This window comes from Ambystoma mexicanum, chromosome 5p (genome assembly GCF_040938575.1).
Source record: "Ambystoma mexicanum isolate Mex_15411 chromosome 5p, UKY_AmexF1_1, whole genome shotgun sequence".
Taxonomy (NCBI): domain Eukaryota; kingdom Metazoa; phylum Chordata; class Amphibia; order Caudata; family Ambystomatidae; genus Ambystoma; species Ambystoma mexicanum.
The window spans coordinates 1174457307-1174745664 of NC_090930.1; the positions used below are offsets into that span (position 1 = coordinate 1174457307).

General features: G+C 43.4%; 1 protein-coding gene across 6 annotated transcripts; it reads left to right on the forward strand.

Annotated features, from left to right (window-relative positions):
- Positions 1-44088: 44088 nt before the first annotated feature.
- Positions 44089-214866, forward strand: VSTM2A (V-set and transmembrane domain containing 2A). Of its 6 annotated transcripts, none has more exons than XM_069613648.1 (6): positions 44151-44811; positions 47545-47711; positions 48470-48526; positions 72308-72644; positions 208455-208540; positions 213698-214866. In XM_069613648.1, exons 1-5 carry the CDS (start codon positions 44736-44738, stop codon positions 208493-208495), a joined length of 678 nt encoding a protein of 225 aa, XP_069469749.1. In that variant the 5' UTR covers positions 44151-44735; the 3' UTR covers positions 208496-208540; positions 213698-214866. The 6 variants fall into 6 exon arrangements, with proteins under 6 accessions (XP_069469748.1, XP_069469747.1, XP_069469749.1 ...); XM_069613649.1 differs by having other exon boundaries at positions 213819-214866; XM_069613647.1 differs by lacking the exon at positions 208455-208540 and having other exon boundaries at positions 44089-44811; positions 213560-214866.
- The last annotated feature ends 73492 nt before the right edge of the window (positions 214867-288358 follow it).

Genomic DNA, 288358 nt, shown 5'->3' on the forward strand with positions numbered 1-288358 from the left:
TATAACTGATGGTTTAAATAAATGTATATTCCTTTACTCAGAAACCTTGAATCAGTGTTTGTTTGAACCATAGTAATTGTTGTCCTTTGTGTAACCTCTTGTACTGCTCACTTTACTCTTGAGATAGGTCTGGCTGCTCAGACAACGCTACCCCTTTACTGTGTAGTACGGGCTTGTACCAAAGGTGAAATTGCACTTACACTTGTAGTCTTAATTGTATATGGTGTACCCGAAGGGTAATGCATATGATTCTGCCTAACAAAAACTAGAAAATGTCATGCAAAAGCATTGCCATTCCCCACATCCTAGTAACATTACAAACACGTCTATCAATTTTCTCCAACTTTTAGTTCACTGATGTTCGCGAATGCTGACGTCAATGAGAACTTCCCGAACAGCGCCATTTGACCATGCACATGTGCTCGACATGATGATGTGCTCGTGAATGGATCTGCACTTCGCGAACAGTTCAAAACTGCATTTTTTGCCATTTTGGAAGTTTCATGCAGAAAATCAACCCTTGCATTGCTCCTAGCCCTTTTCTTACTGGTTTTCCATCTGCAACTCAGGATAGAGCATGTGCTTTGAAGAAAAATAGCACATTTTGCTAGTTAGCGTAAAAAAATGACATCAGCCATAGCCATCCCTACTCCCCAGGAGCCACCTCCTCCAACATCACCAGCACCAGCTGCATGTCCTGGACAACGGGAAAAGCGCAATCGTGCAGAAAACAATCAAAATGACCAGGAAGATAAGATAGAAGAAATTCTTACCTCCAGTACCCAAAAATAATTATGGGTGGGGCAGTTCTTTACCACTGTTGGGGGTGTACCAAGGGCTATGGCTTCCATGGTAAAATGCACTGAGTGCAACGTTGCACACAGTCTCAGACACCCTGGCCAATATTCCTACGGGACCACCTCCATGCGCCGCCACACCCAATCCAATCATTGGGATGCTTTGAGAAGGGCTGTTCCTTTCTCAAGAAGTAGTGGGCTGTCTTCCTCTACCTCATCTTCCTCAACCAATACTGCCACCACAGGTTGCCACCAGTTACCTTACAAGCCATAAAAGAGACTGTTGATCCATATCTTTCCAAGACAACAGTACTCTGTATACACTACAACACACCACTGTGTAGAGGGGGGGGCAGTTTGGAAGTGCTTTCGAGGCTGTAATGAAGGAGTCTGAGAAGCACTGCTGCCTACCTTACATTTAACGCATGCCCATGAATTTCCCCTGTCCACCTGACCATCCATATCTGTGGTTGGTGCCCATTTCTTCATTTATCACCACCACCTTTCTTCCTGGCCTCTCCTGCAAAAAAAGAAAACCAAATAGAAAATAAAAAAACAACAAAAAATATTTCTGTTAGGAACCACCTTTCAAAGTTAAAGAATAGAACTAAAAACATATTCTTATTGACTCCATCTGCTTTACATTGTTCAGTAAAGTAGTTACACTCCATAAGATTCTCCAACATTTCCATTAGCATGTTGTACAATGCTAATAGAAATAATGGATAATTGTATACTAGAGAAAAAAATCAAATGGCAGCAACAATTTTCTGTCCCAAATGCTTTTCTCTAGAATACAATAAGGGCCATAATCCATGGACATTCATGACTATCTGCACTATCCACTGTCCCATTTTCAGGACATGCATCATTGAAGGACACGGATGGCACATGCACACAATCACACAGGAAAGCCCTTCTACTCTTCTTACTTTTATGTTTGTAACACTCCCTCATTGCCTGCTTTCAAACAGTCACACATCCATCCACCAATCACTTCCAAAAACTCTACATATAACCCTATCAACATAATAAACTTCAGCACACCAACTGCCACTTCACAATGTTCTACAAATCATTTGTATCTGCATTTCCCTTACTTACTGGGGTGGAGGAGTCTAAAATGTCTGGTGCACAGCCGCCAGGCAGTAAACCTGAAAGGGCAGTGCTGAATGGGGAAGGTACTGGTATCGACTACATACAGTGCCTGGAACCTGTGAGGATTATGAGGGACTAGGTCATGAGTCTCAGTGGCAGTGCTGTGAGTTAGCAGGATAGGGATAGAGGGAAAGAGGAAGAGAAAAGAAGAGTTTTCGGAGGTTTCTGAACGTAAGGAAATCCGACTCAACTCTGTGAGGGGCAGGAAAGCAATTCCAAAGAGAGGCACCAGCCAGAGAGAGAGCCCTGCCTTCCACTCTCTGTTTGGAAAAGACAAGCAGAGAATTGGAGCTAGAGGAGCAGAGAGCTCTAGCAGAGAGAAAGTGCAGTCCCAGACCCCAGAAAGACTTGTTAATGATACAGAGGATCCTGATTTTCATCCTTCTGCCACCAGAAGTCAATATAGAGATTTTAGGGATGCAGAGATACAATCCCTGGGCTTGAGTCCAGGGATAAGTCTTCCAGCCCTCTTCTGGATTAGCTGAAGGAGGCATAGAGAACAAAGGGAGAGGTTGATAAAAAAGACTGTTGCATTAGTCCAGCCTAGATAGGACCAGGGTTCTAGAGACGTTGAGCTTCTGGGAGAAGGTGAGGAAAGGTAGAATGTCTGTAAGGAGGTGATGCTAAAAATGGGTCTTCTTCAGAAGATCCAGAATTTAAGTAGTGAAAGGAGTCAAAGAAAAGTTTTTTTGCCTCACGGGATGGGGATGGTACAATACCCAAGGAGGAAGGCCAAAGGGTAGGAGGGAAACAGGGCAAAAGAGATTGCTGGCCGCACACAATATCTGGATGGCAGTTAGACAATCAGGGATGAAAGACGGGGAGGAGAAAGTAGTAGAGGGAAGTTTCAAGGAAAGTTGTGTGTGATCAGCATAACACTGGACATGAGGAGAGAAGAAGGAGGTCAGGTGAGCCAGAGTGATGAGATACATATTGAAGAGCCATAGAGATAGGATAAAACTCTAGAGGATGCTGCAAGTAGACAGTGAGGTGGTGGGGGACAAATGGGACAGTTGCAGCTGGGAAGGGCAGTTAGTAAGGGAAACAAGTCAGCCAGACCAGTGCACAGTCTGTGATGCCGAAGATATCATGTAGCCATTTAATGAGGATAGAATAGTTTACTGTGTCAAAGGCAGAGCAAAGATCGAGGAGCACTATACTCAATTGTACTACGATCATAAATACCACATATAATTCAATTATATCATTCCACCATATTACCGCACCTATAATTACTATACACATATTAATATTTTGTGTGTTACCAGTGGACACATTTTTGGAGGCATGGACTATGGCTATGGCCCCAAGAATCTGGCCACAACCACCATAATATAATTAAACCATAGAACACGTACATACAATACACCTTTAAATAACAAGACTCACCCAGAACCCCCTGCCATCAAATGATGTCCACGGACACTAAAAGTGACAGCGTACTCAGTGACATGTGCACACCCTTTATTCACCTATAAATACAGCTCCATATCAACTTTATTCCACTCCCCCGCACTTTCCCAGCCCTCTTTCAGCCACCAAATAACTCCAAATATGCGGTCGGTGGCGGCTGTCCGTGGATCCAACATTGCAACCGTTTAAAAAAATCTGACACATCTCACGCTTTTCATTATCCAATCAACAGGCGCGTTCAATGACCCGAATCAAGAAAAGAGTCTGTGGACTGGACCAGATATCACTTTATTTTTGTACCTACTTTTTGGCCATTTCTTAAAAAAACTACTTGGTGGATTTACACCAAATTTACAAATGCACACTTACAGGATATATATATATATATATATATATATATATATATATATATATATCTTTCTCTTGATCACTCTATACCTCCTATCCCTCTCCCCTCCCTCTTTATTTCTCTCTTTCTGGCTATTCCTCTCGCCCTCTCTTTCATTTTCATTTTCTTAATCTTGCTCTCTCTCTCCTCCCCTTTCTCTGTTTATCTATCTCTATGTCTCTCCTTGTCTCACTCACCCTCTCACATCCTCACGCTCTCTGTAGCTCTCGGCTTTCTCTCTTCTCTATGTTTTATCTCTTTCACTTTCTCCAACTCTATCACTCCTAGTTCTCTCTTTCTCCCTCTCTCTTTTTCTCTCTATTCTTCTTTTTATTTTTCTCTCTCTTATTCTATCTCCCTCTATGTAGCGCTTATCTATCTATCTATCTATCTATCTATCTATCTATCTATCTATCTATCTATCTATCTATCTATCTATCTATCCTATCTCTATCTTTCACTATTTTTCTCTATTCTCTGACCCTACTCTCTTTCTCTCTTTCTCGCTCGCTATTTCTGCTGGTCGTCTTCTCTCTCCCTATCTCTATCTGTCCCCTCTCTCTCTCTCTCTCTCTCTCTCTATGCCTCACTCCCTCTTCTCTCTACTACCTCCCTTTATCATTCTCTCAATACTCTTTCAATTAATGTGTTAGGGAGATGTATCAGTTGTATGCTTAACACTCTATGTGCAGTGTTGTTGGGAACCCTTTGAGTTCTCCCTTTACAATCTTTCATTTTTCCTAAGAACTACTGTTCTTAAGGAAAGAGAGATATATTGTATCCTACGTGAAACTTTAATTTATGAGAGATTAGAACATACCACCTAATGTGGAGTGCTAAGGGGATGCCTAGTATCCCTCTTCTCTCTGCTCTTGTGACTTTTTAGTCACAGTGGCAACCCTATAATTATGGCTGGTGGCAGTGGATGTGTTCTACCAACTCCGGTGATATTTTTTTTTACTGCAGACTGTATTCACAGCCTTACAGCCTTGGTTATGCACCAAAGGGTCACCTATGTGCTAACATGGTGGCTCCTTTCTTTTTTACCATTTCTTGTGCAGTTGCCCTTTGTTAGCCCTTCTACCATTCTGGGAGGGGAGGCCTGAATGTGAGTTTTTCCTAGGCTCCAGTGTCTTTGTGAAGGCAGGGAGCAGGGGAGGAGCCCAAACCTCCCCTGTCCTTTGTCTTCCAGAGTGCCTGAATGAAACCAGTGCTCACTGGGGGGCTGGCTGTCCTGATTGGAAAGCCAACCACCCCTTTCTGTAAACAGCAGGGAGAGTTTGCTGAGGAGTGAATGGAAAATCTGAATTAAAGGCGAGGTGACTGAGGCAGAAGGCAAGTCGACCACTGGAACAGAAGATCCAAAGCTGAAGATGACCAGAGATGCCTGTAGACCCTTCCAATAACCGTGAAACAGCCACTGCTGTCCTGACCCCGTTTTTGTATCGACAAAGGAGCTCCAAAGAGGATGACTCCTTCCCTTTGGCTGGTGGGACCAACCAACCCTGAGATGAACTGCAGATCGAGCCATTCCTCAAGGCAGCAGGGCCATGCAGGGCCAAGCAAAATGCAAGGATTCAACTGGAATTAGGTGGTGAAACCATCAAGCAGGTGGCCATGTAAGATCATTTAGGATTGCGAGTAAGAAGTGACTGTAGTTGGACTGCCAAGATAGCCAAATCTGGCATGGCCCTGACAGAATACAGTAGAGCTATTGTCAGGTTTACTCAAGAGCATGGGAATGGGGCAGTTTGAGTGGGAATGGAGCGTTTAAAGTCTCCATCAAAGCCTATAAGCTGTAGCCTAGCCATTTATGGAGCCGAATTATGGGGCATTCTAACTGTGGTGCATTGTCAGTAATTGAAAATAATGTCATCAAAAACATCTTGGGCTTGCCAGCTAGTGCCCCCAACATGCTTGTTTATTTGGAGTTGGACCTGCAGAGGCAGGATTCCTTGTGCAAGTCCAAACCTATATATGTCTGGGCAAAGATTTGGACCATAGCTAAATTGGACATATATAGGGAGGCAGTGAAGGATGTTTTAGAACAACTGGGGAGGGGGTTTCACTCACATGGTTCTTGCATGTAAAGAACAAACTTGCTGTCATTGGGCTAAGCACATTTTGGGCTCAGCCTGAGCTAATGAGCACTTTGTCCAAACTTGCGATTAAAAGAGGATTCAGGGGCTGATGTTGCAGGTTTGGTTAATCAATAGATTACGTTGAAAGATTACTGGGAGTTCAAGCAAATCACTGGATATGAGGAATATTTGGACAAGGTGTTCCCCAAATTGATGAGAGTGCTGTTCATGAAACTGTGACTAGGACCAGCGAGGCAGTGGAGCAGCAACTGAAGCAATGGTGGAACAGATGCTTGTCCATTTTGTGGTAAGTCATCTGTGAGCATTGTCCACTTCATGCTAATTTGTCCACTGATTCTACCTGTACCACAACTCATGAACTAAAATCACCATGCGAAACACATAACGTTAACAAATTAAAATTACAAAAAAACCTCAAAATAAATTAAAGTGTATTTCAACAGTACTAACTTTGCCTATCAAAATACAAATAGAACTTTCAGTGCCTATTACTAGTTCTAGCACAGCTTTAATAATTGAAAGTGGTTCATACCACAAAAAAAACGTACCCCACTAATTACAAATAGACTACAATTCCAACATTTAAAAGTTCACAAATCCCAAAAATGATAACACAAATACATTGCCTATTACTGCTACTGGTGCTACTACTACCAGTAGTATTTCAATGTTGCAAACTACTGTTATTAAATTAAACCCCCCAAAAAACATGTTAAAACTTTTACCACTTATTTTTCAAAAGATATAACTTCGGATATAACTAAAACAGGTAATGTGACAATAACAAATCCGATAACATCAGCAAAAAACACTTTTTCACTGTTAAGTAGTAGTATTTTAAAAAGTCAAACTAGCATGGCACATAAAAAATATCTTACTACTACTTCTTTAACTTCTACATCACAAACTTCAAAAACCGAACAAATATCACAAGTACATATTTCTAGTACCGACAGTAGTGAATGCATTTCAAGCACTACCACTAGTAAAAAATGAAAAGCAACATCCCAAAAATATATTACCTCCAGAACAATTCTGTTTCATTTAGCTATTTATTTGTAATGCACTCAATGATCCATTGGCATAAGGGCGCACATACAGACAAGGACATAATCAATAATGGCAGGACAAACATACAACCAGGATCAATAAAAACATATGCAACCAAAGCCCAAGAGCAAAAAAAAAATGTATAAGAAGAGATGTGTTTTCAGCAAGTATTTGAACTGATCCAACGATTGAGTACACCTTAAATTGGGAGGTAATTTGCTTCAAAGAGCTGGAGCTGAAAATCAAAGGCTTTGTGACCCACGCTGCAAATGGAAACTTGGAGAAAGCAACAGACAGGCACTATTTGTTTTCAGAAACCTGCGTTCTGGTAACCAGCACACTCTTTCCTTTACATATGTCAGGCTGGCACCATACTGGCACTTACGGGTAGTAACCAAAAGGGGATATGAGATCTATCTACCAGGGAGCCATTGGAGCTATCTACGTGCTTCTGAGCCATGCTCCTTGTGTGCCAGACCTGGTACAACTTGTACATTCCGTATGGTCTGCAGTGTAGTTAGATTTCCTTGACTAGCTCCCTGCAACAGAATACAACCGTAATCCAGTTTTGAGCCAATAATTGCCTGGGCAAGCACAGCTCTGTTTGGAAAGATGAGGACAAATCTGTCCAACAGTCTGAGATAACATGGACAACTGGAAATAATGCTCTGACATAAGGCTTTATAGTCAAATGTGCATCTAGGTATACCCCAAATCTTTAAATGTATCATATACCACAATGCAAGTATCAGCAATATAAGTTTTTCTTGCAGTCAGCGGCAAGTTTTTTCAGACTGGAAGTCCCCACTAGAAGCAGCTCAATGTTCATATCATTCAATGCCAGAGTGCTGTGCACCGTTCAGCCTTGGATGAGTGTATATATTTGGTTGATCAAAATTATATCTGCAGCATAATCACCTGAGATAGAAAGGAAGACCTGCATGTAATCAGTGTAGTTTGTACACCAAATGCCTGTCTAATCCAGGAGGTCGAAGAAGGGTTTGATAAGGCGGGCAAGAGGCAAGAGTCCTGTGGCATCCCACACTTCATTTCCACTGGGTCAGCAGAACACTCATTGGTGAAATCCCGAGCCAACCGACCTGACAGGAAAGAGTGAGTCCAGGCTGCCAGCTCAGGAAAGAAGTTGTAACATTTCTGGAGCCTCTCAACCAATAAGTCTAGATCCACCTTATCAAAGGCAGGAGAGAGGTCCAGAAGGAGGACAGGAGCAACTCACCCTTTTTCACTGATATTTGGTGAACTGGATTTTCAGGACTAGCAGTGCAATTTCAGTACGATGTGCAGATCTGAATACAGACTGCCTTGTACCCAACAAACCACATTTCTAAAGATTTTTCTGTACCTGCAAATAGGCTACACTATCCAAGATCTTAAGCTGGAACAACCCATTAGTAATTGGCCTACAATGTATAGGTACTGATGGTTCAAGCAATGGTTTCTTCAGCAAGAACGTTATTCAAGGCTCATTGATCGAGCACTGAACAATTGGAAAATTAAGATCTACGATTTGGAGCTACTTTCAAACTCCTGCCTCAGCTGATGTGCAAAATGTAACTGAAGTAATTTGCACCATCTGAAAATCTAAATTAAAACGTGATAACCCTCAAAAATATGATTTAGGAAATTCTGCAATGGTATCATATATATATATGCTCAACATAAACATGAGCAAATATATTTTACACATGTTTATGAAAATTAAAGTACCAAACAAACCTCAATAATAAAAAACAGTTCCACTGTAGTAAGTACAATGCAAAAAACTAATGCTAAAAGAAAACCAATATAAACTAGAACTGTAGAAAAAGAAAAACAACGTCAACCTTATAAAGTTCCTAAAACATATCAAGTTGGTGTATGGATCCTGAGTATGCTTTTTTAGGATGGTAAAGAACATAAATTAAAAGTCAAACAAATATACCTTTTTCATATTAATAACATATAAGTCGACTTTTACATACTTCCTCAATTTCTGGCCATTTTCATAATGATACACAGAAAACATTGTACAAGCACATACATGTATTCTTATTATAAATATAAGAACCTTTACTTGGTATTTTTCTAAAAGGTATTGTACATAAACACACTGTAATTGGATTGTTTTACATTTTAAATTTGGTATTTTCAATTGGACTCTTTTTCAAAGCATCTTATTAAAATTCGAAATAAGGGACGGCTTTAAGAGGTGATGTGGAGTGAGTCAAAAAAGGATATTTCCATATTTTATCATATAGCTAATTTCAATTTTACAGCAGTACATAAAAAACACAATCACAACCAAAAATAAAATATTTTAATTCAATACAGTTTAACACATAATATCAACAATACAATAGAATTTTGAAAAATATTATATAAAAGTTCACAACATATAATTTAATATTAATAACATGTAAGACTATTTTTAAAAACTTCGTCAAATTATGGTGATTTGTGTTATGATACTCAGAAGATACTTGACCAGATAAATACACGTGCTCTTATTATACGAACAAGAACCATTAATTGGTATTTTTCTAAATGTTACTGGACTCTTGCTTTACTTGGAGGTAAAGGATGGCTTTAAGGGGTGATGTGGAGACCATCACAAAAATGACATTTCCATTTCAACAAATATAAATCTTTTTCATTTTACACAACTACATCAAAATAATACCATTCCAGCACATAATTTCATAATCACATTCAAATATTCCTATTAACTATATAATGTATAATAATAAGATTAAATAGCACTTAAAAGAAATTACACAACTTTAAAAGAACAGAGGAACTTTACTGAATAGTTAGGGTTAAAAAAAGAAACATGTAAAGTATACAAACATTACAAATAAGAACTTTAGGATAACATCATTTAAATATTATCCATACATTTATACAACTCATTATATTAAAATAAAATAAAATTACATGTTCTTGTAAGTAACTTCATTCCAGCAATCCAACTAAGTCAATGCTTAGGATGGGATGCTCAATGGAAGCCCTTATTTATATATTTTTATGTCAAAGTTCTTTAAATCTGGATGATGAACCCTTATATAACGCTCCTCTCTTTGAATTCCCCTGACCTCACTGAGCCAAAAAGTAGCTTTGTTTTGCAAATTAAAAGGTTTATTTGAAGAATTAAACAATATATATATCACACATTTATAAACAAAAGATTATCTGAATAGCACACTTATGAATATGGACGGTAATCAACAAGGGGTAATATTACAAAATTGACAATCTCTTTAATCACTTAGGAGTATGAATATGAAGGATACTGTAGCAGAGAATACCTTATATGATTCAAGGAAATGCAATAATGGGAAAGAATGCAACCCAGAAATAACTTGATATGATTTCAACAAAAGACAATATGGTCACTTTTTTCCCCTGTGACTACTCACTCCCCCCACTATGCAGTATGAAGAGATGGAAATGAGGGCACACAGGTTTCAGGAAGACAATCAAGAATACAGTTCAATCCCAGTTCCCCCAGCAAGCTTAGAGAAACAGGTATGATTTTAAAACAGGCAAAAATGCTTTTGAATGTGATTGCAGTGAAAGTGAAAATATGCTAAATTGATTTTAATTCACTAAAAGAGATTCAGGATGAGTGATAGTTACTTGAGATTGCTTCAGGTCAACACTAGCAATGACTCATGAATGATTATCAAATTGAAAACGAATTTCAGCAATTGAGAACAAGGAGCAGCTATTTTGACAGAAAATGAAATTGAGCCAAATTGCAATTCGCTGCAATTTTTCCGTGTGCGTAAATCACGATTACGGAAAAACTATAATGAAATGGAATGTCGCTTCTAGGACGTGCAGTTCAAATGTTACGGATGTTTTTGTGAAGGTTGATTTTGCAGAAATAAAATCAAGATTTCAGAAATGACAGATGCGCTTTACAAATTTGAAATCAACAGGATGGACACAAGATTCTATAATGCAGTTCTGGACAGGTTAAAATGGTTGCAAGAGGAATACTTTAAACTAGGAGATTGGTTATGGACAGTTCTATACTACATACTCACTCCTAGGCTTAGGAATGGAATGGGCCTCATCAAAGATCTGGTCAAGGGGTTTGGCTTCACTCTCGCCACCGGACGGTCTCAGGCCCTCTGGGTTCTGCGTTCAGCACTGCACGGCTGTCTGCGGCCTCTTGAACTGGATCTGATGGGTCTCGGATTACAGCACTGCTTTCTGGGTCTGGACCTTGGTTCTAGCACAGGGATCTTAGCTAGAAGCAGACAGCTCAGCCCGGCTGTTGAATTTGAGAATCAGGTTTGCAAAAGATTCTGAAGCCTGCTGAGAAGAGTTCAGCTTTTGGTTTAGGCCTCTCTGCTTCAAGGTTCTAGAGTTTGGGTGCTAGAGTTCTGGTCTCTGGATCTAGATCTGGAGTCTGGAGTCTCTGTCTGGATATTGTCTGGATCTGGTCTGGCAGAGTGCTTCACAGGAATCGGTGAGTAGTGGAAAAAAGAGTGTTCCTTATCTGTCCTAAACAGTCTCTTTTTATGTGTTTCCAAAGTGGGTGGGTAGGCTGATTCTCTATGCCCAACCCCCTAAGGATTTGATAGGTTAGAGGATTCTCTGTCCCCTGATTGGAGAAAGAATCAGCGTGTCACCCGGTGTCATGTTTATGGCTTAACTGAAATCCCTCTCCTTTGCTTTTACAGAGAAAATCAATTTTACCCAAAAAACAGATTTCCCTGATACACAAATTGTTCATAATACATATACACATCACAAATTACTTAAGGTACATTTTTGTCCAACTCTGATCTTCCTAAGAGCTCTAGTTCAGAAATGACAACTTATTTGTGCTTTTGGTGGGTTTCCCAATATTGGTTCTGCACCAAATTTTACACACACATACATATCCTCTCTGGGCACATTCCTGTAAATTCTTATGTTCAAAGCATAAACACTGCAGCTGCAATATTAATAATTCCATGGTTTGGTCTCAGAACATCACACGGCGTCCAGCTTAGTCTTACATTGTGAGTGAATTTTTCCTTTTAAGAATCCGAAAGTTTCATATTTTTGTCAGCTTGGTAAAATTTGTTATACGCAATTTTATAAAACATATATTTGCTGGGCTACTTGAATCCACAGTGGTTTGTCCCCGCCCCTAGATCTGGCTGCCTCAGAGGGTCACATGTCTTGGTTCTCCCAGAGCAGTTGTTGACCAGTCACACCCAAATCAGCATATTGTATTCATCCCAAAGCCCCCATTGTCTTGACTGAGAGCAACATGCCAGGGTGCCTTGGCTAGTTCCTGTTCACACCAGTCTGTCAATCTCTTGGCCAAGGGCAGAAGGAAGCTTCTTTATCTAGGGATATGGTGTGAAGGGTTCCCATGAACAGAAGGCCTCTTGAAGTTTTAGCTAAATCAGATTACCTTCCAGTCAATTGCAACATAGTTCCTTGTAAAATAAAATACATTCATAAACTCACAATAAGCAACATATCTTTAAATCAAGTCTTTTTCAACAATGAAATCACTGTGTGGCACTCTGGGCCTCATCACGACCTCGGCGGTAACCCTTAAATCCGGCGGTAGCGCTATTACCGCCGGATTTAAGGGTCCGCCGAATCAAGACCTCGGCGGATTTCAACCCAGCTCTGAGCTGGTGTGAAATCCGCCGAGAATTCGCGCTCATACCGTCGGTGGGAATTCCTTTCCTGAGATAGAAAGGAAGACCTGCATGTCATCAGTGTAGTTTGTACACATAATGCCTGTCTAATCCAGGAGGTCGAAGAAGGGTTTGATAAGGCGGGCAAGAGGCAAGAGTCCTGTGGCATCCCACTCTTCATTTCCACTGGGTCAGCAGAACACTCATTGGTGAAATCCCGAGCCAACCGACCTGACAGGAAAGAGGGAGTCCAGGCTGCCAGCTCAGGAAAGACGTTGTAACATTTCTGAAGCCTCTCAACCAATAAGTCTAGATCCACCTTATCAAAGGCAGCAGAGAGGTCCAGAAGGAGGACAGGAGCAACTCACCCTTTTTCACTGATATTTGGTGAACTGGATTTTCAGGACTAGCAGTGCAATTTCAGTACGATGTGCAGATCTGAATACAGACTGCCTTGACCCAATAAACCACATTTCTAAAGATTTTTCTGTACCTGCAAATAGGCTACACTATCCAAGATCTTAAGCTGGAACAACCCATTAGTAATTGGCCTACAATGTATAGGTACTGATGGTTCAAGCAATGGTTTCTTCAGCAAGAACGTTATACAAGGCTCATTGATCGAGCACTGAACAATTGGAAAATTAAGATCTACGATTTGGAGCTACTTTCAAACTCCTGCCTCAGCTGATGTGCAAAATGTAACTGAAGTAATTTGCACCATCTGAAAATCTAAATTAAAACGTGATAACCCTCAAAAATATGATTTAGGAAATTTTGCAATGGTATCATATATGCTCAACATAAACATTAGCAAATATATTTTACACATGTTTATGAAAATTAAAGTACCAAACAAACCTCAATAATAAAAAAGAGTTCCACTGTAGTAAGTACAATGCAAAAAACTAATGCTAAAAGAAAACCAATATAAACTAGAACTGTAGAAAAAGAAAAACAACGTCAACCTTATAAAGTTCCTAAAACATATCAAGTTGGTGTATGGATCCTGAGTATGCTTTTTTAGGCTGGTACCAACGGAAAGAACATAAATTAAAAGTCAAACAAATATACCTTTTTCATATTAATAACATATAAGTCGACTTTTACATACTTCCTCAATTTCTGGCCATTTTCATAATGATACACAGAAAACATTGTACAAGCACATACATGTATTCTTATTATAAATATAAGAACCTTTACTTGGTATTTTTCTAAAAGGTATTATACATAAACACACTGTAATTGGATTGTTTTACATTTTAAATTTGGTATTTTCAATTGGACTCTTTTTCAAAGCATCTTATTAAAATTCGAAATAAGGGACGGCTTTAAGAGGTGATGTGGAGTGAGTCAAAAAAGGATATTTCCATATTTTATCATATAGCTAATTTCAATTTTACAGCAGTACATAAAAAACACAATCACAACCAAAAATAAAATATTTTAATTCAATACAGTTTAACACATAATATCAACAATACAATAGAATTTTGAAATATATTATATAAAAGTTCACAACATATAATTTAATATTAATAACATGTAAGACTATTTTTAAAAACTTCGTCAAATTATGGTGATTTGTGTTATGATACTCAGAAGATACTTGACCAGATAAATACACGTGCTCTTATTATACGAACAAGAACCATTAATTGGTATTTTTCTAAATGTTACTATACACAAATAAACTATAAAATTAGAAATGTCTGATTTGTTTTTTTTCAAATGGACTCTTGCTTTACTTGGAGGTAAAGGATGGCTTTAAGGGGTGATGTGGAGACCATCACAAAAATGACATTTCAATTTCAACAAATATAAATCTTTTTCATTTTACACAACTACATCAAAATAATGCCATTCCAGCACATAATTTCATAATCACATTCAAATATTCCTATTAACTATATAATGTATAATAATAAGATTAAATAGCACTTAAAAGAAATTACACAACTTTAAAAGAACAGAGGAACTTTACTGAATAGTTAGGGTTAAAAAAAGAAAAATGTAAAGTATACAAACATTACAAATAAGAACTTTAGGATAACATCATTTAAATATTATCCATACATTTATACAACTCATTATATTAAAATAAAATAAAATTACATGTTCTTGTAAGTAACTTCATTCCAGCAATCCAACTAAGTCAATGCTTAGGATGGGATGCTCAATGGAAGCCCTTATTTATATATTTTTATGTCAAAGTTCTTTAAATCTGGATGATGAACCCTTATATAACGCCCCTCTCTTTGAATTCCCCTGACCTCACTGAGCCAAAAAGTAGGTTTGTTTTGCAAATTAAAAGGTTTATTTGAAGAATTAAACAATATATATATCACACATTTATGAACAAAAGATTATCTGAATAGCACACTTATGAATATGGACGGTAATCAACAAGGGGTAATATTACAAAATTGACAATCTCTTTAATCACTTAGGAGTATGAATATGAAGGATACTGTAGCAGAGAATACCTTATATGATTCAAGGAAATGCAATAATGGGAAAGAATGCAACCCAGAAATAACTTGATATGATTTCAACAAAAGACAATATGGTCACTTTTTTCCCCTGTGACTACTCACTCCCCCCACTATGCAGTATGAAGAGATCGAAATGAGGGCACACAGGTTTCAGGAAGACAATCAAGAATACAGTTCAAGCCCAGTTCCCCCAGCAAGCTTAGAGAAACAGGTATGATTTTAAAACAGGCAAAAATGCTTTTGAATGTGATTGCAGTGAAAGTGAAAATATGCTAAATTGATTTTAATTCACTAAAAGAGATTCAGGATGAGTGATAGTTACTTGAGATTGCTTCAGGTCAACACTAGCAATGACTCATGAATGATTATCAAATTGAAAACGAATTTCAGCAATTGAGAACAAGGAGCAGCTATTTTGACAGAAAATGAAATTGAGCCAAATTGCAATTCGCTGCAATTTTTCCGTGTGCGTAAATCACGATTACGGAAAAACTATAATGAAATGGAATGTCGCTTCTAGGACGTGCAGTTCAAATGTTACGGATGTTTTTGTGAAGGTTGATTTTGCAGAAATAAAATCAAGATTTCAGAAATGACAGATGCGCTTTACAAATTTGAAATCAACAGGATGGACACAAGATTCTATAATGCAGTTCTGGACAGGTTAAAATGGTTGCAAGAGGAATACTTTAAACTAGGAGATTGGTTATGGACAGTTCTATACTACATACGCACTCCTAGGCTTAGGAATGGAATGGGCCTCATCAAAGATCTGGTCAAGGGGTTTGGCTTCACTCTCGCCACCGGACGGTCTCAGGCCCTCTGGGTTCTGCGTTCAGCACTGCACGGCTGTCTGCGGCCTCTTGAACTGGATCTGATGGGTCTCGGATTACAGCACTGCTTTCTGGGTCTGGACCTTGGTTCTAGCACAGGGATCTTAGCTAGAAGCAGACAGCTCAGCCCGGCTGTTGAATTTGAGAATCAGGTTTGCAAAAGATTCTGAAGCCTGCTGAGAAGAGTTCAGCTTTTGGTTTAGGCCTCTCTGCTTCAAGGTTCTAGAGTTTGGGTGCTAGAGTTCTGGTCTCTGGATCTAGATCTGGAGTCTGGAGTCTCTGTCTGGATATTGTCTGGATCTGGTCTGGCAGAGTGCTTCACAGGAATCGGTGAGTAGTGGAAAAAAGAGTGTTCCTTATCTGTCCTAAACAGTCTCTTTTTATGTGTTTCCAAAGTGGGTGGGTAGGCTGATTCTCTATGCCCAACCCACTAAGGATTTGATAGGTTAGAGGATTCTCTGTCCCCTGATTGGAGAAAGAATCAGCGTGTCACCCGGTGTCATGTTTATGGCTTAACTGAAATCCCTCTCCTTTGCTTTTACAGAGAAAATCAATTTTACCCAAAAAACAGATTTCCCTGATACACAAATTGTTCATAATACATATACACATCACAAATTACTTAAGGTACATTTTTGTCCAACTCTGATCTTCCTAAGAGCTCTAGTTCAGAAATGACAACTTATTTGTGCTTTTGGTGGGTTTCCCAATATTGGTTCTGCACCAAATTTTACACACACATACATATCCTCTCTGGGCACATTCCTGTAAATTCTTATGTTCAAAGCATAAACACTGCAGCTGCAATATTAATAATTCCATGGTTTGGTCTCAGAACATCACACGGCGTCCAGCTTAGTCTTACATTGTGAGTGAATTTTTCCTTTTAAGAATCCGAAAGTTTCATATTTTTGTCAGCTTGGTAAAATTTGTTATACGCAATTTTATAAAACATATATTTGCTGGGCTACTTGAATCCACAGTGGTTTGTCCCCGCCCCTAGATCTGGCTGCCTCAGAGGGTCACATGTCTTGGTTCTCCCAGAGCAGTTGTTGACCAGTCACACCCAAATCAGCATATTGTATTCATCCCAAAGCCCCCATTGTCTTGACTGAGAGCAACATGCCAGGGTGCCTTGGCTAGTTCCTGTTCACACCAGTCTGTCAATCTCTTGGCCAAGGGCAGAAGGAAGCTTCTTTATCTAGGGATATGGTGTGAAGGGTTCCCATGAACAGAAGGCCTCTTGAAGTTTTAGCTAAATCAGATTACCTTCCAGTCAATTGCAACATAGTTCCTTGTAAAATAAAATACATTCATAAACTCACAATAAGCAACATATCTTTAAATCAAGTCTTTTTCAACAATGAAATCACTGTGTGGCACTCTGGGCCTCATCACGACCTCGGCGGTAACCCTTAAATCCGGCGGTAGCGCTATTACCGCCGGATTTAAGGGTCCGCCGAATCAAGACCTCGGCGGATTTCAACCCAGCTCTGAGCTGGTGTGAAATCCGCCGAGAATTCGCGCTCATACCGTCGGTGGGAATTCCTTTCCTGAGATAGAAAGGAAGACCTGCATGTCATCAGTGTAGTTTGTACACATAATGCCTGTCTAATCCAGGAGGTCGAAGAAGGGTTTGATAAGGCGGGCAAGAGGCAAGAGTCCTGTGGCATCCCACACTTCATTTCCACTGGGTCAGCAGAACACTCATTGGTGAAATCCCGAGCCAACCGACCTGACAGGAAAGAGGGAGTCCAGGCTGCCAGCTCAGGAAAGACGTTGTAACATTTCTGAAGCCTCTCAACCAATAAGTCTAGATCCACCTTATCAAAGGCAGCAGAGAGGTCCAGAAGGAGGACAGGAGCAACTCACCCTTTTTCACTGATATTTGGTGAACTGGATTTTCAGGACTAGCAGTGCAATTTCAGTACGATGTGCAGATCTGAATACAGACTGCCTTGACCCAATAAACCACATTTCTAAAGATTTTTCTGTACCTGCAAATAGGCTACACTATCCAAGATCTTAAGCTGGAACAACCCATTAGTAATTGGCCTACAATGTATAGGTACTGATGGTTCAAGCAATGGTTTCTTCAGCAAGAACGTTATACAAGGCTCATTGATCGAGCACTGAACAATTGGAAAATTAAGATCTACGATTTGGAGCTACTTTCAAACTCCTGCCTCAGCTGATGTGCAAAATGTAACTGAAGTAATTTGCACCATCTGAAAATCTAAATTAAAACGTGATAACCCTCAAAAATATGATTTAGGAAATTTTGCAATGGTATCATATATGCTCAACATAAACATTAGCAAATATATTTTACACATGTTTATGAAAATTAAAGTACCAAACAAACCTCAATAATAAAAAACAGTTCCACTGTAGTAAGTACAATGCAAAAAACGAATGCTAAAAGAAAACCAATATAAACTAGAACTGTAGAAAAAGAAAAACAACGTCAACCTTATAAAGTTCCTAAAACATATCAAGTTGGTGTATGGATCCTGAGTATGCTTTTTTAGGCTGGTACCAACGGAAAGAACATAAATTAAAAGTCAAACAAATATACATTTTTCATAATAATAACATATAAGTCGACTTTTACATACTTCCTCAATTTCTGGCCATTTTCATAATGATACACAGAAAACATTGTACAAGCACATACATGTATTCTTATTATAAATATAAGAACCTTTACTTGGTATTTTTCTAAAAGGTATTATACATAAACACACTGTAATTGGATTGTTTTACATTTTAAATTTGGTATTTTCAATTGGACTCTTTTTCAAAGCATCTTATTAAAATTCGAAATAAGGGACGGCTTTAAGAGGTGATGTGGAGTGAGTCAAAAAAGGATATTTCCATATTTTATCATATAGCTAATTTCAATTTTACAGCTGTACATAAAAAACACAATCACAATCAAAAATAAAATATTTTAATTCAATACAGTTTAACACATAATATCAACAATACAATAGAATTTTGAAATATATTATATAAAAGTTCACAACATATAATTTAATATTAATAACATGTAAGACTATTTTTAAAACCTTCGTCATATTATGGTGATTTGTGTTATGATACTCAGAAGATACTTGACCAGATAAATACACGTGCTCTTATTATACGAACAAGAACCATTAATTGGTATTTTTCTAAATGTTACTATACACAAATAAACTATAAAATTAGAAATGTCTGATTTGTTTTTTTTCAAATGGACTCTTGCTTTACTTGGAGGTAAAGGATGGCTTTAAGGGGTGATGTGGAGACCATCACAAAAATGACATTTCCATTTCAACAAATATAAATCTTTTTCATTTTACACAACTACATCAAAATAATACCATTCCAGCACATAATTTCATAATCACATTCAAATATTCCTATTAACTATATAATGTATAATAATAAGATTAAATAGCACTTAAAAGAAATTACACAACTTTAAAAGAACAGAGGAACTTTACTGAATAGTTAGGGTTAAAAAAAGAAAAATGTAAAGTATACAAACATTACAAATAAGAACTTTAGGATAACATCATTTAAATATTATCCATACATTTATACAACTCATTATATTAAAATAAAATAAAATTACATGTTCTTGTAAGTAACTTCATTCCAGCAATCCAACTAAGTCAATGCTTAGGATGGGATGCTCAATGGAAGCCCTTATTTATATATTTTTATGTCAAAGTTCTTTAAATCTGGATGATGAACCCTTATATAACGCCCCTCTCTTTGAATTCCCCTGACCTCACTGAGCCAAGAAGTAGGTTTGTTTTGCAAATTAAAAGGTTTATTTGAAGAATTAAACAATATATATATATCACACATTTATGAACAAAAGATTATCTGAATAGCACACTTATGAATATGGACGGTAATCAACAAGGGGTAATATTACAAAATTGACAATCTCTTTAATCACTTAGGAGTATGAATATGAAGGATACTGTAGCAGAGAATACCTTATATGATTCAAGGAAATGCAATAATGGGAAAGAATGCAACCCAGAAATAACTTGATATGATTTCAACAAAAGACAATATGGTCACTTTTTCCCCTGTGACTACTCACTCCCCCCACTATGCAGTATGAAGAGATGGAAATGAGGGCACACAGGTTTCAGGAAGACAATCAAGAATACAGTTCAATCCCAGTTCCCCCAGCAAGCTTAGAGAAACAGGTATGATTTTAAAACAAGCAAAAATACTTTTGAATGTGATTGCAGTAAAAGTGAAAATATGCTAAATTGATTTTAATTCACTAAAAGAGATTCAGGATGAGTGATAGTTACTTGAGATTGCTTCAGGTCAACACTAGCAATGACTCATGAATGATTATCAAATTGAAAACGAATTTCAGCAATTGAGAACAAGGAGCAGCTATTTTGACAGAAAATGAAATTGAGCCAAATTGCAATTCGCTGCAATTTTTCCGTGTGCGTAAATCACGATTACGGAAAAACTATAATGAAATGGAATGTCGCTTCTAGGACGTGCAGTTCAAATGTTACGGATGTTTTTGTGAAGGTTGATTTTGCAGAAATAAAATCAAGATTTCAGAAATGACAGATGCGCTTTACAAATTTGAAATCAACAGGATGGACACAAGATTCTATAATGCAGTTCTGGACAGGTTAAAATGGTTGCAAGAGGAATACTTTAAACTAGGAGATTGGTTATGGACGGTTCTAGACTACATACTCACTCCTAGGCTTAGGAATGGAATGGGCCTCATCAAAGATCTGGTCAAGGGGTTTGGCTTCACTCTCGCCACCGGACGGTCTCAGGCCCTCTGGGTTCTGCGTTCAGCACTGCACGGCGGTCTGCGGCCTCTTGAACTGGATCTGATGGGTCTCGGATTACAGCACTGCTTTCTGGGTCTGGACCTTGGTTCTAGCACAGGGATCTTAGCTAGAAGCAGACAGCTCAGCCCGGCTGTTGAATTTGAGAATCAGGTTTGCAAAAGATTCTGAAGCCTGCTGAGAAGAGTTCAGCTTTTGGTTTAGGCCTCTCTGCTTCAAGGTTCTAGAGTTTGGGTTCTAGAGTTCTGGTCTCTGGATCTAGATCTGGAGTCTGGAGTCTCTGTCTGGATATTGTCTGGATCTGGTCTGGCAGAGTGCTTCACAGGAATCGGTGAGTAGTGGAAAAAAGAGTGTTCCTTATCTGTCCTAAACAGTCTCTTTTTATGTGTTTCCAAAGTGGGTGGGTAGGCTGATTCTCTATGCCCAACCCCCTAAGGATTTGATAGGTTAGAGGATTCTCTGTCCCCTGATTGGAGAAAGAATCAGCGTGTCACCCGGTGTCATGTTTATGGCTTAACTGAAATCCCTCTCCTTTGCTTTTACAGAGAAAATCAATTTTACCCAAAAAACAGATTTCCCAGATACACAAATTGTTCATAATACATATACACATCACAAATTACTTAAGGTACATTTTTGTCCAACTCTGATCCTCCTAAGAGCTCTAGTTCAGAAATGACAACTTATTTGTGCTTTTGGTGGGTTTCCCAATATTGGTTCTGCACCAAATTTTACACACACATACATATCCTCTCTGGGCACATTCCTGTAAATTCCTATGTTCAAAGCATAAACACTGCAGCTGCAATATTAATAATTCCATGGTTTGGTCTCAGAACATCACACGGCGTCGAGCTTAGTCTTACATTGTGAGTGAATTTTTCCTTTTAAGAATCCGAAAGTTTCATATTTTTGTCAGCTTGGTAAAATTTGTTATACGCAATTTTATAAAACATATATTTGCTGGGCTACTTGAATCCACAGTGGTTTGTCCCCGCCCCTAGATCTGGCTGCCTCAGAGGGTCACATGTCTTGGTTCTCCCAGAGCAGTTGTTGACCAGTCACACCCAAATCAGCATATTGTATTCATCCCAAAGCCCCCATTGTCTTGACTGAGAGCAACATGCCAGGGTGCCTTGGCTAGTTCCTGTTCACACCAGTCTGTCAATCTCTTGGCCAAGGGCAGAAGGAAGCTTCTTTGTCTAGGGATATGGTGTGAAGGGTTCCCATGAACAGAAGGCCTCTTGAAGTTTTAACTAAATCAGATTACCTTCCAGTCAATTGCAACATAGTTCCTTGTAAAATAAAATACATTCATAAACTCACAATAAGCAACATATCTTTAAATCAAGTCTTTTTCAACAATGATATCACTATGTGGCACTCTGGGCCTAATCACGACCTCGGCGGTAACCCTTAAATCCGGCGGTAGCGCTATTACCGCCGGATTTAAGGGTCCGCCGAATCAGGACCTCGGCGGATTTCAACCCAGCTCTGAGCTGGTGTGAAATCCGCCGAGAATTCGCGCTCATACCGTCGGCGGGAAATCCGCCGGCGGTATGAGCGCGAAATTCTCCATTGAGCCATTGGGGAATGGGGCATTCCCGAATGGGCTCAATAGGGAATGGGGACTTCCAAGTCCGCCCAACTCGTGATCCCGCGCTATTAGCGCCGGGGGCTATGGCGGTCGCACTAATAGCCCCCGCGCTAATACCGCCGGCGTTACCGCTGAGGTCGTGATGAGGCCCAGAGGGTATTTTGACGGAATTCTCTTCTTTGGAATATTTAACTTCTGAAACACAGCTCTCCTGTCAGAATTATAAATCGCCAGCACCTGACAGAGGCGAGTAATGGTACTACACCCATTTTGACAGCTGTCTTTCCATCAAATATCTTTAAAAGTGGATTTTGTTCTAATAACACATGATTCTTTCTGACATTGGATTTATGTGGATTCTTGCAGTATAATGAGGTGGAACACCCAACAAGGAGGTTGGATCTTTTTAGTTGGTTTGTGAGCCATGATTTTAGCAAATTTGACACCAAATAAAAATGGATTTTTGAGACAGCTCTGTATTCCGTGAAAGAGATTTTGCTCTGTGAGCAGCCAAAGGATGGGTTTTGGCAGTGGTCTCCGGTGCTCACTAAAATAGGCAGAAGTGGATGGCAGCATATTTTTCGGGTTTTCACTGTGCATTTTCTGGTGATTTCCGGCGAGCAGCATGCTTTCCAGTGGCCATTATGATGTTTCTGCTGCCAGCAATGCCTAGTGATGTTGCAGGGCTTGGATGAGTGGGTTGAGACATGCCACAAGCCCCCCCTTGCGATGGCCATTGATCTTTCATTGATAGAACTTTGCAAGACTGGGATGTCCGCATCATCTCTCCGGATTCAACAAATGGTAAAGTTCAGCATCTTTTCCTCCATCAGGGGTGGATCGATCGGTTCTCCTCGCCAGTCCTGATGGGAGTATTGAGCGATACCCCGGGCCCCTCGGATCTTTGCTGCCGGTCCCCGGGTCGTCCTCATTGGTCAGTCTCCATGGTTTCTCTCTCCTAGGATGACAAAGCAAAAAGGCAACAACATATTCATAGACATTTCCCCACCGCTGTCAATGTAGTGGGGGGGCATATACATTTTGTCAATCAGGAGACATTTGCATTCTTATTATTGTATTTTATAGACTATGAGTGGAATGGTTTTAGAGTTGGAATTTTATTGATCTGGAGTGGCCCCCTCTGGGGTTCTAGAGGACTCCTCCAGTTGCTGCAGAGTGGGCCTGGGATGGCAACACTTTAGCTGTTTAATGTGGACCTACTTATGTTCCCCCTCCGTCAAACTAACTTTGGGGATGCGGATCTTGTAGGCGACTGGTGAGATCTTGTCTACAATTTCAAAAGGTCCCTTCCAGGTAGGCAGAAATTTCCGCTGTTTGGCCTGGTCCCTTTGGAAATTGTATAGATAGACCCGGTCTCCTACATTGTATTCTTTCCTGGTAGTCTTCAAGTCATAGTGGGTCTTCATGCTATCTGCTGATCTTTCTAGATTTCGCTGAGCATAGGCAAAAGCATGTTGAAGGTGTTTTCTTAAATTTTCAACATACTCATGAGTTGTGGAGGCATTGATCAATGTCTGCTCTTGGGTCCTGTAAAGCAGATGCTGGGGAAGCACCATCCTGCGTCCAGTCATCAACTCAAACGGTGACATTTTAGCTGCAGATGAAGGGGTAGATCTGAATGCCATTAGCACAAGAGGTAATCGGATATCCCAACTTGGCCCAGAATCTGCCACAAACTTTTTTTAAATGCTCACAATGGTTTTGTTGTAACGTTTTACTGCCCCACTAGAGGCTGGCCGGTAAGCAATATGTAGCTTCCTTTTAACCCTAAGTATCTCCCACATCTTTGTCATTACTTCGCTGGTGAAATGGCTACCTCTGTCTGACTCAATCATTTGGGGTAGTCCAAAACGCGAAAAGATGTGATTGATCATCAGGGCAGCTGCTGTTTCTGCCTTGCAGTTTGGGGCCGGGAGACATTCCACCCATTTAGTAAATAAGCATGTCACGGTCAACATGTACGTATTCCCCCCAGAGGAGTGAATCATGGGCCCGATAAAGTCAACTTGTAAATCTGACCATGGCAGTGTCACCTCCTCTTTTGGAGAGGCGCACGGTGTGTGAGGGATGTTGGCTGAAATTGTGCACACACAAGACACCCCTTCAAGTATTGGTCGAGGTCCTGCCACATGTGTGGCCAGTATGCAACCTCTCTTAAAACCCCCTATGACCAGCTGTGGCCGCATCACGGGCGTGACTTAACATAAGGCTTCGGAATGAGGTAGGAACCACCCACTGATCATGGCCAGCTAGGAAATTCCTTACCAACAAACCGTCTTGGATTCGGAAAATGTTGGGACATTTCATCAACACTCTGAGGTCCTCTTTCCCAATGTAATCGGTATCCGTCAGGGGAAAGTTCTCAGGGTCCTCAATGTGTTGATAAAACTTAACAATTATTGGATCCCCTTTCTGAGCCGTAATAAAATCAGCATCTGGGGTCTCCTTACTCCATTGTGCAGTTGAAAGATCATTGTGAGCATTTGTCTGGGACCTAGTGATAGCAGTGACCTGGATTTCCCCCAACAGGGACTCAATCTCAATTAGATCCCCTTAGATGGCCCCAGTTTTGGCCAGCTGATCAGCTAAGCCATTTCCAGTTTTGTCTGGTGCCTCTACTTTAGAATGACCCTTGATCTTTTTCCAGTAGATGGTCAACCCATTCAAGGTGACCAGATCATCAATATTTTTAATTAACTTCCCATGTTTCAAGGGTTTGTTATTAGCACATAACATGCCTCTGGTTTTCCAATTAACCAGGTGCTCCACAAACCCATTCCGTACATAATCTGAATCTGTGATTATGACCAGTTCGTGGAGTTGATGTTGGACAGCAGTGAGGATGGCTTGATGCACAGCCATCAACTCTGCCACTTGCCTACTACAGGGACCAATCTTGTACCCAGCGCAGGGTTCTGGGGACTCATTCACCCATGCATTCCCTACGCCGGCCACACGTTCTTTTTCCCCATTGTTGTCAACATGGTAAGAGCATCCATCCACATAGACAGTGGGCATTCCCTCACTCTTGTCTTCTTCAAAGACTTTGTGTGGGGAATTAAGGTATGCCTCCATGTTGTCCTTGATTTTTAGACTATCGTCCTCGAGACAGTTTTCTCTGGCACAATCATGCAAGTCAGCCAGACCTTGCGCGAGGGGACTCTTCTTGTTTTGCCCATATCTGACCTCCACAGGAAAGCCTTGCATTGACAGAATCCAGTAAGTAATTCAGGAATTACTCAAATTTCCGGCTCGGATTTTGTCACTTTGGAAATATTGCAGAGGCTGGTGTGGAGTCTCCACTATGATGTATTCCCCCTGGATAAACGGGCAGTAATTCTGCAATGCCCACACAATTGCCAGGAGTGCCTTCTCACAGTCGTTGAATTTTTCCTCCACAGAGGATAAAGTTTTACTCGCATAAGAGATTACTTTATTGACCTTGTCATGCTTTTGGTATAATACTGCAGTCAAGCATGTATTAGAGAACCCTGTCTCCAAGAAAAACTCCTTGTTTCTGACGGGGTGAGCTAGGCAAGACGCTTGTGAGAGGCTTCTTTTGAGTTGTCTTACTGCCTCGGATTGTTCTGGACCCCATTCCCATTTGACCCCCCCTTCAAGAGATGAATCAGGGGTCTAGTAATTTCTGCGTAGCCCTCAATGAACTTTCTGCTGTAATTAGTCAGTCCAAGGAGGCTCCTTAATTTCTGCAGAGTTGTGGGGTCCTTCAGTTTCTGGAGTGCTTCCACTTTCTTTTCCTGGGGACAGAGACCCTGAGGAGTAATCTCATGCCCCAAAAAATTAACATGGGTTCTACACCACTGTGCTTTCTGAAAAGTTTTGCTCCGGCGGCCCTCAACTGTGTCAGAACATAATGGATATCCTCTATGTGTTCCTCAACAGTTGAGCTCTTGATGAGGACATCATCTACATAAGCCAGGTTACCGCTTGCACCCAGGTCGGGCATGGCCTTGTGTAGGAAAATGTTGAACTCATTGCCGGAGTTGATGTATCCGAAGGGAGTCCAGGTCCATGTGGACTGCTGGCCCCCAAAGGTAAAAGCCAGCTTGTATTGGTCCTCCCTACTGACAGGCACAGTCCTGTATCCATTGGTCAGGTCTATTGCAGTGAATACTTGTGACCCATGGATCTGGGCCAGTCCTTGGTCAATGTAGGGAAGTGGCCATCGGGAATTATGGATCGTTTGTTAAGCTCCCTAAGGTTGGCGCAGAGTCTCCACTGGCCGTTTGGCTTCAATATCCCCAGCACCGGATTATTGAAGGTGCTGTGGACTGGACAGATTATCCCGTGGGACTCAAGGTTCTTAATTATTTCAGTAAGGGACTCCATTGATGTGAGAGGCAGGCGATATTGCTTCACAAACACTGGAGTCATGCCAAGGTCTGTGCAAATTGTTGTTGTGTGGATGTCGGTGCGACCACAGTCATATGAGTCCACCGCAAAGAGATCTTGAAAATCCAAGAAGACTTGTTTCAGCCTTTGATTCTGCTCCAGAGTCACACAGGCATCAGCTAGGTTGACTCTCTCTTCAACCATCTGCCTGAAGATGGGAAAGACTTCTGGTTTCGCTATCTCAGCGGCCTCCTCCAGCTGGGTGGAGACGTCCCTGGTCAGAGTGCTGATTTGGACTGGTGGCTTCAGGTGGGAAAGGCAGCCCTCATGGACCTGGAAAATCACTGCATCACTCCTGAAGTCACAAGTCACATCTTCCTTACCATAAGGGTAGGAAGTGTACACCAGGAAGTTCCCCCCATGCCGGGTAAAGATCCTGTCCAGTGTTGTGTTGTCATCACTGTCAAAACAGTCCTTTGGGATTGGTCCTAACAGTTCATGACCTAAATCAATGGAAAAATGTCGGTCATCAACCACCATTCCAATAATGGTGCCTGCGGCTAGAGTGATACTTTTTAAGTCACTGTTATCCACCTCTATTGGAATGGTGTCATGTTCTATATTGAATAATGGTGTTGGGTTTACCCCCAACCCTTGCTGTTGGAGAGAAGCATTTAGATGAAGATAAGCATCAGGGTTTTTCAATTTCTGTCCTCTTTTAACTTTCACTTCCAGGGAGAATTGTCGGGTCCTTTCTGGGATGGTGACTTCCTCTCCAATCTGAATTTCAACTGCATAAGGTAGCAATTGAGCCGACCTAAATGCTTTCTCTGGATCATCAAAGCACATGGGGTTATCAGCTAATCGGGACCAAGCTTTGAAGTTTATTAGGTCCAAACTAATAGCAAAGCGATTGAGAATATCACTGCCTAAGTAAAAGGTGGCAGTGACGTCTCTCACGACCCAACAATTATGGACTGTGCTCTTGTTGCCAATGGAGATTTTGAGCATACACCTGCTTGGCAGGAGATGTTTGGAATTGGGTGCTTCTGGGTCCATTTCCCATTTGTCTATCAGTTTGAATGTAGGAATGGCTGGATCTTTTGGGAGTTGGCGGAACATGGCTTTGCTGATGAAGCTCTTACCGTTGTTCACACACACTCGGGTGAGAACAGAGTCCTTCCCATCATTAAACTGAACAGGGATGAACAACTGCTCTCCAATTTGCTGAACATCAGCCAGGCTCTGAACTGATTTCACATCTTTCTGGGCTATTGCAGAGGGAATGTCTGATTGTGGATTGGTAAAGAATTTCAGAGTGTTTCCTTCCAGTGTTGAATACCACCTTAAACTGGAAGGAAGGTTGATTTTCAGAAATAGAGAGGACCCCCCATCACCAGTCTGTTGTCCTACTGCTATTACTGTCACGTCTGGAATTTGGTTGTTCTGGAAGTGAAATTCTACTTGGTCAGATTTTTGTTTAACCATGTGGCATGTGCCGTTTAGATTAACATGGTTGACACTCTGTTTCAATTTTATGGGTCGGCTAGTCTGGGTCCAGAGGACCTTGTTTACACAGTCTATTAGGGGTGACAACCTTCTCAGGAGGTCCTTCCTTAGTAAACAAGGGGTGCCCTCTGGAGTCACTACTATGACCGGGTGTTTCACCTTGTGTTGCCCAAATTTAATGTCCAAATCCGCAGTCCCCTTGACGGGAATCTCCTTCCCGTCAAAGTTCTGAAGTTGTCCACAAAGAGAGGTGAGAGGAATTTGGTATTTCTCCCCCCTTCCTGAATTTAGTTCATCAAAGGCCTTTTTGGACAGATGGGTAGCTTGGGATCCAGTGTCCACCAGTGCCAAAATTGTACTCTGCCCCTGTATTTGTACCGGGGCGTAGTATCTTCCCTCCTTCTCAGCAAGGGGGCACAGATAATGCACATTTTTGGACAACTGGTGGGCTAACTTTCTGGTTTTGGACATTGCTAGCGAAGAGATTTGGGCAGAATTCTGTGGAGAGCCTTGGGAATCTGAAAGCAAAAGTTGGCAACTGGAGATAGGAGAAGTTTGGGGTTCCCCTGGTTCCGGTTCTGGGCCGCCCCTCCTTTTTGGAGGCAGTCACCAGGATGGGTTTGAACCAGGGGATTTTGATGTTGTTGGTTCTGGGATGGGATGATGGGCGGCGCTAGCTCAGTCCCCACATCTACCCAGTCGGGATTTGAATCGCTTGGGACCCATTTTTCTTTGGGAGGAGTTCCCCCATCTCTGAAGGAGAAGATCCTTTTCCCAGGATCCTCTGGGGAACCCTCTCCCTCAAATTGGAAGATCTCTATCTCCTCCACAAAGTGGGTCTGTTTGGGTCCTTTGTTTCTCCTACCCCCCTCTGCTCCTTGGGTGGCGGACTTTCAGGGGTAGGAGATTTTATTTCTGGTTCCTGGGTTTCCATGGGCTGTTTACAAGTGGGGAAGGAAGCTTCCTCCAAGGCTTTACACCCCCCTTCCCCTTGTGCCTCCTCCCTGGGAACCGGTGGGTTGTCGGGGTGCCGTCATTGTTCTGGAGCGCCAGGTCCAGAGTTTGGGGCATTCTGCGCTGGCATGCCCATCTGAGGGTTCTGCTGAGCCCTCAGCATGCAACCCAGATCCTGTGCCATATTTTGGACCTGGCGCTCTAACTGTGAAACCCGCTCAGGCTGATACAGGGTTCTGTTTTCTCCCCTAGGATGATCCCGGGAAGGGTAACTATCAATTCTCTGGTAGTACCCCGGGTTGGGAAGATTTGGGTACCCCTCCACTCTTGGCCTCCCCTCTCCCGGATTAGGTGGTCTGGGCTCAGGGAAGTGGGGAAAGAAGGATGAATGATTTTGGGGTTGAACATTTTGTGGATACCTGGGGAAAAATTTCTGCCCAGGATTTGGTGAATTTCTGCCCTCCTGGGGGAAGTTAGGAGGGAAGTTCCCTGGGTTAGGTGCTTGGTTGGATCCCCCCCTTGGGCTGGAGGAGTCCACACATGACCCAGGATGGGTAGGTTTCCCTTGTAGCAGGGACTTACATAGTCAGGGGAGTGAGGGACCCCATTTGTGGGACTACCTCCTTGACTCCCTGTCTGTGACTGGCCCGAGGGCCTTCTGGGCTTGGAATTATTCTGTGCAGGCAAGTTTTTAGGCCCCCTCATCTCCAAATCCAAAATCGGGGCAACCTTTACCTCTGCCACCTTGGCAGCAGCAGGGGTGCTGGTCGGTTTGGGGTTTTTCTGAGCATTATTTTTATTTTCTGTGGGCTTCTGCACCTCATAGATTCAGGTGGCCTGTTCAATGACCAAGTCTAGTGACCTTTTCTCATGGAAATCTCTCACTAGCTGTGTCATGATGTATTTGGGTAAGGCATGGAAAAAAGTGTTAACAAATTCTTTACTGTCCGTGCGCACCCTTTTGGTAGTCTGTGCAAAGTCACACTTCAACTCCTGCACACATTCTTGTGGGGCCTGATCCTCCCCTCTTTGAAAATTGTAGGCTGCCTTGCGAGCCTCTTGGGGATTTCTATGAACAGAAAAGTGCTTTAAGATGGCCACCCTCAATGTGGACCATCTTGAATGGTTTTGGTCCTCCAGCCCCGCAAAGAAACTGGAGTATTCTGGGGAGAATGTCAATTTTACGTACTGAATGCAGCTACTGCTGTCTTTCAAATGGAAAGTCTCCATCATTTGCTCAAAGAGCTTCAAGTGTTCCCAAACAGAATACTTGGCGTTCTCATGATAAGTAGTGATGACGCTCATTATTGCTTTGATCTGTTTTAAGGGGTCCTTAAGCAAGGCCCTTTTTGCCTTATTGGCCTTCTTGGTTCAGGTAACCCTGGTCCATTCATCCTCTGACTCAGAAGCACTGCTCCCAGAGGTGCCCGTCTGATCTTCCAGGTTTTCCCGGATTCTGTGAACCTGGGAATGGCTGGCAGAATGTGGGGACCTAGTCTCCTGTGTCCTGGGATGCTCAGAGGAGTCTTCTGATTCCTCCTTGCTCCCAGGATTTGATGGGTCCCCCCCCACTGGCCTAACTGGGCAGAGGTTTTCAGGATGCCCTTAGTGGGCCTACTCTCCTGGGGTTCCCCACTAAACTTCACAGTACTTGGGTGACCATACCCAGATGCCTACCCATCTGTTCCTGAGAGGTACTGGCCTATGAGCCCCATACTTCTGGCTGGATAGTAATCTGACATCCCAGTGGCCCTGGGCTCATGTGTGCCAGGGGACATGGGGGTGGCAGAGTCCAGGGACTGGGAGAGATGAAGGCCTCTGGTACTAGGGCTCCTAAGGTTATGCTCAGGTGTTTCCCTTTCCCAGCGAACCTAATCTCTATCAGCCCCTGCTCCCTGTTGCCATGCAAGAGCCTGTGCTTTCAGTTCCTCAATCAAGGTCTTACTAGACTCTATCAGTCCCTCCTGCATGGCTACCTGTTGCTGGAGCCTATCATTGTGCTGACAGAGAGCCTCATTTTCCCTCTGTGCTTCCTGGTTGGTCCTGGAGTACTGGGTCAGTCTTTGCTGCAGGAGGGTTACCTCCTGAGACCCGTCCCTACTGGCCTGCTCCTTTCTTGCCAGAGCATCTTCCACCCTCCTGGTGTGCTCCAACAAGTTTTGATGCTCTTTTTGGAGGTCACCCAGTCCCTCAGGGCCAGGTGATTTTCTTCCAGCTTCCCTTTTAAGTGACACTCTTCCTGGCCTAAGGTGGCCCTTTCCTGAGCAAGAGCCTGCCTCTGTGCCACCAGGTCATCCCTCTGCCTTTGAAGGGCACCAGCTTTCTGGAGCTCTTCATCAAACACTACCTGGGTATCCAGGTCTTTCAAGATCAATTTATTTCTCTCCTCTTTTTCTTTATCCTATTGGCTTTGCAGGGTGGCTACCTGCTTTGTGCATGCCCTGTTGACATCTATCTGTTGCTCCAGCTTTTTCTGGCTCTGCAGTAGTGAGTCCAAACCTTCTTGATGCTCCTTCTGCAAGGCCAGAATTCTGGTATCCTGGTCTGCCCTTTCCTGTTGCAGGATACCCATGTCCTGTTTTATTTTAAATAGATACTGCCTACTTTCGTTTTCTGACTCCTGGCTCCTCTGCAGCCTGTGCTCCGAAGAGTCCAGATCAGATTGGGCCTTCTCCAATGCCATCAGTTGCCTACTTGCCAGATCTTGGCCTTCAGCACATTTGTCCTGTATGGCTCCCATGGATAAATATAAATATGCCCCTACCCTGGCAATCTTGCTGTGCTCATCCTTGGCCTTCGGGGCCATATATAGTTCACTCAGGGCCACATGTAAGGGACCCTGATCTCTCCAGTTATCTAACCCAGTTGCAGTGACCTGTTGTGTGATCGCCTGCAACCATGCATTCTGGTCCTGCTCAGTCAACTCACCTCTCACAAATAGCTTATGTAAGAGGTGTTCTCTAGCTATCTTGATATCTACCAATGTCGTCATTCTGGAAATTGATTTCCTTCCTGACTTACAGGAAGGAAATTTTATTTTGCAAAACAGACCGTTTGCTGAGAGCGTTCCTTTTTGAAGGGTGCTTTTACAGTGTAACACAGCGTAGTAGCCCAACAGGATTTATGTATCCTGTCAGTTAGCACACTGTATTAAGCTGCACAAGCGGTAGTTCTAATCCAGAAACCCGGACGAGCCTCCAATCTGTAAGTGACTTCAATCCAGCAATCCAACTAAGTCAATGCTTAGGATGGGATGCCCAATGGAAGCCCTTATTTATATATTTTTATGCCAAAATTCTTTAAATCTGGATGATGAACCCTTATATAACGCCCCTCTCTTTGAATTCCCCTGACCTCACTGAGCTAAGAAGCAAGTTTGTTTTGCAAATTAAAAGGTTTATTTGAAGAATTGAACAATATATATATATCACACTTTTATGAACAAAAGAATATCTGAATAGCACGCATAGGAATATGGACGGTAATCAACAAGGGGAAATAGTACAAAATTGACAATCTCTTTAATCACTTAGGAGTATGAATATGAAGGATACTGTAGCAGAGAATACCTTATATGATTCAAGGAAATTAAATAATGGGAAAGAATGCAACCCAGAAATAACTTGACATGATTTCAACAAAAGACAATATGGTCACTTTATCCCCTGTGACTACTCACTCCCCCCTATGCAATATGAAGAGATGGAAATGAGGGCACACAGGTTTCAGGAAGACAATCAAGAATGCAGTTCAATCCCAGTTCCCCAAGCAAGCTTAGAGAAACAGGTATGATTTTAAAACAGTCAAAAATACGTTTGAATGTGATTGCAGTGAAAGTGAAACTATGCTAAATTGATTTTAATTCACTAAAAGAGATTCAGGATGAGTGATAATTACTTGAGATTGGCTCAGGTCAACACTAGCAATGATTCAAATTTTGCTTCTAGGTCGTGCGACTCAAATGTTACGGATGTTTTTCTGAAGGTAGATTTTGCAGAAATAAAATCAAGATTTCAGAAATGACAGATGCGCTTTACAGATTTGAAATCAACAGGATGGACACAAGATTCTATAATGCAGTTCTGGACAGGTTAAAATGGTTGGAGGAGGATTACTTTAAACTCAGAGATTGGTTGTGGACAGTTCTAAACTAGATACTCACTCCTAGGCTTGGGAATGGAATGGGCCTCGTCGTAAGATCTGGTCAAAGGGTTTGGCTTCACTCTCGCCACCGGATGGTCTCAGGCCCTCTGCGTTCTGTGTTCAGCACTGCACGGCGGTCTGCGGCCTCTTGAACTGCATCTGATGGGTCTTGGATTACAGCACTGCTTTCTGGGTCTGGACCTTAGTTCTAGCACAGGGTTCTTAGCTAGAAGCAGACAGCTCAGCCCGGCTGTTGAATGTGAGATTCAGGTTTGCAAAAGATTCTGAAGCCTGCTGAGAAGAGTTTAGCTTTTGGCTTATGCCTCTCTGCTTCAAGGTTCTAGAGTTCTGGTCTCTGGATCTAGATCTGGAGTCTGGAGTCTCTGTCTGGATATTGTCTGGATATGGTCCGGCAGAGTGCTTCGCAGGAATCGGTGAGTAGTGGAAAAAAGAGTGTTCCTTTTCTGTCCTGAAGAGTCTCTTTTTATGTGTTTCCAAAGTGGGTGGGTAGGCTGATTCTCTATGCCCAACCCCCTAAGGATTTGATAGGTTAGAGGATTCTCTGTCCCCTGACTGGAGAAAGAATCAGCGTGTCACCCGGTGTCATGTTTATGGCTTAACTGAAATCCCTCCCCTTTGCTTTTACAGAGAAAATCAATTTTACCCAAAAAACAGATTTCCCAGATACACAAATTGTTCATAATACATATACACATCACAAATTACTTAAGGTACATTCTTGTCCAACTCTGATCTTCCTAAGAGCTCTAGTTCAGAAATGACAACTTATTTGCGCTTTTGGTCGGTTTCCCAATATTGGTTCTGCACCATATTTTACACAAACATACATATCCTCTCTGGGCACCTTCCTGTAAATTCTTTTGTTCATAGCAAAAACACTGCAGCTGCAATATTAATAATTCTGGGGTTTGAACTCAGAACATCACACGGCATCGAGCTTAGTCTTAAAATGTAAGTGAATTTTTCATTTTAAGAATCCCAAAGTTTCCTATTTTTGTCAGCTTGGTAAAATTTGTTATACACAATTTTATAAAACATATATTTGCTTGGCTACCTGAATCCACAGTGGTTTGTCCCCACCCCTAGATCTGGCTGCCTCAGAGGGTCACATGTCTTGTTTCTGCCAGAGCAGTTGTTGACCAATCACACCCAAATCAGCATATTCTATTCATCCCAAAGCCCGCATTGTCTTGACTGAGAGCAACATGCCAGGTTGCCTTGGCTAGTTCCTGTTCACACCAGTCTGTCAATCTCTTGGCCAAGGGCAGAAGGAAGCTTCTTTGTCTAGGGATAGGGTTTGAAGGGTTCCCATGAACAGAAGGCCTCTTGAAGTTTTAACTAAATCAGATTACCTTCTAGTCAATTGCAACATAGTTCCTTGTAAAATAAAAACACATTTATGAACTCACAATAAGCAACATATCTTTAAATCAAGTCTTTTTCAACAATAAAATCACTGTGTGGCACTCTATATGGCATTTTGATGGAATTCTCTTCTTTGGCATATTTAACTTCTGAAACACAGCTCTCCTGTCAGAATTATAAATTGCCAGCACCTGACAGAGGCGAGTAATGATACTACACCCATTTTGACAGCTGTCTTTCCATCAAATATCTTTAAAAGTGGATTTTGTTCTAATAACACATGATTCTTTCTGACATTGGATTTATGTGGATTCTTGCAGTATAATGATGTGGAACACCCAACAAGGAGGTTGGATCTGTTTACGTGGTTTGTGAGGCATGATTTTAGCAATTTGACACCAAATAAAAACAGATTTTTGAGACAGCTCTGCATTCCTTGGCAGAGATTTTGCTCTGCGAGATGCCAAAGGATGGGTTTTGGCAGTGGTCTCCGGTGCTCACTAAGATAGGCAAAAGTGGATGGCAGCCTATTTTTTGGGTTTTCACTGCCCATTTTCTGGTAATTTCTGACGAGCAGCATGCTTTCCAGTGGCCATTATGATGTTTCTGCTGCCAGCAATGTCTAGTGATGTTGCAGGGCGTGGATGAGTGGGTTGAGACATCCCACATTCTGCACTCCTTTAATTTGTGCTATTATTTTAGAATCTCCCCCATTGATATTGATTCTAATTCCAGTTTCAAATGCCATTGTGAAATACTGTAATGTTTAAATGCTTACAAACATAACACCATGAATTGTGGTTGACACTGGCTTGGAAATGGAGAGGAGAAGCGAAGCTGCATACAAGTACCTCAGTCAATGCACAAAATGGAGCCAAGGTTGTGATGGTGATGTTGTTTTCCTTTGTCCTTCCATGTCCCTGCAGCAAGATCCTCCTCAAGCTCCCCGTTACTTGTGGTGTGACATAAGGGCCAGAGCTCAGGGGGCATGGGAAGGATCACGGTTCTGGATTAGAGGATAGAGCCATTACATCAAGTGAATGCGTGTCAGATAGCCTATTTGCCGTCTTCTGTAAATTGCTGCATTTCACTCCCGCAACAAGTGTTAGATTTATTACTTTATTGTCTGTTGTGTTTGGAAAAATATAACATATTATATACAATATATTTAAAAGAGATCTCCCTAGACATGCACATGGTTTGGTACCTATCGAGAAGAGCATAGAGAGACTATTGAATGCCTTAGTCAAAGTATCTGCCTTATGGACAGGAAATGGTTTCCTGATTTCTGCAGGAAGGCACTTCCACTTATGAGGAGGGGTGTAAGAGACACATACAATCTGAGGGGGACAGGGAACACCTTGGGTACTTTGTTTTTTTATTTATTTATTGTGTTTTAGTCAAATAACTCAACTTTTCACAAATGTACAATTAAAATAGCAGTACGTATTAAATTACATTTATCATCGCTGTATAAAACAAGAGAAAAGAAATAATAAACCAAACAGCGGCCCTACTAGGCTTTGGGATATTCAGATCATGCAAGTGCAGTAACAAAGAAGAGGGGGGCACAGGAAAAAGGGCTAAAGGGGCCCGAAGCAAGTAATAAAAGATTATATAATTAATCTCACCTAAGGCCTGGGTAATTACTGTTCTGGGCTCAGAGGAGGATGAACAGTGCTCACTTTCTTTGGATGGGCTTTATTGGTACCAGAGACATCCCTCCAAGCCCTGAAAGCACACATTCTGTACTCTATTAGTTGATCCACTTGTCTATCAACGGAAATGCATTGCGATCCAACAGCACTGGGGGACATGATATGATATGATAGTTTGATATGATATGATCATTAATTTATATAGCCCTCATACACAATATGTTTCAAAGCGCCTCAAGGCAAGTGAGGGAACAAGGGAAAATATAATGACATTCTTACAGGCCATGAACAGTAAGGGTGTGAAATTAACTATCGCACTCGACCTGATGACATTTCAGATAGTGCAAGAGCTAAGACATAGATAAGGAAGAGAGGGGGAGAGTGGGACGGAAATGGAAACAGACAGGCGACTACCATACAAGGCCTGACAACATTTCTGGTAGAGCTGGAGAAAACAAAAGATGAGGGGGAGGGGAGGAGAAAGGGAGAGAAGGAACAAAACAAGCGACTATCCTACTAGGCCTGGCAACATTCCGGATAGTGCTGGAGGGGGTGCGGGAAGACAAGTAAGGGGAGGGAGTCAGAGGAGGATGCTATCATACTAGGTACAGGGACAATTCCAATAGAGTAAGTGTATAGAAGAAAGTAAGGGGAGGAAGGGAGGAGATAGGTAAAGGGAGAAAGGGAGAGGAGGAGAGAACAGAGAGTAAGCAGTCAAAAAGAGTGGAGTAGCAAGAAGGGAGAATGAATAAAATTGCAGAAGTCAGAAGTAACACATAATGTTCCAAGCCAGGATGCAAGATGAAGATGGGGACAGCATGATTCAGGGCCACCATGAGTACAAGATGGAAAGGAGGTCCAGCATGAGATTTGAGAAAGGGTGACGCACTGTGAATCAATGAAGTCCATAAAAGTCAAATCAAGCAAAACATGTTTTTTTAAAGTAGGCAGGAGGGGGCAGATGGGGAGCAGGGTAGAAGAATCAAGCAAAACAGGCAACACCTGTGTGCAAGAAGGGGTTTGGGGGCACAAGGAAACATTACGGGGGTCTCAGAGGGGGTGGGGATGGCCTGTGAGGACAGACTGAGTAAACACATGTTGGTGAATGCTTACATGATTTAGTTTAGTTTCTGAGGCATCCACATTTATCATGCATTTTCCATGTCCCCACACAGCCTTTGCTGCGTGCACTTGAGAAACACTTCACACACCAATTTGCAGATAGTGCCCATAAAGTTCAAAGACAGCCAAGGCCCACAATGTCTGTGCAGGTCCCAGTCTACTGTGCAAGGACAAATGCACCCGAGTTCACTCCAGAATGCCTGTTTTCCTCTAACGTCTGTATTGGTTCACACCTTCCTTGCTGCTGGGACTGCCTCAAGTAGGTGTCACTATTTCAGAAGATAAATATGTTCTCATGCCACTCTATGCTAATCAAGAAACCTATATTAGGGCTCAACATCTTTTTCGCATCCCCTTCTGAGTTACATGCCCCATGCGCTTTGAAGTTCGAATACTGCGGTAGGGCTGACCCAGCCATCCATGCTCTCAAGGGTGATACACTGAGTAGCATTACATTATTGGGTAATAACAACTACTAGTACAAGTGCTTAGAAGCAAGAGGAATCTGCATGAAGAGCTATCCAAGAACACCAATTATTAATATTAGCGACCTATCCTGTGCTCGCAGTGTTACAACATCATCCATGCCACTATTTGCTTCTCGGAAGGTTAATCATGCACACCGAGGAAAAAAAACACAAGGATGGAGAGTTTACTATAGCGTTTCAACAAATATTAAAAGGAACACACCTTTTAAATTTAAAAACAAGCCATTTCACTAATATCCTGATAAGACAATGGAGTGGCCGTGCGGTTAATTGCTTTTCCCCCATCTCATGTTGGAATCCTGGCTCCAGCAGCATTGACAGTTTAAAGCAGTCCAATCGCATTACAATAATAAAGGGGGCAGATGGATGTTGTTGGATTGCAGGTAAGGGGGAGAAATGTTTTGGCAGATCTCACACCCAGCAACCCTATCCTACATGGTGGTCCGGGTATTGCTGTGTGTCTAGTTCACTTTGACACAGGCTTGGTGAACTCGAACTGTCGCCATGGTGCAGCATGGGCTCAGACATCCGTCCTAGGGTGAAGTGCAAATTCCCAAGGCCAAGTCACCTAAAGATGTAGACCTAAAGATGTACATGCGGCCCTTCACCCTATCCCAATGTTAGCACGTCGCCATAGTGACATTCTAGTGACCTGCCTAAGATCACCTATGATCTACTATTCAGGGAGCAGCTCACAGCCCTTTTATATAAGCACTGCCCAAATAAGTCTAATTGTGTTACATTTGCCGTGCCTGCCCTTAAAAAGTACCACTTTGCCCTGCAAAAGTAAATACATCACCCTACAAAAGTATAAAACACACAGCCCATTAACATCCTGGGCAGATCACAGCATATCGTCCAATACCATCTCGAGGTGCCCCTTGGTCAGGGTGCATTTCCCATGTGCGAGTGGGCATTCCCCGGAGTCACACAAACTGCCACCACAGTGCCACCAGCACAGAGGGTAAACCCCCAATGGGTATAAACAGCACTTTAAACACATTGCTCTGGCGTGTGTGCATTCCCCACATGCGCGCATGCGAGTTATAGCAGGTGTCCAGCGCAGCACAGCAGCCTTGCCTAACTTCGGCTTCAAAATACATGGGAGGGTCCCCTATAGGTTGGTACATCAATATTCCAGGAGTGAAGAGCAGCCAGTGCACTATTTAAAGCGTGTCCGAGTAAGGATATGTGCCTGCCATATGATGGACCTACTGCACCCACTCCAGATAATAAAAAAAATATCATAATTTACTAACATTTACCCTTCTGGGCCGCGGGTCACAGAGTTTACTATCCAACAATGTAAATGCCACTAAAATGGCAGACACTGTAGGTGGCATGACAGAGATGTGATCTGCTGGCGTTCAACTGTGCAAACAGGAGAGCCATGGGTTAATCCCGGCATCTCCTCCATGTCTAACAAAAAATGTGTGATCCTGGACAAATCCCCTAAACTGGGAGAATAAAAAAACTGGCCAGCGCTTGAAGTAGTGGCTATGTCAAAGAATTAACATTTGAATACACTTGTGTGCGTTTGTTGTTTTTATTCGGGTTGCAAGTGTATACACACACACACACATATTGGTACAGTGACCTAGATTTTGGTGACCTTTAACACTGGGTCATCTACAAAAAATAAAGCTGCTCTGGAGCGGCAGATGTAGCGGCAGTGATTCAATTAAAAGGCATTTTTGTGTGGATAAAACATTTGTCACAAAATCGGTGTTTCCCAAACCATGAAGGAAAACTCTCTAAAAGAACACCATACATTTCACAGTGGAATGCAAAAAATTTTTGGAACACAAGCACTCGCGTATAGAACAGAATCTACCTGCATTTCTACTTGGACACTGCATATTGTCAAGACATCGGGTTGTGGTTTTCTTAAGGATCGGCCCATGCCTCACAACATCACAAACTCAGTCACATGCTGCAGTCTGCCGAAGTATTTTTACATGATGCATGATGCAACTGCAGACAGTGCAGAGACACAGTGCACTGCACTGTGCACAGCAACACTTACATATTCTGTGTGTCCATGTTTTTCCTCTGTGATCTTGGTGCGCGTGACACATTTGAGAGCACAATACTTTGTGAAAGATCTACCTACCTAGTCAGACCATCTCACTGTACATAGAACATGTACACACACCCACAGTGGAGTAACTTTTCTGAAAATGTTGGGTGGGAAATGACAACTGAAGGAAAGGGGTGGGGTGAAGGGAGGGCGGATGGTGGCTCTGAGGGATCGTTTCGGCCAAATTGTTAAAAATAAAATTGGTTGAATGGTAGATTTGACCAAATTCGGTCACCACCATTAGTTCAAAGCCGAAGATACTGAACATGAAGAGCAGGGGTTGCAAGGGTGGCCCCTTCAGCCCATGTTCGGTATTTTTGGATTTGGCAGTTGCAGGGGTGCCCCCCGCTTCCTCAGCATTGGTGGCAGGGAACCCAACAAAAAAAAGAAGAAAAGGGACGATGCAGCATCAGATCCGACCTGCGTTAAAGGGATGGATCTGATGCTGCAGGTTACACGAGAGGCAGCGGTTGGAGAAAAGGTATGTGGGGGGGTTATGGGTGAACTGGCGGTTTGAGGGGACATGGGTTTGGTTTTTTGTACCGAGGAAAAAACGTATTCGCAGAGAACATGGCCACGGTTAATTCCACTGTGATTTTGTACATCGGTCTAACAACCTAAATCCCTGAGGGATAACACTAATCTACTACACCACAAGAGTCCATTGCTGACTCTATGTTATAACTTTCATAAGACTGGTGGTGTATCTTTAAAGTTCAATTAGGCCTCCATGCATATTCAGCCGGCCTGCCATACACTCAGTGACACAGCATAACATTCACAAACTTAATTCCACTAGAACATACAAACAATGCATTATCATTCATTCAGACACAAAAGTCAACACACATTTGCTTGCACACACTCTCACTCACACACACATGCACCCAGCACCTCCACTGACATACACTGTGTGCACACAACATTTATATGTACATTTACAATAACGCATGGAAACAGTGGCGCAACCTCCATTGAGCAGACCAGACTTTATCACCCCCTCATACCTGAAATTTTGGGCTACGTTGACTTGCTGAACTATAAAGCCATGGCCGAAAGATCCAGATTCACTGGAATGTCAGCAATTTGCATGATTTTTCCTTTCATTCAAAGGCAGAAACCATTGGTTAATGCAGTGCAGTGGGTGACCAAGTATAATTGGTATAGATTTTTAAATGCCATCTATCTCCAAATTTGGGTTCTGCACAGCACCTTATATGACTACGTGCTGATAGAATTGTTTTCTACAAGATTCTGACTGATTGAAATTAAGGTATGTTTTCCTGTGTTCAAATGGCTCCAAGTAGTGGAGTACCGAGCAGGAGAGTCGCAATGGGTGGTCAAGCTACCCTCCTCCCGTACCTCTTTTAAGAGCCAGACTAGGACATTTGTCATTGGGACACCTCTCCCGTTCAGCACCTCAAAGAGGGTGCCTAACGGCAAAAGTGTCCCGCTGGCAGGACAATGTGTGCTGAGCAATTGTTCTGGCAGCAGAACACCTTACCCGGTCTGAATGATAGAGGTGTCCTGCTGCCAGGACAATGTCCCAAAGAGCTTCGGGCAGCAGAGAGTCCTCATGGCGCTCTGTTTTACAATGTGAGAGATTAGCCACTGATCGGAAGGAGGGGGTGTACTATTAGCAGGGACTTTTGTCCCTTTCTAAATGTGAATGGGGGGGAGTGATCAGAAGTGAGAATGGTGCATAATGTTGCATGCTTTATGAAATAATGAATATGGCTTTAAAACCCAAGGAGGATTTGTTAGGATCACATTAATCTGCATGACGCTATTGTGACTTTGCATGAAGAATGGGGAGAATGAGACTAAAGCCCTACTCCCATCGCTCAACATATTTCTATGACAATGTATATAGTGTATGGTTAGTTTACTATGAAAGGCTTGTTTATTATGTACTGTGGTTTGCTTCCAATGCATTGCTATAAATAATTATTTGTTATATGTATTACATAAATAATAAGCACATGAAATGTATGGAAAAAACCTTAATAAATATCTATATCCACTAAGCCTGGAAAGATGTACAACAGGCGCTTAAATTGTCCACATCCCAGTTTCACCATTTAACCAAGTGTGTGATCCTGAGCAAATCATTTAATCATATTCTGCCTTATCTGCAGCTCTGTGAGTGATTCTGATTCACTTCAAAGCTTATGTTAATGTATCATGCTATTATAATGGAAAAGCCTAATGACTATAGAGTTGCTCCACATATAACAATAGTGCAATTTAGGTATTTTGCACCACACAGTTATTTGTCACTTGGCTTATTTATGGCAACTTATTCTAAAGTCACTTCCATGGCGCCTCTAAGTATCAAAGACTGATGATGCGCCTTGCAATGTCCTTTTTTGTGAAGTCACTTCTGTTGGTGCAATCCATATCCTAATTAGGAAGTTTGCATGTATTTTGCCTCAGAGGGCTTGGACAGAGCTCCCCAACAAACATAGACAGACATAATTAAAACTTTTTTTTATTTTAAAGTTCCTCTGCTCTGCTTTCAAATGCCACCTGGGCCACCCCTCGCGTTACACCGACCTAACATCTTCACACTCACGTGCCACCAGACAGAAACCAGGAAGCTGAATGAGCTTCCTAGTTCCTATCTGTGTGTTGCACGAACACGAAGCTGGAAAGCGATGCTCTGTGCCGCTGGCCCACGGAAGTGCTGCTGCTAGTGTGACAGCACAGGCGCCAGGCCCTGCAGCACACATTTCAGCACCCTGGCTGCTGACTTTGAGTCAGGCCAGCCAGGGTGAGGGTCTGAGCCACGCAGGGCATCCCAGCCCTGAATGTGTTGCAGCGCGGCTGAAAGGCATCTCTGCATTATGTAATGAGACAGCGCAAGCCTTGCGGTGCACCCCAGCTGGGCTTGCGCTGTTCATTACATAATTAATCCAAAAGATGGGGGGGACAAAAAGGCCTGCCACAGAAGTTGGGGGGGACAAAACCCCCTGTCCCCCCCCCTATAATTACGCCCATGCACACCCAACCGAAGATGGTACTCATTTATCGAACTCGGCTGGATGAAATGCTACGGTGGCCTTACATTCGAACCTGCAACAGAGTACAGCAGCAAGTGCACAACCTGCTGAACTAACTTTCTGGTTGGTTGCCCAGTTTATACGTTTGCAGTTGCCGAGTTCCTGGTCAAACACAACTATTGGTCGTTCTGGTCTTTCTGATCCAAGGTAAAGGAACGACTCACATCTCAGCAAGAGACTGTCATCGACACCTAGCACTGCACCTGCCTCATTTGCATCTCCTTACATCTTATGCTGCCTGTGTTTCAAAGATGTGACGCTTGTATTCTGTAACCAATTTTTGCCTCATCCAGGACCAACTTGTAACCCGGTCCCTCACACTATCCGTTATATTGCCTCTTCTGACTTCACATTGTATGTACAACCTTCTGTAACCACTGTTGATCCGAATGATAAAGCGCCTGGCTACCCCAGGGTTCGGCTGCGCTATACAAATAAACAAACTAAACTAAATGAGGAGATCCACCGCCGTGCAGAAGTGTTCGCAAGTGCATCGAGGAATCCGCCAGGCATCTTTAAACACCAAAGGCCAATCTTCCTTTTGAAAACACTCATGCGCAGAAGAAGCATTTGACAGAATAATAACGTCCGCATTAAACTAACGTAATGTGCTCATTACTACCTCATCAGCAATGTCAACAAAAACGCGTGTGCTTCAAGTGGTGTCTGTCGGCGTGCAATTGTTAAAAGAAAATGTGACCGATGTGTGCAGTGTAGCTTTACATGCGTCATTGTCTATACTCGGTTCTGTAGCTGACCGTACGTCCGCGGTTCCCGATATGGGAGCGGTCAGGGTTCCATGCCAACACCTATACAGCGCCCAGAGGCAGGTGGGAACAGGGCCTCATGCATGCGTGCGTGCATGCCTCACGGCCGAACATGAAATGCGGAGACGGTGTTCAGTCAGAATAAAAACGCAGCCTGCAAGCCCTTTAGGGTACACGTGTACACCACGTATAACACCGGGTGCAGCGCGTGACTCCTCAGACGAGGTCTGCACCCACCCACTCCCCCAGCGCGGGCATCCACAGTTCAGAAGTGCAACAGTCGCATTGCCCCGAGATTTTGAAGGGCGGGGCACGTAACGCTGCTAATCCAAGGGATCCCAGCAGATGTGTGCCCGAAGAAACATTCTATCACGTTATGCAAAATAAGAACAGAATGCAAATGGTTTCTATGGTCCGGCCAAGTCGGCAGCAGACGCAGGGTTAAAGGCATCATCGCAGCCATTAGAGGGACAGGTTGATGCAATGCTGGGCTGACGGAGCGCCTCCCCCTCTGCCGCTCCCCCGCCCGGCTCGGTGTGCAGGGAGGGCACTCGGCGCGCCATCCTGAACAGCGCTGGCTGCAGTCGGACAAGCTCTGCCTGGCGGGCTTTCACCACACACGGCAGAGAGGACACTTCCCGCCGCGCTCGTGCCCTGGATCTCGCACTTCAAGCGGCACAGGTTGGCGCTCAGCGACCCTCCGCCAAGTGCTCTTCGCTTTGAGCCTCGGAGATGCGGCCAGACGGAGCGCGGTGCCCACACGGGCGCCTCTGAGGCTGCCCCACAAGTCGCGCGCCTGTGCTGGGTATTTCTCGGGGGACAGAGGCGCCCTCCCTCTTTCACGGATGTGACTTTTTCGCCACTGGAAGGATGGGGGTCTCGTTTGCTTCCGCTGGAACCCTTTACTTGTTTGCGTTGTACGTGCAACACGGACTTGCTTCTCAAGGTAAGCTTTGTAGTGCAGCAACACGTCGCTCTTGCTTGGTGTGGGCTGCTGCTCATCTGGGGTAGGGAGGTAGGGCACTCTGACATTGTGAACAGCCTAGGTTCTGTCTCTATTTAAAGAATGGGTGACATGCAAATTACATTAAGGGGTAGCTTTTATAAACAGCCGTATTCATATATTAATTCATAATTGGTTAATATGTATCATTACTCCACGTTGGGTACAGGTTGTTGGCACCATGTGCCACAATGAACACAAAAAAAACCCATCACAACACGCCTTATTGTCCAGGAAAGGGGGGAATTGCCGCTTGCTAGTCCAGTGATGTTGCACCGTAGCATGTGCGCTGGCCATTCACATGTTGGGGGCAGTCTTCTGGGGGAGGCACAGAGCGCGTCTTGCATGCCCAGATGCGCGGGAAGAGCGCGGGCCCTGCATATCCCCGGGGCAGCTCCAGACGTGCAGGGCTGCGGTGGTCATTTCGGCACCTTGGACAGCTCCCATCGGAGCCGGGCTCCAACCCCGCCCGCCTGCCCGGGTCTTTGCACAACGTGCACCATTTTAGGGACTAACGCGCCTGTGATCCTGTCCTCGAGGGGAGCAGTGCAAACATCTTAAAGTAGGGTCGTGACAGTGAAGACCGTGAAGTGCATTGAAACTTATGCTGGGAACAGAATCGTCAAGTGATTCCCAGACACGCCTGTAGTGAGCAGTGCCGGGAGCTCATACAGAGCGTTGCACAAGTGGCCTCACAAGTACACAGGGTTCCATGTAAGACGTAAACATATCCTCTCATTCCGAAGGCGGCACCTTCCGCCTCATCATTCAGACACAAAAATAGTCTGAAAGCGACACTTTCCAACAGCAGTGTAGCCAAAACAGCGCCTGGGTGCCTCCGGGTACAGGGGAGTCGATGCAGCGGGCCCTGGTGCAGGACAGGAGGGCTTCTGCGCTGGGTTAATATACAGGCCAGGATTCTAAACTGCATTCGACCCCTATCCCTGGCCCCCCAAATCCCCCCATGTGAAGGACGCCATGGCAATATGACTGCAGAGACCAGATCACCTAACATTGTGAGCAGTAAGCCTGGCACACAAGTGCACCACGTCCTGGCTTTCAAGCGCCTACTGCACTCTGGAGAGCGAGTCAGAGATCAGCAGAGGGGCGCAGGCTTGCACCCCTGCTCATGCATGAACCGTTTGGCGAAGGCTGCAGTGGACGTCAGGACAGCGAAACCTGCACGGCCGACCTGCCCCCGATACACCGCGCTGAATGTTAGATGCGCCAAATGTTGCTTTTAGTGAAATGCAGAGAGGAGGGCTCGTTTGCAATCTCCCCCACCCTTCGCCCGCCCATCGCCCCCATAAATCAGCAAGTCTGTTCTTGAAATGGTTTCATATCGTGTCCATCACCGGACCGTGAAATACTGCATTGCTCCAAACGGTTCTCGGATCTAATTAGAGACACCCCGACCCCCGCCCACTCTCCCGGGGGAGCAATTGGCCGTGCACTTATCTCTCCCCTGCTCCTACCATGCAGTGCGGCGTGGCATGTTCATGCGACGCAACCCTTGCACTGGCGACCTTCGCATGCGACTGAGGAGTATTGTCGGATAACAGGGCAGTGATAGCACCCGTGGGGACAGCGACAAAAGCACCCGGGGACGTGAACGCAGGTGTTAAAGGGGGGAAGAAGAACACACCGAAACAGAGAAAGGGGGTGAACACGGCAATCTACACCGAGAGCAGGAGCGCGACGTAGAGAATGAAAGTGGGGGCGTGGGTGGCATTTATTGAAAAACTGATGAGAAGAAAGGTAAAGAGTTACGAGTTAGGCAATATGTGTGGAGCTGTAGAACTGTTGACGGCGTAGAATGGAAATAGTATGCCAGGGTGGATTGACGAATGCAGGCAATTCCGAAAACTAGAGGGGGAAATAGGGTTTAAACTGGGGGGGGGGGCGTGGGAGGGAGGGAGGGAGAAAGGAAGGAAGGAAGGAAGGAAGGAAGGAAGGAAGGAAGGAAGGAAGGAAGGAAGGAAGGAAGGAAGGAAGGAAGGAAGGAAGGAAGGAAGGAAGGAAGGAAGGAAGGAAGGAAGGAAGGAAGGAAGGAAGGAAGGAAGGAAGGAAGGAAGGAAGGAAGGAAGGAAGGAAGGAAGGAAGGAAGGAAGGAAGGAAGGAAGGAAGGAAGGAAGGAAGGAAGGAAGGAAGGAAGGAAGGGAGGGAGGGAGGGAGGGAGGGAGGGAGGGAGGGAGGGAGGGAGGGAGGGAAAGAATGAAGGAAGGAAGGGAGTGAGGGAGGGAGGGAGGGAGGGAAAGAGTGATGGAGGGAGGGAGAGAAGGAAGGAAGGAAGGAGGGAAGGAAGGAAGGAAGGGGTAGGAGAGAACAAGGGGAGTGGGGAAGCAAGGAAAAGACGATTGGAGGAAGGAAAGGAAAGAGGGAGGGAGGGCGGGGCAGGAAGGGAGGATGAAAAGAAGAAGGAAGGAAGGGAGTATGAAAGGAAGAAGGAAGGGAGGGAGCAGGGGGAGGGGAAGTACGGAGGGAGAGAAGGAAGGAAGGGGTAGGGAGAGAGCAAGGGTGAGTGAGGAAGCAAGGAAAAGACGATTGGAGGAAGGAAGGAAAGGAAAGAGGGAGGGCGGGGCAGCAAGGGAGGATGAAAGGAAGAAGGAAGGGGCAGAGGGGAAGGAAGGAAGGAAGGAAGGAAGGCATGTTAGTAAGAAGTGCACTTTCTTTCAGCAAAATTCACGGAGTTACCCAGGAACCTGACAGCCATTGAAGGGCAGAATGTGGAAATGTCCTGTGCTTTCCAGAGCGGCTCGTCCTCTGTGTACCTGGAGATCCAGTGGTGGTTCCTGCGAGATCTCGAGGACCAAGAGAGCGCGGCGGAGATCACTGGCACACAGGTACGGGCTGCCAACCCGGGCACAGCACGTTCTAGCCTCTCCTCCTAAGAACAGCGAGAGTTGGAAAATGGCTTGGCCAGACTTTCTCCCGGGGACCCGCCATCTGGATAGAGTCAATTGCATGTTTACACACAGGCACACACCTTTCCAGTGCACTGCAGATCCCGATAGGTGTACACTTAACGGGTCATTCCATAAAGACGAGCACATGGCACGTTAAATATTCAGAAAGACAGAAGCCCCTCTGGCTCCTGCCAACTATAGATGCTAAGATCTTTGATTCCAGCTCTGCAGGAAGAAAACTCGAATATATGCACATACAGTGCCATCACGAGCACGTGCCACGCTCTCTTGGCAAAACTTGCTACATCAAGCCAAAAGCGTTTGGGTGCGATTCAGTCAGGGGTGTAACGGGGAGCGCAACATATAGCCTTTGACGTTCACCTTCAACCCCACGAATAACGTTTACGAGCAGATAAACACCCCGATTCACGCATGAGTTTTCAAAGGGAGAACCCCATTGAAAGACGCCTTTTTGAACCAGTCCCAAAGTCTGCACACTTTGCTGAATGTGTCCCATTACACTGGTCTGTAAGCGCGTAGCGCATTCTCCTCACGGGGGAGGCGTGGGGCCTGTTCTGGTGGCGCGCTGCTTTGGTCTGTAGATGGCGCCCTCAGCACACAGGTGTCCGCGTGAAGGGCGCCCGCGCCTCCAGTGCCTCTCACTTTTCTCAGAGAATGCCCTCGTTTCCCAACAGGTGGAGTTGGTGCCAGAGACCGAGCGGGACCTGGACAACGACGGGACCAAGATCAGCGTACGTATGAACCCGCTCACTGCGCAGGGCCTGTGCCTGTGGGGGCCAAGCTCAGGCTCCAGTTAGGTGGCGGGAACAAGGAAGAAGGGGAGGGGGGGTGATGACTGCAGCTGCACGCGCCCTAGCCTGTCTGTACCCTCAAAGAGATACCATATTAAAAACGCTCTGCCACTTGTTAACTTTGCCAACGGCACATACCTCTCATATTGCAGTATCACCACTTGATTTAAGTGCACTGGGGCCATCACTACCACCTTTTGGCAAGCCTTGTCCTCCCACAATGCATCCCCATGGCGCCCCTGTCTCATGGAGCAATGCTGCAGACCGGTGCTAAATTCCTAGTGGCCCACTAGAGGGCACTGTGTTGTTTACTGAGGTCCACTGCTTTCCCAGTTCAGTATGAAGTGTTTTAATCACAAGAATGGCCGAGTTGGTCGCCACGCGTTGATGGCCTTTTTTCGTATTTGACACTGAGTGTAACAAGCATCTCGACATTCCTCGGCCGAGTGGCTTTGCAGATTTGACACTATTTAAAGCAACATGTCAGGAGACACGGGGATATACTCAAAACTGCATAGATGTTGTTGTGCATTCACATCTACAATGTAAAAGCCACGCAAATGCCATGCATTTTACCACACTCTCATTTCGTACGTTTGCCCTTGAACTGCGCACGAGCATATGTGACCACTATTTGGTCCGCCGGTGATTCAAAATGGCCTCTCTAAAGACAGTTATTTGTTGGCAATCATTTAGCAGTACAGATATCGCGACCACCATTGGGCCTCTGTCACCATAATTATTGCTCACTTTAAGTCATCAATTAGCTGCATTTCACAGTGAGCAATGCTTGCCTTTTAAGAAACTGTGATGGCAGTCAGTTTCTGGGACACACAGAATAAGGGCTACAACATCTAAAATGGCTGCCTAGCAGGGGGCAGGATTGCACCAAAGGACGCTTGGCAGAGGACGGGGATGCACAGGGGTCAGGAGTGCCCCAATGGCTGCCTGGCATGGGGCAGAATTGAACCAAGGGCCTACGTAGAGTGCCTGCGTAGCTTCTTCACCGAACGTCCAATGTATGCGTCCACCTCACACCACCAAGGCTGACATTCAAAAACGTCTGTAAAATAGAAAGCATGTCCTCCATTTAGCTGTACAAACAGCAACCATTTAAATAGAAAAAAAAGAAATAACGAGCTGTTGCAGGAATTTTTAAAACCTGGGGGTGGGGGGGCGGTTCTTTCGAATACCACTGTAATTTCAATCTGTTGAAGTTTTCCCGAGATTGCATGATGTGCCGCTTAAATCGGCGCACCTGCGATATCCTTTAACACCCTCCCCATAAGGCAATTCTATGGGTGGGTCAGTATAAGATTGCAATGGTCGTCAATGGAATGTGAAAGTAGACACATCATGGCGTCTGTAATAGACGGGTCGGCAAACGAGGTGTTTTCAAGCCTTCAAATGCTCGTTCCTTACAAATAGTGCAGCACAGACAGTCCACTGACGTCATAGACGCGAGACGTGTTTCGTAGTTGGCCTTGATGCTTTGAGTTGCATAGAAAGAAAGAGTTTTGCTCGGCGGGGGCCTCACAGCACTGTGACGACTTGCTAAGGTGTCCTCAAGCAATAGAAAATAGACACAACATACAATAACATATTAAGACATACGGTAACAACATAACATAACATAACATACTACCTTGATACCTTGATGTGCGTTTCATTACCTTACATCTATCTATCGATCTAGCGACGCCATGCCATATATCTCTAGCTCCCATCCTGCGTCTGTTTTGTTGTCTTTGCATCTTTCCCTCTCCTATGTTTTGTCCTTGTTTTCCCCTTCACTGTTCGCGGCTCCCCTTATTTCATCTCTAGTTCATAACCGTATCATTTCCTCGCTGCCCTCTCCCCGTCCCCCTTCTGCCTCTCTGGCTTCCTTCCCGTATACCACTACTGCTCCCCTTCTCTTTGCACCTCTTTTCTTTTCTTGTCTCTCGCCTCCTCTCCATCCTTCAGTTTGTCTCTCTGCCCCTCACTCCCTTCCCTCTCCCCCTCCCTCGCGGTGTCTTTGGCTGTTGAAACCCCTCTTTGCCTGTGTCCTTTCTCCCGCCCGTCCATCTCCCTCTCGTATACCACTCGCACTGCCGCTGCAGCTCTGCCTGTCTCTTTTACACTCTCACTCACAGCCTCGTTCCTCTGATGTCTCCGTCTCTCGGTTTGTTTCCATGCCACTATTTATCTTCCCGACCCCCCTCTCTGTTCTTTCTTTCTCTTGTCCCTGACGCCCCCCATATCTCATGGATGCGTTTGGATACATACAGATCTGTGTAGAGCTGAATAACACATGCACTGCACTTTTTCACTACACTTGGGAATAAAAGCCACCAGGCAATAACTTAATAAACAGCGTACACCGCCACAGTTCCTGCCTTTCAGCTCCACTCAGGCACCTATCCACGGTAACAGAACCCACTCGCCCTTTTAGTTACGTTCTAATTTATTTTATTTTTTAATTTTGCATTTTTAAAGTGCTCACAGTTAACTTATTTGTGTATTTATAACGCGCTTAAAAAGCCAGAGATTTCTACGCACGGAACCGGGGATCGAACCTGTGTTGCTTCGTGTTGTCTTGCTTGCAAGGCAAACTCGTTGCTGCTGAGCTATCTTCCCTTACTTGCACAGCAGAGATGCAGGGAGAGTCCAGCTGAGAGTAACTAGGCCCTACCTGGGCCCATAGAACAGCAAAGAAGTAGCTAGGCCTACCGGGTACACAGTACTTGTCATTGGGGCTACTCTCACAGCAGCGACACTGTCAGGTCTCACAATGCCAGGCACTCGCCAAATGGTACAGCAGACATCGTCACGGCCAGGTGCCAAGCAAATGTGTTGGACCCTGCTCCTGGCCATCCTATCATAATAATAATAATTTAGCATTTATATAGCGCTACGAACCCTCAGGCATCTAAGCACTGCTTATTATTACCCACGGTGTGTGGTGCTCTTTTATCGACTTCGGAAGGATGAAAGGCTGAATTTGGCCCTGCCAGGATTCGAACCTGCGTCAGCAGGCTCTGCACAGATGTCAAAGTGAGGACTATGAATAATTTCATCAATGAATAATTGAGAAATAGCTGTGCCTCATGAAGCTATATGCCCCTTTTCCTACAGGGACAATCTTTCAGCTAGTGTTCAGCACGTGTGTCTTCACAGGTTATGCCCTTTCATTGGCATAGCATTTTCCCTCAAAATGTTCATGCTGATTATACCTAGAAGAGGTGAGAGGTCGAAGGGGTGGTGAGGGGTGGAAGGGAGGGAGTAATCAGGGCGGTGGGGAGCGGGGGGGGGGCGTCAGTGCCTTGGCACCCACTGGGAAAAATGAGTTTGGGGCTGAGCAGCAACACAATGGTGCATTGCAATTATTGTAACATCTCTCGATAAAAAAAAAGTTGACGGTGGATTCAGACTGTGGACCTTTAAACAGGCATTGAAAGACTCAGCTTGCATCCATAGATGCAATGGAATGATCTTGGAAACTCACCCGGGCATTTTTAAAGGCATATACATCAACGCTAATATTCCCCATAAAGGAGTAAGCTACCCATTGTAGCCGAGGAGCTTAACCCCTTAAGTGCCAAGGACGAGAATGCTTGTCCTTTTTGCATAGACTTGCATAATAGCCTGGCAGTAAACCAAGTCTGTTTGTAGGGTGGGTTGGTAGTGGGTTTAAAAAAGGTACATTTTACAGCACAACTTCTTTTAAAAAAAAGAGGTAAAAAGCCACGCCATTTGTGATTGGTTCTGCAGCGTAATGCATGACAAAAATCGTATAGATGCCAGGTCAGCAACAGCATTTGACACGTTTTCCAAAGGCATCTACTGACTTTACAGAACATACCAATAACTGGCAGAGTTAGTTTAGTTGAGTCAGAATAAAGGTTGCACTTATATAGCATCACTTACTGAGACTTGCATCATCCATACATTCAAGCTAATCACCTAATGGACCCCAAACCACACACATGCATTTGCCCTCTGACCTAGGTGCTCTGGAGGCCCACCTCTTCTTCCACACCACATATGCACGGTTGCCTGCACCCCACTTCCCCAGCCACATCACAGCATGGTCACATGATGGTGGCGATTGAAGGCCAGGCAGTCACTGGAGCATTTCAGAGTTGGCTCCCTGCCGAGAACCCTATCATAAAGACATGCTTAGAATGGAGCCACCGTGAATCCTGATCCAAATTGTGGGCGTGTTTCATTGGTTTGGTTGGAGGTCCTCTCCAAGTTGCACAATGAGTGTAGTACTGCTACAGTCCAAGAGAGTTCCCTTCATGTACCTTTGGGTTTCTGCCCTGGTTGTTCTAGTGAGACCAAGGCTTGAATCACTGTCTAAGGGATTCGTACCTGTCAACATTATGCATTCCATGCGGCAGACTCTCCTGACACCAGTCCTGGTATTACCGTTGCATTCTAGGACTTGTAGTGATGAAGTGCATCCCCCTATTTCAAAAGCAGGAATACAAGTTCCAGTGTGTAAACTTAAAACCAGTACTGGACTCATGTCTACCGAATGTAAATGGATAATGTTGGCACGCACAGGAAAAAGGAACTGATTGTCAAAGATGTGGCATTGCAGGAGGGAGAGGAAGTACCTTTGGATCAAGATGCAGGACTCAGGCCATCCAAGTTGTCCTGGTGTCCCATTACAGAACTAATCATATTGTCCAACGTGTGATCTTTTTGGAGCATGCACAGGTTACTTCTAGAATCTATCGACATGAGTACCGTAAATAGCACGAGTATCCCTCGGCCCAACATTTCAATGGCCAGCTCCATTTCAAATTCTCCCTTTCATATCTCGTTTAAACCCAGTGAAATATTTGAAGACATATTTTGTGTGGCTGGCCTTTTTTGGTCAGGTCCCTATGATGTAGAATAATCTTCAAACAAACTTGGAGGACCATTTATCAATTAGGGAAGTTTCCAAGGTTTTTTTCTAGTTCCTGTGTGAGGCCCCCCTTACTGCCTTTGTTGGCCAATGAATTTGCTAACACCAATATAATTTAACACTGTATGGGCGGGATGTGATTATCATGGTCACTGAAGACACATGATGAATAAGATTTTATTCCATTTGACACTTCTAAGTTGCTACACATTTCATGGTCTATGTTTAGGTGAATTGTCACCTTCCGCTTGCACACCTGGCAAGGCTCTCTTTGACAAGGTTCCTCTATTAGACCGGTTCTGCGGTACTATGGATCATACTATACTATAACACACTTTGTTAGAGTTTTTTCAATTTTGCATCAGAGCCAGGCATTGCTGCACTAGTACTTGAATCAAATGTCAGTAGCACCATGACCTCTTTGGACAGGCCAGTAGCTGGGAATGACATTTTTGCACGTTCCTGTAACAGGGCAAAACTGCCCACGCTAGTGAACAACTCGCCAGCTATTAGCACATTGTACATAATCTAGCCCTTCGTTGAGCAGGGAGGGGAGCATAGCTTTTGTATAATTGCCGATAATGGATATATGGTAGGTCGCACCCAACGTTTTTTGTTTCCGGGGAGACTGTGTTATAGTAGGGTGAAAGCAATATGGTGCACATGGGAAACACAGACTACCCTCTTCGCCTGTATTTTACCAATATTCAGATTTCACAGATGACCAATGTCATCGAATAACTAAACCACTCAGAGCCTTTTTAGGGATATGCGAGGAACTTTGAATTTATTTGACAAAAATAGTTTCCGCATTGCAGATCCTTTTCTCTAAAAAACATAATTAAGAACATACCTGTCACACATCTACCTACAAAAAATATTCTTAATGGGTTAGTATATAAAGACACACAGACTGGCTTTCTCATTATTCCATGTAAAATAAATTCAAAGTTCCTCGCATATCACTCCAAAAGGCTCTGAGTGGTTTAGTTACTCGATGACAATGGTCATCTGTGAAGTCACTGGATATGGTCTGAATATTGGTAAAATACAGGAGAAGGGGGTAGTCTGTGTTTCACATGTGCACCAAATTGCCGTTAATGTCACCAGAAGAGAAACAGGTTAATGTAACCCAAGGTATATATTTCTACTCAGAAAGCACGACTTTCACCCATATGCACCTCCCTTTGAACAAACCAATAGCAAGCGTGCAAAACTACACGTTCTACTATTTGATCAGAGGAAGTGCTCAAGCAGAAGAGAGTGGCCCTCATTCCGAGTTTGGAGGTAATCATGGCGCTATTTGCGCCATGACTACCTCCAATACCGGTACTGAGTCCGCCCTGGTTCAATGGGGACTTACCGGTCTATTCAGACCTTTGCGGGACTGGTAAATCCCCTTTGAAAAAGCCATTCCCCATTCCCATTTCAGCCCCCATAGGGCTCAATGGGAAGGCGCTAATAACGGTACCGCAAATTGCGGTACCGTTATTAGCTCTGAAGTCACTTAACGGGCCCCGTCCATAACGCCTGGTAAAACCAAGCGTTAAGGAAGGGACCTGCTAAGGGACCTCAGAATAGGGCGCAAAGGGATTACAGGCACTGATGTCCTTAACGGTGCCCGGTATCCCTTTGCGCCCAACTCGGAATGAGGGCCAGTGTGTCTGTTCCTAGAAACCGCTGTTTCAAATATGTAACTGTAGTCAATATAATTAAATCACCCCAGCTACAAGGACTTTTACAATAAACAAAACCACTTTTGTATATACTATATTGTCGTCAGTGTTCTAGACGCTTCGTTTAACACTTTAACTTAACCCGGAAGTGTATTCAATGTGGAGCATGACATTGCCGTAATTATTTATAAACTCCCAATACTACGCAGTGCACAATCCTTCATTGTGATATTGTTTTTTTAAAATGTATGTTCACTATAGACAAGTGGGTGCTCAGGGTTCTCAGTGTATGTGGTGTGTTATTTGATGTGTCAGAGTACCTCATGGGTGGAGGTCTGCCTGTTCAAATGTGTTAGTTTGAGGATTGTGTTTCTTTAGTTGTGTTTGTTTCTTGGGTTTACACCACCCTGTTTCACAATCACTGCACAATGATGTCAAACATGTATGTGGGCTAGTCATAGATTTTCTAACGCAACCATATTTTAATATAGATGTTCCACAACACCTGTAAATATCCCCTGCACAGAATTATCCTTAAAATCGTACAACCCGGTCCTCCCTCTGTCAAATTGGTCTCTATAGTTATTTGGAAAACGGTCATACATTTATTGGGAAAGTGGGCTGCGACCATCATGCAATGAGGGTCATTTGGTTAAACGAGCAAAATTCATAAAACGCACCACACACATGTACATATACAAGTTCCGTATTCAACTCCATGCAATTTTGATTGTTTGCACTATGAAGTACAAACAATGAATGGAAATTGTGGTGGGCCCTGGTTTCCATGCACGCTTGCATTTCTTAGCGCAGACAGTCGCCAATGGCTTTCACCACCAGCATGCAAGGAGGGAAGAACTTACATGTGCTTCTATGGAATCCATTATTCTCAAACGGCTAATCCTCAACTGGGGACAACCCACCTTCCTACCCTGTAGGGTATAAAATATTACAAAATAAAAGGAAAGGTCTAGTAATTGTGTGAATCACTCTCATACATTGGAAAAGACGTAAGGTATGTCTTTGACATACATATAGACTTGTACCCAAATTAGAACGGAAAACATTAATTCTCTATTTTATTACATAATGTATAACACATATTTAATAATGTTAAAAATCATGATATATTCAAGAAAACCAATGATGTTCAATACATTTTATATAAATCTAATCACACAATCCTACATATCACACATCGATCCAGGATATTGACTTTATATAATATTTAAATCCTGGAATCAGAGCATAGATCCAATGATCATTTCTTCCACCGCTCTTATCAATGCCCTACTTGTGCAAGTTTCTGTCCTGTGTGGGCTTTACTCCACTGGACATTCATCAGCGGCTGCACACTTTCTATTGGTGTGTCATATACTAATTAGCAATGTATTCCAAGAAACACAACTCAGGTCTTTCCAATGTACCCTAAACAAATAGAAACACACATAAACAAAGAACAACTAGGTTTATTACTCAACCTTGCATAGCCCCTTCCCCTTGGGTTTCAGTATATATCTGTCAATATAATATACCTGAAAGGTGTGCCTGTGGTAACTCTTAAGGAGCACGTGCAACCCTGAATGCAGATGAGGCTACCTTCATGGGCGTCCAATCCGAACACTCTTGCTAATCTGAAATACAAAACAACCACCTTAGTTGTGCATTCATATATTCACTGCTACCTATCGTTTGTGTAATAGCAACAAAACTCATTCTAACATCCCGCACTTACCTTCAAGTATATGGTCAACTTCATAGTCCAATTCTTAAAACCTTCACCCTTCAAATGTTAATGTCTGAATCCAGTGGTATTCCACTGTCTTTGTAGAGAACTGGTGGTAGTGGGAGACAAAACAACAAAGACCATTGTGGTCATATTTGCAATATGCAGACCATCAGGAGGCACTAATTTCATATAGAAGGATGTACTCATGTAAAGCCCAAATTCATTATTTGAAACCCTGAATTTAGGTCTTACTTGAGTTCTCTCAGGTCAAAACACACTTGGTTCCTAGTGTGTCGCTGCGATGGGAGCAACTATGGCTCTAAACCTTGCCAATCAGTATTTAAATTTGTTTGAGGAAAAAATGATATTCTCCAGCTTAATTCATTTAGCCACCAGTTGACTCAATGTTTTTGTACAATGGTTTAATGTCGAAAACAGGTATCTTAAATTTACTGCTACTATGAGCAGTGTGGAGGTCAATTACATATATATTTCTATATATCATGAACAGGGACGTCTATTGTTTAAACCATTCACGAAAGACACAGATACGAACGTGCTACTGCATTATGGGAGTCACCGTGACCAACATGTAAGAGATAACCTGCCATCAAGCGTAACAGTAGCAGCAAAGAATCTTATGAAATGGGAGCAAATAAATTGATTCATAAATTGGTGCATCAAGGGTATCCATATGAACTTGTGAAAAGATCAGCTAAAAGAGCATGCAATAACCATCGAGAGGCTCTGCTTGAACAAAAATCCAGTGAGAGAAAGGACAAAAGAGACAATGCGCTGGTGTTTGTCAGTACAATCAGCAATTTATCTCATAGGATTAAAGGGATCATAAACAAGAACTTGAAAAAAGTGATGACCGAGTCTCTTGCAGCACCATTGGTTGCCTTTAAAAAAGTACCAATATTAGAAATTTGATCATGCAAGATAAACATTACCCCAGTGATGAGATGAAGCTATTATTCATTCAATCACCGATTTTGTGGCATGCATTTCACTCTTAGCCTTTGAAATGTGCCTTAATGCCAGGATTGCACTTTGATGGAGTGCATGTATTTTGAAAACCTCTGTAACAAATTGAGAATATACAGACTCCTTGCACTGTGTATACTAAGGTTATCATTGTGTAGGGTTGGCTTCCCCTTGAGCCGACTCTGCAGCCTCCTGAACCCTACTACAGCAGGGGCTCCTCGAGGCTAGAACGCGAGAACTGATGTTTGGTGGAAACCAGCGTGGATGGTGCCAGCAGGGCCTCTCATTACCTACCTACCACCCATCGAATGCATATGTGCTGGCAGTCATTACAGATAATTAAGTTGGTATTGTGAGGAAACGTTTCCAAACAAATTCAGAAGTATTATATTTAGGACATATCTTGGTTTGTGTGCACATGTGTGAATGGTGTGATAATGATCTCATGCTTCTGCTGTTTGGGACCTCTTCCATATTCAGCATTTTCTGCTGTCATGGTCTAGAGTGAGTGTGTCTTTGACTGGATACAGTGAATTGGATTTGTTTTGGAGACCGAGGGCCTGATTCACAAAGTGTTTTCTATGAGAACATCCTATGGAAAAACACTCTGTGAATCAGGCCCTAAGTATCATTTCCCAAAATATGTGGAAATGCTGGCCCAATGCACCACCAGAACAATTCCATGTCAATGCCTGCTTGCACCACCAACACTATCAAGTCGCCCTAAACCTGTCCAGCTTTTGAGGACAACATATAATTTCCCATTTCAAATGTTATCAAAAATGTGCTGTCATGGGTCAAAGCAGCAAACTATCACAATCAAGTTGCTGACATTTCTCTCAGAAGATGTGCCACACAACCAATCACTGGCCTACTACTCTACCCAAATAGTGATTCCAGATATTTCAAATCATTGGATATGCAATCTTCCAGGTCTCACGAATGTTAAGAGTACATGCATTTCACAACGTCCCATACATCCTGTTCATTCTTTTTATATAAATGATACATTTTGCAAATATTATTCCAATGATAAGGATTCGTTTCCCAGTTATGTGATAAAAACACTCAGCTTCACAACCACCCAGTGGCGATTGGCAAAGTACACATCAGAATCACCAATTAATGGACTTGTATTCACATTGGGATGAACTTCAACTTCACCTGTTTTGATGGAACCAGAAGACAAATAAGGATCAAGGGTGTGCAATTATCAAATGCTGTTTTTTTAGGATGACAACAAAACTGGAAGCCATATACGGGTCATGTGTGACTCTTCACTGACATTAATTTCACAATTACATATTGTGAGTAAACAGGCACTTCACCAAGTTAATGAACATCAAAATGTCTGAGAACTTGAAATTCAGAGTCCCACAATGGCCTTTTATCTTTGGCTTCCCCAGAAATGCACCTACACATTAAGGAATCATGTACCAATGATGCCAGGAGATGTAGGAAGAAGACCCCGATCTTGTGATGCAAGATGACGTTCTGCAACCCTTGGCTCTCCAGATGTTTTGGTCTCCAAAATCCACTAGTCATAGCCAGTGTAGTCAATGGTGAGGGATCACGGGAGTCATAGTGCAAACATCTGGAGAACTGCAGGTTCACCTCGGGGAAGCCCTTCAAATATATTCCAATATGGTATTATTCCTAGAATACAAACGTATGTGTCAGGCATTTCCCTTTACAGATACATTTCAAATGATTAATATACGGGGGTAAAAGCTCAATACCATGTGGTGTTCTGATCTAGAACACCTTCTCTGAAAAACTGGTTTATTTTGCCAAATCCACCAAATTGTTAAGACAAATCGATAAACACATGTTAAATAATAATTAAATATCCATTTGGGCAAGTGTTCCTACACCCCCAACCTGCTGCCATGCAGCCCAACAGTGTAATTCAGTTGTTCCATGGATAAAATCAGATAGTATAGGAATGAAGATTTCTAATGGAAAACTGTGATAAATGCTATGTTACATGATCTCTAAAGTACACAATTGCCAATGAGTGGCTAGATCTTTGGACTAGAAGGCAATTAGCATGATACACTCAAGTTTCACAGTCCTAGTAAACATTACACATGCTTTCGTCTTGAGGGACATCTTGTACTGGAGCAGTTCCCACTATTGTGAAGTGTACACAGGCACATCCTTATAGCTCCAGTGTGTTTGCAAACGGGGATGATCAGCAGATTGTATTGCACACAAGTCATTTATAGAAACATGTTTTGTACATTTGCATTCAGAAATAATGGACAAATGTGCAAAAGGCAAGGGATTTCAGACGTTCAACACAACCCAAAGCCAGTGGGGGGCTTGAATACACGAGTGACATTCCCCCTCTTTCCTACGTTAAGGAGCAGTACGTCTTTAGCATGTTGAATTCATTGGAACCTTTTCAGATGTAGGTTGCTCGTCCTGATTAAGGTAGTGCCGCTAAGAAGGTTTAAAGCAAGTACCTCCCGGAGGGCTTACTCTGCAAGTGTGCTCTTTTTGCTTTTGCTTTAACCGCGAGGTACAGCCAGAGTTTGAATCCAGGTCAACAGATTAAGAATGCAATCATTTTGAGAAAGATAGATGTATAGGTGTATGCAGTGATTGACAATAAAGGTAATATTTGCCTTGGCACCCTGGAGGTCCTTGTATTTCCATTGGGAGAGCTGCCCCGGCCTTTCCCACTGTTTGCTAATTCAGTTTCTTCCTGTACGATGCATGATTATGTCCAAGCTGGTCACACGTTTCCTGTGGTAATTTCCAGTATAGTGAAGTGAAAAGCACCAAGTAAGGAAGCACGAAGAGCAACCATGTAGTTAGATGGCAGTCTTTCCATTGACATTCCATGTTATAGGAGGGATCAATAATTGTCTAATGAATTTTAGTGTAGGTGTAAAATAATACTTTTCAAATTTGGAATAACAAATGTTGTCCATTGTCCGAGTTGACAACTTCCCATTCAGGGGTCTTTGGGTTTAAATTGAGGTTTTCCCAATAGACCACATTGTGCAGTCTCCCATGCAAGGCCGAATAAATAGGTCCACGATTAGACATGGGAATTTTGCTGCAAAGCATTTGCTGCAACCATTGGTATACATATCACATAATGCACACGTTCCCACCCTATAGTCTGTCTCCACCCCATAAGTCACACCCCACAATACTTTACCGTAGAAACAGGTGTCGAAATGTGCCACCTAAATGGGTCTGAAAGTGCAAGCATAGGAATGACCCCATTTCAAAATGCTCAATTTATATTTGAAAAAGGCCTGGGTTAGCCTTTGCTGGTTTTGTGGTAAAACCTGCACGGGTTGTGCCAGTTGTCTCAAGAAGTGCAGATTGAAAAGAAGCCATTCAAATTATTTTCTTGGAAAGTGTGAGGCCCTCTTGCCCACAAACAGTCATATCAACACACACATTCTTTACCTCATGCAGCCTTTTCTTGTAGCAAATAGCACGAGGGGCAAAAGCAGTAGAAGGAGTCAAGAGAAAGGCAATGCATACAATGAAACATTTAATTAAACTGAAATCTTCACGTGGAGGCCACTTCCCTTACCAAAACCATTACCTTAACATTTCAATGTTAAGCAAGCACCTGGCCTGCAAGGCAGCTGTTTATCATTCTAGCATAATACCGGGTACCAATGTATTGATACAGTGGACACATCAATACAGTAAACACTTTTTTGTTTGCTGGATTATGTGTCCTGATTATACCCCACTCAAATTTATTAAAATCGATGGAAGTGACTGTATTCGGAAGAATGGAATACTGGAGAAGAACACAGGCCCATTTAATGCAGAGTCGCTTAATAAAGACGGCCCAGAAAAACGTGGGGAAATATAAGAGTAGGTGCATAATAACTTCCTTAACTTGGGGTCTTCTGGAGGATTGGAAGAGAACACAATGTGCATAATTTCAATGGGAGCAAAGCGGCAGATCCACCAACACATTAATCAAGAGGACATCCCCCTCTCCCTCCGTAATCGATACATTGTGCCTCATTATGGGTCAGGCGGTAACCCTGCCGGTGCTACCAGCGGGTTGCAGTCGGACCCGTAAAAAATCACTGGTGCCTGACTTCCCGGTGCCACCATGCTATTCTGAGTCTGTTGGCCGGGAAAACAGGTGCAGGTCATTTTGGTAGTCCCCATGGGGACACAGGAGCACCGGCACCGTTAACAATGGTGCCAGTGCTCCCGTGAGTACTCCGCGAGCGGGTGCCTTTCCACCCAGCAGGTGTGACCCTGGCGGGCGGGACGGCACCCGCCTGCAGATTTGTAGTGTGCCGGTCTGGAAACGAAGGTGTCAGTTGGCTTACCGGCACCAGTGTTTCCAGACTGGCACAATTGTAATGAGGCTCATTGTATCTATAACCCTCTGTATCCCCTCTTTTTATGTCCTTCCAAGTGAACCCTTAATATTGTACCTGTCCTATTGTACAGATATAATTGTACCACATTAGTGTCTCCCCTTGAGGTACTGCATTCCTTTGCTTCACAGCTAAGTACCTGCTATATAAAATCCATTACACACACAAGGCTTCTTCTTACTTGCAAGTGAGATGCTACATATGCAGAGATTACAAACCTTTGTGCAGGAGAGGCAGGGATGAACATATCGGCGCCATCAGGCTGGACACACAGATAGAATGCTTAAAGCTGATCTGGGGTAATGAAGACAGATACGGTGCCATGAAAAAACACAGTATTCTGAACTCTGTCACATGGGTAGGACATGAACAATCTCCCATGACCAAAGCTCTTTGCACCATATTTGAGGGCAGTTATGAAAGAAATCGCCTCTTTCTTTGACTGTATCCGCTTGTGCTAACATCACTGCAGCCCCCTCCAATGCCATAGACCATGAATTTATATTGTATCTACCATGGAACCGATTTCTATTTCACACTGAACAATCTCAAGCAAGAAGGTTTTGCATGTGAGCAGCATTGGAAGCCAAAGTAGTGAATTAGAACCACAATTAGGTCAAGGTAGAGATTGTACTCAATATAAGTGTGAACGTTTGACATATAGGAAGTGAAAACAGCTACTATGCTTTCCTCAGGGAGAAAGGAAAACACACAATTGAGAGCAAATCCTTCCCATGCCAGCCTGCGGTAGACAACATACAAGAGTGTTATGATTGTGTCAAAGACAGATGAACACACCAATAACACATGAATTTAGACATAGTTGTGATCTATTGTAATTCTGGGGTCATCAACACAAGCACCATTTTGGGAACTCACAAGGATAGGAAACAGCCAGGAAGGGGATTTGACAGTTTCCTGGCTCAAAATACCCACTGAAATACTTTGGCTCTAGAAAGCATCTGGGATATTGATGACTAGCTGGCAAAGTTTCACACAACATGTGATTGTTTCTTCATATGGTGCACGGCCAAACCTTGCTTAACTAAAAGTGAGACTTTATTATACATTAGAGATAACGTCAATACATTGAGTAGTTGGAGGTATGTGTTTGAGCTTTAAAATAATCTTGGTTGGCAGGGATCAATATGTGAGTGAGAATAGCTTCTGTTTATTTAAGGAAAATGTCATGGCAAAGGTCTGGAAATGCACACATTGACCTGGTGATTATGATGGGCAGAAAAGAGTACTAACAGTGATAGTGTAAGCACATTGCTGCCTGCAATGGTTTTACATGTGACAAACTGTGCAATGTTCCAAAGGACATTTTTATTCTGATGCGGACCTCTGCAAACAGATACAGTGACATGCTTGCTGTGGAACCTATGACAGGGGGATTGGTTAGTTCCTTTAAAACACAAACAGTTCCTTTTTAGTGAATAATTCTGAGAGCATCCATTTTGTAGAGTGCAAGCATAGCTGTTGTTTATATGTTATTTTGAGATTCAACGTTTTGTTATGGTAGTGGAACACAACTTTCCTTTCATATTTCCATTGCTCACTGCATCTATTTTGGTATATTGTCTGTGATTCCACATGCCTTTGGGCCCGTGATTTAAGAGCTGTTATATTATAGTTGTACTCTTTTGGGTTGTTTACAGAAAAGCTCACAGTATGTGTAAATACTTCATAATTTGATATATACTAAGGATTGTTGCAACAAAAACAGCCCAATAAAAATAGAATGCGCTCATCATAATCTATGAAAATGTAAGACAGTAAGTCGACCTTTGTTTACAATTAATTGTTAATAAGATGAACATTTCTATGACAAGGATCAACTCATTTGCTTGGACAAGACATTTGTGCTGCATCCAATTAATTATAGATCCAAAACGCTTCTCTAGGAGAACGCAAACTCAACGATATTAAAATAAACACAGTCCTGTTCCAAACAATGAATGGGTCTAAATTATACTAATGTTTATGTGCCTTGGCATATCAATCCTGAAATACTGGAACAGACTTTCAGTGAAAGATTGAACGCCATCTCCTATGTAACAGTTTTCATATTACTGACTCTATGTGGTAACTTTGTTTGTCATGTCACTAGTTGTTGGTAAACATGCTCATTTGCCAGTGACTGGTTCACTAGACAATGAGTATTTAAATACAAAGATTCCAATAATAAGATACTGGCGACCCATCCTTCTTTTTGTTTTCCTGCTTTTTATGCAGTAAGCTATCTCTTTGGCAGTGTTAAATGTAGGATTTGCACTACATTCCGTTCACATTCCTATTACTACCACAACCATGACACTAGCCAGAGTTATAACGTTCCATCCATGCCATTAACAGGAGACAGAGAGAGAGAGAGATTAAGCAGGAGAGAGAATGGAAGGAATCTAATCAGGAGCGGGTACCTCCCTCCTACAATATGAGCACCTCTAAGGGATGCTGTCCTCATTTACAATGAATATAGAACAATGCTTTAGGTATTGGTGATGTCGATTCATTTCAGTGTTACTCCAAACCATGTATGAAAACGAACCACCAACCTACCACATTGACTAAGTCTATACTTCATATGAGCTCAGAAGTAGAAAATCACTTCTCATAAATGTAAATAGTACTCCACAGAATACACAATTGGCGCAGCTCAAAACTATTTAAGAACTTGAGAACCAGGCAGCCTAAATGGCCACAGCAGAAACCTTCCAAGAACCTTGATAGTACACCTTGCGTTACATAGACCCAGTAAACATTATGACCTTGGGTCACACATGCATTTTTCAAGCAAATCCTGAAGAAGCTACCTTCTGTGAAACATGTGTTGTCTTGATTTGCAATAAAGTAACCCTTTATTTGTTAATACAGTCAATTTGAACAAACGTATTTGAACCACAGACAGCTACAGCTTTCTACTAGTAAGGGGATGAGTACCAGTTACACCATTCAATCAACTGCTCACCTCAAAAATGCACACCTTTATGTTAAACTTTACATGTTGTAATATCAATTAGCCTTAACATGAATGGTTGCTCTAGTGTTTAAATACCAAAACCATAGTTAAGTGTAGTTTGTATTTTAATTAAAGAAAATTAACTTGTCAAAAAAGCGTCCGAAAAACAATGCCTTTTCCCGTCTGAAATTAGACTGATCAACCTTTCATAGATTCCATGACTTGTGAAAAACACATGAATGATTCCTGATATGTGTGCCCATGTGGTTGGACATATAAGATATTCTTCTGCTATATATGAGTAGTGCGAGTGATGGAATGAGTCAAAACATTTCAAAATCCCACCGAAAAACAAAGCCATTGCTATATTTTAAATTGTTCTTAAAATAAATAAGGTATTGAGCTTTGGTATGTGGACTACACAATCAAATATCTCCTTAGTGAGAACTCTTTGAGAACAATTTTTTAATCTTCATCACGTTTATATGTTTTTTCATTCAACTAACTTCAGCTAACTCCAAGCATTTAGGGATGCCTAACATATTTGATCAAATTACAGAACATTGCATTGCATTCCGCCCATTCTATTCCTTCACTTTCTAGCTGATCCATAGAGAGGGTTTATTAAGAACATCAGTCCTTCCCAGGGTTCCCTCTCAGAGCTCCAAGTCCGGTACACACTCCGGTGGTGCTCTAACATCTCTTTCGGTTGATGCAGGTTTCTGAACCGTGCATTAATATATTACTTTGCAAAATTCTGCTGTGTCTCCAAACATTGGGAAGAAAATGATGTAAGGAAGCATATACGTGATGTTAAACAAACTCAAGAAACAAATACGCGATTGACAAGAAAATATTCAATTTGTTTGGTAGGCAACATTTGTTTCAAAGGAAGAGACACGTGCCAAAAGGGGCTCAAATGTTTCTTCCTGTAGTCAGAATGCAGCACCTCTTAATGAAATGGTATGAGGATTGCCCCAGGGTGGAATGATGTAAATAAGTGAAGGATGGGGTCCCCTTGCCTAGAAAAGGGGTTCGCAGGTGGCCAGTGTGTGTGTGACCCTCTTTAATATCTTATTTGGGACATGCTAACTTTGTGGTGCTATTTTGCTGGGTTACATTATTATTCGTTCGTTATGTTTTGCCTTGTTTCTTGAGTTTAGAAGTTTAGATGTTAAGTGAATCTCAGCAATCGCTACACATTTCTGGAAGTTTGACATAACTAGGCCAGGGCTACAGTTGTCTCCCCACGAAATACAAGATCTCATTAGGGGTGTCTTTCACTGTCGCTTGCGTGATGCGCTCCGGTGACAGTTTAGCCCAGTTCCTTTTTCGTCCCATATTGGGGGCTGCATCAGCTGGACACGCTGAAGAGGTGTCAATAGCCCTGCTACTATGCTTATTCCCCCAGATCAAATTAAGAGATAGAGCCACATGGTCACTATCTGGCTTAGAGATATTGTCAAATAATTTCAGATGTACCAACATGCATCCTCTCAGTATAAAATAGTCTATATATTAGACATAAAATGAGAGCTCCTAAAGGTCATATTTTCAGGAACCTCAGGCAGGACTCTGCCATACACCATTCTTAGACCCCTTTCTAATAGGAACAGGTTAAATTTAAGGCCAAATGCCTCCGCCCCCATGTATCTTGAAAAACGGCGCAGGGTATATCTTGAATCTCTCCTGCATGGTCTCTTAAAAAATCACAACCGAGTTTTAAATGAAAATCCCATCCTTAAATCAAAATATCCTTTGAGGTTTTCGAGTCCAAATAGGATTTTAACACCTGGATTACACTATCTTAAGTTATGTGATGCTGTGGATGCTGGGGCATTATAAAAATGAAAAAGGAAAATATTGTGTTTCAAGGGAACCTTCACCCTTAATGCAAGAATATTGTTACTGTCTATTCTTAAAACCTTGATTGATCATCCCAGGGATGAAGCTACCGAGATGAATAAACCACCAGAGTTCCTCCCTCTAATATTCTTTTCCACGGGCTTTTGCTGGACATTACACCCATTCATTTCCGGCATGACAATGGCCCAAGTATCTGAAGGAAGACTATATCGTGGGCATATAGGAATGAAAGTGCATCTTATTGGTCGTGCTTGTCCATTAAGCCTGCAATGTTCCGAGACACAATGGCAATGTACATCTATTTGTTGTTCTGAGTCTTGAGATGTGATTCTCTTGAAAGCGGCCGTAAGTGGTTAAAGGGAAAAACTAAATAAGGAACACATGCAGGTACATGGTAGTTTCCCAAGACTAGGTAGTTTGCCAAATTTCACTGAACATCCGATGTATGTTGCAACCTTAAACCAGAAAAATCGGTTGACGCATTTCTTCAGACTTCTTTAGTACACTGTATAAATTATAAATAGAGTGTCTGGTTTTCCATTGGCTAAATTCCGCATCTTATCTTCTTTGACTGTATGCCACTTTTGTTTTATGAGTCACACCAGTTAAAACCACATATTCTGCTATTTGATTTTACCATCTCACAGCACCTTTTCTGTGCTTCCAGCACTTTTATACCTTTGTTGCCTTAATAAACAATATTCATGATGTTTACAATGTTGGACAGGAGAGAGGGGTATGGGCCATGAATACCATATTTACCTGTCTGTCATCAAAGAGTGGGGATAAAGCTGCTCCTCTACACCACAGAACTCAGTTATCAAATTATTTGACTTATCTTTCTGCGTGTTTGTTGATGATTTGTAAATCATGTTGAGCCTGGAAAAAACCCACTTAACCTGTGCCCTACACTTATTAGAGCATTTCCATTTTGTCAGCAATAACTAGATAAAGGACAACTGTATGAACATTACTCCACCTTAGAAAGAATGTATGGTTCTCAATATCCAGTCCTTCTAGTGTAAATGCCAAATAATTAAAGAAAGTTAAGGCCTTGAGGTGGTTTGCTCTGGTGATTAACATTGTATAAACTTTATTCAATCTAAGACAGAATTGATAGTCCTCAATAACCAATCCTTCTAGTGTTAATCCATTGGAATCTAACAAAGGTAAGGCCTTCAGGTGATTTGTTCTTGTGGTTTGTGGTTAGTGTCCCATACATATATTGTCTCTTACTCACTCATGTACCACTGCTGTCCTCTCAGTTATCATGGCTACTGCAGTAGCCTCTCCTCCCCCAAAGATGCAAATCATTAACATTCAATTGAGTAAAACAGATGAAGGCTACCATTATTACTCATAATGGTACCACATCTCCCTCTAAGCACCAAACCACTCTACTGACTCTCTGCATCCTTCACTGATCCTACTACACTGCCCAGAGACTATATTTGTTTGCAGCACATCCCACTATCACTCTCCTCCTATAACATTTCATTTTCACAAAGTCATATGCACAAGTAGTTTCTTCCATTTTCAATGACAAGAGCAGAGGAAGGGCCTTCTTGGTCTCAAACCAAGTTCTGAAAATGGTATTCCTATCCAGACGTGGACCCCTTGCTCACTTTGTCTTAGAGATGCTCAGCTTCACCTCACTGAGGAGGCCTGACAAGGCCGAAACACATGTCTGTCGTTGCTGATGGTTCTCTTGTTCAGAGGCGATTTGCCTAGCATTTCGGTGCTGGACTGTCCTTGTGGGTGGGGCAAAGACTGACATGCAAATGGATATTTCTCCTCTGTGAAGAGTGCAGTGAGCTAAAACCTGGTTTTGGACCCCCCTGAGTGGAAGAAATTCTATAGAACATGGTATTTTACCCATGTCCATTCTCAGTAGAGGTGCTCTCTTTCGCCTATTTGATAAGCACTACTAGATTGGACATTACTTGAATTATGTATTTCTCTAAATAAGCTTCTGCCATGCCTTGTCATTGAATGAAGTTAGTAATTGTAACCCCTTGAATGCTTAGTGCCTCAGCAGCCATTCTACCAATGCTGCCTGAGGACATCCTTATAATTCGGTGCCAAAAGTAACACTGACCTATTCTAACCTAACGTACCGTAGCCTAACATAACATAACATAAAACTATGGATGGTTGAGCTGGTTCTGGCAAAACTCGAACCACCCACATTTGTATAGTCTGACTCCCAAGACTCGCTCAACCTTTACCAGAGATTCATCTGGAAAAGTGTGAGGTAATCCACATGTAAAAAATGTGCCCTGTGATAGAGAGAAGGCTTCTGCTATTCCCACAGCGCCCTATAACAAGCTCTGCTTCCCTATTGTGCCCTGACAGGCTCCTGGAGAATAGCAATTGTGCATGCTGTCCTTTTTTCTATGTAAAACAATTTTGCGCTGGTATACACAATGTTGTAACTATTCCTGCGGTGCTGGCAAGGCCATGGGGAGCAGTGGAAACGCTCATATTTGGGTATGGATGCCATGGGAAGTAGAGCAAGATTGATTGGGGGTTAGATTGTGAGACACAAAATAGAGCCTGTCATCAAACCTTTGGATCAGTGACCCACAACATTACACAGGTCACATTTGCAGGAGTTGTCTCATGTACACATAAAACAATGCAATAAAACATAAGGTAAAATAACATAACATAATATACCTTAAAAATAGCATTTGCACTGCTGAAAAGTGACTTTGCACTGCCGACACAAACTCTGATTCATGGAACTGTGCAAAGTATATTTTTGCCGTGAAAACTCCGGGCAGAGTGAGAGCATAGTTATTTTTGCAGTACAAAATGACTTTGCACAGCAAAATTACTCTTTGCACAGTTCCATGAATCGGGGTTTGTGTTGGCAGTGCAAAGTTAATTTTCAGCAGTGTGAGTTCACTTTGAACCGGGCAAATATTCCATAAACTGGGCCCTAAGACTCTCGGACAGAGACAGAACATCATGACAGTTCTACAACTGTTTTGCTTATTTCTGTATGTGGTTAATGCACCTTCATTGGTGTATTCATGTGAACATTCCAGTGTCCAAGGCACACACTGTATTCATGTAAGTTTCAGGTTATTGTAGCACCATCAACATAGATATACTTATTTATTTTGTATTTATTTATTTGCATTTGTAAAGCGTACAACTGCCCTCAGGCATCGTGGCACTGTTAAGAAGGCTTACTTGGTTACATAGGAGCTTGTGAAAAAACAGGCTTAGTGGCAATAAGTGCTCGCAAAGAATACAGTTTGCCTGATCGAGTTAGAGGAGCAGCAGTAGCATACGATGCCTAGGGACAATGTAGGTGGCACAGGCATGATACACCACCCCATCCTAAAGGGTGGCAACATTATACAATGCAAAGTCATTCTAGGTTAGCTGGCAGAGACATGATACACAGCCCCATCTTAAAGGGTGGCAACATTATACAATGCAGAGTCATTCTGGGTTAGGTGGCACAGACATGATACACAACCCTTTCTTACAGGGTGGCAACACCGTATAGTGCATAAAGTCGTACATAGGGTGTGTGGTGGCATCAAGCTCAAGCAAACCCCATCTTGAAGGGCGGCAGGAGCAGTGGGGAAGTACATTGTGCAATCACATGTTGCATGATGGGCGCAATTTACAGATGCCGGTTCAGGATCATTAACAAATGCATGAAGCAGCCACGATGATCAGGGAACCACTATGCTCTAATGCATGGTGACAGACAGGTAGAAGGGGTGATGTCAAGTCAGGAGGGGCACTAGCACACCCACTGGCGATCAGCGAGGTGCGGGGCTCATTTGCACACACAGGCGACCTGCAGGGTGGGAAGGAGGCTCATTCTCACACACAGGCGACCATCAGGGTGGGAGGGGCTCACTTGCACACACAGGCAACAGCAGGGTGGGGGGTTCATTCGTACATTTAAAGGTCAGGGGCGGCGGGTGGCATCCTGTGGTGGACAGGGGTAGACATGGCCTTAGGAGTGGGTCTTGTGAGGAGGGCCGGCCAAGCCTGTCGGCTTCCTCATTGGCCCATAGAACCAATCAGTGACCCCCAGCAGCACCATGCCCAGCACTCCAGTGCTTGCAGTAAGTACGGCCATCTTGGGATGGCGAATGCAAGCAACAACAGATAAGGCAGACAATTAAACCAGAGCATTTTAAGGCTCCCAAAGTGAAGGGGCTTCTAGATGGAGTCAGGTGCCTATGCAGGCAGAAGTCAAAAACACAATTTAAGTCAATTTGCGTGCACCGTCCGTGCCCTCATAAATGCCCAAAGGGGAAGGGCTTACCTTCCAGGGTGTCCGTGCCTCTTGTGGACATGGAGATAAAGAAGGGTGAAGAGCACTTCAGCCGCTCCAGCAGCCACAGCAGCAGTGAGATGGTAGAAAATATATGTCCAGTTCTCTTTGGTAAAATATGTAGTCTCTCTGCACCTAAGATCTTAAATAATAAAAAATAAGCATGGAAAATGTTTTTTGGAGATGCATTGTTTGCTACGCAAATGCGCGGTTCATGCAAAGATGTTTGAGCAGAATGGACGTGTCGCTCAAAACGCTGTCTCTTCCAGCATCCTTCTGCAGGTGTTGTTTCTGACGCCAAACAACTCATGTCCCTTCCCATTGGCCCTTTTGAACAACAAGTTAAATGATCATATTTCACAATTTGAAAACGTAGTCCTAGCCCTCTTAACACAAATTCACATTGGATATATTGCCACACGCATTTACCATACACACATAATCATACCTTTGAAATAAAAAATAAATAAAAATCATGGGCTTTAGTAGTCATACTCATTTAGGAGCAAGAGGCCATTGTAGAGCAATATGTTTAACCCATGTTCAAACTTATTTGTGGTTAGTGTATATTTTACAAGATCTGGGATTAGAGGGGAAGACGCCGCTTTCACATTTCTAAATGCATTGCTCAGTGTAAGAACATAGAATAACGTATGGGCGTAGGGACATGTAACACACTTTAGGAAGACACGTAATAAATGGGCATGTTTAGCATAGGAAAGAAAGGTGGCATGTTAGCAATATCCAAAACATCTCATATTTTTAAAAAAAAATATATTACATGTCAGTGAAAGCCAAAGAGAGGCCTGGCAAAGCGCATGCGAATATAACACCAGTCCCTCATTAGCGAAGTTGAGCAGAGTATGCTAACATTAACGTTTTCATGAAATCTCTTTTTCTCATGGCGCATTTGCAGACAGTGAAAGTCCAGGGCAATGATATCTCCCACAAGTTGCAGATCTCTAAAGTGAGGAGAAAGGACCAAGGTCTGTACGAGTGTCGCGTGACCGATGCCAACTATGGAGACCTTCAAGAGTACAAGGCCCAGGCCTTCCTCAAAGTGAATGGCAACATCCACTCTAGGCATGTACTGAACATTGAGGCATCGCCCCTGTGGCTTCAGGATCCGAAACCCCGCAAGAACGTCTCGGCTGCTGTCCCCAGCAGCAAGAATGCATCCGCCAATCAGCAGCTGCGCGCCACCTCCAGCCCCGATGCAGAAGCCAAAATACCCAAACAAAGTCCACAATCAGGTATGTGAATTCATTTTGAACGAATAGATTACTTTTCAGATAGTTCTGATCTTGGGACATTGATACACACAACCAAAAATAGGGACTCCTTGATGTTGGTGGATACGACTTGTTGGATATAGATATTAGTAGAACGCCAGAGAACATCTTTTTTATGTGCTGCTTTTGTATTTGCAGGCTTGTTTATGTGAAGAGATGTGAGATGACAAATAACATTCCATATACATTGAGAATAGGTAAATTGTTTCTTTAGATGTGCAGTATGTGTACTTTCTTGATTAAACATTTGTAAATCCTTTAGTTTTCTGCATATTTATCCTGCAATCCCTCCCCATTCAATTATTGCTATTCCCCCATGTGTCATCTTTTCACCAGGTGAGGGATACTATCACTGCACTTACATGCGCAATATAATGCAGTGATTAATGGTCTCTGCTATGATATGAAAGCAGTGTACCATAACGTTCTCATACAATGTTGTGATGTGTCAGTATTAGAAAACGTTTACCATTGCTACTCGCAATATGGACAGAGCTGTGCTGATCACTTCCTCAAAGGGTCTGCTATAATGTAAAAACAGCGTATGATAACTTTCTCATACAATGTTGTGTTGGGCCAGAATTAGAAAACGTTTACCATTCTTACTAGCAATATGGGCAGAGCTGTTCTGGTCACTACCTCAAAGGCTCTGCTATGATATGAAAGCAGTGTACCATAACGTTCTCATACAATGTTGTGATGTGTCAGTATTAGAAAACGTTTACCATTGCTACTCGCAATATGGACAGAGCTGTGTTGATCACTTCCCCAAAGGCTCTGCTATAATGTAAAAACAGTGTATGATAACTTTCTCATACAATGTTGTGTTGGGCCAGAATTAGAAAACGTTTACCATTCTTACTGGCAATATGGGCAGAGCTGTTCTGGTCACTACCTCAGTGGCTCTGCTATGATGTGAAAGCAGTGTACCATAACCTTCTCATACAATGCTGTGCTGGGCCAGTATTAGAAAACGTTTACCATTGCTACTCGCAATATGGACAGAGCTGTGTTGATCACTTCCTCAAAGGCTCTGCTATAATGTAAAAACAGTGTATGATAACTTTCTCATACAATGGGCCTCATTACGACCCAGGCGGTAAGTTACCGCCTGGGCCGTGACTTTACCACCATGGCGTAAACTACGTTTACGCCATGGTGGTTGGCGGACTTACCGCCCCATTCCGACCTTGGCGGGGCGGTAAGTCCCCAATCCCCATTTACCCTTCTCCATTCCCATTTTTGCCCCATAGGGCATAATGGGAGTGGGGAAGGCGTTAATTACGCCACCGTAAATTACGGTGGCGTAATTAACTCCATGGTCCCTTAGCGCCATGGATTTTAACACCTGCTAAAAGCAGGTGTTAAATCCGCCATGGCGCTAAGGGACCTCGTACTCAGGCGGTAAGGGTCGGCGCTGTTTACGCTGCCGTAAACCCCTTACCGCCTGGGTCGTAATGAGGCCCAATGTTGTGTTGGGCCAGTATTAGAAAACGTTTAGCATTCTTACTGGCAATATGGGCAGAGCTGTTCTGGTCACTACCTCAATGGCTCTGCTATGATGTAAAAGCAGTGCACGATAACCTTCTCATAACAATGTTGTGATGGACCAGTACTAGAAAACGTTGACTATTGCTACAAGCCATACGAAAAGAGCTGTGCCGGTCACTTCCTCAAAGGCTTACATTCTTCATCGTCACAAGACCTCTGACACCTCTCTGTGACCCCTGTAACAGCTGCCTGTCACATGTAAGGATGCTGGTGTCACTTAGCTAGCAACAGCAGGAGGCCAATTTCTGTTGGAAAATGATTAGTTTTACAGGTTGCAGCAGCACTAATAATAGTATTAATTCCAGTTTTAATATAGCGCTTCATCGTGGGTTTCTCCTGTCTCTAAGTGTTGTAATCCTAGCCGTTATTAGAACCCAAATGAATGGTACTAAATGCATCGAAAACGGAAGGATGAAGGGTTGAGTCAGACCACTCAGGATTGGAACCCTTGAAGAGCAGGTGGGCCCCAACAAACAGTCAAGCACGGAACCCAATAGGAATAGGCTTGGAAAAAAACAAGCAGCAACATGGGGGCTGATTCATGGAATTATTTGCGCCGAAAAACGGGGATGTGTGCGCCATTTCTGCCCGCAAATCCCCATTTGTTAAACAGGGATTTGTGGGCAGAATGGCGCACAATTCCCCGTTTTTCAGCGCAAATAATTCCTTGAATCATCCCCACGATGTTCTGTTCCTTGCCATCTATCATGTGCCAGAAGGATAGCTCAGCAGCAAAGCGTTTGTGTTGGAAGCAACAGAGCATAGAGCTGTTCCATGTGATACTGTCACCTGGGAAAAAGTTACCAGGTAGGCGATTTGATTCCTTGCACCCCTAAAAACCTTCCACCATATATTCTAGGATGGGTATTATTTACTATTAGTCATCCAATCCTAGAATATTTGGGGAAAGTGCTTGATTTGCTAGGGAGTGCAACTTGGGAGAATTGTCCCCCCATTGGCGATCTTTTCCTCAGCGACTCAAGTTCAAAGCCCGGTCCCGCGCTTAGAGGCTGGCCTTCGGCATTAAGAGCAATGTATAAGATTAATTCATTAATTAAAATTAATCATTGTCGCTTAGAGCTTCCCCATGAACAAATATCCCCACTGCTGACACATTCCCATTCCATGGTAATTACATAATGCTCAGCCAATGTCGAAGACACAGATGTTATGTCTGCAAGAAAGCACGTAATTCACTACAAGAAGATAGACAATGGCCCTCATTACGAGACTGCCGGTAACCCTTCAGTGCTACTGGCGGATTACCTGCAGTCTTGCCTTACCATTACCGGTGCCTGATATCGAAGTTTTACCGGGATATTATGGACGCCAGCAACGGCAGTAAGTTCCAATTCCATGGAATCCCATAGTACTCCATGGAATGGGAATAACTGAAGCACCAGCACCGTTCTTAATGGTGTTGTTGCTTCAGTTATTTTTCTCCAAGTAGGGGCCTGAACTACCTGCAGGTCAGGCCTCCCGGTAGTTGACTGCCCCTGCCGGCAGACTCTGAGTAACCCAGTCTGGAAAGAATTCCGGAGCTGGTAGTACCTGCGGTTTTACCAATATTTGTCCCAGAGCGGGATACGCGTCATGTGGCCAACATGTTCACATGTTTAAATATTTAATTTACAATCAAGAAATCAATGGGGATAACCAAACAAAATGAGCTTTGCGATATATGCACAACATATTAAACACGAATAGGTTAGCAAACCTTTGAAATCCTGACATAGACATATACATTCCAGCAATCACTAAAATGTGCTGAATGGCACCTTGAAATGGAATTCAATGAAAAGGAGACATTGTCATAAAAATGACTCATCCGTGGAAATGCCCATGCAGCGGTTCCATATCTGCTGGCGATTAGCTAGAGCCGGCTTCTCTGGTGGATAAGTTGGAGGCTCAAATAATGCAACTACTAACGCGGGCGGCATTATGTGCTATTAGCTTCACTAGGATGGACGGCAGACGAGCACAATCTCCAATTCATTATGCACCGGTGGAATGCGCTTTTACATTAAGCAGGCACGACTCCTGTTCACCCGTGTTTGACTGAGTGCAAATCATTATGTGTGTCCATTGCAAACGAGAATCTTTCCTGGCACCCATTTCTAGGTTGCAAATGAGGGCAGTGAAGAAGAAATGTACTCTCAGCCAGCTAGCTGTTTCTATTACTGTAATGACAATATCCTCTGACAAGCACAGTCCTGTTATTATGCCATCAGGTGCCTGTTAGCACGCTGTATTAGCATTATGGCACGACTCTTGCAGTGTTTGCTAAAGTGTTAAGACCATCCCATATAGGCACTAGAGAACGCATTTCCCGGGTGGAAAAGTGCATTGAAAGAATACTTCTTTTTTGCCCTGTGCTAATTTTTGTCTTTGAGCGTTTGCCATGCAAAAGTGTGCTTGCAACACTGCAAAGTTTCTGTGACGAAGCCCCAGTTTATCGAAAGGCAGAACACGTTAAAAACAAATCTTTCTCAACGTCAGTGAAATTGTTGGAGCAATGTGCATGCGTTGGTGGTTTTCTGCAGAAGCATGGTGCAGCTCTGACATGTTCATGTGGAAGAGTGGTTCACAGTGATGCCCCAGGCATTTCCAGATTTGCACCGGTTTCATGCTTTATGACCTAAGCACTGGATGGCATGTGTACATTTGAGATTCCAGATGTGCACAACCAAACCAGGTGTATGTATCTGCCGCAAAGTTGTAGACGTGACTCTTTAAGCAAGTGAACATGACAACCCTTATGCCCAAATCAACACACGCGGCAGAGAGAACATGATTACTGCCACCAAACTAAGAGCACACACAGTGTTTGGTTCCTATGTGGACATTAAACCAATACAACTCTGGCACATTGTCAATTAAAGGGCATCCAGGGCAATGTAGTGATCAATTATGCATAAAAAGGTTAAAGCATTTTACCAGAAATTGACTTCTCTGGCCCCTTAAATTGTCAAGCCATGATGCATCTTGCGTCCTGATAATCAAAATTCAAGTGTGCAGTTGATTTCAAACCTGTAAATATGTCATGCTTCCCGGAGGACATTTATTTCTAACCATATTTTTGTCTGCCACTGTTCTGCTGTGTCATCCCGTAGAGTAGAAGGACTTCTAAGAGAATGACGGCAGTGTGATGTACCCTTCTTGCTTAATTTATGATGCATTCATGAGAACGCATTCAAGGGATGCCGAGTTTTGCATTCCTGTTAAGCCATTTTCCAACCCTGGAACTAGAAATGTTAATGCCAGTGCACGGAGAAGAGGTGTGAAATGGTATTTCCCATCAGTAGAAAACAGGCCCTTCTTCCACACAACAACACGTATCATCTAATGGGTGATAAACATGTTATGTAAAACAAGCCTTTTTTTAAAAAATACACTTCTGCACCTACACATGCACGCACAATGTGCACACACGTATTTCTTTCTTAGAAACATGTATAGATTTGCTAGTAAATGCAACATAAATTGCACTGGTTCAGCAATGGACGGTACATTGCACATCAAAAAGTAGAACAGGATGTCTTGATAGATTGCTCAGGCATATGTACATGTTTTTCTGTGAACGTTATTGGATATAAGCCGTTCTCATCCATGTTATTGACTGAATGCATCGACTTAAGCAAGGCTAGCAAAATAGACAAGACACACGTAATTATTAAAGGAACATTACAAGATTGAAAGAAAACGTGATTATGCCATTATATACCCCCAGGTTGGTTGTCTCTCTGCTTATCCATATATTTTATACCATTGGCACTTGTAACCCCAGGAATGAGATTAACCAAGACAAATCATTTTGGTTTATGTTGAATCACTATTCATTACAGAACAACTGAGATGTGTCTGATCAAAGTGAATAATGTATTGTTTCCTCATGTTGCATACTGATTCTCCCTGCCTACATTCCATAGCATTACACTGTCGAATGTTGATCAGTTTCACACATTGATTCTTGACAGCCCTTAACGCAATTTATGATTGCAAGTATATATGTATTTATGCATGTCCGAATGTGGATTTTGTAAAGTCCATGGTGAGCGTGAAGTCTGTCTGATTGTGGTGTTTATTTGTTTGTCCAATTAGCTACTTGAAAAAAATATTGTTGCAATGAAAATAGACAAGTTCATCAAGGTGTATATACAATCAAGTAGATTTTAATGTGTATGACAGCATGTATACTCCTTTTCTTGATATTAATAATATATAGAATTTTCTTTACATATCTCTGTGTATTAAATACACGATAATGATCCTTGATCAGCCCCTGTCTTCATTAGGGTTGACCAAACTGTATTCTGGCGTATTTCGTCCAGGTTTACTCATACAGTATTGTGATGGGCCGACCTGTCTCAGTGGTGCAAGACCACTTTCATCAGGGCTAGAAACAGCTGAATGTGTGCCAACTTCCATATGATGAACTCTTAGCACATTTCTGATAAGCAATGCTACCCACATGTTTGCTTTGTTAATATAAACCTGTAAACGGGCAATATGACCTCCCTCATTTCCATGAAGAGCATCACTCCTTATGGATACTGTCACATTCAAGTGATGATTCTTGCTGTAGGAGTAGCGTGTGCACCATTGTTTTTTGTTGTAAAATGTCTTGTGTATAGGTGCGTTACAAATGCCATATCATATCATATCATATCATATCTAAGCTATTTTGCACCAATAAGATCTGGATTACATCTGATTGAACTATTGAAATATTACTAATGATCTCCAATCTTTATCAATTCTTAGTTCACTCAAGGTCCTATTTTGGAAGTGCTGCACAAGAGGGAGCAGTGGGACAGGCGTGCCATAACACACTTCAGGCACTCTGGAACACACCCTTTAATGCATTTCATTTATACTCCCTTCGAAATTAATATGATTCATGAAAATGGCAGAGAACTACTGTTCCATTTTCACAAGACACAAGCTCATCAAAAGGGCGTGCCTAGATTGCCAATAATTGTTCTATTTCAATTACCAGTTTCTGTTTTGTTCTTTATTCTTTTGAGAGCCCTTCTGCTGTGAACACTGATTGTTTTCATTTAACTGTGAGTGGGAACCTCTGCAAAGTTATAAGTAGAGAATAATAAACCGATTCAAAGGCACCAGAAATGTTTTGATGTGGAAAATGTTGATTGGACCCATGTAGGTCTATTCTTAGGATAGCACTGCAGATTGCAGGATAAATCAAATATTGCATTGCTCAGCAATTGGGCACATTGTACATTCCCTGTGTCCCTCCTTTCTGCACTTACTTTCTTATTGGTCTAGGCCAAAACAAAACAAAACACTTACTTTTAGCACGAGCCAAAACATTCAGATCCTCCACTAAAACAAAACACAACATTCAAGTGCAATTCTCCAATATAAATGATAACTGGACAATGTTGAAACATAAAATACAAAATTGGTAAATTAGGAATATGTTCTTATAAAAACGGCATGCTCCTCAACCAGATAATCTCTTGTTTGTAGTGTGTTGGCTATTTGTTGTATAAAGGAAATACATCATTGTCTTTAGGTTTGAAATGATATGTATAACAATACATGTGACATGCTTCGTTTATTCTACACAAAGATTTCCTTGGTGCAAAGACATTATACATTTGTATCTAGTAGGCACATATTGTTCACAGTGGCCAGCACTTATTTTAATCTAAGGGAGATTCATCAGGGCCAAAATTAACACAGTGATGTTGGCAGTTATAGCCCATGTTCCAAATTGACTCAAACTATTTGGAGCTGATATTGATCCTGGATAACTAACCTCATAAAAGCTGGCACCAAAGTTATTAATGTTGATATTTTGTATAATTGTAAGGGTCATATAATATCATAGTGTGCATGCATTTATAAACAGAAAACATGATAATAAATACATTGAAATGCAAAAATGGAAACAAAGAAAACAGATGGGAAAATAAAATAAAATGCTAGAAACACATTATGTTTTATTAAGACATTTGGTTTATTACAAACCTTTATCTATAAACAATGTCACACACACACAAACATGTCATCATCATCAGTATCAGTCTAAATTCCACGCCAAAGATCTTAATTAATCATTAACGTCAATTTAGCATGTGTTATGTTAGCTTGATTAAAAAACCTCATACAAAAGTATTATCAATCAAAAAAAACAATTCAATTCATGTTATCGTAATGAAAAAAAATTACTCAAGAATGTTATCAATCCAAAGGTTATTGAAAAAATGTCACCCAATAAGAATGTGGACCACCACTCTTCAGCATTATAAGATTATCTCTCTTCAATAACATTTCCCACATGCCTCGTTCTTAATGCCGCCAAACCATTGCAAAATAATGAAATATTTTTTAGAGTTTCAACTTTATCCCTCCTCGCACAGAATCTTCATTCGAAGTCACCCACCTCTTGTTTATGAGCCACTAAAATTTGCTTTCTAGGGTATATGTTTATGTGAAACCTCATGAATCTATATTCATACAAAGGGATCCGAAATTGCGTGAAATCCTAGGGGAAAGTGTCAAATGCCCTAACTTTGTTCCTTAGATTTTCATGTAACTTATATTTAGTTCTAGATAGGACAGTCATGAATCATGTTGCCACAGTTTTTCTGAGTAACCCTGTGTTTGTGACTAACATATCCTGCATAGTTTCCAAGTAATTTAATATAGCCTAACATCGAGACGTTCACTGCTCCTGAAAGCCTGGAGCCTCCCTCATGTTATCATTAGTCAATATCTAGTAAGGGAGTCTCTGGCATGATATATTTTTGATGAAAAGATAGAGTCTGCCACACTGCTACTGCATAAATTGAAGTTAAACCCAATTGGTGCCTAATAACTGAAGCAGGGACTCACCTTGGCATATTCAATAACCTCCTCCAAAATGTAGCCTGGAAAGGATCCCAGATTTTCCACGAGGAAGCCAAAAATCCCCTCGCTCCATAGTTTATAATAGATATCACATTTGGTTTATAAAAAAGACAGCACAGGTAGAATGGAGACCTCCCCTTATGTTTTATGAATCAACATTACCTGAGCAGTCAAGCTTTTAATTATCATTCTCAATTTCAATTGGCGAGGATTGTCGTTAATGCAAGAATGTATGCATGTACCCAGGTAAGTTGTGGTAGTGACTTGGGTGAGTTCCTCTTGACCCAAAAACTATTTAAATGGAGGCTTCTGCTTACTTCTCAATGAGCATAAAATTATGATTTTAGTTTTATCGGCATTGGTTTTTAAGCTGTTTTTGTCTATGTATCCCTGCAGATGATTCAGACTTCATCGCAAACATTTAGGGGTCTGATCAACCAAGACTAAATTTTCTGCATAAATGTTCCATGCCAAGTCTTGACCATTAATTTCGGGACGGAAGGCAGGAACCAGCTTCAAAGTCCTGTGCAAGTCTGATAGAAACAAGTTATATAATATTGGTGCCAGGGGACATCCCTGTTTCAATCCTCTAAATATATTGATCTCTTTAGTCAAATTGCCCTCTGAATTTAATATGATCAGGAATCTCTGTAGATGTGTAGAGAGCCATAATCAACAATACAAAGTCAGTAGGACAGTTATAGCCCTCTAACATGGACCATAAGATGTTTCAGTTAACACTGTCGAAAGCCTTCTTCAGATCGATGAAGGCCAAATAAATTATTGTTCATGCATCCTATGGCTTTTACTTTAACAAGATTTAGGAGAAACAAGTTCAAGTGGGTCTCGACACCTTTTACAATTCCAGTTTTCTGTGGTTCCCTTCTCCCCTTACTATCAGCCCAAAGGTGAAGATGTCTTAAAATTACAGCTGCAAATAGTTTACCCAAAACATCCAAGATCGCAATAGGGCGGTAGCTGTTAGGATCCGCCCTATTGCCCCTCTTGAATATGGGAACTATTTTTGCTGTCCTCCACAAGTCCGCAACCTTCCCCAGTGACATCACTTGGTCAAAAAGTTTAATAATAAGATGGATCAATGCCTAGTGGGCCTCTTTAATCATAATGTTTGTGAGGCTGTCCTGGGCCCACAGCTCTCGGCGAATTAGATTTTTTGATCAGGATGTCTAGAACAGGACAGTCCAGTGGGCTCAACCAAGATTTATTTTGGTTATTTTTTTTAGCCTTCTCTAATGCAGATCTTTCAGTCATCACCCCTGGTCCGAATAGTTTCCTGAAAAATTCAGTCCAGTTTTCCTCTATAACCACCTTTGTGAAAAGTGCAGATTGAGAAGAAGTGTTCCCATTAAACGTCTGCCAAATTTCTCTACAGTTGTTTTTTCCTTATGGCCGTTAGGATCAGTTCTGCATCAGACTGTAGCAGCTGAGCTCTGTAAAGGTGTACCCACTTTTTGTATTTTTGCTTTCTCTTTCTTAATGATTCTGCAATAAATTCAGAATTTGAACTTTGAATTGCCTGCACGTCTTGACATAATTGCTTTTTCACCATTGCAATCGATTCATCTTGACCATGTTTAGAAATACAAATCGGTTTCCTTCCTTCTGTAGTAGTCACAGTGAAATCGAGTAATAGCGGGACGTAATTTACTTCTAATTGATGTTTTCCCAAATTTTCGTTATACTTGGCCAAGAGTGAATAGACATCGTTCGGACCTATACGTAGCCTATTTCTGCCCTCTGAGATTTCTATATTAGTGAGCCATTGCTTTGGTCTAACTGATGTTTTGATATTACATGCCAGACTTAATAGGAAGTGATCACTCTTCTTTGTTTCAATCACTTCCAATAGTTTTACATTATTAATCATGTTTCCAGAAACAAAGAGATATTCCAAAAATGTGACTTGACGTCCCTTTGACCAAGTGAACCCTGTGTAAATGCCCACTTTAGTTTGACCATTTAACATGTAAATGTTTTGGGTATGCATTGCATAAGACCAGATCGCTGCTTTAGCTAGCATGTCCTTTATTAAAAGTAATGTCAAAGTCTGTGATTACATGACCGTTTTTGTCAATACAAGGAATGTTAAGGTCACCACACATTTTTATGAATGGGGCATTTGTTAGACTGCTTTGTTTGCCAATGAAAACATCACAAGGTCCACAAAACTGATGGCTGCTATTGCAGCAGGATTCCAATACAAATTTAAAACTAACCCCCATTTTGGTTTTTGGGCATATCCCTGGTCAATTTCCAAGAAAGTGCCTTTTATAAAAGGGTTTATAATCCATGATGTCACAACAGCTAGTCCCAACCCATTTCTCACCAACTTTAAAAGACCTGAAGATGGTCTACCTCTAATACCCTTATATGCATGATTAATGTACAAAATATAACCATCTAGGATGGGGGTGGAATGAATTCATGTTTCCTGACAACATAACACATAAACATTCTTAAAATTAATTCCACACTCATTAAATAAGTGAACAAAGTCATGGGTGTTGCAGGAGGCAGTAGTCAAATCCTGTTTTAATCCAGCTGTTTGTTGTTAATTGGTAGAATTTGACAGAGCTGCTGCCATCAACATCCATTTTTCAGGTTCAGATACACCATTTTGATTTTCTAGACCTTCTTTAACCTTACAGTCCGATCTGTTTGTACAGTTGAAGGTAATCTTTAAAGGGCGATTTTGGTTTAAGGAAAATGTATGCAATTCTTTTTCCAGAATTACAGGTGGCTGATTTTGTAGCACTCCCACAAGTTTTTGAGCAATAGTGGTTCTCAAGTTCCCCACGTTACTTTTTGAAATTTAGTTTTTGATGTCAGAGGGTTTTTGAGTTGTCGATCTGCCACTTGACAGACATTCAACCAGCTCAAATCCCAGAGGCAAATGTAAATGGGCAATCTCCCAAAGAGATGACTTGACCATTTTTGACCTTAAGTGTAGAATCACTTTATCCAATTGTGACTCATTGACAAACACCACAATCTTTATATCATCTCTGTCAATGATCGCAATAAGGGGATGATGTGAAATAAAGACAGCACATTATAACGGTTTAGAATCAAACCGTCATTTGTTGGTAGAAGTCACTCCAAAGAGGGAAGATTGTCTTCATGGTCCTTCTTGTCAGAATTTAAGCCCATATACTTTATGTCAGATCTCCAGAACCTCAAGTTGGGGCCAACAGGATTCCATTCAAATTGTACATTTGTTATTTTTTTCATTATAACCCTTACTGGGCCATCTTAAGGTTTGACACCTACTCGTTGACATACATTATGAATCAGCCATCTTACGTGTTTCTGCTTAAGTAAGAAAAGGTGTGATATTCTCAAAAAGGGTATCTTTTATTTCTGCCACTTCAATCTCTGTGTCAAGGGTATCTTTTATTTCTGCCACTTCAATCTCTGTGTCAGCCCAATTCAGTTCTTGCGCTTCAGATTCAAGTTCTCCAAATTATCTATTCCATCGTTCACTGAATAGCTTGAAAAATCAGATATATTCACTTCTCTGTCATTATTACTTGCTGCCAGTTGTTCTGTATTGTTAAGATGCTGTGTAGTTTCCAGAGAAGGCAGGCCTTATTTTGATTTTTAGACAAGTGCTTTGAAGAAGAACAAAGAGTTGATACATTTCAGAAGAAAGTTCTCACACCATTAGCTTTGCCTTGTTTGTTCAAGGTTTTTAGATGTGTTGGGATTCTTTAGTAGTTTTATTATACAATTTCCTTTTTTTCCTCTTTTGGAAAATTGGGTAGGGATCATTCAATTGGAGTAGTTTAGATTAAGGATCAGTTATGGCCATAAAAGCAGGAGGAGTTTCTTCAACTTCAAAAGTAAAATTTCCTTTTCTTGTTAGTTTGGCACAATGCTGCAAGTGGATTTTTCCAGCATCTAAAAGTTTCCTATGTAGTCTTTGTCCAACTTTAATACCTGGCATGTTGAGGTGTTGGGCACTTTTGTCAAAAGAGGCAGTTGGGTTGTGAGATAAATGTAGCTGGTTCATATATGATGTTCTTTGCTGTAAAAGGGTTTCCCATTGGTTGTTTGTCCAGGTTCATTGAATCTCCAACAGTGATCCTAATAAACTTTTTTTCATCGCCACATTCCAACTCAAGTGATTCCTGAAGGTATTTTCGTAATTGATGGACGTTGCTACTTCATGATCCACTCTTGTTTGTAGTGAGGTGATACAAGATTCTACATATATCATTTTTGAGTGGATCATGGCAAGTATCGTTTGTTGGTCTTTAATGTTTTATCCAATTTATGAAATGGCCCTGAAGAGATGGTCAAAGCTGCCATGACGTTACAGTGATCTTGGAAGGATGTGGAGTTCAGGGTATTTGCAGAAACGAAAGTATTCTTGGGCAAAATAATTGATGATGAGGACGAGGCAGATGCATGTGCCTTAAAGGTAGAAGGCGTAAGATCTTTCACATCCATCGGTGGTGGTGGATGTAAACACATATCAATGTTAGAGGAAGATCTATACTTGCTCTTTGCTTCTTTGTCTAATATGCCTGGGTGGTCACTTTTGTTCTTGTCATGGTTTACTTGTTTTTTATTAGATGTCGCTTTATGGACAGGCACCTTGCCCACAGTTCAGGTTTTGTAAATTTTGCTTTAGAATCAGGTTTTTCTTTAATAAAATCTATTTCTCTAATTAGGCGGGCTGCTAGGGGCTGCTAGAGGGAAGACATATTTTCTGGGTTTTGTATTATAGAAGAAGTGCAGATGACTTGGTTGTTATTTTTGTTTTAGGAGAGGTCTGTAAACTCATAAATAATCATGGGACAGGTGGGTTGAATTAAAGGAGATCTCTGGGGGCCTTCTTGACCTTTGAAGTTTCGGTCCATCTTCTCTCTCAGCATCCCACAAGAGGATAGACTCTTGTCAACCCTAGAAAGTGCATCCTCATCACATCCCGTATGCACTGAGTCTTACACTTCCTTCTCAGTTAGAGAGGATAAAATGCCCTCCAGCATTTCTGCATTAGTTAAACGAAGCCCCCAAAACCTAGTAGATCCTATATCTAAGTAATTGCTTATGAATGTCAATGGATCATTCGAAACTTCAGGAGGGGAAGGAAACTGTGAAACTGAGGGCAGTGCTAGAGGGGAACCTATTGAATCCACAAGCGATTTCTATGATTTAAGAACAGTCGATAGCCCTCCAAACTCAGTGCCCTGCTCTGAAGCTTTTTTCCATCTATCAGCGTTCTTTAGCTCTGTGTTTTGGGGCTCCAGAAGAGGCATCCCAGTTATAAATGTCTGTCTATTTGTGGTCAGTAACTGAGAGTCTTCCTGATGCCAAACTTGGTGTCTTTTTCTGGGTAAACCAGAAAACAACATCGAGTCATGAGTCATATCTGTGGTAGGGTGAAACGGTACTACTTCAATACACATAAACCAGTTTGATTCATTGATATAGAGCCCTCTTAGCTAGACAGAGAACTAACAATTCACCAGCCTCTGGGGATTCCACCAGCCAGACAGACGATGGCACACAACTTGGCAGAGCAGCAGAACAGCAGAGCAGTCTAAGCCAGGGAAAGCCTAGCCTAAATATATACATATACAGAAGTAGACAAAACAAACAAGGTTCAGGGTAGGCTTCAAAGACGTAACTATAAACTGTCTGCCCCTCAACTGTCAAGACAGCATGATCAGCAGGTAACACTGCAAAGTGTCCTGATCCCCCAATGTGTTTAGGGGTGAGTTAGTGGGGGGCAACCACAACCCAATGTACTCCTGAGCACAGTGCAGAAGGGAGTACTAGAGGAACTGGAGAAACTGGAAGAAGACAATTTCCTTAATATGCCTGCACGGCCAATGTTTCCTACAACGAACACCAAGTTAACGCACCAGTTTTAAGCCCACCAGTGACAAAGCCAAGCACTCCTTTGCCACCTATTTGCACCAGAGTGGACCCTGGATGATCAAAAAGTGCCTCAATAAGCCCTCAGGACCCTCAGCGGGCCACACGTCCGTCTTCACTAGCCAGTTCACGGCAAAAGCTTCTGTATCACTTTGTGTCACTCCGATGGTACTAAGTCTCCAATCTCTAGGAAGATAGAGGAAAGTATGTTTGAACATCAAGCCACACTGTTTCTCACACAAACGATCAATGAGAGCAAGGATCAGCCGCTTATGACACAAATAATAAAACTGAAACTGAAACTGAAAACAATTGTTAGTTAGTCCCAACTCATATTTACAAAGAACATCAAAATCAGCATGTGTTTAACTACTGCTTCAAACCATTACTGACTCAATAAGTGACTTATTAGAGTATTGTTGTGTTAGTGAGTGATATGAACTAGAATATAGTTAAAGTAAATAATATTGGTGTTTTATCTGTTTTATAATATTTCAATTACCTGGAATAAGTTGACGGATCTTTAGAATTTAGCAGTAATTGTATCCTGCGATGAGTCTGTCAATGCAGCGGAGGGGAAAATGGGAATCATGGACGTTCCATTTGCTGGATGATCAGTACTGGTGAATTAACCTTTTTGTAAGGTACATTTAGGTTTTATTCAGCCATCTTCATGTAGGCCTCTACATTCATAACTAGAATGCTGTCATCTTATCAGCAGTTTTATATATATTGCTTTGTTCATGGAGAGAATGTGTAAGGCTTTTGTCTCTTCTCATGATAAATTAGTTTTAGTAATTTTTGCGGGGATTTGTTCATTGTGGGTTTCATGTGCAATTATTGGGCAAAACTTATATTCACTGCATTCCTCCTTTGTGCACTGACTTCTTTATTGATCTATGTTAAGTGAAATCAAAATACTTTATTTGGACACAAACCATACAAGCTAAATCATTAGAAAAAAAGAATCAACATTCAAGTAAAATTCGGATATGCAAATAACAAGTCAACATTGATACACAAAATACAAAATCAGTAAAATACCCTTACCATTATAATAAAAGAAATACTATCACATGTAGTGCAAATGTTAAACTGTTAACTTGCAACACAAATTTCAAATACAGCCTTACTAAAATGCTTTATATAGCTGTTACCTCTGAAGGGTTTGCAATTGAGGGGGGCTGGGAGCATTGTATCTCCTTATTGTAGCCTAGAAGAGCCTGGTTGGCTTGACACCAAAAGCTACCAAAAGCTACTTTTGGCTCCCCAGATCAACTGATGCCAAAGAAACACAACTATGTGAATTGAACTCTGTACATTTGGGACAATCAAAAAAAAATAACAAAAAAAAACAGGACACATCTATATGACATTTAAAGCATGATGGGTCATAAATAATAGACACAATTATATGTTTCCATCATATGTGGAAGTAAGATTTGTGAAACTGTGTACTAGTTCCTCATTCACCAGTGGTACCTCCTGCTCGCTGGTTAATGTTGGAGACCCAGGAGGTGTTTTTATCTCCTGCTTATCCAAAACCTATTTCAAACCCTGCTTCTGCAAAGCCCAAGCTACTAATGAATCCTCAACTTTATAATGAAACTGGATTTCAGTATTGATATCAAGGGGAACTTCCACATGTTTTTGTATTTATGGCAAAGCACAATAAAGTGCAGCATTGATTTCATTATATCAGTACAAAAGGGCATGTAGTTGGTAGCTCATGCTAACCATTCCAAAGTCCTGCCCCTTGGAAGAAGGTTAAACCTAAAAAAAAAATGTGAACATTGAAATCCATGCCAGATATTGTTTAATGGTGCCACAGGAAGAGATGGCATCATGATTTCTGTTGCTTTTCTAAGTACATTATTCTCTCTCTTCTGGGTCCATAAATCCTTCAAAGAATGTAATAAAGTGTGTTCATCATTTCTGTTTAAAGATATTCAATAACCAGGGAATTCTAACTACTTGTGCAGAATATTCTTCAGTATCTGCTGAGTTAAAAATAAAGATCAATTACTCCAAACAGAGTGACCATAAGAAGTGGGCATAAACTGAATAGAAATTATTGATTTAATAACCGATGTGCGGAGTTGCATGGTGCATAAAGGGGAAGGTGTGGCAAACTTTTTGAAAATGTACCTTTTCTCTTTTGCAAAGTTATCACAGGCTTCTATCCACATATGTCTGCATCATAAGGTGTTGGGGAAAAACGGGTTTCCCCTGTGTACCCTTTTAACCTTTTTTTTTAAGGATTGATGTCCAGCAAAAGTGGTGTAGCCTAAAATGGCACAGCATTTTGGAGCCATGGCTAAACCAGATCTTAAATTGTGTGAAAAAGTATGCCAGTTGTAGTGATCCCTTGATGTGAAAACAAAATATGCATTCTATTGCTATTCCATTAAGGTAAAATGGGGCTGTTTTGATCCCTATGGCTCTGGCTATCAGCAATTTTCATTGGAAGCTGTTTGTGATCAAGTGCCTTCATTGCATACATTCCACATAGATGTTAATTAATCTCTGGAGCACCCTTGGGGTACGACCGATCAAGACAACATAATCAGCATGACTAAGAGATAGTTTGGGCTCGTCTTCTGACTTTGGTATATCCAACTGTTCCATATTTAATGTAGAGCCCAGGGAATTTGTGTAAAGGGTGCCATAACACAGACTTGGCAAATCCCTCTTGCGACCACAAAGTGTGTTGTACCTTCGTCAGCCAAACCATAGTGAACAAGAGACATCTATGTAATTCAATAAGAAAACATCATTACTCATTTACAATCTTTTTGTATCACTCAATAGCTTTGTGGTATGTTTGGGACAAATTAGATAATTTTTCAATGGAATTGTGCAATTATTTGTTTGTAGTTATGTGAATAAAATACTAAAGGCGAGATTATTAATTTTGTGAGAAGCTGACATTAATGTGGTTTAATGAAGTTATAATTGCAAAAAAGAACCTTGCATGCATATATATTTATTTAGGTGTTTTTTACACATGCAAAATACAGTGCAATTCAAACCTAAGTATTTTCATCAAACTGTAGAATAATAGAAATATAATAATAGAAATATTCTACAAATTCCATTCAGTAGTTTACTTTTATTTCAAACATACGTGCATCAAACATTGGGCCTCATTACAAGTTTGCTGGTATCCTGGAGGCAAATCCACCAGGATACCGGCATACAGAAATACTGATACCGGCACTTGGTGTGGGGGGATTAACCAGTAGGACTGGCACCGGTTAGACAAGTTATACCGGTGCCAGTAATACCAGTAATTCTTGCTGGTAAGGTGCCAGAATAACCTCCATCTCTGACCTGGAAGAAATTCTGGCACCTCACCCGCAAACTTATACTTGGCAGGTGCAGCAACATGCCGGTATACATTAATACTGGCATGTTAATTCTGCACTGGAAAACTTGTAATGAGGCCCATTGTGTGCTTTGTAAGTGATGAAATTAAACAGATATAAACAGAATACTTCAATAAATGAACACATGGTGCAAAGAAAATAATCACTGGTTCCCAAATGTTTCTCACTTTTGGGGCAAATTGAAGAAGTTAAGTTCAATTATTTCAGAGATATCAATTGTGGGTATCCTGACTGTGATATAGAATCGGGTTCATTTTAAATCATCTAGAGTAGGCATTAAGCAGTTATCCATATATCAAAGGTGTGCTTTCTCCTATCTTTTCTATAATGGACATATAAAATAGACATAAAATGTTGAAATTTTGGGCAGAATTTCTGTTGCGATAATAAACACATGATTGATCAAGTGAGCATCAATGTTGTTAGTCTTTTTCTCCAAATTATGCTTTCACGCATTCTTATAATGGTGGAATATTGATTATCCAAGAAAATACAGCACGTTTATACATTACTCAAGGTTGTGTCCTTTGCTCGTACAAATACAGATTGTAATTTTATAATGTAACTTTACAAAATGGACAGGCCTTGCTTTAGGCATCTAGCCAGCCATGAATAACATTAACAGGAAGCATTTAGCACAAGGCCATGGCTTGAATCCTTTGATTAACAGCACGTGTGTTAAACAAACACACCTGGGCATGATTTGCTTCATGTGGAAAACAATATAAAAGAGAGGACCTGAATGTCATGTTTCAAAAATATCAACGCAGAAGGTCAGGCTTCAAATCAATTAAGACATCAAACCAGTTCACATATGTTAAGAAAATATTAAAAGGATTAACACATTAAAAGTAGGCTTAGCGAATGATTTTTTATTTCTGGAACAAGGAAGAGATTTGTTAGGAGGTATCTACCCTGATCCCAGAAGACTCGACCACTGACACAGCTGGACTGCTGCTTGTTTTCTTGCTTCATTAAGCAGGCTTCAAATCAGTCAATGGTAGATATCCATCTGATCAGCCTGGGAAAGATACTTTTAGCCATGGCAAAGCAGCATATTTGATCAATTACTTTCTTGTAGATCTTCCCAGTTATAGCAGATAATTGATTTTTATATTGCCCCGAGATTTGATAGTGATCATAATTAGGTGGATTTCACTTTTAATTTTTGCAAGCATATTGTCTATCTGCAACCTAGGCTCTACCACCAACAGGTGTTTGATTTCTTCCAAATTAATGAATAATAGAAGGACATTGAAGAGGTCTTACCTCAACACCACTGAGAAAGAGAGGCAATTATTTAATAATACATTAAACTTTGCCTCTCTCCGGTTTTATCTGATAGTGGATGTTTTGTTATGAAAATGATTCATCGTGGGAGTAATCGTCTTACTATTGAGAATGATAAAATAAGTTAAAAATATTCACAAGACAAGCTTGATCCTGATTGTTGTAAAGAAAACAGATATTTACTTTCTGCTTTGGAAATGATGAGAGTCCCAGTAGAGGTTGGCAGGGCCAGATAGCAGCGTGGAAAAGCTCTGAGTAAACAGAAGAAAGAACTACAACATGCATCCTGGTTGTCATTGGAAAAAGATCTCTCTTTCTGGTGATCCTGGAGCCTATCTATCTATTTATTTATTTATTTATTTATTTATTTATTTATTTATTTATTTATGTATTTATAACACACCAAACAAGCCTGTGGGCATCCAGGCTTTCACAACAAGCAAACACATATACTAAAAGTCATAAAACACAAACCTCTTCTTCAACAACTATATACAATGTTTAGGAACCCAGTTAAACAAATACGTTTTTAAGGCCTGTTTGAATGAAGTCAGTGTGGAGATAATCCTGAGATCCAATGGTAACGAATTCCAAAGTTTTGGTGCCTCAATTGAAAAGGTGGACTTGCCCACCAATGCCAATTTCGACCCCGGGACCTGCAACAGGTTTCCAGCAATCCTTCTCAAATGTCTCCTAATCGGAGCATGAGAGATCCTTCTGACAAATATGTCAGTCCAATATCTGAAAAACATTTATACACCAATGTAAGGTTTCTGAAAGAGACTCTTGCTTCAACTGGTAGCAAATGGAGTGTATGTCTCGTATTGGAGATATGTCCTCTTGTGTCAATATTTTCCATTATATGTACAGTGCTATTTTGGATCACCTGTAGTTTAGACATATCTCCTTTGTTGATGGCAAACAATAAGCTGTTGCACTTATCTAACTTCTCCCCAATGATTGTCTCTGCTAATGTTTCACAATTATCTTTTGACAAAAAAGCTACATTTGAGATAAGAGTTTGATAGTAGGAGAATGTAACTACTATATTTTTAACCTGAGCTTTCATAATTAGTTCTGAGTCCATATAAAAGCCCAGGGTCTTCACTTTATCTTGTGTTAGTATCATACAGTCAGCAATGTATATGTTTTCATACTCTGGGCCTAACTTTTATCCTTTTAGCTGTACCCCTCAACATGAGCTTAGATTTGGAATCTTTAAGAGCTAGGTCATTCAAAACCATCCATGATTGAATGTGTGCATAGACCTCATTGATTATTCTTGAGTCTTCCTTGTACTCTCCAGTTCTGGGTATTAGACACTGAGTGTTATCTGCATAGTTGGTATACGTGACACCCAAATTGTCTACAAGATCAAATAGAGGTTTTGCAAATATATTGTACAACACAGGTGAAAGGTGTGGGCTGCAGAACCCCACAGGGGATTTTAAAGGGTTCTGCAACCTTTTCACCACTGAATACTCTTAATGAACAATCTGATAGAAAAGATTTTACCCATTTTGCAGCTTCATCTAAGAAATTACCAGTGTTTTCTGTCAACTAGGATACCGTGGTTGGCCAAATCGAACATATCTGATAGGTCTAATAGCATCAGGGGAGCATTGCCACCCTGATCCATTATAGATAAGAAGTGTGTTTTTAGGTCTAGCAATGCTGTTTCTGTAATATGAACCTTTCTGACTCCTGATTGCCATTTTCCAAAATATTAGGCGTATGCAGGTGTTTCTGAAGTTCTATATATGCAGCCGGCTGTCGAATTTCCAAAAAGAAAGGGACATTGGTAATCGGTCTATAATTTGTGTGTATATAATGGTACAGTGACGAGTTTTTCAGTAGAGGCATGATTTAAACCTGCTTTAATAATTCTAGCACATGTCCTTCTGAAAGAGATCTATTAATACAATTTGTGATCATGGGGACAAGTTCTAGAGCACACTCCTTCACCAATGTTGCAGGATAGTTGTTGCCTCTACATGTGGTAGTGTTAAGTTGGGCAATTATCTCAGCAACTTCCTTTTCTGTGATTTCCTTAAATACAAAATGTGTTTCCTTATCCTTTAATGATTTAGGTGGTAGGTTGCCCACTCTGTGTTTATTTTCATTTACTTATTGAAAATTCGTCTTCTCAAGTTTTATTTGAATATTCTTCCTGATGTTCATGAATTTACCAGTCGTTGCCTTTTGAATAGATGCGCCCCATTGTTCATCTTAAATTAGTTAAATTTCACGAGGAGTGGTTTTCTCCATTTCCTTTACAATTTAAAAAAGTTCCTTTGTATCAGACCATGCATTTCCTATAAAAGGTTCATAATCTTATTTTTTGACATTTATAATACTGTCTTTATAATTTTAACAGCCAATACATATGATTCTCCATTCTCTGATAACTTGGATTTTATCCATATATTAAATGCCTTCTGTTTAGCCAATTTCAAATTGTGTAAATCTGATGCATACCAACTTTTGGATTGCCTACTTACTGGTACATTGTGAGTTTCTAATGGAGTAATTTGATTAACCGCTTAAGACAATGATGACTGAACTATTGCAGCCAAATCATCTGATGTTCCATAGGAATCTGATTTTTGTAAAATAGTAGACATCAATGGAGCCATAATGCAAAACTAGAAAGAAAATCCAGGACTATGCGCCCAATTATATGAGTACGTGTTTATTAATAGATTGCCCCTTGGTTGATAACACGTGTTTGGCCCTTTCTGGGCCTTTTTCAAATCAGGGCTATTAAGTTTTTTGTGTATCCAAGTAAATCTCCTATTGGATATTTATACAATACAGTTCACAGTAACAACAAATTCATAAGACATCAATTTTCCCAAAAGCAAACCCAATGCCAAACATACATACATCCATGATCAAGAGCAAATATAAAATAAAATACAGAAATGCACATATTTTTTTTTTAACACTTTATTTATTGCTGGCATCTTACAGTACAGGGATCTTCGTATATTGACATTAGGCATTCAACTCACATTTACTTCGATTAAACGTAAACGATCACACCATACATTTGTTTCGATTACTTTATACAGAAGGGGGTAAGAAAAAAAAGAAAAAAGAAAAATAAATAAAAGGAAGGAAGGAAGAGGGAGATATGGGTCTCGCTTTTATTCCTTTAACATTTTTGGCATGTCATACAATGGAGAGGTTGTCCCCGTTTCGTAGGTATTCCCTGAGGGGGCCCCAAATGTCCTTAGGTCTGGATATGCCTAGGGTACCCCGAATATATGATTCTTCCTTTTCTTGTATGTTGATCAGGTCTCGGAGCCAATTTCCATGTGTGGGAGGGAATTTGGATTTCCATTTCCTGAGGATATTGCGCTTGGCAACCGCTCCTCCCACTGCAAACAGTCTGCGAGATTTTGTGGAGACCTTCCCAATATCTCCCAGAAGATACTTCTGCGGCAAAGCCGGGATGTGCATGTTCAGTATATCACTCATGGTTTCCGCAATCTCCTCCCAAATCGCTTGATTGGGGGACATTCCCAATACATATGGATTGAATTGGCGGCCACCTCTCCGCATTTAGGACATGCAGCTTGTTTCACGTGATCAAATTTGGTGACCTTACTCGGGTAATGTGCAGGTGATTCAGTATTTTAAGCTGAATGAGTCTGAAGTTCGCATTTAGAGAAATGTCTTTAGTGTATCTACAATAGTTTACCCATTTTTGCTCACCAATCACCATGTTCAGGTCCCTTTCCCATTTTTTTCATTTTATTCCTAGATGGGGTATTGCGTTGTACCACTCGGTATATTGTGGAGACGTTGCTGGCAAAACCGTCTTCAGTCAGGATTTCCGATAAGAATTTATGTGTAGGAGGGGCCATTGGGAAGGATGGCCATTTTTTTATGCAGGCCGCTTTCAGGCGTTGGTATTCCACGACTGTAAATAGGCCGGGTCCTGTTCTGTTTTGGATTTCCTCGGCGGTCAGGCATCTCCGTTCGGGGAAGAGGTCCCCGATTTTTGCCTTTGTGTCTGGGTCCCATCTTCGCTGTATAGTGTGGTCGGCCGTGGGTTCTAGTGCGGGATATTGCCATAGTGGTACGTGTGGCCAATACGGTGTGTCACAGCCCACCCTTTTCAGTATCCATGACCATGCCCGTACCTTTGAGGATAGTGGGTCTGCCAGCACCTTCTCCTCAGGGACCTTGGTGAATATGATGCTTTTCAGGTTTAGGGGCGCTGCCGCCAACTCCTCAGTGCGAATATGTGCAAATTGCTCAGCTGTATTGTTCCAGTATTTGTCAAAGTATGCCTGTGCGGCGTGATAGTATAGGAGAAAGTCAGGAGCAGCAAGCCCTCCTGTGTCGTAGTTTTCACACATCTTTTGCAAGCTGAGTCTGACCGTGCCTCCCCCCCAGGCAAAGTCCGAGACCATTTTCTGTAGTTTGTCAAAAAATGTACTTCCCGGCCATATTGGGATGCCACTGAAAAGGTATAGCAGTTTTGGTACTAGCACCATTTTAAGGAGGGATAAACATCCATAAAGGGACAACGGTAGCTTGACCTATGTTTTTAATTTGATTTCGAGTTGGAGCAGGAATGGGGCGTAGTTATTGTCGTACAGGTTGCGCTTGTCTGTTGCCATTAAGATGCCCAGATATCTTGCATCACTGGGGGACCACCGGAATCCCTCCATGTTTGCGGTTCTGTTTGTAGAACTTGATAGTGGTATTATTTCTGACTTAGCCAGGTTTATCCTGTATTCAGAGTATTTTGTGAAGATCTCAATGTCTTTTATCACGGATGGCAGATTAATGTCAGGGTTTCTGAGATATAACATAGTATCATCCGCATACAGAGATATGAACTGGGGATTTCCCATGATGCAGATCCCTTTCCAGGCGTGTCTGTATTGTAGGTGTGCTGCCATTCCTTCAATTGTTAGTGCGAAAATTAGAGGGGAAAGGGGGCAGCCTTGTCTGGTGCCCCTTTGCAGATGGAAGCTTGATGACAACGTCTTGTTGGTCCTCACTCTTGCGGTGGGATGACAATATAACACCCCTATGCTTCGGAGAAAGCCATTCTCGAATCCCATTTTTTGTAGCATGGCGTATATGAACTTCCAGGATATGGAATTGAACTCCTTCTCCGCGTCCAGGGTCACCGACACTGTTTTGGCTTGGGGGTCCATCTGGGAGGCAATTGCAAAGAATCTTCGGGGGTTGAGGGCAGTCAATCTGCCTGGTATAAAGCCGATCTGGTCCGGGTGTACTAATTTGGGCATATAGGGGTTAAGTCTGTTTGCAATGGCCTTGGCGAAGATTTTGGCATCCACATTGATTAGGGATAATGGCCTGTATGAGGATGGATTTCGAGGAGGTTTGCGGGGTTTCAAAAGGACTGTGATAATTGCTTCTCTCATTGTGAGCGGGAGAGTTCCAGTTTCCATGGATTCCTCCCATATCTCTAGCAACCTTGGAGCTAGCTCTGCAGAGAGCGATTTCTAGAGATCCGCAGGTATACCGCCTGATCCAGGTGCCTTGCCCGCTCTAAGGTCCTTAATTGCTTGTTCTATTTCATCTAATAATAGGGATAGGTCCAGGGCAGCTCTATCTCCTAGGGACAGTGCCTGGAGCGGGAATAAGTCTAGGTATTGTCTCAGCTCCTTTGCTGTAGCTTGATCTGAGTTACTGTATAGCTCAATGTAGAACCTCTGGAACTCCTCGTTCACCTCCCGATGATCCTCTTGGGTCACCACAATCTGATCTGTAATACTAGTGATTTGCCAATGTCCGTACTCTGACTTGATTAAATTAGATAGCATCTTGCCGGATTTATTTCCCTCCCCATATTTCCTGGCTTTGATCGGTTGTGCCAGGTACCAGACCTCTCGCTCTGCCAATGCTGCAAATTCAGCCAGTGCCTCTTGTAGCACGGCCAATGTTCTTGGTCCTGGTGCTGTGGTGTATGATTCCTCCACTTTTTTTATAAGTACCTCAGTACGGGATAATTCAGCTTGTATACCTTTCAGCGTGCAGTGGACTTTGGAGATTAGGTGTCCCCTTAGCCAGATTTTGAAGGTCTCCCAGAGTGTGGATTGCGATCTCACGGAATCCTGGTTGGGTTCAAAGAGCTCAGTTACCTTGCTCCTCAACAGTTTGTGTAGGGATTCGTCTCGGAGGAGGGGGACATTCTCCATGTACGGTGGGATGGTGTGGGTACCCCCAAACGGATCTTCAAGAGGACCGGGAGTGGTTCGATAAAGTTTGGGGTAATATTGTGCATTCCTTTGTGTCCGGGATACAGGCGGTGGAGCAGAGCCAGTAATAGATGCGGGAACTTGATCTGTGCACATGTAAATGACATGTATACTCTCTGGCAAATGGGTGTAGCTCTCTCCATGCATCTGATAGCGTTAGCATAGCCATAGCTTGTTTAATGGTGGTCGCTGCCCTCGACTCTGCCCTTTGAGCTGTTGAAGTCCTGTCTAGTGAGAGGTCGAGGGTGGTGTTGAAATCGCCTCCCCAAATTACTCTAGCATTATCTGTGGACGCTATTAATGCAATTATTTTTTGGTGGAATTCAGGAGAGTCTGTATTGGGGCCGTAAGTGTTGATAATGATTTTTAGCACTTGGAAGCCTATTCTGCTGTAGATTGCTGTAAGTAACCCTCTTGCCTGCGTCGAGTAGTCTGTCGCAAATGCTTATGGACCCCAGGAGCAACCCAAAGCATCGGCTGCACGTTCAGTGGCATTAGTCTACTGTAGTAACAGAATGTCTATTTTATGCCTGTCTTTAATTGGGTTAGCCAACCCCCTTACATTCCATGACAGGAGTCTAATGCTGTTTCTCATTTGTTGTGTCATCTTTCGCTATGTTTTGTCATCTGGAATATATCTCTTGAGTTTATATTAGTTTCTTCCCCAACTGTTGATGCCAGTTTTTTTTAATTACTTTTACAACTAACCATTTAACAGGTGTAACTCCCCACCAGCTTGATTCTTTGTTCGTACTTATGGGTGCATATTTATATAGTAATGCAGAACTGGTTCTACCCAGGCAACTGGCCTGTATCCCGTCCCTCCCCCCACCCTCACCATCCCCCCAATCGGGCGGTGTAACCCACTGAACCATCTGCAACTTTGCAAAAATAGGGGGGGCTGTCTGGAGCCGTGGCTGTTATGGGCTATCATATAGGTACGTTGCAGTTCTGTTTCTGCTATGAAGTTTGGCCGTCTGGGCTTTTGATTTCAGGTTCCATTCTGCACCATTGGGATGTGTTGTTCTATGCATGACATGGCCTCGTCTGGTGCCTCGAAAAAATGTGTTTTACCGGCGTGTTGTATGCGTAGTTTGGTCGAAAATAGCATTGCATATATTATTTTCCTTTCTCGGAGAGCTCTCTTTACTGTGTCAAAGGATCGCCTCGCTGTCTGGACTCCTGATGAAAAGTCTGGATATATATGGATATGATTGGAGTCGTAGGACAAGGGGGTGTGTTCGCGTGCCAGTCTGAGGATAAGATCCCGGTCTCGGTAGTTAAGTATTCTCGCTATAATTGTTCGGGGTGGAGCGCCTGGCTTAGGTGAAGGGGCAAGTGCCCTGTGTGCTCTTTCGACCAGAAATTGCTTTGAGAATTGTGCCTCTGAGAAAAGGGTGTGAAGCATCCCCTCAAGGAAGTGTTCCATGGGAGTGTTAAGTTTGCGCTCCGCCACCCCCACCACCCTTATGTTGTTGCGGCATGAGCTGGATTCTAGGTCCTCACACTTGCTCTGAATATTTTTGATCTTTGTGAATTTGTTCTATGGCTTTATTCTGTGTGACAGATGTGTCTTCGAGCGTAGACACCCTTTCCTCAGCCTCTGCAACTCTGGAGATGACCTTCCTGATGTCTACTCGGATGGACGCGATGTTATCTGCTATGTCATCCAATTTGGCGTTGATTGCCAAAAACCCTAACCCTAAAAATCAGAACAGAAGGAAAAACGAAGAAACTAGTGTTTGTAACCCAATTCAACAATGAACATCAGATAATCAGAAAAACTTTACAGAAACATTGGCACTTACTCCAATTGGATGAACATTTACATACATTTGTTGAAGCTAGACCAACCATCACATTTAAGAAAGCAAGTACTCTCAAATCAATCATCTGTCCATCATTGTTACCAGATCCAGAGGAGGAGAAACAACTCACCTGGCTTATTAAAAATGAACCAGGTTTTTGAAAATGGGGTTTTTGCACAATGTGTAAATTTGCACGTGACATGACAAAAGAACTCAAGGGTCCCAACAGAAAAACTATTAAAATCAAACACATGATGAATTGGAGAACAAAGTATGTGGTCTATGTTATCATCTGAACTTGTAAGAAAATGTACATAGGCAGCACCAAAAGGGAGCTAAGAACTAGGATTCGGGAGTATCTGACGAAAATCGGAATCCAGGATGTAACATTACCATTATCCATGCATTGGCAAAATAATCACCAGATGGATGATTAGACCAGTTAAATGTGTTGGCCTACAGTACAGTTTTATTAAACAAAAGAGGTGGAGATAGAGTGAAAGCACTACGCCAAGCAGAGGCTAGACTGATTTGTTTTTGTTTTTTTAACACAACTGTGTTAGGCTTGAACTTTGATACTGAAATGGCATCGTTCTTGTAGCGTAAATATGCTTGTTGCAACAGATGTATTTCAGCCTCAGATGGACTATTTGTGTATCATATTACATGGGAATACGAAAGGTTTCACATATGTGCATTTATGAATTGACAGTAACATAGCAAAGAATACTGTAGCTATGTTGCACTGTTATCGAGTATTCACTACCACTGAATGGTAATCATATTTCCTTTACCTTACCACAATGAGGAATATCTAGATCAACCTTGAGATAAATCACGTCCCTTTTTTATGTTTACTATTTTCAATAATGATGTAATAATATGTCATAGCATTTTTCTGGCTGTTCTGACAATTTTGCAGTCATTAAGGCATGATTGGCGTGAGTATACCTTTAGAACTGTGCCTAGACCAGTGTTGCCAGGACGACTAGCTCAAGAGCCGACAACGAAGCTCAAAACACATATTGTGAGTTTCATTTTTTCCTATTTCGTGCATTAAAGTATGTTTACTTCACTCAATAAATGGCAAACTATTATCAGGCAATCTCAAATGTTCGGAATCCGCTCTTTGCGACCTAACGCAATGGCAGATGTGGCGATGCGTTTCCAAGGGAACACCCAAACAAATAGTCGCAAAATGGTGCTGTCTATTCTTGCATCAGAAACAAGCCAACGCGTATGACCGGTCCTCCGTAAAGTAAGTCCTAAGCACAGCTTAATTTCTCCTTGTAGTCTTGCATATTGCATGGAACGATTTTTGCTAAATATGGTTTAGACATGAGGGTTCCCATAAATCAGGGATGATTACGAACTAGTGACATAACGTGGATACTAAGATAATACGGACCAAAAACTTTCAGTTACATTGCTTATAATGACAACCTAAACCCTGGTAACAATTGCACTGGGACTAATGTCATTTTTCCAATTAACATGGTTCTAGATTTGCGATGAAGGGATTATACCCATAAATTCAGCACAATTTAACAAAGATATGAATTAACAAGTGACTCCCGGAGAGGGTAAGTCAATAGATCATTGTGACATAGCGATAACTAGCAATATGTGATTTGAAGAACCGTGACTGAAGGTACATTCTTTTTCTTGTGCTCTGTTTGTCTGTTTGTCTGTCCCTCCCTTCCCAATCCCTTGTCTTTTGATGTATTTACTGCATTTGTTCTTTTTTCACATATCCCATGCATTCCTTCTCAACGCCAACCCTTATTTTTCTCTCTCTCATACACAACTGTTTATTGGTGTGCTCATGGATATGGATAAATATTTATGTGCATTTCTGTATTATATTTTATATTTGCTCTTGATCATGGATGTATGTATGTTTGGCATTGGGTTTGCTTTTTGGAAAATTGATGTCTTATGAATGTGTTGTTTCTGTGAAGTGCATTGTATAAATATCCAATAGGAGATTTACTTGGATACACACAAAACGTAATAGCCCTGATTTGTAAAAGGCTCATAAGGGCCGAAACACATGTTATCAACCAAGGGGCAATCTATTAATAAACATGTACTCATGTAATTGGGCGCATAGTCCTGGATTTTCTTTCTACTTTTGCATTACTGTTCACGACGGGTTTTCCTTGGCTTAGCGTCAATCCAGTGACCTGCAACTATACTGGATAAACATGTGGGATTAGGGGTCTCCTATCCCTACCCCGCCGTTCAATTATACTTCCTAACACTAAAGATCACTTATATTTTAATTGCTGAATTACAAGTCGCCGACCAGACCAGCTGTACATATAAGCCTGGCTCTTATGTAAAATAAATGGAGCCATGACTTCTGGTGTGAATAGCCGAAGATTTCAACATGTAACAGTAATCTTAAATGGCTTACTCTTTTTGATGTAACAATGTCTTAATTTCAAAATGTATGAAGTTTTGGTCAGACCATGGACATGGCTGTACATCAACTTTGTAAATGTCAACCTTAATGCTGGCTACCAAATCTAATATATTACCTTTAATATGTTTCAGTTTTTTTACTTGCTGAGTAAAACCTAGATTTGGTAATGTGGCTTTCATTGATGCAGCAGAAGAATCTGTCTCATTGAAAAGCCATAGATTAAAGTCTGCATAGAATATTAGTTTAGATGCTGGCTTAAATAGTGGAAGTAATGTCATTAGCAATTGTTCTCGAAAATCTGTCATAGACCGCAGTGGTTCATATAGTAGCAGCAAAGATGAGGCAGTATTGAGATCTGTTAAGATTTTAGCGTGCATAATATCCCAACACAATACACCCTATATTTTCACTTCATGAATGTTGAGTGAGTCTGGTTCTGAATATCAGGGAAGCTCCCCCGCCCCGTATTGCCAGCTCTGATAATTCATAGAATATTAAAGCCTTGTAAGCACTGCAAGTGCAAGAGATGGACCTGATGCACAATGCAACCACGTTTCAGAAATGGACAAAATGTCAATTTCATTAGTCAAGCTATAATCTGCGACTTCAGTTGCATGTTTCCCCAATACATATTTAACAGCACACATTTAGTAGTTCCATTTTTCATTCTTCCATGTGTTTGGCTGCAATATTCAACATCCGACTATTCAAAAAACTATTATAAGTGGTCCCATCTCGAACTGTGCAACCACTCACCTCACTCACTACATGATTTATCAGGCCAGATGTTTCATCGTTCTTGCGTATATACTGTACGTCTACACTAAACATGACATACCACTCAGTATAGCTAACAATGGAGCCAATGACATATTGCGATTGGAAATACTAGTAGGTTTAATTTCAAAATGGCTTAGGTTATCTGTTGTAGCTATTACACTTTCTATACCTGTACAGACCCATCATATTAATATCAGAGACTTTGCAGAATGATGCCATGTCTGCCTTTCTTGTACTTTTACACATTAATTCATAGTACTTATAGGATTCTATACTTGTAGCTGTCCTGCTACTAGGTCTTTCCTCTGTGATGGGGAAGGAGAAAAGTCCATAGATATGTATTTCTGTAGGATGTTAATGGTCCGTATCTCAGCCGGGCGCAAAGTCTTGTTTTGTTCATTGTTAAAACCTAACTGATCCTGTACACCATCAATAATGGCCATAGGAGCTGCCTTAATATCCCAGTCCATATTCACACTATAATGTGACTGAATAGCATGAGGGTTAGATAAATTAAAGCCAAACAAAACAGGTAAAACCTGTGCACTAATTTAGCTGCCAGTAGCTTCCCGACACTAACCGGCACACACCGGCTCACCAACGCGCCAGTGATAACAGGCCTGCAATAGGAGTTTAAGGGAGCTTGGGCTCCAGCAAAGTGTAATCCTGGCTGAACTTTGTGTGTACTAAATGTACATTTCAAATACCAGATGACATTTCCTACGTTCACGTTCAGTCTAATATCAACAAGACAATTAAGTAAATTACAAGCATTCAAGTCACTGTGAAAATATCAAGTTAAATGTCATTTGGAATATTCTACACTGCTAACAAGCGAGCGATGTCAGCATACAACACTTGCAGACAATGATGCAGTGTTCAGATTTACATACACATCTATCAAAGTAGAGCTAAAGAAATACAGATATATATATATATATATATATATATATATATATATATATATATATATATATAATCCGAGTCGCATCGGCACTCCGGCTGTGTTTCCAGCAAAACGTTGTATTTCTCCAATTGATCCACAGTCTTTGTGTATTGTGCAATTAAAGTGTCCTTTATTAATTAAAACTGTATATACAAGGAGGACAAAGCAGTCTTGAATGCACAGAAAAAACGACGCGTTTCACCCTACTCGGGCTTCGTCTGGTATGTGACAGAGAGAGAGGACTGTGATTTTATAGAGAATAGTGTGTGCCTCCATTGTTGATGTTTACTACTTAAATGCAGTGATGGTTGTTAGTCAAGGAGGTGGCCATATTGGAACTGTATGACCTCTCACTTTAAAGCACTTGGTAAAGTGTGTGCTGTTAATTACAATAATATTATTTTGAGCCTCGCTCTCGTCCCGAATACCTGTTAGCCCAAGTGGGTTAAGGGTGGACGATTTTATATGGAAATGTTATTTTAAAATGGTAATTTAGAATAACGTGTTTGGCATGATGGTTATCACCATTACCAACATGGTTAAAGGGAAACAGTTCTTCATAATTTTCTATTTCACCAAATATGTTTTAACAGCTCAAGTAAGCCAACACAACATCTTAACTTGAACCGACATTTACTATCAAGAGTTTACAGAGTACACATTATAAACATTAATACCAAAATCATAAATATATCATAAATAGTAAAGTGCTTGTGTGCTATTGTAAACATCAGAGGATTTTTAATTACGAAAGTGCAAAGTGCTATCAATAAGGTGCTACTTGTAAAGTGCAAATGTTAAAACCTCATATGGTTTAAGCAGTGATCATAAGGTTATATGTGAATTGATCTGATGCAGCGAAAAGGCAGTATGTTACCCTTGCGGGCGCCTAGTGTTATTGCTTGAGGCTGTATTTGGCCCTTGCGGGTGCCTCCATGATATAATATAATATACACAAATCAGATCAACTTAACATGAATATACTGCAAAAGCCTTAGTAATCCATGAGGTGTAAAATATTTTGTACATTTTCTTAAAAACATAAAAGTTGATCTGGTTCAATAGTGTGGGCAGCATCCGACCCATACGGCTACCTATATGTTGTAATTTAACCATCCTGTGTGTTAGGTGAGCTGCTGCTTCCATATAATACAAAAAATTGATAATACTTCACTTTACATATTGATAAAAACAATACACTATTTCTAAAATTGTAAAACAGTCTCTCATTTCAGAAAAGTGTGCTAAAAATAAGAAATGTTAGTGCTGCACACAGTGAGAATTAAAATAGACAATGATGAATCAATGCAGAAAGAACCGCAAAGGGATGCATCAGCATCCAAATCAGACATAATATTCTAGAAACCTTAGCTTGTTGTATAAGCACACCAGATTTTCAAAACAACATAGATATACAGAAAGGTATAAAAATTAGAATGTCCAGAGAATTCAGAGAGTACAGACGCTCATGTATATACCCAAGTTATCATGTGAATACAACCAAACAACTAGATAATAATGATGACTGTAAAAGTAGTCTGATTTCCTTGAATTATTGAGAACCAAAGAATACATATAGTTCTTCGTCACGATTGTGACCTCCCGGATATTTAGTATTGAAATCTACTATATATCTGGATTCCAATTATCTTAGAGTTCGAAGTCTGTCTCCTCCTCTGGGATGAACTCCCACTGAGTCAATGAGAAAATATTTAAAGGAACTAATGTCATTTTTGTGAACCTCTTCAAAGTGTTTTGCAAGTGGGTATGTCATATCATGGTTCTTAATGGCACGTAGATGTTGCAGTATTCATAATTTGGCTTCCAGCTTGGTGCTGCCAATGTACCATAACTTGCAAGCACAGGTAATCACATAAATGACAAATTGTGTAGAGCATCTCAAGTCTCGTTTGATTTTAACTTCTTTCCTTGTTCGAGGATGTGAGAAAGCCTTCATGTTTATTCCATACCGACATGCTTTACATTTGGCACAGGTGTAAAAGCCTGTTATTTTAGTGGTTAGCCAGGTATTCATACTATCTTTAGTTGATTGGAACATGCTGTATAGATGGAGGTTTTCTATAGGTCACAGTGGCATGTGTCGGCAAATGTGGACTGATATCCAGATTTCGTTTCAAAAGGTGCCAATGTCTGTTTAAAATTTGTTTTGTTTCTTTGGCTCCAGAATTAAATGTGGTAATGAATCTGAGTGAGCCATTTTCGTACAGTTGATCCTTTGTTTGATCCCTGAGTGTACTTTTTTTGGCCAAGATTACTTCGCGGGTTTTGTCACAGGTCCGGTTGTAGGCTTTATTTATAACTGTTCTTTTGTAGCCTCGGGTTAGGAATCTGGCCGCAGTTTTTTTGGCATTCGTCTCCCATACTTCCTTCTCACTGCAGTTTCTTTTCACTCGCAAGAACTCACCGAATGGAATGCTGTCTTTGAGACATTGTGGGTGCGCACTTGTTGCGGCTAATAATGTGTTGGTACTTGTTTCTTTTCTATGCAACTCTGTGATTATACTGTTTTCAATGATTTTCACCTTTATGTCTAAATAGACTATTTCTGTTTTTCTATGTTGTTCCGTAAATTTTAAATTCTGCTGATTTTGATTCAGAATATGAAAGAAATGTGTCCATTCCACACTTGTCCCACTCCAGATGATGAATAAATCATCAATATACCTTTGCCACATAATTACTTTGTCTGTGTGTTCTTTATAGTCATCATTGGAAAAGAGATCTTCTTCCCATGCGCCCATGTATAAATTAGCAAAAGTCGGAGCTACTGCTGTGCCCATGGCCGTCCCACAAATTTGATTGTAATATGTGGAATCGAACATGAAAGTGTTATGGGTCAAGATGAGAGACAACGGGCCTCATTACGACCCAGGCGGTAAGTTACCGCCTGGGCCGTGACTTTACCACCATGGCGTAAACTACGTTTACGCCATGGTGGTTGGCGGACTTACCGCCCCATTCCGACCTAGGCGGGGCGGTAAGTCCCCAATCCCCATTTACCCTTCCCCATTCCCATTTTTGCCCCATAGGGCATAATGGGAGTGGGGAAGGCGTTAATTACGCCACCGTAAATTACGGTGGCGTAATTAACTCCATGGTCCCTTAGCGCCATGGATTTTAACACCTGCTAAAAGCAGGTGTTAAAAGCACCATGGCGCTAGGGGACCTCGTAATCAGGCGGTAAGGGTCGGCGCTGTTAACGCTGCCGTAAACCCCTTACCGCCTGAGTTGTAATGAGGCCCAACATATCTAAAAGCATAATGGAATGTTCACGAAAACTCAAAGATCTTGTTGACAAAAATCTTTTAACTGCCTCTATACCTTTTGAGTGAGTGATGCACGTATAAAGAGAAACAACATCTAATGTAACCAAAAGGAAGTCAGATTGCCATGGAATGTGTGCAATTTGGTTCAGAAATGTTGTAGTATCCTTTGTATATGAGAGTAAGGTTTCTACAAAGGAAAATAAAAAATTATCAACAAACTTTGAGGTGTTTTCAAAGAGAGAGTCTATTGATGCCACTATAGGTTTTCCTGGTGGTCTAGTCATGGACTTATGAATTTTTGGGATAAAGTGAATAATTGGAGTTTTAGGATGGTTTTTAGTTAGATACTGTTTCTCTTTAATGGTAATGAGTTCCAGGCTGTACCATCTGTCCAACATGATGTCATATTGGACTTTATATTCAGGGTAAGGGTCACAGGGCAGTTTAACATAATTACTTGGATCATTCAATTGCTGAGCTGCTTCTTTTTGATAGTCCTTAGTATTGAGAACTACCACATTTCCACCTTTATCCAAGGATCTAATAATGATTGACATATCTGCTTGTAAGTTTTCCATCGCTAGATGTTGTAGTTTCGTCAAATTCTGGGCTGCATGTGGTCTGACTGCCAGTTTTTTTAGATCATCTACAACAAGGTCCTCAAAGAGATCTATCGTTGGGAAGAATACATTAGAGGGATATATATATATATATATATTGCACAGAGCTAGGTCCCTTTTTCTGCATCATGTGGCCTGTCCCACTACATCAATGTGGAAATGTGAGTTAATCATGTTTAATCCATATTGGTATTCCTCCCTCACATATAAATCTTATGCAGCAAAGATTGCTCCGGATACATTTCTACAACCTTTAATACCCATCAAAGACAATAAAACCCCTGGTCTTGATGCAGCTCCAATTGATTTATTCATACAAGATACTGCAGTTTCAAATGTGATATGTTCTTCAGTTGTAAATGCGTGCATTTCATCTTTGTTTAACATGGATTAAATTCATTTCCGATTCCTATAGCCCATTTCTCTGAAAGTCTCATCAGCAAAATGGATGGGCAGGATTAAGTTGAAGCACATAGAAGAGTGGGTCGAGGAAACCCATTTTTTGGATGAATGACGGTTTGGTTTTAAGAAAGGGATTGGTGTTGATGCGCAGGTTTCAACGTAACTCTAATTTGAGATAAATATGTACACGTGTTGGAATCGGTAATCATTCTCATCTTTGTGATTCTTTCTAAGGCCTTTAATTCTTTGAATTGGGGGCAACTATAGCACATGTTACTGGAGTTGTGTGTCCCCGTGCACTGTGTCAATATTATTCAGCTCCTTTGTCAATCAGCTACAGTTAGATACACATATGTTGGCTATCTGACAGACTCTTTCCCTATGAATAAAGGAATCCAACACAGGGTTGTGCTGTCGGCAGTTCCTCTTTTTAACTTGTATCACAATGATTTAAAAGATGTTCTTTTAACTGCAGCTAGTGATTTACCCAAATGTGGTCAAAAGAAGATTTGCATGTTCAGTTACGCAAACAAGTAGTGTTATTGGTAAAGACCCACAGGACTTTACAGGGACTAATCGCATCATATGTATATTTAACGGATATGTTATTTCTTTGTATACAATTTGTTGAAGTCTACAATAATGCATGCAGGCTTGTACTATAAAACATGTAAAAATAACGAATGGCAAAAGATACCAAATTGGAACATGTCTCTGCTTTTCCATGTTAGCAGGAAATGTTTTCAAACAACTTAAATTGTTCTTCACACTTGAATACCAAAGTTGTTACGCTCCCTCGAATTATTTTTCCTTTAAAACGGTATTGTGAAAGAAATTGTTGGCATTCACATGCAAACGGCCCACAGAATATATAATGTTCGCATGCAATATGTGGCTCTTTTTGCTGGTGGGATTTCAGGGATTGCAACGAGATTAATTGTTATAAAGAGCCCAAAATGAATTTGCACAAATCATGGTGGGAGCTTGCAAAAACGCCTCTAGCTTTATGGTTTCAAAGGAATGTGGCTTTGCACCACTAACATTTCAAATTGTACTTCTGCCTCTTCCTTTATGCGTTCTGGTTTGGAGGACCCCCATGCATTGATTTAATACATGTTCTTTTAAATTAATTGATGACATGGGCTGTTGCCTACAAACATGATGGATTTAGGATATTTGGACATGTTTGCAAAACCCAGAAGGCTGCTTTTATCAGGAATCTGGTTTCTAACTTTTATTATAAAAAGGAATATAATTTTGAAATCTCTGAAATGGGTAAATGTACTGTTGTTTTCGTATCTACCATACACATTTACTGTTGGCAATGGACCTTATGTGCACGGTTTTTCGATTTGCACTAGGCTCGTGTAGCGAAACGAGAAACTTGATGCATGTCTTTTCGAACTGTGTTAGTATCATGCAGCAACATGAGAAACTTCACGTGTTTTTCCAATCCGTACTAGTTTTGCACAGTTACACGAGAAACTTCATGCAGGTCTTTTTTCTATACATGCTCGTTTTGGGTAGCGACATGAGAAAACGTGCATATTTTTTTATCCATGGTAGGTTTGTACAGCGACACGAGGATCTTCGCACAGGTGTTTTTTCAATTTGCGCTAGGTTCGTGCAGCAACACGAGAAACTTTGTGTGCTTTTTTTCTATACGCGGACGTGGAAGAATGGCATAGTGAGGCAAAGCAGATCAAAATCTGACAGATTTCGTTTTCTTGGCTCGAAGACCGGAATTTAACAATTTCTCCCACCTCTACACAGCATCCTCCAGATGGGTCATGGTAGTGAATCTGTCACTAGACGCTTCTCTTGAAATAAAGGTAGAGATGCCCAGAGAGTCACAATACAATATGATGGTATGATCAAAACCAAGATTTGTTGGGATATTTAGAATTACCATTTCTCCCTGTACTGGTGTCAAGCTCCAGATAGAGCAACTTTGTGGACATTCTTCTACCACCAGTTATCTCAAGGCAACTTTAGCACTAATGGCCTGGACGGCCATTGTCGGTTCAATGAAGAGGAAAATAAGTTATAAAAACTATGTTAGAAAAGTCTTTGTTCTGTGTTTTTGCACACTGGAAATGTTTGTGTTGAATCTGTTCATATTTCAAAGACCAAAACTAGACATGAACACTTAGGCAATAGCCAAGAAGAACCACTCCAAAAAGACACTGCTCTGGCATTTGAGAGAAGTAAATCTACCCAGGAAAATGGCGTTGCCTTAAACTCACAGCACTTTCAGAATTTAAGGCTTGGAGAGGGACTGCTGCATTCCTGTGGTGGGCTCTCCTGCTTTTTATCTATTGCCTGCTCAACTTGTCCAGGTCAGGTCATGATTTATTCTGACGGGGGACATCTTTTGGAATTAATGATTGTTTTTTACAGTTCCACCTCTGGAAAAGGGGTATGACATACATGTATTAATACAATTTGCAGTGAAGAGCCCTGTGAAGGCCTTCTTTACAGCGGTGCCCTCTGCAGCCACCTGAGATTAGGGCTGACATAGCCCTTTATCCATATGTGTGGGCTGAGGGTTAATTATGTGTCAGGAAATGCATGGAGATGCTTACTGCAAAGCAATTGGCTTCCCAATCAGTTCCAATGTTTGCACAGAATTAGGACAATCCATGTGGGGAACTGGCGGCACAAAATCTGATGTATCACATTCTTTTTAAGAATGTATGCTGTGAAGGGTGACAACAAAGTGCAATTGCACACAGATGCAAGTATTCTGATGGGATGTTTCGCTCCAATATCAGAGTTGGCTACAAATAGACCCAGTTCAAAGATGTTGTGTGTGACATTTGTGTCACCACTGAAGTAGTGGCCCCATCATAGAATTGGCTGTATCCTGATTAAAAAGTAAAAGCCTTTTTTAGAAAGTCACTCATGCCAAAATCGTTTGCACTTATATTTGTGTTACGTAAAAAAGGTTGACACTGTGAAAACAATGGCTTACTGAAGAATACGTTATTTCTGACCAATTCTCTGGTACATGTGGTCCATAACACATTCCCATCCACATCCAAAGACATTGACAGGGTTGCATACGATATTTACCCCTTCAAGGAGGTGTCCTACCTCCAGCTCATATAATGGTCATGTTCTGGTGAAGCACTTTCCCTTAGTTTAATAGAAGTGAGGCACTGTCAATGCTTGAATGTTTCAGTGGTGGAGCTCCATTGCCACAATCACAATGCATAAGAAGCTACAAGTCACCTTTTTTAATGCAAGAGTGTGCTTTTTGTGTGCACACCACGCTTTGAATATTAGCTATATGCCATATTTGGATTCATTTTCCACAAATCATTGCAAACCCAAAGTAGTTTGCTGCTTTATCAGCCTCAGTCTGTTCTGACCTTATTTTGGTGTTTATCAGAAAATTGGGAGATGATCTTGAAGGTTTTACTATTTGTTCCTTGCATATTTGTCACCAGGTTAACCTTCATACACTCTGATCTGAGATGCCTAATTCATTAAGCATTACAGTGATCACCTGTTGGTAGAATTCAGTCAAAGAACCATCAAAACAAAATCTGTGAATAAGATTTGATCAATGAGGATCCAAACACGGACATTTCTACCTAAAACCTTAATTTTTGAGGAACAAAGAAACTACGACCGCAAGTCTATGCCTACTAGTTTCACTAATATGACAATTAACAAATCAACTCTGACATTCTTTGCATGCTATTCCTGAGTCATCGATATTTTGTGAGAAACATTATGCAGCAAATTGGAAATGTGGTTTTGTCAAAAGTGCATATGACCAAAATAAAAATCAATGATACCTCCTGTACAATCATGGCTTCAATCTTATATGGCATAAACCATTGTGAAGTGTGCCTTTTGCTGGTGCTTCTTCATATGCTACAAATATGTGCACTCTCATGGTGCTTAACCTATTGTCACACGTGTTGCAAAAGCACAGTGATTGAATGGCTTGCAATTAGGGTTATAAACAAAAACTGCCTTGAATATGAAATTCATTAAGCAATATTTAGCTCGATTAAGTACAACTTACAACAATAACTGAATTAAACTTTATTTAAAGAGAGAAATCTTCAAAAAAGTACATACATTGTTAAGATAAAAACATCCTATTTCAAATATATATAAACCAGTTGAAGGTACAAATAAACAGCCTATGGAGTTTGTAAATCACATAACATACAAATATGGAAAATATAAAATGCACAAAATGCAAGTGCACAAAATCTAATTTTGTGGAAGGAGGCACATTCCCATGCAAATTTTGCATTTTTCTCTTTGTGGGCGGAAATATCATCCAGCCATAGTGCTGTGCTCTTTCCTGCAAACATTAATTTGCAAGAAAGAAGATTGTTCCTCGAAGAACACAAATTAGATCTTAATTAGAGATAGGGTTCCTGGCAAATACTGCCTGCTCAACACCCAGGATTTCTCTAGATACTGGATATGTGAGCATTGAGGAATCACTGAGTTTCTTCATACATCATTCAGGGGTTTTCCTAATCCCTAGGTCGTAGAATTAGGGATCCAACTAGATGAGTTCAAGTTGGTATGCGTTTATGTTGGGTTTCTCCTGCAACAACCCTGTTGGCTGTCCTGAAACATAATGGTAATATGGTGGTAGCATTCTATGAAGACAGGTTGGCATTTAAATACAAATCTCTCATTTGTATTTTGTATTTTATTTGTGTTTTAAAAAAGCACCTTATGCCAAGGTGCTGTAGAGAGAACAAGGAACTGTACAATAAAATGAGTAAACACAAATGTAGAAAACAGCAGCAAGTGAGACTTCAACGACCTACAAAATAAAGAATAGACAGAGATGGAATAAAGAGAGTAAGGAAGAGCATTCCAGTGAATAGGGGCTAAAAGCATGAAAGTACTAAAGCAGGATTGAACGCAAGGGGGACGAGGTGCCACCAGTCGAAACTGGGAAGAGTGGACAGAACGAGAAAGAGTATTGCAAGAGATCAGAGCAGAGAGTTGGGAGCCAGACCATGGAGGGATTTAAAGACAGGGCAGAGAAAGTTAAATTTAATTTGAGCGTGAAAAGATAACCAGCCAAGAGTGGTAAGAGAAGAGGAGATAGAATCTCGGAAAGAAAGGAGACAGAGAAGACAGATAGAAGAGTTGAAGACAGATTGAGAGGGGCAAGACGGGAATAAGAAAATCCAAAAAGGGCATTGGAACAATAAAAGAGTTGGGGTTAAAACTCATTGAGTAAATCAGGTGTTTAGAAGAATGTATATTGAGAAATGGCTGTGCTTTACGAATATTGTGCCACTTTAGTGAAAGCAAACCTTATCAGTTCACATAAATAGAATCACGTTTTTTGCCCTAAATATAGACAAGGGAGTTCAGTATGTAGGGAGAATAAAATACAAAAATCGTACTTTAGTGAAACTTTAAAACGTAGAGCTTCCTTTACTTCAGCTAGCCTGTCAGTAAACCTGCAATACCAAGAGCACAAACACAATTTAAAAATAAGAGTTGCTAAAGCATCTGTGCTTCTTACAGGGATGCAGAATATTTGTTGACAGCTGTACACATGGGACAGTGAGTGGCTCGTTGTTTTACCATAGGTTAGCTCATCAATGTGCTGTTTTGCACTTTTGTACTTAACAACGTGGCATGTATTTAGAAATGACAGGAAACATATGTTTATGGAAACTCTAGTGGGAGTGATTGTGACGTGCATGCTTATCCTTCTAATTGATTCTTAAGTGTTTCCAAAATCCTATATGTCATATGTTCCTTGTGTTCCTTTATTCTGAAGTGTTATTCATCCCCCAGGTGTTAACTGATTTTAAGATGTAAAACTATCAAATGATTAGTTACCCCGAAAGTGATATATGTAGATATGACTTGAGACTGTGCGTCACTATTTGGTGGCTGCCTTACTGCAGCTGCACAGGTCACCCAGGTAAGGTATTAAGTGTGCTGTATTTCAATGCAGGGGAATGAGTGCTATAGTTGTCTATTTTAAATCTGTGACAAAGAAATGCCCTGTTCACATTGAATCTATTTAGAAATGATGCTCTGCAAGTTCTGCAGTGCATGCCTCCTACTGCAGCATGACTGCCATTTGTATCATGCGAAAATCCACTAACTGTAACAGTGGGCTTGGCATGTACATCTTATTGTTATGTAATTATCACAACCTGTAGGCATCCTACTCACACAGTATTGATAGATAGTAACAGCAATCTAGTTAAGGTTATTTGATTTTTTTTTCAGAAAACATGATCCCCTTTAACTTTTGACCTCATTGTACGCTCACCATATTTAGAAAAATACATTTCTAGCCACATCCATATACAGATGTCAACTTTGGTGAGCGTTGTCATCTCAAAAAAATGATGTATAGTAAATAATTTGTTTTTGCAATGGATTTTTTTACAGACCCAAAACAACACATTTCCCAGATGAAAATCTTGAGTTTTTGAAATTTACCTTATTACCTTACCTGTAACTGGTGCATGTCGCAACGTTTTAATATTGGTCAAAAAGGTGTCTATGATATAGACTTGTAATCCAGGTCCAGAAAGTCAGCAAATTAGGCCATTTTGTCCCATCCATCACTACGTATTCATTGCATACATCTGATCCCACACAAGGTGACACAGGTGTATGATACGAATTAGGGGATGTATGAGAGCACCTCTACTGAGGATGAAAACATAATGTTCTGTGGGAAGGCACCCACCCAGGAATGCCTACAATCACATTATAGCCCACTGTTTCTTACCAGAGTAGACATGTCTATGTGCAATTCGGACTGATATGCTACACTTTGTGGTTTTCCTTCTGTTTGTGCTGCTAGTGCTAAATGCTTTTGCGGTTGCTTGTTTTAAAGACGAGACTACATTCTGAGATCCATACTGTACGTTAGTATTTCATGTTATTACTGAGTCATGCTAACTTCTTAAATCCTGGTGCACAGCAGAAATAGTCTCCATTTACAAGTAGGGCAGGTATGACTCACTGGTAAATTGAAGGCCGATCTCACTGATTGGCGCGAGCTGTACGAAATATGTCAAGGCTTTGCGCTTTCTCTATAAATTATAGGGTTTACTGGAGGAAAATAGAACAGTCAGTTGTATACAGCCAGACTTCCGGAAAAGGATAGGCCGAATTGATCAAGGATATAGATTGTATTTTCCTAGCCCAGAAATACCTCTTTGTCTCTAAAGTTAATTTGTAACATTTGATCTCAAAATTGCTTTTGGCAGTGTGCCAAGAGGGTATCTGTGTGAAACCATAGCACTCCATGATATGCTCAAGGCAATACTGACTGTTGTAATAAGTATGTATAGGGGAAATGTGGCAGACATGATTTGGGGGCAAGAGATGGATAAAAAATGCATAATTCCTGGGCAAAGTAGCGGTACAGCAGAGTTGTGTCTTAGCTCCAACCCTTTTCAGTCACTTTGTAATTGGAATAATATAGCAGATCAGCTGTTCCATCTAAAGTTACCAATTCTGTTTAAAGCAGATGATTTAATACTTACCTCCAAGACACCAAGTGATCTAGAGATATAGCTAAATATAATTGACTTCTATGAACACAAAGATTTGATTATTAATTGGAAATAGACAAACATATTAATCTGTTCTTTGGGCCACACCAAACCCTCCAAAATACAGGCTCCATGCGATAATTCTGCAGCAAAAATATCGCCATACAAAAATATCGCCATATTTTTGCGGCGAAATTCACAATGGACCCTTCGGGGGACACCCCCGCATCACTTTTTAATGTGCGGGGGACACCCCCGCAACCCCTGCTCCCACATAATATCCCCAATAAAAATATTGCCTATGGCGAACCAAACAGCCATATTTACAGCAATATTTTTGTTGGGGATATTATTACCTGATACCAAAATACATGTATTGCTGCATATTGAATCAATTGACGACGTTTCACAATTTGTTATTTGGTCTTTGTTTTGTATATAGGTAAACACAGACTAGCATTGGTTCGGAGCGGTTCTTTTTTGTCTACCATTTCAAATACGAAAATATTGATGGAAACAAGGCCACTAAGCCAGACCTGGAGTTCCTTACGTGCAGGCACTCATCACATCGAACTCTGTATTTTGATCAGGACTAAGATGTTGGTATTGCAGGTAATACAATTTTGAAAAGGTTGATTGGCATTCCAGTAGGTACTTCTAATAAAGTTCTTGATTTAGCATTAGCTTTATTAAAAGTTGAGAAATTATTGGAATTACATCCTCTGCTATATTGGATTCGATTTTGGTAAAATCCTTATCTGGTGGCCTATGGCCAAAACACAGGAATGTGAAAATGTATGGGCTATCACCCTACCATATCTGCAGGCATAGACATCTTAAATTGTTGGCAAAAAGAATGGCTATGGAGCCGGTTTGTGAAAATAAAGACAATTATTATTCTGTTGTAATAGTGAAGTTGCATTTATATATTTAGAATCAAAGACTTCTGTGGACAATGAGGTGTGCCTATATCTTATGACCCTGGCAATCTATTGGGGAAATTGTGTTTGGAATCTTACCACTTGCAGTCATGACAGATAATATGCGATAAAACATCAATTTAATGTGTTTTCAAACATTCTATTATATTCATATTGAATTGCCGAACCCTTTGTGTGCCATGGTGCCAGAAAGAACCATAATATCTAGGCCACATTCTCACCAGATAGATCGTGTTGAGTACTATTTTTATTGTTTATTGCTCAGTCAACCGCAAGTTCAAACTGCAGTTTATTGCAAACAGAAGCAAGAGGGATCAGCAGAGGAATAGAGAATTACTCATGCACAACTCGCTCTTCCTCGGCTGGCAGGCTGGTTTTACTCTCAAATGGTGTCAGCACTTTGTCACAACCTGGGCCCTTCTCCAGAAAACCTATTGGGCCAGGTGATTGGCTACTGAGTATTCTATAAGCTATACAGGACACTATAGATGTTATTCTACTGGCCCTCACGTGTCAGGTGGCTGGCCTGTTACATCCCCAAAGTCTAACTTACCACATTGTTGCAGAGTGTTGGGCCTACCATTGGTTCTTGCCCATTGCTACCCACCCCAGGGCACTAGACTGTGATTGGCTAGAGCTGTAATGGTTCTCAACTCGCTGTGTACCTTTGCATACTTGTTGCAGTTTGTGTCTGTATGCCTGAGACCGGCTCACCTTTCCCACCATTGATCACTGTCCATTGTCTGCTTCGGCCACATCACCTGTTTAGAGATCACAAATGTATGCTCTGCAGCTCTGCATTATGAGGATTTAGTCATAATTTAGTCAGGATTTCTGCAGCTGGTGCCTTTGTCATCTGGGGATTGGAATGTCATCCGTATCTCTTGACCATGGCTGCGGGTCCTGTCTCACACGTCTTGCTCGCTGTCCAGCCTCAATCAGCTCAGCTCATCTCTTGCTTAGAGGCCTGCTGTAATGTTGCTAAATCTTATAATGCGGTTTCTACATTGTCCACGCTATACTACATTTTCAGGTCCCATAGGTGCTCCTTCAGTTCCATAGGGTTATCCACATTTAAGCATCTGCAAGCTTTGCTCAGGATCTCTTGTTCCTTGCGGTTTCTGCATTGCTGCACTTGGCTAATAGCAAAAATAATAAAAGCAATGGCAATATGTATATGTATCGGTCCTGTAACTATAGAACTGTATGCTCATGTTCTTCATGTATTCGAGTGTTTGTGTCCCGAAGTGTGGATGGCATGTGTGCTTTATGTCTAATGCTGCTATGTCATGGTGTCTCTAATGATGTCATCAACATGGCTTCTTGGTGGTTTAGTCCGGGCTATCCATAAAGGTGTCTCTGGCCATGGCCTGCGGCTCTTCATCCACACATGGATAGATCTGTACCACTCTTGGTCTGTATGGCTGGCTAAGTGGATGCCTCTCAGCGTATTTATCAATCATTGCTCCATTACGAATTCATTGAAATAGAATTGAGGATTGCAGGGTCTCCTGGCTTTTTTCGTCTTGTCATGAATTTAGTGGGAGGGAAAGTGGAGGGTGGCAGGATAACGACTCCCTCTTCTGCTATGTAGAGTATTGGTTGTGTTTCGGGATTAAAACTAGGAGATCTTTTCCAATAAATGCTGTTGTCAAAGACATGCAAATCAACTTACTTTCAATAACCAACACCCATAATTTGCTCATGAAATCATGGAGCTCAATGTATGTAGATATCTGGTTGAACTACTATTTCTCACAGAATTTCTAGACCATAGATGAGACATGTGTGTGTGGCAGTTGGGGAGGTCATGGGAGCCACCACTCACTTGAACATGTTTTCTGTTCTTATGAAATCCTTCCCAACTTTTAATTTTTATATTGTATCTTCTTGTACTAAAAGGGTTACCCTAAAGCAACATGACACCCATTTCAGCTGCTGCTGGAAAAATCGGCACCTCAGCCATCAGTAGAATCAGCTTCAAAACAACCATTATGTACATGAACATCAAAAGCATTATTCAAGACACCCAGAATAACACACTTGACATGTGTCGTGGTGTCTTTTTGAAAGCTGCATCAGTTTTAGAGAATGTGAACAGATCCTTAGGCAGCACCTATAATAATTTTGGTCTGCACCAAATGAGGTTTCCTGATGTAAATGGGGTATGTGGTTTCATTTCAATATCAACCTTCTATGGCTTATAGAACCTGGAAAATTAAGATGCACAGGCCTAAGCAGCCCAGAGGAACCGGGGGGAGTGCAGGCTAATAGAGTTATCTATGGCTGTGAATTCTACAGTGGTGCAGGAGAGGGCAGATGGTGTAGGAGGGTGTAGAAGCCAGGGAATATATCGAGCCCTATTAACTTACACTCTGAAATGTTACACTTCCCCTATTTAGGCTTAGCAAGCATTGATGTGTCATCTATCTAAAATGGGTAGCTTAGTTATCTACTAAGTAAACTATTTTAAAAAAGGTAGCAGGCGCTCCTCTCCAGAAAGAACAGGGCGTGAAAACCTGTTCTGAGATGAGAGTTTGCAGCACACGCTTTTTGCTCACTGTACCTTTCACAGATGGGAAATATCCATTTGCATATCAGACTTTGTCCCGCCCACATGGGCAGTCCAGCACCGAAATACTATGGCAATTCCTATCTAAACATGAGTACCAACAGCAACCCCATACACATGTTTCAGCCTTGTTGGGCCTCATCAGTGAGGTGAAGCTGTTCCTCTCTGAGCACAGTGAGCAGGGAGTCCACGTCTGGTTGACCCCAGGTAACTCAGGGTGACCAACCCCAAGTTCCTTGCAAATATTTCAAAAAAGGTAACAGGCACTCCTCTCCAGAAAGAACATGGCATGATAACCTGTTTTGAGATGAGAGTTTGCAGCACACGCTTTTTGCTCACTGTACCGTTCATGGATGGGAACTTCTATCTGACCCAAACAAATATGTAAGCAATTTTCGGAGTTAAAAACGTATCCATTCAGAGGGAGGTTATGTCCCTTTATTCTTCCGTTGACTGAGTATGTATATGTTTTTGATATTTCTAAAAGCACATTTATTACTGATGAGTAGCCCAGTAGGAAAAGGATAGCTCAAGTCAATGGTCGACCAGTTTCTACATCTTCACTGCCTTGCTGTTCCTGCTCTTTATGCAGGAAATTACCCCTGCGGCTTCATTCCCCTGAATCTTTCCACCTGTTCTGTTCCCCTCCCATTCACCTTCACCCTTAAAAACGATTTGCTTCCCCCACCCAGGAATTCCATTTTGGCCCCAAGTAACCTGCCTCACTTCTGCACTGCTTCCCTTAGCCACAGGACTTTCTTGAATTGTGATAGCACTGTTAACATAACTGATCACCCCCATTCTTAAGAAATGCTTAATATAATGAGGATTAAGAATATGGGGCACCACAATCATAGAATTACATTTGAAGAAACAACAGATTCTTACATTTCATTTGTGAATTTGTGAGATACAAAGTGTAATTGAAAACATTGTTTTAAAGTTGCAGCTGCAATACATTTTGGTGCTATGTTGTTTTTGGTTCTGAAATATTATTATCAATATTATTATTATTATTATTATTATTATTATTATTATTATTGTATTTATTGAGTGTGGACCTAGATATGCGAAGTGGTGGGGCGCTTAACAACCATAGGGTGTAGAATAAGGTTAGGGAGCAGAGAAAACAGGGAGTGTGGATATAAGAACAGGGGAGGGATAGCAATTGTCAGTAAAAGTAACCAGGGGTTGGAAAAAGTTGGGCTAAAATCACCCATAAATGCTTCTAAATAATGGAGTGATAATTAATCACACACTGCCTTTGCCACCTTCTATATTGTGATGCCATTACCAAAATCTTCCTGTGCTTTGCATTTCTGATTTCTTTGTTCTAGCTGCACCCCACCACATACTAATCTCTCTTAGTATAGTATAGCGTATATTATTTTGCAATTCTTGTACCAGATCATGAGCACAAGCATGTTAGTACACCATAATTCCAGGGGTAGTTGAAGTTGCATATGCTTGATGATTGTGCAGGATGTAGAGACACTTGTTTCTCCATATGTTCGTCCTTTATTCACTCATCCTACTTCTCACAACTTCACAAAATAGTTAGGAGCCTACTCGCACCTTTTGAAATTGAAATACTATTTTAATGTATTTCAAAAACATGTACCTAATTTTGATCAAACACATGTATATATAAAAATAAATCATTTTTTAAAGCCTTCTGTGCTACAAACTCGAGCATATATCAGGAATACAACAGATATAATTAAAAGTTTAGAACTAGTTACAACAGAAGAGGAGGATTTGTTAGTGGCATTCAATGTCGAATCACTCTATACTAATATTCCTCCGGGTGACAGCCTTAAGGTCATTGAAAGTGTTCTGAACAAAAGGGAAATGGGGCAAGATATAGTGTCCACTGAATTAATTATAGGATATGCTAGAATAGCACTTAAATAAAACATTAGTTTTAAGAAAGATCTATACAAGCAGATCAAAGGGACCAATATTGCAGCTACATTCGCCCTATATCTAGCCAACCTATATGTGTGCTAATTTTGAAGAACGCAATATTCTCACAAACACCAACCATTTTATTGAGAACATAGTTCTCTGGAGATGATTCATAGATGATATGTTCACTATTTGGAGAGGATGTAGAGAGAGTCTTAATACATTTTATGAGTGGCTCAATTCTAGAGATCAAAACCTGAAGTTTACGATGTCAATGTACAAGGAGGCAATCCCCTTCCTAGACAACTGGCGGAAGGCAAACTGTTTACAACACTGTATAAAAAGCCTACAGATAAGAATATAGCTTTACATTTTGACAGTTTCCACCTTCAGGCACTCAAAGAAAATCTCCCTTTTGTTGCATATTAGATTGAACTGTGATTATGTCATGGGCTCAGGCAAATTGGGTCCAATCTACTGGCTAAGGGTTACGCAAAGAAAATTGTAAAACAGTGCCGAAAGAGAGCACTCAATATAAACGGGAAAGATTGCCCGGAACTGAAACAAAGGACCAAACAAGACAAAATAATGTGTGTGAGACAACATTCAGCCAGCTAAGCAATTTGATTAGGAACGAAGTACGAAAATAATTGGCATATATTACAGACAGTGGATTTCAAACTTGACAAACCAATGTCTACTTTCAAGAAGAGTAAACATATTAAACAGAGACTTGTGAAAGCCAATTATGACAGAAAGGTCAGGAGCAAAGTGGATCAGACACTCTGGGGTGTGGCCCCCAGAAGTTGGACACTTTAAATTCATGACATGCTCAGTTTGCAATTTGACCAAGAACATGAAGGAGATTGAGATCAATGGTTTAATATGTCAATGCAAACATTTAAGCAATTGTAAGACCAAATGTGCAATCTATGGAATCAAGTGTCTGTGCAACTTAGTCTACCTTGGAAAAACAAAGCGGTTAGTATGGAAGAGGATCTGCGAACACAGGTCATGTGTCAGAAACAAGGTGCATTATAAACGATTAGTGGAATACTTTATCCAAAAAAACACTCGGCATAAGACATGCTATGGTTTATAGTGTACCATGTTAAGAGGCACTCTGGAGGTTATCGAGATGAAATACTTCATAAAATGTAGCAGAGACTGATACAAAGATTTGATACAGTCAGAAAAGGCCTAAATGTGTACGTTGAGTGGGGTCCGTTATTAACACAATGAGTAGAAAGAACCCGACCCAAAGTACTCTGTTCGAAGACAGCTGCATTTATATGAGTAATAATAAAAGGAATCAGTAAATATTCCTTGGCAGATGGACGCAAACTAAAGAGACAAGAGGAATGGACACAGACTGCTAGCCATCGTTAACAGATGGGATATGGGAAATAACCCAGTGAATAGAACATTTCCACTGAAGACTTTTGCACACAATATGTTTTGATGAAACAGTTTAAACAACAAAATCCTTTTTTTCTAAAAAATAAAATTCAAAAATTCTCTTTAAATGGCTAGCTTGAAGGAGGATTACATGCATGACAGAGGTAGAAGAAAGGAACAGGACATTTATCCGCCCCACCCAAAATGGAACAGGCAGTGTGAAATGGCTCAGGTCGGAGTACAACAATCTAGTCTCTGAGTCTCTCCTGGGAAGGGAGAGAGAACTAGGTTCCATTGCCAGGCACGCGTTAGCAACCAGAGTGCACGAGAGTAACAGCCCAGGAGACATTGTATTATGGAATTTCTAATAAGAGTACACTCCTGACTTGCATTCTCTCTGGCCCTTTGATAGCTAAGAGTCTCAAGGTAATGTTCTTAATTGTGCCACAGCTAAATAATAGAAGCAGGGCAAAAGCAGCCATGCTTTACTCTTCCAGATTTGAAGGATGTTGTAAATACCTAAGTTGTAGAATGCTGACGGTAAGAGCTTCTTCAGAGTAGCCTGATCGGTGTATACACATATATATATACGCATACACACATTATGCCTGCCGGTAAATGTCTGATATTCCTTCTGTATCCATTTAAGGTGAATCCTCGTATATCATTGAGTTGGATGTATAAGATGCAAATATATGAAAATATATCTTCATTGGAATATTCCTCAAAAATGAAAAATACATTTCCAAGACTGAAATAAGCATGCAAATCAGTGAAGGATAGAACAGAATAGTAAAGTTGCAAGTCATTCCGAAATATGATGACAGACACTTCTGGACTTCGTTTTCTGTACTTTAGCTGGAAGTTGAATTACTTTCAGGGACATTCAGTGACTCATGTTTTTTTCCAAAACTTCAATGTATAACCTGCCTTGTGATGCTGTGGCTTTATAAAGATGCACCTTTAACCAGTGCCGGAAGGGGATCATTGCATGTCTCATAAAAATGACATTGCATTGCACAATGATCTGAACTCTATGCTGTGATTCACACACACCTTACATTCCCTAATCTATAGAGTTACAACTATGAGTACTCGATTGATGGCACCCATGTGGTACCTACTATTCAAATCGGGCTATAGGAAAGGATTCATACATTCTCAGTCAATGTGTCATTTTGAAGCTGCCCTGCTTTGCAATGTGGCACATATTCCTGCCCGAAACATAAATCTTGTACCCTTATTTCCCCCTGCTGGTGGCACCCTAGAAGCTGCCCAATATTGCCTTAATGCAAAACCACAACTGCTATCCAAGAATAGGCAGAACTGAAAATACTTTTTCAGCTGACATTTAAAAATGCATTATTTTCACCCACCTGAAACAGTTTCTTCAAGCTGGCTTGACTATCAAAGAATCTGACTGCCAGATAGTACAGGGTACGGTTAATGACGTGGGACACCGAGTGGACGGCAGCAGGAAACAGAATCAAGTCCAGGCAGTGGTGGATTGGGATATTCCCAGTACCCAGACACAGGTTTGCATCTTCTTTGGCCTCACTGGCTACTGCAGGCCTTTCATCGAGGGATATGGAACACTTGCCCTCAATGATGTGACATCTAAGAAGATGTCAAAGAAGTTACCTTGGAACTCTGAATGCTAAATCCCATTCCAGAGCTTGAAGGATGGTTTGTGCAAGGTCCCCGTTCCTAAGGTCCCAGATTTTGAGCAGGAATTCTGAACTGGTATAGTGTTAGTACAGCTAAACTCTAAGCGGGTAGAGCAACCTTGAGCATTTCTTAGCAGGCACTTGAACAGGTGTGAGCTCAACTGGTAACCACAAAGAGGAGTTATAGGGCGGTTCCCTCCTGTTTATGCCAATCGTTTATAACACTCAAAACAACAGAAGGTAAAGTTATTGTAAGTTATTCCTGTAGCTAGATCCCTAGCCAACAAATAAATCTCCCTATCTGTGAATAATCTCAGGCCATTAAGTAGGGTCCCTAGTTAATGCTGTTGGGCCGACTACAAAAGGTGTCGAGATCTTCTCCCTGTACTCTCTAAAAACACTTTCCTGGTGTCTAGTATGTGCACACAGGTTGGAGGTCGATTCTTGAATTTTAATATGTCGCCCCCAATTTGTGTGTCTTATCGTTAAAAAACAACGAGTGCTAATCCCAGAAGATCTGGTTGAATAGCCAGATAACAATGGGGAAAGAATTTTCGTTAAAAGCTGTGTGGAAAGTGAAGATATTAATTCTTCATAACTCCCAAAGGTTCAGATTTGGACCGCAAATTGTGTGGATAACAAATTAAGTTTCCTTGAAACAATCCCTTTGTTTTCCTTTAGAAAGGGAGTGTGGGTCTGGGTTATCCTCCAGGCCTATTGTCTGGTCAACCGGTTTCAGCGGGATTCTTGAGTTGCCGCTTTCTTCAGGACGAATACTTCCAGTTGAGGTATCCTAAACAGTGTCTTCACCACTGTTAGATGGTAGAGGGTGTCCAAGGTTTTGATAGGGTAATTACTTCCTAGTCCTGTATGGACAACAAAACAAGAAAAATTGGGGACTATAATCAGTCTCATGTACCAACAGTTTCTACTTTAAAGAGAGAGAATTCTAAGGTACTTCTATCAGTACCACCTCTATATGGGGAATCATACCTCTGTGTTGTAATTCAAGGGTAGCGGCTTGATTTTTCGGTGGTGTCCAATTTATAGCCAAGATGCTGGCAAGGTAGGTCTTATTTCGTCCTTTTTTTTCTGGATATTATCCCTGTGATTTGAAAGAAAATGTGTTTTTAAGAGCCTGCTGTCATCTATATTGCATCTATACAAATATTTTTCATGGGTCCATCGCCCTTTAAGAGTGAGGTAGGCTTTTGTTTAAGTAGTTGTTATCCTTAATTATTTTAATTATTTTCAAATTAGGTTTTAGCAATGACCTCTGCTCTTATGTCAGAGATTAGAGGTCCTGCAAAGATGCCATTTCCCAAATCTGGCTTTTCTGCATTGATGTTGGCGCATCTTACCTCCGTTCGTCGGTTTGTTCCTTCCCGGATCGAATCGTATCCACTACTGCGTTGCCCTGTGTCGGTTATTCTTTTATGGTCATGTGCACGGTCACGCGGCCGAGATATCCGCTCACGTGATCACGCGCACGCGGAATATCCGATCACGTGATCATGTGCACGCAATCGCGTCCAGTGCGCGAGATCGAATAGACATGCCCGATGCGAAGCCGTCACTCTTAGCGGGGACGTAATCACATCGGGAACGCGGGATCGGTTCACCATCGTGTATGCTTTGACGCCGTATCTCCAAGAGGGGGTCATATGGATCATGTCGTCCTCTGTTTCTCCTATAAAGAAGGAACATGACCGTTGTAGATATCTATCACACTTTATTTGTCTCTAAGTGCAACACCTGTAAAAGTTTTTGCATTAAGGACACAAGTTAGCACAAAAACATTGCGGGAACTTGTCAAGGACTTATTATTCGTAGTTGAGGCTTAGGTGCAAAGTGGGGACCATGATCGCTAAAAGCGAGTTCTCTATTAATCGCCTGGCCTATGGGTCTTATAGACTGCTAGGTCTCTGAAATTCATTATGGCCATAGAGTCTCCATTTGATGTCTCTAAAGGAGATGGGACTTGGCAGAAAGAGCGGCAGGGCCTTGTGAGGTATGGTCCCATAGATGATGGTGATGCATATGATATTCTAGGCAATAATCTGTGCCCTATAAAGAGTCATAGCTGGCTAACCCTGTTCATCCAAGGGTCGCCAGAGCCTTACAGCAGATCTCATCATTGAGGCCAATCAAGTGGCTGCGTGTTCTGTATATCCACTGTTGTTCTCTTTTTAATAGGAGTGCTGTGATGTTACCACCTCTTGTCGGTGCTTTTACTTTTTCTATTATGGTCCACATAATATCATCTGCGGTGTGATGGTTTTCAATGAAATGCTCCACTAGGGGAGCCGTCCTTTTTCGTGTCCTAATGTTGGAACGATGTTCTCCTATTCGTAGTTTTATTGTCCGAGTCGTCATCCCAATGTATTTCTTGTTGCAGGGACATTGTATAAGGTACACAACATTGGTAGAGTTGCAGTTAGTCAGAGTTCTTTGTTCCCAGGGATATTTCCAGCCTACGTCTATGACCGTAGTACGTTTTGTATATTTGCAAATGGTACAAGTTCCACATGGTGTGTGGCCCTGAGCTTTGGGTGTATCCCATAGTGTGTTTGTATCCGTGGCAGGCAGTGGTTCTTTGTAAGTGTGCACTAAAAAGTCTCTTAAGTTTGTTCTCCTCCTTATGGCGAACAGTGGTTCCGGCAATTGTTTCTCATCCACATTGAGTATGTGCCATGCTTTTCGGATTTCCTTTTTCAGGCGGTTGATTATAGGGGAATGGCTGAACACTGCAGTGATGGTCGTATCATTCCTTGATCTTTTCCCATGTTGGTTAAGAGTTGTTTCTCTTTGTATATTCCTTGCTCGTTTTCTTGCCTGTTTGACAATCCTATACGGATAATTCCTCTCTAGTAGGTTGTTCGAGAGCCTGGTTGCTTGGATGTCATATTCGGCTCCAGAGGTACAATTCCTCCTAAATCGGAGGAACTGCCCGAAGGGTAGGTTTTCTTTCAAAGATCTCTGATGGAAACTGTTATAATCCAGCAGGGAATTTCTATCTGTTGGTTTTTGAAAAACCGTTGTTTCCAGTATGTTGCCTCTCCTGGTGATCAACAAGTCGAGAAACGTTGCATTCGTTTTACTTGCCTCATGGGTGAATTTGAGAAAGGGATTCAGTCCGTTGAGCCATTCCATGAAATTATTTACAGTTATTTCGTCCCCATTGAACAATAGAAAAACATCATCGATGTATCGTCGCCAGCTGATTATATTGGCGGAAAAAGGATTGGTTTCCGTATAAATGTGGGTTTCTTCAAAGTTGGCCACATACAGGTTAGCCAAAGTTGGGGCGAATGTCGCTCCCATGGCAGTTCCTGCTATCTGTTCATAGAAGTTATCTCCGATAATGAAAAAGTTTTTTGTTAAAGCTATTTCCGCCAGTTGCATGATTAGCGCAATAGGCATGTCAAGAGGTTTAGCTCGTAGTATGCTTTCAATGACCCTTAGTGTTTCTTCTTGTGGGATTTTGGAATATAATGACTCAATGTCCATAGTTATCATATAGGTGTCTTCATTGTTTAGGACAAGATTGTTTAAGTATACTAGAATGGCCGTGGTATCCTTCACATAGGAGCGCATTTTGCTGACCTCTTCTTTTAGAAAGAAGTCAGCAAATTGTGAGAGGGGTTCTAAGATTGAACCAATCCCTGACACGATAGGGCGACCAGGAGTTGGGAGGACGCCTTTGTGTATTTTTGGTAGTGCGTAAAAGGCCGGGCATCTCGGAAATTTAGGCGCTAGGAAGGCTGCTTCTTTGCTGCTTATGTGTCCCTCTGCTTCAGCCTCTTCAATGATCGGATTAATGAGGCTCCTGAGTCTGTTAGTCGGATCACTGCCAAGTCTTCTATACGTAGTTCGGTCATTTATTAATGTATTCACCATCCTGTCATAGTCAGTTCTATCCATGATAACAATCGCACCCCCCTTGTCAGCCGGTTTAATGATTATGTCTTCGTTCTTCTTTAGTTCTTTTAGGGCTATGTCTTCCTGTCTGGTCATGTTATGGTAAGTGCCCAAATTGTCTTCTGCTTCTATTTCGTCAACTTTCTTGAGAATTAGTTTTTCAAAGGTCTGAGACTCTACACTTATGCTGTGTGAGGGTGGATAATATGTGGATTTGTTATGTAATCCAGTCACGTCTCGGGGTCCATTGTTTGTATCCTCCGCAAAAAACTGTTTGAGTCTAATCTTCCTCATCAGTTGTGTGATCTCTATTCTGGTCTGGAATGGATCATGGGGAGTAGTTGGAACGAATGAGAGCCCCTTCTGTAATACATCTAGTTGGATTTGTGTGGGAGTGAAACTGGAAAGATTGACTACCAGGGATTGACTAACAGATATTAAGGGTTGTACTGTGGAGTGCTGTTCTGCTGGTACCAGCCTTTCCCTCTGTTCCTGGTGACCCTGGGTGATTGATCCGGCCACCATCCTCTGGCCCTGCCTCGCCCTCTCGGGGCCTGAAAACCCCGGGCGTTGCCACCTCTATTTTGTTGGTTACCGAAGGTGACATTGCCTCCTGTTCTGCTGGCATCTTCGTCTGAGCTTCCGCTTGAGAAATTCCAGTTACCCGGTCTTGGTCTATTCCTCTGTTGCCTGCCTCTCATAGGGCCCATATTTGAGACATTGATATTCTTTTCTTGCTCTTCATAATATGTATCTGTCGTGTATGGGTATTTTTTCTCATGCGAAAAGGCTGCAATATCTTTTTTAAGTTTGGTAACCTTTTTGGTCAGGTTAAGGTCCTTGAACTCTTTAATTGTGGCGTCCAAGGCTGCCATATTCTTTTGATAGTCACCCATAATCATTTTGGTTGTTATAGCATCTTGCTTGGTGATGATTTCGTTCATTAGTCTTTCAGATACCGTTTTGGCTGTATTGATTATTAATATAATCCAGTCTCTGGTGCATTTGTTAGAGATGTAACTCCAGTCTTTCCTGAATTTGAGTTCTTCAAGGAAAATTCTGGGTTCTATCCTAATAATGAGGCCATTGGGCGCTATATGTGCCCGAAGATATTCCGTCATAATGGCCCCATGTAGCTCAGTTCTGATCAGCTTCTTCCGTAGTGCTTCCAATTCGTTCCAGTCATCTCCTTTGGTGGCTATTGCAGCCTGTTGTTCTGCACCTAGTATCGAGGGGTTCGCTAGGATCCCTTCTATTAGTTCCTCCGCGAATGCCAGGTATGTTGCTTCTGCCATTTTTTGTCAATGTCTTGTCAGATTTAAAATTTAGTACTTGAAACTGTATGCCACATTTTTTTCTTGTCCGCAATTTATATTTTAAAGTGACCTACTGGTGCACTAACTCGCGGTTTGTGACGCCGCCAGAAGAATAAGTAACCACAAAGAGGAGTTATAGGGCGGTTCCCTCCTGTTTATGCCAATCGTTTATAACACTCAAAACAACAGAAGGTAAAGTTATTGTAAGTTATTGCTGTAGCTAGATCCCTAGCCAACAAATAAATCTCCCTATCTGTGAATAATCTCAGGCCATTAAGTAGGGTCCCTAGTTAATGCTGTTGGGCCGACTACAAAAGGTGTCGAGATCTTCTCCCTGTACTCTCTAAAAACACTTTCCTGGTGTCTAGTATGTGCACACAGGTTGGAGGTCGATTCTTGAATTTTAATATGTCGCCCCCAATTTGTGTGTCTTATCGTTAAAAAACAACGAGTGCTAATCCCAGAATATCTGGTTGAATAGCCAGATAACAATGGGGAAAGAATTTTCGTTAAAAGCTGTGTGGTAGTGAAGATATTAATTCTTCATAACTCCCAAAGGTTCAGATTTGGACCGCAAATTGTGTGGATAACAAATTAAGTTTCCTTGAAACAATCCCTTTGTTTTCCTTTAGAAAGGGAGTGTGGGTCTGGGTTATCCTCCAGGCCTATTGTCTGGTCAACCGGTTTCAGCGGGATTCTTGAGTTGCCGCTTTCTTCAGGACAAATACTTCCAGTTGAGGTATCCTAAACAGTGTCTTCACCACTGTTAGATGGTAGAGGGTGTCCAAGGTTTTGATAGGGTAATTACTTCCTAGTCCTGTATGGACAACAAAACAAGAAAAATTGGGGACTATAATCAGTCTCATGTACCAACAGTTTCTACTTTAAAGAGAGAGAATTCTAAGGTACTTCTATCAGTACCACCTCTATATGGGGAATCATACCTCTGTGTTGTAATTCAAGGGTAGCGGCTTGATTTTTCGGTGGTGTCCAATTTATAGCCAAGATGCTGGCAAGGTAGGTCTTATTTCGTCCTTTTTTTTCTGGATATTATCCCTGTGATTTGAAAGAAAATGTGTTTTTAAGAGCCTGCTGTCATCTATATTGCATCTATACAAATATTTTTCATGGGTCCATCGCCCTTTAAGAGTGAGGTAGGCTTTTGTTTAAGTAGTTGTTATCCTTAATTATTTTAATTATTTTCAAATTAGGTTTTAGCAATGACCTCTGCTCTTATGTCAGAGATTAGAGGTCCTGCAAAGATGCCATTTCCCAAATCTGGCTTTTCTGCATTGATGTTGGCGCATCTTACCTCCGTTCGTCGGTTTGTTCCTTCCCGGATCGAATCGTATCCACTACTGCGTTGCCCTGTGTCGGTTATTCTTTTATGGTCATGTGCACGGTCACGCGGCCGAGACCATAAAAGAATAACCGACACAGGGCAACGCAGTAGTGGATACGATTCGATCCGGGAAGGAACAAACCGACGAACGGAGGTAAGATGCGCCAACATCAATGCAGAAAAGCCAGATTTGGGAAATGGCATCTTTGCAGGACCTCTAATCTCTGACATAAGAGCAGAGGTCATTGCTAAAACCTAATTTGAAAATAATTAAAATAATTAAGGATAACAACTACTTAAACAAAAGCCTACCTCACTCTTAAAGGGCGATGGACCCATGAAAAATATTTGTATAGATGCAATATAGATGACAGCAGGCTCTTAAAAACACATTTTCTTTCAAATCACAGGGATAATATCCAGAAAAAAAAGGACGAAATAAGACCTACCTTGCCAGCATCTTGGCTATAAATTGGACACCACCGAAAAATCAAGCCGCTACCCTTGAATTACAACACAGAGGTATGATTCCCCATATAGAGGTGGTACTGATAGAAGTACCTTAGAATTCTCTCTCTTTAAAGTAGAAACTGTTGGTACATGAGACTGATTATAGTCCCCAATTTTTCTTGTTTTGTTGTCCATACAGGACTAGGAAGTAATTACCCTATCAAAACCTTGGACACCCTCTACCATCTAACAGTGGTGAAGACACTGTTTAGGATACCTCAACTGGAAGTATTCGTCCTGAAGAAAGCGGCAACTCAAGAATCCCGCTGAAACCGGTTGACCAGACAATAGGCCTGGAGGATAACCCAGACCCACACTCCCTTTCTAAAGGAAAACAAAGGGATTGTTTCAAGGAAACTTAATTTGTTATCCACACAATTTGCGGTCCAAATCTGAACCTTTGGGAGTTATGAAGAATTAATATCTTCACTTTCCACACAGCTTTTAACGAAAATTCTTTCCCCATTGTTATCTGGCTATTCAACCAGATATTCTGGGATTAGCACTCGTTGTTTTTTAACGATAAGACACACAAATTGGGGGCGACATATTAAAATTCAAGAATCGACCTCCAACCTGTGTGCACATACTAGACACCAGGAAAGTGTTTTTAGAGAGTACAGGGAGAAGATCTCGACACCTTTTGTAGTCGGCCCAACAGCATTAACTAGGGACCCTACTTAATGGCCTGAGATTATTCACAGATAGGGAGATTTATTTGTTGGCTAGGGATCTAGCTACAGGAATAACTTACAATAACTTTACCTTCTGTTGTTGTGAGCTCAACTGGGCCACCATTGAAAAGTAGGAGTTTGCGCTCAAGTGGAAGGTTTGCAAGTTGACACCCTTCATGTTTGGGTCCTATTTTATCACCTAAGTAGCCCCGAGATATCTGAGGTGGCTTATGGGTATGAAGGATGATAACCACAATGTGTTGAATCAGGCCATATCCCTAAATGGATTGGACATGAACATCCAACACAAACCTATGTCAAAAAACTCTAACGTAGATGGCTCCAGTATATACTTTGATCTGGATGATGAGTCAGGCCCTTTTTTTACCAACAGTAGAAGCCTGCAGGGTTCAGGCTCACATGGTGCCATTTTATGGCGCAGAGTATTGGGGACACTTTTCATCTATATAGCTGGACATTGAAGAGAGGATACCTTTGAAGAAAATTGTTGCGTTTCCCAAAAAGTGCCCCTACAATTTCACTTTATGATGAGTTGGGTCTTTGCCCTTTATAATATAACTAGCTGATATACCCGGTGTTGCCCAGGATTTTATTTTCTTATAGGTACTATTTGTTAGAAATACCTTAAGGTAGCTATACACTTTTCGGAAAGGCTCCATAAGAAAGGTGAAAAGAAATAGTCACTTCTTTTTTTGATTTCTTCTCATTTTAAAAACGTTTTCTCATAAAGACTACACAACACAATTTATTATTCTTTGTAAAAAGTCATTCTGAAATGTATAACTGTATGCGAGAACAACATGGAGGTTTCTGAGCAGGATGATGGGTGAAATGATGCAGATGGTGCCAACAACTATGGACCTAAAGTTCAATATTATTTGTTTATTTATTCATTTTAATTCTTGTTACACGCCACATGCCTGTGGGCCTAAAGTACATGCTCATTGTAAGGCTTGTTTAGGAACAACATTTTTTGTTTCCCTTCCCGATGGACATTGTTGTTTTAATTACATCGGGCAGAAATTATTTAACACATAGCCTTGTGCCATTACACATTCTAGGAGGTTCAAGATTGCAAAGCAGCATGATGGGTGACCCAACTTTAAGTCAAAAGTGATGTGGTGCATTCCTGGGGGGTCGAGTTAGTTGAAGAATTCTGTTGGATAGTTTGGTTTGCAAGTTGATGAAATGCTGTGGAATTGTATAAGGAACAACGCTTCGCCATAAATCCCGCCACAAACACATTTTCAATATATATATATGTATATATATACAGGTTCGTTCTGTCTAGTTTTGACTTCACTTGAGTAAAGTAGAAACCCTGAAATTTCATAAAAAAAGGTGTTCAAAGCAATATGTATTGTAAATATGAGTAATGTGCAAGTTCTCATTTTCTAGCAGGGAAAGCAGGGGGTGGGCAGTACTTAATTATCTAGGCAACCCTAGGAAGAGAATACCTTTTCACTATATGTGGCATGTGTTTTGGGCTATAAATTAGAGCACATAAATGTTAAAAAGAATGTTGAAATGAATTAACTCTGTGCCAGTCCCAGACTATATATTTATTTGTGCGCGCATCGGAAGTGCCATAGTAAGTGGCTGTTGGGCTGGACTGGAGTTACTGGAGTGCCCTGCTGCTTCATTTGTGTAAAAGCGGCCGTCTGTAAGGAGAAGAAAAGCCTGCCTGCTATCTCGCCGTAACACAGCATTTTGCTGGACTTCAAGACCCAAGTAAAGAACTTTTTCATTGACTGTTACTTTGATCTCTTACAGAGATCCATACCGTGTTCCACGGCTTGTTATACCACACGCATTCTATCTAGTTATTTACCCGAGTTACTCTCTCTCATTCTAGGTTCCCTAGTGTGGCCCCACGCCCTGCCTTGCCAAACGTCCGCTCCTCGCTATCTACATTTAGCGAGGCACGCGCACATCGCATGCGCGCATCGGAAGTGCCATAGTAAGTGGCTGTTGGGCTGGCGGTGGCAGGGGCAGTGTGAACCGACTACTCTTCAGCAAGAGCACTATCTTGACTCAGTAAGGGTGTTAACTGGCAGGATCTGCCTTTGACAACTAATTAAGGTAGAAATTACTGCTGCAGTGTTGGCTTGTTGGTAGGGTTAAATAGGCGCAAAAACAAACTACCAGCAATGAGAAAAGAGGCTGGGGCTGACATTTTCACCGCGGTCAGCACCAGACGTGCAAGTCTTGCTAGGGCTGCAGCCTGCCCCTTACCTACTGTGAGTGATGAAGAGGAAGCCCTCCTGCAGTGTGCGCAGGAATGCTCCCCTGACTGTAAAACTATCGAAGACCAAATTGATCCTTCTCAACCCCCTAATAATGCTAATCGTGAAATACCGGTTAACGGTGATCTGTTGGATGTGGTGGATGTATCTATTCCTAGTAGCTTTTGCTAAGATAAATTGGCTGATTTTCCGTCCCTCAACCTTCTGGGAGGTACAAAGTCTGTAAGGGGACAGGGTGGAGGGAATCTAAATGATTCGATTCAACCAGTTATGGAGGCGGATTTCTCTACAATGATGAGTATATTTAACAGATTACTGTTGTCGGAATTGAGAAAACATACAGCGGCCTTAGTGACGCTGGCCAATGAGGTGGACAAATGACCTATAAAATTTACTGAGTCATTTGTACAGGCCATGAGGGATGAAGCCAAGTCTAATGAGAATGTGTGTAAAGCAACAAAATCATGCACCCACCCCATTAATACTATCTCTGAGGGTGAATTATTGTAATTGTATTGTTATTGTAATTGCATCTACACAGGAATTGGGTGGGGGTGTGCATAACTCAAAAGCACAGATTCACAACAAAGATCTGAATGAAGGAAGCGTGAACGCCATCCTGGATGGAAAAGCTGTATTAGTGGATCCACAGAATGAACATTTTGAAGTAAAACTATCCAAAAGGCAGGAAAAGAAAATGGCCAACAAAGGAAAAAGAATAATAGTGTGGCTGCTGTGCTTAAAAAAACCTCTAGGAAATTCCTGAGGGATGTGGAACCAACTCAAAAAATACCTATTACAGATGTTGAAAATGAACCCACAGAAGTAGTCCAAAAAGATGCAATGATAAAGATAGATCTCAGCAGGAAGGGTACTAAAGATCACAATAAGAAGGGCAATCTGGGAACCATCAAATCTAGTGAAGAAACAATTCTTTGGGATAGGTACACAGAGGGTGAGGTTGCCATGATTGAGGCTATGCAAAAGAAAGGTGATGTAATGTTTGAAATCTTCAAAACTGTACCCATCCTAAATACTAATAGTGTGACCTCAAATTTTGCATCTGTTTTGGGGCAAATCATACACAAGGATGGTAATGAGGGTGCAGCGTTAATTGAAGGTAATGTGGGTAAAATTGAAAAATCTGCTAGATCTGTGGTTAAAGGTTGTGATCCCAAGGGAATTACTGGGAATACGACAGTAGAGAATGTAGAGCCTAAGAATGATATACGAGCCAAATATATTGCTACGCAGCATGATGAGGAAGCCAGAGCCAACATTACAGAGACTGAGGCCACATCCCCGCTGAGTATAGACTGTGAGGCGGTTGCTGGTCCAGAGGTTTCTAAAAATACTATGAACACCAACGAAATATGTCAACTGATTATTAAGGCGCTAAAAGATGACATTGCCTCTACCTCTGTCAATACCTATGATGCTATTAACCAACCCCGGGAAATTGTATGAACATCTACCACCCCCAGTACTGGGTCCATACTAGAAGGATGTGGCAAGGATTTTTTGGGTGTTAAGCAGAAAGAGTATGAATGTGCTAATGATTACCTGCTGTCTGGTAAGAGGGATACTGACTTGAGACAACCGGCCTTCCCAGAGGTGTCTGGGCTAATTCTCAAAGCTTTATTTGATGACAGGGGCCATGTATCTCTGAATAGACCATACATTTTATCATTATTATCGACTATCCCAGAACTCAGTCTAATTACCATGACTGACATTAAATTGGTGGATTACGTACACAGATTCAGATATGATTATGTTCACCTTGTCATTCCCTCACCCCTAGTAAGGTCTTTGCTTCTGAAGGAGGCCGAACAACTACAAATAAGAGGCTTTGATATTTATGAATATAGAGCAACCATACAAAAGCCTCCTAGTATGTTACAGAAGCGGGTGTCTTCAGAGGGTGGAAATCAGGAGAGAATGCTAGGTAATGACTCTTCTGGCGTTGAAAAAGGTTTGAATAAACAAGAGTGGCGATGGTTGGCTCTGTCCCTGAGGGAATCGATTGACACATTGAAGCAGTTGGGTAAGCCTCTTTAGCTGCTACGATACGCTAAAATGTGTGAGTTGGAATTCAAGGGGCTGTTTCAACTTATTGCACAATGACAAACTTATGAGATATTTAGGTGAGTTTGACTTCGTTCTCTTACAAGAGACCTGGTCCAGAGTTCAGCTATGCTGGGACGGCTTTGATGTCACCTCAGATTGTGCTTATGGTAAGAACAGGGGTCGCCCGAAGGGAGGTTTGATGATAGCTGCAAAAAAGGTTAACAACATGGTGAAAAATGGAGAATGGACCTGTTCACATCACTTTTTAGTGGTCTCTTACAATATGGGTAACAATAATGATGACTTTTCGGTGCTCATTATTAATGTGTACTGGAATCCCAGTGAATTGTCCAATCTCACTCTTGAAAAAGAGGTTGCTAATTTGGGAGATATAATGGAACTGTGGCTACAATGTAACCAAGGGGGAAAGATTATAATTGCAGGGGATTTGAATGCCAACTGTAACTGTAATAGGTCTATTGGGGACTTTGCGGTGGCCTTTGCTGGAGACTGTGATAGGGCAGTGGGTAATCCCGATTTACCGGGGGGGGACTATGGACCCACTTTGCCGAAACTTGGGGCCTTGATCTCATCTACAACAAGCACTATACTTGGAAGGCTAGAGGTTCAGAATCTATAATAGACTATGTCTTTCTATCAACTGCCCTTCTGAAGGTCTAGATAAGTTTGAAGTCAAGGACTCCGGAAGCAGTGACCATTGTTTTCTCACTTTTGAAATGAGAGTTGATATTTGTAAACCACTTGTGAAATACTATGCTCAGAATGTGAAAGTAAATACCAGAGGGAATAGAATTAAATGGTGCCGTAGACTAAATGACAAATTTACTGTCACCATGATTAGAGATCACAACTTAATGTCTAACTGGAATTTGGTTGAATGTTATTCAGCTAGTAATTTCACCCAATACATTAAATCCATGATAACCAACTTGATGGTTGACACAAATAAATACCCACATGTAAATAAAAATCATAGACACCTTATGGACACTGCTATTCATGAACGTAAGAACATCTACAGGAAAGAGCATAGACATCTAAAAAAATTAGGACTAACTGACTCTTTTGCTTTACTTGAGAGAAAAAAAAATACAACAAAAATATAAAAACTGGGTACTTTTCCACAAAGGTCGCCGCACACAGTTAGATGAGGAAGCTATGTTAAAATCACTCTGCGGTCACAGTTGTTCTAACTTCTGGACATTAATTAATGATCTGGAAAAACCACAGAAAGATGTCATGCTAAATCCAATCTCAGAACATCTGTGGTTGGGTCACTTTTCCAAACTATAAATTGAAAGCAGGAGATCGGAAATTTGTAAAAGCCCTCGTAGACCGAAATGGTTGCTGCAATTTACGATGGAGGACATAATTACACTGATCTACAAATCTAAAAACTCAGGTGCTACTGGTCCTAACAATCCGTGCAATAAACCTCTGAAACTTAACCCTATCATATGGGCTAAGGTTCTGTATATACTTTACAGTAATATTGTGGTGCATAAGATCATTCCTCAATCATGGAGAGTATCTATTATTATTCCGGTCTTTAAAAAAGGTTCTAGATTGTGCCCCACAAGTTACAGGCCGATTGCGATCGCTGACCCAGAATCTAAAATATTTGGTTCTCTCGTTCTACGGGAATTGCAAGATTAGATCAAAGCAAAATCAATCCTAGATGCCAAACAAATCGACTTTAAAAAAAGGATTGGAACTGACTGTGGGGGGCTTATATTAAAATCACTCATAGCTAAGTCTATGATACGAGGCAAAAGATCTTTATGTGTGGCATTGATGGATTTAAGCTCTGCCTTTGAACTAGTTGACAGGAATCTTCTGTGGCAGAGATTAAAAGATCTAGATATCCCCTTACATCTATTGGATATTATCAGTGCTCTTTATACGGACACAAGAGTGACGGTGCGCCTAAATACTGCGGGGCTGTTGTCTAAGGAGCTAATAATACCTAATGGACTATGTCAAGGGTGCATACTGGCACCTACAGTTTTCAATTTGTACGTCAGTGGGGCAAATAAGGCTCTCAGTGGAAAAGGTCTTGTTTCTCCACAGATCAACAATATCTATCTGTCATGGCTGGTGTATGCCAATGGCTTTCTTCTGATGGATAATACCAAGATTGGTCATCAGAGACTGCTCGCAGCCTTTGAAATATTTACATCTACCCTACAATTGAAAATTAATCCATCCAAGACCATCATTGTGCGGTTCGGTAAACAAAATTTGAAAGAAAACTCCTTTACTTGGTTTTGTGGGAATAAGACAATCAAAGCTCAACCAGCATTTAAATACCTGGGGTTCTATTTCTCTGGAACCGATTCCAATGTTTTGATAAAAAGTCAGCTCAAACTAAATTCGGATATTGCCATCAGGCAGATGCGGGCGATTAATACGAAATATGGTAAATATACTATTGTCCCCTTGAGGGAATTTTACCTCAAAAAAATCATACCCCGTCTGATGTATGGCATGGAACTTTTTCCACAAGAACTTTACGAATACTTGTACCACATTGAAAGTAGAATTTTGAGGTCAGTACTGTTTCATCTTCCTAAATGTATACCGATAGATTTGGTAAAATATGAATTGGGTCTTCAATCACTTTATGTATATGCAATGTGGAAACATATGAGTCTCTGGAGAAAATGCAAAACAGCAGCAGAGGACACCTTGTATGCAGGGGCTTTTTAAGAAAGGTCAAACCCCTTTATACACAAACTGCATATAGAGACGACACGCTGTCTCGCCTCCTTGGGTATGTCAGTTACTACTCTATGTAATAATCCAGTACGAATCAAAACTAGCCTTATGGGCTTTGATTGGCAGAAGACAAAGCATAAAACCTTGGAACCTAAATTGTATAAGTATGCTTGTTCCACCTGGAAGTGGTTTCCAGTCATGGAAGGATACCTGACTCAATACCTGAGCAAACGTATGCGAAATGATTATATGCGCTTTCGATTCAATGTCTTACCATCAAATCAAATCCTAAACATTAAGCAATGCAACTCCGATATCTGGCCCTGGTGTAGATTTTGTATGAAAGAAGGTAAAATTGAAACTCTGCAACATATCTTGTTGGTGTGTCCTGGACTCAAGACTGAAAGAATTAGGTACTTTGCCCAGTTCGTTAACTCCATCTATGATGTTAATAGAGATTTTATATGGCAAAGAATGTTACATGACAATACTATTAAGTTAAAAATACGGGTGACCACTTTCTTGCGTAATGTGTGCAACCTATGCCAAGATGTCCCGAAGCTTGTGGTGAGCTGATATGATATTTGCTCTTTGCTTTTGTTTTAGGAAATTCTTCTTTTGTAGTGATCATGTTTAGGTTGTTTTTTTATAATTCTGATTGTTTATATACATTTTTACAGGATTTTAAATGTGTGTTTTACTCGAATCTGGTTTGTGATTAAGTGTAAAATGATTGTCTCGATACTTGAGTATTTGTTACTAAGTTCTTGAAATTGTTTGTCTTTTTTTTAATTCGAAGAAATGAATTTGTAATATATTAAATGTATGTGTGATTTTGTAAAGGTTTATAAATAAACCAAAACAAATAATAAAAAAAATTATATATATTTATTTGTTGATTACATAGTTTATTATAAACCTTTATCAAAGCCTCATAACACTTTACAAAATAAACCTATCAAAATTTCATCCAAATGGCCATTAGTCACCACCACTCCCTCCCAAATCACAGAGATAAAAAACAGTAGAAGGAGGGAAGCATAGAGCTATCTTGAGCAGCCCCAATTTTACATATGAAACACTTTCTTCAGAAACTGTATCAAAGCAAAGATCATAGGAAAGTCCTCACCACCCAAAAGGTGCGACCAGAAGCTTTCAGCCTCCTCGTATTGCTTTTTATAGGCAATCTTCCAGGTGCTTTGTTCTAATTTCTATCAACCCCCTACAGCAAATCAGAACATGCCACAGTATTTCAACTTGGCCCTCAGATCTACAAAATCTACAATTCTTAATGTTCAATTTACCATAGATCTTCAGGATTTTGTTAGTGGGAAACAGGTTAAATCTTAATGGGCCTCATTACGACCCAGGCAGAAAACCATGGTGCTAACAGCACCATGGTCCATGCCGGTAACTTACCGACTCCGTCATAGAGAAAGGGGAAATTACCACCCCATTACAAGTTTGGCGGGGCGGTAATTCCCCCTTCCTCCATGGCCCTTCCCCATTCCCATTTTTGCCCCATAGGGTTCAATGGGAATGGGGAAGGTGCTAAGTACGGTACCGCAAATTGCGGTACCGTACCTAGCACCAAGGTCCCTTTGAGGGTCCCTACTTTAACGGCTGGTGTAGACCAGCCGTTAAGGTCGGGTCCCGCAAAGGGACCTCATAATTGTAATTGTAGCGCCAGGGTCGTAATGAGGCCCAATATCATGAACTGGGTCCTATACCACAGGAACGGGAAGAGCTTTAAATATCACTGTCTTGTGCCACAGGCCTTAGTTTCTTTGCCCAGGGCCTTTGGCAACCGATGGGTGTTTCTGCCATCTAGGGTTTTAATCCAGTCTTGCGCCCAAATTTTCCTTTTTATTTTGGCAAGATTGGACAACAAGACATCGATGTTAGAGTCCAGCGATTCCAGCAAAGCTCCACACCAGCCCTCACATTGTCCTAGAATGCCTGGCTCCATCCTCCCCATCTCTTTACTGAGAATTTCAAATGGGGAAGCTGGGGGCACCAATACAGTAAACATTTGCGAAATAAAGATAGCTACTTCCAGACCATTTTACATGTAGTGAAATAAGGCCTAGCTCGTATCTAACTGAAGTAGCTATCAAATTCGGCAATTTTAGTAGCTTTCTCCAAAAGGTTCCTTCTAGCATTGCCCATACCTTATAGGATGTAACGAGAAACCCCTCTACCCCAAAAGTCAAGATCAGAGTCACCTTAGCCTCAAAAAAGTAATTGCTGGTTCTAGTGAAAATGTTCAAAATATCCTGTGGAGCAATATTGTTTGTGGTGTCAGCATAACATTATTCTTTTTTAGGGCCAAGAGCCTAGGGCCATCATCTTTCCTGTTGTTGCATTGGGTCCCTAAATATGTCAGTGACTGGGATTCTATTAACGGGATCCCTTCCAAAAGCCATTTAGTTCCGGAACAACCCTTTCTTGTTTCCAATCCCAAATGTCATAATTTTGGTTTTCTTTGATTGATTTCTAGGCCATTTGCCCTCATGTACGCCAGCAATGCATTCAAGCTTTGGGGGTCTGGTCCAAAAGAACTAGGTCATCAGCGAATAACATCCTGCCAATCTTATCTTTACCAATTTTCAGTGGGAAGGCTTTCACCCCTTCCAAAATAACGGGTAGATCTGACAAAAAACAGATTAAACAGGGTTGGGGCAAGTGGACAACCTTGTTTCTGCCCCCTTTGCGTGGTAATGGAATCACATAGGAGGCATTAAGCCTAAATATGATGTTTGTGTCTGTGTATAATGATCTAATGGCGGCTAACATGGGATCTGGAAATCTCTTCTCCTCCACTTTTCTCCAGAGCAATTCCCTGTCTACACTTTCAAACACATTTTTAAGGTATATAAAGGCCATGTACATGTGAGTCTCTTTTAACAGGAACAAAGTCAGAATCCTCCCTACATCCTTTGTGAATCCTGTTTGTCTAGGGTCAGATCTACCAGAAAACGCTATCCATTTTTGCAGGTGGGTTAGCAGGACTCCGCCAAAGATCTTCCCCATAACATCTAGAAGGGCAATCGGGCGATAGTTTTCAATCTCAGCCCTATCGCCTCCTTTATGAATTGTGACAATCACCGCTGTCTGCCACGATTTGAGAGTTGTCTCAGTACTCATGATCTTTTTAAAGAGGGAGCACATAAGGGACGCCCATTCTCCGGGTGCTTATTTCAGCATCATGTTTGTGATGATGTATGGGCCCGGGGCTCTGTATCTACTTGCCTTCTTGATTGATCTCAGCAAGTCGTCCTCCTCAAATGTTACGCCCCATCCTCCCCCCTTTGCTCTGGGTTAGTCCTGCTCTATGCAATCTGTTTAGCAAATGATTTCTCATAATGGGCTAACAATTTGCTCTCTTGCACAATGTTTGAGACTGGCATGATTTGCCCCTTGCCCTCTTGGTTGAGCAGTTCCCATTTGGCTCACGTGTCTCTTTTCATTATCGTTGCAAGCATAGCCTCTGAGTCTGACTCAGCATTTTAGCCCTGTGTGTTGCTGGCCAGTTTCTAAAAAAATGTTTCTCTTGAGATTGAATTGCTTATGGCCTCCCCCTTTTTACATGTCTGATGTCCCATGTCTCTTCTCAGCTTATTTTTTTCTCTAGCCATTTAAGTGTGGTTGCTTTGGCCGTGGCCCATAACCAAATCTTTTGAGGTGGTGTTTATGACTCTAAATTCAATCAACAACAGTGCATAATCCACCCCCTTCACTCCTGTCACTAGATGTTCAAGGTTAGAATTTAGAGCTCTAATATCTTCCCTCTTGAGTCTCAGCCAGTTGTATCCGTTAGAGGCTTCCAAGGGGAACTGTGATAGCTCATTTTACAAAATGGTCTCTCTCTTTGGTATTGACAATCTCAAAAGGAGTGGACACTGTATTTTTTAGGGTAGATTCTTAAAGAGGTGACGCGTTTATTTCAGTTAGGGGAGACAAACACATGGCCCAAAATAGAGGAATACACCCTGTTTGTCCAAGTTACTGTCGGAGAGCCGTCAACCTCACCGTAACTATTTACCACGTGCAAGTCATTGGCTTCCATTACCTCTAACAATGCGATGGCCCTCTTATTTCTCGATCCCTTTTGTCCCACCATCTCGTTGATGCTATCTCCCCTCCGGACAAAAAAGGTAGGTTAAGGTCACTGCCCACAAATATTACATTGATTGTGTATTATGACATCAGTGAATGACTGCAGGAACTTACTCGATTCAATCACCAGTAGATGTTTATGATAAGTATCCAGGTATGGCTGCTCGAAGATAACCCTCCTGTTATTATTCAAGTGGCCTGGATAAATTGGTTGGGGCATATGGAATCTACCACAGAAAAACTCCTTTAATTTTTTATCAATGTTAAAAGGCCCGAAGAAGGCCTGCCTTTCGACCCAATGAGTGCTAGGTTGATGTAAGAACTATAGCAAGATGGCGAGATGGACAGCCACATCTCTTGTAGGCAAAGGATGTAAATTTTTCCCGAAGTGATGTCCTTATCTGTGGTCAAATGGGAAAACCTTCTTGCATTTTAAAAACAAAAAGTTCATCCTTTCACTCAATGTTAATTCCATTTGCGAGCCTTCCCACTGCTTTTTTGTTCTCTTCTCCCATCTAATTATTTATTTGGTTTGTAGAGGAATGATCCTCTGCTCTCCATGTGGATGACTGGCAAATGTTATTTTAAGGGACCCTTTCCATTTAAACGAAGGGCTATTACAATCTCTAGCTTCCCAATCGTCATGGGTGGGGAGGGTATCACTCTTGACCTGTTTGTAGGATGACCGCTTTGCTTTCACTGGACTGACTTTTGACTGATATTGGCTAAGGTGCCGACACTCAGTTGATCTTTCTCAAGTAGAAAGCTCTGTCAGGGGGAATCCCCAGGGGTACAGCAAATGGGCTCGCCTTAAGAGGGAAGATTTAGCCCCCCTCGAACTTAGGTGCAAAATCACATTGTCTGTCTCTCTCATGGGCAAAATCAATGATTTATTTGTCTTCTGAGATGAGGAAGTGGAGGGCAGGGATGTGATGGAACAGCTTCATCACATTCGCTCAATTCAGAATCAAGCCATCCTTAAGATGGAGAAGCCTTTCCAATCTTAATTTAAGAGGGAGCCTTTTGTCATCACGAATACCTGGCACTCTTATTCCACATTTTTTCAAACTTTAGGAATCTAATGGGCTCTTCTTCCAACAATTTTTCCACCTTGGTGTGAGCCTGCTTTATCATGCCTTCCTTCCTGTTTTCTGAAGGGGCAAGGTGGAGAGGCCTTTTAGGGTCAATAGATCTCCTTCGTTCTTCCATCGTCTGGAATTATGCTTCAGATCTATCTCTGTTTAAGCCAGCAGAGAAGCACAAAGAAAGCCCTTTGTTGTGGAGGCCTTTCTCCCCAAGCCTAACCCAGGATCCTCCTCGTTTGTGTCATCCTCATGGACTGTCAGGAGACACAAATTAAAGTCAGTCTCCTCTTTGGAATGTGAGAGGCCTTGTATCCTCGGTGAGAGGGGATTCTCTTTTTTAATAGGTTTGGCCTCCTCCATATGCATAGGGCGCCCCCTTGATGTGGGGATGCTCACTCTGCTATTTGTAATGTCGATCAAAGGAGTGGTTGCAAGGTTTTCTAGGAACGCCCGTGAACCATTAGATCTCTTCTTGGTCTTGACTGCTGCAACATTTTTCGTTTTAACCACAAGTAATTCAGTTTTGCAGGTTGCAGCCTTTCTTGTTTTGTCCTCTTCTAGAAACTCAGGAAAGAAACATGGCCCCCAGCACTTCATTTTGCCACCACTTCCTTTGTCGCAAATTTGGCTGAAGCCCCCTCCCTTCACCCAATAATTTGGCCCACTCTAGGGCTTGATGGTTCATTTGTCCACTTGATGGTGGCTGGGGCCTGTAGGGTCAAGAACTCTTTGGTGACGACCGCCTGATCTATGTGGGTTTCCTTGGAGGTCTCATTGCCGATGCTCACTGCTTCCTCAGTCACTCCTGAGCTCTTCTGTTCCAGTAAGGGGGGGGGGGCCGTGATGGTTGAGGGCATTGTCAATGGTAATTCCGAAGGACCCATCGAAGAACTGCAGGCCTTCTACACGTGAATGGAGGCCTTTACTTGTAGTAAGTCTAACAGGGAATCCATTTGATGTTTTTTCTCTTCTCTCTCCAAATTGAGTTCAATTGAGAGGTTTTTCTGGATTCTTTTGGAGCACTCCACTTCTTAATCGACTGACTGCAAAGAAGTGATGACATTTTCCATATAAATCAATTAATGAGGGCCAATAGAGTTCAATTGTCTTTCAAGTTCCCATTCAAGGAGTCATACAGTTTCAAGAAAGGAGACAAAGACATTGCTATTGCTGCTAACACGGGAGGTTGTGGATTGAAGGTGGTAGAGTTTAGAATCAGTGTGGCTCTTTTAGAATTTCTGGGTGAAAAGACAGAGTCATCCAGTGAGGAAATAGAGGAAGATATTTCAATTGAGGCCTCTGTTACCACATTTTGCATAGCTGACATGAGTTCCTTTGACAGTATGTTGGTTCTGATAAGTAGATCTAGCTGGTGCATTTTTTCAGAGAGGACCTCCTCCTCTTCGAACCTAAGGGCTAAGTCCGTCCTGGGGTTACGTTATTGTGACTTGTAGGTTTTATTTCAGGGATCTGAGCCTCATGGCCAAGTTTCTCTGCTGTTAAAGAGGCTTGCCTATCCCTCTTTCCAGTAGTTTGTTCCTTTTTGTAGCAGCCTAAAACTGGCTTCACAATGATTTTGTTAGGCAGGGGAGAAATGCACACACTGGGAGGAGCCCCACAGATGCCTGGACTTATCAGCTCTTCCAGGTAGCTGGGCGGTTTGCTCTGCTCTGGGCCTTCAGCCAACCTTCGTTTCTTCTCCTCAGGAGGTTTCCCAGAATCACCCATTTGCCCCAGAGGGATTTTCCTTTTGCTTGGTTCTGAAGCCCCAACTACCTTAAAGATTTCTACGTCAGTGAATATAATATGTTAGCTGTGCCACATCCCTCCTTTGGGCAAACATGATCTTCTTTGGGTTCAGGTGGCTTCAAAGGTGCAGTCTGGCTCTCTTTACGTATAAGTGCCAGTCCCTTTTTGATGGAAGCTAAAGCAAGTTTATTTTTTAATACCAGTGTGAGAACATTAAATTCAATGTCCTTTTATGGGATACTGAACCAGGCATATGCATTTGCCTGCGGACTGGGATTGACTCTCCTGCGTGACTGAAGAATCAGACTTAGTTCTTTTTAAATTAGTGTCAGACGCGCTGACCCCCTTACCGCTCACCTTAGTACTTGCTTGTAGCTGGGTCCATGGGGAAAAGATTGGAAAGGGCATGTCCTCCATTTCTGCTCTACGAGCAGAGCCTCCTCCGAACTCCCGAAAGCCGGAACACCAAAACACTCTGCCACACTCCGCTCTGTGGAGTGGAAGGTGTTTATGTGCAGCTCCTCCTTTGCTCCTCGATAGACAGTGACGAAACACTGTTACAGCCCAAACGCCAAAGTAACACAAAGTTCGCTGGAACACTCTGCCACTCCCATATAATTGAAAATAATAACCATCAAAGACAAGATGATCATCAAAATAATCTTCCCAATTTCGTATTGTGTAATAGTAATTTGTTTGGAAGAGGTCATATTTAGGTCTTCAAGACAAGGGGCAGTTGAACCTGCCAAAATGGATCCGTGTGGAGGTCAAACATTGCTAACCTCAACCTGGTCTGTAATCTGGTGTGCTAATACCAATGATTTCCCCACCACAGTGGAATTCTTTAGTCATGAAGCACACAGTGGGGGCACAGGGGTGATTATTGCTGTGTGCTTGACTGTGCTGGAGGTTTTTTGTGTTAGTAATGTCCTTGAGCCAAACTTATAAATAAACTCTGACTCTGAACACAAAGAGTGTCAATTATCTCAGAAGGAATTCACCACCCTTTTCTCATTTCTAGTCACTTGAAAAGAGAGTAGCCACAAATTGGGTTCTCAACCTTAAATGGGGCATTTCAACTAGAAACATTATTTTCAAAATCCATTTTGCACTCTAATGCTTCATTAATCGATTTTTCAGATTATATACCAGTGGCTTGTTCTTTGAACAGCCACCGCTTCCCGCAAAGACGCTTCAAGTGTGCAGTGCAGTCACCAGAACTGCTGAAATAAATCACCCCTGGTAGCACACAGAGTGTGCTTCCCAGGAATGAGCTGCTGATTATTGGCTGTCAGCTCCATCTGAAGATTGCATCCAGACTGCGGTATTTCTAACCCTCTGAAAGCCACAGTAATTGTTAGTAATCCTGGAAGAATGAAAAAGGATCACTGCACTCGGTGTTGCTCTCAGTGAAACGCATGAGGAAGTATTTAATGGCGATCCAGAGACAATGCACACAATCAAAATGTCAATGTGAAATATCACTGTCTTGGGTGTAAGAAGCATTATATGCTTTACTCGAAAATAGCATACATTCATTTAAAATACAGTCTTCTGTTTCATTTTTCCAATGCAACATTATTATTATCCCGGAGCAAAACTATTCAATTCACAAATACGTTAAGAGAAGCTATTCTGTCTTACTCCTGACTTACTTTTCTCTTTCCAGTAGTAAGTCAAGAGTATGCCAGAGATACTACATGTAACTTCTTTGTGAATCTACCCTGAAGTATTTAAACAAGTTGTCTGACATAAGAAAAGACGTATGAAATGTATATGACTTACATGATTGTCTTTGCAGAGACATATTATGTATGCACCTTCTGTATATTCATATGAGAGTGAGTTTCTGTCCTCTGGTAAAATGTCTGAGAAATCTTTTTTGCAAAGTTTACCGATATATCCCAAATCTGACTGCACATACTATGTATCTTTGAATCAATAAGGTTGCAAGTTGGCATCCAGAACAATCAATGGATTATAATGTATAAAGAAGAAAGCCATGCTGCACAAACATTGAATACTACACAGATTTATAGAAGTTGAAGGGTGATTCAGTGTAGATATTTCTATAGGTCTAAAAAAACACATTGGGACTGATTCACAAAGCATTTTTCATTGGGTGCACCTCATTGAAAAACATGTTTGTAAATTTAGCACATTGACTCTAAGTGCTGATTGAAATCCTCTGTGCATGAGACAATGCATTGTCCAGGACCCAATAAAACCCTATATTTAGCCTGGTCAGTGAAGAAAGGTGAAGGAAGTAAATGCGGTCATATACCGCCATTGATTACCAGTGAAATAAGCTTTAGGCAACCGTGTGTATTTTTAATTTTGACGATCACCCTCTAGTCGATTTTAACATTAGACTCAAGATGAAGTTTAGTTTGACTATTCTGTTGACACCTTGAATGCAATCCATTATGGCATTACTGTTTTCCAACCTTTAGTTAAGAAGTGCTCCTAACTGTAACATATTGCAAGAATGATGAGAGATAGGTTAGACCATTTCTAAGTTGTGAGAAGCAAGATTTAGTATTCATGTGTAGTCATAGTTGAAGGGATATCTTCTTCAAAGTGTAACCACAAACTTTATAAGACACACTGAGGGAAGTGTGTTTTCCAGAAATGGGAGTAAACAACCAGCCTCCCTTGTTGATGTTTCTAAATCTCTGGGAGTTTAGAGGCAACTAGGAACCACATTTGATGTATATAGTCTTGGATATTGTTAGGGCATTTGAAAATGTTGCTCACAATCAACCTTTGCATGGGCTATCGGTGGATACATATCAGTATTTTCAGAATAGGGAACAGAACTGATTCTGATGATGTCTGATATGGTAAATCAAAGGGGTGACAATTAATTTAGAAGTTAAATAAGGTCAAGACAATGGAAGAAACCTTGGGCACTTAAGGAGTCAAAATCCTTGGAAGCGAACTGAGTGCCTCTATCCCAACCCATTGTTGTGCAGTATCCAAGTAAAATGTAATCATGAGCTGGACCAGAAACCTTCTGAATGGTGGAATGTTTGGTGAGCAAAATGTCATAACTGATAACAATACATCCTTCAGACATGGCCTAAGCTACATTATTAATTCATGTTCAGTTTGTCCACAGCTATCCCCTATTTGCCTTTCTACTTCACCCTTCCCTGTTACTCTCTTTTTCATACCCAGGTCTGAGTACCCACTGGCGGGGGCACAATTCAACAGCCTTCAGCAATGGGAGACACTGTAATTATAACTCGTACATTAAAAAATACTATTTGCATATGCAAGTAAAAAAAAAAAAAAGTTGTTCTTCTGTAGAATTTGAGTATTTAGCACTAATCCCATTGTTTGATGTTTAGTCAATGATTGACATTTTATAACCCAATGACTCTGCATGCTGCATTGCACTTTCTGCCCCTATTTCCGGGCTGGGATTGGGATTGGCAAAACAGCACAAATCAGATTTGTGTCTATCTAAACAATAGGTGTTTGAATTGGTTGAAATGATTCAAACCATGTGGATCCGAAAGACAGCATGGTATGAAACATTTAAATCACAGTTCAAGCTCCTCATATAGATAAGAGTATTTGATGGTATGATTTGGCTAAAACAAAACAACCTCTAAGGTAATAGTGAATTCTTTGATATTGGTGGATAAGAAAATGACACGATAGGGCCATGATTTCTTGCATTGGACCATTCTCCTGCAGAGATAGCAAGCAGAGAGACAGGCCTTTATGCCTTGTGAGCTTCATCTAACGCCATCCTTTCTCAATAGTCATGTCTTGTTTAAAAATGACACTATATTTGCAGATAAATCCTTTTCGTTTAGGATCAAATGGTTTATTTTGATTTACTTTTTGTATACTTTATTTAACTATAAACAATAGAATTAGTGGAAAGATTCTTTGCGGCTTTCCATCGGAAATCCTTTCAATATAATTTACCATTGATAACACTTGATCTGGCAGAATTTCCTGCCAGACCAAGAAATTGGCAGACCCCATTTCCAGAAGCCATAGGGCTCCTTCAGGATTTTAGAGGAAATGTTGTGGTGGCAATTCTGCCTGTGGTTATTACCCACATTTTAGCACTAAAGATTAGGAGTTACCTCTGGCACTTAACCGCAAGTATCTCTTGCAGTTCACATCCAATCATCCTTGCATGTGGATGTGCAGTAAAAGTGGCAAAGACAACAGTGGTTACCAATGTATCAATATTTTAATAAGGTCGTCAACACATGTTTTCTGTCATGTGTCTTCATTTCAGAACAATGTTCCTAAAAGTAATTTTTTCTGCTTTCCGTTTCAATTACTGGGTTGAGCCAACTCAAAACAGTTTGAATAACTACTTTCCTATGGTTCAAAAAACACTAATAAGATTTTAATCAGTTTATATTAATTGTTTTAAGACTCTTTTACTCAATTCAAAACATTGTGAACTATTGGCTCACATTGAATCCAGCCGGTTTGAGCTGCATACAATCGGACATTTACCGACTTGAGTCGATTCCAATCCTGAGCCATACCTATGGAGACTCAAATGACTTGAGCTGAATTGAGCCATTTTTTGCATCATTTGAACAGCCATTCAAGTCGAGCACTTAAGACTCACCCATCCCTAATACATGCTTCTAGCATTAATGCCATTCCACATGCGGGTTGTGTAATTGCAATACCACTTGAGCTGGTGCCTAATGGATTCCTAGTCCCAACTAAGAAGTCATTACCTGGTGGTGGTATTAGTTCTGCAATACGGCCCCACCTGTTTAACCCAGACTCCGGGTGGAGTAATAAGCAAAAGAACATGGGTGTTAATACAGAGGATTTGCGGCTAGGACAACACACATTGTCTGTCACAAATGCATCCTACAACACACATTGTCTGTCACAAATGCATCCTAAACTTGTAGACATGTGGCAAAGAATGCTATCATGGAATTAAGTTAACTTAGAGCAAATGTGCCTGTTACTGTACATGCAGAAAGCCAATGGGTATCACAAATTAAATTTGCAGCTATCTGCTTTGTACATGCACGTATTCTTTGATGTCATGGTATACATATGCTTGAGCTCGTGCATGTGAAGTGCTGTTTTGCTGTTAAGAGTTTCCAGGACTGCTGCTGCAAACCTTATGCTGTACAACCAAAACATTATTTCTTTTTGTATTTACTGAAGTTCAGTAGTGTTTGTGTTACTCATCAAATTGCTTCTTGCGACCGCCAATCGCAATCTGTATTTTGCAGAATAATCTGTGTCTTTTCTTGTCATGCACACATTTTAATGTGCTATTTTTGGCACTCGTTTGCTCCGCTTCCAGACCTCTGCAGGTGGCCCACTTTGCGTTCCGTTTCCTGCACGTTCTGTCAGCTTGTGTGTTTATTTACTGATTCAAGTCGCCCTTTTCGACAGGATCAAGGCCAGCTTTTCATCTTTAGACTCACAAACAGTTTGCTTGCCTGCAAATTACACTGCAGTACTCAGGCCTTCATGTAATGGCGCCAACCTAAACATTTTCCGTTTTTGCCTTTGGGCCAAAAAGGAAAGCAAAATCTGAATGCACACAATGTATCTCTTTCTTACGGCCACACACAATCTTTCAGTACTGCGAACGCGAGAAGATTAGGAAGACTGAAATGCAATGATGCATCGCGCACAAGAAAACAGATGTATGCAGAGAACAATGTCTCATTTTCTACAAATGTTTGCATTGTGCAAAATTGCTGCTAATTGATTTTGAAAATGTGCACCCCTTTTTTGCAATCAGCATGAAAGGAGCATAGCTGGCAGATGTTGCTGGGATTAAGGCCCATTGTGAGCGTATGAAAAATGGATCAACATCTGTTCGCTCCATTCATTTTCCAGTAAGCAGCAACACAAATGTACAGATTGTTTTGGAATGTCTTTTGCTTCCCCTCCTCCCCCCCACCGGGGATGGGTTTGCCTGTCCACACACTGGTAAACTCGCTGAGTTTATAAAGCTGAAGATTCGAATAAACTTGATTCTCCCTTTTCACGAGCATAGCTTCTAAAGGAAACAGCCGCAAGCTGCGTTACACTCTGTGTCTATGCAATTATGCTACCAAGATCCACACATAGCAGTCATAATTAGCATTGGTAATGTATACTATTATAAAGCTAAATTAAAAGTGTGCAGAGACCACTAGTGTGCAACCTCAGGTGCATACTGGCTGAATCCTGTGAGCCAGTACTTTGTGACCTGCATTGCAACATCGAGCAAACGCAGACAGAAATGGAGATGAACCGGCTGCTCTGTTAGCGTATGCAGATGGTCTCTCCTACCCTTCAGTGGTAATAGTCTGCTCCCACCAGGATAACATTCTCGCAGTGTTTCTCCAGCTGCTCTGAAAATGTTCTCTTGGGGGCTCTCCCACCTCCATTTTAATTGAGTCAATACCCCCTTAGTGCACAGAGAAAATCTGATAGAACCTGAGTCGGCCCGTGTAATGCTCCTTGCCACTTCCCTACTGCCCACCCAACACAATACTCAAAATGTAAACCACTAGATGCCGGTTTTAATTCTATGATTGCGGTGGAATTCCTACCAGCGTTGTGGAACCATGCAGTGATATGTCCAATCTACAAAATGCACCCTAGCGATTGACCTGTTTTCTATAGGCCTATATCGTTGCTTGAGTCCTTCTTTAAGACCTTTAGTAGAGCTGCCTTGAGTAGAATTCAGACTTGGGTCAATAATCGTAAGATCATTGCAGCCACACAGCTGGGTTTTCATGAAAGCCTAGGCACACCTCACCAGTCTCTAATCCTGTTTCTTATCATTGCTAATGGAATTTATCTTAAGCGTGAAGTAATTTATCTAGCATTTATCTATGTCCACACATCTCTTGACCAAGTAGACAGAGCAAAACTCTGGCTTACGCTAAGCGAGATGGGCTGTTCTGCTGATGTTCTTAGAATGCTGTCATTGTTGCATGCTAATAACAGTTGCCTGCGTTCTGGTCCTGTTGGCCAATGCACCTCATGGTTCCCGGTATGCACAGATGTTCGGCAAGGATGCATACTTGCACCGTTGTTTTTTTCTCTTTACATAAATAAACTCTATGGTCATCTTGTGGAATACAAGACAGACGCACCACTCTTAGGTGGCATGCCAAAACCTGGTCTTACATAAGCAGACGACACAGTCCTTATAGCTTAAACTCAGCAGTCTTTACAATGTTTAATTGATGTCTTTGTTGAATTTATGCAAAGTTTGTACCTGTCTATTTATGCTGCTAAATCTGCTGTTATAGCCTGCCAAACATGCTCTAGCCATCTTAAACTCACCAACCACCTTTCATGTAGGTAATGAAACTGTAAAATAATGTTCACGTTATGATTATTTGGGAATGTCATTTACCACCATACTAAATGGATCTACACATGAATAATGAACAACAACAACAAATTGTCCAATCCTTGGCCGATTTGATAAGTTTTGCCTATTAGTACCCGGTGAGGGGATTGTGGCTGCCGCCCAGCCAATGAGGAGGCTTGGAATGGAGTCATTACCACACAGAGAAAGACCCGCTACAAGTCTCCTCAGAGCGGGAGACCACCATCTTCCCTAGCCAGGAATCAGGTAAGGGCGCTCACCACACTCCCTTCCTCGACCCCACTTTTCCACATATTTAAGTCCCCCCATCTCCCTTCCCACTTACCTGCTGCAGCATGTGCCTCGCTGGCACATTGAACAGAACTGTTCCTAATGCATCTTCGGTGCACGATTAGCCACCATTGAAAGTGATAAGGGACTAAGTGTAGTCCTTTCTACCCTTTCCATGGTGGCCATTTTATTTGTTTACATTTTTCATTGGGTGCCATGGAAAGGGAGTAGGGACTACACATAGTCCCTTCTCCCTTTTCATGGTGGATATTTTCTTTTTTTGTTCTTCTTTTTTTCAATTAATATAAATGGCCACCATGGAATGGGAGAAGGGACTGCGTGTTTCGCTGCCGTTTCTTCGCTTGAGAAATAAAATGCTATAAGTACCCCGGTACGACGTGCCGGTGTACTAATAGTAATAGAACCATCTGAGGGGGGCATTAGCAGTCTGGTAATGCACCAGGGATTAAGTGAAAGCCCTCACTTTGCTCTGGTTTGTAACTGACGGCCAGGGTTCTATTCCTCATTGGGTTCTTGGGTTCTATTACTCAATGTTTTCAGTCAGTCATTCAACATGATGATTATAACTCATCAAGCAAACAAATGTTAATAGCAAGATACAAGGCAGGGTTGTGGACTTTCCCTGGTGAAACATAGTCACAAGTAGAAGAGAACAGATTTTTAAAAGCGATACCTGGTTTTCTCAATTTTTCACCTACCTCCGCAGTTCACATGGAGCTCGGATTGCCCTATCTTGCAGATGAATGAATGATGAAACCTAATAACCTCTGATTAAGAGTCTGTACGAATGAAAGAAGTACCTTAAATCATTTGATTCTAAAGCATGTAATTTCTATGGAGACTACATTTGTGTGTATTCCATGCTTATCACACATAAACAAACTGTCGGCTATGACAAATTGTATTGGTTGTGTTGTTAATCTGTCCACCAAGTCTCTCTTAAATCAAGTTGAGGTGTGCAAAACTATTAAGGACAGATTGTTTATGAATCGTGAAGAGGCTGGGTTGAGAAAAACTTTGAATCGTGTTCACATTGTTTTGGCTACTAATAGTACTGCAGAATATTTAACATGGACTAAATACAGATTTGAACGAGTCTTGATTACTAGAGCCAGGTTCAACCTTCTGCATCTGAGAACTGTCATGTGTGATTGGACTACAACCGCAGCCACCAATTTAACTGACCAAGATTGCCCTTTCTGTAATGGAGTCCAAAAAGATGTTATACATTTTTTATTCGTTTGTTCCAACTACTCCATCATCAGGAAGCATTACTACACCAAAAGGGCCTCAGACGATGTAGACCAGCTTTGACTAGTCTACTGATGGCCAAAACACCATTGGTTGCCAGGGCATCTCTCACCTACCTGTGACATGCCCTTAACCTGAGAAATGATCTGTTGAGTTTTAATGGATTGAATAGATTTTTTAAATTAATGTATAGTGCACAAAACCCAGAGGCATCAAGGAGCTGGTTATATAGAAGGGTGTGAACATAAAGCATCAAAGACAGACACAGAAAAGAAAGCATTTCACTCTTTTTAGGGTGAGGAACACTCCAGGTTCACCGTCCGATATTGGTGCTGTGGTAAGGAATTCCAATTTTGGTGGCAATCACTGGGAAGCTCAGCCCTCCCGATCTCTTTATTCTGAATTGTGACGGAATAAGATGATGGGAGTTGATGGTGCAAGTGGGTATGGTTGACTGTGCCCTGATGATCTTTTGTGCAAGCTACTTCAGAGCAGTGTTTGAAATGCATTTTTGAGTAATGGCGAGCGTTTTAAAGGTGATTGGGTCGATTGTGCCTTTCGTCTGGCTGACATGATATGCTCTCATTAGAAATGTTCAGAGCAGCCCTGAGGGTATTGTTTTGAATAACCTGAAGTCTGTTAATATTTCGAGCTGATGTTCCCACAAATAGTGTGTTGCAATAGTCAAGTCTTGAGCCTAGAAGTGCACAAGCGATGTTGAGAGAAAGGACCTACAGCCATTGATAAGATTAGTGCTGTATGTTACAGATGATGCAATAGCATTGACCTGGCTCGTTAACAACAGGGTGACGTCAAGGTAAGCACTGTTGGTCTTAACGTCCTGTGACACAAGGATGATAATGCCGTCGATGATGAAGGCATTGTAGGCTGGGTTAAGTTAGCTAAGTAAAGATTGTGGGCCGACCAGAAGAATTTCAATCTTGTCGTCATTTAGGCATAACATGTTTGTGGCCATCTAGGCTTGGATGGTTTGGAAGAGAGAGAGCAGTGATTTTGAGTCAATAGAATAGTTGCCAATTGAAGGGAGGAGAATTGCATGTCATCTGCTTAGTTCCTATAATAAATGCCTAGGTCATCCAGGAGGTCAAAGAGGGGCTTAGTGAACATATTGTACAGTGTAGCTAAAACACAGGAGCCTTCAGCAACCCCGCTGGGAGACAGGGGCAGAGGGGGTTGTGGCTGATTCTGTTAGAAAGAAAAGAAAAGATCCAAGCTGTCGCTTATGCAGAGAAGTGGGCAGTAGTGTTGATATTTTGACACAGGATTTGGTGGTCAACCAAGTCAAAGGCTGCCAGCAGATCCAGAAGAAGGAAGAGGTTAGCACTGCCTGAGTCTTTGATGCCATCCAATTGATTGTTTAAGTCGAGCAGTGTCGTTTCCGTCCCATGGCCAGATTGTTGGGTTCCAGGTGTGATTGGATGTGAAAGTATGCCACATGATCCAGTATTTTCAGGAGGAACAGGACCGTAGTAATGGGGTGGTAGTTAGAGGGGATGGCTGGGTCTAAGGTAGTTCTTTTTAGCAGGGTAAGAACCCAATCGTTTTTGAGGTTGGTTGGCACTGAGTTGGATGTAAATGAGGTGTTGATTAGGCTGGAGATGAAGGGGGCCAACTCTACAGCGCAGTCCTTAATGAGTATAGCAGGGCAGATGTCCCCTTGACATCTAGAAGAGTCCTTTGATAATTTGAGTGACTTCTGTTATGGAGACTGGTTTGAAGTTGAATAGGTTAGGGGAGCCAGCGATGAGTGGGCGGTCAGATGGGGTGGTGCTGACTTTACACATGGGAGCTTTTTTCCAGCTGATCTTTTTCTGGAGAATCACAATTTTGTCAATCAGCATATTTTGGATGTCAACGCACCAAGAACTATCTTCAGTGTAATTGTCTGGTGGGTGTGCGGGGGTTTAAAGCTCTCGTAATATAGACAAAAGTTTGCATGAGCTAGAACTGGCATTAGCAATTCTATTGTTGTACATGGAGGATTTGACTAGATGGATTGCATGTTTGCACGCCTTAGCTTCCTGGGCAAAAAGAGCTTTGTTGGATTCTGATGGAGAATTTTTCCAGATAGTTTCTGCTACTCTTTTCTTTAGGTATTTTAAGATCTGGTGAGAACAAGGAGTTAGTGTGTGCTGTAAGTTTAGCTTTCCATTATGTAAGGGGCAGAACATCATTGATAGCCCAAGTGAGGGTTTGATTGTAGATGTCAAACAGGGTGGCAGGGTCATTAGTGGACATTTCTAAGGGGGCAAGTTTGTTGAGCAAAGGTAGATTCTTTAAAGCTGTGATATTTCTGGAGCTTTTCGTTACAGTTGGAGGCAGGCTTCTACCTGGTTTAGATGCAGGGATGGGCACTGGTAGGTCAAAAGAAATTATATGGTCAGACCAAGGGCAGGGCAAGGTGGAGGTGATTGTAAGGTTCGAATTCAAGTCAACCACCCAGTCCAAAATGTGACCTTTCTGAGTGCGTGGGGTTGAGGATATTTTGATGGAAGCCTAGTGCTTCAATAGAGTTGCAAAGTGATAGGGTGCTAGTGCCCATCAGGTATAAGAGTCCCAGATTGAGATCTCCCATGAGCAGAGTCATGGACGAGGGTTTAATGTTGACTGACAGGAGCTGCGTAATGTCCTCCTCGAATGAGAGTGGCTGGCCCGGGGCCTGATAAATGAAGTGGAGATTTATCATTGTGGTACGCATCAAGGTTAGTTTCTTTGTGAAGTGTTCACCAGAATTGTTTTAGTTTTCGTATAATTATTATAACTTTTTGTGCTTCGATGTATATGGTTTACAAATAAAGCTGTTTGACTGGCTGGTATACCACTTCACAGGTTTGAGCCAATTAGGGCCTAATTCACAGAAAAGTTTTATGATGGCAAAAAAAAACATAGGAAAACGCTCTGTGAATTAGACCCAAAGGGCCTAATTCACAGAAGTGCTTTATAATGGCAAAACCGAATTGTAAAACGGTCTGTGTATTTTGCCCTTAGTGCGGGTCTCTTGGTGTGTGTTCATGCTTCAGTAATTTGAACATTCACACAAGACATGGAAATTGGAGAACCCAGAGTTGAATGTGCATCCGTAACAGAAGCGGTTGCTTACTCAACATTAGAGCAGTCTTGCCTAATATTCGGTGGTACTAAACTATGCAATGGCAGCACTTCTGATAAAAGGCCTGGGATTTTGCAAGTGTTTCTCATATGTTACACTAATCTAAGTTTGCCAAGAGTCATGCACTGAGAAAGTGGCATCAAGAGTAACTTTTGTAATAACCGTTATGTGGACACCTGTCTAAAAATTCCCACATGATTAATGGCAAGACTTTGCGGAAGTCTCTTAAGCGTGCTGGCAGCCAATGACATTGATGCATCACTATTAATAACGAGTCCCTGTGGTCTCTGCTGTGGAATTTACTGCTGGATTTTCATTCTGGGGATTAAGCATCCAGCATGGGTTCTTCACAAGACTCCAAATTGGATTGTATTTCAAACAGACAGAGAAGTATTCAGGGTTACCTTGACTGATTGTGTTCCTTTATAGCCACTTTACAAGAAATGTCAATGTTTAAGCTTTTTTCCTATTTGTAAAACTTGTAAAACCTGTAAATAAGCATGTTTCCATACATATAAATATATGTTTCTCTTCAGAGTAATATAATACAAATGTCCAGGAACCGATTAAAATACTTCCAGACAGTTATGGAAAAAGCCTTTTCTAAACAGATTCATCTCCGTAGTCAACACTTAACATTTCACTAGGTTTGATGAAGGTGGAGTAGATGGAGTCCAATTGCAAAAAAAGGCCTCTTTATTTTACGAACATACTAAAAGAAAGAATAGTAATTGAACGATTGTCATCCTAATGTTAAATTGATTTCAGCAACAGGCGAATTTTCAACTGCATTGCTACAATTTAATCAGGATACCAATAATAGTGATACATAATATTAAATATTAAATAATGATATAGCATAAAATGCTGGCATAGCTTGTGTTGCGTGTGATTGCAGAGATGTCTGTGTAAAGTGCAGGGCAAAGGATGAAATATCAACCAGTCTGGCATAGCCTTGCATAATTTTGAAGCTCACAGCATGAGTAGCATTGGGTTGTGACATTTTTGAATTGTACATATTCAAATCCACTATCAGGAAATCAAAGTACAGGATATGCCAAAGAAATGATGGGGCACAATGTGCCCACTGCTACATTTCCTGCATTGACTTGGCTCAAAATAGTCTGTCCGGAATCATCCCAAAGAAATGTTTTGCCACTATCATTGCTGCTCTTGGACCACAGGACTCATGCTGGTAAGAAACTTGTTATATTATGATATCATGTTCTAAGCTCATCAACACAGCTTGAGTGAGCTTTTGTCACTGAAAGTTGGGACACACAACATTAATGCATAGCTAAATAGAGGCTTGGACCTAAATGTGAACAAACAATGAGATGAATTAATGTCAGAAGTGATTATCCATCTCCCTGATAAATTAAGAGTTCCAGGGAAAGCAACCACTATAGAGAATGCCCTTACAATGATTGCAAAATCTGAGGCTAAGAAATGTGCACCCAAAAGTGCCTGACACCTAAAATGCTTCAGTGCAGAGAGCCAGTGATGACGGTGAATCACAGAAGATATCTGTGACTGCTGACCTTGACCATGTCTAGCTTTTTGCATTAGCACAGCCCCGAAGAAAATACTTGAAGATCTACATAATGATATAAAAAAAAACTAGAAGCTTCACAGGGAATATCATTTACCTTTGATGGCAGGCTTTGATGGCAGGGGAAATATATTGTTCATTAGCACACTGGAGCAAGGTGCCCACCAATCAGGAGCCACAGAACGTTTGATTGAATGACCAGTATATACCAGCATGTGCTCCTGATTATAAGCACCTATCCTGGTCTGCCTCTCTTCTCACTGCCTGCTTCCATCCCACTATACTCGCTCTCTCCACTCAAACCCATTACCACCAACCACTTCCTCCATCCACTCCAAAGACCATGCCCCGGGCTATGAGGCTTAGGCCATGGCTGTCATCGGTATCCTGTCATTTCCAGTGGGTCCAATTGTGATGTAATAAGCGATGTTGTAAGGATATCATCTGTATTGTCATCAGTGTGCTCATGGACTGCAAAACCTGGGGCCTCACACTCACATTCAAGTTACTAACCTGGATGCAAAAACTTGCAATATTTGGTGTTTTAGCATACAACTTTAAAAAAAATGGTGACGCCCCCGATATGTTGTCTTGAAACTTTACCATAAGAATTTACTGCAAGAATGTACTAAACGTTCTCCCCAGACTGCAAACAGGACAGCACAGAAGGTCCTATTCGAGTTCTTCAAAAAGCAAACTATCAGGCCGATTCATGGAATAATTAGCGCGGCGCAAGTGGGCAAAAACGTGCGAATCGCAGTGGAATAGCGAAAATCGCAGTGCAAGTGCGAAAATCGCACGAAAAGCAGCGCACATCGATTAATGGAAGGCCGTGCGCGAGAAAACCATCGGATGTGCGAAAAAAAAGTGCGCGGCGCACGTTGGCGCACAGGCCATCTAACAGCGTGCGCCAGGTCACAGCGAAAATCGCACAGGCCACAGCGAAAAATGCACATAGCGCGGCGCACACAACAAAAGTAGGCGGAACACGGGGCGTAACACTCGGAATGGGGAACAACTTGCCAAAACGTGGGCGTCACGGGGGAAGTACAGGGTACAAGTGCGCGGAACGCCCACACGCTCGCCTACAACACGTATTCATGGAATAGAATAGGGCAAAAAAGCGTGCGCTCAAACCAGCGCACAGGCACAAACACGACCGCCACAAGAAAGCAGGCGGTAGCGTCTCTGCGCCTGGAAGAAATGTGCGCCAAAAGGTGCGCAAACAAATAGCACCTATATACAGCCATGAAGAATGTCCTATACTGTGGCCCTCCAGGACAAATGACGTGCAAAGGGGTACCCACAAACACGGACACCCGCTGACAAAAAATTACGTGTGCGTGTATACCGGGGTGCGCGGGAAGTCTCACACGCGATTTCGGCAGGGTACGTGTATTACATGGGTGCGCGGGAAGTTCCACACGCGATTTCAGCAGGGTACGTGCATTTCAGGGGTGCGCGGGAAGTACCACACGCGATTTCAGCAGGATATGTGAATTCCAGGGGTGCGCGGGAAGTTCCACACGCGATTTCAGCAGGGTACGTGGATTTCAGGGGTGCGCGGGAAGTTCCACACGCGATTGGCCCAGTGCGAGCAGGGTACGTGTATTTCAGGGGTGCGCGGGAAGTTCCACATGCGATTTCAGCAGGGTACGTGTATTTCAGGGGTGCGCGGGAAGTACCACACGTGATTAGAGCAGGGTACGTGCATTTCAGGGGTGCGCGGGAAGTTCCACACGCGATTTCAGCAGGGTACGTGTATTTCAGGTGTGCGCGGGAAGTTCCACACGCGATTTCAGCAGGGTACGTGTATTTCAGGGGTGCGCGGGAAGTTCCACACACGATTTCAGCAGGGTACGTGTATTTCAGGGGTGCGCGGGAAGTTCCACACGCGATTTCAGCAGGGTATGTGTATTTCAGGGGTTCTGGGGAGTACTACACGTGAATTGGCCGTGTGGGTCCTCCTAGGTGTACGCTCCACAACATCCACGGCCCCTGCAGGCAGCCCACACCACGGGGGACTCCCGTGCACCCCTGCTCATGTCCCGCAGGCAGCCCATCCACCATGGGCATGCCCCCCAGCCAACCCACATGTCACCTTGCACTACTGATCAACAATGCATGTCTCCCATCACCCCCACCCCCCAGCCACCAGGGGCAGCCTCCACCAGGCCCCCACTCATGTCTCCCACCACCCCCACCCCCCAGCAGTGCAGGGGCACCCTCCACCAGGCCCCCACTCATGTCTCCCACCCCCCCACCCCCCAGCAGTGCAGGGCCAGCCCCCACCAGGCCCCCACTCATGTCTCCCACCACCCCCACCCCCCAGCCACCAGGGGCACCCTCCACCAGGCCCCCACTCATGTCTCCCACCACCACCATCCCCCAGCCACCAGGGGCACCCTCCACCAGGCCCCCACTCATGTCTCCCACCACCCCCACCCCCCAGCAGTGCAGGGGCAGCCCCCACCAGGCCCCCACTCATGTCTCCCACCCCCCCACCCCCCAGCAGTGCAGGGGCAGCACCACCAGGCCCCCACTCATGTCCCCTGCACCCCCACCCCCCAGCCACCAGGGGCAGCCTCCACCAGGCCCCCACTCATGTCTCCCACCACCCCCACCCCCCAGCAGTGCAGGGGCACCCTTCACCAGGCGCCCACTCATGTCTCCCACCACCCCCACCCCCCAGCCACCAGGGGCAGCCTCCACCAGGCCCCCACTCATGTCTCCCACCACCCCCACCCCCAGCCACCAGGGGCAGCCACCACCAGGCCCCCACTCATGTCTCCCACCACCCGCACCCCCCAGCCACCAGGGGCACCCTCCACCAGGCCCCCATTCATGTCTCCCACAACCCCCACCCCCCAGCAGTGCAGGGGCAGCCTCCACCAGGCCCCCACTCATGTCTCCCACCACCCCCACCCACCAGCAGTGCAGGGGCAGCCCCCACCAGGCCCCCACTCATGTCTCCCACCCCCCACCCCCCAGCCGTGCAGGGGCACCCTCCACCAGGCCCCCACTCATGTCTCCCACCACCCCCACCACCCAGCCACCAGGGGCACCAGCCACCAGGCCCCCACTCATGTCTCCCACCACCCCCACCCCCCAGCAGTGCAGGGGCAGCCCCCACCAGGCCCCCACTCATGTCTCCCACCCCCCCACCCCCCAGCAGTGCAGGGGCAGCCCCCACCAGGCCCCCACTCATGTCTCCCACCACCCCCACCCCCCAGCCACCAGGGGCACCCTCCACCAGGCCCCCACTCATGTCTCCCACCACCCCCACCCCCCAGCAGTGCAGGGGCAGCCCCCACCAGGCCCCCACTCATGTCTCCCACCACCCACACCCCCCAGCCACCAGGGGCACCCTCCACCAGGCCCCCACTCATGTCTCCCACCACCCCCACCCCCCAGCAGTGCAGGGGCAGCACCACCAGGCCCCCACTCATGTCCCCCTGCACCCCCACCCCCCAGCAGTGCAGGGGCACCCTCCACCAGGCCCCCACTCATGTCTCCCACCACCCCCACCCCCCAGCCACCAGGGGCAGCCTCCACCAGGCCCCCACTCATGTCTCCCACCACCCCCACCCCCCAGCCACCAGGGGCAGCCTCCACCAGGTCCTCACAATCCCCAATCATGTGCGTTATGGTCAGCCTCCACAGCCAAAAAGCCCTACCAAGTAACCCATTCACCCACATGGAAATGGAAATTACATGTCACACCCCCAATGTTCATGAAGCTAATGAACCCATGTCCGTCACACACAATGTTTGCAATTGAATGGGAAAACACCCAACATGACATGCATGAAACCAATGAGATGATACCACACAGTGAAGTATGAAAACAAAATTGTATTGAAAAAAAGAAAGAATGCTAAAGAAATGAAACAAACTACAATGGGAAGTAAAAAAAATCAAGCTGCATGTCCGCATAAAAATAAAGAACTGCAAATCATAATCCAAAAAAATGTCCTCCAAGGTCAAATGTAAAAAAATTATCTTTCAAATCAAGAACTATGTAAAAAACTCAAAAGGGTCCATGAGCCCAACTGAACAAAGGAAACCTAAAAAAAAACCTAACTAAAAAGCAACTATATACAAAAAGTGGAGCAGTGTCCGTCGACTCCAAATCATAAGAAAAAACAAAGGAAACCTAAAACTAAAGAACTATATACAAAGGCGGCGGGCAAGTCCAGCGGCTCACTCCGTGGTGTTCCGGGCCAGGGCATCATCGAACTCCTGTTCGATGTCCCGGAGGCGGTCCAGTTCCATGGCCCCGAGGGTCCGCAGGGACGACGCCGTGTTCTCCTCCAACCCCCTGCGGATTGCCTCGAGGCACTCGGCCCGCCTCAGGCCCCTCCGCATGGAGTTCTCCGCCCTGACCATTGTGAGCCGCGCCTCTTCCGCCCGCCGCCGCTCCGCACCTATGGTGTGGCCCAACCGCTGCCACACGGAAGACACTCTCTGTCCTGGGTCCTCCTGCCCTCTGGCCGATGCCTGCCCCTCCGATGTCGAAGGCCCCGAGCCTTCATGGCTCCCACCATGTTGCTGCTGCTGCTCTGCCTCTGCCCGTGCACTGCCTCCTGCTGCCTGCACATCCTCTGCCGGCTGGGGTGCAGTTGTTGATGTGGCCACCCCTGCTGGACGTCCGACTCCCGACTGTGGCAGGGATGCCTCCTCCACCAGCCTGGCCGCACTGTCAGAGGCAGCTCCACAGGGCACCCAGGTGACTGATGGGTGGGAAGATGGCACAGAGGACGACTGGCGCGTAGGGGGTCCAGTTGAGGAGGGGGTCGGAGCAAGCCCCATCAGACGGAGGAATCCGGTCTGGGTGACCTGTCCCAGCAGGCTGACGTGGTGAACAAGCCATTCGAGATGACGTGCAGTCTCTCCATGAAAAGACTGCAGGTCACCTCGCATGGCCCGTTGACGCAACACCACACCAGCCAGGACAGGCTCAACCCGGACCTGGATAGCCACGTCCGCAGGCAGAGGAAGGCCAGTTGACGTCAGCTCATCCTCTGCCTCAAAACGGGTCTGGACGTAGGCATCCCTACTGGTGCAAGATGATGCAGGGACAGGATCGGGGACAGGATTGCACACAGGCACCTCCGCAGCGGCCTGTGCTGCCTCCTGTCCCTGGTCCTGGACTGCACCACTAGCACCAGTGGGATCCCCACCTCCAGACCCCCGCCGCTGTGCTCCACAGCACCTTCTCCGCCCTCTTCATCAGTTGACGCTGCAGACAGGGAGAAACAAAACACAGGCATCAGGGCACTGTACAATGGACACATACACACATGACAGTTGCACATGAGTGGCATTGGCAAACCTCAGACATGTCATCACAATCCCCAACACACATGTCATTGCAACTCGCACACATGAGCCATACCACAGCCATATCGCAACTGCCACCACCATCCATACACATACAACAGCATGAGCAGCCAAAGGTGACCCAGACATCACATGCAACACAGGAAGTGCACCACACATGTACACACACCACCACACATGCATGCATATGTACACCTCTGCCAAGTGTCGCACTGGTCAGACGGGCATCCATGTCACATCTGCCAATCAGGCTTACACATACCGCAGTCACATGCATCCATGGTGCATCACTGTTGCACCCATGTCAAATACACACACATGCACATGTACACAGTGCTCATACATGCAGCCGAAAACAACATACATGCGTGACATCACGGACATGTCTACTTAAATACACATTCATCCAAACATGTGTGCACGCACAACTGCATTTGGCATGCAAGCCTACACACACAAGCACCATCCATGTCTCACACATTACAGCCCTCGCATGTGTCAGCCCCACGGCCCTGGACACCCCCACCCATACTCGACCCCATACAAACAGATGTGCAACCTGCACACTACCGAATAATCACCACACGCACTGCTCACAATCAGGATGCATGTACACTCACCGCTCGACTCCAGACGGGTCTGTTTCTCCTGGACGTGGACCGCTGGGGATATGCGTTCCAGGACCCTCATCTGTTCTTCCGACAAGTGGCCCTGGCGCCCCTTGGCATCCGCTGCCTTCAAGAGGTGCCGGGCCTTGTTCAGGGTCCTGGACCTGAAGTCCTCCCAGCGCTTCCTGACATGTTGGAAGTCGCGGACTGCCACCCCCTCCGCGTTGATGGCAGTCACGATGTCAGTCCAGATCCGAATCCGTCCTTCCTTGTCGGCGCGGGAACTTCCGAAGAGGGCATCATACTGCCCCAGGACTTGCTCCACCAGGACACCAACTTCGGTGGCACTGAAGCTGGTGCCCCTCTGCCTCTCTGGCGGGGGGTTGTCAGTGGTCACAGATGGTGTTTGCCCCGACATGACAACCCCAGAGGCAGGAGTGGGTGGGCAACTGGGTCCTGGGGCTGGGCTGTGGAGCGATGGAATACCAGTCGGGAGTCTTCGGTTCCAGCAGGGGTGGTCACAGCAACAGCACCCCTGGCTGATGTGCAGGCAGCAAATGGCAGTGCACGTGGGCAGCAGGCAGTCAGGCAGCAGCAGGTGGCAGGTAGGAGCGTGCTAGGGGCCCTGGGGGGCAGTAGTTCGGCCTTCTGGGCAGGAGCGTGGTCTTCCGTGTGCATACGCGTGGCCAGCTTGATACGGAGTGATTTGGCACGTGAAAAGTCTGCACGTCAACGTGAAATTCGAGGAAAGGCCCTTAGCGCGTAAGCGCGTCAGCACGCATACGCGATTCTATTGGACCAAAGGCCCTCAGCGCGTAAGCGCGTCTGTGACGTGACCCGCATGGGTGTCTCCCACACAGCACGTGATGACAGAGCACACGTGGAAAGACTGCACGTCAGAGTGTCATCGCGTGTTATTGGACAGCACGTCAGAGTGTCATCGCGTGTAATTGGACAAAAGTGCGCGTACACGTGATTGGCCTATGTACGTGTATATCAGGGGTGCGCGGGCACTTACACACGCAAGTACGTGAGCGCACCTGTATCCCGGGGTGCGCGGGAATTACCACACGCTATTGGACTGGGTACTGGATTTCAGGGTTGCGCGGGTCACACGCTCGCCTACAACACGCGCAACGCATTAATTTGCGCGCTAACAAAATAACAAGCTCAGACCCAGGATGAACATACCGTTCCTAGCAGCAGTGGGCGTGGGCTACCAAAGGAGGAGGAGGAGGATAGTCAGGGCCAGAATATTCACACCCAGAACCAGCCTTTTCGGGATGCCTGATGACCAGGTGCATGGGAGGTACAGGTTTCCACCACACATTATACTGGACCTGGTGAGTGAGTGGGAGGATGACCTCACATCACCCACCCTGTGCTCCCAAGCACTCAGCCCCCTGGAGAAGGTCCTCAATGTACTGCACTTCTTGGCCACAGGATCATTTCAGCGGACAAGTGCCATTGTGGGTGGGGTATCACAGGCCACCCAGTCACGCTGCCTACACCAGGTCTTGAACATCATCACGGCACGCCCATCAGTCCGCAGGCACATATACCTGCCCAGAACACCTGCAGAAAGGCATGCTGCCGCCCTGGATTTTTACGGTGTGGCACGCTTCCCCAAAGTGCTAGGTGCCATTGACTGCACCCATGTGGCTCTACGTCCCCCCAGGGCATCAGAGCACATCTATAGGAACCGCAAGCACTGGCATTCCATCAACGTGCAGGTAGTATGTAATGCCAAGGGAATCATCACCTCAGTATTTGCCAACTATCCCGGGTCAACCCACGACAGCTTCATTTACCGAATGTCCACCCTAAGCCGGGACCTAGAAGCTGGGCGGCATGGCGATACATGGCTGCTTGGTGAGTATGAATGCCACTGCACATGCATGCATGTCAGATACTGAGCAAGGTCACAACCCCACCAATGATACCAATCACCACCTCCACAGGGGACAGTGCCTACCCTCTCAGCCCCCACATGATGACGCCAATTCGGAACCCCACCATGCCACCCCAGGTAAGATATAACACAGCCCACATTACAACCCGGGGCATAGTGGAGCGCACATTCGGAGTGCTAAAGTCACGCTTTCGCTCCCTTGACCGTTCTGGCGGGCAGCTGTTGTACGCTCCCCCAGTAGTGTGCAGGATCATAGTGGCAGCATGTGTCCTGCACAACGTTGCAACACGCCGGGGCCTGCCCGTGGACATGGTGGTGGCCCCACATCCCCAACCACATGCACAGCCGCTGCGCATGGGAGGGGAAAAGGCACGGGGGGAGGCAGCCCGTACACAGCTAGTGGCTAATTACTTCACATAGAAATCACACCCCTGTGGAGTGCACACTGCCCTGGCACATTCCATCTGACAATCAATGATGACTCAACCTGACACTGATCCTGAATGTCTGGAGAATGAACCGTGAAAACCATATCAGCCTGAGATTGTTCACCTGGAAGTGTCACAATGTGTGCATCCCTACCCACACAGACACCACCAATGCAGTTTTGTGAAGTAACACATTCAAGCAGCTAAAATGAATACCCACTTGCAAAATGCAACAAGAGGACAGTGCCATGTCAGCCAACCCATCCCCAGCACCGCCACACGACACACCGTGCCATGTCATGCTATTTGCAGGTAAACAAACTAATCCCCACAACATGACACTAGTGTCACAATGTAGAGTGTCCCTAATTGAAACTTGCAACACCTGAAATGCTCACAGTAATGCCGGACCAACAACAAACTTGAGCAGGTACTACCATCAACATGACATCACAAATGTTATATATTAGTAGTCTCACCACCTGGAAATGCCTGCACTCCCACCACTACCAACTGTGCGGTGTTGGCGCCATGTAGAGTTGTAGGTGCACTGCTGCCAACATGGACCCCATCTCCAAACTAGAGGGCCTTGTGTAGACATGAGGAAGGGACCTGCAAATTGGGAGGTAGACACAGATGATGAGTTACACATCAATGCAACATGCAGTGTACAACACAACAGCAATATGCACTAGGAATGTATACACAGTATTGACTAGACTACCCACACATGTAGTGGGAGTCCAATGTCACCATGTACGTCAATGTCACTTGGGCACACCCTTTGCAAGCCCATGGAAACGGGAAGCAGGAGGGGTGTGTGTGACTCTAACCCAAGCATCTGAACCAAATACATGACAAGCCTGCATGTGCCCAGCCACAATGCAGCGTATGCCCACAGGAACCACGGAAGCCAACAAATTGTCCCAAAAAAATTGGGAAAAAATAATAAAAAATAAAAATAAAAATAAAAATTAAAAAAAATCAAAAATGGCCATTGATGGGGGTTGGGGAGGCCACCCAGGAGGTCCGAGGACAGGATGCACACCAGAACCCACCTGCGTGGATCCTGGGAAAATAAAACACCTCCATGGGCTCATGGCCCACACGGCTACCCTATTGTGGGAGTATCACTGCTGTCGCTATTATCACCCTGTGCAGCTGCATCTGGAGGTGGTTGCACTATGGGAGGCAGCCCACGCAAGGCCCTAGTCTGCTCCTCCATGGCTGCAAGCATGCGGGTGTGGTAGGTCTGGTTCTGGAGGATGAGTGTGCGGAGGTCCCCATGCAACAACTCACGGGATGCCCGGACCTCCGCCCTCGTTGCCTGCATCTCAGCTGAGAGCGTACGGGTGAGACGCTCCAGCTGCTGTTCTGTCCTTTGGTGTGTTGAAGCCTCAAGCTCAACAAGAGTCGTCCTGAGGTGAAGGAGCTCCTGCCTCAGGGCTTCCCTGTGGCCCTGGGACTCAATGGAGATGGCCTCCTGCAGAGTCGCCAGTGCCGCCCGCCTGTCCCTGTTGGACGCCAACGTGTCCTCCCTGTGTGACTGGCAGATGAGTCGGTTGCCTGCTGTAGTCGCTCCATCAGCCTTTCAGGGGGGACAATGGAAGTGGCCACCCTATCCATGGCCTGAGCCATCATCTCGGATGATGCTGCCTGTTGGGTTGCCATACTGTAAATGGATTTCTCCCATGCGGTATTGCCAGGCGGCGTACAGCCACCACGTCGGCGGGCACCACACCTGTCTGGGGCAAGGCGAACCGCGCCTTGCTGTGCCGGCACTGCCTGAGGCTGCAGGACTGCATTCCCCCTCTGATCTGCTGTCCCAGGAACAGGATCAGATGTCGCGGAGTGTGACCCTGCATCCGTAACCACCAAAGGCGTAGCTGCCAACACTGACATCCCCATTGAGGGTTCTGACCCTGGTGCAGGTTCTCACCCACCACCACACCACGTCCCTCACTGGTGGTTGGTCGGCCCTCGGACCCCTCCTGGGTCTGCACCATCTCCACAACCCCAGCAGTATCAGGTGCGTCTTCCCCTGCAAAGACATAAAAACAAAGAAATGGAAACAGGCATTAGCACCATGGCACACAATGAGGGCTGAGAAGCAAGAGAACCAGTACTTGATTGACACATGTCCCACATGACTAAAACCCTCCCATGCATGCACCCTCACTGCATATAAAGGGCAGGCAAATGGCACACACTGATGACACCAAGATGGAAGATGTACACATTTTCTGCATGCTGCCTGGCAGTGGCATCACACATTGGCCTGTGATTGCCAGGTGATACACACATGCCATCACACAGATGGCATGTACCATTGCTATTGAGTGAAGATGGAGAGGAGAGCAGCACCTATTCATTCAGTCCAGTTCCCGCATGTAATAGCTTTTCTAATTCAAACAGGTCAGATTTTTCACCTGGAGCTGCCAGTCCGAAATGGTCCAATTGCACAGGGACATGTGTGAACAAATGATATCCAGGTAACAAAGTCACTCCACTTTACCATAGCCATGTCAGACATGTGACTAGAGGACTGCGAAATGCCTAGTAAAAGTGGTGGAATGCAAACAATCTGACTGAATGAACTGTGAAAAATAAGCAACAATGTTGTGGCAAGGTGACACTTCAAGGGCAACTGGCGTGCAGTTGGGCTAGATGTCTACTGTTGGCAGAAGGGATACTGCTATGGCCAAATGCAGCTGCGCAGGATGTATTGCATGAAGCACATGGATGACCCATACGACTCAGGCGCACACACTCTCACCTGGCACACAAACAGAAGCCCTCACACACACCATGCACATGGATGACACACACATGCATGTGCACTCACCGGACAATGCGTCGTAATCAGGCAGATCTCCCACGCCTTGGATCTGTTCCTCCGTGACGTAGGTCCCAGCGACTGACTCATGTGGAGTGAGTTCCATGTCTACTACTGGAGACCCACCTCCAGTCACTAGAGTTGCGGCATGACTTGAGGCCAGCTTACTCTTTGCCCTGCGCTTTAGGTCATTCCAGCGCTTATAGCAATCATTGGCTGTGCGCCTCACGATTCCAAGGGCACTTACGATGTCCGCAACGGTCTGCCAGTGTGCCTGGCGTTGTGCAGGTGTGGTCTTGGATCCTGCAACAATGACCATCTCGTTGTCATGTGCGGACACATACTCGACAAGTGCATTCAGTTCGTCATCCGTGAAGCTGGGCTTCCTGGACGGGCCGGACTGTGTAGCCGTGTCTGGGGCATCAGCCTGTGCCGGACCAGCACTCTTCCTCTTCCGCTTGGAAGGTGGTGGTGATCCTGAGTGTCCTGCGCCGCTCTGGACACTAGGGGCAGGAGCCCTGGTGGACTCTGTATCAGGAGTGTGGGATTGCACACTCAGCATGGGAGTTGGTGCAGGCATTGGCTCAAGTGTGATGGTGTCAGGGGGAATGTCAGCAGGATGGACTAGGACCGACACTGTCCTGGCTGGGTGTGTGAGGGCTGGGGTGGATGGAGCCGCAGCTGCCCCTGCAGCCTCTCCGCCCTGCCTACTTGGGGCAGCAGATGACCTTGCTGGGCCAGATGCACGTGGCATGGTGACATCAACGTGCACCAGCGCACGTGTCATAGGCCTGCTGACCTGGAAGTCAGCCATGGAGTCAGCCCGGTCTGGTGCCACAATGGGCTGGTCCAACAAGGGCTGAGCATGGATGGTGTCAGCCACATCAGCCTCAACGGGAGGGGGGGGGATTATGGGTGCCCTTGACTGGTCCTCCACACATGGGGGGACAGGCTCACCCTGCAAGTAACGACCACGTCCCCTACCGGATCTACCACGGCCACCACTTGTGGCTCTTCCACCTTTGCCACCCTTACGAAATCCTCGTCTCCCAGCCATGGCACTGATGTAAATGTGCCTATGGGAGTGGCTGTAAACTATTGTCCTGGGCAATTGGGGGTCAAAGGGGTTGGGTACCAGATGGTAATTGTACCCTAGTGCTCTTGCAAGGCTGAATGTAACCCCTGGGGAAAGATGACGGGTCACGCTACGCACAGGAGCCCCAAAAAAGGGATATGACGTGCACGCAACCCCTCCTAGACCACGTGTGCAGAAAGAAAAACCTGCACTACGCTGTGGCACCCAGTAACACAAGAATGAACGTATGCGTGTCACACGCAGCCTAGAATGACCTCTGAAGGGGTAGGCTGCACACGGGGCAAGCACAGATGTTAGATACGTGCGTGACTCACCGTCTGCCAGGTAAAAGAGCGTGAAAAAGGAGCGCGTTTGGTTGGCAACACCCCCGCCAAAAGAAGATTTGTACGCTGTCTGAGGAGACAGGACAACAGTAGAAGGGAACACTGTTTGAGGGAACAGGCCCAGGTAAACCAGTAAAAGAGAAAAAAGAGAAAAAGCTGTCAGAGGTAACAGGGAATACGAACTTGAAACGCCGTGAAGTAAATCGCGTGTGAAACGACAAGAAGTACAGAATTCACCCACTCGCTCTCCACGAAAAGCACGTACAAGGAAATGGTGTTCTACACGTACCTTTTATACAGGCCCACACGTCCAGCGTCACTTACGTGGCCTGTACGCGCTAGGGCCATTTCCACCAATTACACGCTTTGTCACTGCCGCGTGTACGCGCTAGGCCCATTCCCACCAATTACACGCGATGACACTCTGACGTGCTGTCCAATAACACGCGATGACACTCTGACGTGCAGTCCTTCCACGTGTGCTCTGTCATCACGTGCTGTGTGGGAAACAACCGTGCGGGTCACGTCACAGACGCGCTTACGCGCTGAGGGCCTTTGGTCCAATAGAATCGCGTATGCGTGCTGACGCGCTTACGCGCTAAGGGCCTTTCCTCGTATTTCACGCTGACGTGCAGACTTTTCACGTGCCAAATCACTCCGTATCAAGCTGGCCATGCGTATGCACACAGAAGACCACGCTCCTGCCCAGAAGGCCGAACTACTGCCCCCCAGAGCCCCGAGCACGCTCCCACCTGCCATCTGCTGCTGCCTGACTGCCTGCTGCCCACGTGCACTGCCATTTGCTGCCTGCACATCAGCCAGGGGTGCTGTTGCTGTGACCACCCCTGCTGGAACCGAAGACTCCCGACTGGTATTCCATCGCTCCACAGCCCAGCCCCAGGACCCAGTTGCCCACCCACTCCTGCCTCTGGGGTTGTCATGTCGGGGCAAACACCATCTGTGACCACTGACAACCCCCGGCCAGAGAGGCAGAGGGGCACCAGCTTCAGTGCCACCGAAGTTGGTGTCCTGGTGGAGCAAGTCCTGGGGCAGTATGATGCCCTCTTCGGAAGTTCCCGCGCCGACAAGGAAGGACGGACTCGGATCTGGACTGACATCGTGACTGCCATCAACGCGGAGGGGGTGGCAGTCCGCGACTTCCAACATGTCAGGAAGCGCTGAGAGGACTTCAGGTCCAGGACCCTGAACAAGGCCCGGCGCCTCTTGAAGGCAGCGGATGCCAAGGGGCGCCGGGGCCACTTGTCGGAAGAACAGATGAGGGTCCTGGAATGCATATCCCCAGCACTCCACGTCCAGGTCCTGGAGAAGCAGACCCGTCTGGAGTCGAGCGGTGAGTGTACATGCATCCTGATTGTGAGCAGTGCGTGTGGTGATTATTCGGTAGTGTGCAGGTTGCACATCTGTTTGTATGGGGTCGAGTATGGGTGGGGGTGTCCAGGGCCGTGGGGCTGACACATGCGAGGGCTGTAATGTGTGAGACATGGATGGTGCTTGTGTGTGTAGGCTTGCATGCCAAATGCAGTTGTGCGTGCACACATGTTTGGATGAATGTGTATTTAAGTAGTCATGTCCGTGATGTCCCACATGTATGTTGTTTTCGGCTGCATGTATGAGCACCTTGTACATGTGCATGTGTGTGTATTTGACAAGGGTGCAACAGTGATGCAACATGGATGCATGTGACTGTGGTATGTGTAAGCCTGATTGGCAGATGTGACATGGATGCCCGTCTGAACAGTGCGACACTTGGCAGAGGTGTACACATGCATGCAAGTGTGGTGGTGTGTGTACATGTGTGGTGCACTTCCTGTGTTGCATGTGATGTCTGGGTCACCTTTGGCTGCTCATGCTGTTGTATGTGTATGGATGGTGGTGGCAGTTGCGATATGGCTGTGGTATGGCTCATGTGTGCGAGTTGCAATGACATGTGTGTTGGGGATTGTGATGACATGTCTGAGGTTTGCCAATGCCACTCATGTGCAACTGTCATGTGTGTATGTGTCCATTGTACAGTGCCCTGATGCCTGTGTTTTGTTTCTCCCTGTCTGCAGCGTCAACTGATGAAGAGGGCGGAGAAGGTGCAGTGGAGCACAGCGGCGGGGATCCCACCGCCAGCCGGAGACGCAAGGCCCGGCTCCCCTCCCGTGTTGTCATCTCGTCGGGGAGTGAGGAGTCCGGTGCCGCGTCCCAGGCCGCAGCTGCCGGGGGGAGGTCCAAGAGGCGGAGGTTGGAGTTGGACTCCTCGGCAGCAGAAGGGGCAGCTGGGACCCCACAGGGCCCAACAGGGGAAGATGGCACGGAGTCATCCAGGTTGGTGGGGGGTCTGGTGGAGGAGGAGGCCGTGCAAGCACCAGAGACGGGGTCTGGAGGTGGGGATCCCACTGGTGCTAGTGGTGCAGTCCAAGACCAGGGACAGGAGGCAGCACAGGCCGCCGCGGAGGTGCCTGTGTGCAATCCTGTCCCCGATCCTGTCCCTGCATCATCTTGCACCAGCAGGGATGCCTACGTCCAGACTCGTTTTCAGGCAGGGGATGAGCTGACGTCAACTGGCCTTCCTCTGCCTGTGGACGTGGCTATCCAGGTCCAGGTTGAGCCTGTCCTGGCTGGTGTGGCGTTGCGTCAACGGGCCATGCGAGGTGACCTGCAGTCTTTTCATGGAGAGACTGCACGTCATCTCGAATGGCTCGTTGACCACGTCAGCCTGCTGGGACAGGTCACCCAGACCGGATTCCTCCGTCTGATGGGGCTTGTTCCGACCCCCTCCTCAACTTGACCCCCTACGCGCCAGTCGTCCTCTGTGCCATCTTCCCACCCATCAGTCACCTGGGTGCCCTGTGGAGCTGCCTCTGACAGTGCGGCCAGGCTGGTGGAGGAGGCATCCCTGCCACAGTCGGGAGTCGGACGTCCAGCAGGGGTGGCCACATCAACAACTGCACCCCAGCCGGCGGAGGATGTGCAGGCAGGAGGAGGCAGTGCACGGGCAGAGGCAGAGCAGCAGCAGCAACATGGTGGGAGCCATGAAGGCTCGGGGCCTTCGACATCGGAGGGGCAGGCATCGGCCGGAGGGCAGGAGGACCCAGGACAGAGAGTGTCTTCCGTGTGGCAGCGGTTGGGCCACGCCATAGGTGCGGAGCGGCGGCGGGCGGAAGAGGCGCGGCTCACAATGGTCAGGGCGGAGAACTCCATGCGGAGGGCCCTGAGGCGGGCCGAGTGCCTCGAGGCAATCCGCAGGGGGTTGGAGGAGGACACGGCGTCGTCCCTGCGGACCCTCGGGGCCATGGAACTGGACCGCCTCCGGGACATCGAACAGGAGTTCGATGATGCCCTGGCCCGGAACACCACGGAGTGAGCCGCTGGACTTGCCCGCCGCCTTTGTATATAGTTCTTTAGTTTTAGGTTTCCTTTGTTTTTTCTTATGATTTGGAGTCGACGGACACTGCTCCACTTTTTGTATATAGTTGCTTTTTAGTTAGGTTTTTTTTTAGGTTTCCTTTGTTCAGTTGGGCTCATGGACCCTTTCGAGTTCTTTACATAGTTCTTGATTTGATAGATAATTTTTTTACATTTGACTTTGGAGGACATTTTTTTGTATTATGATTTGCAGTTCTTTATTTTTATGCGGACATGCAGCTTGATTTTTTTTACTTCCCATTGTAGTTTGTTTCATTTCTTTAGCATTCTTTCTTTTTTTCAATACAATTTTGTTTTCATGCTTCACTGTGTGGTATCATCTTATTGGTTTCATGCATGTCATGTTGGGTTGTTTTCCCATTCAATTGCAAACATTGTGTGTGACGGACATGGGTTCATTAGCTTCATGAACATTGGGGGTGTGACATGTAATTTCCATTTCCATGTGGGTGAATGGGTTACTTGGTAGGGCTTTTTGGCTGTGGAGGCTGACCATAACGCACATGATTGGGGATTGTGAGGACCTGGTCGAGGGTGCCCCTGGTGGCTGGGGGGTGGTGGGAGACATGAGTGGGGGCCTGGTGGGGGCTGCCCCTTGTGGCTGGGGGGTGGGGGTGGTGGGAGACATGAGTGGGGGCCTGGTGGAGGCTGCCCCTGCACTGCTGGGGGGTGGGGGTGGTGGGAGACATGAGTGGGGGCCTGGTGGAGGGTGCCCCTGGTGGCTGGATGGTGGGGGTGGTGGGAGACATGATTGGGGGCCTGGTGGGGGCTGCCCCTGCACTGCTGGGTGGTGGGGGTGGAGGGAGACATGAGTGGGGGCCTGGTGGGGGCTGCCCCTGCACTGCTGGGTGGTGGGGGTGGTGGGAGACATGAGTGGGGGCCTGGTGGTGCTGCCCCTGCACTGCTGGGGGGTGGGGGTGGTGGGAGACATGAGTGGGGGCCTGGTGGAGGGTGCCCATGCACTGCTGGGGGGTGGGGGTGGTGGGAGACATGAGTGGGGGCCTGGTGGAGGCTGCCCCTGCACTGCTGGGGGGTGGGGGTGGTGGGAGACATGAGTGGGGGCCTGGTGGAGGGTGCCCCTGGTGGCTGGGTGGTGGGGGTGGTGGGAGACATGAGTGGGGGCCTGGTGGGGGGTGCCCCTGCACTGCTGGGTGGTGGGGGTGGTGGGAGACATGAGTGGGGGCCTGGTGGAGGGTGCCCCTGGATGGTGGGGGTTGGGGGTGGTGGGAGACATGAGTGGGGGCCTGGTGGAGGCTGCCCCTGGATGCTGGGGGGTGGGGGTGCAGGGGGACATGAGTGGGGGCCTGGTGGTGCTGCCCCTGCACTGCTGGGGGGTGGGGGTGGTGGGAGACATGAGTGGGGGCCGGGTGGAGGGTGCCCCTGGTGGCTGGGGGGTAGGGGTGGTGGGAGACATGAGTGGGGGCCTGGTGGAGGGTGCCCCTGGATGGTGGGGGGTGGGGGTGGTGGGAGACATGAGTGGGGGCCTGGTGGAGGGTGCCCCTGGTGGCTGGGTGGTGGGGGTGGTGGGAGACATGAGTGGGGGCCTGGTGGGGACTGCCCCTGGTGGCTGGGGGGTGGGGGTGGTGGGAGACATGAGTGGGGGCCTGGTGGAGGCTGCCCCTGCACTGCTGGGGGGTGGGGGTGCAGGGGGACATGAGTGGGGGCCTGGTGGGGGCTGCCCCTGGTGGCTGGGGGGTGGGGGTGGTGGGAGACATGAGTGGGGGCCTGGTGGAGGGTGCCCCTGGTGGCTGGGTGGTGGGGGTGGTGGGAGACATGAGCGGGGTCCTGGTGGAGGGTGCCCCTGGATGGTGGGTGGTGGGGGTGGTGGGAGACATGAGTGGGGGCCTGTTGGAGGCTGCCCCTGGATGCTGGGGGGTGGGGGTGCAGGGGGACATGAGTGGGGGCCTGGTGGTGCTGCCCCTGCACTGCTGGGGGTGGGGGTGGTGGGAGACATGAGTGGGGTCCTGGTGGAGGGTGCCCCTGGTGGCTGGGGGGTGGGGGTGGTGGGAGACATGAGTGGGGGCCTGGTGGAGGGTGCCCATGCACGGCTGGGGGGTGGGGGTGGTGGGAGACATGAGTGGGGGCCTGGTCGGGGCTGCCCCTTGTGGCTGGGGGGTGGGGGTGGTGGGAGACATGAGTGGGGGCCTGGTGGTGCTGCCCCTGCACTGCTGGGGGTGGGGGTGGTGGGAGACATGAGTGGGGGCCTGGTGGAGGGTGCCCCTGGTGGCTGGGGGGTGGGGGTGGTGGGAGACATGAGTGGGGGCCTGGTGGAGGGTGCCCATGCACGGCTGGGGGGTGGGGGTGGTGGGAGACATGAGTGGGGGCCTGGTCGGGGCTGCCCCTTGTGGCTGGGTGGTGGGGGTGGTGGGAGACATGAGTGGGGGCCTGGTGGGGGCTGCCCCTGGTGGCTGGGGGGTGGGGGTGGTGGGAGACATGAGTGGGGGCCTGGTGGAGGGTGCCCATGCACGGCTGGGGGGTGGGGGTGGTGGGAGACATGAGTGGGGGCCTGGTCGGGGCTGCCCCTTGTGGCTGGGGGGTGGGGGTGGTGGGAGACATGAGTGGGGGCCTGGTGGGGGCTGCCCCTGGTGGCTGGGGGGTGGGGGTGGTGGGAGACATGAGTGGGGGCCTGGTGGACGCTGCCCCTGCACTGCTGGGGGGTGGGGGTGGTGGGAGACATGAGTGGGGGCCTGGTGGGGGCTGCCCCTGCACTGCTGGGGGGTGGGGGTGGTGGGAGACATGAGTGGGGACCTGGTGGAGGGTGCCCCTGGTGGCTGGGTGGTGGGGGTGGTGGGAGACATGAGTGGGGGCCTGGTGGAGGGTGCCCCTGGATGGTGGGTGGTGGGGGTGGTGGGAGACATGAGTGGGGGCCTGGTGGAGGCTGCCCCTGGATGCTGGATGCTGGGGGGTGGGGGTGCAGGGGGACATGAGTGGGGGCCTGGTGGTGCTGCCCCTGCACTGCTGGTTTGTGGGGGTGGTGGGAGACATGAGTGGGGGCCTGGTGGAGGGTGCCCCTGGTGGCTGGGGGGTGGGGGTGGTGGGAGACATGAGTGGGGGCCTGGTGGTGCTGCCCCTGCACTGCTGGGGCGTGGGGGTGGTGGGAGGCATGAGTGGGGGCCTGGTGGAGGGTGCCACTGGTGGCTGGGTGGTGGGGGTGGTGGGAGACATGAGTGGGGGCCTGGTGGGGGCTGCCCCTGGTGGCTGGGTGGTGGGGGTGTTGGGAGACATGAGTGGGGGCCTGGTGGGGGCTGCCCCTTGTGGCTGGGGGGTGGGGGTGGTGGGAGACATGAGTGGGGGCCTGGTGGAGGCTGCCCCTACACTGCTGGGGGGTGGGGGTGGTGGGAGACATGAGTGGGGGCCTGGTGGGGGCTGCCCCTGGTGGCTGGGGGGTGGGGGTGGTGGGAGACATGAGTGGGGGCCTGGTGGAGGCTGCCCCTGCACTGCTGGGGGGTGGGGGTGCAGGGGGACATGAGTGGGGGCCTGGTGGGGGCTGCCCCTGGTGGCTGGGGGGTGGGGGTGGTGGGAGACATGAGTGGGGGCCTGGTGGAGGGTGCCCCTGGTGGCTGGGGGGTGGGGGTGGTGGGAGACATGAGTGGGGGCCTGGTGGAGGGTGCCCATGCACGGCTGGGGGGTGGGGGTGGTGGGAGACATGAGTGGGGGCCTGGTCGGGGCTGCCCCTTGTGGCTGGGGGGTGGGGGTGGTGGGAGACATGAGTGGGGGCCCGGTGGAGGCTGCCCCTACACTGCTGGGGGGTGGGGGTGGTGGGAGACATGAGTGGGGGCCTGGTGGGGGCTGCCCCTGGTGGCTGGGGGGTGGGGGTGGTGGGAGACATGAGTGGGGGCCTGGTGGACGCTGCCCCTGCACTGCTGGGGGGTGGGGGTGGTGGGAGACATGAGTGGGGGTCTGGTGGGGGCTGCCCCTGCACTGCTGGGGGGTGGGGGTGGTGGGAGACATGAGTGGGGGCCTGGTGGAGGGTGCCCCTGGTGGCTGGGTGGTGGGGGTGGTGGGAGACATGAGTGGGGGCCTGGTGGAGGGTGCCCCTGGATGGTGGGTGGTGGGGGTGGTGGGAGACATGAGTGGGGGCCTGGTGGAGGCTGCCCCTGGATGCTGGATGCTGGGGGGTGGGGGTGCAGGGGGACATGAGTGGGGGCCTGGTGGTGCTGCCCCTGCACTGCTAGTTTGTGGGGGTGGTGGGAGACATGAGTGGGGGCCTGGTGGAGGGTGCCCCTGGTGGCTGGGGGGTGGGGGTGGTGGGAGACATGAGTGGGGGCCTGGTGGTGCTGCCCCTGCACTGCTGGGGCGTGGGGGTGGTGGGAGGCATGAGTGGGGGCCTGGTGGAGGGTGCCACTGGTGGCTGGGTGGTGGGGGTGGTGGGAGACATGAGTGGGGGCCTGGTGGGGGCTGCCCCTGGTGGCTGGGTGGTGGGGGTGTTGGGAGACATGAGTGGGGGCCTGGTGGGGGCTGCCCCTTGTGGCTGGGGGGTGGGGGTGGTGGGAGACATGAGTGGGGGCCTGGTGGAGGCTGCCCCTACACTGCTGGGGGGTGGGGGTGGTGGGAGACATGAGTGGGGGCCTGGTGGGGGCTGCCCCTGGTGGCTGGGGGGTGGGGGTGGTGGGAGACATGAGTGGGGGCCTGGTGGAGGCTGCCCCTGCACTGCTGGGGGGTGGGGGTGCAGGGGGACATGAGTGGGGGCCTGGTGGGGGCTGCCCCTGGTGGCTGGGGGGTGGGGGTGGTGGGAGACATGAGTGGGGGCCTGGTGGAGGGTGCCCCTGGTGGCTGGGTGGTGGGGGTGGTGGGAGACATGAGTGGGGGCCTGGTGGAGGGTGCCCCTGGATGGTGGGTGGTGGGGGTTGTGGGAGACATGAGTGGGGGCCTGGTGGAGGCTGCCCCTGGATGCTGGGGGGTGGGGGTGCAGGGGGACATGAGTGGGGGCCTGGTGGTGCTGCCCCTGCACTGCTGGGGGGTGGGGGTGGTGGGAGACATGAGTGGGGGCCTGGTGGAGGGTGCCCCTGGTGGCTGGGGGGTGGGGGTGGTGGGAGACATGAGTGGGGGCCTGGTGGAGGGTGCCCATGCACTGCTGGGGGGTGGGGGTGGTGGGAGACATGAGTGGGGGCCTGGTGGAGGGTGCCCCTGGTGCCTGGGTGGTGGGGGTGGTGGGAGACATGAGTGGGGGCCTGGTGGAGGGTGCCCCTGGTGGCTGGGGGGTGGGGGTGGTGGGAGACATGAGTGGGGGCCTGGTGGAGGGTGCCCCTGGATGGTGGGGGTGGTGGGAGACATGAGTGGGGGCCTGGTGGAGGGTGCCCCTGGATGGTGAGGGGTGGGGGTGGTGGGAGACATGAGTGGGGGCCTCGTGGAGGGTGCCCCTGCACTGCTGGGCGGTGGGGGTGGTGGGAGACATGAGTGGGGGCCTGGTGGAGGCTGCCCCTGCACTGCTGGGGGGTGAGGGTGGTGGGAGACATGAGTGGGGGCCTGGTGGAGGGTGCCCCTGGATGGTGGGGGGTGGGGGTGGTGGGAGACATGAGTGGGGGCCTGGTGGAGGGTGCCCCTGGATGGTGGGGGGTGGGGGTGGTGGGAGACATGAGTGGGGGCCTGGTGGAGGCTGCCCCTGCACTGCTGGGGGGTGGGGGTGGTGGGAGACATGAGTGGGGGCCTGGTGGAGGGTGCCCCTGGTGGCTGGGGGGTGGGGGTGGTGGGAGACATGAGTGGGGGCCTGGTGGAGGGTGCCCCTGGATGGTGGGGGGTGGGGGTGGTGGGAGACATGAGTGGGGGCCTGGTGGAGGGTGCCCCTGGATGGTGGGGGGTGGGGGTGGTGGGAGACATGAGTGGGGGCCTGGTGGAGGGTGCCCCTGGATGGTGGGGGGTGGGGGTGGTGGGAGACATGAGTGGGGGCCTGGTGGAGGCTGCCCCTGCACTGCTGGGGGGTGGGGGTGGTGGGAGACATGAGTGGGGGCCTGGTGGAGGGTGCCCCTGGTGGCTGGGGGGTGGGGGTGGTGGGAGACATGAGTGGGGGCCTGGTGGAGGGTGCCCCTGGATGGTGGGGGGTGGGGGTGGTGGGAGACATGAGTGGGGGCCTGGTGGAGGGTGCCCCTGGATGGTGGGGGGTGGGGGTGGTGGGAGACATGAGTGGGGGCCTGGTGGAGTGTGCCCCTGGTGGCTGGGTGGTGGGGGTGGTGGGAGACATGAGTGGGGGCCTGGTGGGGGCTGCCCCTGGTGGCTGGGGGGTGGGGGTGGTGGGAGACATGAGTGGGGGCCTGGTGGAGGGTGCCACTGGTGGCTGGGTGGTGGGGGTGGTGGGAGACATGAGTGGGGGCCTGGTGGGGGCTGCCCCTGGTGGCTGGGTGATGGGGGTGTTGGGAGACATGAGTGGGGGCCTGGTGGGGGCTGCCCCTTGTGGCTGGGGGGTGGGGGTGGTGGGAGACATGAGTGGGGGCCTGGTGGAGGCTGCCCCTACACTGCTGGGGGGTGGGGGTGGTGGGAGAAATGTGTGGGGGCCTGGTGGGGGCTGCCCCTGGTGGCTGGGGGGTGGGGGTGGTGGGAGACATGAGTGGGGCCTGGTGGAGGCTGCCCCTGCACTGCTGGGGGGTGGGGGTGGTGGGAGACATGAGTGGGGGCCTGGTGGGGGCTGCCCCTGCACTGCTGGGGGGTGGGGGTGGTTGGAGACATGAGTCGGGGCCTGGTGGAGGCTGCCCCTGCACTGCTGGGGGTGGGGGTGATGGGAGACATGAGTGGGGGCCTGGTGGAGGGTGCCCCTGGTGGCTGGGTGGTGGGGGTGGTTGGAGACATGAGTGGGGGCCTGGTGGGGGCTGCCCCTGCACTGCTGGGTGGTGGGGGTGGTGGGAGACATGAGTGGGGGCCTGGTGGGGGCTGCCCCTGCACTGCTTGGTGGTGGGGGTGGTGGGAGACATGAGTGGGGGCCTGGTGGTGCTGCCCCTGCACTGCTGGGGGGTGGGGGTGGTGGGAGACATGAGTGGGGGCCTGGTGGAGGGTGCCCATGCACTGCTGGGGGGTGGGGGTGGTGGGAGACATGAGTGGGGGCCTGGTGGAGGCTGCTCCTGCACTGCCGGGGGGTGGGGGTGGTGGGAGACATGAGTGGGGGCCTGGTGGAGGGTGCCCCTGGTGGCTGGGTGGTGGGGGTGGTGGGAGACATGAGTGGGGGCCTGGTGGGGGCTGCCCCTGCACTGCTGGGTGGTGGTGGTGGGAGACATGAGTGGGGGCCTGGTGGGGGCTGCCCCTGCACTGCTGGGTGGTGGGGGTGGTGGGAGACATGAGTGGGGGCCTGGTGGTGCTGCCCCTGCACTGCTGGGGGGTGGGGGGGGTGGGAGACATGAGTGGGGGCCTGGTGGAGGGTGCCCATGCACTGCTGGGTGGTGGGGGTGGTGGGAGACATGAGTGGGGGCCTGGTGGAGGGTGCCCCTGGATGCTGGGGGGTGGGGGTGCAGGGGGACATGAGTGGGGGCCTGGTGGTGCTGCCCCTGCACTGCTGGGGGGTGGGGGTGGTGGGAGACATGAGTGGGGGCCTGGTGGAGGGTGCCCCTGGTGGCTGGGAGGTGGGGGTGGTGGGAGACATGAGTGGGGGCCTGGTGGAGGGTGCCCCTGGATGGTGGGGGGTGGGGGTGGTGGGAGACATGAGTGGGGGCCTGGTGGAGGGTGCCCCTGGTGGCTGGGTGGTGGGGGTGGTGGGAGACATGAGTGGGGGCCTGGTGGGGGCTGCCCCTGGTGGCTGGGGGGTGGGGGTGGTGGGAGACATGAGTGGGGGCCTGGTGGAGGCTGCCCCTGGATGCTGGGGGTGGGGGTGCAGGGGGACATGAGTGGGGGCCTGGTGGGGGCTGCCCCTGGTGGCTGGGGGGTGGGGGTGGTGGGAGACATGAGTGGGGGCCTGGTGTAGGGTGCCCCTGGTGGCTGGGTGGTGGGGGTGGTGGGAGACATGAGTGGGGGCCTGGTGGGGGCTGCCCCTTGTGGCTGGGTGGTGGGGGTGGTGGGAGACATGAGTGGGGGCCTGGTGGGGGCTGCCCCTGCACTGCTGGGTGGTGGGGGTGGAGGGAGACATGAGTGGGGGCCTGGTGGTGCTGCCCCTGCACTGCTGGGGGGTGGGGGTGGTGGGAGACATGAGTGGGGGCCTGGTGGGGGCTGCCCCTGGTGGCTGGGGGGTGGGGGTGGTGGGAGACATGAGTGGGGGCCTGGTGGAGGGTGCCCCTGCACTGCTGGGGGGTGGGGGTGGTGAGAGACATGAGTGGAGGCCTGGTGGAGGGTGCCCCTGGTGGCTGGGGGGTGGGGGTGGTGGGAGACATGAGTGGGGACCTGGTGGAGGGTGCCCCTGGATGGTGGGGGGTGGGGGTGGTGGGAGACATGAGTGGGGGCCTGGTGGAGGGTGCCCCTGGATGGTGGGGGGTGGGGGTGCAGGGGGACATGAGTGGGGGCCTGGTGGTGCTGCCCCTGCACTGCTGGGGGGTGGGGGTGGTGGGAGACATACATTGTTGATCAGTAGTGCAAGGTGACATGTGGGTTGGCTGCGGGCATGCCCATGGTGGATGGGCTGCCTGCGGGACATGAGCAGGGGTGCAGGGTAGTCCCCCGTGGTGTGGGCTGCCTGCAGGGGCCGTGGAGGTTGTCGAGCGTACACCTGGGAGGACCCACACAGCCAATTCACGTGTAGTACTCCCCAGAACCCCTGGAATTCACATACCCTGCTGGAATCGCATGTGGAACTTCCTGCGCACCCATGGAATACACGTACCCTGCTCGCACTGGGCCAATCGCGTGTGGAACTTCCCGCGCACCCCTGAAATACACGTACCCTGCTGAAATCGCGTGTGGAACTTCCCGCGCACCCCTGAGATACACATACCCTGCTGAAATCGCGTGTGGAACTTCCCGCGCACCCCTGAAATACACGTACCCTGCTGATATCGCATGTGGAACTTCCCGCGCACCCATGTAATACACGTACCCTGCTCGCACTGGGCCAATCGCGTGTGGAACTTCCCGCGCACCCCTGGAATACACGTACCCTGCTGAAATCGCGTGTGGAACTTCCCGCGCACCCCTGAAATACACGTACCCTGCTGAAATCGCGTGTGGATCTTCCCGCGCACCCCTGAAATACACGTACCCTGCTGAAATCGCGTGTGGAACTTCCCGCGCACCCCTGAAATACACGTACCCTGCTGATATCGCGTGTGGAACTTCCCGCGCACCCATGGAATACACGTACCCTGCTCGCACTGGGCCAATCGCGTGTGGAACTTCCAGCGCACCCCTGGAATACACGTACCCTGCTGAAATCGCGTGTGGAACTTCCCGCGCACCCCTGAAATACACGTACCCTGCTCGCACTGGGCCAATCGCGTGTGGAACTTCCCGCGCACCCCTGGAATACACGTACCCTGCTGAAATCGCATGTGGAACTTCCCGCGCACCCCTGAAATACACGTACCCTTCTCGCACTGGGCCAATCGCGTGTGGAACTTCCCGCCACCCCTGTAATACACGTACCCTGATGAAATCACGTGTGGAACTTCCCGCGCACCCCTGAAATACACGTACCCTGCTCGCACTGGGCCAATCACGTGTGGAACTTCCTGCGGACCCCTGAAATTCACGTTCCCCGCTTGGCGTTTGCTGTTTGCCAGCCCGGTGAACTGGTCCAGGGTTAGCGCAGCCCTTTGCGATGATTTAGCGATTTTGATGGCTTTTCCTTGCGCGAGGGCGTTCTTGGGGGCGTTACTGGCGCTGCTGCAGGGTCGCTGCGATTCTCTGCGCCACGGCTGGTTTGGGAGCCTAAAATCCATGAATACGCTGTGCGCGGAAATCAGTTTTAGCGCACGTTCCTGGCGCACACAATCGCACGCGGACACTCTGCGCCAGCCGCTTGCGACACTTTTCGGCGAAATTCTATGAATTACCCTCTATATTTTTATGATAAAATCACTCTTGCAAAAAGATGAAAATGAATAAAAAGATGTTCTTTCCCTGGACCACCACGAACTGCAAACTTCCCATTTACTACTGTTTCGCACTTCTCCCACTCCCTGAAGGCAAACATTCCTTCTCTCCCTTCTTATATCATTTTCAGAATGCTGTATTTTCTCGTTCTAGGGTGAATTCTCACACGAGCTGCTTGCATCGGAAACAAAATATTTCTGCAGAAGCCTGACTTGCTGCAAGGCACTTTGTTAGATAAAACATATACCATTTGGTGATGGGGCCCCTTATTCTCCAAATTGTAAAGACATCACTTGACAGAGTTGCATAAAACCACCAACATGTCATCTCTTCGTCCAGCTTGTTTCAAATTTGAAGCAAATGCACCCAGTCATTTGAGGTGTGCACAAATTCAATGACAGCACATTTATTTCCAAAGGGAAAACTACAAAAGGTAAAAAGAACCCTTTTTTTTTAACCCTTTCTATATTTAAAACAGTTGTCAATTTCGGTGGAGACAGGCCAGAAACCACCTTTGGAAAATTTCATCAAAACATGTTAAAGAAGTCAAAAATTATTAGAAATAGAAATTTCACAGTGGTTGGTTAAAAAAACAAAAACAAAAAACGATAAATATATCTATTTGTATTTATATGTATACATGTATATAATTCTAATTTTAATATATATATCTATATTCATTGAAAATACTCTGTTAAAGGGACGTTATGGTTAAACGTAAAACCGAAACCCCCCAGAAATTCGCCAGTGATGGTAAGTTAAGCAACCATAAATCGTGCCACCACCATGCTCTGCTAAGACTAACACCCAGGACATCAAAGATGACATCACAAATGTCATGGATGACATCACTGATGACATCACTTATCTGGGCCACTTGTTTTTGTTCACTGACATATTTAGGCCAAGTGTTTTTTTTTTCACTAACACAATATGAAAATTGAAAATGTGTTATATATCTAGATGTTAACCATCTTGTTTGTTCTTAAAGTACTTTCACCTAGGGTTTGGTCTCAGCCCATGGTGTACATATATGGGGCAAAAGTAGGCCTCCAATGCACAATTCATGTGTATACATGATGATGAACTTTAATGTTATTGACATGTTCTGGTCTTGTTGTTTCTTTCTTCCTTACTTAGTTTCCCTGTATGTGCCTCTGATTTGTATGCATTGTGGGTCTTCATATGTAATGTTTGTACTAACACAAGTATGTAGTAAGTCTTGAAATAGTAGCTATTTATTCTATGTTTAACATGACTCAAAACTCTGATAAGGTAGCATTCATTATTTTACTATACAACATTACCAGATTACAAATATTGTACTTCTATGGTGGATGCTGGCCACTGCCCAAGGCCACAGGATATACATCAGTCACCAAAGGTATATCACAATTGTTTGTACCTACATTATGACACTTAAAAAAAATAAAACACGGACACATTTGCAAAACCATGCTTTCAGGTCCGTGTCAATATCTATACACATAAAATAGTCATGTAACTTAGCCCCCATTTTACAAAATACATTTAGTCTTTGCACAAACATTCAAGGTTGTGTCTATAATCTTTCTAAAATCGTTTGTGCACATTCGCCATATGGCAACAATGTTGTAAGCCATCTTAAAAAATGTTGAGACACCGGCACCTCTTGGTGAAACAGCACCTAATGTTGCAGAACCATTCAATTGAATGGCACCAAAGTTTTAAGCCATCCAAAAACTGCTTTTCACCAATCCTCTAATGCAGAAATATGTATGAATGTCCCCGAACATCCGGACTGTTTGCGGACTGCAGAGATGAAAAAGCATCCGTATTTTGGCTTGTATGGCCATATCCCATCTTATCCTCACCACCCCTTACCTCCCCAGAAATTGTTTAATTAGTTTGACAAGTGCAATGTTGTGTTTTTTGATAGGTTTTTACTGCAATGTCCGTGGACACCGAAGGCTGTCCGCAGAGCCAATACGTGGACCGTTTCAAAAATATGACGCACCTCACGTTTTTTAATTGACCAATCAGCGGGCGCGTACGAAGTCTGCAGACATCACGCCGCTCTATGATTGGTCCAGGGGGGTGTCGGTGGACTCAATAGGGAAGACAGTCTACTGATCGGACCCAGATATCACACATTTATGTACCTACTTTTTGGCTGTTTTTCAAAAAACTACTGGACAGATTTATACCAAATTTACAAAAGCACACTTTGGGGACCAAACCGCCGCTCCTGGCGTAAATCTGATGAAAACCAGTCCATAGGTTTGGGCTGCAGGTGTGAGCAAAATATTTTTTCCATTGCATCTATGAGGATTTCTACAAATGTTGGCATCCTTCCATTAACTTTGTCCTGGCTGGACAAAACCACACCAGCCTTCCCAGAATCATTCTGAGGGGGCCATATACTTTTTATGCAAAGTTTTGTCAGGATTCGTCCGGGGGTGGGGGGATAAAGTTATAAGCCACCCAAAATGTGCTCTTTCTTTGAGTTGAGCAACTTAACCCTAATTACATGGCTGCTACCCCACACCCTGTACTATATATAAATAAATGTACCATAGTTATACGTTTGTAAGAGCAAAACAATTATCTTTTACCTCCTAGATGACATAATCAGTTGACAGTTTTAACGCCTAATTCCTTTTAGCATAACGTTGTTATGACAAGCACCAAGCAGAGTAAACCATTGTGTGCAGACTTGTAGAGGAAGCCGCTGAACCATGCTAAGGAAAATACAAACATTATTTTGATAAGGTGATGGCTAAAGATGTAATTGGCTACAATGTGAAGGTGCTGCATGTTCAGTTTCACCCAGAAAATGATAGATGGTTCTTCATTGGTGACCTGATGAGTGCCAATACACTTACAGAGAGCTGCCCGGACCCTCTTCATGTCAACAAAGTCCCAGGCTGCAAATGGTGCACCACATAGAGGCAATAACAGGTACTGCTAGGGGCTCTGCACCACATTTTGTAAACATTCCACTCCCCAGGCATATGTGGCACTCAGTAGCTGTGCACCATGATTACATGCAGCTACCCGGATATGACCATTCTAATGCTGTCAGCATAACACAGCTGCAATGACAGCATTATAGATAGTCAATGGCCATTGTATTTGTCAAGACGGATAGGTCCCTAGCATGGGGTGTGCAGTCTGTAACTGGACTTCGCACAGGAAATTTGACTCCATAGTCTTCAAGTCTCTCTTTAAAAAAGGCCAATCATGGTGTGCAGCATGCATACACCACCTGAGTTCAACACGGTCAGATTGGCCATGCAGATGTTTTGCAAATCCTTAGCATGTGCACCATCAATCCAATTCCCACATTTCCTTCAGGCACAATCTGATTTAAATGAACCAACGTCCTCACAACAAATGAGCACATTATTTGAGAAGGGGATTGATGGCCCTTCCGGTAATCACAATAGGTGTCCATTGTGATATGCCCCCTCAGTACAATGTAACATTTTCTGAGGGGGCATATATTGATTATTGGGTCCCCAAATCTTTTGTTGATCTAACAAAGCTGAAAGGTAATGAAGTATTTACTGTTTTCTGATTACATGGCCCATTAGCAAAACCGTTATCCAGTGGAACATCTCTGCTTCCTTCAGAGAATCCTTTCCCTTTTCCAACAAGCTATCTAGTATTTGGTCAAGAGTTATTGCCTACCCTGGTGCTTTAAAATAGCTATACTTGCACATCCCTTATCCATCAGAACTCTGAAAGTAAAAGCTTTCACAAAAATCGGCTATGAAGATAAGTTTCATCTTCTCTCCAATGATGATTCAGACAAGGAACCTGGGCATCATTGTTGATAACCAGCTGTCCTGGCTTGCACAGTCTCTGCCCATTTCTTCTTTTATGTTGGATGTTTATTTTATTGTGTTTTAATGGTTAAATATAACATTACAACACAGAAATATCAATTTGCAAAAATAAAAGTGTTACATACATTAATAAAACTCCTAATATACCAATACAAATATACATACTTTTACAATATAAAAACTTAGTTTAACAGACTATCATCACAACAACATCTTCATGAGTATTTTTTGCCAGATATAAAAAATGGTAAATTCATAACTACGTTTTCACCAGCAAATATCAAAACCCAAAAATGATCAGTATGTTCAAATCTTAAATCATAGGATAGATCTGTCTGTCTCTATTTCTGTCTTACATAACCTACATAATTGTTCTGACACCGGAATCAATTGCCAAGCACCTGTTCTAGAGAGGGCAGGAGCTAACACATTATAAAATACATAATAAAACATCTAACTTTGGCATCTTTCAAGTTCTTCATTTAGACACATGGTGCGTCAATAGGAAAGCTTTGAAGTATATAATCCTTGATCGCAGACTTCTTTGCAAGTTTAGACATTCTATTGTTGCTATACCAAACAGATGCTTTCTTTTTAATCTATGTATTTCAATTAAAAAGTCTGCCATCTCCTCAGTCCACACTCTTAAAAAAGGTAAGGAAATATTAACATCCATTCGATTAATAAAAAGTGAATAAATAGGCTTACAATTATCACAATTACCCAAAAACTTTATATACACAGTGAAGGTGGTGATTCTTCTCTGTGTAGACAGAGTAGTCAACCCCAGCTCATTAAAAAAACTCTTCAACAGGGACCGAGTTGGGGAGGCCCAAAGCTCTTTGGCAAAGTTTGTTACCTATACACTTAGCCAGGCAACTTTATTTGATACAAAATACTAGGAACAATGCAAGTTTTGTACAAGACCAATAAACCATCAATTAAGTATCCACCTGCCCTTTGAATAAATGATCTAGTTGCCTCAAACTTAGCCATGATCTCATTTGTAACGGTTTTTGAGAGTCAACCTGTCAATTGTGCTGGTTGTTGGGATACCTAAATGCATGTAAGTAGTACATTCTTGCAGAACATATTTTTGCATCACCCATTTATACTTTTGAATGGGTTTTCTATTTGTCTTAAAAGTCATTACCTTAGCTTTACTAAGATTTATCATCAATCCGTGGGCCGCTGAAAATTGCTCAATGCGTGACAGGCTGAGTTGGAAACCAATAGCTGTTTGGTCCAATACCACAATATCATCTGCGTAGTACAGCCAAGTAATTGGATATTGGACATTGTCCTACGCGGGGTGGGGGAGAGTTCTGACAGTTCTTAAAATTCTATCTAAATCTGATATTTAAATATTGAATAAAGTTGGCACCAATGTACAGCCTTGTTTCAGCCCATGATTCAGCTGATAAATTTCACTAGCTGAACCACCCTGGTTGGTTATAATTTGAGCCATAAGGTCGGAATAAGTAACTTTGATGAAGTACAATATTTTTGAGTGTAATGCCCATTCTTGATTTGTTTCCATAGCACTTGTCAAATAACAGTATCAATATATATATATTGATTTGTTTTTTGATGCCAAAGTCATTTGAATAAAACACATTAAAGTCCAAAAATGTGATAATGTGCTAAAACCCTTGTTGACAATTGAGCATCATTTCATTTGTAAACCTTAAAAGCAACTGTGCAAATATTTTTGCTCTAGAATCAATCATAGCTAAAAGCCGGTAATTTGAAGAAGATTTGCATACACCCTTCAAATAAATAGGGATTAACATTGAGCACTTCCAGCTCCTAGGAAGCAATCCAGTTTCAACAATTCCTTAAAGACGACAAACAAGAGTTGAGACAAAACTTGGGATTTTTCTTATATACTGCGTTGACAATCCATCACAGCATGGAGCCCTAGATGGTATTTAGCTCCGTATATATCTTCAATGTCCTCCACAGTAAAAGTGAAGGACCCTTTGTCCTGTAAATCATGGAAGTCATTTTGGTAAATCAGGCACATCGTTTCTATAATACATATGCAAGATATAACTTTTCCATATTTCATTAGAGAACAGAGTAATTTCTCGTTTGTCCAATTTAAGATTGTTATGTTCATAATAGATATGTCACAGCTTGTGCAAATCTGAGTTCTTGAGAGTTCTGTACCGAGTTTGCCACTGAACTGAAGCAATGGATCCCTTGTGCAGCCTAATCCAGTTCTTAAATAGCAACCTTAATTTACCAATGGTAATCTGCTGGGACCGTGGGTCTTTCACATTTGTTTTTGTTTGTCTCATAGATAGCTGTAGTTTTTTTCTTGTGATCTATCATATATTCATAACAAGTATTTGCATGTTTTGAATTCTCCAAATTACTGCAATTTAAACAACCGTTACCCATCAGATTGTGCTTAATGTGTTCATCAAACTTATTTATGTTTTCTCTGACCATTTTATTCTATTTTGAGTGTTGTTAAATGTAAAATGGAGCACAAAGTATTCCGCATTTTTACCTTGACCACAATAAAAAAATAGCTCAACTACCGCATGGCCACTCATGTTATTAGGGATCGGTGCCAAATGTCTAACCAAATCATAACACATTTCATTAGTTAACACATAGTCAATCCATGAATACCGAATACCATTGGACCAAGTATAAGATAAACAACCCTTATAAATTTTAATCAAATGGAGTAGCTGCCACCAATGAATAAAAGATAATCGAACATTCTTTACAATCACCACCTCAACCTCATCGAAACCAATTGCTTGAATGCCATAGTTATTTCAAAACATGTGTCTATATTACCCTCCTTCTTATTTGATAATATCAGACGTTGAAAGTTTAAATCACCCAGGACAAGTATTGACACTTTGTATATTCCTCTATCCATTTCTCTATAAGTAGTTCAATGTGGTTGATTTTCATTAAGGATTTCATCAGATTTCCCGTGGGTTTGTAGACATTAATAAGCAAAATATTTTTTATTTTTTTATTTTCTCCTTTGAACTTAAAATTTACTGCAATTGAACATTGATGTGACGGTAGAAATTCAACGGCATCCAAATGAGAGGTAACTGATAATAAAGCCCCAAAAGGTCAACCTTTCAAATTGTCTTGTGACATTGTTTGAAAAATATGAAACCCATCCAGGTAAAATCGTTACAATAGTCATGTTTCTTGTAACACAAAAATACTAGATGTTAACAAGTAGCTTAAGCCTTGTGAATTACCCAAAAAAGAGTTAAATCCTCTTGTATTCCAAGATCTAATAATTGCCTGATTGGACTTGAACTCGTTTGGTCATCCGCCATCATCAATTTCAGAGACAATGGCTCTTGTGCCTTTATTAGTGGTCTCATTATTAGTATGTAAAGGTATTTATTTGCATTTATTAATTGCGCACCAGCCCAGAGGCATTGTTGTACTAGTTACAGACAGTTTACTTAGTTACAGATGTGGTGAACAATTGCAATCATATACACAGACATGAGGATATAGCAGAACATACAGAGGGTGAGATGAAGAGGAAGGTTTTGAGTTTTTTTGCGGAAGGTGGGGAGAGAGATTTCTGATCTGATGTCTGTGGGTAGGGTGTTCCATAGCTTGGCGGTTATATAGGGGAAACCTAGTCTGCCCGCTTTAGACCTGTTGATGTAGGGAGTGTGTATTTGGTTGGTGTAGTGAGTCCTGATAGGTCTGGAGTGAGCAGGTTTGGATATGGTATGCATAAGATATGAAGGTGCTGTGAAGGTGAGGCATTTGTGTGTGAGGGTGAGGATCTTGAAACTCATGCGTTCTTTAACAGGGAGCCAGTGAGCTGTCTGTCTGGCCTTTGAGATGTGTTCCCTTTTGGGAAGGCTTAATGCTTCGCTGAGCGCATAATTTTGCGTAATTTAAAGTCTGTCTAGATTTTTTTCGAGGTACCTGCTAGGAGGGCATTGCAATAGTCCAGTTTGGCACCAATAGTTGCTCTAGCTATAGTAAGACAGTTGGGCTAGGATAGGTATGGTTTTACTACATTTATGAGTTTAGTGGTGTGTGCTGAGGCGGAAGTGATGGCACTAACCTGCCTGGACATGGATTGCGTGGAATTTAGGTAGACACCTAGGGTCTTCACAGAAGTGTTTCCCATTGACCGGTTTAGGTTCCATGGTCGAGGCAATCTCAAAGCCCTTATCAGTTTCAAGACACATTGGGCCTCATTATGACCCTGCTGTCTGGAAAGAACGGTGGTGGTAAAACCGATGCCACTGTTCTTTCCGGACCGGCTGATTATGAGACCTGCAGACGTGAGGTGTCACTCCCGCCAGGTCTGACCTGGCGGGTTTAACACCACCCGCCTGCAGGCGGACATGGAAACACCGGCTCTGTCATAGACGGAACCAGTATTTCCATTGTCCACATCCTTTTACCGCCACGGTTACCGCCGGACTCGTAATGAGGCCCATTGTCAGAAAATCTTGATTGGAATCTACGTGATGAGGCATATGCATTTGCAGTGATTTTTGTCAATTGTGGGGACTTTACTATGTCCATAGATGTGATGGGAAACTTTTCAGTATTTGTGAACCAGAAATAGCCACTAAATCGTTTCTTGTTGAGTATTCCTTTTGTAAACTTAGAACCATGTTTAGTAGTGAGTTATTACATACAGGGTTCTCAAGCGATGAATCCATAGCGGTTGGTACCTCCTTGTGTGAGATTACAATAAGGGACTGGTAGGAGCAATCCACAGTTTGTACACCTCTTGGCCAAGGGAGACCTATTTTTTAACAAAGTATTTATCTCAAGCATATTGAATTACATCACATTGCTTACACTGTGAGTTTCTGTCTTAAAACATATATATTTCTAAATTTCAGATCTTGCCAAATAAATTAGACATTTGGTACAAGGCTTTTCTCTGTGTTAGAAAACATACTGAGGATCAATTGTGCTACCATTAATAAGGACATTTCAGGCTTTGTAGCACACTGATAGGTACTTGCTCTTTTCTTGATATGGCTCCATGTTACAAGTTGCAATATACATTTGCCAGAATTAAACACCGAAGCATGCTTGTGTATACTGGATAAGGACTGGCACAATGCAGGTAAAATGAACCGCTCTGATCCATCAAAACATATCTCACCAAATTGCATGTTCATGAATGTACATATTTTCCTTTTTCTCTTTAATTGGGGGGACAATCAGTTCTTCAAATACCTCATTGATTTGCACTACCAACCTCAAACAACCCATTATCAGATAAACTCCCTTTTTCCTTTCTGTTTCTTCAGAGTATTTTTTTATTCTTTTAACAAATGACATCTCCATTTACATGTAGCAAAAATGCACACTCATCAGCATGACATATGGGATAATATTAGGGGTGTGGCGGCACATGTAATCAGTAGAGATTGGGGGTCATTACGACCCTGGTGCGAAGGGATGGTACCGGTAATCCCTTAGCGCCCAATTCCCATAACGGCGGCTGGAACCAGCCGTTATTGCAGGGACCTGCAAAGGGACCCTGGCGATAATTACGGTACCGCAACTTGCGGTACCGTAATTACCACCTTTCCCCATTTCCATTATGCCCTATGGGGCAAAAATGGGAATGGGGAAGGGCCATGGTGAAATGGGGAAGTACCGCCCCGCCAACCTTGGAATGGGGTGGTACTTCCCCATTTCACCATGGCGGATTTGTTACAATACCGGCAGCAACTATGGTGCTAATAGCGCCATGGTTTAGCGCCGGTGTTGTAATGAGGGCCATTGTCTTTAATTACCGTAGTACATTAGATTGGCTAAAGAAGGCCAGATGTTATGATTCCAATGATGGTGAGAAAGGGGATGCAGAAAGCAAATACATTATTTAGTTAAACAGCAGAATGCATTTCAAATACGAAAACAACCTCTGCCATTTCTCTCAGTCATTGGAGCATGGAACACAGAGCACTTTAACGTTTCCTTGACTTTGAAGAAGGTAGTAAAACCTCTCTCTAGCAATGGTTCAGAGATGGATACCTCTGCATGGCAGTTTTTAAGATGTAGGCATATAGGACATGTCTCCCATCCGGAACCCTGTAGTTCATGGGGACAACTGTAGTTTCATTTAAGATTGCCTGTCTTCTGCAAAGTTGGGTATTTGCTGGCATTCTTTAGTTTGTTGCCATTATAGGCTTTAAACTTGATACGATCAACTAATCAAATTCTCCCATAAGACTGCCATACGTGAGTTGAAAACCTTGACCTTTCTAGATGTCAGTTTAATTCTCAAGGTAAAAACGACCTTGCTAAAGTGTAGGTCATGGAGTTCCCTAATCCTACCACTAGAAACATGGTGCTCACAACTGCTGTGATGTTGCTGCTGTGACCCGACCCATCTGCTAGAAGTATGTGGTCCAAACCTCAGAAGCAGGTAAAACAACTGTTTAGAATTCTAGGACAACTGGTTGAGAGGTAAGTTAAGATTGGCAAGCCACAGTCAAAAGGCCTTAATGGAAGGCCTTACATGCTGCTGTTCTCCAATGCATTCAATATGCTAGGACCAACTGTTGTTTCTTTTAGGTTAATTGAGTTGACACATTTGTTAGAAAGATTTTTTCAAAGAAATACACATTCTGAAAATGTTTGAAGAACCACAACTGCAACTGAGGGATGCTTGCATAACCCTGACAATTGTAGCAAGACATTGCCATGTATCCCTGCACCAACAACCACTTTGAGTGGCTTCCCAAAAGTACACTCCCTTGGGGCTCCTGACAGGAAGTCCCTGTCTTTAACTGAGGTCATACAGTTTTATTTCTGTTTGCGGCAAAATTCAAGAGCATTTTTATAACCTCAAAAAACTAAATGTATTCAACATGAGTGAATTGACTTTGTCTCCTTTGACAGTAATTTAATTTTAAAAATCATTGCAGAAGAAACAATGACTGCTAAATTGATCTGATGGCCATGCATGTTTATTTGGACACCAGACTGGCCTGCAATCACTACAATTGTTATTATAAACTAATCATTTTATTACAAGCAACTGATACGCTGATCTGAGGAGCTTGACACCTCATGCACACCTTCATATTAAACTGAGCTACATAAATATTGTTTTATGTGAAGAACATTTTCTACAGTGGTTTATCTCCTTGCTACATGCCTGCTTCGTCCCCTAGCAAAGTCTCTCCATGGTCTATCCTCTTTACTGCTACAAAAACCCACAGCAATGTTAAGAGCTTTTCTGAACACTTTGTCTAGCACTAAAAAATGTGATGCTCCTTCAAAACTGACACATAAGAGTACAATAATTCATTTTAGAAGAATGGGCTTATTTTTACCTTAATTGTTACTTGCTCCTCTTTTCATATTGTAATGGACTACAGTGCTGAATGGGGGAAGATACATCAGTGTTCAAGTTTCTAAATGAAGCTCATGTGATTATTAATGGAATAAAGAATGTAAGAACTAGAAAGTACTCATGGAGAATCTAGGGGACCCCAATTGAAACCTTATCCCATTACATCTACCTTGGTATGCCTATTTATTACACCTTTCATTGTAAATTGATGGCCAATTATATTAAGAGTAAAGTCACAAAATAATGATATGTGAGTAAGTCATTTATATCCCAGAATGTTGGTTATTCAATAGAAGGCCGTCTTAACATCTTTGATGCTTGCATTGTTCCTAGCACTCTCTCTGAATTAGATATATATATCATGACAAAGAACATGATTGGTTGAGGATGCTAGAAGGCAAAATTTGGCAGAATGTGTTTGGGCTTCACCCGAGTACCCCAGTTGAGTCCCCTGTAATGAACTGGGACTCACTACTATGCTTAGCTACTGTAAGATTTGTTGGTGTATATTCCATCTTCAAATATGAGATCATAGTGAGAAGAACAAACATTTTTGATGTCCTATTGAAAAATATGTTGCATTTAGACACCCCACTGGGATATTTGAGAAATGGCTTATTGACATTATGAATTTTAATGAGACTATCAGGTTTTTAGAAAGAATAAAGCTGCAGAATGGGATAGGATACATAATATTGACTGCCTGTCTACTAAGTCCATTTATCGAATGTATACCACCCAAGGATTCCTGAAGGGAACACCCTTTACATTTATTTACAGTGTATGTAATAATAAGATCCAAAGTTTTATCATGAGGATTACGTTCGCCCAGCCGCCCACCAAGGGAAATGTGTGATGGCTGGATGAATACTCCTCATGAGGAAATATTTGATGTATCTGCAAACCACATATCAAAACAGCGTGCCACCTACTGACAGCTTGCCTGATCTTAATACGTATATACATCAAGGGCTATAGTAATGTGGTTACAGATATAACGAGTATGTATACGGATACATTTTGGTCACCCCTGTACTCAAGAATCACTTTAAAACTAAACAATGCAGCATATTATGTTTAGGAAAGATTAAGCACGATTATCTTAAAATGAAAGAATGAATTGGATGGACAAAAATAGCTGAGAATTTGAAATACTATGAAATGAAATATGTTTGTTTTGTAAGGTTTTACTTATGAATTATGTTTTAATATATTGTATGATATGCATTGTGATTAATGTGTATGTTATTTTGGTTAAATGGTAAATTTACCAATGAATTCAAATAAAAAAAAATACAAAAATGTAATGGGACATACCTATTTATGTGCTTTATTTGATTAAAGATGCTTGTTTGAATTAAATTAAAATTTTAGATTCATAATGCGCCACAGACAGACCAGATTACATCACGGCATGAAATCACAGCTAGCCGACACTAGGTCGATGAAAAATAGAAACAGTGTACTGTACATCAGGCGGCATACTAACAAAACAACCACGTTTTAATTGTCTTGCAGAATTGGATAAAGTTTTCCACATCTCATATATTGGTAAAGGCATACCATAATCTGAGGCTGTACATGGAACAGAAGAATATATCATTAGTGATAAACAGAACATAAGAAACAAGAACCTGACCTCTATTACTTTTAAAAGAGACCAGGGCAACCGTCTGCTGGAATTAGTGGGGTGTGAGATCAAAAAGTACCCTTTGATCAGTCAATTTTCTGTCTAAAGTCCTAGACTATGCCTTTGAGCTGAGAACCCTCATGATTGTGGCCTATTAGTCTGTGTTTAAGGCTATGTGCCCAGTTTCATCTTTCACTCGTCCACGCAACCCACCTTCCAAGGAGTCCAAAATTAGTTTTCGCTACATGCTTCAACTATATAACACAAATAATAAACAAAGAAATAAAGATAGGCATTTGTGGCAAATTTGAAGACACACCCTGTAATATGATAAACGATAGACATGATAGGAACTACACACCATTGCTGTTACTGTGTAATATACTATGGACAAAAGGTAACTCACCATTTTGCCAGGTTTATATTCAGGATGTACATACATTTAATGTTGTCCAATGTACTACATTGCAATGGTCTTCAGTCCAATTCGCCATTCTTTCGATTAGGGTATAGATCCACTTCCTTCTCAATAACATTGCTGATCTACTCCAATATCAATTGACTTCACTAAATAATCATGCAAAAACGTGAATGCTGCCAACACTTCCTCTCCAAAGTCCCACAGTTCTCTGAGGTCGAGCTGCAAATCACCCAGTCTAACAGAGCTGGAGCAGAGTGTCAAAGCCTTGTCTTGGTAAATGTATGTATATGTTTCACACGCAAACTAAAGTTAGATACCCTTTTTTGGACTACCTGGAAATATGATGCTGAGATGGAATGACACTTTTGAAATCACAGATTTTTTTCATGAGATGGTATAAATGAAAGTGAGGGAAAACAACAGTAGTGTTAGTATTACTTTCAAGGCTGACATGCCTGGAAAACAGTGGTGTGACAGTCTTATCTAAAAGATACAAATGCATGCACCACATCTGTTAGCTTGCAGACAGAGCAGTTTCAAATATGTCCTACCAGATTCGAGGTTTTCTTTAATTTGGAACCTACAGCTAAACCAGGTAGAGCATACTGGCCAGTTCTGAATAATGTGTAGCTGTATTCTGTTAGTTTATGAGAAGATATTTTGACAGACTCCACTTTGTGAATTACAGTAAAATATAGTTTACAGTACCAATGCTGAAACCAAAAGTATGTTAACATTTTATATATCATTGCTCAAGCATAGTGTAGTGCTTATTTGGCTTTGCAAATCCCTTTCCTACTTATGTTTTTTTTTGATGTTTGGGAATACGTAAATAATAAAATTAGAGTCCATTATGTTTTCTCTATCCCATGATGTTTTTGTTATACATCAAGAATGCTCTTAGGAACTTTAGAGACATGTGATGCATTGGTTGATTATAGCTCACATTATCCATTTAGTAATACGTTTGCCCTGCACTACAATTCTATTTTTTATGAGAAATGCCAACATATTCAGGCAATGTGAAAAGTAGAATAAAATTGTTCACAATTTCAGGGGTCTGTTTTCTCCTGCGACCATCACACTTTCACACCAAACACTCTTTGATCCACCTAGACCTGGTTCTGTTCTCTAGCACCTAAACTTCTCCTCTCTGACTTGCTCATCCTCTACTCCACTTCCTTGCCATTCTGACACGTCTCCCTTTATTTCACAGCATACCATGCAACATTCATGAAACCAAAAAATGCACTGTTATTCATCTCTTGACTTCCCCAGCCCTCCTCTTCTCAACCCCATGATTCCCCTCTTACCCCCAATACCAAAACCAGCTCTGGCTATGTCCATGATTCTATCTGCAATCCCAATGCATCTGTCTCCCACAACACCTCAACACTGTGCCTCCCTTGCATGCTACTCTTTGCTCACATACTTCTCCTCACCATCACTCCACCCAGTTGCAACCCAACCAAACACTCATACCCTGTTTCTCCTTGGCTCATTTATCCAGTTCCACATTAGCCATCCACTGACCCCCACTCACCTCCTTCACCTTTGCAAACTCCCCATTCCAAGCCCAACCCATGCCAAATAAAGTATTACCGGAACCTTCTCCACCCAATAAACCATATCCACAACTCGCCCTCCTCCACCATCTCAAATCTCTCCTCTCACTCCTCCAAATCCTCTCCTTGGTTCCACTCCAGATTCAACCCAACTTTCCAGCCCTCCGTAAGCACCCAGCACCTTCTCCAACTTTTACTTTTTCCACAATCCAACACTCATTCAACTTCCTCATCATCTTTCACAATCTTAAACACATGACAGACACAACCAATTCATTCTCAGGGTTTCTTTCTACTAAGCTCCAACGTATGTAGGCTTCCTTGCTTCCTGCTCGGAAAGTGTGAGAGGAATGATATAATGAGGATATGAGAAGAGAGGTGTTATTTGCAGACCATCATGGATACATTCAGGGTTGGACTGGGGCATACAATTGTCTCGGGCACCAATAAAAAAGTGGCCCACAGTTGAAAATGTCAATTAATTCCTTTTGTGACCGACTGTTTGAGGAGTACCCAATGGAAAGGTTTTGGATACAATGTGATACAGATTGTTCATTTTAAAGAATATTTATTCAGTAACACTGGTCAAAACTACTTTCTGCATGGTGAAGTAACTTATCAAACTGGCCAAAAAAAGTGGCCCACTTTTACCCAAACAAGTTACCCACACTTGTATTCTGTGTTTTTGGTTTGGCCCTGCCCTGTTGCCATACAGGCTGGTTCGAGCCTGTGTTGGATATATTTAGGTAGCAACAATGAATGCAGGGAATTATTTCCCTCACCAATCAAGAGCGCCACACCGATATACCTGTTGATAATTCAATCAAGCCCTGTCTGTGAACCATATAACACAACTAACATCCCTCACCCCTGTGCAATAGGTAAGCCAAGTACCCGGCCAGCGGGTAGAAAGCATATATATGTATTCATTAATATATGAAATTAATATTTGCACACAATCTCAAGACGCCCCACCTCACTCTGTGGCCCAAATACTTATCTTTCCTGACAACTCACTTTTTACACAAATTGGAAACACCAGTTGGTTTTAGGATAAAACAGATCACACACTCTTTAACCCCACGACATGTGCAGTTTTCCTTCTTTGGTTATTTCCACCCTAGTTACACAGAAAAATAAGTCTCTATAGAATACGTCAGATACCTGGGTCACTCACACAATACTCTTATTGTAAAGACGTGTGCAGCACCCTGGACATGATGAAACAATTTAACTTCACAATCTACTTTAAATGGGGTTAACTTTATAACATGTAGCACGTTGAAACCTGACCAGATCATACGCTTGGCAATAAACTTTCCATGAAGTTTAATTTAAATAACATGCAACAATGTTCTATTGACAAAAAACAATTTGACATGTACAGCACTATTTCTTTTAGTCTGTCCAAACTTGGCTATGCTAGCAGTATTCTAATAGCATAACAAAACCTTTAAGAACAAAATTAATTTTGTTTATATACAGAACTATCAGGAGTCACTTTCTCACTCTCTGTAGAGATGATTTTTTTAAACCAGTAAATTCACTCTGGTTTTCTTTGGGAAGACACTTTGCCGCCCCTTTTAAATAAGTGACTTCACTCGGTTTAACTTTTGGGAGACACCTTTCTGCCTAGCACAACACAGATATTCAGTTTACAATGGAAATCCCTCTGCTTTAAGGCTGGGTCTGGGGAATAGGGAGCAGTTGGGAATTTCATTTGTATGCACCCATCCCGTTAGGGAATTTTGGGATTGAGAAAAATAATAGGAGTATCCAATGATTTAAACAGACTGTATTCTTATCCACAGTGGAAGCAACATTGTTGATTTTGAATTGTAACAAAATTACTGTGTGTCAGTTGGCTATAGGGGAGTTGATTAAATTATTATTTAGTACAAATGCTAAGGATATACTTGGTCTGCCCACCCAATCAATAATGGGAAAATATTAAAACAAACAGATCCCAACAACACTTGGTTTGGTTGGACAGGTTTACTTCCAACAAATATATCTGGATTTTGTGCTCAGGGACACTACTTCCTGGATCATATGTTAGGGAAAGGACAGGGAGCTGGTCAGATGGCGTCTTCGGTTTCAGTCATGAATACCTCCAGCAACAATCCCCCTTGATTTTCCTCACCTTGTATAGGTCTCAGCTTCTGTCTTTCCGAGATTTCCTCCACCTCCCAGGCAATCTTGGTTCTCCAGCAATTTTTGAGTAGTCCCACTCAGATCATATGAGACAGCTTTCCCTCTTTCCCATTGTGCGTCTCTTAATAAATCTTCAACCACTCCCCAGATTATCTAAATAAGGATGTGCCAGCTGATTCTCTATTCTGGGTGAACATCTATTGTTCACCCCCATTGAAATCATTGGTTACTTATTTACTAGGCACCACCCCTGTAAATTATAGCTCCACCCCTTTGAAACTGCATTTTGACCACTCCAGTTATGAGCAAAGGAAGTAAAAAGTGGAATTTAAAAATAAAAAGGTATAGATAAGCAACATAATATATATATGTCTGAAACTGACCATGCTGGAACTAATAAAATGTGTCTCATTTTGGCACAAGTTTGCAGGTTCAAATGACAGATTTATTCAAAAATTATAACAGTTATCAACACAAAATAGTATATACAGATATCTAATTAAATGAGATGTCATCTCCCTGAATCTCCGCTTTGTGACATTATCTGGGAAGCTATCATAACATTTCAGCTTATAACTTTAGTTCTCAGGGTCTATTTCTTAGGAGTCATTCGATGGAGCATTCGATATTCTTCTCAAATCTGTTTGAATGTGTTCTGTGTGCCTTATGGTTCCTGAGATAATGGCCAAAGTATAATCCTCCTTGCACTTCTATATAAAAACTATTGACATGCATATTTTTCCTTTCAATTATCTGACATATTTGTGTTCCCAAGATCTGTGTGTATGCCTGGCCTCTGGGCTTTGTTGACCCAAGCATGTCAAACAAGCATTTAACATTTCTTTCTCTCAGAGTTAAGCCCATCTGTTTCTTATCTTTGAGAGCAGAGAGTATAGCTCAGCCTCCTCTCATCATGTGGTGGCCTCCTGTTATATGTCAAATGTCAGTCAGCCCATGGAGGGACCACAGATTGACGTGCGTTTGGGGAATTGTTCAGACTTCAGATCTATTAGCTGGGTCATTGTTTATTCAGTGCTGTTATCCCCCCACCCACCCCAAATAAACCTGGGTTAGGCACAAGCTCTGAGAATTTCCTGTCTCTGCCACTGCTTCAAAAAGCACTTCCAGATAAGGGAAAAAGTTCTTGGCCTTTGAATCTTGTGGGTTGATGTATTTTGGGGCTGGGCACAGCTTTTCTTTATTCACAGAAAATGTGTACTTTTAAATGTTACAATTTCTTCATAAGGCTTTTTTTTATGTAATTGCATCAGGCCATCAATGTCATTATAATATACAATTGAATGGTTCAGGCCAAAGATTTTCCTCTGTCTACACATTCTTTCAAACCAATCAGCAACATGTATGTGTTTCTCTGGCAGCTCTCTTTGTTAGCAAAGCTGCACTTTAGGCATCATAGTAGGGAACAAAAGGGGGGGCTCCAACCACATGTCAAATGTTTGCACTCTAACCTAAATTGGGGTGTTTTACTGTGCTGTATCAGTTTATCATTTTCAATAAGTGCTTCAAAAGTAAGCTGAGTATCCAAGTAATAGGGTTATTTTACTTTGGATTTAGGTTTCATACACATATCCTGAGACATAACTTTCGTGCTCACAAAAGATTGCTTTTATTCAGCAGGTCCAGTCCTCTGACTGGATTTATATCTAAAATATTAATATTTCAGCAAATGAACAGAACATGGATATTGTAGTGTTTTACACAGTACTAGACCACATCACAGTGTATAAATCAAGGGTGTGTTAGTACTGCTTTGTGAGGTCAATATTACATCATATTCACATTTACAAACTTACTGGGGGTTGAGATGGGGGTTGAGATGGCCGCTGCGAGTACAGTCTGATAAAGGAAAAACTTTTTTAGAGTACCCTCAATACTGCATAGCATCCCACTCTGTGGTACTCTGTGGAAATATTTTTATCCCACTTCTGAGCTGGCTACTTTAATCAACTTCAGCTCTACAGCTAACCTAGAAATATTAGACTAGTCCACGTCCCTTATTAATTCCTTTTTCTTTTTTCTGAAGACAAAGTGCATGTGCATGAGCACATCCCCCCCTTGGATTAATACAAGGGAATATGTGTATAACAATACTGTTAAAGCTGCAGAAAACTGCCTTTATATGTGTAAATACTGTTACATTTTCTTTTGCTTATTTCTTTACAAAAATGTGAATATGATGTAATATTTACCTCACAAAGCAGTACTAACACACCCTTGATTTATACGCTGTGATGTGGTCTAGTACTGTGTAAAACACTACAATATCCATGTTCTGTACATTTGTTGAAATATAAATATTTTAGATATAAATCCAGTCAGAGGACTGGACCTGCTGAATAAAAGCAGTATTTTGTGAGCACGAAAGTCATGTCTCAGGATATGTGTATGAAACCTAAATCCAGAGTAAAATAACCCTATTACTTGGATAGTCAGCTTACTTTTGAAGCACTTATTGAAAATGATACACTGATACAGCACAGTAAAACACTCCAAATTAGGTTAGAGTGTAAACATTTGACATGTGGTTGGAGCCCCCCCTTTTGTTCCCTACTTTGCTCTAGCCCTACTTCCTGCCACATAACCAGGGCTATCCCTTCTGTTATCTACTGCACTTTAGGCATCAGTCATATGTAATGGGGAGTATTTATTGGCCTTTGGCCTAGTCACTCGAAAAAGGACCCATTTAGTGTTTTTATTTCTCTTTCTATGAAAACAGTATTTTGATGTTTGGCAGTTGCGAGTGAAATGCTGACTTTTGTCTGTCAGCCAACAGTGTGCCTTTGAAGTCTCTTCTGCAATAAATTAAAAATGTTCCTTGTTTCAAGCTGCAGAATGCACTCATTTCCATGGTCTCTCTATTTTATCAAATGAACCAGCGTTGTCATTGGTTTGCAGTTGAAATACACTGCTGGTCTTTTCTCTGCCAGTCCAGTGTGCCTTCCAATTGCAAGAAAGTAATTCTGCACTTTAAGGCACAACATGGCCAGGGAAGGTCATTGGTCTTGGGGCTATATTTACCCCACATGACATACTAGTGATACGATACAGTCAGCTCAGCAATCTAAGTCTAGAAGGCTGCTACACCTTTCTATTTCCAATTAAATGTTGATATACTCATAGGTTCACAATATGCAAAATGATATGATATGATATGATATGATGATATGATATGGCATTTGTAACGCGCCTATACCGAATACATACATTTATACAGTGATTAATAAGTGAAAAGGACATTAAGAAACTCAATATAGGTGAAATAACATAAGACTCTTCTCTCTATTAAAATAAAATGAAAATCAGACAGGAAAAATAGCATTTGTAGTAAACAACACAAAACAAAAAGCATGTAAATGTGGGACTAAGCAGAGGAGGTAGTTTTACATAATTCACACCTTAAATGTTAAGACCTAATACAACTTCTGTCTACCTACTCACCGATTGTGGACAAATACGATGGTGCTGTTTACCTTATTTTTATTTTAACAAACCCAACATACGTTACAAGCTCAACTTCCATCACGGGGGGACTGCACCGTATATCATTTTCATGGCTATACATTGAGCACCACAATAACCTGATAATACATGTGTTGAAGTCTGATATTCCTTTACGGAAAAACGGATTGGAAATATGACCTGTTTTCTCTTTCAAAGTGGTGCTGTTGGTATAAAAAGGATGGGTGCTCAAGCAACATCTTCTTGCTTTGATGACAGTGCTATTTCTTGCCAGTTGAGGTCTACCCTCCGTTGTAAGCTGAGATTGTATGTTTCCTGGCAAATCACACTACTGTTCATTGAACAATTTTACCACAATGAGTCACAACTGGAAGTATGTTTTTTTCTGGGTCTGTTTTCTGATCTTTCGATTACTCAGTTTGCTACATTTTCGCCTGCAAATGGATACTCATCATACTAAACTTTGGGGATGATACAGTACATTGTACCATTTGTGGTAAATGTATGGGTGTGCTTTTAAAGAGTGGACTGCACAAAACGCATGTTGCAGGTATCTGTATGTATCATATCTAAAGGCCAGCGGAATTACATATGTGCGGATTGCTGCATGTCTGCATTTTCTTGCCAGCGTACAGACTTAATACGATGCTGATGTTGTGAGTGAAATGCAAAGGATGCACTTCTTAATTGAGTCAAGTTAAACATAGGAAAACACACTTTCCATTACGATTCACTTGATATGTGTATTTTTAATTCCAGCAATTTAGCACAGCTGGTAACTGTCCTGTCAGATCATAATAAAGTGACAGAAGAGGAAAAAGACAACAGGACGTGTTCCCAGTGGGAGTAGAAGCATACATTTTTTGGAGAGCTTCATTAGAAACTTTACATCAGTGTGATTGCAACAAACACTAGGTCAAACATTGCTGAAGTGCAACAATCATATTGTTTCAATACATGCCTGCACTTCTTCCTATTCCTCGGTCTAGAGCAAAAATTGCATTGGTGGACAAATTCATTGAAAGACAAAAATGTTCAATGGGATTTTCCCATATGAAAAATGTTTTAAAATCGGGTCTCATTGTTTCATTTGGGCAATATTTGCATCTTTGCTGCTTGCATTTACACTGGTGCACATATTCTGTAATAGCAATCAGCATTAGACCATTGTTTTGTAGCCGGTTTGGTTATTATCCCAGGTTGCTAGCGGTGCATCTTTTGAAGGACTATAAACATATTGGATGTAGCACTTCACTTCTCTATGGACAGATGTTCGACAACAGATGCAAAAGTAGAAAAGAAATGGGGGCCATTTGGGTTTAATGCTCAGAGGCCAGTGATGTAACATATTATTAAAAGATGTAGAGCCATGTAACATGGCGTAGCAGATTAAATCATCCCCATCCACATCCTGCATGAGACACCATGAATACAACTTGAAGGCGCCTTCAAACACTTGTGTATAGGGGCTTTATAAATGCATGTCATATCATATTGGTGCATGTTCAGTTATGAAGCAAGACTTTGGAAGGATTCCCTTTTTATATTTTGGATGATAGTTTTTTATGAAATGACACCCATGGGATCCTTTTCTAGTCTTATGACGTGTACATTTAGGTGTATCCGATACACGTTTTTTTAGGCTCTGGGGATTTAAAAACAATGTCGGCAGGCAGATTTGGGACACAGAAAAGAATGACCTCACCTAAAACCATTGGATTTCTATGAAACTCTCCAGTGTGTGCACTTTTCTAAAAGCAAGCATATTTCATAGAAATCCATTGTAAATGCTGCCTGTTATACATGGTAGGTAGTGTTGACAATTTCTGCAAAGTGCACAACAAAGGTGATTTCCTTTGTACTTTCTCTTCCAAATTATGATGTTTAATGGGGAGAATTGAATTGTATGGAAGTTGCCCCTGTTCAGTTTAATCATATCTGTGAAATTAGCCCCTTAATGTATCCAAAATTAATGCTTTGTGAAAGAAGGGAAATGGTATTCTCGGATGGATAGAGCAATGCCAGTGTCCTACCCATGTTTAACAACCTCTGCACTCTCATATGCGTAGTCCAGGTCACAACATGACATGCGTTTTACTGTATTATGGTAAAAGTCATATTTAGAAAGTGTGAGGTTTTGAAGACAGCATTGCTTTTGGAATTCAGCTATGTTATCTAAGTAACCTCTCTCGTTTACTTGCTTTATTTCTCACAATCAGAGAAAATAATTACAAAAGATAGACTTTGTTGGCTCTCCCTTTTTACTTAACTCTACTGTATTGCGTTGTATTAAATAAAATATGTTGAAAGTAATTAGGTAGCAAACAAATAAAATTAATAGGCATTTAAAAAGTGTTAAAGAACAAATGGCGGTGAATGAAAGTGATTGCACAAACATATTAGTGGATGTGAGCAAAGCTTATCTCCCCCTCTTAATGTATGATTATCACATTGTATTCAGTTGTATTCTGTGAAATGTGGGAATGCCAAAATGGTGATATATTATTTTCAGTGGTCTATTGGCAGGAATACATAATGCACAGCGGGGATTGACATGCAAAATCCTGATTTGTTTGTTTCACGACATTGTACCAAGAGGTAAGCTCATTTTAAAGCTTCATTACTGAGATGCCAAGAAAGTAGTAATATGGCTGCAGTAACTCCCTGAAAAAGTGTTCTCCGCATGGCATATATTTCATCAGTATGAATATTATTGTTATATGCTTTTATAGGGAAAACCTAACTGAGACATAATAGAGGGCTGTACAGATCATACAGCAAAATATTGGTAGCAAGAAGTCAACAAGTAAACAATAGCAATAATTATCACAGTACATTATTCAGATGGGAGTATACCCAAGGTAGCCGGAATCTAGGTTACACCAAGGTGTTGTTGGAAGATCCACATTGCTTTAGTTCAATTTGTGTAATGTGAAGGACCTCAAATGGAATTCTACTGCTAACAGTTGCTCACATGCATGTGTTTGAAAAGATCTCCTGAGTTGCTTTGAAGGTTCTAGTGGTAATCATTTGTATAAGTCATATTCAATATGTATATATATATATATACAAGTATATATATATATATTTATAACGTGACGAAAAATCATTCCATCTGAAATACAGAAGAAAAATGTTGCCATTTCAGACAAGTCACGCAGAGCTCAGCATCAGCCACAACTGGAATTTCACCTCCAGATCATTGCCAAATGGCACCATATTGTATGTGTGCAAAGTGTATTTCTGCCGTGCAAAGACCGGGCAAAGTCGTTTTGACCTGCAAAAATGACTATGCGCTGACTTTGCCCGGACTTTGCACTGCAAAAATACACTTTGCACGGTTCCATGAATCAGGATTTGTGTCGGCAGTGCAAAGTCACTTTTTAGCAGTGTATATTCACTTTGAACTGGGCAAATATTCCATGAATCAGGCTCCTAGTGTCCCGAAGGTACTCCCAGCAAAGTGCCTTTCTGCATTGGAGTGTGAGCACATTACCCGTATTAAGACGTTTTGGAGGCCTCCGCTTATACATGTTATTTGCTTTACTACAGATGATACAGAGTTTATTAGAGAGGTCAAAGGGTAACATCCGTTGTGATACTCATACTTTTAGTTCCCAAAAAATCATAAAACAGTCCTCACAAATGCAAGCTTGCAAGCACTGCAGGCACTTTCCACTTTGATCAACTCTTCAAGTGCAACTGTTTATTTCTTGTTTGATTTAATTACTCTTTTATTGTCCAGACACTGAGTGATTTGCAAGCCCATTGCACCCTGTTTTGGGGCCTCTTTTTGTTTTGCTTGCATGTGATGAAAGCTGTTGGCTAAAGACAACTCTGCGGTGTTGTTGGTCTAACATCCCTTTCAACGTGAAATGACCACATTCATAGATGTATATATTACGCTCTTAACAAGCTGATACAATATGCTGTTTTAGCTTTGTAAGTATGCCGCTGTGTGCTTGCGATAACAGTGTAAATGGGATGCTCACAAACATTTGATGGTGTACCCTTCAAAATACACAGAAGTGAGTCGGCACCACCAAATGGCAGTAGAGAGAAACTTTTGAGAAATACATGCAGTATATCAGGAGCACCACAGTAACCGCACTGGCGATCTGTGTTGAACAAGGATACAAAGAGGATAGCAAGCTAGCCATAATGCCTTGTGCTCACACATCGTTTGCACTCAAGGCAGGGTACTTTAAATATTCAGAAATGTTTATAACCAGAAAACAACATGCTTTAAATTATACCCTTCAAAATAAACATAATAATGCCTCAAATCACCCACACAATTCAACATCGGGTGGCAGTTTAATGCACAGTGTTTCCTGTGAGAATGAAATCGTGTGTCATGTATACGCATGCGGAATACCAATGATTATCTATGTGTCAGTTGTAGAACTAATGGGAAAGCAAGCGGATGTTTCATTTATATGACACACACTGTAAAGTCCCATGCATGAATTGTGTAATGTTTAACTCCAACACCACCCCCGCCTATGCCCCATGTCAACACGAGACTTTCGCCCCTGACGAAAAGGCATGACGTAGATATTGTCACTGATCTTAGGACTAGTAATAAAGGAAATGAAAGATGTGGTATGTCTGTTTTGGAATATTGCATCTGGCCTTTAGAAACACATATTGCTTGTGATAAATCCTAATCAAGGGTAAACATGTCTGTGATTGTGACCATTTTTGAGATGTCTGTTCCCCTCTGTACATGCAGCTGTCCAGAATGTTTTTTTTTTTTTTAACCAGCCAACATTACTAATACATCGATAAGACATATTCTGGGACTCTGTGAACCCCATCCGGAGAAAGGTGGGCATGCCAAGCACTACCGGGAATGCACATGGACACGAAGGATGCACTTGCGACGAAGGGGGTAATTCATGGATTATTTGCGCCGAAAAAAATGGGATTTGTGCGCCATTCTGCCCGCAAATCCCCATTTGTTAAACAGGGATTTGCAGGCAGAATGGCTCACAAATCCCATTTTTTTCGGCGCAAATAATCCATGAATTACCCCCTAAATGTCACTGGGAGAAAACCTTGTTTAATTTCGAGGCTCAATCCAAAATTGTTGGTCCTCTGTTTTGTATTTGACCTGCCCTTTGTTTGCATTGTTGACAATGCAGGATTGTCTCTACATTGCACATAATTAGGATGTACCATGGTTGGGTCAAAAAATGTAGAATACAAAATTTTATGAGAGCATTATCACAGAAAGTATGTTGAATGATTTTAGTATTGTCTGTGAAAGGTGTATAGATCACTTATGTCAGTGTGTTTAGCTTATGAATAAAATATGTGTTTAATAAACCACTATGAAAAGTCTGATGGTTTAGGAAGTGTGTATGACATGATGGCTTTGATTGTGATTGTTGGTATATATTGATATGGATCGCTCCAGGATCCCACTTTAAATCAAAGACACTAATCCAGAGGCAACCCCACAGAGCCATACAACTTAAAGGCACCATAACCGACATCAACCAGATATATAGAATGCTCCTCAAGGTGCGGCTGATGAAAATGGAAGCAGTTGTGCTATATATAACCCAATAACATAACATAGGTTATTGAGATTGGCCTCATGATTTCGTTTGGACCCACGCAGTGTTAAAATGTGTCTTACAGTGGAAATAGTGGCATATTTTCTGCACAGTACTCAGGATTTTCTTTTGGCAGAGACAGCATGAAAATGCGTTGCAACATCCATCTGTTTACGGTCTGTGACCGATCTGGAAGCTACTGGAGTTTGTCATGTGTTCCCCTTCACAAATGATTGCCAATATTCAATTGTACAGCTAGTTACCTGATCATTCTTTAGCCAAAGTATGTTGTAAAATGCACCATTTTGACCCATTCTCTGAAAAATATATTTTGTGGGAAGCCCTCCTCTCCCACACACACACACCCACATGCACAGCCCTTCTTTGGCTGGGGCTTCCTTGCTATGCTCAGTCGCTCATGATCTTTAGAGAGATGTTGTTATGCTCCTCCACTGAATGAAATCACCAGCCGCCATTGCCTAAAAGATCCTGTTATTGCACTTCACCAAGGAATGCCTGATTGCTGGGGGGAGCAGACATGTCTGAATACAAGCTAATGCACACATTGCAGCGTTCCTGGTTGGTAAGTTAATGTATGCATTGCTGATTAGTAAACCTGTTTCAACAGCGAAATGGTTTTATGAAGTAGGATGAAACATCCCTTTTTAAGTGAGTTAGTAATTAAGAGAGTGTTGCTATACTGATAGTGAGTGATCTTGTAGATTGCATTTTGGCCTCATATGAACATTTCATAAACTTAGTATATGATTCAACACAGCCAAAGAATGAATTACGTTGTAATCAGGACCAACAGTCACAACATATCGAAAATCACCACGAACTGACAAACGTAGCACTTCTTTGCTAATGCATGTCCCATATCTACAACTACACCTATAGATTTGACTGTCTGCACATTTTTACATGAATTGCCTGTGGCTGACATTCAAGTGTTCAAAGATGAGCTTTAAGTTCAACGTGTGCATAGCATGGATCGTTTCAACAACACCTATATCACCCCTAGGTACATATTGGACCTGAATTACAAAAGCCTTTTACAATGGCGAAATCCCATTGAAAAAAGCTTTGTAAATCAGATCCTGTAACTGTGTAATACTGCTTGGAAGGTGTGGCCACATCGGAAAAATGTGTAATTAGTCTTGGCAGTTTATTATTTATTTATTGTTCCTGGAAACACTAGCAGATCAGATGTGCTAATCATTACAATCAGTGTGAAATTGTGTGCTCATATGCATCATTCTCATTAAATAATCAGCTTTTTCATTGTGATTTTCATATTAAAATTATGAAACCAAATTAACAACTCCCTTTAAAAGTTGCATCACTTGATATAAAGGTGTGTAGGTTTTGTGTGTTTGTGTGTGTGTTGTCTTTAGTTGATGTGACTAAAGAATATGGCGAAAAGCAGCATGGGCCTGATTTCCCAATCCTTTTTCAATTGGGGTTTACCATTGATAAAAACATTTTTTTGTAAATCAGACCCTATGTTTCAAGTGCATCTCAATCTGTCATATCTGCATTTTGTGAAGTTTCCCAAACCTTGTTGGTCGTTTATGGAAGATCTAACTACGTAGCCACGAACATCATATCCAGCTATGGTTATCCACCAGCATCAAGGTTCGAGAGTATCAAAAAGCACACTTATGAACAACAAGAGTATTCCCATTGTCAGTATAAAAGAAAACACATCACATTTTTGTAATGGGGGAGCCACTTAGTATCACTAATATTATCACCGAAAGACAATGATGAACTCACAATATTTCAAATCTATGTTCTTTGAATTTGATATAAAATAATGCATATCAGCTTATTGTAATATATGGAGTGCAGATTATAAACAAATATAATTGAAAAACAAGTGTATTCTACAAAATAGTTGGTATGGGTGGAATTGTGGAAAAAATATACATTTTTTTAAAAACGAATACCGTATGATAAGATAGGAATTTGGATTTTAATTTAATCAGACAGCTAGCACTTTAACACCCTTTGTGGGACTGAAATGCTTTGTATGTGTTGTCATTTGCAGTGCATGCCAAGAAAATCATGGGCACCAGAGCCAAGCTGGCCAGCTAATTAAATATATAAATGTATGTGTTTAAATCAACCGTATAAGGAGCCTTGGAAATCTGCAAGATGAGCGAATATCTTATAACTTCTTCCGCAGGTGCGAGGATAGCTACAAGCCATGGACTTTCTGTCCTGCTTCTTGTGTGTGGCTTTTTGAAGGGTGCTTTGCTTTAATCTAAAGTGCTGACTTTTTCCAATATCACTTTCTCTTCTTAAAGCAAAGAGCAAATCGCCTGTAAAACCCATGGAGCGGACAACAAAGTTGACCCTAACTTCCAACCACCACCTTGCACCCAATGTACTCTAAATCTCTTCACAAGGAGCACCCTCTTTTGGAAGTACAAAAAATGAGAAGCCACACGGTCTGGCCATGTCTGTTTTCCTTCAAAACTCACCAATCTTTCCGTTCGAGAAGACTGGCGTGTCGTTCTAGGATGTCTTTGTTACAGCAGGACCTGTTTCGCTTTCTTTCTTCAAGTAGATCCATCGTACATTGTGTATCCCTCAGGGATTGGCCTGCATGTCATTCACGTCCTTCAACTTCAGCGTGGAGTAGTGTTCTTTCCTTTACTGAACTGGAAAAATTGCGTTGCCGAGCAATGGTGGTGAGCGACGGCTAACACAAGATAATCAAATGGAACTTGCAAATCCCAACCAAAGGCTAATTTCAACCAAACATCAGCTTACTTTCGGAAATAATGGCAGCACTTCTAAGCAAAAACCAGGATGGCATACAACTAATTTCAAATCAAAGAATTAGCTCTCCGACTGTCCCGTTGGTTATATTTTTTTAATCCCTTTTTCTTGTTGCTGTCCGGTGCACGTCTTGCCATATGGTGGCATGTGCTGACTAAGGCTGATCCCTGTTCAACGTACGGACATTTATAAATACATCTTTTTGTGTGTTCTATATTTCAGCGTGTTTTACTTAATTTTGCAACTCCTGTATATGCAAAACTCACTTAAGAATTATGTAAATTGCTTATGTGTGATAAACCTTCAAAGTAGGCAAACAGCGGTCCTCCTGCAAGATGATTTCTATCTTACAGTTCATGTGTTGTGCAACCAACAAGCACCTACCTTTGTTTCCTTTTTATGACAAAGCGTTCCTTTTTAATTTGTAATTTAATATTGTGCCCATTTATTTTGTAATACACAGGTTCACTTCTAATGATTTGACTGCTATGAATGGCGATTCAGCCTTCTGTTTCTTCTGTAGGATGCACATTAAAATTTGGTATGGTCTCTGAATAATGCATCAATTTAGGTGTTTGTAGAGTGCAGGCGTTTTATTTATTCATACCGTACTTGTTTCTTAAAACTGAAAGGCAGCTTCAAAAAAAGAAACTAACATATTTCTGTCCTTCAGGATTCTCGTTGAACAACAAAAAGGAAACCGCACCTTCTCCACACACATTTCGTTCAGTATGTGCACACTATGAAGGGGAGTTAAAAGTGTTTTTTATGGCAATTCTACGATTGGAGTGATGTTTAAATGATGTCGCTGCCATTGTATTGCTTATACGTCACATTTGTTCTTGTTTTGTCCTTTGCATGTCAAAGATCATGAAGGTGAGTATAGAGAGATCAAAAAAAAAGAACTGATGGAAAATAGGGGAGTGGGATCGCCACTATATCATGACACACTGGCTCTTGTTTACAAAAACATGTTACGATGAGCAATCCTATTGGAAAATGCTGTGTAAATCAGGCCGATTGTTGCATCTAGTTATTTTCAGAGTGACTACATTGAACTACTCTATTGTATCGTGTCACACATGTACTCATGGCAGACAGGCCTCAACTATATGAGCATTCCAACCCCAAACTTTGCAAAGGATTTGAATGCACCTTGGTGTTAATTTAGGCCTGAATTATACTTCGTCCTTGACGGGATGTTGATTCTGCCATCAAAGTAAAGCCCATCTGCAGTGGCAGTTTGGGAGCCTCAGACAACCTTGATGTGCCTGCTTTTTAGATTAGTATTTTAGTGGGTTTTTTTGTTTTATTTTTTGGCTGCAATGTATATAACACTTTTCCCAGAGCACTGAGCACAATTTACAATAACGCAGTACAAAATTAAGGAATGATTAGATATAGGAAAATGAGCAAACCTGTAATTTGGAGGAGAGAGCGAGAGAGAGAGAGAGGAAAGAAGAAGGGCTTCAATAAAAGAGTGTAAGGTATGGAGAGAATGGGAGGAGCAGGAATTTGTAGGAAGAGAGTACCCACGTCTGTGACCGTGGAGGAAGAAGGAATGGAAACAATAGGGAGAACAGGGAGGTTTAGAGGAAGATTAAACATAAAGATATGTTTTAGCAAAGTGGCTATACTCTGAAAAGGGTGGTACATATGTCTATGATTATGTTTATGTTTATGGACTTATAAAGTGCTTTGGACCCAAGGGCAAATGGGCGCACATAGAAACGAGAAAAAAAACAGAACAGCATAAACCCTGAAAACACATTGAATAAGAACAGTAGGACACAAGTCATAAAACACAAAAAAGCAATGCAAAACCATCCGATAACAACATTCATAAAACATAATAACAGTAAAACCAGGCAAACATGATCAACGGGATAAAAGAGGTTGAACAGGGCAATGCTAAAACACTTCAAGTAAAAAATAATGGGCCTCATTACGATTGTGGCGGTAAGGCAACAACAGCGCCGGTAGTGCTACCAGCGTCTTTGTCACCATACCGCCACATTACGAGTTCTGCTTGCGGGTGCCACTCTGCGCGCGTGCAGAGTGGCACCCGCAAGCAGAACTAGATGGTAGCAACGGTACTGCTATGAACGGTACTGCTGCTACCATCCTCCCCATTCCCATTTCAGCCCTATGGGTGCTGAAATGGGAATGGGGACGTACTGTCTCCGGCTCGCGCGCAAGGGGGATTACTAGACCTGCCGAGGTCAGAATGGCCCTTTAATTCCCCTTTTGCGGGACCCGCCGTCGGACCTCAGTTTGGGGGTAGCCATACCGGTAAAAAACAGCATGGCTTCTCCAACCTCGTAATGAGGCAGAATGTCCTGACAGTTCTCTTAAAAGAAATGAGCAAAGAATCCAATCTTAACATACAAGGCAACTTGTTCCAAAGCGCCGGAGCAAGAAAATCAAAGGAACATTTGTCAGCGCTCTCTTTTTTCACTCAGCGCACCATGGACATCTTACCCTGACTGGAATTTAGCAGGCAACTAGATTGCTCCATCTGCAGCCTGCTTTTAAGGTAACATGGACCTTTACCAAAAATACATGTATGCGTAATGGAGTGAATCCTGAGGTTGAGACGCTTATTCACAGAGAGCCAATGAAGAGCCTTACGAGCAGATGTAATATGTGGTCTTCTTTTGAGATGTGAAACTATTCTTACTGCATTGTTCTGCAACACTTGGGAGCATTGCTATGTTTTCTTATTAGTAGGAACAATTGACTGCTGCAATAATCAATGTTCACACCAATTATGGAACAATTATGGAACAAGCAACATTGGCACAGTTCTCCTTGGTGATAAAGGGCTTAATATGGCAAAGCAACTTCAGGTAATAACCTGAAGAAAAGATGACTGTGTTTACTTGGTCCAACAGAGCACCTTAGCTTTTAAGCTTGATAGGGACTGGGATGCAACTGTTGGCAGTGGCAACATTTGTATATAGGTCAAGGAGCCCAGAGAGCCTTTTCCGGGAACACACAATCAAAAGTTCAGTCTTGTCATCATTTAAGGCTAGACAATTATGGGCCATACAACCTTGGCTCAATTCAAAAATAACTTTTACTTGTGCAGAATTCAAGGAATAGTCACCAGTACATTGAATCAAGTTTGTATATAAGATGTCCTGGTCATCAAGAAGCTCAAAAAAAGGCTTGATAATAATATTAAAAAGAGTAGGCAGCTATGCAAGACCCCTGTGGTACACCACAAAGAAGCTCTTCGGGGGGTGGGGGCATAAGGTAATTGTGAAAGACTCTTACTGACCTACCCGATAAAAATGATAAAACCCAGTTAGCTGATCTTTGGGAAAAGAGAGTGGTAGTCTGAACTCTATCTTGAAGAGTATTAAAAGCAACAAGGTTGAATGAATCTGATACGTCTAAAATCACAAGACGAGCACCCTGTCCATTGTCCATCATTTTGGACATACTAGCTTTCATATTCAAAGGTACATATTCTGTGCCATGGCTCTCTCTAAACCCCGATCGTCTGGCTCGACGCAGATCCGGCTCCCCCAGATGCACATGTAACGGCAAATATGGCTCACAATCTAGTATCTTTAGCAGAAACGAAACACTTGTAAAAGGTCTATAATTAGAGGCAGCATTACGATCAAGATGCGATTTCTTTTATTAGAAGAGTAATCCATGCTTGACATAAAGAAGGTACTTACAAATGTGGTAATCATGGGTGAAAGAACAGACACACATCACTTTATAATCTTAGATGGACATGGCTCTCCAGGGCAGCTGGTAGGTTAAAGAGACTGAATTACAGCTTCAACTTCAGACACAGCCACTTCCCTAAAATCAAAGGAGGAAAAAAACTAGGATAAAGTGGATGATGAAGATAGTAGAGGTAGCGGTAGACTAATCTTTTTCAAAGAGATGACTGTTTTAAGTAGAGCAATCATCTCAAAAAGTGCATGCTGGATGTTAATTCACCAAATCTTTGTCCTTAGCCACAGGTTTAACGTGTTTAACATTAGGTTTCTCGAGCACTCTCAAAATCATAAATAACTCTTTGTAATTCGATGCAGCTTGACTAATACAAATGCTTAAATGCTCCTTCTTGGCTTGAGTGACTGGCTTCTTATATAGACTTGCCGTAAGTTGGTAAGACTCTTTATCATGCACAAGTAATGACATCTGCCAAAGATGATAAGCTTCTGGGATTATGTCTTCAGGATAATAGCTTTACAATTTCTAATAAGGCAATGGTATCCAGAGATTATGACAGTTTATGATTGTAGAATTCTACTAAATCCTCAGACAAAGAACCAGAACAGATAGGGGTTTTAGAGGACTCCAAAAACATTTAAGCGAGAGTGGTGTTATTTTATATACACTGCGCTTGGTCACCATTTATGTCTAAGGATACAATTGTAATATTAAACTCGAAATACCAATATTGAAAAGTGTAAAACACTGGGCTGACCAAGTGCAAGCTACAACATCTGAAGATTTAATTGGGATGCCGGAAGTCTTTATGAGTGGGCTTTAATATGACCTGAACAAATCCAAGCTAAGTAAGGGCTTGTTCTAGTTACGTAGCTTTGTGATCCTGTGCATCATGCAGTCATAGGTTGAAATCTCCAAGAATAACAACCATTCCAGCAGATTTAATAGATAAATGTGATACCAGCAATAATTGTTCTTCAAAAGAGTAGGTCATATGGGGTGGTTTGTAAATATGAATGAAGCTATAAGTCATGCTTGGGTTAACCAAGAGTTTAACAGGAAGGTTCAGTGCCTTCTGGAGCTTCCATATGAACTTGCTGAATATGCAGGGATTTATGCTAAATAATAGGAACCTCTTCACCTACAACAGATATTCTATCTATTTTAATAATTAAATATCCTTCTGGCACTAGCAAAGCCAAGTCAGACCCTGAAGTAGATGAAAGCCAGGTTTCTGTTGAAAAAGAAATGTCTATATCCTTATCATGTATATTGTCAGAGATCTTAATGGCATAGTTCACTAAAGAATGTGTATTAAGTAATACACAGAAACATTTCTGATTAAATGAATCACTAGAAGAAGCACTAACCATATCAGCGTGATGAGTGTCACCAGCCTAAGTGTCAAAATCCGATGTACATGGCCCTAAGTTACGTAGTACCTCCTGTATAGAGAAATTCAATGTTGTCTGCTTAGACTGTGAGTCAGTACGATAAGGTCATGAAATATAAGAGTAACTGTAATCAGTGCAATTCAAATCTGCAGGCACCATGTGAAAAGGCGCTAGGCCTGCTAGGCTGTCCAAACAGCCACGTTCACATGAACCGCTTACTGAGTTAAAAATCACAATAAGACTAGGCTATATTTTAGAATTCATCCCAAAGCTGTGCTGCTCAGCGCGGGTAGGGGTGTGCTGCATTGGCACGCTATATGCACCCCACATACTGTTTGAGTCCATGCGGGTTTAATAGAATCCTTACGTGAATCATTAGATTGAAATGGTGCAGCAACAAAGGCAGCCAAACTCAAAAGACCCATGTCCTGAAATGTTTGCAATATTGCTTTATGGCACAGATTTGTCGATGCAGGCCCACACTCCATAACAGCAAGCAAGCTTATGTTGAAAATATATTCAAACAGGGAAAAGGTGATAAACACAACATGGACAGTACCTGTCCACCGTGATTCCTTAGCAACCTAAACAGCAATGCATAACAGTGCAAAATAATTGAAATGTCCAATAAAGGTTCTATAAATATATATAGATATGTAAATTAAGCACACCATCTGCAAAAATAACAAAATAGAACGAACTACACAGAAACCACCCCTGAGGAAGGAACACAGAATATCGGCCTCATTATCAGTATGCCGGTCCGGTAACAACGATGCTGGTAAGCTACCGGCACTGTTGTTACCAGACCGGCACACTCCGAGTTCTAAGTGCAGGTGCCGTTCCACCTGCCAGGTCTGACCTGGCGAGCAGAAAGGCACCCGCTTGCAGACTTTGACGGATGAACCGGCACTGTTGCACACAGTGCCGGTGCTTCCGTCCTCCCCATTCCGATGGAGTCCTATGGACCTCGAATGGGAATGGGGAGTTAATTTTTCCAGCGCCTGGCTTCAGGAACCGCCGGGGCTGTAATGCCCTGGTGATTCACCATTGCCAGGTGTCGGAAAAAAGCATAACTCTGGCGGGAGCCTGCCATTTTTAACGGCACGGCTACCGCTGGAGTTATGATGAGCCCTTTTGTAAGCTTAGAAAGGTGCAGCACCCTGGGCAAATATTCAGGGATGTAAGGCAAGTAAAAACCACAATGTCCTTTAAATGTATATGCGCTTGCAGTAATGTTGTGGTCCAGTTACCTAACCAGTCTCTAGGTTCCAAAGGTGGAATAGAGGACAGTTGTGGGTCAAACGTGTCTTTTCTCTGTTCTTAGGTGATTTGACAATGTTGAATCAGGCTTCAGGCTGTTGTTTGTAGAGATCAAACCAAGTTCAGCTGTGGTAAATTGTGTTGGCCAAAGCTGCAACATTGTCATCAAGTTAGTTCCAAGTTAGTGTCTCAGAGCAGTTTTAATGGCAGCATTCGAGTGATGCAGGTCAGAAGTGCTCACCAGGATCGGTTGGTTCGTTTTTGAGCCAGTTCAAGAAGTGTGGTAAACCACTGGTTAGGGTAACTCTGTGATGCTCTAGTGGATTGAGTCGAGGTCTGTTGATGGTTCAAAGCAGTGATCACAATGTTCTGGTGTGTAGTCTGACAAAGAGGCCGACCAATGTCGAGCCAGTTTGAGTTGTTCATAACAGCTTGTTCGCATCAGTGAGGGGCACTCCAGTGGTTTGTGTTGAGTTCCAGCGATGAGCAGGTGATTCAAGCTGGTGACAGCCTCTGCAAGGACTAGATCATGCCGATCAAGTGGCACAGCGAGTAGAGCGCTCACTTTGACATCCGGCTGATGCAGGTTCGAATCCCGGCAGGGCCAAACTCAACCTTTCATCCTTCCGAGGTCGATAAATGAGCACCACACACTGTGGGTAATAATAAGCAGCGCTCAGATACCTCAGGGTTCGTAGCGCTATATAAATGCCAAATTATTATTATTATTAGATGCAGAGTTGGGGTGATTCAAAGTTGCAAGCATAGTGTTTTGAAGTTTTCAGTTCATTGCCAAATGCAGCAGCAGTTGGTCCTGTGGTTCAAATGTGTCAAACCCTTTTAGAAAGCAGTTTGATCAGTTTGCTGCTGTAAAAAACAGTTCCTGCCTTTCTTGGCTCACAGGATACTGTGAGTGACTATCCTGAGACTAAAGGATAGGATTTGTCCTTGTTCTTGAGCTCCCAACACAAGGGATTCTGGCACACACCAGAATGAATCCTTCAGCACTGTGAAGTCTGAGGTACAAGTGTGGCTGACAGAGAGACAGATCTACCTCCAGCAGCAGGTCTCCCCAATGTGCCCTGTGGAGGGTTAGGGAGCAGGACTTGTCTCTGCCTTGAGCACTCAGTCTTCACCTCGCAGAGGGCTTTGGAAATTCAACTCTCCCATCAGAGGTCCAGTAAAACCTTTCTTAGCTCTTTGTTCCAAAGTGAATCAGTGGAGGAGTGGGGAAACCCTTCTTTGAAAGGCAAATGTCTACAGGTGATTGGACTAAAGCAAACCTACTTTACTGGTCCAAACCCTGTCTTTGGGACAACTGGACTATGCCTTCTGGCATCATATCTAAGTGATTTACATTAAAAGAAGTGAAGGGGACAAGGAAAAAGAGCGATAAAGACAGAAAACAAGATGGTGGGATCCTTCTCCAGCTGGTCTGAGGTCTCCCTGTCTGCACAAACTCAACCCATTCCCTAGTAAATAGCTTCAAAGGCCCTTTTGGTATGCGGCCCCCTGTTGTGAGGCTAGTACTTTTGGGATGGGTGTGCCATTTGATTCATGTTTTCCAGGCTGGCTCCTGCTTTGAGACTGGCTCACTGGAGAGAGATGTTACCCAACTGCACATAGGCTCTTGGCAGGGCCAGGCTGCCTAACCAGAATACACATAATGCTTCCACAGCTGAGCTGGGCTCAGAGTACCAGCACATGTATGATATTAGATTGATGTGACTGATAATTATGAGAGATACTCACCACCATACCTTAAACCCGGTTTATATTTAAAGTTTAAAACTGCCACCAGGATAACAACTCTCATAATTATGCAGTTTGGAAACAGAGGTGGATATCTTAAATGCATCCCATGTGCTGAAGTGACTTGCCTGTCAGAGCAGTTGCCACGCAGGCAGTTTTGACCATTGAACCTGTTTTGTGCTACTGGAGAGCAGGCACTGCAGATAAAGATACTCTTCCAGCAGAGCACAGGTGTACACAATGCTTTTGGCAAGGAGCTTATGAAAGGGAGGGCTGATTAGCAGACTACCCCTCCTGAGATGGAAGGACCTGTATGTATCATTTTATTAATTTAATATAAATACAAAAATCCAGAGCTTACACATCCTCGCCAGATGGCAACCCATTACAGGAAGAGAGATAGAAAGAAGACCAAGAGAAATAAAGGACCGAGTGCTGAGTGAAAAGAGAAGACTAATGGCAGATATGAAGACCAAGCAAAGTAGACTAAGGTAAGAGGAGGACAGGCCAATGAGGAGGGCAGAGCAGAAATCCAGGGGGGAAAGGATTGATGAGGTGATGTACAGTTTGGTGGCATAAAAAGCTAGAAAAGGACACATATGGCACATATTGAATAGGTAGTAGTAACAGATACACGCAGTAGAAGATTTACGAGATGAATAGAAAAAAGGACGAGTCAAATATGACACTAACATTTGGTGCAGAAGAAAAAAGAAAGAGAGGATGGAGGGAAGAAGATACATTCTATTTTCGAGAGATTGAAATGTAGAAAGTGGAAACACATCCAGTATCGAACTGCTGGAAGACATGCTGAGACCGAGGATTTAAGACAGTCAGAGAAAGAGGTGGAAGAGAAAAAGAACAAAGATTCAGCATAGAATGTGGTACAAAAGGTTAAATGATTCAATGATGGAAGTTAATGGAATAGTGTAGATGAAGAAGAACAAGAGTCCAAGGACTGAAACTTGTGGGACACCACAAGAGAGAAAGAAAAACTGAATAGGTGTGGTTCCACAGATATGAGTGGAACAGAGCAAGGTGCAGAATCAGATAATCCAAGTCCAGTCAGAGCAAGAGCGGAGAGGGTTTAACAGTATAAGAAGTAGCAGAAGAAAAGAAGAACATGTTTGTCATGCAGAGTGAAGCGGTTTGGTGTTGTGAAGAAGAGCCATTTCTGTGGAGCATGCAGGGCAGAAATCTGAATGGATCAAAGGACGTAAAGAGTAAAGAAACAGATAAGAAGATTATGAGAATAGATAACTCTTTCTACAAATTTGGAGAGGAAGAGAGATGGGACATAAAATGAGATAGCAATGATGTTTCTAGAGAACAGGGATACTAGTCGCATGTTTGAATGGTGTGTGGGAGGAAAACGTGGACAGGTAAAAATTGAAGAGGAAAGTAAGGGATTAAGGAGGGACAAATCAAGTGGCTAAGGGGAGAGGGATGGGGTCAAGAGGAGTGGCAGTATACTGAACACATGAATGGAAAGGGGCAATGACAGAAATGGTGTGAGGATAAAATGTGAAAAATGGGAACATATAATTGGATGGGAGTTGTAGGAAATATAGCAGAAAATTGGTTTGGTGGGGCTTTAGTATGGGGAAAGGATGTCTGCATTGAGGTGCACTTGGAGGTGAAAAAGTCATCAAGACCAGTAGAAGAAATGGTGGATGAGATAGAAGAATCAGGAGGAAAAGTTCAGAGCATTTCCGCACCCAATTGAAAAATACAGGGGTGTTGTGAAAGAGAAGATGTGAGAGATAAGAAAGAATCATTTATAGCACTAAGGAGTGAGGAATTATAAGAAGAGTGAAGCGTACAAAGATAGATAAGATCAGTATGATCACACATTTTCTTCCAGTGATACTCGGGGGTGAAATCCTAAAAATAAAAGTGGGGGGACTCATCAAAAAACGCAATGGGATGTGATGTTGCCAGAAATTAGCATATCAAGGTGAAATATGCACATTTTATTAAATTAGCTTTGTATAACCACCCAAATTGCACACGACGAATGGCATTTGCCTTACATGAAGTCAAAAGCCACACAAAACCATAAAATCAAAGAGCACATTCAATGTTTCTCATTTTAGTTGGTGGGACTGGGTCCATCCTCTGAAAACCCATGTGTACCCTCGACTTGAGCCCTGGTGATGCTCGCCTTTGTGTGGGAAAGATCGAAGAGACCGAAGAAATTAGATAGCCAGTGTTTAGGAGTCTTAGAGAGGGGAGGGATTGATGAAGAGGATGTTGAGAGTCAAGAGTAGAAGAGAAAGTTATGAAGGGTAGGTACAGGTTGATCATGTGAAAGAGTAGAGAAATGGAGAGAAAGGAAGCAGAAAAAAAGAACATAAGTCAGACTGAAAGGATAAGGAGTGGGAATTGTAGGTAGTAAAATAGAGAAACAGAGGAGGAAGTGGTCATAAGAATATATTGGATGGAGGGCAACAGGAGATTCAAGTGGTATTGAGGAGAAGATTAACTTCCAAGAGGAGTCAGAGATATACGAGGACGGGGGTTAGGGAGATGAAAGGAGTAAAGAAGCGGTATGTGAGGGGGTATGAGTGGGTGGAAGGGAGATTCAGATTGAAATCACCAAGAAGAAAAAAAACAGGCAGGAGAACATGGAGGAAGAAGGGAAAGAAGTCCAGATCATCATAGAAACTATCAGCAGGGTCAACATTAGCCTAACCTTAAAGTGCTCACCAAGTTTCAGTCAGCATGTAATGGGTTAACCTCTGTCCAGCAGCCTCATGAGCTGATTCAAACTGCCCCACAAAATGCCCAAATAAACGCACATTTATCTTAAATCAACTTGAACATGGAAAAGAAACTATGGTGCAAATGTAACATCAAGTGATTTTACCAGCTTCAGTTGATTAAGCACAATTCAGAATGTTCTCTGCAAACATATTAATATCTCTGGTCAATTCAGCATGTTTTGAGCTACCCCCCTTTGTCTGATTTGGTCCAGGTGTTCGATTCCTTGGTATCTCAGGGCTGAGGGCATATTTAAATATCACAAGCACAATATCACCAGCACAATGAAGTCCTGAATAGAAAATAAAAAATAAACTTCACTTCATGTGATTCTGCAGCAGGCCCATCTGCCACTGCCAGACACATGGGCAGGAGGAGCAGTTTAATAGGACGCACTCAGCCATCACTTCTACATGCACCAGCAGCAGGATTCACCACTTGCCTTGGGATTACTTTTCATTGGTATTCAAGCTGTGCTGTGTCGTACAGTACGGGGGGAGTGATTCCACTAAACATGATGGGAGAGTTGTCGGCACACTTGCAGTTATTTCATGGTACTAATTGCAATGCCTTTCCAGAAGGGTGCATATGAAGTAGTGACACAGAGGCTTTCTCTCATTCTACTAAGGTGTTTACTTCTATATTTATGTCTCTAGTTTTTGCTGCTCAAAAGAAAAGATCAAAATACAAAACAAAATACCCACAAAAAACTAAATAATTTAGTTGACAGACTAGACTAGAAACACACGTGTTTTTTTTAGGGGACAGTAGATGCAGTTGACGGAAGGAAGTCAGAAAACACATTCATGTAATCCATCTAGTATATAGTCCCATGCTTGTGGCTAGTCACACTTTAGGTGTAATGTCCTTCACCTCATCTAAAATTAGAGTTGGATCACTTATATTCGTTTTATGGTAACACCATACAGGTATGCAACTATGTCTAGGTTGTATGATTGAGGATCCGGAGATATTAACTCAGATGTCTCCTATTCATATTTAGAAATGGTCCAATCTCTCTCACCAGAACACTTACATATCCTATCATCAAATAGTTTGATCAGTTCACGTATGAAAAACAATGTAATGAGTCCAACCAAATATTCCTCTAGATCCATTGTATGCCAGCATTACAAAAGCAGTAGACATGATAGCACCCTTATTAATGAAGAAAAAAAATAATAGAACATGGCAGTTCTTGTAATCATTCACAATTCCCCCACCAAACAGCATGCCAAGGTGGTTCATTGTGTTTCTATGGGGGGGTGGAATCAACCACACCTTCATGTGTCGTCCTGGGCTCACAACTTTGCTGCAAGGAGTGTGATGTAAGTGTCCTTTCAAACACATAGGCATTTAAGGATCACCATTCTCTACAAATGTGATGTACGGGTTTCATCGGTGAAAGATTGACAGCCAGGGTTCGGACCTGGGGTCTGCCTAATCAACTGGGAGATACCTAAATTAACAAGGTCCCAGTTCTTGATCCACTTGTTATTTTGAATGCATTTATTTTAAAAGTACATTTTACACTGGTTTATGAATTTTATTATTTGCCAATTGTTTTAAATTAGCCCCTGCTTCTGCTTGCTTATTATGTTTTGCTTGCATTTATATATTCCTTTTCATAGCACATGTTGGTATTGGAGTGTTTTTTTACTTCTTGTTTTTCCCTGACTTCAGATGCAGATGCATTTCACCTGTTACCATTGGAGGATTACGTGTCTCAGAACACATTAGACAAATTGGAATGTACAAACTAAACGCACCACATGCAACCTTGCTTGTGCCAATTCACAAATAACCTGCCATCCTCCATTTCATTTTGAAAGCCATGTTCAGCTGAAACTGCCCTGCCACACTCGCTCACCTCCCCTCCTCCATGCATTCACTCCTGGCAAAGTGTTAACTGCCAAGGTTTATAATGTAAGGCACATCAAGCCTGCAGTGCTTGGAGCCATGGCAAGGCAACTGGATTCATGATTTCAATCTGCTCCATTGTTTTTCTTAATGCATTAATTCAATATTCAATTTGAGGCCTGGCATTTTTACCACCGGCAAGATGTATTTATTTATTGTTTTGATGTATTTCCTGTTTTGCATTAGCTGCCTGTTATAGAAACTTTGGAATCTTAAATCAGCATGCAGGGTGCAGCAAGATACACTCTCACAGATGAATGTTCACTTGTTACACTCAAGGACTACATGTTGAAGAAGGTGTGGGCGGTATTAGGTGGTACGATACATAATGCAAGCATTCTGAGTTTATTTGCCACACTTCTCAAGGAACCAACCCCCTCTAGCACCACCTTGTTAAAGTGCTGCTCAGCTGAAGTTGCTCTCCCCTCCCTCCCATCTTCCCTCCCACCCATCCATGCCTGTGATGGAGCTGAGTACTGAAGCCTACTGCCCCTACAGGTTTCAAATCACCAGCGCCATTGAAGGCCACTCTGTGCCATTGCCCTGCAATGACTTCCCCTATACTGTGTCAATCGAAGATCAGTCATCCGAGACTCCCACATTCTTTCCTCAACACCCTGCTCGCATGACCTGACTGCTGCACCCCTCAAAGCAATCTCCCAGATGGATCTCATCGGAGATGAATATGGGCACATTTCGCCAAGTATATATTATTTTAATACAGATAAAAAAATATACATTATCTTGGTGAATCAACATCTGCAAATAAGGAACACAAGAACATGACCTTTGAGAACATGAAGAAAGTCACCAGTGTTATATTAATCATTAATTCAACATATTACATTAGTATAGATTCTATGGACGTATAAGCGAGCTGGAGAATTAGATTTTAACTGGTGACACGATGTTCCAAATTAAATTTCACGCCCCATTGAATTTCCTGTGATGAGAGTAGTACTCCAAATGATTTGACAATTGAAGATAACAAGGGCGCATTTATCTGTAGGCATGCAGAGCAGGGGCAGGCAGGTCAATTGCCATGAATACATATTAATAAACACATTCCTATGCCTTTACAAGTGCTTGGTAAACAGGCAAGCATACACCAAAGTGGGCAATTGCTGAGTGCACCAAAATCTCGAATCCAAAAATGCCAAATTTCGAGGGACACATTATTATATGTGTTGGGGGCGGATATGTGTCGAATATGGGTGGACATTATTATTATTATGCAGGGACATGTTTGGGGAAACAGAGAAACAAAACCAGCATTTTTAGATTCGACATTTAGGATCCGTAGTGTTCACGTAGATCCCCACAGTGGAGGCTACATGCATGCGCCCCACTACAGCAAGCCCGTCCACCTGCAAAATTGCAATACATTATAGTGAAACATGACAAAAATGTTCTGTATTGTTATTGTAACTGCATGTCGACATTACAGACTATGGCTGGCTGTTGGCAGGGACCCGCTATGAACAGGTCTGTGAATAAAAAGTTGGAAAAGTGTGACCTGTGCAGAATACTCTCACATGTTAATGACTGTGGCTTTGTTACCAGATGCCAGGTATTACTGGGGGAGCTATAGCAGGGACCAAGGTGTAGCATGGCCCAAGTGCACCCTATTTTTGATACCCTAAAGGACTACCGAGGCATTTCTTTTTAATCAGTACCAGAAGACCACTGTTAGTAGGCGTTTGGGCAGCCCAATGTGGAGACATATGCGATGGACTCTGTTACCAAGCTGCGTGTGGAATGCATGTGGGTCCTTATGAGCTTTTAGAATACAAACTGCAATGCCTACATTGTCATTACTGTAGCTCAAAAGCACCACACCTTTCAGACAGAGATAGAGACAGCTATCCGGTGGGACAACTATTTTGGTGTATGACCTGGGAAACTTGGCCGCCATTGCACATAGTAGGATCCTGCTCCCGACAACTATGAAAATGTAGTGCATATACAAATAATGTGTTATTTTAGCTCTTTACTAATTAAAAATGTAACTTTTTGTTGACTGGAAACTAAAAGGTGGTTTTGGATGTCGTAGACTGTGAACCTCCGGCTGTCCAGCGGTTTTACAAAGAGGACACCAGCCGTATCCCTACCTCTCCACAAAGAAAACTGCTGCAAAATAAAGTAAACAACAATACAAACACGATGCCCATTCAGAAAAATGTGTCTATGGTAGTATTTGAACTGATGGCAACTCACTTCCTCGTGAAAATTCGAGACCATAAGTGTGAGGCCAGCAAAAGCACAGATAAACATACATGTTTCCGAAACTTATCTAAACATGCACATTCGGCAAATCCTTGCACTTGGACATTGTCTTCTCTGTCACACTTGAGAATTTAGCGTTTATTTGTGTACACTTTATTTGCACTTTGGCTACCCAGTCAAGACACTGGTCAAACACTGCATGGATCTCTACAAATATGAGATACGCATCAGTGGTACATTCTGCAATGCAGGGTATAATCAGTGCTGGTCGCTCTAGTGTTATTCCATTGTCTTTCTTAAATTCATAGAATGTTCTTCCTTTTTTTAGGCCTCTTCTTGAAGTTGTCAAGAAGTTCATCAATGTCCAATGTCCAACCCTTACACTATGTCATGTTATTGTCCCGTCCATCACACAGGCACCTTGCCTCAACTTAACGGCCAAACCTCTGCAAGTACTCAACATGCTGTCCTTCTCTTTTAAGGGACAGTCTATGGTCCCGTACACTTACCTTTAAAAGACTTGGGGCGTCATTACAAGTATGGCGGTAAGGCAACAACGGCGCTGGTATCGCTACCTGCACCGTTGGTACCGTACGCCATACTGAGAGTTCTGCCCGCGGGTGGCCTTGCAGTCACCAGGTCTGAACTGGTGGCCATACCGGCACCCGCGAGCAGAACATGATGGTAGCACCGGTACCGTTATTAACGGTACCGGTGCTACCACACTCCCCATTCCCATTGAGCCCTATGGGGCTCAAATGGGAATGGGGATGTACCGGGCCCGGCACCCGCAAAAGGGCAATTACTGGTGCCGGCTGGGCCAGAATAGCCCGTTAATTGCCCATTCGCGGGTGCCGGACCCAGATGCGAGTTTGGAGGTACCCTTGCCGGTAAAACCGGCAAGGCTACTTCCAACAAAGTAAGGAGGCCCTTGGACTTTTAGGCTCCACCATACGGTCCTTTTATCTCACCTTAAACCATTCTGGGCTGTCTTCTGTTCATACCATTAATACAAAGGTCCGTCTTTCACTCACTTAAGCTGCATTCTAGATTTGCAACTTTCATTTCTGTATTTTGTGAGAACTTTGGCATATTTTTTTAAACTCCAGAGGCTTCCTTCCATCCCTTTGTCACTAACACAAGATGGCCCAACACTGTGGGTGTCAAACGGGTTGATTAGGCTCTATCCCACTACTTTTTGTGGCCCCTCTCAATGATCAAAAGGAATGTGTGGTATGAGGCAATTCCACTGTCTCTATTTGTGAAGTTTGAATGCAACTATCAGGTTCTCAACATATTATTGTACCATTCCATGAGGTCGTTCGTCTTTTGGTGGTTTTGGAAGGTAGATACATAGTATGTTACCCAACAATCTAGCCATATCACCTTTATATTATAAGACATGTCATTGAATCCTTGATCCAAAACAACATATTTTAGGAAACCAGAACTTGTGAAGAATCTATGGGGTCTTTCTCCACCTTAGGGGAGCTGACATTCCACATGGATGCAACCTTCATACGCCTGGTTGCAAAGCTCATCTAACCCCAAATTGAACTTCCAGAAGATGCTGGTTTGTCAATGGAAGTGACAGTGCTGATTCCAACTCACTCAAAGTGTAACCCCACCTTCACAGGGATGCAGTTTTCCTTGGTCGCAGGTACTTTCAAAAGACATTTTCCACATAACTGCTGGCCATGTTAAGAAGGTTCTACCATTACTTGCTGAATTATATGGGGGGACGAGGGGGTGGAATTAATGTGAGAGCCTGCATTCAGAAATGCCATTTGTATCCATGTTTTTGGCTAAATAACCGATAGACCATAAATAAAACATTAAATTGAGTGGAATCTATTGATGAACAGAGTGACCTTGTGTACCATTGCTGTGTAGAAAAAAGATGGGGGCGCAGATTTCTTTACCTCCTGTTTTGAAATGTGTTTGGATATCAATTTAGTTCAGTTGATCCCCTTTTGTTGTTGTCCGTTAATTCAAAGCGCACACAGAAGTAGCTAAACCTGTTGCACCAATGCATTTAGCTCTGAACTCTTTAGATGACCTCATTAAAACTCCAGACCACTAATGCCACTGAGTACCCAAGAATATATTTCTCAGGCGTGGAATATCGTTGCTATCACTACATTCTTTTAGAGGCAATGACGACATTTTTGCAAAAAAAATCTACTTATTTAGGAATATTATGGTAAACAACTATGGAGGATCGAAGTTATAGTAGCATTTTCCAGACCTTTTACAATTCCTCATGTGGAGGTATGGACTCTTATTGGTGGAGCCAACCACTGAAAGTATAAAGAATAACCAGTAACCTTCATGCACACAATTAAGAAGGCCCTGCTAGCAATAATATAGGTCTATTTATTCAGGCATCAGTATTCCAAAATGTTAATGCATTTCACGTTGTCCATTTGAATTCAACACACTAGTTTGTTAGATGCAAAAATACAAGTTTTAAAGTGTATATTTCAGGACTTGGAGCCGGAGCGTTTTTGCATCTTTCTTGGACCTCCCTCTGATTAAAGGATAGTTCCGGGACTTTTTTTTTATTGTTCCTATGGTTCGGCCATGGGTTTTTAAGCATAAATCGGTAGATCGTAGAAAACTTTCCTATGGACCTTACCCGACTTTTCGTCCATTAACGCACTCGAAAACAGCCGCCATTTTATGATAATCCTATCATTTCCCCCCATCGCCCTGGCTCACCCGCTTTTGCGGCACTAAATCAAATCCCCCGCCCCTGAAACAGACTTGATCAAAACATTCATATTCCCCGCCTCTATCCGTGACGTGACTGAGCTGCGTAGGCAAACGCGCCCAGGCGTCTTCTACGCGACTCCACACAGAACCAGGAAATCAACACAGATGAGCTCACACAACACAGCGCGCCACAATTGGGAATATGAAACTGTACTTTTAAATTAAACCTCAAGATTGTAAATTTAGTAAAGTACATTTATTTGACATCAAATGTTTTGAGAATATTCAGCGATTTGCATTTTTATTTGCTCTCGATCCAAAATAGTTCGTCTTGAGGCAAGCGATGTTCGTGTGCAGTACACAGGGTGTTGGTTTACGATAAAATAAGCTCTTCGGTCGCACTGATAATCGCATGGCTATTCCAACAACGAGGCACTAGGCCACCACAACGGTCTGTATGTTGCATCTAGCCGTTAGTACCGCGTAAGGGCATACTTGTACTTGGCGATCGTCCCATAAAATGGTCAGGGTGGTAACGTTGTTCACGCGGAGAAGCAACTGGCGGTTGAAAAACCCATCCGCCGGTGTCTGGTACTCGTGACACAGACAATAATGGATGATGTACCTGTTTGAAAAGCATAAAAAATGAAATTAGTCTCACCATCAGATCTTTATTAAAATTATTCATTTTATATATTAGGTCGGGAAATTATTTCAAGCTAGGACAGTGCAACTGGGTATTATACATCAAGGGAGGGCTGTAGGATACTGAGACAGTCCCCCAGTGCAGGGGTTGACAGGGAGGCAGTGCAGGTGGAGAGTGGAAGGGCCCAGGACCGAGGTCGCAGACAGTGGACCAGTTGTAGCAGGGGAGAGGGAGAGAGAAAGCAGAAGCAAAGAGGAAGGTTTTGAGGTGCTTCCGTAAAAGGAGATGGTTCTCCTCAAGATAGTGCGCGGTACAAAACAATATGCCACATAGAACGAACAAGTACAACTTAACCCGTCTTTAAAGCTACTGTATAGTAATTAAATTGCGGTATAAACTCATCTAAAGAGTTACTTACATTATATTTGCATGTTCCATTGTGTCTGTGCGTAGGGCAGCCCCGAAATACCACTCCTTCTATGCCGACGTTATTTCTTCTAATGAACAAACATGAAATGGCTTTCGTTTCTGAAATTATATTCATTATCGTTTCTTACGTTATTGCCCCACACCCCCAAAAAGAAGTCTTTCGGGATGCTCCCGGCCTGTCAAGGTCAAATAACAATAGAACCTTATACTGAGTCGTGGGCCATTCCGGCACCCAAGCAAAAAATCAAATCAGCTGACCTTCACTTTGAACGAGCACACATTCCTAGTTAGCTACATTCAGTGTAAGGCCATCTCACAGGACTTGAAATTTACACTCCATCTTTGCATTTTGTCTGCGTGCTTTGCAGCCCCAGAGAACCATAAATACAGAGACATTCTATATTTTTTGAAAAATTATTTATAATACTGTTTGGTTTAATTTAATGCGCAAATGAACAAGGTTGGATAGACACATTGCATGCACACTGAGCAATCACTTTTATTTACACATTACATAGATACACATATTCAATGGGCCTGCGGCATGAGGAGACTCGAGAGAACAGACAATCAAATTACAATCATTTAAACCGTGATGTGTATTTCTCAATGAGCTCTTCTTTAGGTGGACATGGAACAGAGGCAACGTTGGGTGGCAATGCAGTTGTCCCCTGCACAGGTTCGTTCACAACTCCATTTATGTGCCTATCTAGGACGTCAACAATAAGTCTCTCAATAAAATCATATTGCATATCCTCAAACACTGGTTTGATCACCCATTGTTTACTTCTTTTAGTGAAGGCCTTATTGTAGCGAAGCGTCCCTAAAGTTCCGGTCGTCCTACTTTGTTGACGGCCAACATTATGGTTATGTGCCAAGACCGCTAGAAGAGTCCGATTTATCATGCCCTCCATGCCAAAATGCAATCGTTTTGGCCTGTACTTTAGGCACATATTGTGGAACACCTCCAAATCTCCTGTGTGGCAGAATTCCGTGAGTCCCCTCAAATCTCTTGTTATAGTTTTATCAAATACAATCTTTTCAATGGCTTTGTGAGTGGGTGATGAAGGAATCAACCACTTCTTCTTCCGTGCCTCCTCTGTGGCCAAATGGCCATGTTCACAATTGTGGAAATGTTGGTTTGTGTTCCAACGGTGAACGTTGGTACAGTGTAGCATTACTGACCGCCATTTTTCCAGTAGAATTTCCAACGACCCTCCACATGTTTTTGAGCTCCACCAAAGATGGTTGCTGATTGACTTGGACCACTGTGAAATACCTTGCATTTCTTTTTTTTACCTGCAGCCGACATTTTTTTATTGATTGTTTTTGCAAGATGCCAAACGTCAAATTGGTGATTTATATTTTTGTACTCTTCCCTCATTGTCTTGGCAATTGAAACGTGTCTGTCCGTGGCTATCAGGTCGATCACCATTCCCCGCGATTGTAGTTCTTGCAATGATGCTACAAAGCCAACTTTCTCCATGGCCACTGAGGATGTACTTTGTGACACCTGCACGACCACCGAACTCACAATTTTCTTACTTTCCATGTCCTGAAAGTGGTAGGTGCAGTACTTGGCTGAAAATCCTGGGCTGTCGCACTGTCCATCACCGGCTAGCCTGAACCGTTTGCCCGCGAATGTACTATCAATAGACATTTTTTCCATTCTCCAAGCTTCGCTAATGGCTGGAAATAGATAATTGGTTTGGTATTTGTAGAACTGAGTTTTCGCAATGAAATGGATTCCCACAAACTGAAAGAAAGACTCTAACTTTTTAAAACTTGAACCACTAAAAAGTGCAGCCGCTGCACAAAGTAGATTGCCTGCTGGCAGTTGCCCCAGCATGGGTTGTGCAGACCATGAGAAAGGATGATATTTTGTACAGGTGGCATGTATTTTAAGGTTAGTGCCTCGAATTGCACGAGTCACATTAATCAATGGCTCCCCACATACTTCCCCACCTACCGAATGCCCACATTTCAACCGAATAATAATATCAATCAAACAACTATCGAATACAATGAATTTGGCCTCTTTCCTTATACTGTCACTCTGCATCCCAGCTGGTTCAGGACATGTCACTCACATGAAAGGTAGAATCTCTGATATCGTCTTCCGCTATGTTCAGTGATATTGATGGTGTTTCATTGTAATCCACTTCATTCTCTTCCATTGCAACATCTGTTCCTTCTCCGGCGATGGGTGAATAAGACAATTTCTTCAACTTTCTCGCGGTCTTAGCTTTTGCGGGTGTGGATTCTGTGAATTGATCTCTGACTGCATCCGAACTACCAGGAGGACATTCACTATCAATGGCTGGTGGTGGTATAGCTCCGTTGTCAATCACTTCATATTCTTCCCATTGGCACGATGCATCTCCAGTCTCAAGTCCCTGCCAAAAGGTTTGACAAGCAACATCTCTCGTTCGCTTCACTGTCTGTGTAGATCTAGTTCGTACACCCACTCGCAACTAGAGGACAGATTGGAAAAGGGATGTTCAGTTTAAACACAACTTACAGTATTTAACTATTAACAGTGAAAAACAACATAATATAGTGACCAGGACACTAACCTTCTTTTGCTTTCTTTTCTTTGAAACTTTCTTGCCTCGAACTTCAACATCAGGACGCTGTTGCTCCGACTCGTGTGTGCATGTCTCCACTTCCTCTTGCGCTGCTACGACTATATTTTCATGATAAGCACATCCGTCACGCACTGACGCTCCATCGACTCCCTGAAACATAGAACTTTCATTAGTATGTATAATAATATTGAAAACACAAAATGTACTTGGGGACCAATACCCACGTACATCTCAATAGCAAAACACGAATGAACGCTTTGTGTAGAACATTCAAACGACAATTATTCACGCATTGTTGATCTAGTTAGATAGAACTGTCAAGATCCATACCTCATGCTCCTCATAGACTTCCATTGATGATATTATTGAAGATGATGCTTCAGTAACTCCCTGAAACACAGTAATTGCATTAGTATGGTTTTCTATTTTGTTAAAAAGAACATAAATTTTGTGCAGGCGTCAACGGCTCATCTAAATAGACCTGCACAAATGATCAGTTGTCTAAAATAAATAATGGATATGTAAATATGATTCGATTTGCTCGATCGTTGGAAGTGTCACCACCCAGAGATCTGCATCAACTACTAGGGGTGATGTTCTTGTAGAAGAAGCTCCGTCATCTCCCTGAAACATAGTACTTGCGTTAATAAAGAAGGAAGTATAGCGGATGTAATCACGTCATATGATTTCGCTTGATCGAACTGTCAGTATCCATACCTTGAAATGCATAAGAACATCAAGGGACGATGTAACTGCGGTGCACACTTTTGCAAGCTGTTGCGCCGACCCGTAACTGCATGCTCCCCCTTCTTCTTGGACTAATGCTCCATCGACTCCCTGAAACATAGGACTTTCATTAGTAATGAACACAATATTGAAAAAAGAAGACACATAGGAGGGCGACGACAGAAGGACATATCAATGGCTAAAAACGAAAGAAACATTGTGTGTAACAATCACGCTACAAGAATGCAAGATCTGATGATCTCCATCGATGGAACTGTCCGGAAACGTACCTCGAGCATCTGAGTGACATCAACGGTAGTCGTCAATACGTTGGACTCCTCAGCATCTCCCTGAAAGACAGTACTTGCATTATTTTGGATAACAATAATTATAACTGAAAACAAAGACTAGAGGACAAGTACAAGGGTGTACCATTAGGTAAAATAATTACACGATAAATTAAAACTATTGATTTACATGCCTAAAACAAGTCAGTGGCAGAATAGCCAAGTAAGATTACCCGATAGGCGCTTGAAGTGGCTGATGACTGCAATAACGACAAGGATGGAGAATCTTCCGCCTTCATATTGAGTGGATACATAAATGGGGAAATTATTGTTAGCTAATGCTACACACTACCGCAAGGCCGAGAGATAAATACGTAAACTTGACTCACCAGTGGAGGGATGTGGACGAATAGAGTGGGAATAGCGGTTGAGAGCAATTTTCGCCTCGCTCGCGGTGTGTTCTTCTTTATTAGCAATGATGTGGAGTACATGTTAGAGGTAAAGTGCCTGCTGCAGATGCGGTATCGATCACCCCTCTTGTCCGCAAAGACTTCCATGACTCTACTTTCAAGCTCAGACGGTGGATATCCGCAATATCGGACCCATTCTCTTATCTGATCTATTGTCTTAGGGAAAACATGCATTATAGTACCTTCAGATTTATTATGGGTCTTCGAAGGGCAACCGCCAATGGAACAGGCAGGCATTGTGGAAAATTCTGAAAAGTAAAGATCAACAATTCTCTATGAATACCAATGTAAACTCAGAACATGTGACTAGTTCCTTGCATGTACTGTCTTGAACGAAAAGAAATTGGACGCAAAATGATTATGGTACATGGCCTTACCTTGACGAACAAACAGTTAGATGCAGGGATCAGAGTAGTTTCTTGTCGTAGAACAGGGAGCAGTCATAGGTTGCAAACTGAGGAGTTTCCTCGAAGTGGTCACGGAAGTTCACAGAGACGAAGAGCAGATAACCAGCACCTTCACGGGTTGACTAGCAAAGTGCAAAGAAGTGCTCATTAGAAATATGAAGTGGGTTATAAAGGATTCGAAACTGGGGTGTGTTTGTGAATGAATGACGTGTATATGTCGTGGCATTATGCGGTTTGCAAGGGGCGTCCAGCGTGAGGGGGGATGCTTGGCAGGAGACACGGGATCTGGAGGTAGACATGGGAACAACAACCCCTGCTCTATAGACCACTTTGAAGTGTACATGGTCTTTGGCACCTCTTAGCCTTTATCGCTCCCTGACAGCTCCACTTGCCAGCACAAGTACCCCGGTGCGAACTGACTCGTTTGCCGCAGGGCCTCACCAAGGAGAGGCCATCTAACTGCATGTAAGAGGCAGGCTGCAGGATCTAGTACATGGAAGGCAGGGGGTGAGTTTATAAATACCTCACCCTCCCAGGAGAATATATGGGTGCAGTTCACCCTGGAGACCCTGGATGCCTAGGCAGTTAGTCAGCAGCAGGCTGGCCTGTGGTGGCAAGGCGGCACGGGCCAGAGGGGGTCATCTCTGTACCCGGTGCCCAAAAGGATGATTTATTGGGCGGCCTGCGTGAGGGAGGATGCTGGCCGGAGACATGTGGTGTGACAAGACAAGGCACAGGAAGACTATTCAATGGAGACACACTAGATTCATTTAAAAAATCAAAACAACCATTGTTAAAATATATGTTGGGTTTTATTTTAGATCTTAATTTCAATTGAACATAAATAATAAACATTACACATTGTAAAGTTCCGGTTGCAGCACATCCAGGGAAAATCTGCGGTATTGTCCACTGTCGCTGGGGAAATGTTGTCTAATGGCAAGTACCGCACAGGCAGGTATTACTCTCCGAACACGGTGTCCGAGCCTCCCGTGAAGCCACCAATTGAAGCAACGATAGGCCACCAGCCTGTACCACCTGTGAAAATGAAAGATGCAAACTGTATTAAAATGACAAAACTTTCTTATCACTGTCGATTCAGGTAAAAAATGTCATTCTGCTTTGAAAAAAATTCTATCTAGAAAATGCACAATATGGAACCAATTTACATGCATTCGAATGATATGTAGATGTAATTTTATATGTGGGAGATGACCATGACATAGTAGTGGCATCACTGACATCACAACCAGAGTATACTTACTCGTTACTCGGATTACGCGGACGAACAGTGCCGCGAAGTTCGTGCATAAGCACCATCATCATCCTCAACACGGTCCGTGAGAGGCAGGCTTCCCTGAACTCTGGCAGCTCGGTGATGCATTGCGGACTTGGCTCGCCTTCTGAAATGTAGGCCAAGCACCCGGAATTTTCACGGCAGCAGCAGTTCTCCTCCTCAGTTGGCATTAGCTCGCACCGATTGCACGTGCACCAGGTGGAGACGCCGTCCATGCGACATGGTCCAGGCTCTTCATCCGTTGACTGGTCCTCCCAACTGCCGTCCGAATCCCCATCGTTTTCGCGTGCTTGCCTTTCCAGTAGTTCTTCCTCGGTGTACTCGGGCTCGTACATATACGGCATTATTGTAGCCATTGTGTGGTAAAGAAAGTAAAATAATTTACAGAGATGGTACAGGTGTTCACAAGGCCTAGAAGCGGCAAAGGTAGCAGACCAGAGCACAGAAACGAGTCACAGAATACTCAAAGTAACACAGAGAGAGGAATGGAATCGAAAATCTGCTGCTGTGTGTTGTGAAACGGTGTGTTTATACTTATAGAGGAAAGAGGCGTCCTGCCATTTCCATGGCGACACTTCATTAGCTGAGGCGCAGCGATTGTTGACACGAAACGTGCTTTGGCGTTGGGAAATGGGCGGTACGCGTCTGCTGATGTCAGGCTCAGGGGCGGGGATTTGATTTAGTGCCGCAAAAGCAGGTGAGCCGGGGCGATGGGGGGAAATGATAGGATTATCATAAAATGGCGGCTGTTTTCGAGTGCGTTAATGGATGAAAAGTCGGGTAAGGTCCATAGGAAAGTTTTCTACGATCTACCGATTTATGCTTAAAAACACATGGCTGAACCATAGGAACAATAAAAAAAAAGTCCCGGAACTATCCTTTAAGCTGCCGTACGAGCAGCATTGTGTTTCAACCGGAGGACGTCCTTTTCTGCAGCACACGATCTGCCTGGACTAAAGGAAAGCAACAAAGGGCTACTGCGCAATTTGATCACGCCCCTTACAAGCCCGCCCTGCTTGGCCCTACATTATCCTACGTCACAGCGCACCCGCGCACGCACTCAGCAAGTACTATAAGTACTGTTTGCTGTTCGCGGGTATTATCTATTCCTCAGCCTAACCTTTACACGATTACACCCAGTTTACTTTCATTTTTGTTTTCTGTATTCAGTGGTTAATTGTATGATTCCTTATACATTGACCTACAGCATGCTGCCCATTTTAGAGACTCGGATAAGATTGATTGAGTCAGGGCATGGAAATGCTACAAGAAAAATTCTTCTTCAACCTCGACTCACAAGTCTATTACCATGTGTGGGGCGTGCTACTTCTCAGCGTTCACAGTCAGTGTCTGACGACATTCAACTGTGTCCAACTGAGGGGATCACGTCTGTGGACGAGGGTCATTCTGGCCACCCGCCCCCAACAATTCAACCTGTTTCTATGGGGCCTGATGTTGCAGATCAGCCGTCTGGCCCTCTCATCCTTGACCTCACGCCTATGGCAGTCTCTGATATTCCATCCCGAGAAACCAGTTTGCATGGTGCTCCCACTGACAACACGCTGACAACTGCCTGCGCTGCAGGTGACCTACGACCCATCACAGCCCTTTGTCTGGGGGATACCATACCACAGCCTGTTAAGTGTTCAGTCCTGGCCCAACACAAACTGAGACAAGCTTACACTCATTTGACAATGATTGGAGAAATAGAGGAGGAGGATATCGAATTTATGAACCTCTCTAATCGAACAGAGGAGCATTCTGAAGAAGTTGTATATGTGTGCTCAAACACCGGTGATTTAATTCAGTTAGTGCATGGTCTAAATAGCCCCTTTGGTACTAATGGCGAAACTCTATCACCTGTGTTGCCCCACGATAATACATCTGCACCAGAACCAATGGCATCCCCGGTAACACGCCCGATTCCTCCCCCGGAATTAATTGAGGAAGCAGATTCTTTTGTAGCACCTACCCCGAGACAACCACGTTTTGATCAGGGCCCCCGAGTATCTTATTTCTTTCTCAACCCAAATCTCAGGGAGAGATACTCTTTCCCAGATGCTCCGGCCCTGAACAACACATTGTCAGCAATGAACACAGCTCTGTTAGCGATGGCAAAACTATACGAGGGGTTGGATATAAAAGTCTCAAAACAGACTATCAGTCTTGAACAACTGCTCTCCTTGTATTCAAAAATCATAACACGACCCAATCCATTTTGTCAGACACAAAAATCATTGAGCCCAAAAATCACCCAAGCAGTCTGTACACAAACACATGATAGTAATTTCATGCTACATGCTGGAATGGCCCCAACTCAATTTAATTTGCTGATGGTGCCGATGATAGATCAATCTCCCATCATAATTGGAGACCCCAACATCCTTGACAGTGCTACCAAGACATCGGAAGGCCCTGCCGGGACATTGTCATCTGGTCACACGGATGATCCCGTGTCCCTGCCTGTTTTTGTAGCAGTGTCAAATGATCACATGGATGTTCCTGTGCCTGTCAATAGCCTCAAGAAAAGTCAGCTCTCCGGCACCTCACCATCAAAAAACATGTTTGAGGTATTTTGCACAACCTCAGCAAAATCTACCATACTACGGCCCACCAAAAGAAGGAAAGTTCAATCTGTCAAATCCAAAACTCTTGTTACAAAATCAACAGTGGGGAAAAAACGGAAAAATCATGCAGATTCACCAATCGATCAGATGAACATTTCCACATCTGATCCTGGCACTCAGAATTCTGAGGTGACTCCAATGGCGGTGTCGGTTGTCCCGCACAGACCATTGGATGATCTAGTACAGATGGTTGAGTGCAGTAATGATCAGCGAGGCTCCCAGTTAAAAAGCCCGGAAGCAACTCCTCCGGTATCTTCAATTGCTGCTACAATAGTGCTGGCGGAGTCCTTGTCTCATTCAACTGGTGCTCAGAGCGCCCCCATATTAATGGCCATTCAGACTCAGGTACAGAAATCCATTGATTCATACCTGAAGTTGTTACCAAGTAAGCCTCCTCAGATAGGAAGACAGGAACATTGTGACACTTTGTCCCCAATAGCCGTGAGTGATCAGGCACAGGCTCACTGTTTACAAGCTGACATCAGACAAGTCCCACAGTCTCATGGCCAGCCAACCCAGAGCTTAGTAGCCCATGTTGCCTCGCCAAGAGAGGACTGTTTTCCGAAAAATGTTGAGGACCAAATTAGAGCCTCAGTGGAGGCATATCTGACGCGCAATACCAGTGCTAACTTTCAGATGAAATCATCGCATCCACCTCAGGTTCCTATTCTCGCTCCTGTCCCTGCCTCCAATCAGACTCCAGTTTCTCGACAAGAGCTGCGAGAAGAAATTAAGGCCTCCATCGAAGCCTTTATCCACCAATCAAATGAGATCAATCCATCTAAACTGACAGAAAAGGGGTTTCATTCGCATAAGCCCCTAATAAAGGGGCCTCAGGCAACCACTGCTGCCTACCAAGACAGGAGGGCATATTCCCCAGGAAGGCTACCGGTGTTGTCCAGAGATCGACTGGCACAGTTCAAAGCAGAACAAAAGCTATCCTACCATCGCTTTATAATTAAATGTCGAGACGCACCATTTAAGGCCTATGATTTGAATCGGTCTAGTGTTCTCAACATTTGTGCAGAAATCCCTGCTCTTTCAGCTATCTCATCATTGGATATCGAGCAAATTGAGTTCACAAACCATACGTATCTGTCTGTCGTCCGCTTATATATTCGATCTTCATTGGTAGCCGAGACTTTGTGGAAGGCCAGAATGATGTTATTTGACAAAGGGTTTACTCTATCACAAGAAATAATGCCTGGTCCCACAACGTTACAGGGCCATATGTCACATATATTCACATCAGCTTCTAATAGCTCCCCTCACCAAGAAATAACGGATCAAATTACACATGCATAACTATGCCATGATACCAAGATCTTGACTCTGATTTCCTGGAACACACAGGGTCACAGCCATCTCAACTCTATAGTAAATGGGGACCTAATTGACAGTGACATGGTTGCCCTTCATGAAACATGGCTGGTTTTGCCACCGATCTGGGACTCACACACTATACTTTTTACTCCCGCCAAAAAAGGTGCTCAGGGCCGACCCAAAGGAGGGCTCATATTAGTAGTAAAAAAGACCTGTGGTCTAGAAGCAACCATGTGCAAGGTTCCCTATGTATCGTTTCAAGTGGTAAAATTATCTAGCCCTCATCAAAGAATAGCAATTGTTAACATTTATTGGTGTAGTAACACATTAGCCTCAGAAGACTTCTTTAAACAATTGGTAAAAATATTAGATGTACTGGCCATTGACACCGTTTTAACACACATTCTAATATTGGGCGATCTGAATCTGCATCTTATTCCAGAGGGGGCTGTCCCCTTACCGGAAGATGAAATGATATGGTCCTCAATCATGTCTGAGCGCAAATTTTTGATGTTAAATGGAAATGTGAGGGGTGACTGTCCTGCCCAGTCCACCTGGCAAAGAGGTGCCCAGCATGCTATAATTGATTATATATATATTAATGCTAAAAATGTTGACTCAGTCCAAAAGTTGGAAATTATCAATACAGATCTTAGTGATCATCACAAACTCAAACTGTCATTGCAAACTGGTCACACTCAAATGATGCAATGGTTTAATACGAATGTAACTGGTGCTGTTGTGAACAACGGGAGAAATAGATTGTCTTGGGATATAGAGAAATTGAGAACTCTAGATTATAATCTAGAGACCATGTACCAGAGTAATCTTGTGGTTAAAGATTATACAACTGCCATAAAGACGTTTACCCGAGTAATCAGTAATAATGGGCTGATTAAACAACGGCATAATCATGCCTATGATCTAGAAATAAAATATCGAAAATCTGATCTAAGAAAGGAAATTCGATATTTGCCGAAGTCGCAAAAACCTGACATGGCTGAAATAAATTAGATCAGCTAAGCAAAGTTATAAGAAATGGCTCAGAATAAAAAGAGCCAAGCTGTATGAATTAGAGGGGATAACTATGCTTAAACAACTCACATCAAAATCTACAGCTTGTATTTGGGCCCTGCTTAATCGTACAACCGACATCCCGCAACATATAGCCCAAATAAACTCGATTTCGTCTGAGACATGGCAGATGTATTTTCAGAAACTATATCTCTCTCCCTTTCCTGATATGCAATTAGATCTCAATTTGCTCACGGCATCAAGAGAATTTACGTTTGATATAGATGACATCAAACTTTGCATCACAAAATTGAGCTCTTCCCGTGCAGTAGACCCTGATGGGCTGCACAATGCTATGCGAAAAATGCACATTGATGAATGGGCAGGCATTCTCAATCGGATTTTCAATCATGTATTGACATCTGGTGTTATTCCGGAGACCTGGAAAAAATCCATTATTCTCCCGATTTTCAAAAAAGGTAATCACGAGAATCCCATATCATATAGGCCAATAGCATTAGTGGATTGCCCGAGCAAACTATTTGCCAGACTACTCTTAAAAGAATTTAACACATGGCTACAGGATAGTCACCTGCAAGATCCATTCCAAACAGGTTTTTTACAAGGAGTAGGCACTGGTGTAAACATCATAACTCTATCTAGCCTTATCCAGAGAGCCTATCAAAGAAAACAGCCCCTGTATCTTGCCTTTATCGATTTTCAAATGGCGTTTGATGCGGTGCCAAGAGAGCTTTTATATAAGAAACTGGCTGATGCTAACTGCCTATGGTACATTCTGAAATGGATAATCCAATTATACACAAATACCACAATCCAACTGAGACTTACCAACCCTGGTTTATTAACTCCTCCCATAGTAACTGCCAGAGGCCAGAAGCATAGCTGTTTATTAGCCTCTGCCCTATTTAACTTTTTTGTTTCCGACATCCATCAAAGCTTTAGCAAATTGATACCTGACTCTCTGAGGCTCATGGGAGTTCAGATTCAATGGCTATTGTATGCTGATGATATGGTCTTAATGTCGCACACTCCTAAAGGTTTACGTCAACTATTAGGTGCCCTTGACGTTTACACAAAAACAAATGGTATAACAATTAACATGGCTAAGACAAATATCGTCCAATTTGGCACTAGGAAACAAAGTTCATCCCAACTTTATTGGCCTCTTCAAAATAGTAAGATTACTGTTACTAATATCTATATATACCTAGGTATGGTCATCTCCAATCTGTGTGCCTTTGACCAGTACAACAAGCAAGGGCTCCATAAACTACAAATGTGCATCTCGCAAGCTAAGATCATTAAAGCGAGATACTGCAAATTTTCTCTCTTACCGATTCTTACTTACTTCAAACAAAAAGTGGTGCCTGTTATTCTATATGGCGCTGAGACCCGATATATTATGTCATACACCTATTGGGCCATCAGGGAAGGTCGATTTTGGAGGCAAATTCTACAATTACCAACCTCACAACCGTTACCATCTGTAAGATACGAGTTAGGGCTAATTTCCCTATATGCAATTTATAAATGGAACTTATGCGCCTTATACCGCAAATGCCTCCTAAATCAAGCCACAACAGGGATCACCAATATCATATCCACATAGCTACTAAGTTCTATGGATACCTTCCCGAAAGCTTGGCGTCAAAAAATCCAATCAATTCTAGAAAAAGCCCAGATAGATTCAACCTGCTACTGGAAAATCCAGATAAAGCAAGTAAAAAGTGTGGGAAGTTGACTGGATCTATACACGCCTTGCTTGTGTCAACTATAAAAATGTCGAGGCTTTTCCATTTGAACTAAAACGTTATAATACAGTGGCTGAATACATGGTAAGATCTCCCAGCTCAAGCCACCGGAATGGATTTATGAGATTCAGGTTAAACCTGTGGTTGACCAATGATGTGTTGAATCGACGGGGCAATGTTAACAGAGATTTACCCTGCCGATTCTGTAAACAACAAGGAGAAACCCTTCAGCATCTGTGCACAGAATGCGATAAACTACTATCATTCCGCTACGATCACTTTAAGCCTTTATTTTTGTCCCAAGAGATCCTGACCCCAAAAAACCTATGGGTCTTATTATTTCATACTAATAGAAAGGCCGTAACATATGCAGTGGTTAATTATTTGCATGAGCTCAAAATACCGATGTATGCAGTATCAAAAAGTTGATTGCTGTGCATGGAATATTTTGTAAGGTCTACTGCTGAAACCTCCAATTGAGTGATGTTGTATTTCTTTATATGTAAAGAGCTAATTATTTTATTCATATTCCATTTATGTAAGTTGTTGTAAATTTATGTACAAGTGGTTTATTTTTTCTAAGGTTGAAAGGTCTCGATTTTGGTCGCGACCAAAGCAACTATAATAAAAAAATAAATAAAAAAAAACGTTTTAAAGTGTACTACACACCATACAAGTGGGGTTCAAATACATTGCTAGCAGAAAATGTAATATATTCTCTTTCACGTTTCGTTATGACATTGTTAGTTGCCATGTGGGTCATATGTGGGTCATATGTTCTTCTTGCCTGGTAACAAAGAGCATCAGGCCTCATACTTCATCTATCAGCTTCTTCCCATTTCACAAAACACTCCTTTTGCTGACCTACTCATCTTACCCGCATAGCAACATTATCCCCCAACAAAGGTCCTTCCCCCACTCACTAAATAAGGCCATACATCGCCAACCTTGACCACAATGTGTGAGGGCTTTCATTTTCTAGTCGACTGTAGGAAGTTCTATAGGACAGTAGAGATCTACCCAGGTGCCTATTAATTGCCTACTTGATATTTCTCATCTTGTTTGCACATCACAGCCCCAGTGTCACATATGCATTACTCTAAACTGGGAAAAGAGGCAATGTGAACATGGTAGCTCCTAGAGGCAGAGGAAGTCTTGTATGTTTTGTGGAAATAAATAATGACAGGTGAGGGAAATAGGATTTTGTAAAGTGCAATATTGGGGTGGTGGGATCAGGGAGATGCCAAAGGGAAAATAAGGTACCAAAAATCAGAGATTGATAGTCACAAGTAACACAGCAAAAATAATCCACACAATAGACTTTAGAAGATACATCTTTCGTTTTAAGCTTTTTTACAATTATCTGACATTGTGACCTCATATTTTCCAGGACATGATTCAAGGCTGGGGTACTGCAAGGGCATTGTATTCCCCTGCATTAATGTGTGAAGGCCTAACCTTTTTATGAACATTGGGTAGTTTCTGGTTATCATTCATGTCGGTATGTATCTGGGAACAATATGACAAGACTCTGTGATGAAGTTTTGTTTGGTGCTGACAGATGGAGCCGGAGGGGGGAGGATACCACCACCTGCTATCTGATTTAGGGCCAAGAAGAAAAGTTTGGGTTTGGCAGGTCCTTCAACCTATCAGCGGTCTGGGAAAGACCCACAATACCTTTGGTAAAAGGACCCAAAGACAGAAGAGATAGTGTCCCTGCTATGTTAAACAAGATTGAAATCATGTCAGAATTATGAGCAACCATCGATTGGACAAGGGGATGGACTTGTGGGGTGGCATCATTTATAAATAAACCTACATCCTCCTAACCATAATCAGGTTTCCTACAGCCAATGAGCCCCATTATAAGATACGGTTTTCCTGTATTTAGAAAAGGCCAGTATACAAGAACGGTCAGCCGATTCTTACACCCTGACTGTATTACTCACTGGTCATGTTAAAAGTACAACCTGGCAAAAACACTTTTGTCCCTCAACTCCCATAGGTGTTGGCATGTCCTTACTATAATGGATTTAACAGATCATAAGACTTGTTTTGGCATCAATTGACATGTTATTGCCACTGGCCTTATGCCCATGTAAACAACTTATACCAGCAGGAGACATGAGAGAATTAGCAGCCACATGGTGCGTTGTCAACAAACATTTGCGTTGTCAGCAAACATTTGATATTGGTTTTGTGACGAGTTGACTTCAAACTACTTCCCTTTGACGATGAGCTGGTGAAATGCTAGAGGGCCAGTGGCAAGCCACAGATAAGTCGGGAGTTGGCAGCAGTTGCAGGATGGTCTACTGGGAAAATGGAGGATGACCATCTGCACAGCACACTTGAAGCTGAGGAAGCAAATTCAATTAGCATTTTACAAACTCTACAAAGAACAGTCTCCTCAACATGGTCAAGACGAATCTGTAATTGGCGGGTATGTCAGAAAATGCGAACTAGCCATATTTCAAGCTGGGTCATTGGTTTTGGAAGCAGAATAGTGGTAAAAGTTTGAGAGGAAGAGAGTGAGGCAGAAGGGAGAAGGGATTGGAATGAGCAAGAGGGAGGTGGAAAAAAGTGGCAGAATCGGGGATTGTAAGAAAGAGATAGAGATAGAGAGTGAAAGGAGGAGGACTATACATTGTGGGGAGAGAACCCAGGCAAAGAGTTGGAGTATAGAAAAAGCAAGAGAGATCAAAAGTGGGGAGCTTAGAGACCAAAGGCAGAAGAATACACATAAAGAGTACAATGTGTGTGGGATGGAGATAGAATAGATCTTGAGGAAATAGCCAAAGAGAAGGAGGTAGACAAGATTTGGTAGGGAGAATGTGGAATTGAGGATGAGGCACAGAGCTGGCAGACAAGAAAATAAGAACCGAGAGAATAGGATGGATACAATATCATAAAGACCTTGGGAGAGAATTGACAAGCAGCAAGAACCTGGGAGTGGAGGACAAGCAGAGAACAAAGAAGGGGAGAAGACAAGAAGCTATTATGGAAGGTGATGAGCACCAATAAATTGCAGGGCATTGAAAAGGAGAGAGGAGTTCAGGGAGAAAGAGGTTTTGGTCAGGAGAGTAAGAATGGGAAAAAAGAAGTCTGAAAAAGGTGAACCTATCCATCCTCTGTTTGAAACAACTGTGGCAGAGATGAACCAGGATCGCAAACGAGGTTTGCACAAATCTCCCTGGACACAATGTGATCCATAAACACATGATCGAGGTACTGTAGAAAGTCTGGGCTCCATGAATCTGGCAAAGGGGAAGACTATGTAGAGCGACAGCACAGCACCCTGACTACAGTCAAAAAAAGCAGAAATAATAAAACCAGGCCACAAAAAGATGATCAGCAGATGATCAAAACCCCTGTGCCTTCAAGGGATTTATTTGCTAACTGCCAGGAGGCATTTGGTTGTCAATGGGCTGAGTCCCAGGGAAGTGATTGGTGGATTGATATACTAGAGTTCTCAAGTCAACTTCAATCACAAATTAAATACATTTTGAAAAACATCTAATCTATGTACCCAGGCCATCACAAGTTGTGGGCCTCTTTATGATAAATCCATGGAAAGCCGGTGTACAGATAACTCAAATTTCTTTAGGAGCTTAAAGACCTTCTAGTCCCTAGTACACCACATGCACTCTCAGCCCCCATTTTATAGATTTATTTCACTTTTTCACCAATTTTGAATGGGTTGTGAATAGAGCAAAATGTGAAAAGTAACACTAGGGAAATATAATTTCACCATTATCGATGGAGGAAATCCTGGTTAGCTATGAGGTACAGAAGACTGATGGGAACATTTGGTATGCATATGTATAGAAGGTACTCATGGAGATGATGAGCCTGGGCTGTGAGTATCTCATGCTCTGCTTAAAAAAAAAACTGTGACCCTATGAGCCCTCACAACATATTTGTCATGATGACTAGGCCACTATAGGGCAGAATGTCAAAGATCCTGCCCTGGAGAAAATTAAGGAACTGCTTGCATTGAAACCATGTTCTGCATCATCACCGCCTTTACTGCGACACATCCAGATGACCATGAAACAATCATTGTAGACTTCCACCAGCTCTCACTGTGCTTATCAGTTACAGCTAATTCAAACAGAGACAGTAACTCAAAGAGGCAATGCATTTACTGGAAGAGAAATATAATTATTGATTAAGCTGCAAGCAACAATGTCTCTAAGGGAGCATGGGTAATTCCTTGACTCCAGGAGGAAATTGCCCTTGGGATAGACCTTCCCCAGTTCTCTAGATGGATGGCTGCTGCCCAAAAGACCAGTCCCAGGAACCAAGGAATGATACCCCGCCAGTCTCTTTTGGAGTCTACAAATATTGCTGTTGGACATTAAGGGGAGCTAAGATGTATCATTTCCTTATTCTCACAGGAACTCTGGAGGTGGTTTATCTAATTTAGCCAAGGGAGGCTTCCACATTCTCATTGTGTTGTGACAATAGACAATATGAGGAAATGTGGATTCTGAGGTAATCCTACAATTGGTTAAAGACAAGGCAAAACCTCCATTAATTAACTTATTTTGATAGACAGACAGAAGCTTTATTAGTGCGATCTTTGTCCTTTCCATAATCACCACATCACATGCATAATGGAAAAAAGGCCAGGCTTGATACCTCATCCCTGGCGGCAGACAGCTCTTAGATAACCTTTTCTGCAAACAAACTAAAAAGGTCATGGACAGCACAAATCCGTGACAGACATTTATGTTTACAGTGAAGTCATTGGTCTCCTCCCATTATTATCCAAACCTCACCATAGGTGTTATTCTGATGTAGTGCAGCGGCATGAGTCCAATTATGTTATCATTCATACCCTTTTTTCTCAAGGTTCCCCACAACTTTGCCCTACTGACTTAATCAACGGCAGCCATATGGTCAATAAAGACCTCATACCGAAGACCATTTATTGTACCACATAATTGTGTCCCCAATAAAGTCAACCTAAATACTTGATTGGAAACTCCTTGGCCTTTCCTAAAGCCAGCTGGCCATGTGCTGGATGTGTGTCCTCCTGCATCACAACCTCCAGGCAAAATGAACTTGCCAAAGATTTTGCCCCATAACTGTTTTCTGAGGTTGCACTTATCAGCCTTCTTAAACATGTGAATGACTTTGGCTGTACACCATCTCTTTGGTATCAGATTCACAAATGTGGCCAAAAGTATCAGATCGCTTTCATAGAGATCAACTGGTATTCCTTCAGGTCCATGAGCATGGGTTGCTTTCTGAACCTCTTGCAGGGAAATACTGATTCCTATAATTTTAAGAGGACTAGAATCACTAATTAACTCCTCTAACAGTTACTATCTTTCACACAGTCGGCTTCATAATGATGAACAAAGTAGGAAAACATGTTTTGCTTGTTGATATTGTTACTTGGTACTTTAATCATGTGTTTCCGGTGGTAATAAATGCCATACAACTCTAGAAAAACGTGTGTTCATTACTACCTAATAACAACTGAAGGTACCTCTATTTATCGGTCGCAAACTCTATTTTTAGCTTCAATCATACCTTTAAAATTCCACATTTCATTGATTAGTATCTATGAGGATTTGGCAGTCTTCTTTTTAGAATTGTGTTTAATAACCATTTTGTGGCTAAGCATCGACTGTCAATCCCCATTGAAAATATTCAATCCAATTTTATAATCGACCTTAAAAATTCCATAAATAATATTTTGAACAAACCATCATATTAGACCGGAATATATTCCACAATACATTATTTCAAGGCCCTGATTAGCTATTATAATGGACCAAGTTAGCAATATTTGTTTAAGTGTCAACCTAGAAGCATGTTTGAAAGAAGAGTTAACTGATGAACAAGGATGATTTAATTTAAGACTGAGGGGATTAATGTCACTTTCAACTCTGGTAAAGTTCACTCTAGATTGATGACTGTAAGGTTTACATTAATTTAAAACAATGGTGGCAAAGTTATGGACAACTCTCCAGACTAATGTTTACAAGGATGTCATGAAATTACAGAAAAAGGTAATTACCATATGAAACTCGGGCTTGGTCGCACCATAAAAGGAGTATGTTAGCCAAATCTGCTAGGGTGATCCTTTTTGCATGTTACCACAACAACATCCACACTTGTTTCAGACTCAATGGCCAATATGGGTGAGGTGTAGCTTTGGAATATAGGCACAGCAAGCTGGCAAGACACAGCAAGCTGGGGACCTACTTCTGGGCATGCATGTCCCGCTCTGGATAACTAATACAGCACTGTGGACTGGAGACATTTCTGGAAGGTTTCGAACAAATCAAAAAATGCTGCCAAAGCACTTGGAAGTCTTATAGACCATTGCTTTTCAGTCTTTCTTGCCATGAACAAAGTGAAAATTAATATGCAGATTGGTGTTAGTATTGCTCCGATCCCAAAACATGCAATCCAAACAAAAAGACCATGTATGGGCCTTTCTATTCCACTCGGGGTGACTAATGCAACACTGATGAGTGAGGGCTGGAATGGTTTGAATGAATCAAATACTACCAGCAAAGCTATTGGCTGTTCTTTGGACCTTCCTTTTTCATCTTCCCATACCATTAGAGAAGAAGGAACATATGCAAGCTTGGCTTGACCGTATCCTAAAAGGGATACTACAGCCCAAACCTCTGGTTCACATACCTTCTCTGTGAAAATACATGCAACCCCTGACACGTGTCAGCCTCATTGGGATCATCTGTGAGGTGTAATTTGGATCTCTAGCAAAAGCAGCCTCTTAGCTCAAATCTGGGCATAACCCTTCAACTTGGGGTGACTAAGGCAAAACTGAAGAGCGATGACTGGAACATTTTGAAGAGATCAAAGACCTTTGTTAAAGCTCTGGGTAACCCTTCTGCCTCTACAAAATGGGAAACAACATATGGACATCAGGCTTGATCACACCCTAAACATCCCTACCTCCACAAAACCTTGTTGCCCATCAAGGCCTGAAAGAGTTTCCATGTCCTTTATTTCAATGGACTCATCTTTTATATTATATGCCAAGTTATTGCCACCAGCCTTTTGCAATCAAAAAACTACAGAGATATTTGTTGGAGAATCCATGGCTGTGGCACCCGCAGTCACCAGATATTCAACAATGTGTTAATGACATGTGGACACAACATACTTTCCTTTAGTGACCAGCAATCTTCTCATGTGATCTGCTATGAAGGAGATGGACATTTGAGTAGTTGCAGCAGAGAAAATATGGTGTATGCACATCTTGGCAGCTTTGAGCCTCAGATCATTCTAACAATTTTATTTATTTATTTTGCAATTTATATAGCGCACCAAGTCCGACGGCATCTAGGCACTGTTCTTGGCAGCAGACAACGGTGGTGTTAAAGTTTCATACCAGCGTATAGGTTACATAGATATGGAAGTTACATGGTTACATGGTTACATGGTTACACAAGTGACATATGATGCAGTTCAACCCTAGAGGCCCTTTTACTCAAGGTAACATGTCGTACTATGGATGGGGTGGAGAACAACTTCTCAAATTAAATAATAAGACTGACTCAGGAAGTTGGCAAATAACTCTGTTTTAATAGCAATTGTCTAAAACTGGCAGTACAACTGACATCAACAGACGTCGCACAGCATGATCTCGAAACATTTCATGAAAAACAACACATTTATACTAAAAGTTCATCATAAGTGACGTCATACTATGTGGCAAATTAAGAAAACGTACGGGAGATTGTGGTTGGCTCAAGGGGAACATCTAAGTATACTTTCTATATGGCATATGATCGTGACTGGGTCTCTATAGTCAGGTGGGCACTTATGTCTTCCCCTAGTGCAAGTCATAGTGCAACTCATCTTCGATAACAATTAGAAACACAACACTTAATTGGATCTCAAACTATAAGGTTCTTTTTTATATTGCCTTCTACAACTGTTTGGCATACTTGTAACCTTCTGGAGGATTCAATGCTCTAGCAGAACGTAAGCTGGTACCCCAGGTGCTGGTGGGTGGACTTGCCCGTATCTCCCCACCTAATTAGCCTTGCATCTCACATCACTCATACTGTCTGCCATTCATATTATCTTCGAACTCGACCTTGTAGCATCTTCTCATCTCTGGAAATATAAGGGAGTTGAGCACTCGCTCTCATTAATCTGGTGCACCATGCTCATCGTCTATTTTTACCCTCGCCTCATGTGATCAGAGACAGTCAATCTGCTGGTAGTATGGTATTTAATTGTCCTTAATAAAGAAAATTGCCACTCACAGTGTTCTCTCCTTGCAAATCAAGGGATGCCTTGACTTCTCACGTGTTACTGTTATTCTCAGCTGATAACCAGTTATTGGCTTCTTCCAATGCGCAGCATCCCTCAAATCTGCAATCCAGTCCACTTCCAAAGACATATGTAGTGAATTGGTGGCTGTGAGGCAGGTCCTCACCCAAATGGTGGCAGCATTGGAGGCCCTACGCCCCACACAGGTGGTTGAACAATCAGGCACCTCCTCAAATGCCAGCTCCAGACAGACCAGCCCCCTGCATAAGTCTTGCCGGAATTTGCGCAGGTCAGACAGGGGTCCACCCGATGCTGCTAGTGGAAAAGGGGTGTAGGTGCAGCCTGCCATTCCATACTCCTGAAGACCATTGGTGCATGCAAGTGCACACCATGTTTGGGGAAGTTGAAGGGGGAGGGGAGGGGGAAAGGGGGAAAGGGGAAGTTGAGGGGGGAGGGGTAGGGGGAAGAGGGTGTGTGGGGAAGTTGAGGGGGGAAGGGAGGGGGAGAGGGTGTGTGGGGAAGTTGAGGGGGAAGAGGAGGGGGAGATGGTGTGTGGGGTGGAGGGCTTGTGCACTTGATATGTCATATTACTTCAATACACCTGTTGTAAAATCAGAATTCACATGAGCGGACATTCCTTATTGTGTACGTGTGCTTTATTGGTGAACAGTCTACAGTGTCCATGTCCCTGAGACACCCAGTGCCCTGAGTCCCACCTCCATGTCACACTCCGCATTCATGTGTGCTAGAAACACTGGTTAATCAAAGTCTGATGCACGGCACGTCCCTCCTGTGCATCTTAGCCTCCCTGAAGTGCAGCCCCATCTCCACCCTCCTCATCCTCATGATCAGGTGGTTTCAGATCAGTGTCAGGGGGCAGAGGCACATTCCGTCTGATGCACATATTGTGTAGCATGACACATGCCATGACTATCTTGCCCACTTTCTCATGCCCGTACAGGAGTGCCCCACCAGACCTGCTGAGGCAGCGAAACCGTTCCTTCAAAAGGCCAAATATCTGCTCAATCACCACTCGGGTACGTGTATGCGCATGATTGTAGTCCTCTTCGTGGCTGTTCTGCGGGTTCCGGACTGGGGTAAGGAGCCACCTCTTCAAGTGATAGCCTGCATCACCTGCACGTGTGCAGCAATGGTTATGTGTAAGTGATCACATCATGTGGGACCTGTATCAATGACACCATAGCATGCATTTATTCCCTTTGTGCACCCACATATCCATGCATGCATAGAGCCTCATGATGTAATTGCAATGTGTGAATTAATCTGATTGACAGGTGTGCGTGGCATCGTCTAGTGGGCGCAGGGGTGTCCTACTCCTTGTGAGTGCTCATGCACTGTGGTAGTCCACGCCGGTTGTTCCCATGATCTGGGTGATGTGTAGTCAATTGTATGCTTTCATCATGTCGCCGTTGATGGCAGACTCATGATGATCTCACTTTGCACAACAGATGTTCACATGATGTTTTGGTGGACCTCTCTGTTGGTGTAGGGGTGTGTTCATGTATTTTGCCCTCATGTGACTCCTTTGTACGCAGTAATGGACAAATGACCTTTTTTGATGATGGTATTTGGTGCTGTGCATTGGCCATACTAATTGCTTGTCGCTGCATTTTGTTGCGGGGGCTACAGTCTGATTATGTGCAGTGTTCATGTTGATGGCTATGGAATGGTTGTAGCACTGCACCATTATCATGGTAGGGCAGCTTACGTCTTGCATTTTGGGGTCAGGTGTCAGGTCCAGTCTGGCCTGCTTTGGGGTATGAGCATGGCCCGTCCTCTCAGGTACTCTCAGCCAGGTGGAGTATGTATCTCTGCCCCCATCTCAGCCAGGTGAAGTATGCATCTCTCCCCCCCATCTCAGCCAGGTGATGTATGCATCTCACCCCCCAATCACCTACTCACATCGCGATGCCATGAGCCTGACATGCAACTCACCGAGTAGCCAGGATCTGTGGCCTGCGTGATGCTCCATGTAGCGTAGTATCGTGGAGTTCCGCATGACCATTGAATCATGGGTTGATCTGGGAAATCAGGCACAACAATGTGTGATGATGGAGTGGTATAACTTACAGTTGCGGTACACTGCCTCCATGGCATGTGTGACCACCAATTCAACATGGGGCAGTCGATGGCACCAATGCAACCGGGGATGCCGGCCAGTGAATGGAAACCAACCTTGGTGTTGGAGATCTCCTGGGCTGTCCGTGGTAGGTAAATGTGGTCGCATGTGTACTTCAGAAGGGCATTGAGCACTTGGTTCAGCGTACATGAGAATAATGGTTGTAATATGCCATGCAAGTGGCCTACTGTGTGCTGGTAGGTGCCTCTGGCCAGGAAGTGGAGCACAGACACCACCTTCAGTAGAGGGGGGATGGCGGTACAGATGTCTATGAGGCTGGCAATGTCGTTATGTATCATGTCCACAATGGTGGTGATGGGGTCCCGGTCCAGACGGTACAGGGTGTGGATCTGCTCAGGGGTTAGGCTGAATGGATTGGCTCTGATTCGGGGGATCGGGGGCTGCCTGTGTGGTACAACTGGCTGCAATGGTGGTGCAGGTTGTGCCTGCCTCACCTTCCTTCTCCTCCTGCGTCTCCTCTGTGCTGCCTGTTGTTGTTGGTGCTGGAGTTCCACTGCAATCATGTCCTCCAGCACCAGCATTGCTAGTAGTATTGGGATAATTTTTTGGTGCGACTGGGTGTGGGAAGGATTGGGGTGTGCTCCTTTTGTGCTGGCCCAGTCTATATTGCCTCCCCCTGTGATGATTGTGTGCACCTGTGGCAGTTGGGAACACTGCACATGGCCGTTTACGGGTGGTCCGCGATGCCGGTATTTGCTCCATGCCGGTAAGGTACTTTTCTGTCTTCTGTAGGCCGTTATTAGCATGTCCGCATTACTCGTGTTCACCTCCTGTTTACGTCATGCCACTATTCCCGGCATGTGAGGTTGCATGCCCGCGCCCATGGCACTATTAGAGGCACCCTTATTTACGGTAGCGCTAATAGTGGGTTGTTGGGTCGTAATGGACCGGAGCGGTAAAGGATACCGGTAATCCTTTACCGGCATTGTTTTTTCCTTACCTCCAAACTCGAAATGAGGCCCCTTGTCTCAAAGATTCTCTGTGGTATAGATGCCATTACTGGTGTTGCACAGGTCGCAATTTCCGGTTTCCAGCATATAGGCAGAATAGGGGCAGGACTTCCAATAGATGCTTTTGACTCCTCCTCTACACTACCCCTCTGGTCAAGTCATCGACCACTCCTTCACCAGTTTCCACATCCTGACATTCTTTTTTGAAAACATGCTTTTCTGGAGTCCAAATCTTCATTACTCCTTTCAGAAATCCTGATGATTTTACATGTTCATCAACACTCCAGGTCATGTGACTACATTGTCCATTCAGGCAACACAACAGTAAATTCATCGTCCCACATACTTTTTGTGGTTCCTCTGGTGCTAAGATACTGGCCTTCATGGAGTCTCTGATTTCTTCATCTGTCAACCCATTGGGTTTGAATCCTGACTCGACATCTATCATGATCTTCATTCCTGCAGCTTTCATTGCTGTCTTCTTACACTGTGTAATCATTACCTTGATCACACAGAATCAGAACATCACCATCACGAGTGTAGCTCCCAAGAGGTTGAAGATATTCGCCATCTATTGTGGAACCCATGCGAAGATGGACCCGAACTAGCCATCATCTGCAGTGTCTTCTATCGCATTTACCATTTTATTGGGTAACTTCGTTAGCAGCGTTATGGCCTCTGTCAAGGTCCCAGTTTCGTAATTGTGAGAAGGTATGAATGTGCAACATGATGGCCCGATTTTGGTGTAAACACCTCCATCCATTGATGTGATCATACCAAGGACATATCTGCTCTGTAAGATCATCAGCCTTATGGCCCTCAATTCCTCCTTGATCACATTAAATAACTTAATAGTGGTGTTGATCATCTGCAAGAGTTCCCATCTGGTAATATGTAGCCATTTGGCATTGGCCACTGTTTGGATCTCAGGCATAAAGACAGTCGTAAAAATTGAAGCAGTCGTGCAGAACAATTTGTGTTCATAAGGAAACACATTGAAAGCTTCTATTGATTTAGCAGAGAAATAATTCTTCTTGGTTCTATTAAGGAATTTGTGTGATCTGCTCCTCCTCAAGTGGGCATCTGCTTTTGGAAATTTGCCAATATTCAGGTCACTCTTTGGAATCACTAATGCTGGAGCATGGACAAGCACTAAGGCACACATTCCTCCCCAATCCTTGGGCAGTTTCATGTAGGCTCTGGGCCCACAAGCCCAATATCAATCCATCAGGACTGCTGTTCCTACTCCCATACGAGAAACATAAACTGTAGTCTTGCAACCTATGTTATCTCCCACATGTCTTTTCCCCTTTTTTCTGAAAACACAATGTCACATTCATTAGTGGGATTACACAAATTGGTCCTGATTCATCTTCTACCCATGTCAGTAGCTTGTCAAGTTCGGCCCATGACTTTAAATATTCATTATTCACCTTATGTACTTCTCGTACGTATTCTTTCTTTAAGAGATGAGAGGCAATGGACATCAATCCTTCTTCCCATCCTTTGTTGGTCATTACTTGTCCATAGATTAGCATCTGTGTTCTCTCGAGGAACCAGGCATCCAAGCCAATTCTGCTTTATCCAGACTGTCCATTCTCCTCATTTCTTTTATGACTACTTCACCCAATCCTGCCCTAGGGTATGTGAGCATCTTGTTCTTCTATGCAGGCTCCTTTTCTATCTGTATATTCTTGATATAATTATCTTGGAATAGGAATGACCATTTTGATCTCCATCGCCGGGTGGCCCAATGTCCTTGGAACTGTCTCGGGTCATGCATGCAGCAAGGTGGAAAAGAGCTCCAGCATCATACTCTGGTACTTCTCCGGGAATGAAAGTCCAGGCAGTACTCATGACATACAGTAGGAGAGAACAGACATATCAAACCAACTTAGATGTACTTTCACCCACCTTTTTCATGTGCTGATACCACATGTCATTACCCGACTGTGCTGTACTGTCTAAATATGTGTTAATCGCATTATAATATTCCTCTGCATTTCTCTTGTGTCTTCCCAACATAATGGTTACATCCCATGGAAACAATTCTAACACAGCTCTGGGCAGAAAGCAATCGAGATCTAGGCTCATCCAGAATGGGCAAATCTGCACAAGTTCCTAGAGTGGCGAGAATCAAAGAAGTTTCCACGGTTCCTGGATCAGTAAAGTAAAGAGTGTGGACCAGGAGAAACAGGAAATCAAAAATAGACACTGCACATGCATATGTTATACACCAGAATATTAATCCACACTATTTGTGCCACTCTGGTATTTCTTGAGTTTGCTCATTCTCTGAAATAATGCCTTTTTCAAAAAACCTCATTATGCCTGTATACTACTTTAAGGAAGGAAAAAACCTTTTATTCAGTCAATTCAGGTAAATCAGGAAGCTGCAGAATCTATTCAATTATTGCCATAAGCAGCCTCCTTATTGTGGGCCATTTTTAGGATCATGCAGAAAAGTACGTATGTTGACTCCATGCCCAACAATAGCAAGTAAGCTCGAAGTATATATATGAAAACAGCAAGTAGGATCTTAAGGGCATCATCGTTTGTCAAAACCATAAATTCAACCAAATTGCGTTGTAAGAAAAGAATCAGCATATTGCTCACGCTTCCAATTTTTTATCAAATGTTGTCACTTAAACATATTCACAATGTATCAATATTTTCTAAAGTTAATTTCCAAAGAATCAAGAAATGGATTTGCACACCTGCTATAATACCTATAAGGAGTGTTCAGGCGAGTCACAGTCCAAGTGCAACTCTGCACTTTTTAATCAATCCGTTGGTTTATCATCCTCTTCCTCGTCATCGATCGAGTCTGCACATGCTGAAATTCTTCTTCTTACCTTGCCTCCGAATAGAACGTTAAGGGTGCGTGAGCCTCTCCAATGTAGGTTTTCACATCGCTTAAATGAATCCAGGCTCTTCTGCCTTTAACTTTCACTGCAGAAGGAGTAATGTCTTCCACAACAAACGGGCCAACGAATCTAGGCACATGACACTTTCTGGTAACATTCCAAATTAGCACCTTGTCACCAATACATTACTTGGGTGCTGATAGTAATTTAGAAATTGCGGCTGCTCAATGGTCTTTATCTGTGTTCTCGGACCACCCACATGGCGCTTGAGTTGATCTGAAATGACAGAGATACTAACGGTCATACATGTTATGTACTCATTTAACTAATTTCCTAACAGTTCTGCAGACCTTTGGGCATCACTTCTGCTCCTCATTTGTCTCCCTGTCACTAAGTCATGGGGTATGAGGTCATTGTCTGAACCAATGTTGATTCCTTAGGGCATATAGTACTAAGGGCAGGCAATATAGCCATCCCTTCTTCAGTGTCAATTTTAGTTTAGCAACTCTCTCATTTAAGAGGCTGTTGAGTCTCTTGCATATCCCATTTGCTTTTCAGCGATAAGCAGAAGAAAACAAATTTAATTTTCAATAACAATCGTATTTGTTCAAATACTTCATTAAGAAAATGTGGCCCATTATCAGATCTCAGCACTTCACACACACACAATCTTGGAAAGGCTTCACATACTAAAAACTTTGCTGTTCAAGTGGCATCAGGATGTGTACAAGGACCTGGACAAGGGACACACCACCACTATCAGATACCTGTATCCACTACTTACTTGCAGAATATCAAGATAAGCAATATGTAAATGCTGAAAAGGACAATTTGGTGGAGGAATCACTCCTCTAATTGTTTGCAGTGTATGCCCAGTGGGAAACTTTTGACATATGATGCAATTTACTACTTAAAATGCAATGTGTTGTAACAGATTCAGTACAATGCAGTCTTCTGCAATAGCTGCATCGATAATCTCCCTTGTTAGATGCGCTGGGAAGTGAAGCTGTTCTAGCGCTACCCTCAATAATGTTACTACCATCACCGGCTTTTTGGTACTGTCTTGTTGCCACAATTCTTCTGTGGGGTATAAAGAGCACCCCCTGTGTTGCCATAGCTCTTGCTCTTCTTGTGGTGCATTACCCTGAATCTCCATTAACTGAGCTCTTGATAGATGGTTGAACCCTTCATTTACCACCTTAATCTTAACCATTTTTTCCTTAACATCTTGGGCATCAAAACTTGAAATGTCTGGTGAATATGCAACCCTTTTGGCTTCTGCGAATGTGGCTTCTTTCCCACAAGAAATAAAATCATTCTGCTTAGTGTGTGCTGTGCATGTAAATTTGCTATGGCTACTGGGAGTTGTAGTACCTTAATAAGCCTATCCAATAATGATGTGTGCTGCACTGGAGTGCTGTCTGCTCTGAGGGAGCCCCTCCTTATCCAACGTGCTAACCCTGCATGCACAGTCAAAGTCACATAGGCAGAGTCACTCTATATCATCACTTCCTGTTCTTCCTGTTTCTCAAGCTATGCAATAAGTGCTACCAATTCTGTCGCTTGTGCTGAAAAATGAGACAGTAGTCTTGCACTTGCCACAACCTCAAACTCGCTGTTTGCTCTATGCCTCACTACAGCTGCACCATTATGCCTTTTCCCACTTGTCTGGTCAATTTTTGAAGAACCATCAATAAAAAGAATCTCCCCTCAATGTGTATTCCTTAACGTGTGGTATAATGTCATAAAACACCTTGTAGCTTGCAAAATCATGCACATGCTCACCCTCGGCCACTGGCTCGGGTACAAATGTGGCAAGGTTCAGTATTTTACATCTAACAACTTTGATCGCTGGATTAGGTATAATATCTTTGTACACGGAAGCCCTTTGAGATGTCATTGTACCCTTAGGTTTCTCCAAATGGGAAACAAAGCATGCTCTACAAAAAGTGTCATGGAACAACCCATTCCAATGCAGACTTCTCAATTGTGAACGCGGCTGCTGACAGTGACTGTTCACACAGAAATTTTCCTTTCATGATTGGGTCTAACATCCCACTGTAATGTGCCAGGGGTTTGTACCCCAATGTAGTTCTTTCTGATAGCACTATTGTCATAACTGTCGCATCAGAATGTGAAAATAAGAAAAATGTGTCCGCGTAATTGGGAATTCCTAAAGCTGGTGCCCTAAAAATTGCCTTTTTCAACTCTTCAATTCCTTCCTCTCCTTCCCCAGTCCATTCTATTTTCTCATTTTTTACCTGTGCTTTCTTTAAAGCCTGCAAAAGGGGTCTTGTGCATGAACTATAGTCAAACACCCATTCTCTCACATAATTACATAACCCCAAGAATCGCTTCATCTGCTTTACCGTGTATGGTTTTGCAGTTTTCATAGTTGCTTCAGCTCTTCCAGGCGTCATCTTCTTTCCCTCATGTGAGATTAATTGGCCTATGTACAACACCTCTTCTTGGCAATAATGTAACTTCTCTTTATCTACTTTGTATCCCTTATCTGTGAGGACAGTCATTAGTTGAATCAAATATTTTCTGCACTCATCTTCTGTTATTCTGCAAATCAAAATATCATCGACATACTGTATTACAGTACTCTTCAAATCAATATTGCCAAGATCAATTTGCAGGACTCTATTAAAGATCAAGGAAGACTCACAGTACCCTTGGGGCAGCCTAGTATGTTTCAGTAGGATTTGGCAAAATGTAAAGGAAGTCAAGTTTTGTGAATCCCTGTGCAATGGAATTGAGAAAAATGTATGTTTCAAGTCAATCAACAGGAAATATTGTGCTTCTACTGGGATACTACATAATATTGCTGCTGAATTCGGAACTAAAGGAAACTCTGGCTCTACAATCTGGTTAATTGGTCTTGTGTCTTGTATGAATCTCTATGACCCTCCCTTTAATTCTTCAAAGGGTACACCGTGGTATTACATGATGACTCTGACGGTACCAGACTACCTTGCTTCATCAATGCTGAGATAGTCTCAAAAATACCCACATCCGCCTCTCGAGACATTGGGTATTGTCTCCCTCGAAGTAAAATTGCTTCTGGTTTCAGCTTTATCTTAACCTCTCCCACTTCCTTCAATAGGCCTAGATCATAAGGCCTGTAGTCCATAAAACACTTGGCACTTTTTCTAAGTCCTCATAAAAAAATGCTGGACGCTGTCGCATTATTGCCATGCACTGTGGGACCTCCCTTTTCTCTATCATTATCCAATATGTAACACTCATCATCTTCATCGTCTGCTGGATCATCTCTAAACATGTCAACATCAGTAATGTCTGTTAATCTGCACTCCTCCCCAATGACAATTACTGTTCTCCATGGTCTACCCTCATCATCTGTTCCTTCGAGCATTGCCATGTCCTCTCGTACTATGGCTGCATCTAATTCTAAGGGAATAGTCTGTCCGCCTCTTCGTCCATAGCTACCTGTGGTCTAAACATGAATTCTTTAGGTATCCTCATAGTCCTTCCCACTAAGCCAGGTAGCCATGTTAACAGAATGCTCACCCCATAAATGCAAACTTCTGGCTCCATCGGCATCCCTTGCCCTGTAAATGGAAATATAAACACACCCACATTCATATAGTGTATCCCAGGAGTGGAGCACACTATACCTTCATCAGTAAAAGAAATCATCATATTAAATTTTGTCATTAAGTCTCTTGCTAGATTATTAACTGGTGTCTGCCGGCAATACAATAATGGAACAGACAAATCGCACTCTCCTATAGAGACTGGTAGTTCATTAGTAAAAGAACTCGGCTTGTAGCTCCAGAGAATCCCTGAGAATTCACGGAATTTGCCGACATTGGGAATTTTCCCTCTTGTATACATGAATGAGTAGCCCCAGTGTCAACTAAAAATGAAAAGGATTTGCCTCCCATCGTCACATCACCCTTGGATCCTCTTGAAGGTCTGGTGTCACAGATAGTACTGAACACATCAAGTCACCCTGTGAGTTGTCCTATTGTGGATACATACATACCCCTGTACCTGTAAAAGAATTCCCTCCTACCACTGTGACACACCCTATTCTTGGTGTCAATAATTGCCCTGTGGTTGCATTATGCTGTAGCTGCATAGGGGCGTGCTGTGACTGCCCTTGAAGTGGGATCAATGGTGCTTGCTGCAACTGCTGCAGTTGTTTTCTCTGTTGTACTTGTATTGCTTATGCCTGATACATTGTCTGATCTTGGGTGTATCCATCCCTAGCCTGTGAGCTATATGCTGGAGGATAAGCTGTCCCCCCTCTTGAATACTGACCATTTCGTATATACCCTTGGCTCCCACATCTGCGTGCAATGTGTCCCGACATTCCACAAGTCCAGCATATAAGAGGGTTTTATCTAATTAGCCCTCCCTGGTTAAATCCTACTTTCACATTCTGATTCTAATTCTGCCCATTCTGAAACCCACCTTGAGTGTTTTGAAATCCACCTCTTCCTCTATTACACATGGCTCTTCCTTGTGGTATAAACCCACTTCCTCCTTGATTCATCAGGCGCTGATTATTCGCCTGTTATGTATCCTTCTCTGCTTGTCAATACAGCTCCTTCTATGGCATATTTTGACAGTTTTTTCTGGACTGCCTTAGCTTCCTCAATTTTTCTTGCACCGTCTTTCTTTTTATTCTCCTGTAACAGCTGAAAGAGATGCACTATAGTCAACTGTATTTCAGGCCACAGTTTTGCTTATATCCCCACTAACTTCTTAAGTTGCCTTTGTAATGGCTCAGGCAATCCCTGACACAAAATGTTGTAAAATCCCGCCACTGTTTTGCTCCACGGCTTGCACGTTTCAAGAGACCAGCATTGTTGAATGTCTTGAATGTAAGCAAGTGGATCTTCATATTCTTTAATTTTTCATGTCATATTCGCACCCATATCTGATACATTAGGATATTGTACTCTAAGGGCTCTCCAAATATCTGCCCTATATTTATTAATTGGTGCTCCATTGTGCGCCATGTTCGGTGCTGTGACACACAAATAACCTGCTCTCATCCAAATATCAGCTGCTCTTTCCCCAAGAATAGCTGCTAGGAGACCCTTGATATCCCTTATTGCCAAGGCATTTCCTCCGGTAATTTTTTCTAACTCATAAATCCATTTTCCCACACCTGCCATTAAAATGGGGAGTTTGCACCTTAAATTATCCTTGTCCATCTGTGGCCATTGAAAATACTGTGGTCTTGCCCCTCCCTTCTCCAATAGGGGAAATTACGTAAAATCCTATTCCGCAATCCGCTTCAGTCGCTTACCTATCCATGGTAGGGACAATGGTTCCTGATCGCCTTCTTCCTGGCAATGACCTCAGCCTGCTCACATATGGCTGTGACTCTCCCTTCTCGCTATATGATCCTCCTCTAGTACGTTATGGATATGCTACAGGAGCTGGCATCTTATCCTTAGGTTGTTCTAGATCAGACCATTTTACTCCCTTGTCTGTCTGCTGACATCCCTCGCATACACTTCCTCCTCCTCCGCACGGAAGGATTCTCTCTCCTCGTCTGACATATCTAGCCCCCAGCTAGTATGGCTTTCCTCTCTTTCACCTTTATCTATGGTCAGCCTATCTAAGAACAAAGCTCTATACTCGAGACCAAATGGGTCTCTTTCTTCGTTTCATGATTGAAAGACCATGGATCAATCTCTCTTCACTCGACTTCCCGATTTGCTACCTTCTTTCATGCTGCGATCCTGGAAATTTTGGCACAGGTCGAAACACTTCTAGGATCACAAACTATAATATACAGCAGCGGTCTAATCCTCATCTAAAATGGCCACTGGGTTATATAGGGGGGGCAGAGACTCGCCTCTTGGCATTGCATCCGTCTTTGGTGTTTCGCTCGCCAACGCTCTGTTGGTTCCCCTTTGATATCTCTTGTTCCATGCTTTCAGTGCTAATCACTATCTTCTCTGACCTTTTCTTCACTTTGTATTAGTTTCTGTGTCTTCTTCTGCTCTATTTCTGCGATGCTCTCTCCGAGTTCTCCCGTACCGGTAATTGGTTTCCTTTGGCTCAACTAAATCACGCTTCGATTCTTACCTTCATACTGCCATAACACTTCTATTTGTTTATGCATCTCGCGACCTTCTTTACGGCAGTAGACTGCACTGATTTGTTCATTGCAGTTCGCTGCTACTCCTGTTCTATATTCAGCTACGGTAAGTGGGGTTCTGTCCGTATGAGTTTCTCGTGCATATTCCTGTATTCCTTCCTTACTGCCTATATTCCTCTCGCCTTGTTTATCTTTCTTATCTGAGTACCATAGCTCACCACAACAGGGTGCTTCATTGTTCCGACTGAAGATCGGAGTGTTTCCCTTTGGGCGTTCCATATCGGCTCTCACTCCATGGACTTCAGCAGCAGAAGCAACCTCCTTTTTGAACCAAGTCCTGCAGTACTTTCATCCCCCAGAATTCAAGCAGGATTGCCATACAGCAGCCGCAGTTCCATCTATTTCAACCAGGGTTTTTTATGCCTTAAGAGCTTTTTTCCTGTTCAGGGGTGGGCTCCCCGGAGGTCCTCAGACACAGGTTCCTATTCTGGTCATGGTGGCCTCCAGGGGAGCTCATCCTTATTTACACCAGAAAAAGAAGGAAAACAAGACAAAGGAAGCCTGCAAACCATGCAAGAAGAAGGAGTTGAAGACCCCTGACAGCACCTGTGAAGAGACAGGTGAGGAGGAGGATTGGAAGGGCGTGACACCTTCTCTTAAAACATGATAGGCTTTATCGATCCTTGCTCTGATGCTCCCAATATCGAAATCCTCATCTAATGTAAACGTAGATGGCCCTGTCCTTACTCCCTGTAATGGGAGGAACTCTTCTATGTCACTCCATTGTATCGCTGGACTTGCCTCCATTAATTCATTCTGAATGCAATCAATCTCACATTCTCATTGTCTCCTTTTTCATTCTACTTCTTCATCTACTTCTCTCCGCTTTCCTGCCTCCCATCTAACTCTTTCTTCTGCCTTTCTTACTTCTTCTCTCCTTTCACCTGCTCTTCTTTCATCCTCTTCCTTTCGCCTCTGTATACTCTTATCTCTCAATTTCTGTGCTTGCGCTTCTTCTCTCTACCTATCCTGTCTATCCCATTCTTCCTTTGCTCTCTGTCTGTTATCATACTTCCTTTGATCCTCCGCCCTTTCTTCTTTCTTTTTTTTCTCCTCTTGATATAGCTGTTCTCACATCTGTCTGCCCTTCCTTTTCTGCTCATCTTCTTTTAATCTCTTTTCTCATTCCCTGTCTTTTCTATCTCGTTCGTCTCGATCTTCCATTTGCCTAACTTCCTCGATGCTTTTCCCATCTAATTTAAGCAATACCTGTTCTCCCATCCAGTCTATCTGTATGAGCGTTACCTCCCTAGCTTTATCTTTTTCTACTTTCCATCTCTTAATTTCTCATTCTTTATCTGTCAATATGTTTGATCACTCACTTTCTCTTCCCCGTTTTGTAAGGCCTTAAAGGTCTCCTCTTTTCTCTTATTTTTCTCTGAACTATCGTCCCTGTTATAAGCAGGCCAATTGTATATTGGATTACTATACCACGTCGCCGCTTTTAAATCCTTTAATGGATACAATCTTGTGCCTCCTGTACTAACGCTTTTTACTTCAAGCAAGGCAAAGGGAGCAGAAGGCTCGGCACTTTCCTCCTTACACCGATTAAGCATCCAATCCTCAAGTGGCGGATCTTCTCTCTCTTCCTGATACATTTTCCAAAGCTATAAAATAGCTAACCCTTTTCTCTAATTCCTTTCCTGTGTGTGTGCAGTGTGCAAATATGTGGTCATGTGTTGCAATACCGCTTTTGCCAAAGATCCCCCTTGTGGCCATGGTATGAACATCTTATCCGTCATGCCTTTCGGCCATTATGCACTATACTGTTTGAGCTTTGGCATGTGTTTTGGCAAGGTTTTACACAAATGCATCAAAGGGGTAACATCTTCCATTGTGACAAGTATCAATTGACTGTCAATACTTACCAGCGGTTTACAAAAAATAAGTTTATAAAAACAACAAATATGAGGCGCTCCAACAAATCACTGCTCAAACCCTTTATTTTCCAATAATCTTAATGTAGCTTTAAGTCAGTACTGACAATGTTAGCTAGATGCTATATTTACTCAATTTTTCTTTAATTTTCTTTAGCTTTTTATCGTTCTTCGACACTTCAATACAACACAAATACAGACAGACGGACTAGTTGGCTCTTCGCATTAATCCTCATCGCTTTTTCCTTTTCTCTGCCCCTATATATACCCTGATAGGGGTTTTCGTAGCCTAGATTACTTTAACTGATGTGTATAATGGCTTCTTCTGAAATTCCCTTGAACCAGGACTCTTTGGGCATATCTCCTTAGCTCTTATCTACATATACAAAAACACTACTCATTACTTTCCTCACACTATTTTCTAAGTTCCCCATTACTTTTTTAACTACCACAATCCCATCCCCTCAATTTGCCATTCCCCTTAGTCTACTCAACATTTGCTCTTTCAGCTCAAGATCTTCAGTATCGACTCCCCTCCCCAATCGGCCACTTTCATCATTTGACCGCTAAGTGCATGTGGAAACGAGGAGGGATTTCGTCAAAGCGGGACCTGTACCACCTGTATCGATTTTCTTGCAATTATTCTATATTGGCCACTCTTCACAGGAAACCTTGTGATCTTTTGGCTAGATGGTGAAGGGCACTTGATCATCCGAAGCACTAGAGTTTATAGATCGATGGGTCTTTGCGTCAACCATCCGACATGCTAAAATGTGAACCCTAGAGGTCCTTTTACTCAAGGTAACATGTCGTACTATGGATGGGATGGAGAACAACTTCTCAAACTAAATAATAAGACTGACTCTGGAGGTTGACCAATAACTCTGTTTTAATAACAATAGTCTAAAACAGGGAGTACAACAGACATCAAAGGACGTTGCACAGCATGATCTCGAAACATTTCATAAAAAACAACACATTTATAAGAAAAGTTCATCATAAGTGACATCATACTATGTGGCAAATTAAGAAAACCTACGGGAGATTGTGGTTGGCTCAAGGAGAACATCTAACTATAGTTTCTATATGGGATAGGATAGTTATTGGGTCTCTACAGTTAGGTCAGCACTCATGCCTTCTCCTAGTGCAAGTCATAGTGCAAGACATCTTCGATAGTAATTAGAAACACAGCACTTCATTGGCTTCAAACTATATGGCTCTTTGTTATATGGCTTTCTACAATTGGTTGGCACACTTGTACCCTTCTGGAACATTCTATGCTCTAGCAACACGTACGCTGGTAGACCAGGTGCTAGTGGGTGGACTTGACCGTATCTCCCCACCTAAAAAGCCTTACATCTCTCATCACTCATGCCGTCTGCCATTCATTGTCTTTGAACTCGGCCTTGTAGTAGCTCATAGTCTCTGGAAATCAGGGAGTTGAGCACTCGCAATTGTTAATCTGGTGCACCATGCCCATTGCCTATTTTCACCTTCGGCGCACATGATCAGAGACTGTGAATCTGCTCGTATTATGGTATTAAATTGTCCTTAGTAAAGAAAATTGCCGCTCACGGTGTCCTCTCCTTGCAACTTATCAAGGGATGCCTTGACTCCTCACGTGTCACTGTTCTTCGCAGCTGATAACCAGTTCTTGGCTGCTTCCCATCTTTGACATCAAGCCAAACAACCTCTTTGGTCTTGCTTCGAATTTGAGCTTATTCTTTGCTGTGACACACATAGCTTCCAATCTGTCTTCATGGAGACTTGCTTACTAAAATGTATCATCGAATGTCCAGATCTCTATATAGATGCATGTTGGTGGCACCGCCTGCAATCTATATACTACATATAGCCAGCCTTATGAGTACTTGGTCTACATGTGTTGCAGTGTCTGTACAATTGTAAAATGACTTGTGTTTTCTGCAGTGCTCTTCACACAGGTAATATTCATTCTGTACGTTACAGTTTTCTTGATTCTTTACTTCATCATCAGATTCTATATCACCTATGCATTCTCTTCTCTAGTCATCTTTTTCAGTGCATCACACTCACTTCTTGTAACATCACCAATTTATCCTTTTACATCTTCACACTTGTTCAGGTGCTCCCATTAGGAGACCATCAGTCTTTTGGGGATACTTCTCATAGAGTCTTTTCAACAGATACCTTGTCTCAAAGATTCTTTGTGGTATAGGTACCATTACAGGTGTTGCACATGTCGCAATTTCCGGTTCCCAACATATAGGCCGAATAGGGGCAGATCTTCGGCTGCTCCTCTACACAGTGGTTCGTTACACAAGTGACATAAGTGGTTGTATGGTTACTTAGGCTTACTAGGTTACAGGGGTGCAGGTGAAAGACAAGAAATAAAGTAGTTATTTTGTTACTTAGGTGGTGCTCAGTAGATTGTGACTTATTAGAGAGGTAGAGTTGTGCAGTTATTTTGTAACTCTGTGAAAATAGCCAGGTTTTAAGGTGCTTTTAGAAGGTCCAGTAGGAAGTTGCCTACCTTCGATCTACTGGTAAGTTGTTCCATAATTTGACTGCTACCACGGGGAAGCTGCTGCAACCAGCATTCTGCAGTTTGAATTGAGGGGTGATGAGGCAATTCTCATAGGCTGAGCACTTACGTCTGTTAGAAAATTTTGGCATGAGTTTGTCTATGAGATATTTAGGTGCTTGCTTTTGTAGGCATTTGTGGGTTGAGAAAGTGTTTTGAAGCAGATTCTCTCCTGAATAGGTAACCAGGGAGTATTCCGTCTGACTGATGAAATGTGGGTCATTTTAGGATGTTGAAAGCTGCTCTCAGGGTGTTATTTTGTATAACCTGCAATTTCTGGATATTCTGGGTCTTGGTACACGCATAGAGGGCATTGCAGTAATCCATTCTCAACAAGACAAGGGCTCTTGCACGGGTGATGTAGCTGTCAGGTGAGAGGAAGGGCCTGCAGGCATTGATAAGCTTGGATGTGTAAGCTGCAGCCGAGGCCATGGCATTAAATTGACGTGTTAGGGTAAGCATAGAGTTGAGGTGAAAATCTAGGGTTTATACTTCTTTTGAGACTTTGATGATGTTATCGTCAATGTTGAAGGAATCAAATGATTTGGAGAGCTTGTTGAGGCGGGGTTGTGAATCAATGAGGAGCAGTTCAGTTTTATCATCATTCAAGCAGAGCCTGTGTTGCGGCATCCAGGCTTGGATGGTTTGGTAGATGGTGTTGAATGAGTTGGTGTCATAAGAGCCAGAAATACATATGAGGATTTGGGTGTCATCTGTGTAGTTAGCGTAGGTGACGCCCAAATCATCAAGCTGGTCGAGTAGAGGCTTAGTAAACTTGTTGTAGAGTGTGGGAGATACGCAGGAGCCTTGAGGTACCCCGCAGGTGACCGGGCCGGAGCTGCCACTGAGATGGGAGCGAAGGCTCTCATGGTTCTGTCTGAGAGAAAGCACTGTGTCCATTTGATGGATTTAGGTGAGAAATGGGCAGCTGAGGAGGTGCTTGCAGAGTATGTTGTGGTCTTCTAGGTCGAACACTGCTGGTAGGTCTAACAGGAGGGGGATTGCTAAGTTACTGTTGTCTTTCAGCTCATCCATTTGTATTTTAAGATCTAGAAGTGCTGTTTGCATACTATGGGCCTCATCACGACTTTGGCGGTAACCCTTAAATCCGGCGGTCGCGCTATTACCGCCGGATTTAAGGGTCCGCCAAATCAGGACTTCGGCGGATTTCGCCCCAGCTCTTGGCTGGGGGGAAATCCGCCAAAAATTTCCGCTGTTACCGCCAGCGGGAAATCCGCCGATGGTAAGAGCGCAAATTTTCCCCATTGAGCCCAATGGGGAATGGGGAATTCCCGAATGGGCTCAATGGGGAATGAGAAATTACATTACCGCCGAACTCGTGATCCGGCGCTATTAGCGATGGGAAGTTCGGCGGGAGGGCTAATACCGCCGGAGGTAATACCGCCGGTGTTACCACCAAAGTCGTGATCAGGTCCTATGTCTATGGCAGAAGCCAGATTCCCGGGTGCCAAGTAAATTATTTGTTTCCAAGTGGTTTTGAATCTGGAGATAGGCTGCTCGGTCCATAATTTTGAGAAGGAATGGCACTGTGGTTATTGGACAGTAGTTAGTTGGAACGTTAGGGTCTAGAGTGGATTTGTTTAGGAGCGAAAGGACCCAGGCATCTTTGAGGTTGGTGGGGGCTATGCCTCTATCAAAGGGGGAGCTCATTAATTTAGTGATGTAGGGTGTAATTCAGCTGCACAGTCTTTAATGTGTGAGGCTGGACAGCTGCCTCGCTGACATCTGTAGGGTTTGAGACTAGTTATTATTTTGGTGATTTCGGTGTTAGAGACCGATGCAAATTCAAAAGATGCATCAGTTTAAGAGTCGACTGGGCTAGGTGTCAGTTGCGATAGTGCAGGCTTCAGACTGATTTATTTAGTTTGATTTTAGTTTGAAGTAGGGCTATTTTGCCTAGTAGAGCTTCTTGGATGCCAGAACACCAGCTTTCATCTTTGATGCAGATTTCAGGTGGTGTCACTGGGGACTCAAGTCTTTCAAGATGGCAAAGAATTTCTTGGACTCAGATTTGGCATTCGAAATTCTTTCATTAAACGTGGCACTTTTGGTCTGACTGATTGCCTGTTTGTAGTTTTTAGAGGCTGTGGAAAAGGTAACTTTGTTCTGCTCTGAAGGGAATTTTTTTTAATGGGTTTCTGCAGTTCTTTTTGTGTTACACAACATTTTATAGTTTAGATGAGCAAGTGGTTTGGTTTTGTGCAATGATAGGGGTGCAATGTTCTCTAGGGTGACTTGGAGTGTTTGGTTATATATTTTCACCATGTCTCCTGGGTCATTCTTTTGAGTGTTAAGTTGTGTGGAGATGGGGTGGAACAGGGGAAGGATGTTATTTACTGTCAGGTTGCATGAGCCTCTGGATAGGGGAGCCGGAACAATGGGAAGGGTCTATACAGGTTCCTGATTCTGTGCTATGCTGAACCTGATAATATGGTGGTAAGACCATGGGCAATGGTCATTAGAGGTTATATTTATCTTGCAGTTAAAGTCTGCTAACCAGTCAAGGGTGCAGCATTTGGTGTGGGTGGGTTTGTCGATTCAGTGACAGTAACCTAATGCTGAAATAGTGTTGGCCAAGGCAAGGGCGTGGTTGTCCTTTGGGTCATTGTAGCCCAAGTTGAAGTCTCCTACTATTAGAGTCTGTAAGATAGGCTTGGTATTGGTGGAGAGGAGCTGTGCTACATCTTCCTTGAAGGAGGAGCTTGGACCTGGAAGTCTCTAGATGGGGTGGACATTCAGCGTGGTGGTAGGTAATGTGGTCATTTTGATAGATAGTAGTTTTCCTGCTTGGAAGGTAGGGTGATGATATTTCCAGATATTCAGGTTGTTTTTAGCTATAATTGCGACTACCCCAGATATAGTTATAGGTCAATCTGTCCTGTAGATAGAGTAGTTGTCTGGTACAGTCAGTACTAGCAATAGGCCAGCCGCAGCATGGAGCCAGGTTTCAGTAATATCCAGGCAGTCTAGTGCATTGGTGGTGATTAGGTTGATAATGGGAGTGGTGCAAGGGTGGGGGTATCAGGCAGTTCTCAATGATGCTAGAGGAAGGGTTGGAGTCAATGTGTTAGGGTGGGATGGGCAAAGGGGGATGAGTGCTTGAGGCGGCAGGTGTTTGGCATGCCAGAGTGCACCTCTGATCTTAGAGTTGGATGAGGGATGATAGTAGGAGAGTGAGCAGGGGTTGTCCGGGGGTATAGATGTACAGGGGTGGGGTCATGGTTTGCAATCAGGTACGGGTGGAGAGGGGGTCATGAAGTTGGGAGCTAGCGCATGTGAGCCATGCCCCGCGAGGGGTGAGCTGTCGGGCAGGGTATGGTGCAGGGAGGCTAGGGATTGGGGTGGGTCGGAGGGGGGTATATGATGCGCTGGGATCTCCATCCCGGGGGGAGGTCAAGGGCAGCACCTGGTGATTGATGTATACTAGTGACAGTAGATGTACTGGCACTAGATGTACAACTGTGTCTAGATTCATGAAACCAGGGTAGTTGGAGAGCGCCAAGGAGGGTTATACTAGGATGGAAGTCTAGATGTAGTTACATCGCCTAAGACATGGGCTAGTAATTCACAGTACTGTCTCATGCGGCACTTTCCAGTTGTGAATCGAACCAGGAGGAGCAATTCTAATTGTGTAGCGTAGGCAAGTAAATCACAGTGTCATCACAGGGGGTACTTTCAAGATGTGAATCAATGTAGCTTTCAAGGTGTCCATCAATTCAACAAGAACAACTTCTAAGTGTGTGGGAGACGCAAATAAATCACGATACCTTTATAGTGGGCACCTTCTAGATTTTAGTCAATGTAACAAACACATTCTAAATAAGCAGAACAGGCAGGTAAGACACAGTACTATCACAGTGGGCACTCTCTAGATGTGAATAAATCTAACAAGTGCAATTTCAAGGTGTGAGGCTCAGGTAAACAAATCACAGTGACATCTCCGTGGGCACCTTCCAGAGGTGAATCAGACCAGCAAGATCATTTCACAATGCAGGCAGAGGTAAGAGAATCACAGTGCTATCTCAGGGTGTACTTTCTAGGTGAAAATCAATGCAAACCTGTAGGTGTGAGTCAGTCCATCAAGAACGGATTCTAGGTTGAGTAGTGAGTCAGGCTAACAAGTACAATTTCTAGGTCACAGTGGCCACCTTTTAGATGTGAATTAAGTTAACTAGAAAGGTTTTTATGTGTGTGGTGAAGTCAAATAAATCATAGCTCTACCACAGTGGGCACCCTCCAGATGTCGATCAATGCACCAATGCAACATTTTGTAAGTGAGACAGTTGCAGGCAAGTAAATCACAGAAATGGGCAGTGCTCTCTAGATGTGAATCAAGTTAACAAGAAAGTTTCTATGTGTGCGGTGCAGGTAAATATATCACAGTATTAGCGCCATGGACACCCTCAAGATGTGAAGTTTCTACGTGTGCGGTGCAGGTAAATGGATTACAATACTACCACAGTGTAACCTTTTAGATGTGAATCAATGCAACAAGAATAATTATCTAAGTGTGCGGCTCAAATAAATCACAGTATTATTCAGTAGGCACTTCTAGATGTGAATCTGGCTAACAAGAGCAAATTCTAATTGACCATGAAGGCAAAATAAATTACAGTAATGTCATGGTGGGGCACTTTCTACAAGTTAGTCAATGTATCAAGAACAATTTCTAAGTGTGCAGCACAAGTAAATCACAGTATTAAATCAATCAGTGCATTCTAGATTTGAATCAAGCTACCAAGGGCAAGTTCTAGGTCAGTGGGACAGGGATATAGATTGCAGGGCTAACTCACAGGGCACTTTCTAGATGTGAGTCAAGCTAAAGTGAACAATTCTAAGTGTGAGTTGTAGGTAAAAGATTACAGTACTATCTCAGCACTATAACAATGTTATAAGCGTGTGGCACAGATAAATCATAGTATTATCACGATAGGTATTTCCTAGATGTGAATCAATGAAACAGGAATCATTTTCTAAGTTTGAGGGACAAATAAATCACAGTACTATATCAATCTCAGTGGGCACTTTTAGATGTGAATCTAACTAACAAGAACAATTCTAAGTCACAGCGGGTGCATTGTAGATGTGAATTAAGGTAGCAAGGACAATTCAGGTCACAGTGGGCACTTTGTAGATGTTAATGGAACAAGAACAATTCTCTAAGTGTGTGGCTCAAATAAATCACAGTATTATTCAGTGGGCACCTCCAGATGTGAATCAGGCTAACAAGAGCAAATTCTAATTTACCAGGAAGGCAAAATAAATGACAGTAATGCCATGGTGGGCACTCTATACAAGTGAGTCAATGTACCAAGAACAATTTCTAAGTGTGCGGCACTCTCTAGATGTGAATCAAGCTAACATGAACAATGTCTTAGTATGAGGTGTAGGTAAAGATTACAGTACTATCTCTATGAGGGAGGACTCTGTGCATTCTGTGACTGTGGCATAGTTGTGTCGGAAGCAGCCTCTTACAACGTTTTGCATACGTTGCATTGAGGTGAGGCTTGAAATGAGCATACCCATGCCGCAAGGTCCATTCCTCTGATGAACCTAACAGGGGATCGAGCGCGGCTCAGTTTCCTGCAAGCCGGCGGCCGCGGCAAGCCTCCGTGTCCCCCTGTGCCTTCGGACGCCCACGTCCATGTTAGGGGCTACTGCAGAGGTGAGGGGCCAGGCTTGGTGGGCGCCTACGTCCATGATTGCGGATTTGATTTGATTTTCCACGGCACCACGCATGTGTACGGCAGAATGCAGCTTAAACGCTGCATTGTTGAAAACAGCGAAGCCTCTTTTCCTGCATTAGGACCACTTGCCGCAGCTTGGAGGTGAGTGCAGAGCGCAGAGCGACCTCTCTTGAATTGCTTTTCATTCTCTCTGCCCTTCCTCCCTACTTTAAATTCCTAGCTTTCAGTGGCTCTGCGGCATCTGTACAGTAACTCTTCAGTTACAATCATAGTTCAAGCTTGGCAATTTGCATACATACCTGCCAAGAGCCCCGACTTCCTACTGTTCCTCCGCTGCGTATTACCTCCATTAGCTTTGGCTTGTGTGGGAGGAGAGTGGGACCCTGAGTTTGTATTACGGTGCCCTACTGTTGTACTAGAACAGGGTGGGCATTGTTATCATTATAGTCAAACTGGTCTCAAGACTATTTGCCCAGGAGACTTCGGGTCTAGGCCTTTGATCCTGGGCATTTTGGCATTCTGTTCTTTCAGCAACCTTCTGGCTCCCAGGTGAGAGGAATGACCTGACAGCTCTTGAGGATCGTGACTTATCCCCACTCCTTTTCCCCTGGCTTGGAGGGAACAACACCTTTGCTTTGACAATCCTCATACTTACTACCCAATTCAGTACTGTAGAGTCTTTTGTCCATCGGGTAGATAAGTCTGGTGGACCTTACCAATTACCTTTCGCTGATATGCAGCAGGGGAAAAGGTCTGCCCATTCGAATTACAATCTGCGGAAAACAAAGACCCTTCCCTCAAAGGAGAATATGGAGTCTGATACGATAGTTGTTAAGCCCAAGAAGAATGTGAAATACGCCAAGCCAGTGGACCAAGGTGCTATTACTGAGTTCTTTCCAGTAAACCCACCTCCGGAAATAAACTCAACTACCATTGAGGAAACCGTAGTACCTGGTCCTAGTGGCAGCATTTCATTGAATACTACCAATTTTGATGACATTGACAATAATTCACTATTAGATCTGTGTTTAAATATCCAGAGAGGGATGTCATCACAAACTCCATTGACGATTACTAGTGGCTCACCACCTCACAACATTAGCAACATGAGCACTCCTCCTGGCCTACATGACTCTAATGGAAGCAGTGGACGATTATCTGCTTCCCCTAATTTAGCAATGGCAACTATGGAGGATGCACCAGACAAACAGGACGATGACTTGGATTGCCAACACCCCGGCTCATCCGAGGTTGCCGAGCTCAAATCATCGGCTGCTGCTCTTCAATTTGCACTTAAGATCTTGCTGCAAATGTCAGGTCGCATTCTGACTAATACCAATATTCTTACTATGGTGTTAGAACAGAAGGACCATCTCCGTTAAGAGGCGGAAGCTAACCTTTCTGACTCCTTGCACATTGTGGAAGAGCGCGATGAGCAGGGCAATATGGAAGAAGTTGTAGTTGAGCCATCAGAATCTGCCATCAATGCTGAGACCCATGAAGTAACCCAGGAGAATGCTGGCGACCTCGAGATGGTACAAAGTCCCTATATTTTCTTCTCAAGGAAACAACGTAGACTGGCGAGGAAGGCGCTTAAAAATTAAAAATCTAAAAAAAGTGCCTTTCCGCCCATGGCTGTGCCACAGTCATGGCTGGACACACGTTCAAAAAAAGCCAAAAATAGACTAGCCAGAATTGCCGCACGGGTGACAACGACTAAAGGTTCCTTCTCTGGCTGGCTCGTGCCGGAAGAAAAAGCCATTAGTCCGGTTTCTGATGAGGACCTTTTGAAAAGTTCGGAATCCGGATCACAAACTTAGCTTACCAGTATGCACTGAGCAACCAGCAGCATCTGCACATGAGGGAAACTTATCGATACCTTTGCCTTCTGAACTGGGGACCGATTCCAAAGACACTAACGAGAATCGCATCTGCCTTATTAAGAACTTGAGCGGTAAAAATACTTGGCTTGCGCGATCTGAGATATTAGTCAGACTTTACTGCATTCCCCAACTTCGAGTTTTGAAATCTGACGACTTTTTGTTCGTAGAGCCTTTGACAGGCCCTAATCCAAATACCTCTGCCTTACATTGTACCTTCCTGTCGACAGCGCGGCTGATCAGGAAATATAAAGAGGAACTGAGGACTGTTGACGTCAACATTGACGTGGACTTGAATGAATCTGATATGAACATTGGCCCGGAGGCCGTTGCAGCTTTAGTCCCGTATCTATTTGCTCCAAACCAGCTGAAGCGAAAAATCTTGAACTCGCTGAAGTACAAGTCCTAAAATGGCTGATGTAATCCCTCCCGGGAGTTCTACACAATCATTGAGCTTTTTCCCTCCTTACGTGGAACTGCAGATGCTTTGCCCATTTATTGAGAATGGAGGGTTCCGTTGACCTTCTATCCAAACATAACTGCATTTGTCTCCAAGAGACTTGGGCAATGGATCCTCTGCTATGGGATGGTTTTGTTGTGTATCAATCTTTTGCAAAACGGGGTACAAGGGGCCGCCCCTTTGGTGGTCTACTTATTGGGATTGTAAACACGGTGGTCTCTCGTAGGGTTCATTGTGATGTCGAGGATTACCTCATGGCTGTAGAAGTTGAATATGAAGAGGAAAGTTGCTCTCATAGGTTTCTTCTTGTTAACCTTTATAATCCCCCAGGAGCAGTCATTGGAGAATCCTTACAAGAAGCACTTCAGGACCTAATGTCATCTTGGACATTGAAAGCTGGTAACGCTGCAGTGGTGGTCATGGGGGACTTCAATTGCCATATGACAGGCGAGGGTTATACATGGTCTAACTCGAACCTCAGCACAACATGCCTAATGATCCACGAGAAAAGAGAGGCTGAGGGGCTGGGCTGGTTACAAATGTTTGCTTACTGGGATCTTGAGATGTTTAATGGGCGCACGCCGGGTGACAGGCCAGGAAACATACCTGGACAAGTGGGCCAGCATCCAGCACTTTGGACTACATTTTCATGTGCCCTGAAATGCAATTGAAAGTTATCGACATAAAAGTGACTAATAAAAACTGGAGCGACCATGCGATGCTCCAATGTTTTCTTCGATTACCTAACCTCACTATTCCCACATTGAATATTGGTACTATTAACATCAATAGTTCAGGCTCTCGAATTATATGGTCGGAAAAAAATATTCGATCAGCTACGGAAGCCCTCAAATACACCTCCTCTGTTGGCTCTCTGGACTTTAACATCATGACCATTAATGCCATTGAAGAATGGATTCTGGCATTTGCAGGAAAACATGCTGTGGCCAAAAGGGGCTATATAATAAGAACAGAGGGCGTTAGTCACCCCGACAATAAAGGAATTAGAGATGCCAAGAGAGGGTTGAGAGCAGGAATTCGTAGCATCAAGAACTTGAATTTACCAGCAGCCCTTTACTGCCAGAGAGTCAGGAGAGCTAAAAATTGCTATAGAACCAGCATTAAGCAAATAAAAAAGATTGAGAGAAATTGCGCCTATCAAAGGCTAGTACAGACTATCTGTTCTAGGAACTCTCGCAGTATTTGGTCGCTATTGAATGAGACTAGGAAGAAAGATAAAGTCCAACTAACCAATCCTATCAGTGAGGAGGTCTGGATAACATTTTTAGAAGGACGTAATGTAGGGGAGACCAAGTTGCCTGAAACATCCTTGAACAAGGCCCCTATTTTTCCGCCTTTTGAAGTATTCCCTGGGATTATTCTGAATAAAATAAAAGCTCTCAAGTCCTCAAGAGCCCCTGGCCCTAATGCGATGGCTAATGTGGTAATTATGAATTACCCTGGATTCTGGGCAGAGTTATTCTCTGTACTTTTTGAAAAGATCTTAGCACAGGGGAAAATCCCTCAATCCTGGCAAACAGCCATTCTCATTCCCATTTTTAAAAAGGGCAACACTGCCGATCCCAATAACTATAGGCTTCTCTCTATTTTGGATGTTACAGGTAAACTTATTGCTTCATTATTGTTAAGCGAAGTGCAGAAATGGGTAGACGAGGCCAACATACTTAGCAAATTTCAGTGTGGATTCCGGCGGGATTTCTCTACATCACATAATCTTAAGGTGATGCATATATTATGCACACGGGCACTCACCAAGGGGCAGCCCCCTCTGTATGCTTTATACATTGACTTCAAGTCTGCTTTTGATTCTATCCCTAGAGATAGACTGTGGCGGAAACTTGAGTTAATGGGATGCCCGGGAAGTCTCTTGTACTATCTGAGACTCCTGCACCAAAACACCACGGCCCGTCTCAGGTTAAATCAAGAAGGCAACATGACCAAAAAGGTGCCCCAAAATAGAGGGGTAAAGCAGGGATGTGTTACCGCACCCCTGATATACAACCTCTATGTATATGATATTCCCGCAGTACTAGCCGAAATTGACAATTGTCCTCCGAAAATTGGTGAGGCGCCTTGCATTGTACTAGCATACGCCGATGACTTGGTAGTATTTGATAACACCATTAGTGGGGTTCGGCGCTCCGCTACCACCTTATGGGAATATGCTAGTCTTAATGGTCTGATTATCAACCTAGACAAGACCAAAGTGCTGAGATTCATTGGGAATAGAGCATCCCGAGTTAACTTGATGGTGGGTCAAATTAAAATACTGTCAAAACTGTAAGGGATGATAGGGGATCGACCCCCTCTCCCGAACCACAGAAGCCGAATGAATCGACCCTCCCACCGTGGTTAGCACGGGCGTCTGAATATAATATCACAGAGAACCACGTGGCAGCCAATGGGGGGAAGACGGAGTTAGGGAAAGGGGGTGGATTGACAAAGGAAAGAGGGGGACATAACATACAATTCACAATTGTTCCACATGGCAACCTACTAATACCATGAATTCTGTATACCTAATCCTGATCCTACACCTATTTCAGACTATGCATAGTATTCCTAAACCTCCTACAGAAACCTGATTTTGCATATCACATAGAACATGAAGGGTTAACACAGATAGCAACAATGACATGACACCATAGTAATAGCAAGCGGGATGGCACAAAAAAGGAAGCTGCTTCCATTATGATTGAAACGTGAACACATGGCCCATTGGGCTAGCAAAGCAGCAAGCAAACGTGAACCTAAACTCTGCCCCTCTTTATGCAGGCAACATGAACATAACAGAGACTGTGACAAGACTCTGCCCTCTGTATGCAGGCAACATGAACATAACAGAGACTGTGACAATTCTCTGCCCCTCTGTATAGACATAAAGAAAAGTATGCACTTATACTCCAAAGAGTTCCGGTCCCCTAGGAAGGGACTGTTGACACATATAAACCAAAATGCCCAGGGAAGTCAAGCGCGTAGCCCGTGTAAATTAGCAGACTAGCTTCACTTCAGCCAGACTCTAACAAAGCAGAGACACTCCCGTGTCATATAACCGTAAATGAGAAAACACTTATCTGTGTGTCCAGGTGGCTCGTAAGCGCACCCGGACCTCCTGAAATGACGCCATCAGCCGCCGTGAGCTGGACTCTCACCGCCACAGCAGGAAGCGGAATGCAACGTTCCAGCTACTCGTAACAGCATTCCTGAGTTCTAAATACAGAACGGCATCGTGGCTTTCTCCTCACTCGAAAAGTCAAATGAACGTCCGCATGCCGGCTTCTTCTCCTGCTGATTCGACACGTCGTGGCCAACCGTGCTACACAATCAACAATTATAAGCACCAGTGCACGGGCGGCCAACGGTTTAATAGTTGTCTCAATTACCAGCAGCTGGCTAATGGCGTGAGGAGTTTAGAACTACTCCAGCCCCCTCAGCCTGCTGGGAAATGTAGTTTCATAGCTATTTCCCATGATACGGTGCCGAGGCTTGCCCCAATTCAGTTTCCTGACACATACCTTATGCACCCTCCTATCGTTACCTCGTAATTGAAATCGAGCCTAATGGCGATTACCTTTATTTCAGACAAGGACGCAAAATCAGGGCAGCGCAAGTCACTGCACTGATTGCTGCATTCTCAAACAAGCAGGGCGGTTATACGCTCTGGGGGATGCGGCACCTCTACATCCAAGTGCTTGTACCTATGATTACCTATGGACAACGGTTTAATAGATGTCTCAATTACCAGCAGCTGACTAATAGAGCGAGGAGTTTAGAACTACTCCAGCCCCCTCAGCCTGCTGGGAAATGTAGTTTCATAGCTATTTCCTATGATACGGTCGCCGAGGCTTGCCCCAATTCAGTTTCCTGACAGTACCTCCTCTTCCAGGGGCCCTTCCAGGGCCTGCTTTTTCAGGATAACGTGCATGAAACTGCTTCACCAACCGTGGGGCATGAACCGAACTAGCCGGTTGCCACGAGCATTCCTCAAGGCCATACCCCAACCATTTGATTAAATACCATAGTCTCTGCTGCCTACGTTTGGAATCCAAGATTTTCTGAACTTCATATTCCGTCTGCCCTTCCTTGCTGATGGCTGGGGGTCTCTTCATATGGGTTCCAGGAACTGCGGGTTTAAGAAGAGACACATGAAACACATGATGTATCTTTAATGTAGTAGGCAATCTTAATTTAACAGCCACTGATGACACACATTTCACAATTTCATATGTGGCAATGAATCTTGGAGCAAATGTACGCGACCCCACTAAGGGTAAATTACGTGTGGATAGCCGGACTCTATCCCCTACATTGTAGCAAGGGGCTGCACGTCTCTTTTTATCTGCTTGTTTCTTATACTCCTCTTTTGCTTTTTGCAAGTTAGCTCTAGCCATTTTTCTAACAGTCATTAGCCATTCCTTTCTTTCCTGTAATACCGGAAATGTTTCCACAGCCGGTAAATGTTCGGGTAACATAGTCTGTGCTTGTCCATATAAACATTCCTTAGGGGCCATGCCCAGAGAAGCGTGCTCTGTATTATTGTAAGTGAACTCCGCTAACCACAAAGCTTGCACCCATGAGTCCATTCCCTCATGCAAATAACATCGTAAATACTGTTCCAAAGTTTGATTTACGTGCTCTGTTTGTCCATCAGTCTGGGGATGATAGCTAGTAGACAATGCACATTCAATTCCCAACATTTGACAAAAGGCCCTCCAAAATTTAAAGGTAAATTGAGGACCTTGGTCCGATACAATACATTGAGGCAACCCATGTAATCTGACAATGTGCTGAAGAAATAACTTAGCTAATTCCACAGCTCCAGGAATTCCCAGGCAAGGTACAAAATGGGCTTGTTTAGACAGATAATCTACCACTACCCAAATAGTATCATACTTGTCCTCCGGGGGCAGGTCAGTTATGAAATCCATGGAAATACTAGACCAGACCTTTTCTGGGGTGGGCAATGGATCCTGCTTTCCTTACATGATCCGTCTTACTTCGTATGCAAGTCTCACATCTTTGAATGTATTTTAGGGTATCGTTTCGCAATGTGGGCCTCCAAAAGTACCTTTCCAACATTTCCTGTGTCTTTTTACCCCCAGGATGGCCTGCCAATGGCGAGTTATGACACCAATATAATGCTTTCGTCTGCAGATCTGGAGTTAGCAGATACAGTTTCCCTGCGTAGTACGGAAGACCATTTTTGACAGTTTCTAATGATCCCCTCTTATCCCATTATTTATTCATTTGTTTCCTCATCTCTTGTTTTAGTAGATGCAATAAACTAGTAGTGATTGCTCCCACCACTCTTTCCACCGGCAGGATCGTTCTGACCTCTGACACAATGGGCCTCATTACAACCCTGGCGTTGGACCATGGTGCTATTAGCACCATGGTCCATGCCGGATTCCGCCATGGTGGATGGCGGATTTACCGCCCCATTCCAAGGTTGGCGGGGCGGTGAATCCCCATTCACCATGGCCCCTTCCCCATTCCCATTTTTGGCCCATAGGGCTCAATGGGAATGGGGAAGGCGCTAATTACGGCACCGTAAATTACGGTGCCGTAATTAGCACCAAGGTCCCTTAGCCGGTTGGACTTTAATGTCTGCAAAAAGCAGGCGTTAAAGTGTGAATCGGGCGTTAAGGGTTTAACGGCGCCGCAGCATTTTATGGCGCCGTTAACCCCTTAACGCCAGGGTTGTGATGAGGCCCAATGTTAAATGAATGTTGTTGTCTGGACAATGCGTCAGCCTTTCCATTTTTCTTTCCTGGTCTAAAGGACACCAGAAAATCAAAATCGTTGAAGTATTGAGACCAATGCAATTGCCTCGGACTGAGTGTATGTGCCGTTTTAAAGTATTGCAGATTTTTATGATCTGTGATGACCATCACCTGGTGTTTAGCCCCCAACAAATAATGCCTCCATTCCAAAAATGCTGCTCTTATTGCTAACAGTTCTTTGTCAGTAATGGAATAATTTTGTTCACAATTGGTAAGTTTTCTTGAATAGAACGCCACTGGATGCCAAATGCCCTCTTTATCTTGTTGGGACAATAATGCTCCCACTGCAACATTGGAGGCGTCCGTCTCAACTTGATAAGGTTTTTCCGAGTCTGGATGCCTTACCACAGGAGCAGAAGTAAATGCTTCTTTCAAGTCTTGGAAAGCTCTATCTGCTTCCGGAGTCCAACAGAACCCCAATGATTTCCTTAGCATTTAGTTATGGGCTTGACAAGTTGTGAAAAATTCAAAATGAACCGTCTGTACAAATTGGCAAATCCCAAAAAAGACTGAATGTCCTTAATACATTGAGGGATGGGCCATTCCAGAACTGCATGTACCTTTTTTCTGTCCATCACTATGCCCAAGGGAGTTTATATGAATCCCAAAAATTCCACCTGTTTAGTATTAAATTCACACTTTTTCAATTTTACACACAACTCATATTCCTGCAATTTCTGCAACACTGCTCTTGCATGACCTGGATGTTGAGCCTCCGAAGAAGAATAAATCAAAATATCATCAATATATACAATAATGAATATATCTAAGAACTCGCTCAATACTTCTTGCATAAAATATTGAAAGGCTGCGGGGGCATTACACAACCCAAACGGCAAAACCAAATATTCAAACAATCCAAATTTTGTTCTGAAAGCAGTCTTCCACTCATCTCCCACTTTAACTCGAATTAAATGATAGCCCCCTCTTAAATCCAATTTAGTATATATCACAGCTGATTTTACCTGGTCCAATAATACAGAAATTAATGGCAATGGATACCTGTTTTTTATGGTGACCTTGTTCAAAGCTCTATAATCAATGCAAGTTCTGAGTGTTCCTTCTTTCTTTGGCACAAAAAATAAAGGTGATGAAACTGGAGAAGTAGAATGCCTAATAACCCCTTTTTGCAACATCTCATCCAGATATTCTCTGAGATGCTGATTCTCCTTCTCAGTTAATGCATACATGCGACTACATGGTAACTTGGCCCCAGGTTCTAGCTCAATCACACAGTCATATGAACGATGAGGAGGCAACCTTTCCGCTCTTCCTTTGTCGAACACTCCAGAAAATTCTACATATGGTTCCATAATACCAGCACCTACAGTTCCTACCATTTGAATGTCAGGTACCTGATCTGATAAGAACATAGCTGGACCAATTCTTTCCTCCAAATGCTCTTCACACTTCTGATTTTCAAACACCACCTCCCTCTTGACCCAGTCAATACTAGGATTATGTAATACTAACCAAGGCATTCCTAAAATGAGTCCAAACTGAGGTGCTGCTATCAGATCAAACACAATCTCTTCCACATGACCTGATCCACACCTCATCCGCATTGGTTGGGTTTGTTGACAAATAGGACCCGAAATCAAAGGAGACCCATCTACTGACTGTACACCTTCTACCTGCAATTTCTCCCTCAAAGGTAAACCCAATCTCTTGGCCAAACTTATGTCAATAAAATTCCTTGTGGCGCCTGAATCCACCATGGCTGACACCCGCTGTTTTGTACAGGCAAATAATAAAGTTACCAACCGGTACAAATGAGAATTATTCTTTGCTACAGTATTCACTGCCCAACTGGGGAACCTACTAGAAATAGGGCCAGGCACCGGAGTCCCCACTACGGCCGGCCCAATCCTGTTCCCGACTCCACCTTGTTCCCTTCACCTCTCATTCCTTTTTTGGGAGTATTAGGACAGGTTCGTATATAATGTCCTGGTTGACAACAATACAAACATAAGTTATTTATTTTGCGCTGCTCCTTCTCTGCCACTGACAATGGGCCCCTTACTCCCCCGATTTGCATCGGCTCACCTTCACTACTTCTCATGCCCCTACCCTTGTCCAGTCGTACAAAAGGCATTGCCTCAGGTCTTTTCTTATCTCCTTTGCGCTCATTTATACAATGATCTAATCTCAATGCTAGATCAATCATAGCAGTGCATGAAGTAGGTTGAGGTTCTACTTGAGCCATAGCATCCTTTAGTTCCTCTCTCAATCCCTGGTAAAACAATACTGTCTATTTATTCTTAGGCCAATCTGTCTCAATTACTAATCTGTTGAACTGAGTCACATAAGATACCAAATCACGTGTTCCTTGTTTCAATGCCAACAATTCCTTATCTTGGGCCAAAGAAACTTCTCTCCGGTCAACTAACAGTCCAAATTCTCCCAAGAAGCCATCCCAATTATATAATAAAGGGTCATCCTTTTGTACCAATGGCATGGCCCAGGCTTCCGCATCTCCTGTCAAATATGAAATTACGAATGCAGTTCTGGCCTGAATGGTTTCAAAGGCTGTGGGTTTACACAAGAAATGTAATCTACATTGTGTTAAAAATGTCATGTATTTCTTGGGATCGCCAGCAAATCTTTCTGGGGCTGCCAAAGGTACACTACTGGGTGTCTGTACTATCACTGTGGACATTCTTCCAGTATCGCTCCCTGTGGAGGGACCAGCACCCTCCAATGGGGTGCGCTGTGCTACTAAACCTTGCACCTGAGCTTTTAGATTGTCTGACTCTTGCCTTGCATGTGCTAATTCCCCTTGGATATCCTGTAAAGCCTTTAATACCTCTGCTAAAGAGGGAGGATTCGACTCCATTTGGCCTGGGTGGTTCAAATACCCCTAATAGGGGGCTGATAATTCTGTCAAAACCGTAAGGGATGATAGGGGATCGACCCCCTCTCCCGAACCACAGAAGCCGAATGAATCGACCCTCCCACCGTGGTTGGCACGGGCGTCTGAATATAATATCACAGAGAACCACGTGGCAGCCAATGGGGGGAAGACGGAATTAGGGAAAGGGGGTGGATTGTTAAAGGAAAGAGGGGGACATAACATACAATTCACAATTGTTCCACATAGCAACCTACTAATACGATGAATTCTGTATCCCTAATCCTGATCCTACACCTAGTTCAAACTATGCATAGTATTCCTAAACCTCCTACAGAAACCTGTTTTTGCATATCACATAGAACATGAAGGGTTAACACAGATAGCAACAATGACATGACCCCACAGTAATAGCAAGCGGGATGGCACAAAAAAGGAAGCTGCTTCCACTATGATTGAAACTTGAACACATGGCCCATTGGGCTAGCAAAGCAGCAAGCAAACATGAACCTAAACTCTGCCCCTCTGTATGCAGGCAACATGAACATAACAGAGACTGTGACAAGACTCTGCCCCTGTGTATGCAGGAAACATGAACATAACAGAGACTGTGACAATACTCTGCCCCTCTGCCCCTCTGTATAGACATAAATGAAAAGTTCCGGTGCCCTAGGAAGGGACTGTTGACACATAAAAACCAAAATGCCCAGGGAAGTCAAGCATGTAGCTCGTGTAAATTAGCAGACCAGCTTCACTTTAGCCAGACTCTAAACAAGTAGAGATACTCCCGTGTCATATAACCGTAAATGAGAAAACACTTATCTGTGTGTCCGGGTGGCTCGTAAGCGCACCCGGACATCCTGAAATGACGCCGTCAGCTGCCGTGAGCTGGACTCTCACCGCCGCGGCAGGAAGCGGAATGCAACGTTCCAGCTACTCATAACAGCATTCCCGAGTGCTAAATACAGAACGGTATCGCGGCTTTCTCCTTGCTCAAAAAGTCAAATGAACGTCCGCATGCCGGCTTCTTCTCCTGCTGATTTGACACGCCGTGCACGGGCGGCCAACGGTTTAATAGTTGTCTCAATTACCAGCAGCAATTACCAGCAGCTGGCTAATGGCGCGAGGAGTTTAGAACTACTCCAGCCCCCCTCAGCCTGCTGGGAAATGTAGTTTCATAGCTATTTCCTATGATACGGTCGCAGAG

Coding starts and splice junctions, on each gene's coding strand:
- VSTM2A (XM_069613645.1), top strand. CDS start 44,736: ATGGGGGTCTCGTTTGCTTCCGCTGGAACCCTTTACTTGTTTGCGTTG. Junction 44,812..47,544: donor ACACGGACTTGCTTCTCAAG/GTAAGCTTTGTA, acceptor ACTTTCTTTCAG/CAAAATTCACGGAGTTACCC. Junction 48,527..72,307: donor ACGACGGGACCAAGATCAGC/GTACGTATGAAC, acceptor GCGCATTTGCAG/ACAGTGAAAGTCCAGGGCAA.